Source organism: Hirundo rustica, chromosome 2 (genome assembly GCF_015227805.2).
Source record: "Hirundo rustica isolate bHirRus1 chromosome 2, bHirRus1.pri.v3, whole genome shotgun sequence".
NCBI lineage: Eukaryota > Metazoa > Chordata > Aves > Passeriformes > Hirundinidae > Hirundo > Hirundo rustica.
The window spans coordinates 77,374,524-77,616,059 of NC_053451.1; the positions used below are offsets into that span (position 1 = coordinate 77,374,524).

Consider the following 241,536-nt stretch of genomic DNA (forward strand, 5'->3'; position numbering starts at 1 on the left):
GTGCCTACGCATAGGTGCCTACTTACATTTTAGACATGATAAGATATTCCATGCATCCACAGGTTACCACTCCAGGAGTTTTCAGCTTTCCTTTGATAGTATTTTACCTGCCTATCCCATGGTGATGTCTCTGATGCCTTACAGAGGTCTGTGGTTGCAGATACACTTACTTGCCATTCACAAAAACTGTGTTAAAATAATTTATCCGTAGCAAATAGTTTCTATTGATTATGTGCTAAATAAGATTCAAACCTGCTAGTTTCTATTAAATTGAACACTTGATTCAGTAGAAAAGTATCATAAAAGGTTGTACTAAAGTTAAACTTGCCTCACCTACCGCCTGTTCTGGGCAACCTATTCAGTTTCCCCTAACACTTTCATCTCTTGTACTTCATGCACTTAGAGACTGATATTTTTGTAGGATGATTCGGATGAGGTTGCAGCAGGCCTTCAGTAGCGGCTCCCTGTGCTATTAGTGAAAACACAGACTTATGTATTTACAATATTGCTGTCCTGACCTATTGCTGTCCATAGCCCTCTCTTCTCCATTCCTAAGCAGCTAAGAGCTCATTTCATTCTCGCCAGGTAACAGACTTGAATCTTCCTGCTTCTATTCATCACTTTTTCAAGTCTTCTACTTTTTGAACCACATTTATAATAATATTCATCTACTCTTTCTGAAGAGCAAGGTCTTTCATTCCATTCTCTGTCAACTGATAGGTTACAGCAAATCTTGCTCTTTATTTGTCTCCTTCCTATCCTGATCTCTTGGTTTTCTAGCTTAATAGTAATGCACACAGCCAGGGATAATCTCCAAGCAACAGTGAATTACAGTAACTAAAAAATTAAGTTCAAGTAGTTTAGGGCAAAGGTGAGTCAGCAAACAAAAACAAACCTACTGGAATTATTGTGCAGAATGTGACTGATGGGCTAGGGAAATGAAGACCTCCCATCCCTGACTTTTAAAAATGAGATTGCTTCTGCAAGGAGCAGGGAGTTGGACTCAATTATCTTGTGGGTTCCTTCCAACTTGAGGTATTCTACGATTCAATGATTCTATAATCTCTGCCATGAAGTTTGCTCAGCACAGGCAATCTAGTCTGAGAGTGGATTGGCTGACCTTCTGACTTCTGCTCTTTCTGTGACTGGGCAAGATTGTCTGTGTGTTACCATGACATCCAGAAAATGGAGGGAAAAACTCCTTTTCAAAACCTCATCTCAGCCTGGAGGTGAATGGTTCATTTCAGTTCACATAGGTAAACAGTATCCAGCAATACTCTGCTCTTGCTCTATGGATGAGGATTTTATGCCTAAGAGTTTTGTCTTGATTTTCTGAAGCAAAATTTGGGACACAGAACTCTGTAAAACATAGAATTCAAATGGCTTTGATAAGAAAGCTCTATTTTCAAAAGTGACTGTGAAGACATATAACAAACTACCAGCAAATAACATTCTTCAACTTGAGTGAGTAAAATCTATGCTTCTTTCAAAGCTTTTCTTTATTTTACAGCATTCTTTTGCATTTTCCACATTTATTTATATAAATGCATTTTCCATTGCATGTTCTCTTTCATTTGTTGTTAACCTAAATGGGCAAAAGGGAGAGGAGAGACATCAGAAGTGGAAGTACAGACATCCTCCTTTATCTTAGGAAGGAAAAGGCAAACAGTGAGCACTCACAAATTTATAAGCCACAGACCAAATCAGTCACCAGCTCCACCATTATAGCCCTGATATTTCTGTTTTTTCTTGAAGCCACTCTGCTTACTTGCTAAAATCAGGAAAAAAGACATTGTACAGATGGTCAAACAAAAGTGTCTTTCTTTCCAGAGGAATTCTTTTCCCTCCTAGCCATGACACGAGTAAGCAAAAAGCTCTAGAGGAAAAGTCACTTTTCAGAATGAAACATCACTGTCAAGATCATCTGGATCCTGATTGTGTTTCATTTGTCATTGTCAGACTGAAGTTTAATAAAATTATTTTTGGCAATAGCAAGGGGACAGAAGACAACACAGAAAAAACCATAAATTACTGCATAGACCTCTTTTCTTTCTGTAACACAGAGTTACGGGAAACCTTATTTAAATTGAGTGGCAAAGTGTGGCTTTTTCCCTATTGGGGGTTACCAGCTATGATGGGATTTTGGACATGATTAAAGTAACTTCTCTTGTTATAACACAAGATTTCTGACCTCATTTCTAACTTCAATAGGAACCTCACAAGGCAAAGTCAAATACAAGTCTGTATGTATGTGTGTACACCAGAAGGCATAGAAAGTGACCAGGCATTCTAACAAGATGCTAAGGACAGGAAAGTTAAAAAAAAAAAAAAAAAAATTATAATTTCAGAAATTTGCATGTTTTCTTTACTTCTCTGCTGAGAAAGAAGAGGATGGTTTACTCGGTTTTCAATACTTTCTTGGAAAGCTAGTGACACGTGGAAAGGGGAAAAAGCAATTCTGTTCCAAAAGAAATAAGCTAAGACCAGCAGAGACATCTTCAATGTATATCAAGTCACATCTAACATCTGACCTGGATGTGAGGCGCTTGCCAGCAAATATAGACCATCAAATCACAAACCATGTAAAATGGCTGCAAACATAGCTACTCTAAGCTGTGACCAACACAGCCTGTCAACACTGCTATCACTTGGCCTTCCTTAGCTCTTGACTGTTCCACCAGGGTCCAGCACATGTCGGTCCATGCCTGACTCTTTGCCTGGGTCACACAGAGTTCCCACTTTTCCTGGGCACCCACGGTTTGAGAAGTAACAAAAGTTTCTCCGACACTTCTGGACACAGCTGCCAGCAGAACACCAATCCCCTGCCAATGCAGAGCTCTCAAAAGGCAATTTTTTTTTTTTTTGTCAATGTATCCTTGGCCTCCTCGCTCCTGTTCAGCCACCACTGGGAGAGGCCCTTACTCCTTAATCCTTTCTTGGCAGCCTGACCCTTCTCTGGGTATTGCAAGCACAGGGGGACTGCATACCAGGAATGAATTCTGTGAGTCAGAGTTTTTCAAGATTTCTAATATTCTAATATTTCTAATTAGTGCTAAAATCTTCCTTTATCTGGTTTATTTTAAAATGGTAAATCTAAGCCCAAACACTATGAAGTGTTTTGTCTGGAGAAAAGAAGGCTTAGGGGAGACCTTATAGCTCTCCACAACTACCTGACAGAAGGCTGCAGTGAGGTGCAGGTCAGTCTCTCCTCCCAAGTGATAGGACAAAAGGAAATGACCTCAGGTTGCACCAGGAGAGGTTTATTTTGAATATTAGGAAAAATTTCTTTACAGAAAGAGTTGTGAAGTACTGGAACAGGCTGCCCAGGGAAGTGGTTGAGTCATCATGCCTGGTGGTATTTAAAACACGTGTAGATGTGGCACTTGGGGGCATGGTTTAGTGATGGCCTTGACATGTTAGGTAATAGCTCCACTTGGTGATCTTAAAGGTCTTTGCCCAACCTAAATGATTCAATGTTTCTGTGACTCAAATGCTTATAAACACTGACTCACAGGCATCAAGTATATGTTTTCCTGCGTGTACGTTCTTACAACACCTTAATTGCTCTTGCATCTAGGTATCTTCTAGCAACATGTTAAATGCCATGTTTATTCTTGCTCTTAATCTGTTTTGGTTTGGTGTGCAGTTTCAAGCTAATACGCTCGCAGCTGTGTTTATGTTAGAGAAAAATGGTTGGTGTCGTGTATATTGCTGTTAGAGGAAAAGGCAGTGAAGTCTTCCTTAGTGCTCCCGTTCCATGGCTGTTTGTTTCTCTGTCTCAGGCAAATAAAAGTGGAAAAAATTGTCTCCCACAGAGGGAGGCTTACTCTTTCAGAGGGACATTCTACTTCCTCTCTCGTGGCAAGATGTTTACCTTGGTTGCTATGGTATTTATTTAGCTTTCTGAGAAGAAGCAGCAGTGCGCTTGGAGGGCAAGAGCTGAGACCTTGCATTCCATAGTTTATGGAAGACATAGAAGAGACTAAAAACCAGACATGTTTTTAGTACTCCATGTTACCTCAGGGATGTGCACTTTGTATTCTGCACTTCATGGTACTTCCTGTGGGCTGAAGGCTTCATGTCCGAGTGCAAAGAGTGTCTATAGTCCTGAGGGAACAGGCAGGTGTGTAAATGTAAAAAAGAAAGGAGCATGTCATGGCTTTAAATACATACCTCCGAACTAAGACACAGTCGCCTGTTCTGCGGGAGAAAAAGGAAAGGGCTACTTATGTTTGCACAAATGACACAAAACTTTCAGCCCTGGTGAAAAATTCAGGAGCACTCCCATGCCATGTCTTGAACTGGCCAGATGTAAACCTACACACACCCGCTTCTTCCTCTTGCTTTGGAGCTGCAGAGCGTTCCCGGGAGTCCTGCGGCCGTGTTTGCATTTGTTACATTTTAATCGTTTTCTTTGTTAGCGTCTCCCTGCTTCCCGATCGAATCCTCGGGCCCGCAATTCGCTCTAATGGCCCTTCAACCTTTATTCCCTGTGTCAGAGAGGTACGAAAAGGCTGCGGATGTTTTCAGAAGAGGAGCGGTGCTCCCGGACACAGCGCAAGCAGGAGAAACAACCGTGAAGTTAGAAAAGTCAGTGTAAGAGCAGCTGCTGCAGCAGTGAGGAACCACAGAGATTAAGAAGAGAAGGGCTGGAGGAAGGTATCATCCAGGGCTTGGGGAGAAGGTGGATCTAAGCTGGGCCAAAGCAAGAAGGAAAGAAAATGAGGTAGAAGGATGGAAAACTGAGCATAATTGTGATATATGTGCTAAAGTTAATTCGTGTTATCAAATTATAAAGGGTAAATGTTAACTGTATAAATATGAGTGTTAAAGATGTGTTCAAACTAACATGGGTAAAGGTAAAATGGAGAAACCAAAATGAAAGAATTTCCTCAACTCGGGAAGCACGGGAGGGACACAAGGAAAGTATGATTGGAATTACCAGAGAGGGGGCCTTGAAACTATTGCTGCCGGGAATCCCTGAAAGGATACAAAGGACAACGGAAAACGGAGATACAAGTCCGGAGACCAAGATAATCACTTCAGATGGATATCTCTACTCGTCTCCGTCGAAATTAACATATCCAGGACACACCCGGGCTCGGCCATCAGCTGCATTGTTCCACCCTACCGGTCCATTCAGACTCCCGATACTGGGACTTGCATGATTAATGAAGACGCCTCGGAGGGAAGAACGTCAGAATCCCGGACTTCACTCCACGATCCAGTGTATAAAAAGGGGCGGCTGGAGACCGAAGTTGTGAACTTGGGGGATAACAGACTGGCAGAGTCTGATATCCGTGTTCACCCAGTGGCGATCCCGGGCTCGACGCTGTCCTTTTAATTGTGGCTTTCTGAGACTGATATTTTGTCTCACAATAAAATTCTAAATTTTTGATACATCGAATCTGGTCGATTTTATTTATAACAATAATTTAAAAAAAAAAAAGAGAGAGAGAGAGAGGGGTGAGGTTAACCACGGAAGGCGGACAGGGAAGGAGGATGATTGTGTCAGGTGCTTAGATCACCAGCAGATGGTGAAGTGTGGAATGGCTGCTTTGTCCAACAAGCCAAATGTGGGCATCACACGTGACAACAAACCAAAGCGAGAGGAAACTTCTTTTCAGATCTCCTTGGTTGTGAGTTGTGACCAGGGACAGGCAGGAACAGTGGAATAGATATGTGTGTATATAAAGTAATATCTGTATGCATGGAATGGCTTTAGGATGTATCAGAAGTCATAGCTGTAGTTCTGTTTCTGTAAATAAACGCTTTTCATACCCGTCAGAATACACTTCACAGCAGCAAAATTACATCATCATCCCTCCTGCCAGAGAAAGTTTGTTCCACTTTGTGTGCTCCTTTCTTCTCCAGAACATCTTCAAATGAGATGACCTGACACCAGAGGGTTGCACAAGAGTATCATCCCTTTCTCTCTAGATATCCAAAATCTTTTCAACTCCCAAGTGCAAACAGCACCATGATTATCCTTTCACAACAAAAATCAGTTTTCCACAATCCTGCCATGCTGCTAAGAATGTCACCAGTGCTGATGGTGACATTTTTCTGCCTGCTCTTCTCAACAGAGGAAGATGGAGAGCAAAAAACCCTCAGTGAACTCTGTCATTTTCCTCATTTTCCTACCAGGTAACCTTTTCAGTACAGAGTTTCCAAGAGGATTGGATAAACCACTGTTTTCACATATTAAAACTGATCTCCCTTTGGGGATTGACAATCCTTTTCATTCTCTAATTGTCCAGCACCAACGTATAGCTTCTGCTTCAGGACCACGATTCCCAGGACTTTCATTATCACCAAAAAAGGATAAGAGTAATTTTGCCAGCTTTTGTTCTACACTTTAAATAATCACCCTTTTGAATGGGTAATTTAGCCTGCCAAATTTTTTAAAAAATGTTTTCCTTAAGTAGTTTTGTAAGAATTATATTTCCTTATAGGAAGGTCATTATTTGAAGGAAGAAGGTCCACCCAGAGTAAGACAACCATGGCATTATAAGTTCTGCTTTGGAACATTTGTGAGCAGATGAACTGGGTGAGTGCTCTCCACTTCCTTCTGCAGAGTTTCTATTCAGCAGGAGTGACTCAGTAAATAAACCCTGCCATTTCCTTGGACATATCTGCACATAAATTAGATTGACAGCATTGAAATAGGTAAATAGAAATCAAAATAAATCTAGCATCCTCCTGAACTCCAAGTGGGCTCCAACACCTGTTCCCATTCATTGTATAATCCCTCAGGTAAGTGCAAATATGAGATACATCCCTAAACATCCCTGCAGCCCTTAATTATTCAGGGAGATATAAGCTGCTGGGACTCCAGAGATATAAAGTGATGTCCCTTCTGTGTGAAATATGTGATATTCTGTGTGAATTAGGCACCACTTGAGACAACATACTTCTCTCTAAAGGTGTAGCAACCTTACAAAAGAAATGTGGAGCTGTAATTCTCATTGTCTTTGCCACAAGGGAAAAAAAATCACACAGTAATGCAGAGGTGATATAATACAGTCTAATGCCACAAATGCCAAGGTGATACTAATCTGCATTTTGGTCTCTGCTTTCTTACGGTAACCAGTAGAGAAGCTTAGTGTTTTACTTCTAGCTGAGACCTTTGACAGCCATAAAGGAAAATGCTTAGGCTAAGCACATCCTTAGCTTCCTAATGGGAAATTATGCTAAAAGCATAATTTGCAACATACATTTAGGGTGGATATAATTTGTATGAATGACAACAAGGGATCAATACAGAGGGACAAAACGTTTGTGTTCTGTAGCAGACTTTAGCAACATAAAAAATCCCACACCTAAATTTGTTGGCAGGTGAACAAATAAGGAAGGCAGAGAGAGAGATCAATGATACATTTCTACAGCCGAAGAAGCGGGGGTTCCTAACTTTGTTGCTTGATCAGTGAACTGTCACAGCTCCTAACATTTATACAGGGAAATTCTAGCTGCCATGGCAACCATTTTTTTTTTCTGGTTGACTGCACTGGGTAAATATTCGATTAAAACCTTTTTATTTATGTCTCTAATCTAAAAGGTTTCTTTAGTGAAACTGTTAATTTAAAGATTTTGCTGCCTAATCATGCAGCAACTAGCACAGTTCAGCCCTGGCTTGGATGAATGGCAGCACAATTAAATAATAATAAATATCAGACGATAGAGAGTGAAAGCAGTAAGGGAAGTGGGAAAAAGGATGCTCTTTTGGCAGTTAGATGGATGGATGAATCTATGTGAATGATTTTTTATTATTATTTGATGGTAATTTCATAGAAGATGTAATTTCAGGTTGAAGAAAGCTTTTTATTAAGCCTGTAAATCTGAACACTTTACATTTGTAATCTTAAAAGAAATTCTAGACTGAACAAGTGATTTCAAATCAAAGAAACTTTGTTTTAACAGAAAAATTTAATATTTCTCATCTTTTGATGTTATTCTCAATCTGGATTTTTTTTTAATAAGAATTCTGTGAATATAAAATTAATAATCTTGCCAGAATTACTTTCTTTCCATAAAAGACTACTGAACATTTTGCCTCAGATGTCAAGAAAACAACAATCTGAGGAATTTTCTCTTTCCTTCTTTCCTTCTTTCCTTCTTTCCTTCTTTCCTTCTTTCCTTCTTTCCTTCCTGCTTTCCTTCTTTCCTTCTTTCTTTCTTTCCTTCTTGGTTTCCTTCTTTCTTTGCTTCTTTCTTTCTTTCCTTCTTTCCTTCTTTCCTCCCTTCTTTCCTTCTTTCCTTCTTTCCTTCTTTCCTCCCTTCTTTCCTTCTTTCCTTCTTTCCTTCTTTCCTTCTTTCCTCCCTTCTTTCCTTCTTTCCTCCCTTCTTTCCTTCTTTCCTTCTTTCCTCCCTTCTTTCCTTCTTTCCTTCTTTCCTTCTTTCCTCCCTTCTTTCCTTCTTTCCTTCTTTCCTCCCTTCTTTCCTTCTTTCCTTCTTTCCTTCTTTCCTCCCTTCTTTCCTTCTTTCCTTCTTTCCTCCCTTCTTTCCTCACCTCTGGGAGCCACTGGCTCTTGCCAAGTTCACTACTCACACAAAAACTTCTGCAAGCTGCTGCCCCAAGCAGGACCACAAGTAAACCAGAACAACCATGGAGGAATCAGAAGGTAAAATATCAAACATGATGACAGCTTTTCAAACCCAGGATGTCATATTTATGACTTGTATCTAAAGTATCTGGAGTATCTGAAGACTTAACTGAAGCAATATATAGTGTGTCAACCCTCCTGATGTGCCCTATTTTTTTGCTGAGGTATGAAGATTTGATATTTTGCAAAGGATACTCAGAATAGATTTTTTCTAATGAATGTGGAAATGACAAGATTGCTTTCATAGTTTTTAATACTTGCTTTTTTTACCCTGCACTCTCAAACTTCTTCTTTTTCTTTCCCTGAAGCACTTCTCTTTTTAAAAGTTGGAGCAGTATTAGGCTTTTTCTTTTCTTTTGTCCCTTTGAAAGTCAGAGGTCTGCTTTGTTCATGTTCTTTCACATGAAAGCCATTATCAATAACATCTGCACATGCAGTAGAATAATTAACCTTTTCATTTTTATTATAAGCAGATTTTTCTGATTACATAGATGCATTTCTATGTTAGCCAGAGAATCATAAGCATGCACTGGACATATTCTTACACAGACACTTTCCTAAACAGCCACACACAACTGTCTCCATGCAGTTGGTGTCTTTTCCTGCCCAGAAATAGATTTGATGTATGAAATATTGCAGGAAGAAACAAAACAAAAACAAAAACAAAACCTAAAATATTTCAATGTGAATGTATTTTTTTTGAAAATTGCAAAGAAATAAGAAACAACTTATTCCTGCCCTCTTTATTACCTCTTTTTATGCAGAACTGTATTACCAACTGCCCAGTTTTAATGGGTTACCACCACGTCCATGGGAACCTGCTTTAAAAGTACGGTTTCTCCTTAGCTGTAGTATCTTGAACAATAAATACGCACTTCATGCACAAGTGCTTTAACCACATCGGTGAGCAGCACCAATAACATCTCCAACAACCATTTCTAAAAAGGAAACACTAGTCAGCTAAGCAGTTTTCCCTGGGAGAGCACTGTGTATGCTGCAGAGCTCTCACAGAGGCAGACCCCCAAACAGGAGCATCGTACCTGTACCATGCTGCTGATCTCTCCCTCATGGTGCCTGTACCTCATATTCCCCTTATGCTCCATGTGCACCCGCTGACCATGTCACTCTCCTGCCTTGTGCCTTTATCCACTAGGGGCTAATGGCAAAATGGGAGGTAAAAATCAACAACCAGCCCTCCAGGCTAACAGCTTTCCATACTGTTCCCTAGGGGTTTTAGTGGGATATACCTGGCAGCCCTGCTTGGGTCACTGACCTGAACCCATTCCTGCAGGCACAGCCTGCCCAAATACTGGCATGGGGTAGGACCTTTCTGCCACTCCACCTTATGCCACAGTGAGCCATGGGCTTCCCTCAGTCTCTGGCTTTTGTCAGAATGCCTGGTTGCCTCCTCCTTTTGGTTGCTCCAGGTTCAGAACAGCTGCAGGAGAGCACAGGGTGCATCTCTTTGGCTGACATAGGTGAGGTCAGGAGAAGGGAACACTTTGGCAGTACAACCAACCTGAAACAAAACATATTTGCTACCCAACAAAAGCCAGTTACCATTGTTCATATCCAGGACAAATAATTTTCATTTTCTCACAAAGATCTTGGACAAATTTAGACCCTTACAACCAGCACCCAAAGGATGGCAATCCTGCACTCCCTGTAGTCCTCAAAGCAGCATAACACAGGGTCTGTTGCTCTCAGACCACCATAGAAAACTCAGAAATTTGGGGTTAGATGATTGGCCTTGACTGCCAGGGGTCTGAAAATCTTCACAACAACAGATGAAACTTTCTCAGAAAACTCCTGAAATAAATGTGTATTTTTCCTTTTAGCGATTCAGTCCAGGCAGCTCAGCCAGTTAATGTTAGAACAAGATTCAACTATCTAATGAGAAAGCCCTAAGGACAGAACAAGTTCTCTAGGCTCCCTGCAGCACCTCATGGCCTGTTTCTGTTTTTCACCCTTGTTGCAGAAGGAGCTCACAGCCTGTTTGCAGGCACATCCTCCTGCCAAAACCATCCTCTGGTATTCTTCCAAAAGAAACCCATGAAGACTTTTTTTCTCAGACATGGGAGAGCAAAGTTTGTTTTCTGTCAGAGATGGTGCCGTTCCACATCGCCAGCTCTGGCGGGCTGCATGCATTTCTAAATGTCCTGGTAAGTATTTTTCCCTCCTCCAGAGCAAGCAGGCTAGACTGTGGGGGTGGCTGCATCTCTGTGGAGGAGAAGCAGGATGTCCAGCCAACACTGAAAGCCTTGTTTGCTAATGCTGTTCTCCTGGGGATGTCTTTAATAGGGTAATGCCACTTCTGTACCAGCAAACTGAGCAGTGACAGGGACACAAGTTGAGGACAGCTAGGTGACACAGAATACACTGAATGATGCTTTCTTCTTGTGTCCAGTCTAGCCAGAAACTAGATAGGAGGAAGACAGCTAGCAAATGAGCAAATGTGTCATCTTATGCCATCTTGTCCCTATGAAGCCTGTTATCACTGCAGTTTTTGGAGCAGATGGGTGCAGAGCCAAGCTTTGAGACCTCTGAGATGCAGGCTGAGTGACGGGGTGGATGGGAAGAGACAGAAAAGACTTGTGAAGAATGGGTAGTATTTGACTTTTCTCTCTCATGTATTTCTGTGTAACAGCCTTAGACAGTTCTGGTGCCTACTGTGCTGCTATGCTGAGCTTCTTGCTGCTGTATATGCTGTATAAGAATAGAGGAAGAGGGACAATCTCTAGACCAACACATACCCAAGAATGTGGTTTTAGTTGTTGCATTAGAAGTGACATCAGCCTAACAACAGCAGCTAACACATACCAACAGGCTGGTGAGCAGCATGAGGTCATTGCTCAGCTCTGCTTCATGAACTCCATAATTTTGGTTTTTACTTTGTCTGATAATGCTTGTGACATTAATAGGTTTATAATAAGGTTAACTCTTCCTGTAGCATTTGTTTCTATGGAACCTCGGCCTTGAAGGCATAGCCAGAAGTGGTGTAATAAAACAGTGACCCCAGGATTTGAGACGGGCAGGGATATGTAGGTGCCTAGGCCCTACATTAATTTAGGTGATATAATATAAATGTCTGCAGACTAAGTCCGTGGGCTTTGCAAACATGAGCAATGACTGATGAGTGATGATACTTGCACATTAAGCCAAGCCATTTGATATCACAGCAAAAACAATTGCCAAAAAGATTCAGTTTTGATTTCAGGATTGGCATCTTAATACGTGTCCTCATGAGTGACAACAGGACATTTTGTGAGATGCAATAAGCATCTTAAGTACTATTATGTTGTCCTCCATGGGCTCAATCTATGGCATGCCTAAATTGAGTCCATTAGAGATTTTCAACAAAATCATCATAACAGAGTTTTAAAGAATAACCAGGCCTTTAAAAGGCATTGTTTTGTTTGCATTTTCAATAGAAAGTGGCACTACTGCCCATCAATTTAGAGTACTCCATCAATTTGAAGCTACGTGGAAAGCAAGAGATAGCGATTTTAAAGTAAATATAATTTTCTTGAATCCCAAGCCTGAATTTATAAATACATGACAAGTCAGATGTCTTAGAAAATATGTTGGGTTTTCTCCATCTGAGCTCTGAGATTGTCAAAAGATTTAAGACTCAGGAAGGTAAATGCTCTGCTCCCATTCAAACTATTCAAAAAACAGGTGACTGGTAGACCTGCTGTTCCTTTTTTTGCCTCAAAGAATGGGACTTCTGTTACTTTGAAACATTTGTAAATTAGATTAAAAGATTTTGCAGATGAACGAGTCATTAGAGATGCAAGAATTTTTAATTTGTAAAACTGGCCCAGTGACAATGAGTCTCTCAAGACCTTGGTAGAAAGAAGAAGTTCAAGCATCATGGTCACGCTGCAGGCACATCTTGGAAGCTGGAGGTTACAGAGGAACTGAAGCATTGCCAGAAGAGAACGAGCCCAAATCTGTATCCAGAAATTGTGCCCTGCACAGATTGCTTCTGAAGTGTATAGCAGGAGGTATTAATTTCCTCACTCATGTGGAAATTATAAAGATGTTGTGTCATCTTTAATATAGCCCTGAAGATTTTAAAAAAAAAAAATTGCGAACTGCAGAAGGATTGTCCTAGCAAGTGCTTATATCAGTAATGAGGGGAGAAGAAACCAGATGGAAACTTATCTGCTTTACTGATTTAGAGGGATAAAGAAAATACAAGCACACACTCTTTATATTCGCCTGTATGATGGTTCCTAACACCAAAATGATTTCCGCTTTTTATCCTGTTACACTGGATATATAAAATACACAAGAACTGAAAGATGAGATGATGTTAAGTCCACCTGTGTCCTTTACTTGCTGGGCCCTGGGGTCTGCTCTGATGTCTTTCCTGAAATCATGAATTTTACATCAACATCTCCGTGGCTGTCTAAGGCAGAGGCTGAGTTATTTCTTCATTCCGCTTGCTCCAAAATCCACTGATCACATAGTCTGCAGGATTTACCTAGCAGCTGGAGGTTTGGATTTACATAAGTTGAAGAATGTGTCTTCCACTTCTTTGTCAACTGTTTTAGTTAACATGTAATTTTCCAGAACAGATTGTTGCCTTTTTCCATGTATTCCTCCTAAGGAAGCCATGGGCCTGTCATTTGCATCCCAATATGTGATGTATGTACAAAGCACAGAATGGACCCAGGTGTCACTGGGGCACTTCCTGTAGCCCTTAACAGAGTGCTTAGATCCAGGAAACAAGCAGCATTTGAGATCACCCTTTGGAACTCTCTGTTAAGCCTCAGAGATGCCTTAATCATTCCAGTGCAAGAAATCTCAATTGGAGTGCTTGTATCTCCTCAGTCAATGCATGACAAACAGCTGCAAGGGCATTCCTGACTAGGTGCTGACTCTTGCACGACCCATGTCCCTTATTGGATCCAACACTTCATTCTTGATTCATACCAGCATAGCATTTTGTATGTACCTCCTTCCTTTCATACAAATGAATCTGTACTTTCTTCCTCTGTCCTCTCTGACTTTGTACATCTCGATGCCTTTTGTCATTTACTTTGAAGTCCTCTGTGAGCTTTGAGTCATTTTGATTTCAGGCATTCCTAATGTTGTCCTACTGTGGTCTGAACTACAGAGAAGTAGTCCAGCAGGCTAAAATGGTCTGTTAGTCACACTTTCTTATTCATGCAGTAGGTTTGAAGCTGTTTCTTCCATTTTGTATATCTGCAGGTTACAGACTTCCTCTGCATTCAAGTTCTTGAACTTTATGCAGTTATGGATGAGTCCTGTGAATTTTTCAGCACTTCTTTCAAAATCAGGGACCTTAGTTTCAAAACTACCTGAATTTGTCCCTCTCTCTTAAATTGAATCATCTTGTATCCACTTATTTTGAAGTTTTACTCCAGAACCAGAGTACCACAAAGCACACATTTCAAAACTAAGTTTAAAATTACATTAGTTCCTGATGCTTAAATTACTGTTTGGATAATAGCCTGTCATCTGTCACAGTCAGCAATTATATGCTCTATTGCAACTAAGGAAACAGAAGAAGTAAGTTTTCAATATATGTCTAGAAAGTTTATGAGCAAAAGGAGAAGTAGAACAGCTCAGGTAGCTAACATTTTGCAATTACAGCCACGTATGTCTGCCAAGGTTTTATATTACAGAATGGAGATGTAGTAAAGGGCTGGTCAGGAACAGGATGAGCTGTCATAACATGATTAACAAAGAAGAGACATGGGGGAAAAGAAGCTCATCAAGACCAGGCAGAAACCACAAAGGAATTTGTTGCCAAAGCATCATGTCCTTTTTGGATTCCATCACAGTGATTCCTTTTTGTCTCTCCTCTGCAAAATCAAGTTAGGTGGCCTTTACCCATATTACCCAAGCAGGTCATCTTTTAAGGCACTTAGACCTAGATAGTTTCTTGTCTTGGCACATTTTCCTTCTTTATTTCTTGCAATCTTATCATATTAGTGATATGAGAATCACATTAATGATACATGAATCACAGTAATGATATGTTTATCACATTAGTGACAGGAACTACCTTCATATTTTCTTTCTCTAGAGCAGTAAATATGCCCTTAAATAAATACTTCACTTTTACCTTCTGTTTCATTGTTTGTATGTATAGTCACATCCTTACCTTAGTTTTATCACAAAGTACTACTCAATGGCAAAGATGCAAATTCCATGTTTTCATTTAAAAGAGATAAAAGATATATTATTTTAAGCATGACTTTCATTCCACCTGTATTTGGGAAGCAGTGATAATATTCAATCACCTGAAGTGGGTAGAAAATATGAAAGGGAAAAAAAGCAGGTGAGTAACTTCAGCTTTGTGTAAGCTATTAATGCCAAGGGCAGTTCCACACACCTCAGAGCAGCTCTGGCCAAATGAGGCTTTGCTCTTGGAGCTGGACTTTGGGGTGGAGATTTGTGAAGTATGTGCAGCTGTGAGTGGTGGGTAGACAAAGAATTTGGCACTTCAAGATGTGTTTTGTCTCTCTTCTCTGAATGAGATTTTGTAAGTTTCCACAAGTGAGGAGGTGGCACTTCCTCCTCACTTGTGGTAGTTATTCTCCTCTCATGATTATTATTCTCGCCCTACTCAATAAACATAACACCCTTGCTTCAATCAAATCCCAAATAAACCACTGATTTCAGGAGATTGTAAATCATCAGCCAGGAGTCAGACAATGGGTATATACACCTGACAAGAAATGTATTTTCTTGTAAGAATCAGCATGATGGATCCTTTCAGTCTGGAACAAGAAAGAATATCAGGACAGAATGGTAACTCAAACTTTTTTTTTTCTTTCTGTCTATTTTCCTTTTGTGCAAAGGGCATGTTATTCACCACTACTGAACTGTACATGCTATTCAGAGGAAACAAGAGATTTTACTAATATCTAGTTGTCTAAACAAATTGCCTATTTTCTGACCCCAATGCAAATCTATTGAGAAGCACGGGATTAAACATTGGAACATCTGCAACGTATGTGTAACGTGGTAGAGGCTTTGATACGACATCATTCAGAGAGCTGTAAAACACTGTTGCAGAAGGTCCCTCAGTCCCTTCCAAATTCCAAAAAGTAAATGATAGCTAGCAAGTTTGGCAGGACCAAAAAGCTGTAGAGCTTTTAGAAAGATTGTAGTTGCCAACCCAAATGAAAAACCTATTTTTTTTCTGTGCTCACTGAAGTCATGTCGACAGTCTTATTTTGCCTCACATCTGTATGTAATTGCTTTTAGACACTGTTTAATAGTCATTCCTGAAAAATGAGAAAGCTTCCAGTTTGAATTATCACTTGGCTGTGAACTAGGAACTCAATATTAAACAGAGACAAAAGACAATTTATGCCTGCAGGATGAATCAAAGATGATTCAGACGAGGAAGTGATGTTGACTCAGACAATGTGAATGTTTACAAAGCTCTTCCCCATGATGCTGCTCCGTCAGACTCACAACTGTAGCACTGGTCAGCTCAGTTACCCAGAGTAAGGATCAAGTTTTGTTTCGGGATGTCCAGGAACAACAAACACAGGTAATAGGCTTTTAGAATATAAGAGAGAAACTGTTATTCCTACTGTGTGTTTAGCATGGATTTCAGCCCTAAACTTTGTCCCACTGAGCACATCCATATTGAGAAATGGATCAATGCTATTCAGTGACCACGACTGATTGCAGTTAACCTTTCCCTTACCTTCCCTTCTCCTTCCCTTGCTTCCTTTCTTTTTCCCTTTGCTTTTTTGTCCTGCCATCAGCTTGTGTTTCAGGAGGAAAGAATTGGGGAGAGGGAGAGTAAAAGAAGAATTCTTTCAGCCTAGGGCCAAATGGGAGAAGGCAAAACCTTCTCACCTACATTCTGCTTTTGGACCCCTGAGAAGCAGTTTCACACAGGAGTGCAATGTTCATTCCTGCCAGAATTCCACCTCTGAGCAACATAATTATCAGTACTCAACTACACCAGCAAAACCTTCCCAGTGATGTTTTTTCCCATTCCTACTCCCATCCTTCTGTTCCCAAGCCAAATGAAACAACAACAATAAATTACAAACTTTAGCACAATGTGTAATCACATGTAAATACCATCACCCTGCTAATGAAATTCTTCTACTCTCTGAACCTGCAGACCCCACACTGCTATAAGCAACAGCAATGTTTTTCCTCAGACATCACCACTTCTGTAATGAAATTGCAGGGGTAATTGCCTTAGTTCTTGTCCTCAAGTATTCTGGAGTTTGGCTTTTCAGCCTGAGAACTTCTCAGGCAAATATGCAAACATTGCTGGGGCATGATTAAGTGCAGATAGAGAAGCATGAAAGGCACTGTTTACAAGAAAGCACTTATTTTGCTCTGGTTGCCAAAGTAGATAGCACCACAAAATTAAGTGGGTCAATTGTGTATTCTCCATCATAATCTCTTAGAACAAACCAATGGTTTGCTTTCCAAGCACGGTGCAAGTCATTTGGCTGCTTGTGTGGAATTAAGCAGGGCACAGAATGGGAAAGTTGGTCAGTAAATTTAAAAAGGTACCTCTGGCATAATGCCAGGATTTAAAATCTTTAGGAGGAATATGTTTTAATGTTGGAAGGTCATTGAATTACTTGTTTTCCAGATGGACTGATTTTACTCTGCCAAAACAGTTGTTCATGTGCAAGAGCTATTTGTCTAAGATTACTTACTTTTTTAATTTCCAAAAATTATTACTTTTATCAAGACTTCTTTACTATTTTTAAATATTTTATGACTATTTTTCATTGAGGACAGTAAATTAGTAAGCCTTACTTTGACACAGGTGGCATCAAATGTTACTTTCTTTTGACATAGTAAAGAGTAAAAAAATAACATACGGAAATTACTCAATTACCAGTCCTATAAAACAATGCTTTAAGAGAATTCTCAAGAGTCATAACTGAATATGAGTTTCCAATGCACTGTGGAACACATTGCTTTCCAATATACTGTGGAAAATAAACTTAATGGATTATTTTGAATAAAAAATAGAACTTGCACTGGAACAGGCAATACCAGACTATAACCTTTCTTTTTAGTGCCCATAAGTTGACAAGAATGTTGAAACATGCTGGGAAAAAAGCCCCAGAAAGTATCTGAAAGTTCAAGAAAATATTTAATGCAAGAGACTGAAAGAACTTAATGCATTTAGATTATGAAAACCATAGCTGAGGGCATATACTGACTCCAGCATAAAATTATTTCATAGAACACCTCAGGATGGAAGGGATCTCAAAATATCTAACCTGGTTCATTTCCAGAGTAGCTATTACTAAAAGATTGTTTAATAAAATAAAAGAAGAGACACTGAATGATGAAGACACATTTAAGATGTTGGGTGAATTTTGCCCTTGGTGCAAAATCAGAAACACATTCCTGGCTACATCTTCATCCATGAAATCAGAAACCAATGCCTGCTCCAAAGATAGACTTCAGTCATACTAAAAAGGTGAAATTATTGAAATCTAACCCATGCTGTGACATACAGAAAGATGGAAATATATTAAGGGTTCCTTCTTCCCTTAAAGTGCTGCAGTATCAAGAGCCAGTAATCTACATGAGAGGCAGTAGTGAGTGATGAGCAAGATACAGCATTATGATCAATCCCCCTCCTCCTCAGTGCTTGCCCTGCTAGGAACAGAGAGCTGAGAAGGGCTTAGATCCCACTGAACAGCTTCCTGCCTACCCTGAGGTTGCATTCATCTGCTGGGTTTGACAAGACAGATGAAACTGGACTTAGCCTGTGGCAAGATTTATCAGCTCCTGATAATTTTGGAAGGCATTAATGTGGTTAGAAGTTCTCAGGGAGCTGTGTGGCATGGCTGATGGACTGCCGGGGCGTGCTTTTAATTAGCAGTAAGGGCTGGATTTAAAAAAAAGGCTGTAGCTGCTGGGCTTAAGTCTAGCTGGGTGGTACGCTAGGAAAACTCTAGCAAACAAAGACCTGTGCCCCACTTTTAGCACCTCACATGTGCTTTCCACCTGGTCCATTTGGAAGTGTAAGACAGGTCTCTGTAATCATCTCACTGCCCTTGGAAAACAGGATGGTGTTGTCCTAATTGGCTAAAACATAAACACTATCAGAATAATACTGTCCTGCTCCAGTTTTACAAACCTGAGCTCTCTCTCAGTTTGACACAACACCAAGAGCAGTGTCAACTGCACTCAATCGCGCCTTAGCCTTACATGCGTTCCTACCTGAAAACTGAAGAGGTAAAGGGTTTCTGAATATTTCAGAAAGTTTCCCATTGAAGGGGAGGCTGAAGAACAGCCAGACCTGAAAGCTAATCCCTGTGTGCTGTAGGAAACACCAGGTTTGAGCTTTCTGACAAGGTCAGCAGCATTGTTAGGAGTCAAGAAGGAAAAGAAGAAGACAGAGTCCTTTGCTGGTCTAGAGGAAATGGTCTGAAGCAAACACAGCTAGAGCAAGAATGGAACACTTTGCACTGCTCCCAGAAGCAATACATTGCAGGAAGAACCTCTATCAATCCTAGTATTAGGCCTTGGAGGAGGTATGTCTGACACGTCATGGATTTGGGATGCCAGTGGTGACAAGCAAACGTGTTGGTGACCTCATTGAAGATGATTTCTCTGTGACATAAAACAGCTGAACTCTACTTAATTCTGTTTTCAAAATATGAGCAGGTCACAGGAATTGCTGCCTGGATGTGTAGGCATAGTTCTGTATTTTGTGCATCAGCTTTAAGGGATATCACCTAGTCTTTGTTGATGTTGAAGTGCTTATGTGAGCAGGAGAGGTTGGCATTGCTCACAGAAATTTGCATAGCATGTTCAGTACCTGAGTTGTTTAAGACAGAAGGAAGTGTACATATGTGTGCTTATGAGCAGATGCATTTCTACTGCCTTTATGGAGAGAATGACTAGCAGCATAGCAAAAGCCATGAGAACTGCAGGCTGGCAGATACCCAAAAATGTAGTGACTAAGGGAAGGAGTCTCTTCCCCACCACACCAATATGGGACATGGGTGGAAACGCCTTCTTGCTGGAGGAGGGGAGATGAATCTGCTGCAGGAGGGCAACAACACTTTTTCCTTCTTGCCTAAATTTCATGTGAAGTGGTAGCCTCCCAGAGGGCTGGTACCATGGCAGGCTGGTGGAGGCAGAGAAAGCTGTGTCTTCCACAATCCTTATGGCATAGGCTAAAGCTATGTGTAGACTTTTGCAATGTGATTATGTGTCGCAATTTCAAAGAGCTGTGTTATCAGATGAAATACTGGGAAGGCACCAAACCTTTTCTGGTGTGCAAAACATAGCATTAGGAAAGTAATTCAGTAGCTCCTTTTAAATATTAATTTTCATAATATCATTACTTTATGTCACAATATTCTAGGCAGTTTGGATTACTTTGTCACAGTTGGACCTTATCTTCAAAATTTATAACATCCTTTCAGGTCTATACTTCATGCCAAGCTGATTTCTCTCTGTCTGTACTCAAAACATGGCACAGTTCTCAGAAAGGGTTATTTGCACATACTTTTAAATACACTCATTCAAAACTGCTAATACAACCAGATAACATGATCTATGCACAGACAGGGTTTGTGACTCCTCAGGTCTGCCGTGGTTTCTGCCCTTAATGCCCTGACATTTGGATAAAGTCCCCCCGGGCATGGCTCCCTTGTGTCAGGGCAGGACCTGGCTTTCAGGGCCCATCCCACTCCCCCATCCAGGGGCAGGGTAATCAGGGTCACCAGGACAGCTCCAGCCCTGGGCACTGGTTACCTGCCTAGGGATGGGGACAGGCTGTGGCTGGATTCAGGCATTGGCCCATGGGTGCAGATCTGGGTGAGGGTCAGCAGAGTCCACCGGCAGGTGCAGGCTGGGCTGCACCACAGTGTGGTCTGTGGCTCTTCTAAAGATTTTTCTTCAGAGCAGCTCCCATGGGATGGGATGAGCCCTGGCCATGGACCCCTCAATAAGGGATGCTGTAGATTCGTAGAATTAGTAAGGCTGGAAAAGACCTTCAAGATCATCAAGTCAAGACTTGACTGACTACCACATTTGTCAAATAGATCATGACACTAAATGCCACATCCAGGTATTTCTTCAACAGCTGCAGGGACAGTGCCTCCATCAGCTTCCTGGACAGCCCATTCCAATGCTTAACTACCCCTTCAGGTAAGAAGTTCTTTCTGACGTCCAACCTGAACCTCCCCTGGCCCATTTCCTCTTATGCTGCCCCTAGCTAACTGGGAGATGAAGCTGATCCCCGCCTGGCTACAACCTCCTTTCAGGGAGCTATAGAGAGTGATAAGGCCACCTCTTTTCTCCAGGCTAAACACCCCCTGGTTCCTCAGCTGCTCTTCTTATTACTTTCTAGAGCCTTCACCAGCTCCATCGCCCTTCTCTGGACCTGCTCCCGCACCTCAATGTCCTTCCTGAATTGAGGAGCCCAGTATCTGAGGTGGGGAGTCACCAGTGCCAAGTACAGAGGGACAGTCACTTCCCTAGTCCTGCTGGCCACATTATTTTTGAGGCAGGCCAGGATTACATTTGCCTCCTTGGCCACGTGGGCTCACTGCTGGCTCAAAAATGTTTCACACTTTGCACAGACCTGAAATACTACACACTGGGTGTGAGGTGCCTTGGCCATGAGGGCAGGGTAGGGGATCCTGGGCAATGCCTGATGGGTCTCAGGCCAAGCTGGAGGTCCCCATGGAGCCATTTCCAGGGTCCATACACCTCCCTGGCTTGGAGTGGGGTGGGTGATACATATCCATTCCCAGGGGCCAGCGAGCCTGAGTTGATATTGCTGGTTTCTCAATGTGCGGTCCAGGTCAGGCAGAGGGGCAGGGGCGTCAGATCATCCCTGAAGAGCCCCAGGGGCATGGGAGGAACTGGAGCTGCCCCAGGTTAGTTTCTGGGCTGGGTGGAGGTGTTCAGATGCCACTGAGGAAGTCAAGACCTGGGGCCGAGCTGGGACTCAGGGTGGTGTGGAGAGCACTGTGGAGAGCCTCGGGGCAGGCGTGCTGCCCTCGGACAGGAAGGGTCGGCCTGGCCCAGGCCCCACAGCACTGGAGCTCATGGTGGCCTGAGCTGGCCAGAGGGCAGCAGGTGCTCCCCATGGGGGTGGCAGCGCAGGCCCTCATCCAGGGAACGGGACAGCCCCAGAAGCGGCAGCACCCGGTGTCAGACACAGCCCAGTGATCGCTGGGGTCCAAGGTCAAGCTGGGAAGTCAAGACTGCAGGTCAGGGACAGGGTCCAGCTCTGGATCAGTGGCCCAGGACAACCTGGGCTGCCAGGCACCAGGGGCCGTAGCTCCATCAAGGACCAAGCTTAAAAACAGATGCCACAGGGCAGAGAGGGACACCTGCCATGATTTTTCTGCAACGCTGTGCTGGCTGGGAGTCTCCTCCCGCATCTCCAGCAGGAAGGGAGATGTGCACCATCAGCTGCACTGTTAGCTAGCTTGCCTTAAGCCCCAGCTTAAGGCCAAACCTCTGGGAAGGGTGGATGTGGATGCACTCAGGGCACTTACACAGGTTTTCTCAAGGCTGAGTTCACTAGTATAACAAACTAATGATTTTTTCAGCATTTTGCTGGTTTTCATCAGTGTTTACATGTGCCTGTAGCACTTATATCACAATATTTCTGTTGCTTCCCTCTTTCCCAGCCTCCTCGCTTCTTTATCTGTGTTGCAATCTTTTCACTTGGCATCTATCATCATTCAAAGCAATGAACTCTTCTATCCACAGCACCCTGGAGCTTGTTCATGTCTAACACTACAGCTTCCAGTAATGCTTTTAGTATACTGTAGCATAGGCATATTCTAATAGAGGCTGGGTTTGATCAGTTCATTCTATAAAAACATGATCTCTTCATTGAGCCTATCACTTCATCTATAACTGTTTGGAAGTTCTCAGCAAAGCACAATGACTTTGAATTTCACCCCAGATTTCGGCACTGATTAAACACGTGATTTGTCCTATCATTCTAACTTCACTGCGGTTTAGCTCTTTACATTTCATATTTTTGTGTAGACAAAGCCATTTTGGCGTTTTGCCACTTACTGTGAGTCTATGTTGAGTGCCAACAGCATCAATACACTTAGTGATGGCAAATGTCTTTAATCCAAATAAGTTTGCTAGTGCCTGCTGTCAACAGCATAAAATAAGGAACATAATGCTCTATCATCCTAAAGTAGCATTTTCAAATTCATCTCTTATCTTTAATGCCCAGTTAAGGAACATGATGAGAAAAACAAAGTTAATCCCGTGAGTTTTTATCCTCATACCAAACACTGATTTGAATCAGTTGTTCAAAATCTCACACATTCTTAGACAAATATTCAAGAAGTGCTCATATAAATAATGCACGAGTGAGCAGTTTTCCCTTTAAACAACTAACAGAAAATGCTTTAAAATATAATAAAACACAGCTTTTACCTGCATAGGTACTAAATACATATATATATACATAAATATATATAAATAATACATAACTATATATATAGCTATGTATTTTTCTTAACACATGTATACCTAGATTGTATAAATTTAGTGTAAACCGTGAACTGGATTACCTGCTGTATTGATATATTTGTAAAACAATTCTCCTAGTGATAAGAATGTGAAGTTTTTCTTTCTCGTCAACAACAGTATCATAGAATCATGTAATAGTTTGAGTTTGAAGGGTCCTTTTCAAGATTATCTAGTTCAACCTCTCTGCAATACGCTGGGACATATTCAATTAGAACAGATTACTAAGAACCCTGTTGACTGACATGGAATATTTATAGGAACGAGAATACAAAAACTGTACTATTAATAATGGGATTATACTATAGTACATAGCACTAAAATAATCATATTGTGACTGCAACAAAAAAGCACTAAATTTGGGATGAACGTAAGACTGTGTTTTCCTTCTCTGCTTATGTCACCCAGCACTTCATGATCAACAAGTTGAACAGCAAACATCTCGAACTGCATCTGCTCCATACCACTATAATGTTGAAACATGATGTTATCCTTTGGTTATAGTAAACTATGAAATTGTCTTTTTCTTCAACTTTCCCACTTCCTGTAATTTCATTGCTCCTTGAAATTCCTCTCTAGGTGGTGCCCCTTCAGCCCATGCCTGCTACCCTGCTTGCTTGATTTGTAGGTTGCAAGCATCTGGCAGAGACCAGGTGGTGCTCATCTGGAATGCACCCTTCCTTATTTCAACACCATCTCATACTTCACTGCCAGTTCTCAGGAACTCTTTGTGTTTGCGTAATAGGATCAGTCATATTACAGTACAACTGATCCCTTTTACTGAATTTAGTAGACATTTGGTTTCTTTACACATTTTCACCTCTTTGACTTCTCCAGAAGACTTGAGTCACTAAATCTGTCTTTGTAACTTCTGGTTTTGTTGCTTGTCCGACTTGTCCTGGTTGTTTAGGCCTCCCATAATTTCCTGGCAGTGCTCAGGATCAATTTGCATGGTCCACCCACTCCGCATGGAATTTCTTTGGCACAACTTAATATTTATCTCTTACATTGTCGTCTCCATGTTACCTTAAGCACCTCCTTTGCAGGGCTCTCTTTTCTCTTATACAGATAACATCAGGATTGATTTGCAGTTGGCTGGTTTTTTTTTTTTTAATTTTATTTTACCATAATTTTCTCCACAACTAATTCAGTTTAGCTAAGCGTTTGCTCTAGCTGTGTTTGTCTTCACCAGTGAAATATGTTGTGAGTAGTCAGATCTGTATCAGCTTTGGGAACTCATCCAATTAAAAGTTTGCAACAATTGACATAGGCTGAAGTAGAATTCACAAACTAAAAGCTACAGCTTACCTGTGTAAACATTCTTGCCCTGCTGCAGAGGCATCAACTATATTTAAGAACTGGCAATGGACATCTTAAAAGATAATATCAGTGGTAAAAGAAATATTGCTTGTTACTGGCACAGTGTTCAGTTTAACAGAGACAGCAATATGTCACATAATCAGTTACTGCATTTGTGGAGTTTGGGGAAAATGGTTCAACAAAGGCCTGTGGCAAAGTGTTTTCCCTTTTCCAACTTTATATTTAAACAGTTCTTAAACTCCTGGCTGTTTTCCAACTTTTGTCTGTTCAGTAACAGAGAAAAAAATTTTGATATAATGGGAAACAGCATTAACAGGTTAACTTTCAACTTCGCCTTGAACTTCTAAATGACTGATTAACTTACTTCCTGACAGTTTATAGCAGAAATGAGGGTTGTAAACAGGACTGCTTACTTCTTTCTTATCACTTAAGTATCTGTTTAATTTATTCATCACTCACACACTAACCCTCTAGAAACAGTGCAGGGTGAAGTGCTTGTGACCATGAATTCCACAGTCATGCACTAGAAAACAATCAAGATAAAGGCCAAGAAACCACTAAGCGCTCCTTAAACCATGAAAGTGGAGTCTACAGTTCAAGCTGGTGTCTGCAGGCACTTTCCACTGAAAGCAGCCTTCAGTGTCCCATCAGCATAACAGTCATGAGTTTGTACTGGATGGGACCTTGCTAGAAAATGCCCTAAGAGTGAGAAGGGGAAGAGACTTAGGGGTTTGTATTGCAGTTTATCTAGAAATAGAAATGTGAAAACCCTTCCCATGACAATAGCATGATAATAGGTTTAAAAGAGCAAGGTCTTACTGAGAAGGCACCTCTGCTTTAGATCCAGGTCTCTAAGAAACAGAGCCTGGAAAGTAGCCGTGTCCTGCTGAGCCTGGGTAGCTCTTCACAGGTTATGTTGATAAGGCACACTGCTGGGAATAGTGAAAAAGAGGAGTAGGGAGGGATGAGAGAGTGTTTGCATACAGTAGTTCTTGCTTTTCCAGTCCAAATGAGCAGATTCTGAGTCTGGAAGTTTTTTCAGTGGTTCTGTTTGGTTGGTTTGGCTTTTTGGTTTGGGGTTTGTTTTTGGGTTTTTTTCGTCTGTGACAACACTCATGGAAAGGCCAGAACTAGGCCTGAATTTAGCATCAGATGTAAAACATGTCTTCAAGCTACTCTGAGCGCTCAGCTAACCTTACTCAGAGGGTTTAAAAAAGAAAAAAGACACCTAATGAAATGTCTTCTCAGTATTCTATGTGAATTAGCACAATCTTTGACGAACAAAAAAGCAAACCCAAAACCATCTTTTTGTACAGTAGATATAGAACAAAAAATAATCTCAGCTCTCAGGAATCTGCTTCAAAACTGGGTCCATTCCTCTATTCTCCTCTATTCCCTTTCAAATTTAGTGAAAATATATATGAAAGATTACATGAAGTTCGACACCTAATAAAAATGTTTCTATATTATTTAACAGCAGTCCAAAATTCTTTCCTTCCTGTGTAACATTGTCCTAAACATTAAAACAATCTGCTATATTATAATGATGCTCTATAGCAAACCCACTTTCCATGGCTTTCAAGTTGTCTATGTTGACAAAAAAAATTCTATTCACTCTAAGTGTGTGGGATGTGAGCCTACTAATTAGTCTGAAAATAAATTCCTACTTGTAGTGTAATTTTCTGGTTTGTACAATCATCCTTTTAGGTCCTGCTCAGTGCCGAGCCAAAGGCTGGTTAAAGTGGAAATGCCAGACATGGTTCAACAGGACAACCTCAGTGAAATTCCTCTTGCTCTTTGCATGGAATGTTAATGATGTCTTAGCACCCTTGTTTAACCCTTCCATGAGCTGTGAAATATCTACAGAAAACTCCCATGCCAATGTTCAGTGTGGCATTTTATCACAGCTGTAACAGGGAGAATCGACACTAGAAGTACCCAAAGGGAAAAATACAGACCACTGTTATTGTCAAAAGTGAAGGTGTACACTCAATATTCAGGGTAATTTCATGTCAACAATGTCATACACTAGCACCAAAGAGAAAAGGGGTTTGCTCCTTCTTTAGAAAGAAGGCCAAAAGTACCAGGAAAGGTATAAATACAGTTGGAAATTGGAATTTAAGAGTGAAGGCTGCACATGTCTGCAAAATTGTGTGTATGTCCTACACCAGTAATGACTGTATACTCAGGAATTCAATAGGAATAGCTGTTTCGGTGTGGTGCTGCCAGTGCCTGCTACCTTAAAGATGACATTTTATTAAGTCAGTTACATACTATGAGGTTTCTTCATGGCGCGAGGTCGCAGGAGCTCAGGCAGTGGTGAGACAGATGTCTCTGGGCTATGTATTTCATGCGGAGTGTAAGAAGCAGTACGTTTTTTCTACAATGATCTAGTGAAAATTCTCTGTGGGGGCTGCATGAGGCTCATCCTGCTGAGTGCTGCAGCTGCATCACTGCAGGAACTGTTTGCTGTTTCTGATGTTGCTCTAGGTTTGCTATTCTATAAATATACCCATAGACACTACCTCCTCCAGTTTTAGAGCTGCTTGCATGGTGGTTGGTTATGCCTGAATTAATTTCACAGCCTTTCAAATGAGTTATTTTTCAAGTGTTGTGTGATCCTCCTAAAATGTTGTGGTAATCCGTTAAATAGCGCTGTACAGTTTGGACTCTGAACCTATTTTGCTAGACGGAATGATTGTAAGTTTCCAATTAACTAAAAATTAAGCATTAACTGGGATAGTTTGGAAAAAAAAAAATGAAAACAATTAATTTTTACAATTAGAAATTAGTAAGTAAGTACTAGTAATTAGGTCCTATAAAGCTGTACCTTGACTTTCTTTCTAAACATTCGTATGCCTAGGGCCTTTCTTAGATCACTCAAGCATGACGATTTCTTTCAGCCACATTAACTTTCTGTAGCAAGTGGTACTGAACTTGTTCAAGTATAATTTGCTTATGTTATGCCTTTTTGCTTACACACGTGACTGAAGTGCTTTTCTCTCCTCACAGTGGCATTAGTAAGTCCCTGGTTTACAGAGAAACATGCTGGGAATACAGATTATAGCTTTCATATTTTGTTTCTGTGGGCTGGGAGCTGCTATTGCGGCTACTGCATCAAATGAGTGGAAAGTCACAAGTCGAGCATCATCTGTTATCACTGCTACCTGGGTCTTCCAGGGTCTTTGGATGAACTGTGCTGGCAACGCACTGGGGGCTTTTCACTGCAGACCTCACCTTACTATCTTCAAAGTAGAAGGTAAGGAAGCATAATTTAACTGGAACTTACGGAAAGCCATGGGTATTGCAAGATGTGAGCCTGAGGAGTAAAAGATTCTTTTGGCTTGTGCGAGATTATGTTTAAAGCATTGTGATGAATGTAAGTAAAGGATTTTGTAGGCAGAATATCAGAAACAACTTTGTAGGAATGATATGTATTCCAAGAAAGACAGTAAGCTCTACTGCGTGGTTGGCAATATGTGATAAGTATACTGGACGCAGTGCCGGTAATACACTGGTAGTATCAAACCACTGTTAGCAGAGAAATAGGCTAAACTGTCTTACAGCTCTAATTTCCATGTCAAAATGAGCATTGTGCTTGCTGGATGGTGAGAGTGGGAAAGATAGCAAGGTCTGTGACAGCTATTGGTGCTCTTTTTAGTACCTGAAAAAATCAGAGAGCAAATAACCGCATCCACGAATATGTGCATCCTGTGCAAATACCCATATACTAGGAATTAAGTGCTCGTGTATATACTTGCTTGTATAACAGGATAATATTTTAACTTTAAAGATAAAAGGTGTGCTGTTTCAGAATGTCCATTTTAATGGAAAGTGTTGGATTTGTATGCCATCTATCAGAGTGTAAAAATGAATGGAGGTTTCTCGCTTTATGTGAGAAACAGCTTTTCTCAGAGACAGAGGCTAACTGTAAGCGTACCGTGTGATGTGTTTTGTGTTTCTCTCCGTGTGCAAAGCAGTAAATGAAGAGGTTTGGTTTATTTGCTGTTAAGCCTTGTGATAGTAGGCAAAATAGTGTTTTCAGTGAAACTGTGTGTAAGCACTCCTGAGGGCCTTGGCTCAAGGACTGCTCTCCCTGTGGTGAACAGCACACAAGCAAGATGGAGTCAGACTAGAGTAGGAAAAATATGTGTCAAGATACCAGTATTTTAGAGAGCCAAAAACTAAACCCAGGCTAGACAGAACCAGTCTCCCAAAGCTTTTATGAGACCAGAAAGAAGCACATACTAACATTAATATCTTAAATTCTGTTAAGATATAAACAGCCAGTGGCTGAATGAAATATAAAATGTAACATTGCATGGTTGTTACCATACAGTATCATAGACAGGTTCATAGACTCACATATATGTGGAAACATGGAAACTTGGGGAGGTTCCAGATCCTTACCTTTTTTTGCCTTTCATGCCCCTGACACATCAGACTATGTGCTGTGATGTACAGATCAACTCTTACACATACAGATGATTTCGAGATAAAACTTGGCGTAATTTCTCTACGTATTTTGTGATGCCCTCTTTCAAATCATCACCAATCACCCATGAGAGATGTGAATGGATAAAAAGAGTTTTATTTCCATTCATCAAAAACTACTTAAAAGGCACAGAAACTCACACATATTTTTGAAAAGGGAATATTATATTTTGCAAATAACCATTTATGCATTATTTCTGCCAAGATTTAAAGAAAGAAAACCAGCTCTTCTTCTCAGGCTTTAAAGCAATATAAAGTAACTAAAAAGTACCATAATTGCTGTTGTTAGTAGCACAAAATCTGCTCTCAGAATAATCAGATGTAATCTATTTACCACTTTGTATTGCTACTATTATTTTCATCATTGGCTGATTGAAATTTGAATAAACAGAAAATGCATGTTATGCATGCATCATTTAAATATATACTTAAGCATCTAAGATTTTGAATGTTTGTTTTTTAAAGGAACATAAACAAGAAATTCACAAATTAAAGTAGTGCACTCTTGTTCAAGTAAGAGAGTAACAAGCTGCTGTAATGACATTTAGGAAGTCTAATTTTAACTTGACAGTGCATGCACCAGCAAAGGGTAATGTTACATGTAGCACAAACACTACTGGGAAAGGGTGAGGTATTCAGTTTGGAAAACCTGCTAAACATAAACTCCTGGTAATCCAAGGAAAACAAGAGTTCAACAGGGAAAGGGCTTTGCACTCTCACTGTCATGGATTGTAAAACAATAAAATGCTCACATTAAAGAAGTAATGAACTCACTGTCATGAGAGCTTCAATATAGCGTTATAACTTATGTGCTGAGGCCAGGGAGGACTGGCAATATACGTTTTCTTCTGCACGTTCATCTTTTTATGGAATCTATTTGCAGTTTTTCCTACAGCCAAAGATAACTTATGCAAGTTCCTCATTCCATTCCTATCTTCCCATTTTCAGGTCACCCTACATAAAGTATTTGCAGTGACAGCAACAGTAGCAGCAACACTACTATGCAAGTGTTGTAAGTCACTTCTACTCCAAAGCAGATTTGTTTGATCATTAAATGATTAGTTGCAATTTTTGTGAGGATTTTGCAGGGGAGGCTTCTATACAGGGCCTATGAAATTTTAAGGTGGGTTGTGGGGTTTTTTTGTTTTGGTGTGGTTTTTTTTTTTTTTTTTTTTTTTTTTTTTTGGTTTGGTTTGGTTTGGTTTGGTTTGGTTTGGTTTGGTTTGGTTTGGTTTTTTTCTGTTTTTCACAGCAAACAACCAAACAGAAAAACCCCAACAGACTCCAGAGGTCTTTCTCCAAGCAGCATTACCCTGCAGTCACAGGCAGTATGTAGATATTTCCAGAACTGACTTTAAGTTCAAGGACTAGTTGTTCTGACAGGAGCATAGGCAAGGCAATGAGAGCTCAGCTTCTGCAACCCAGCCCAGGTACAGATGTTGAGGGGTTCATGTTTCTGGAAGTCTGGGTTAGCAGGGCCACACTGCTAACAGTACCCAAAGCTAACTGGGTGGTGCCAAATGTACATGTGCATTCACATGTCCAGCCAGGGTGTGCTCTGCTGCAGTGACTGAAACATTCAGGTGAAAGATCTTAGAAGGAGATCCTGAATAGTAACAGCATTGTAGCTACAGTCATTTAAGGCAATGTTTGTGGGAAGAAGTAATATCTTTTATTAAATCAGCTGCTTTGGGAGAAGTATGTAACAAAGTTAGTCATCAGATCTGACACATATAACAAGCTTCTAGCTAAATATTATCTGGGAATATTGTCTCTTCAGTTAACTTGGTTATGATTATCACAGCATCAGATACACCCATGGAAATTGTATGACTAAAACCAAGAGACCATTACTCACAAGCATAAACTCACTCAGTCAATAAATGCCAGAAATTAAAACTAGCAGTGAGACAACATTTTTTCAAAAAGAGTAACCTTTGATTAACCACTCAGTCCTTATCAGCAAGAAAGATACATAAAGACCCATCAAGGCATGAGCCTGAGAACTGAAGCTCTGGACTTGTGAACTCCAGAAAGATACTGACTTTTTATGACAGAATTTCCACTCAGCTTGCCTCCTGCTAACTCCCCAGTGTTCCACAGGCAGTAGTTAACCTCTTTTGTCATTCTTCTCACATATATAATTCTGAATTCTTACAATGACAGAATTACCCAGATCTGACAAGAACTATCTCTGGGCTATCAAGCATGGCTTAGACACTGTATTTAGGTATTTTGACTTTGATGATACTACCGAGAGCTGTTTCACTCACATAAAATACAGAATTGTGACTAGCCAACTGAGCTGTGTATGTTTTCTATGACACTTCCTCAGTTTGTCAGGTCAGCTACTAGGCTTCTTCAAACAATTGGTTTGACATTTTGCATGCCTTACCTACGGCACTGCTTCATGACTCCTCCATGTTCTGGTTTTCCATACCATGAGTTCAGGGAAGTGTACAAGAAACTGGGAAAAATCTGCTTCCTTTTTTGAGCCTCAGATCTCCTGCTGGCATCTTGTCAGTGCCTGTTTTGGCAGAGCCTGATGGGGCAAATAGTGCTGTCCCGATGGTAGCCAATATGGAACAGGCAATGCCCAGCTGTCCTGGGTCACATCAGCAAACCTATTCAGAGCTGTCTTTTCATGATACCGCCAGTGCAATGCTGATAAGACAACTGCTATTGCAGCACCTGTAGCCAGAACAGCCTTGCATAGTCAAATACCATGTGGGTTCATCAAGGTCTGGAGAGCAATTCTAGCTGGGCTTCAGGGTGGCACTAGCTACTTTCCCAGAGAATTCAACCTCTACAGCAGGAAGGGACTAACATGACAGTGTCCCTTACTTGACAGAAACTTACTGCCAGGGAAAGCACACTGTGCATTTGTTTGGTGCGAGCCAGACAGATACACACACGGCAGCCAAGGCCAGGCTTCTCCTCAGCCTTAGAGGAAGGCATTTGGTGCTAAATCCCCCAGAAGCCAACACCACGGCTTTACACCCATCCTGAGTGGGTTTGCAGGGGGTCAGGCTGCGTGAGTGTCGGGGGTAGAGACTGCGCTCCTGCTCGCTGCTGCTTGGCACACCCCCATGCCCTGCCTGCGGTCCCTGCCCGCTGTCCCGGCCCGCTGCCGTCCCTCGGGGCCGGGGCCGGCGGGCGCGCTCCTCTCTCCATGGTGCTGCAGGAGCGGCCCCGGGAAGCGCCGGCCGTGCCCGGGCTGGAGCCGCCCCGCCCGGCTGGGGACGAGCAGCTGCCCAGCTCCCTGGAAAGGCGGCCTGCCTCGCCCCGGCTTCCCCCGGGGGAGCAGCCACAGGAGGGGAGAGGTTTAGCTGTGCCCAGAGCCCGGGCAAGCAGCAGCTGTGCCCGCTTTTGGGGGCTCCCAAGGGAAGGGGCCGGGCTTCAGCCATCATCCGGAAGGGAGAAATCCCCCGGGACGGCTTTCTTCTGGCTGATGCTCAGCCACAGGGGACTCTGCCTGAGGATCCTCCGGGTAGTCAAAGAGACAGAGTCACGGGGGTCGTGATTTCACCCCAGCTGGTAAGCACTGGTCCGAACACCACTCACTCACTCACTCCCCAAACACCTCAGTGGGATGGGGAGGAGAATCAGGAAAAAATAATACCCGCAGGCTGAGGTAAGAAGAATTTAATAATTGAAATAAAACAAAATATAATAATAATAACAACAACAACAGTAACAATAATAACAGGAAAAAGAGGGAGAGAGGAATAAAACCCAAGACAAAGAAGTGATGCACAGTATAAATGCTCACCACCCACTGCTCAATGCCCAGCTCATCTCTGAGCAGCAATCAGTCCCTCACAGACAATGCCCCCCCAGTTTATATGCTGAACTTGATAGCCCGTGGTATGGAATGTCCCTCTGGCTATTTTGGAACAGCTCTGTTTTCTCCCAGCTTCTTGTGCACTTCTCATTGGCAAAGCATGGGAAACTGAAGAGTCCTTGACTTAGGATAAACACTACTTAGCCACAAGCATCAGGGAGTTATCAACGTTATTTTCATTCTGAATACAGAACACGGCACTGTACTAGCTATTAGGAAAAAAAAGTAACTGTACCCCAGCCAAAACCAGAACACAGGATCCAATATTAAGGCCAGAGGATAACTGTGCTAAAGAACTTTCCTGTAGCAAGCAAATCCTTCTAGGAATAGTGCAAATTAAAGGGAGGTATGATTGATCCATGTTCATTAGGCTGAGCCACCCCTTTGTTAAGTTCTTCTGTTCAATGTGCACAGTATCCATTTGGTGACTTAGAAAATCCAAGTCAAAAGAGCATTGGAAAAGTTATGTCAAAATGAAAGGAAATATACACTAGGATCAATAGCTCAAATTTGGGAAAGGTGACCGTGAAACACAGACAGAATTCCTCTCAGACTTTTATTAATAGCTTAATTCCCATGGGTTAATTTCTTAAAGTACTCTCCATTTTTCAGCAGGCAGAAAGATCACCATTTGGACTGACTGAAATGCTGATTTCAGCATGGAGTCTTTTGTATATGCATAGGAATGGGATGTCAAACCTTGGTAATAAAAGGTTCTCCACTCACAGTTTGCCTCTCCCTTGTAGCAAGGTTATTTCCAAGCTCATGGCCTCTTATCTGACATTAGAGGACTAAGTCTGCTTTCCCCTCAAACAGTATAGCCTGAAACACATTTGTTTCCTAGAGAAGTCTGGTAATGCACTAGAGCTCATGAAACATTATGACTACATACAGCAAATACTTTTGGAATCTTTTATATTGCATATCATTGCCCCCATGCCAAAAATTAATGAATAAAGTAAATTTAACAGTTCAGCCCAAGTAGCAGTTAGTCAGAGACATACCGTGCCTTATTATTAGGCTGGTTTTGAGCTAGAAAAGGAATTGATTTGTATGCAGCAGAGCCATTCATGAAGTAGCCTCTGGCAGAACAGATATGAACTGAAGGAGGTGGCTAACTCCCATGCAGCCAAGAGGTTTTTCCCACAGCAGCAACTTTGCAGTAGATACAGAGAAAAATCCAGGGTTTTCAATGCAATGGTAAATTCCAGAGGAAGCCCCCCAGAGGCAGAACAACCCTGTGAAACCCGGATTTGTGGATCTCAGAGCTGATGCATAGGTTAAAGATTCTGAAGTGGTTTTCAAGGATTCCTGCTGCCGAATATCATCTTCTGTTTGAGCTCTTTGATTGTAAGATTTTAATCTATATGCTCTGAAAATCCATTAATCTAAACCACAATGAATCACTGTTTACTGCTGTTTACTATGCAGGCTGTCTGGCTCTGGCCAATTACTTGAACCGGAGTAGTCCAGACCTGTGGGCAGACTAGGAAGAGATGTGCCCACTGGGGAATCTGCAGCCACAAAGATATAGGAAAGGAGTCCAAGTACTGCAGGACTAAACTGCACAGGGCCAGATGGAAAACACTGAGGCTGGAGCTTTCAGAGGCTGCTGCCAGGTTTGGAGTAGGTGGTGGCAGGTTACAAAGGACAGATTCTGACACTGTTTTAGAATCTTCAGAGTTACAGGAATACACAAGGCTTCGCAGACCAGTCCTCCTTTTTAGCTCATTTACATCTAGCAATTTGACAGCATCTCTGCAATCCTCTTTTTGTGCTCTGAGCTTTCTGTCTTCTCACTGGACAAGGACAGAGGTTACAGTGCTGAGATTTTTTTTTACTTTTGTCTAGATATGGTATCTAGATAAGAGTAATGTTGCTTTTGCTTCTCTTCACTAATTTTTACAGATTTTTGCCACCCAGAGTGGCCTTCATTTGAAGAAAATTACTGAGGAAACCTGAAAGGCAGAAAGTGCTGCTATTTGTTAGTGTGGTGCAGCTGGTGCAAGGACAGGAATGCAAAGCTTGTTTTTGGGGCATTAATAACAAAGCTCTTTCATCTTCTAATACTCACATCAGGATAGATGGTTATCTCTGCTTTGCTTTTAGTTTTCTTTGATTACTGCAACATAGCAGCAGAGAGTGTACTGCAAAATGAATAGGACTCAGCAGTAATTGGTATGCAGCCAATGTCTTAAAATATCTCTGTTCAAACAGGTTTTGTACCCTAGTCTGCCTTGTGAGCACTGAGGTGGGTGAGGGGGGCTTCCCTCTGGCATATGTTGAGGAGCTAAAGGCCAATGTACCTCTTCTTATCTTTTTAGCAGTCATGCTACAACCAGAGCTTCATTCAAAGTTCAGAGATACAATCCATTTCATTTTCACAAGTCCCTGCAGCAGGAGGGGAAAGGAAGCCTGGCAAAACCAGCTATGATAGGCAGAGGGTAAAAGAAGGAGACTGAAGTTCTGGATTTGTAAATCATTAAAGCTGATGATCTTGAAATTCACACTTCTGATAGTTTAGCTTTTAAATATGTATTTTTCCATCATGGAGCAGTGCAAGGCAGAGGAGAGAAGCAAATACTTTGAGAATGAGTATGGGGAAATGTAGGGGGAAAGTATATGTACACAAAAATCTCTCCTATGGTTATTATATGGAGTTAACTAGGCAAGTAAGAGTCACATGCACATTGGTAGAGAAAACAAATCACTCCACAGTCAGTAGGGATGTTAAACCCCTAATGCACGTGTTACCCTGTCTCTCATAGTACTTACACGTAGTTTTGCTATGTAAAGCAGAATGCCAGATGAGCACAGCCATTTTATTAGAGATATGCACATGGGATTTCTCCCCATATCCCACATGCATCTAGTCCTACAGTGTCTGGTTATACTTATGAGCCTTCCCTGGAGTGGGTGCCATGGGACTCTCTGCTGGTTTAGAGGCTGGTCAATGTATTCCCTTCAGTTTTTCATTGACTCAAATTAAATCAAACCCTTGGAGCAGAGGTGTTGCCAGGGGCAACTCAGGGCTTCAGAATCAGACTTTTTCAGAGTGCTTGACTCAGTCCTGTTTCTAGTACTGTGAGGAACCTCTGGCTGTGCCCAGTAGATTCCCCTAGTCCACCCAATCTTCTCTCTTCAGGTGACTTTGAAACCTGGGACTCCTCTATGTCTTTCTTCTTCAGGGATGCATTTCCTAAAACAAAAGAGCACATCACCTCAGATTTCTGTGCCTTAATGTAGGACATTCTTAAGTGCCAGAGCACTTCTCAGTTGCTGAATGGAAAACATTTATATTTTCAATTTGACAAAGCACATGCTGAAATTCAGGTACATCCAAAGTCCCCTGAGAACATTTCATTTATTTCATATCTCCCTTTAAGTAGCTTGTGTTCTGCCAGACATTTGCCACATTTCTAAAAAATTACCCAAAACAGTTAAAAAAGCAGAGGTACCGAACACTTCTGAAGACCATGCCCAAGTCTACTGACACATTCATTTGACAGTTATATGGGTTTTTTACTGTTAACTTTTCTACAGAAAATATGTGTTAATCTGGAGGTAATTAACCAAGCTCTATTAAAGCACTTCCCAAGGATTAACCTGCATAAAGGCAGAATTTGTGCACATCCTGAGCTAAGGTATGTTGTACTATTGAACAATTCTCCATAACCAAGCTTTCCATGTGGTAGATTTTAGAACTGTACACCATCAACTGGATATGTCATTAATATTATTTTATAAGATTATTTTAGGTTAGACTCCATATTTTTACTTCTAATGTGTGCCCCTCAAAAAGTTAATCATACAGACTCTACTGGTGTTTGAAAGAGTACAACTGCATAACCTGGCAGTCAAAATGAGAAGCAAACTAAATACGTGAAGGTTCTCATTCATGTGCTTTCAGAATAATATATGCTGGTTTTCTACCAGGTCCACTCTAACAATTTTTATAGTTGCTATTACTTTTGTATCCAGCTAGGATGTGAGGCTACTCTTCTGCAGATACCAGTCAAAAACAAAGATGTGTCTAGGGCTCATATTCAGGACAACGCACACTAAATCATTTTTCCAAAGGAAATGAGAGCTCTGAAGTTCTAAATTTCCTCTGTAGATGGAATTCTGCCAAAATCTTATGCTGTTTGGAGACTGCCTTTTCCTTCTTCACAAATGAATTTCTAAACAATAACACAGAATGTCACATAAAAGCATTTCTATTGATATTTCATCCTGTAAGCAGCAAAAACAGAAACCAAACCCCAGCCAGTAAGAAACAGTGAAAGTGGCTCCCTGTCCATATCTCTGTGCGACATTTATTGGGCCACCAGGAGAACAGGACTCTTGGGATTTATAAACAACTCCTCCACTGCCAGCTCACCACGTGCCCAAGCTGCTGCCCCAGGCTGGCATCCCATCCCAGCAAACATCACTCCGCTTGCTGGGCCCTGAGTCAGCCGCCTTTTGGTAGTAACCGAAATAGCTGTCTCACAGAGTGGGGAAAAGAGGTCATCTAATTGACTGACTGACTAACTAACTAACTAATCATTAATGGCATGTGGCTTTGCCATATCATATTTTAATGGAAATGTTCTACCTAACAAAGCAGGGGATAAACTATATTCCGGCAAAATTAATGCAATAGACGACTTTAATTTACACCACCTTTCAACACCCTCATGCCACACATAATTTTGTTTTATTCAGTGGCTGTTACAAAACCTCCAATATTGTGCTTACTTAATAATATCCCTAGAAACTCAGTCCTTCACAGAAATGCAGCATTTTCAAGTGCCGGTGCCTCTTGTGCCTCAAGGCTCCGATTCCCTCCGCAGCCAGGACATCCTGCACTGCCACAGCCGTACTCCGGCCTGGGCTTCACTGAGGGCGCAGACACCGGCAGCCCGTGGCTCAGCCAGCCCCTCAGAGCAGTAAAGCTCCCCTGCCTGCCTGCTGGTGCTGGTGGCCCCTCCTGGGGGGCTGTGCCAGCCAGACCAGGGAGGGAGGCACGGGGAAGACGGCAGCTGAAGCCGGCGGCTGCAGTGTGTGTCTGCAGGCAAGCTGCTGCCCAGACTTGTGTCTGAGGGCTGCGGAGGGGCTGCACGGCGCCCTGAGTCCTTCCCCGCTCTCCCCTCGGCACACACGGAGCAGAACGCTCCGTGTGTTAACAGAAACAAGCTAACATTTGCAGCCAAGGTACTTCGCTCAAGTCCGTTTGCCAAGTGGCTTCACTGCCTTCTTTGGTTAAGGGTGAGAGAAATGCTGTTGTTCAAAGGAGAAAACAAGTGGAGGTGTTTTCCCCCCTCACCCTTCCTGTCTACAAGTTCAGGCATCTCTGGCCTGCGGTTCCTTATAAACAAATGAAGGAACTTTTGTGGAGCCTGGTGATAAGAGGTACTCTGCACCACTCCACATCCCACCAACATTTATTATTATTTTTAAGTATGCAATAGTATGCAAATGTTTGAGTGCTTCCTAAGGTGGCTCACTCCTGGTGCTGCAGTGTGGTGATTGCTCTGGTTACTGCAGAGGCCTGAGGGCAAGCTCAAGGCAGCCCAGGACACTAGGACACTAGGACACTAGGACACCAGGACACTAGCTCAAGGCAGCCAGCTTGTCAGGGCCAGCTGATAAGGTTTTCACCTATCAGCAAGGTCTAGGTGTGCAAGGCTCCGCTGCAACCTGGTGAAAGGAGAGTGGTGGAGATAGGAATGGCTTTCTCCTGAGAGCCGTTTGCAAGGAGATAAAACACCTGCAGACAAGGAAGGCGAGTCTGGCGTGCAACAGCTGGGTCGTGGGGCAGAAAGAGAACTCCTGAAAAAATACAGGGACTGCAGCCATCCAAAACACATCAGATCATTAGGAAAGCAGAAAATGAGCTTGCAAGGTGATGGGCTCTGCCTTGACCTAATGGTGACAATTTGGCCACCACTTTTATTACAAAAGGGACTGGACCCAAGTCCTCAGTTTCAGCAAAATCTACCCACTCAGCTGCGAGAAATTAGATGATTTCCAAAAATTTCTGACATTTTAAGCAACAGAATGAATGAGAGCTCTTATCTATAAAACTCTGAGTGCTTTTAACCACCTGTTCTTTACAGTTTTGAAATTTGGATAATATAAAAAAATCTGTATCCAGCAACAGAAATCCATGTTATGCCCCCTTGCTCTAACATACTCACAGCACATGGTTATAGTTCTTAATACTGAGTGGAAAGCACGGCTGAACAAGGAACAGGAACTAGGAAGCAAAGACATGTATTTAAGACCTGCAAGACTCCTGAGAAGATATTTGAAAGAAGGAATGATGAAGAAAAGTCTGCTCCCAACCAAGATTTATTTCTATTATGCATGAGTCGTTCAAATTGGATTTAAAGCCAGAGATTTTTTTTTTTTTCCACTGACTTGCTCACTTTTCTCAGTAAGTGAAAAGAAGTAACATTACTTCAGGGTCTGAAGTTCACTGGGTTACATCTCATTTCACTCAATTCTACCAACAGCAATATTTTTGAAATGGATTTATTTCTTTTTGTTTTCCTTTTCTCTCAACGTGCCTGCAGCCTTACTGTCTCCTTCACGCTGCTAGCAGAGACAGGATCATAAATTAGGTCAGTGCTATGTCTGACCTGGTAGTTGCTTAGGTAATCTTAAATTTTTATAACCTATCCTCTCCTTTTCCTCAAAACATCTACCTTCTCCTTTCAAAATAACTTACTGGAAACTCTGCAGAACAAGAATTCCCTCAAGTTTTGGTCAGCTCTGCAGGCTGTGTAGATGGACTAGTAGGGATCAATCTAATATCCAGGATCCTCTCCGTTGAAATCAGTTAATGCATATAGATTGCTCTGTTTTGCAAAGGAAAAAACAAACAAGGAGCCTTTTTAAAATTCATTTGCCTGTAAGATGTGAGACGGCTTCTGTTTGGCCCAAGCAAGGCCTCTGCTGCTGTTGTGTGTCCGTTTTGGGTACTACACTTGCAGCATGATGCAGAAGACTTGGAAAGGGCACACAGACAAAAGCAAGTAGAATTCTTCAAGTTTATGAAACATGCTCTATGAGGAAAGACTGGGAGAGTTGAGACTGTTTAGTCTAAAGAAGACTAGACTAGCTGTAGGCACAGAGATAGTCTTCAAGTACGTAATACGTGGTTGAAAACAGGAAGAGCATAATTCCTGTGGTATTGCCATGTCCAGGGATACCACCACAGGAAATGGTGGGACTGGATTACTATAAAGGATTAAAAATAACAGTTTTATCGTTCTGCCTAAAAGCAACTGCCCTTTTTTATGGACAGCCTGTCTCTAGCCCTTAGCTGACTTTTGTTACTCTGCAGTTGTTTTACCCTGTGATTACCTCCGATATCTGTGATATCTACAATATCTATGATACCTGAATCAGCTCAGCCATGTACAGCTCTAGCTGCCAGAAGTGAAACATCAAGTGCCTCTTGATGTCCTCACCTCTTCTCTCACTGCGACTGCCCCTTGCAGCTGGTTAAGGTGGAAAACCATAATTCAGAAAATACAATTTATATAGCAGCTAGTGTCCACTCATCAGTAGCCTTTGGTCTACACAAATCTTTTTAGTGAACTTCTGATCTGCAAAGGCCAGTTGCTATTAAATCCTCTTGCACCTTTTTTATAAGTATTTCCTACTTTTTTTCTGATTTTGCCTTGTGATGGCAGAGCACTGAGCTCTGTGCAACACATTTGATGCCCATGATTTGACCTAGATGTTGCTGAGAGATCTACAGCCCTAAACAAAGGCAGTAAACTCACATTCATCCTATTTCACTTCTCCATGTTATTTTTACTGCCAAACAATATTCTCCTAGAATATCTGAAAGAGTCCAAAACAGAAAGGGGGTCCAGGGGTCAGGGAAAGACAATATAGGCCAAACTCCTTGCAGTACTCAAGCTATAAATTATCCCCCTTCTATCACATATGAGAATCTTGGATGGTGCGGGTCCTACAGTTCTCCTTTCTTTTTGCTTGGGAGATGTTATCCTGGTTCATTAGGCACCTGAATCTGGATATAGATGAGGAGCTAAAATTGTATCACTGGATCTTAAGCAGAGGTTTAGGATTTCTCCCAGACCACTTTAGACATCAGTGGCGTAAAATGTTGTGTGTTAACAAATCACACCATGATCACTTCATAGGCAACAGGTACAGGGAATCCTCTCCCCTTCTGGGACAGGTTCTGTCTTATCTCTGGGACATGCCTCCAGCAGGTCAGAGGAGCAGTCTAGACAAGCCAATTGACAGTAAAGCAGATGGATGATTAGTGAAGGTATGGTCATACCAGGCAGGATTCAACTGAATCCTATCCTGACTCAGAAGATACCTACAGGTCGATCCCCATACCTCAGATCAGATGGATGTAATTCATTCCTAGGACTTTCAATCGAAACATGAGAGCATATGGAAAGCAATTTCCTTCTCTCCTACAGCTAATTTTCCCATATTTCACATCTGTCCTCTCTCCTAGTCTGTGCCTGAAGGGAGCAACACTTTCACCAAAAGCTGCTGCAGAGGCAAAGCACTGCAGCATTTAAATTGTCACCTCAGATCAAGGAGCCCCTCTTCATCCCACATCATTCAGTCTTTACTGAATAGACCTTTATCTCACCAGGACTCAGGCTGTCCCTGATTTGAAAAGCTTTGTCACCCCCTCTTTCCACACAGCCCAGGTGCCCCGCTGAAATCCACATTCTTGATTAGCTGTAGTGTGGTCATGGGTATGACTATGGAAAACAAGTCTCTGATAGGCATATGCTGAGAGCTGGCATCTCACTCATTCAAGAGGCAGTGCCAGCTATTTCAAAAACAGCCTGCCGTGTATTCCTTTGATCCAGTTTTACATAAAACATACTCCGCGTGCTCATGTGCACACAAAAAATTCATGTTGTCCCTTGTTTGCCTCATTAAAGATGCTTCACTTCTTGAAAGGTCCTCCATGAATCCCAGATTAGTAGTTACAGTGGGCAAAAAGGCCAGTTGAGAGGAAGGGCTGGTTAAGCTCAGTTTTGAAGCTATATCATTACCAGGCAGCTCTTAGGAACCAATGGACACTTTTATAAAGTGTTTAATAGTTAGAGTGAACTGAAACTCTATAAACCATTTCCCAAGGAGCCCTTTGTTGAGATGTTGGCAGTATATGTCTGGCTGGAGTCAAATAAATTAGTCATCAGATAAATCAGTCATGCCAGCTATGAGAGTGGCACCAAAATAAACAGAATATTTTAGTCAAATCCGTGAAACAAAAGGAACAGCAAATCTCATTTAAAATTCCCCTATGTAACTGATGCATAATTAAACTTCTATACATGAATGCAAGTGCACTGATCCAGGGTGTGTGACGATGAAGATTGTATCTTTGAAAGTAAATGGGGATCTCCGGATGCAATTAAAAGTAATTTTTGAGTTTCTAGTTCCAAGTTCCTACTGGCAAAATCTAAGAAATGCAAAGCTTGAGTAATTCCTAAATTACTGCAGTTTCAATGCCAGGGAAACTCCACGTATTTTGATGGGATTACATCAGACTCAGACTTCATGAGGCCAACAGAAGTTCCTCCTTTTAGAAACAAATTGACAAATACTTTAAAAAAAGTCAGAAATAGTTTGTGGAAATCACATTCTACTGGTACTAGAACAAAATCCGGGGGATGTGCAACATATGACAGCATCAGTTGGGATGAGGTAACGCAAGTACTTTATCCCAAACATTCTGCCTTAAGTAATCCACGTTACTAGTCTAAAATACACAAACAGTCTGAACTCTTTTAAACTTTTCTTGTCCTAGAATACAGACAAAATAATAAGAGTGATGTTCTTATTAGTCCACTTATCCTTATGATTAGTGCATATATTAATTATTATTGTAATAGAAAATATTTTTTAAAAGCTACTTCTTCTACCGGTGTCCTTACACCACTCCTCTGAATGCCTGTTAGTCTGGCAAAGGACACAAGTCCTGGAAGGGAAGAAGCCGGGCGTGTGAAAAACAAGCAGGGCAACTGGGCAGCAACTTGTAGGAGAGAAGGAGCACTGCTTTTAATTGGGTTGAGGAAGTTAAAAATGTTGTGAAAAAGCTTTTCTTATCAATTCAGTATTTGTTTCCCAATAGCTGCTATTTCAGCCCAAAATACTACACTTTGGGTGCTTAATGTCAGATAAATAAGCAGATTAACTGGCCTTGTGCATAGAGAATTCAATTCTCATGGGCTTCAGATGTCTGCACTGAGATCTGGCAATGTGACCAATAGTTGTTCTTCAGTTTGGCTTCTTTTTTACAGCAGTTCATATACTATTGAATTCCATATCTAAATTTTAATTCCAGCAATAAAGTTACATTCTTTCTCTTGAAGGATAAAACTGTGTGTGCATTGGAAGGTCAGTGCCACTTTCATTTTTACTATAAACCACAGAGATTTTAGAACTGACAAGGACTGGAAGGAAAAACATAGCTCTGTGGGGTGCATAGGACATTTGTGAATCTGATTCTGCTTCCTGAGATATTTTCACTGCTCAGCTGTCATCTATATTCACATATTTGGGGCAACACCTCTCTCTGATGCAGTGCTCTGCAAAGGAACCAACCAGAGGCATTGTGCTCTATTTGCACTTATCAGGAACCACTAAAATCTGAACAAAAGCTGATTGCCTATTGTTGGCTTCTAGGAGTACGTCCTGCAATTGGCACTGTGCAAACACAAAGCACAAAGCAGCTCTGTCCCAGAGTATTTATAATCTAGGGAGCAAACTTCAAAAGAAGTGGGTAGGTTTATGGCAAAATGGAGGAGGAAGGAGGTAGAAGATGATCAAGCTTGTTTGATCACACTGCTTCACAAAAACAAAAGAAAAAAATTTGTTTTGGATTGGTCGGGTTTGCAGGCTCTTGGCAAGTCTGTTCCTCCAGGGCACTGGGAGTTACTCCACCAATCACTGCTGCATTTCTTGGCTTGGAATAACTTCTGTCAAAATCAAGAAGGTACAGCACCCCAGATAGCCACTTGAAATGCTTTCTAGCTTAGAGCTCTTTGTCATCTTGAAGAAAAGGATGAAAACATCCAGTCAGACTGCACTCAGAGATGAGGCAGAAGCCAGAACCCTTTGTCACAACCAGACCACAGAACAGGAAACCACATGTGACAGCAGCAGCGGGGAGCTTGGTGAACCCACGGGACTTGTTGTCCTCCTGGAATGAGTCCAGAGGAGGGCTACTATGTGGATCAAAAGGCTGAAGCACCTCTCCTATGAAGACTGGGTAAAACAGTTGAGGTTGTTTAGCCTGGAGAAGGAAAGGCTCCAGGGAGGCCTCAGAGGAGCTTTCCAGTACATAAAGGAGGCCTAGGGGAAAGCTGGAGGGGGACTTTTCACAAAAGCATGCAGTGATAGCAAGAAGAGGAATGACTTTAAGCTGATGGAGGACAGGTTTAGATAGATCTAAAGAAGAAATTCTTTACTGTGATTTTCTTGAGGAGAGGACATTAGACGACAGAGATTTTCTGGGAGAAATATGTCTTTAAACTTTATTGTATTCAAACAACAAATCCGCGGTTGAGAAGAATATATGTAGGGGGCACTTTTGTCACTGGGTAAAACCTAATGTCTTGATCATACACATTCTCAGTAACCATCACAAAGGCAAAAAAAGTCTCAGTGGAGAAGATTCCTCATGCTGTCCATTACAAAATAATTCAGGATGTTGTCAGTTGATACAACTGAGGAAGTAATAAAGATAATCATCCCCATAAATAATGTGCTCTTAATTGCATATTTCAAGACCTCTATACCATAAACCAATTTGGATTTTCCCCTTTGGTACAGTTCATGCATCTCACACTGTTCTTTTCTTTTGGAAAGTATGTTTTGATGTAGACATGAGCCTGGTCCTAATTATTTGATTAGGAATGAAATGAGTTGACCATTTATCCAAACTTCTGTGTTATACTAGGAAGAAACTCATTATTTCTTTGAGTTTGTATGTTGCCTTTCTACTAATAATTAATTTAGAGGACCACAGAATTATTGAGGTTGGAGAAGTACTCCCCGATCATAAAGTCCAATCTTCAATTTTTTTCATCATCCATTACATGTATTACATGATAATGTAATACATTAATCCAATGAAGATTTGACTTGATAACTCTTATACAGCCAGTTACAACAGAAACTAGAGTCCCAGAAACAACTATTAGGGGAAGAACTTCATGTAAATACATCAAGAATTGGCCTGCTGGCAGGATTAATAAGTTTGATGTGGTCCTCTAAGATAAACATTCCTGAAAATTTGATTTGGGGGATCCACAAATTACTGTCCACACAGAAAATAAAATTTTCTCACCTACAGAGAAAAATGAGAGGGAAGTGTCACTTTACTCAGGCACAGGTCTTTCTCCTGTTCCCCTTGCTTTTTATGCTGGCATGATCAACTGGACTTTATTTGGAAAGGTGAGAGGTTTTACAGTGGATAATCCCTTTTGTCCTTGAAATGCCTAAGAACCTTGTTGTTTATCAGTGTTTTTTTGTTTTTTTTTTTTTTATGGATTTATTCCTATTTCTATAGATTCAAAAGTTCACTGGTTAAAACATAAAATCATATTATTAGGATTTTCTGTCCAATAATGACTAGGACATGTAAGAGTATACAAACCTGGTAAGGTTTCCACAACATGTAAAACTCCATGAAAGTTTCTTTACATGTTTCATTTGAAATGCTGTCTTGCACAACCCTTGGATGCTAATGTATGTGATTAAAGTTTAAACTTACACCCAGCACTCATTAATCGGCTTATAGCTTCCCTCAGCAATACCAGTGAAAAGGTAAAAAACAAACCTGATATAATTAACCCTGTTTATGTAAGTTTGGAGTATAACATCTCATTTAAAAGGGGGATGCACCTCCTTTTATATGCCTGGGAACTCCAGAGGAGCCTTCCTTGGAGCACTGTGATCCATCATGTCTGGGGCAGCACCTGATCTCAGAAGGGGCATTCAGGGGCTGCCATGGAGCTAGATTCAAGTCTAAAAATCATCTTACAAATAATGTGACAGAATTGGGAACAGTTTGATTTACATGCACATTGCTTCAATAGCATGTGTTGTAGCTCTGCCAGCAATAACAGGGTTCCTATTTACTTACTATGCTAAGGAAAGATGCAAAGCAGCAGGTTCAGCACAGATCCCTGCAGATCCCTTTGAGGGCACCATGGCCAGGAAGGTACTGATGATTCAGTGAGTATTTGGCATCCTGCCTTAGGATGTTTTCAGCAAAACTCATATTGTTTTTACTGAGTGTGCAAACTCAAGTTATACAACATTAAAGTACACCTTTCTACCCAACTGTCCTTCTAACCTTTTAGGAAAGGAATTAGATTGATTTGATATAGCTAATCTGTACTGTTACATGTCTTTTCATTGTTTTAAAGGTACTTACAAGTAGTTAATTTCACTACCTGTTAAAAGAAAATCCAATAATTGACACTTGCCATTTTGGGGGTATTTTTAAAAGTTCGGCCCTGTTTGTCTTTGTCTGTGCTTCTGCCATTTAAAACCCTTCACAAATCTATGAAGGCTCCGTCTGTGGCACAAAATAGAGCAGGGCAGACTGGTGATCAGGATTGCTCAGGGCACACTCCAGAGCAGATCCGTGTTGGGGAGAGACAGTTGGTCTCAAACTGAGCCATAAAACTTTACAACTGGCAACCAAGATCCAATGCCTGAGCTCATTGCTCGGACCTTCTTTGTAGAGAAATATGCATTACTGAAAATTGCATTAACTTCTTTAAGGCTGCTTCAGACTCATTATCTCATTGCAGGCTATATATAGGACATCTGCCTTGTCCTCATAAAACAACAGCCAGAAGTGCAGCACACAGGCGAGCTGCCTTGGCAAGTTGCCCACTGAGTAATTCCTGCCCCATCAGCATTGCACCAAGATACAAAGAGAGGGTATCAGGGGCAGAGAACTTTACCCATTGAGAATTTGCTGACATTTCTGATCTCCAAAGATCTTTAAAACAATTTTCTGCCTTTAAAACATTTTTAGTGTAAAAAGAATGCTTCAAATAGGTGGAATTACAAGGTCACACATACCACAGCCCTTCAAATATGTAGGATTTAGAAATCACCCTCTGAGATTTTGGCTCTGTGCCCATATGTAGGTATTTCTCAGACAAGATTTTTGCCTGATCCCTCACAAGAAAGCAGACAGAAGTCAGGAAGCGTCAGGTCATGTATTTACTTCAACTCATAGCTTACAGGATCAGACAGGAAGGTGCCTCTTTCCAAACTTGCTGACTACCACTTGCAGAGTGTCCCAGATGCTCCCATTGTTTTCTTTCACACCCAACTTCTACTTTCAAGGTAGCTTTTGAAGGCTAAAAGACTCCCCCAGGGAACAATGCAGCAAGGTCTCCTGACATGAGCAGATTAAGACAAAATAACCCTGATGTCCTTCACACTATGAGAGATTTCAGACTGGAATCATGTGAGGAGTGTTCAAATCTCACCCAGTGCTACACAGAGACATAGAGAATGAGCCAAGTGTCTCAGGTTCAGGTTTTGCTTAACAAGATCTGGCAGCCTGTTGTCACAAAAAGCTTGCTCTTGATCTTTCCATGGATTCTTTGGATCTGCTTCCCTCTAAAGGCCGTTCAGTGAATTATTGTATTGTCCTGAATGTCAATCAAGTCTTAACGTGAAATTGATTCCCAGATGTATTCCTTATCTGGAGTGGTGTTTGAGCTCTATGAAGGAGAGAAATAAATACTTTCAGGGTTATTTCTTGTTGTAAGACATCTTAAAAGAAATAATGTATCAGTGAAGGCAGAGATTCATATCAGCAAGCAGAGGTTTTCATGATAAAATCTATCTGAAAACGACTGTCAAGCATACATGCTTTTGTAGTTCCTTATTGCACACGAAAGTGAGCCACAAAAGTGACCTGGTTTGTCCCAGGCAGAAACTGGGATCTGGCCATCCTTGCTCCCAATCCCATGTTCAGAGGAGTAAGTGATTCTTTCCAGCTGGGCTGAGGTATTTGTCCTCTCAGGCATAGCTGCAGTACTGCTGCAGTTTCATTTGATCCCAGGTAAGGAATTTTGTGGTGCAGTAGAGCTTGGGCAGACTGTGTCTTATATCAAAATGTGACTTGCTCCTTCAGCTGAGATGCTCAGATGTGCCATGAAACTGAGACCTTTGATTGAGGTGTTGGACTTACAGTGAACTCAGTGGATAATCACAAACTGGAGTGGCATGCTAAGAAATTGGTCATTTTGCCTGCCTGGTTAAGAAAGGAAAAAAAAAAAAAAAAGGGCATTTAAGTATATCTGTTTGTTATTTGGGCAGGGTGTGGGGAATAGGATAATCCCTAAGTATACTAGTAATCTGAGTAATAATCATTGTCAACCAGCATTTTTGCCCAGCTTCAGCGCTGTATAGACATCTCTGGAAGGGAGGGGATCAAATTTTCGGTAAATGGAGTACATCTCTCCAGACCTCTCTGCAGAGGGAACACAGGAAGTTACACTCCTGAATTAAACTGAATGAATCAGGGCCTAAAAGAAAGGTTCATACAACTTAGACAGAATGGAAGAATTGAGGTATTTAAAAATTTAAAGGACATCTTAAAAGTCCTCAAAATACCTAAAACTTTCTGCAGGCTTGGAAAACGTGGTAGAGAAGACACACATCTCCGAGTCAGGGCACTGGACAGTCAGTGCTTTAGGACAATTAAAATGGCACTAGCCTTATATGCTTATGTACTTGAATTGCTCCTTAACTGTTTTTTTTTAGTCTACTGTAATTGCCCTAACAAGAGAAGAAATTGTCCTTTGGGACTGCCTCTTCCCTCTCTGCAATCTATAAGAATCTGTACAACGAATTTGAGGCAAATCTTTTAGCTAAAGCTGGCTAGGTTGCCTGCCCTGATACAAAAATATATCTCTATCATCCTGCCCTTATATCAAGATATAAAGAAGTAGCAGTAGGGATCATTAAATGCTTTAGCCCCCTCCAGGTGTAATATGAATCCAGATGGTTCCAAGCTATCTGGGGTCAGTTTTTAGAGACTGAAGTCTCCAGGTGCATTTGACCACACTGACTGGGTCTTCACAGGCTCTTCACCATCCTCATCATCATTACCCACTCTATGAAAATTATTTCACTTACAGCATCTATTTTGGTGGTAATTAATTCATTTGACCAAAACATAGACTGGCATGTGTTTCTGACAACAGCAGGCTCCAAACGTCAGATTTGCCAATAGACAGCACCTTTTTTTGATCTTCAAGCTGATCCTAAATACGGTCTTAGTGTTTCTTAAGATTGCTCACCTCTCCTTTATGTAACCATGCCACCTGCTTTGCAATATTCTGCTCAATGCCTGCTGTAAACAAGAGTACTGCCACACATCTTGCTCTTCCAAGGTCAGCCCAAACTATAAAGCCTGTAAAACTGCCATTGCAAGCCTCAGGTGTGAAAAACAAAATGAAATGGTATGAGGAAAACAAATACTCAAAAGCACCACCAACCAGGTCGCTTACTGTGATTCACATTTAGTTCTCTTGAAAGGCTGAATATTTAATAGCATCTGGAGAACTGATGCTTGGAAAGTCAAGTAGAATCATTCCACAATTCCAAAAAATACCAGTAGAGTTTGCAATGTACCATCCAGGGGATTGGGCAAATCGACAGGGGAAAAAAGAGCACGTGTAACAAGTCAATACCACGTGGGTTCAATTTTTTCATAAAGGCAGGGGAAAAGTGGCAGGACATGTCCCACATATACCTGCAAGAGTGAAGATGTAGCTCCTGTGCAGGAAACAACGCACTACTGACTGTCACTGGGAATGGACCTTGCCTTAGGAAGGACAGCTTTATGGGACACTGTGAGAGGGAGGAAGACGGCGATTTTATGCTGTTGCCAGCACATTTGCTCCTGTGTCACCCCCTCTCATCAAAGTGGGCATGAAGCCCACATCCTAAAATCTCCTGCAGTAATTTATAGCGGGGCAGTTGAAATATGTGAATCCTCAAAGAAGGAAACACAGTTCCTTGAAATATAAGGACTATTACAGGGGCCATTTAATTTGCCCTGTAGCATCTGAAACTCTTCAACACAACACAGAGATAGCTGAGGCATCCAAAAAAAAAAAAAAAAAAAAAAAAAAAAAAAAAAAAAAAAAAAAAAAAAAAGTAAGCAGGAAGGGCAAAGTTGAAGGAGTTAGTAAAGGGGAAAGAAATTATCAATTTTTTACTTCAGCCAGTGAAAAAGAAAAAAAATATATCGTGCAAGAAAACAAAAACAATGGCATAAGACTAAAGTGTGGCAAAGGATTTCAGGTAGGAAATTAAGCAGGTGAAAAACCTCCCCCTCCCCGACAGGGATGTCATGAAGAAGAAACGAATACATGTAAAAGCCCATCAGATAACTCAGCTGAAGAGCATCATCATGGTTTGACCAACATATACTGAGGTCTACTCACATGGCAAATTGGCAGTAGACCTTGCCTGGGAAAAGCATTGTTTTTAGGACAAAACCATTCACACAGGAACTTCCCTACTACCCCACCAAATGCCAAAGAACAGAGCAAGATCTCTTTGGACAAAATACATTTGCCTCAAAAAATTCCCACCAACTCCTCCCATTCCACACACTAAAATGTAGCAGTCTTGTAACAAGAACAGATCCAGAGCTTCTCCCGGCGGGCACCTTAGGAGTACATGTTAATCAGCTGCCAGTCCTGCAAGCGGTGAGCAGTGAAGTTCTTGCTCACCCGTCTCCCACGCCACCTGCTGAGTATCAGAACAGCCCAGTACCACAGACCAGACAGCAGCATCCCGCCAGCTCTCCCTCCCAGGGGTAGTAAATGATTCAGTGAACAAGATCTGCCTGAATAGATACCTGAAGAGATGCCTGTAATTCAGTTGAGGGCAGTAAGAGGGCATGCCAAGGCAAACACATTCCAGGTGACTTGCAACACCGTGTGAAATTTCACCCTATCATAAATAACACAGTAAATGTGAATGTTGCATTTCCCAAGGTACTGGTCAGACACAACCTTTTCCCTAAAGAGCAGACATGGAGGAAACGTATCACTGCTGCTCCTCAGCCCTGAAAGGCAGATCAGATGGATTCCTGCAGCAAAGATGACAACATTATCCACTCATCCCACCTGCTGTCTCTGGGATAAAGAAGGATGTTTCAAAAGCCTTGCACTCTGGCTGTCAGGGCACACATAGGGCATAAATACCTGGGAAGACAATGAACAAAGGTGTATGCCTTCCTCTTTCCTGATGTGACCTTTTCCCTGTGTTCTAGCTGTCCACACTGCGATAACTCTATTTCACCACAATTTAAGGCCATACCCTGCCACAGGCATGAAAGCCAACCCACTCAGTATGATGAAAGCAGATTTTTGTGTGTGTGTGTGTGTGTCTACCTTATTTGTCAACAATCAGATTCAACAACCCATGGATAAAACAGGCATCATCTAAGAGGAGAGAAATCCTTCCCAAGTGTGGCCACTGGGGCTGTTCACAGACAGAAGATGACGCAGACAGTTGCCAAATTGTGGGTTCTATGTGCAGTTCATCACTGGTCTAGAAAGTTGCTTTTCCAGAGGTGCACAGCCAGTCACTCATTACAACAGCACTACCTCTTGAATTAAGCAATGTTCAGAAGGTGAGGCTCACATCACTAATTTTAGCAGTCTAAAGAGAATGTCTGAGGTAATCATCTCAAAGTTCTTCCTCAATAAGTGAAAAGAGACAGGGATCCCCAGACAAACATCTGTGAGGTCAATGGACTGGATCACCCCCTGGAAGCGTCCATCTACAGGGTAAATCCTAAATTTGAGACAGCTATGTTAAGACAGAGAGATCCCATTCAAAATTAGCAAATGGCTCAGGCTTGTATTTCATAGGTGAGACCCATGTTTGTATTACAAATTCCTCATGGATTCCTCCCTATCCATTGCCATGTTATTGAAGAATAAGGGGTTTTTTAATAGGGTAACCATATATCTTATTTTGCTGTGCCTTCCTAACTTCATGCCAAAACACTCCTAAGAGCTGAGAGGTTCTTCCTCAGGGCTTGCTATTGCTTCTCATGTCTGTGTTTTACCTGCCCACAGGCAGCATATTCTGAAGTGCCAGACATTTCCACATCTCCCTTTCCAAGGACAGCTAGCAAAGGTAATACCTGACAGCTCAGTAAAGTGAGGCTAGCTGACAGTACCATGTCTGACTTGATCCTGTCTTATCCAAGCTGAGGAGAAGAACTGGCCTGAAGAACAGCCCTATTTCACAAAACATATCTCATTTCTTATTCATGGCAAAGCACCTTTTCTTTCTGAGGCTCAGAATGCCTGGAGGGAACTGATTATTCTGGTGATCCTTTTCACACCGTTGGCTAAGACTCTGCCAAAGATGTTATGACCAGGGTCTGTCAGCAGTGCAAAGAGTTGTTTGTGATCTTTGCAATTTTAACACAGTCAGTTCATCTGGTGATGTAAATGTTTTATTTGCTATTCACTTACTGATACCTGGCCAACATCCAGTGAGATTCTGAGTGATCACATATTTTCAGCATGTGACCATGTCATGTCAGTGGAAAGCAGATTCCCTGCAAACACTTCTGCTGAGTGTACAGACTCATTATATCAGACTCTGGTAACTACCTGCTCCATTTTACTGTATCCTGCTCAAATTAGAAGATTAGAAGGAGTGTCACTCAGCTGAATTGGATGAGACAACTCAGAGACAGGAATGTGCACATCCCATCTGGAAAGCTGACCACACTCCTTTCATGCCCCTTTTCACACATTTCAAGTTTAAGACAATGAACATCTCATTTAGAGGGGAAACTATCAGCTCTCTCTATTTTGACAGCTGAAATTACCATTCTTCCAAGGTCAGACTCTCTAGGTCCAACCATTTCTTCTGCTTGCATTATCCGCCTGCCACATTTGCTTGTTCAGGGGGATAAGGCGTGTGATGTAACCCTGAAAAGAGCTTTTTCTTCTCACAAGTGAAATAATAATTGCTGCTTGCTTTCCTGTGACTGGGTAGAGAATCTGATTGCGAACTCAGAGATGCATAGATCTGAACACTAATCGAGCAATGTCATTACAGAACTGCCACAATTGAGCTTATATTTAGGCTTTCCATGTTGTTTTCTGCTCTGGATTTTCCAGTTGAATAGATACCAATGGAAATTCTAAAAACAATAAAAATCTTTATTTTTCTTGAGCTTCAGTGTATTCACTTGGAAGTCATATTACACAAGAGGTCACAGTCTGGTTATTAACTTCAGCAACAGGTGAATTCACAAATCAGGGGCCATGTGTGCCAGTGCTTGTAAGTGATCAGAAGTTAAGGATTAATTAGTGTACAACTACTCTGCTCTAGGACAATGAGGGGAGGACTTCTCTGTATCTACATCCCTCTTCCATGTTTTATATGCACGGCACATATTTTCCAGTAGAGGGTGCAAAATTCATCTCCAGCAGTACAAAAGCACTACGTTCCTGCAAGCCTGTATTTGTGAATGACAAAACCTTTTCACACTGTTTCTTTCTCTATTTGTAAGTATGGGATTTGACATTAAATATTTGACAGTAAAAAATCTCATCCCATGACATTTGTAATATAGATGACTTCATAAGAATCTGCCCATTTTGCATCCTTTTACAGTCAATAAAATGAATCAGGCACTCAGGGACATAGTTCTCTCTTTTCACCCTATATTAATCAGCTGAGTAGCTCTGCAGACTCCTTTGACTATGGAGCTCTGATGACTAGCCCAGATGTGGACATCTGTGCTTTGGCCATCCAAGTTAAGCAGAATGCCACATCTTGCATTTGCCAGGAAATGCTCTACAGTGACAGTGTGGAACAGGGTAACCTATAATGTGCTTATTGCCAAACACCACTTGTCCTAGTAACTTCAAATGTAAATGAACTTGTGGGAAGTCCTGATTACTTTGTTTGTGGGACTACCATCAATGTTGCAATACAGAACAGAATGAAGGGTCATTTGCAGAGGCATTGAAGAAGTCTTGGCTGGCAAGGGAAGGGAGAGGAAGAGAGGTGTCACTGTGGTTAGACCACATTGTTACCTCTGGCAGCTGTCACACAGATCAATAACTTACTTTATTCAAGTGTCATCAATCTCTGTTACCACTTCACATGGCCTTAGTCAGTGATCTTTAAACTTCACAGAGCAGTGGATCTTGAGGAAGAGTTTGAAAGCTTGAAGTAAACCCTTCCTGCTAAGCCTTCCTCATAATTCTTCACATGGAAATGAACAAGTATGGATCATTATTCAAAATAATGACTCATTTCAAAGATGCAAATGCTGTGGAGATTGTATCACCTCCACTGGATATGATAAAATCTTGATACACAGTTCTGTGATTTATGCACTCACAAAGGGCTGCTTTCAGCTCAAATACATAACCCGGTCTCTTAAGCATATATGAAACAGTCATCACACAAAAATACTTCAGTTAAGGTGTCTCTGCATATTCAAGTGCAAAGCCAGTGTCATGTTTCTAGCCATGCTTCAGCCAAATGGGGAGGTTACACAGTGTGCCCTCTGTGGTTTCAGCCTATAAAGGTGGGCAAAGTTTTGCATTTCTCTGGTCTGAAGATTGCTTCCAAGGCACAAAGACATCTCAGCCTCAGCCTAGCTCCCAGGAGGCAGGGATAGGAAATGTAGTGGTGTTGTCTTAATTTAAGAAGCAACAAGAGTCTAAAAAAAATACATGAGCATACTAATACATAAGGCAAGGTCGATGCTTACCATGACCATTCAGAGATCCTTTCTGACATGGGCATCAGAAAGTGGTTTAGGAGCTGGAGAAACAAAGTTCACAGCTGCTTCACGCCTTCAATGAAATACTCCAATATTGAGCAAGTAAATCCCTCATTGACTTGCCTCTTCTGGAGCTGATCCTTCACTGCTTCCATCATCATCATCATCATAGCCACCAGGATTGAGCTCATAATCATAGAATCGTAGACTCATAGAATCATAGAACCACAGAATATTCTGACTTGGAAGGTGTTGGAGTCCAGGGCATTCCTTTGGCTGCCCTGGAGGGTCAGAGATCTGGATTGGGGGGTCTGGGACCCTGGCCCAGAGCCCAGAGGGACATTGGCTTTGATCCCAGTCCATGGGAAAGGCTTCCTGCACTGCGGGAAGGATTGCAAGCCACAAGAGTGTGAAAGATAGTAGTTCAGCTTATCACAGGGTGAGAAAATAGTAGATTTGGGTTTTTAGTATGGAAGTGAATGGGAGCAAGATGGAGGATTTGGGGCATTGTCTCCTGCTTCTTCTTTCTTCTTCCCTCACTCCATTTCAGCAGTGACAGTGGCACAAAGTGGTTTAAGGAGATTGGGTCAAAGTAGGGATGATCTTTTTAGTATAAGTGATAGGTATTGGCAAATAATGGTAAATAAAGAATACGTAACAATTAGTATAAAAGATAGAGACAGCCCAGTGTGGGAGGAGTCGCCAGATGCCCGAGCAGCTGCACAGACCTTTGTTGGGCACTTGTAAGATAAGAAAAAATCAACAAAGAACGCAACCTTGAAAAATCAGAACCCGAAGACTCCGTCTCTTTCTTGAGTCTGGCTCAGAGCTTTGCAGAAGGCAAAAAGACTCTAAAACCACCTGAATCTTGGAACAAAAACTGAGAGGAAGAGACCTATCAGGATCATCAAGTCCAGCACCTGGCCAAGGACCATCCCCAAAAGTCACACTGTGTGCCTGAGAGCATTGTCCAAACACTTCTTGAGCTCTGTCAGGCTTGGTGATGTGACCACTGCCCTGGGGAGCATACTCCAGTGCCCAACAACCTTCTGGGTGAACATTTCCTGTTTTCCAACCTTAACCTCCCCTGACTCAGCTTCATGCCCTTCCCTCAGTCCTGTCACTGGTCACAAGAGAAGATAGCGGTTCCCGCCCCTCCAGCTCCCCTTGTGAAGAAAGTACTACTGGCAGTTATTTTTTAATGTGAACTATTTAGGGAGCTGGTCATGAGCAGACATAATTTAAATAAGATTGCAAGTCTCTGGACGCACAGTGTAGAAATAATTGTATGAACCAGTGCCTGGCTGTTCTGAAGGGAGACACAAGGCAGAACAGGACTAGAGCTCATTGACATGACCTGGCAATTTCATCCTTCTATTAGAAAATCTGGCAAGCTCTACTGATGAGTACAAATTATTCCAAAATTAAATGCATGAGAGGGTGATTATACAGGGCCACCATCGTAACTCTGGGTATTCTCAAGCTTGCAAATATATTGGGACAATAGAGCCAAGTCACTGAAGGTAATGGAACACTAAAGTGAAAAGTATTGTGTTGCAACAGTACAGAGCATGCCCACATGCTAAACGCTATCCTCAGCGCTCATCTGAGGATCAGGAAGGCCTTGAGATGGCTTATCTTGCCAGGCATGACTGCTGCCATACAAGAAAAAAAGTGAAATCAGCATCAAATATTGGAAGTCATCAGGAAAAAAACCCTCAGAAACACCTCTTCTTCAAGGCTGTTGCAGCCCTATCAAAACCAAATTGACATGACTCAAGTATTTTATTTCCCTATTGCAAAAAGCTCAGGTGTGGCACAACCTAACACAGATGTCATAGTTCATTGCAAACTGCTGTTTAGTGGAGATGACGACCAACAGCGACCTGAGATTCACAACCAGCTCATTTGGGAACTCTTCTGTCATAGATTACACACTAAGGCATGTTCAAAACCCAGACAGTGTGGAAGGGAAAAAAAGAAGTATGAAAAGGAAAATCCTAATGGAATTATTGTCTGGTGGGCATTTTTAGGCCTGCAAAGCAAAGCTACAAGGGAATTACAAAGGAAGTACCTCTGTGTTTTGCAGGTAAATCTAGATAATTCCTGATAAGGCTAATGAATAGCTGTAATTGTTTCATGCCCATCCCACTGCTAGTAATGAATTATCCTAGGGATATACTGGTAGTGTGCAGTAGTATGTAAGAATATCTATTGCAGAAGAAATTCTATGGATAAAGAGAGGCCCTGTCAGAGTCATCATTTGTAGTGTCCTATTATAGATTTCTGTCAGGAAAGGGAAAATAACATTTTCATCTGCTAAGGGGAGGGATGGTATATGTGCTGTGTTATCTTAGTCTCCTCTACTTATTCTAAACCATTTTTTTTCTCTGGCTATTTTATGAATTGGTTTCATCAGTCTGTAATGGTAATTCTTACTTACAGAGTTGTGTATGTATTTAATGTCATTAAGAAAACGTGAAACTATGGTTGGTGGGATTGCTACCAAATAATTTTTCTCCAATATCTAGGAAATAAGAGTTTTGATAAGAGCCTGATCTCTTCTGAGACATAGTATAAGGCAGGGATATATAAAATTACTTGTCACGCTTTCAATATACGTAGGAGTGTTCTTGTTTGCTGTGTTCTAACACATAAGAAATTTTCTTTGTGAAAGATCAGCGGTTAGTATTTCAGCCTGTTCAAAAACCTGCAGAGCAAATTCTGCTCTCAGGGGTGTGCATCCTAGCCTAATGGCTTTATTTTATTTACTTGTGCATATTAATATATTCAGTGATTCTTGTGCCACAAAAAGGACTTGCGATAATTTTTTGGCATGATGAGTTTGTGGCATAAATCTTTCCCCTAAGCACAGAGACAAGCTTTGATGTATTCAAGGGAAGGCTTCCTTCACCGAGTTCAAAGTTCAGAAGTGCAAAGGCACTTCTGATTAGAAATTAACCACAACACTTTACAAATGAGAAGGGAACGATGTATTCCACGCCTGAAGAACTTAGCAGGGACTGTTCCCACGAGCCAACAGACCACCAGCGTGCCGAGAAATGTCTCACAGGAGAGAGGTTGAGTTCAGGGGCAGCACAAACAGGAGAGTGACCTCTTACAGTCCTGCCTTGGAGAGCAAGCCTGCAACACATGCTGTTACATGCCTTACTTACAGCTCTCTGCATGGCTCCAGCCACATGGTAGATATTGAGCTGGATATCCAGAAGGATGCCCATCCTTGGGACATCATACCAGTCCCAGGGAGTTCAAGCAAATCGAACCTTCCACTCTTTTCTCATGGCACACAAACCCCTGAGCTGACAGACAGAGGCAGCAAGTTAATCACTGAAATGCATCTGGGCAAGGAGCCTGTCAGCTGACAGGCATGGATCCAAGGATGCCACTGCTCCCTGCCAAAAGCCAAGAACTACATCAGCACTTGTGAGACTCTCGGGGCAACTGGGCAGTTTCTGCTTGCACAAGACACTCACTGTGGGAGCTACTGCTGAAGATTTGAGAGGGCAGAGGGATGAGGGCTTCAAACCCGAGATGCCAGTCTGCTGAGCCACTCATGCCGTGATTCACTGGGATGAGAACAGGCAGCCGATGTGTACAAGTTAGGTGGAAGGCCTTGAAGAACCCAGGACAATAATTGGGCTGCTGGAGTGGGTGAGAAGGGGCTACTCAGTCAGCTCCCCAGGCATGAGATTTGCTGGAAAAACACAAGAATTATCTTCTACTGAACACAGGGGGATAGCACTTTCCCTTTGATTTAACAGTGGTTTTTCATTTCCGTCCTTTAAACTCAGTCCTCAAAACCCATCATGTTTTCCATTTCTCTGATCACCCTCTACAGAGCTGGGGAGTGACCTGTGCCTGAGGCTGGCAACCTTCAGCCTTCATTCCCACAGAAGTGGTGGATTGACATAGAGAGAGCCTGCAGGCAGGAGAGAGGCACTTGTGCTTTTGGTGATGCTTAAGCCAGCCTCAGTCTGCAGAAAGGTCCAGCACTGGGGCTTGTGCTGCCAGAGTTGGAGAACAGTTGTGGCAGAGGTGGATAAAAACCTCCTGCAAAGAATAGGCAGGCAAAGGGCTTGGAGCAACCTCCAGGGCATACACCTGCTCAATGAGGATCCCAGCTTGAGCTTAGATCCTGTTTGGGATGGGAAGGAAATTGAAACTTGTTCAGGCATGTGATCCCAAAATCAATATTTTCACAGCTCAGGGCATGTGACGTGCCACTGGAAGGTGCCTGGTGAGGACAATGGCTGGCACAAAACTGCAGCTCCACACAGCTCCAGTCACTGACCAGCCTGCACACCGGCTCTATGAGCTGGTGCCTACAGCCCATGCCTCTAGATTTCCTTTACAGGCAGGAAAATTCCTCCCATAAAAATGCACACTTTCCAGAGATGTCCTATATTTAACTGGATGGGAGGGGGTAGGTTTGGATTTTTGGCTGGCAATAGAATTTCATGCATTCTTATGTCTTGCATTTCATAGTAAAGCACAGAACTTCACACTAACAGTATATTCAGTGATTGCACACACTTCTTCCAGCTAAAATTTAACATTTGTGTCCAGTTCTCTAATGGATGCAGCAAGCCTGTAGCTTTTGCATGCCATGTCCTAACTCTCTCTTACAAAATCAGGTTTTTCTTGTATGTATTTAGAAAAGTTAACAGTTCCCAGAATACCACATGAACAAAATGCTCTGGGCCGTCTTCCCAAATAAATCCTTAATCCTCAGACATCACTGAAAGTAATTTTTGTCAATAGCACACCATCCAGTAGAAAAACAAAGAGCAGTCATTTACAAAAACTAAACACACTGGTGTCTCCAGTCTCAATGTTTGGCATCTGTTGGCGTTTTTATTTTGCTGGCATTTGTCAAGCAATTTACTATCAAAATCCACCGCTTCATCACCTGGAGACCTGTGAAACACGAATTTGCTGTTGAAAGATTTTCTGATTCCCATCTACATAAAATAACTACACCAAACACTGGGAAAGAAAAGGAAACTGAACTTTCCCAGAGCTAGCACCAAGTAAAGAGATTGCTGCATTATCTCATTGTCTCCCACTATGCAACTCTTTTGAAAACAAAAAGTGCAGTGTGATATTTAAATCCATATAATACCACCAAAGTCAGAAACATGCTCAGTTTCCCACCATCGGCATGAGGCACCATCCAGTGCTGCAAACTCTCCTTATAAACCGCAACTTCAGTCAAAACTATTTAAGAATTTCTCCTTTTCTAAAAGACAAAAGGCATTTCTGATATAAAAAAAGAGACTTTACATAGTTTTAATGCTCAGTTCTCAAAAGTGATTCTGCCCTTCTTCACCTAGATTGCAGCTGAAGTGAATTAAAAAGCTGCAATGAACACATAAATGAGCCACTGAAATAAGCAATCAGCTGAGAAAAGACACTTGAACAAAGAGGAAAACAAAGAAGAAAACAGAAGAAAACCCCCCAGTGCATACCTGGATCTCTATTATCAGTGGGAAAGGCTTTATTTCTTTGCAAGGGCAAGGCAAGGTAGAACTACTGCAATGTAATGAAAGAAAAATACTTTCCGTATGGGACCATGAAAGCATTAACATAACAGGCAAAGCACATTATGTCCTGCCCTTGGCAAATGTCTTGCTGGCTACTCTGGACTGTGACCCAGCAAAAATAAGCAGTCCAAATGAATTTTCTCCTAGGTAATATACTGCTTCATTTGCTACACTCAGTAGTGGACTGTTTCTTCAAGAGTCAGTGTGGAGGCTGGATGAACATTGCGCTGAAGAAATAGGAAAACACGGTGCTGCAAACAGATTGCATGCAAAAACAAGCTGAAGTGTTGCTTGGTACACTAAAAAACTTCCAAGTACCTTTGATCCATTCGACTTTTGAATAGACAGTGCTCTCTGCAGATGGAAGACAAGGAGGAACTTGATTGTGTCCCCCAGCACAAACACACTGATACTGATGCCTTTCTTTTAAGATGCCTCTTTCTCCTCACGTGTCATTACTGCCACTTTCATTTGTGATTTCTTAAGCTCAGAAATTTAAACTGGATTTTAAATTTGTCCTCTTTATCCAAGAGCCTCTACACCTGGAGGCAAACCCCCCCTTCCACTGGAGGGTTTTACCCACTTCTCTTTCAAATACACACACCACGTCAGAAACCAAATCAAACCAGAAGGATCAAAAGGAGCAGTATTGATGATGGATCAAATGCACACTAACCACAACCGGCTTATTGATTTTTAAATCTGCCACATATTATTTCCTCATTCTCTTTGTTTCTGAATTGCTTGAGCATGTTGATCTAAGACAGCTTTTATCTCTACCTTGTCACCATGACCTTTTCTGATCCCAGTCCATTCGCTCTCAAATTAATTATGCTGCAGAAGCTGCTTTGCTCCAGGTTGTGGTTTTCATGGTCTTGGTTAAATTAAATCTTTCTATGCTACCAGCTGGGACAACAGGTGCTTGACAAACAATGGGACCAGGGGCAATAAACCACAACACCACTTCACAACCATTCCCTGAGTAAATAAGGAGCCCCTGTGGGAACTGGGAAGATGAAGGCATGTGGAAGAGCTTCCTTGCAGACAGAGATGCTGGTGGGAATGTATAAGGCAGAAACTCACCTTCACCTATCTCCCCTTCCTTCAGACTGGAAACAGGGACAAATGCGTGTTGAGGGCCAGGCTGCACCTAAGCAGGGCTACGTAAAGAGCGTGGTGTAAATTATCACCCCTCACTCATGCTGTGCTGCAGCCTATTTCTGCCTCCTCCAGGGCCCTGCCAGTCACCTCACATCTCCACAATCACTCTCTCCAGTTGCTGCCACCCCTTGTTAGCTGAAACACACACTGAACAGCTTTGCTCCTGCATTCACTTGGGAAATTCCTCTTTTCCAGGAGCTTGTCTCTTCTTCTCATCTCTGCTCTGTTGTCTCAGGAAGGGTGTTACACTGGTAGAGCTAAAGAACTCTGAGTCATGTTCCCCTCTGGGGTTTTCTTTAGCATGTCCAGGAACATCCTAAAAAACAAATTATAGGAAAAAAAAGAATGACCATGGAAAAATTTCCGTATGTGTAAACAGCTGAAAAAGTAGTTAAATGTACTGCTGTTATGAACTGAAATACACCAGTCTGTGAAAAGAAGATTTCAGCATGTGTGCTGAAATAACAGGGTAGCAGGGACCACATGGAATCATGTTCTGGGCATAACATATAATCTGTGATCATTAGTGCACCTGGGTGCCACTTAGAGCGATAATAAGCCAAATGCAGCCCAGTGCTACACTCTACCTGCTCCAGCAAGGTAACAAAGTCACAGGGTAATAAAGTCAGGTTAGGAGGGACCTCCAGGGGTCATCCAGTCCAAAGCACATCTAATTAGATGGGCTTGTTCAGGGCCATGACCGGTAACGTCTTGAGCACCTCCAGGGAAGGAGATTCCTGTCTGGGCAGCCCTCTCCCAGTGCTTCACCAGCCTCCTGGAAAACAAGTTATTCTTAATACCTAAAGGGAATTTCCCGCCTTCAACTCATGCCCCTTCTCCTGTCACTGTGCTCCCTGCAGAGGGTCATCTCCTGCTTCTGCATGTCCTCTGGCTGGGAGCTCTCCTGGTGCCTGTAAAAAATGACAGACTCCTCATGCCCAGATCTACCAGGTGCTCAGGAAGCAGCAGAAACCAGCTGTGGAACACAAGGGCAGAGGATATGCTCGGTGGGAAAGCATTCCCACTGCAGGGACACTGGTCTCCAAACACTGTCCCACTGCTCAGACACTGGTCAGGACTCAACTTCTTTGTCTTTATGGCTCACTGGCAAGGATCACTTCTGAACACTGACTGCTCTGGAAAACTATTTGCCTCTCTACCTGCCACCTCAGTTAAATCCTTTTAAATCCCATTAGATACAACATTCTTTTAATTTGAAAACTTTCTAAAATTCTGCAAACTTTTTAAATTGAATGGCATAGGGCCACATGTTCTTAAAATCTGTCCGGAGGTTTCTTGCCTTTCCACAACACCCTGCCTGTGCTTAGCAAAACTTAATTTGATGTGGCGGCCACTTCTGACAGACAAAAGCTGCACCTGTGCTGTTGGCCAGGAGGAATGCACCTCCAGGAAAGTAGGAGATGCACCTCTTCACATTTCCTGCTGAGTTTGTTAAACAGGTTATATCTATTTTTCAAAGATTGTATTACAAACTTTCAGGGAACAACACAGGCTTTTCTTAAGAAAATTAAGGCAAGCTAAAAAAAAAAAAAAAAAAGAAAGAAACAATGCATTAATCACGGTGTCAAGAAACAAAGTTGGTAATGTCTGAATGCACTAAACAGAGAGAGGGAGAGGGGAAAGTTTATTGGCTTGTGGAATGCAATTTTTCACTCCTTTAAAATGCTCTGGATTGTCAGTTCCTATTAATTTTTTACCTTTTGTTATGTAATATATGAACTGCATAGCTAAAAATCATTCTTGTCCTGGCAGTTTACAAAAGACGTGCAGTAATTTAATTTAATTCCTTTTCCCACCACTTAAGAAAAACAACGACAGCAGCCCCAGCAAGGACTGGTGATTATTAACTGATGTTCCCAATCTGATGGATATATATATTTTTTTAAGTGAGACAGAAACATTCTTTTGTTTGCTCTCTTTTGAGGAAGAGGACCTGGTTGCTCATTTTTTAGGCAGCACTTTGTTCTGCACAACGCAGAGCACCGTGGAGCTCCTCACTTACCATTGTGTTAATCTCCTCTAACGTACGTGCCAGTTTGGGCTGCCCTCCCTAGACCGAGCACTGCCAGCAGACCTGACCTTGCCCAGCTGATGACATTCTTATGAGCCTGTCCATGTTCCCCACATGTCTGCCTTACTTTTTCAATATCCAGATTCTCAGGGAAGCCCTAGCAAACAAGGAAGCTGTCCTTCAGCCTAAGAAAAATAAAGCTGGGGCTTTTTCCTTTTGCACAAGTGCTCTCTGCGCCCTGGAAATCATAACATGGCAAAGCCAGGAAAGAGTCTCAAGTTGCTCTACCTATGCATGGTAAAATTACAAGAAAAATTACTCCAGGATGAAGGCATGACGACCCTAGCCTGCTTATCCTGGCTGCAGAACAAATGCTGTTGTCATCCAGTGTTTAACTTACGAGGCAATAATGATGACTTGTGATTTTGAGCCTGCAAGAGCTAAAATAATATCCTGTATTTCAGACTTGAGAGCAAAACTGTCTCTAAGGGGTTCTTCTGTACATGGCAATATAATAAAAGTTTGTACATTATAAAAATCCAACTATTTAGCAATATTCCAGCCCGATTTGTAAAATGTATGTAGTTCATAAACCTCAGTAGCCTGGGGTTAGTCTCTGCTGACTGGAAGCTAGCCAGTGTTATTCCAGTCCACAAGAAAGATGTGAGGGAAGACCCAGGGAGCTACAGACCTGTTAGTCTAACTTCAGTTCCTGGAAAAGTTGCAGAGGAGATCACACTGGGTACTGTCAAAAGACATTTAAAGAACAATGCAACCCCCAGCAACAGTCAACACGGGCTCACAAAGAGAAAATCCTGTTTAACTAATTTCATATCCTTCTATGTTAAGGTCACCTGCCTAATGGATGAAGGAAAGGTGGGGGATGGAGTTTTTCTGGATGTAAGTCAGGGTTTTCATGCTGTCCCTTACAGCATCCTTCCACACAAGTTGTCCAGCTGTGGGATGAATGGATTTGTGGTGTGCTGGCTGAAGGACAAAGTCCAAAGGGTGGTAGCAGGGTTGCACCTGGATGGTAAATGGTGAACTGTGGTGTTCCTCACACCTCATTCCTGGGGCCAGATCAGTTCCATATCAGCAATCTGGGTGCAGGATTTGAACACTTGCAGCTGATGACACCAACCCAGGAGGTGCTGTTGACACTCGTGGGGGACAAAAGGTTTTGCAGAGTGATCTAGATACATTGGAGCACTGGGCTATGATTAATGGGATGAAATTTAACAAGTCCATATGCTGGATTCTGTACAAGGACAGAGTAATGCTGGGAATGAATATAAATTGGCAGAGGAGTGGCTGGAGAGAAGCTCTGCAGAGAGGGATCTGGGGGTGCTGGTCAGCAGCAGGACCAGTGTGAGTCAGGCAGGTGTCCTGGCAGCCAGGAGGGCAAATCCCATCCTGGGGTGCATAAAACAGAGCCTCACCAGCCTGTCAAAAGAGGAGATTATCCCTCTTTTTTTAACACTGGTGCAGCCTCACCCAGAGCGCTGTGTGCAGTGCTGGGGCCACAATTTAAGAAGGATGTTGAGCTCTTTGAATGCATCGAGAGGAGGGCAACAGCTGGTGAGAGGGCTGGAAATTATGTCCTATGACAAGTGGCTGAGTACTCTGGGCTCGTCTGGTTCGGAGAAAAGGAGGCTGAGGGGTGATCTCTTTGCTCTTTGCAATGAGGGGAAGAGGGAGATGGATGTGATGATCTCTTCTCCCTGAAATCCAGCAATAGGATGTGTGAAAACCATTCAGAGCTGCACCAGGGAAGGTTCAGACTGGACATTAGGAAGCATTTCTTTACTGAGAGCATGGTCAAATCCTGAAAGAGTCTTCCTAGAGAGGTGGTGGATGCCCCAAGCCTGTCAGTGTTTAAGGATATACCCTTGGACATACCCTTAATAACATGCTTTAACTTTGGGTCAGTTCTGAAGGCAGCTGGACTAGATGATTAGTACAGGTCCCTTCCAACTGAAATAGCCTATCCTAAACACATACTAATATTCCTCCCCTAAATGCCACTTTTATGCCCAAGAATCAATGAAACTTGCAAAAAAAAAAAAAAAAAATGAACCACTTGTTTTTCTTAAAAAAATACATGACCACCTTTCTTAAGTCCAAGGGAATAAAGCCAGTCCCCAGTCCAAGGGAATAAACCCCATACTCAGTCAAATGACCTGGCACAAAACTGTGCCATTGTATTGACAAGACCAACTTATGAACAGAAGAAAATGGAAATCAGTCCCACAGCAGTCTGAGGAACTTTCAAAAACTTCCAAAATCATAACTTTTCCCGAAACACAGGAACAAAAAACCCAACAACAACAACAAACCACAACAAAAACCCACCCAAAAACCACCGAAAAAAACCCCACCAAAACAAAGGCCGAGTCTTTCTCTCTGCTACATAAACTATAAATAGCTAAGAAAGCCAAGTAAGCAAATCCAATGCCAGAGCCATGGTGGCAGGAAGACAGAGGTTGAAGGGACACACAGAAATATCTTCATATGGATGTCAAAGTTCCTACCACATCAATAGGGAGAAAAGAGACCACCGTATCCTGGAAAACTGGAAGATGCGTGAGTTAAGCTCAAGGTAAAGGGACTTGCAGTTGCACAAGAGAAAGAAGCTGAAAAAATTATACAGAGGAGAAACACAGCCTCCCAGATGAATATTTTCCAATGTCTTATCCTTGCAGATTCCAGTCAGCATGAAGAAAATGTCACAGGGGAAGAGTATCTCTTGCAAATTCCCTTACTCTTCAGCCTGGGGTGAACACTCAACCGCACACTGTCATTTTGTGTTTACATCACCAAAGATGAGATCAGATGTGCAACATCTTCCTCTGATTTTAGATGAGAAAGATGGTAACAACTGGACTAGTAACATAAAACATCCTCAGAAACAACAGTGTCAGGAGATGAAAGGAGGAGCTTTTCCCTGAAGCAAGTCTGATTCTCATGTACACTGAGACCACTTTACAATGTTCCGGATAAACACAGGGCTTACCAAGAAACAAACATATAAATTAGACCTGCTTGAAGGGTCCTTATGGGCAGGCAGAGAGTGGGTTTGAAGTTGAAATAATTTCATTTGTCCTAAGCCACCTGCATGGGCTTGCCCTGATGTCCCTGGCAGCAGATAGGTGTCCCTCAGAGATGCGGATCCACACTGCACATGGCAGCCAAGCCCAGCTCTGTTGAAAGCAGCATGGTCTGGGACAGCACAAATGGTTTGGACATTACAATCAGAGGCCACGGCGGCTTCAGCAGGATTATCCACCCTCAGCAGGGTCACTCACCAGCCTGCCATTTCTGCTGGCTCTCTGGGAAGCAGTGCCTATGCTCTTCAGGAAGACCCTCTTCCTCTCCTTCCCAGACTCAGGAGCCCAGATGCAGGCCTAGATGTGTCCTGGCTATGTTCCTGTCCTTCAACACCCACTCCAACCATCTGGTTAATTCACGACAGTGCACCAAAAAGTTCTGGTGGACCTTGGCCAAAATTTGCCCAAATGCCACTCCCTGGATTCAACAAGAAAAGTAGTCTTACAAAAGAATAGCTGAGCTTCCCATGTCAAGAAAACACAATGATCTGGGTTGGGACTTGAGTCTCCTACTTCAGACTTGATTAGATTGTAGCTGATAACTTGGGTTGATCTGCTTTACCACCACCAAGTGATTCCAGTCTGCAAGATCTCAAAGCACTATGATGGGGGAGAATATAAAATCTTTCTTTCCTTTTTCCTTTCTGCTGCCATCCCCTGCAATAACTAGATCATGACATACGGAGATGGGACTTGGATCTGTAGCCATCCTGTGTTCCAAAGCGAGCTCCGGCTACAGCTCGACACCACACTGGAGGGTGGCTCACCTCCTTCATGACCCTGTTCCTTTTCCCTGCTGGGGAGAGAAGGTGGCGTCTTGGCATGGAGGTTGAATGGAGCTGTAGCACGCCCCATGCCCAGTGCTGCTGTGCAAACAAGCCTCCTGCCCGCTTTCCCCTCTCCCTCTCCCCTGCCAGTGCTGCTGTGCGTCACCTGAAAGTCAGAGGGTACCAGGGAGGCAGAGAGCAGGCAGAGAGCCACTGCCTCAGTGAATGCGCCTGTGGACCCCCTTTTGTGCTGCTGGAGCATTAACAGATCAACAAACACCCTGTTCCCACTAAGCCCTGACACATATCCAAAGGTACACCCAACTCTGAGGTTTTTTTCTCTCTCTCTCTTTTTTTTTTTTTTTTTTTTTTTTTTAAGGTATCTGTAAGGTGATTACATCCGGGTTTGCGTCCACACGGCAAAACCAAAGAGCGTTCTTTAGAAGAATAATGATGCAAATGTGGCTTCTTATCCTCCAGTGATTGCCCATCTGGCAAAAAGGTCTAGAAAATGTAACAATAGTTTTGAAATAAATAGGAGGAAAGTAAAGACCGGCAGTGTACTTTCCACATCAATGGCAAATATACTACTGATGTGGAAAGTAAACAGCTTCAAACAAGAGGAGAAACCACTGTGGATAACTCTCCACCTGTGAGCTGCAGGCTCGAATGCCACTGCATGAAAAGCGAGGTAGAAAATCCCAAGTTCATCACCTCACATTGCAAAAACCGGCATCAAACGCTGTATCACCTGTGGCTGGATAATATCAGGGGCCGGCTGAAATTCAGAGGATTAAAAAATCCTGCTATACGTTTCAAAACCTTACGTCCCGGTAGGAATATGGAGCACTCCCGGCGGGCACACCTGTATTCTACAAGCATTCCTCAAAGCCACCCTCCTGGCAAGGCTCTATGTGGGGAGGATGGGGGCCGTACGGAACGAAACGCAAACCTGCAGCTGGCGAGGAGGTGCTAAAGGCGCACCTGTCCCGCTGCTGCCGCCCTCTCCCGACCCCCGCACGAGCACCAGCGGAGGAAGGGGAATCTAACCCCAAATTACACGCGTTGCCGCTCTTTGCTTTCGGGTCTGGTTCGTTCCGCCGCCCCGGGGAGCGCCCCGCGGGGCCGTGCCGGGGTCCGCTCTGGGTCCCGGGGCGATGCCGGAGCCGGGCGGGGCGGGGCCGGTCCCGGGGCGATGCCGGGAACTGCCGGTGCTGATTGGGCTGCGCGGCCGCTGCCGCCGCCCCCGCCCCGCCGCGCTCGGCTCGGCTCGGCTCGGCTCGGCTCGGCTCGGCTCGGCTCGGCTCGGCTCGGCTCGGCTCGGCTCGGCTCGGCTCGGCTCGGCGCGGCGCGGCTCGGCTCGGCTCGGCTCGGCTCGGCTCGGCTCGGCTCGGCTCGGCGCGGCTCGGCGCGGCTCCGCCCGGCTCCACCCGCTGCCACCGGGATCCGCCGCCCGCGGCTCCGCCGGGATCCGCCGCGGCTCCGCGCCGCCCGCCGCCTGCTGCCGGGCCCATGGCGAGCACGTCGGCGGAGATCATCGCGTTCCTGCTGACCATCTCAGGATGGGTGCTGGTCTCCTCCACGCTGCCCACCGACTACTGGAAGGTGTCCACCATCGATGGCACGGTCATCACCACCGCCACCTTTTGGGCCAACCTCTGGAAGACCTGCGTGACCGACTCCACCGGCGTCTCCAACTGCAAGGACTTCCCATCCATGCTGGCTCTGGACGGTCAGGCTCCCGCTGACCCCCACCCCGACAGCTCCCGGGTGTCCCTGCGCCGCTCTGCGGGAGCTCCGGGGCGCTCCCGGGCCGGGCTCGGCGGGGCGGGCGGGCGGCGGGGATCGGGGCGCGCCCAGCGGGGCCGGGGGGCGGCGGGGACCCGGACGAAGGCGGCTCCCCGCGGGCTCGTGGGCTGGTGCCCCCGTGTTCCCGGGCAGGTGGCAGCGTGCTGCTTATGCACACCTGTGGAAGTGGGGATTTTTCCTCCCCCCCAAAAAACCCCCAAACCCAGCTGAGGTTATATTTGGTGCCCAAGTGTCCCGTTTTGGCCTCTCGTGCTGTCACTGCCTGCCTTTTTCCACCCCATCAGAAGAGCGCGTGTGTGGATTTGACACAAGAAGAATGCAGGCAGATTTTTCTTGCCGATTTATTTTCCGACTGTCGTGACATTCCTCTTTTTTATGGTTTTGCCAGCCATGCAACGGTCGGTGGAGAAGAACAAGCGTTGGCGTCGTTTTGTTTTAATTAATGTTCCTTTGCTGGTTTTGCTAAGTGGTTATTAACTCAGATGTAATTGCTTCATTGATAAATGACAGTGTAAAAGCTCGGGGCAGTCAGGGATGCAAAGGTATGCAGGAGGGATGCATAGCTTCGCTCAGCTTTAGGGCAGTGTTATTTGGAAGCAAAGCTAAGAGTTTCGCTATAGGGCTTGAAACCAGAGATTGAGTTGGTGCTGCATTTCTTCCCTGGTTAAGGAGAAGCATTTTTGCCCTTTAAGGAAGCTGTACTGGGAAACTGGTTCACTGCAGGAAATCTTTACAACTAAAGTTTTAGTCGATAAATCCACACTGATTATGGCAGGTAGAAACAGAAGTGTGTGTGACATCAGTGTAGCTTCAGGAGTGGCTGTAAAGAAATGGAGGAAAGGGTTCTAAAATTAGGGCACCTTTTCTAAGTTTTTATAGTTACAAATGAATGCAATATTCAGTGTTCCAGTGGCTTTGATACTCACAAAAGCTCATGCCTACTGTTCACAGTCTGGCAAGACATTCCCTTTGCACTGGAGTCTGAGAAGGCATTTTGATGTAAAAGCTCTGTTTAAGAGGAAAGGAAGGTCTGTTAATCTAATCACTAACAGAGATTAATACTAAGTGTAACAGGGATTAATATGAACATGACGTTAATACCAATATCAGAAAACCTTTAACCTCTGTGTGTAGAAAGAGCTGAAAGAGAACAAGATACCAAAAAGAGGTAACACAGGCAACCTTTACGCACCACTGTTGCAGGATGCTTCCCTCTGGCGGGGGGAGAACTGCTGTTCCTGGACCTTCTGCTGACCCAGCCCCACGGAGGCAGAGGGATTTGCCAGTCCTCTGAAGGGACAGGAGAGCTGGCTGGTCTCCACTGACATCAGTCACTCCGTGACCAAGTGTAGCAGCTGAGAGTGTAGTTTCCAGGGCTGGGCAAGGAGCAGGGGTCTCTGTGATCATTGGTGCGAAACCTTTTGGATCCCTTGAATCTATTGTTTAGCTGTTCTTTTAGGTATGGGTGAACTTGTTAGGAAAAGCATAGTTACAAAGTATGCAGAATTGGGAACGTTTAAATTTTCAAAAAGAAGACAACACTTGACCTCAAGATCCTTACCCTCCTTTCTCCCAAATGCTTGTGCATTGAAACCTTGTGTGTTAGATAGCATGTTCCATTTGGCCAAAGAATGAGTTTCTGAGGTGCCTTGTGAACAGTGAAATAGACATCAGCTCATTTTGGACAGGTGTGAATCTGAAATGCATGTCTAGAAAGGCCCTGTCCCAATATTTCTGGCCGGGTTGTTTATCAGTAGTGGAAAGTTCTTGGCTTCAGTGTTTCTCAACAGCACCTTTAAATGCTGTGGGGCAGATTCTGGTACCCTGGCACAGCACGAATGAAAGGCAGGCTGGAGGGAGAGTGATGTTAGCCCCCAGCACAGACCAGGCAAGCTGGGTGGGGTCAGAGGGGCAGCTGCTGCAGTCAGGGCTGCTTTCAGTCGGTAGCTTAGCCCAGACTCCCTTCCTTGTGCTTACAGGCTCTACGGGGAACCTGTCAGCAGCTGTCTCTGGGTGTGTGTGTCCCCTCTTCACCCTAACCCTTTCCCTGCGGGGGAGTGCACTTCAGGGCTGCGGCGTGTCACTTGTGGCCTAAAGAATTTGTGTCTCAACAAGTAGACAAAACTGCTTCAGCCCTTGTCTGGCCTCTTCCTTCCCTTGTCTTTCTCTTTGCCCAGACTTACATGTCTAAGGTGGATCCCATTCCCTGTGGCTGGGAATGTGGGAACATCCTGAGTCCATCCTCAGGTGGGGGACTCAGAAGACCCAAGCAGGGCAGATCTGGTTTCCTCTTCTCAGGTCAGTGTTTGTGAGCAGAAACAATAACCCTGAAAAGATACATGTAGTGACAGTATGTTACTCTGCTCAAAATGGTAGAGCATGACCGGAAAATTCCTGAAAATATTTCTGCTGAGCCAGGGAAATATGGATCTGCTCCACTCCTTCATCACATAGATGGAGAGGATTTGCCTTTCACAGCAGTTCCTCTTCTACAGATTTTTTTTTTTTTTTTTTTTTTTTTTTTTTTTTTTTTTTTTTTTTTTTTTTTTGTCGAATCGGAAGCATCTGAGTAAGCTGGACTTCTTATCCCAAGAGACTGCTCAAGTCTTCCAGGGGATCAGAGACAAAATGAAGGGAAAAGAAATCAGGGTGTGACTTTGCTTTGAGGAACCTGGTCTGTGTGAGGTGTCCCTGCCTATGGCAGGGGGTAGGGACCAGATGACCTGTGAGGCCCCTCGCTACCCAAACCTCGATGACTCTCTGAATCTACAGCAGTTGCTGGAGTTCTCCTGTGGAGGAGAAACCCTTCCTTCTTCAGAAGCAGTGTCATAGTTCAGGTCAGGGATGCTTAGGAGATGGTTCCTCTTCACCCTTGTTTTGGTTTCTGTCATGCAGTGGGCTTGGACTGTCCTGCCCAGCTTCCTGTGGGGTGGCACAGCAGCAGGGCTGCCCTCATGGCTTTCAGGCTATCATTCCACATGAATGGCTTCCAGAGAAAATTGCTTGTGGTCCCCTTCCACCTGCATGCATTCCTGTAGAAGAAATCAATTTGGCCAGCCCTCACTAGATGCTGAGACCCACATTCTGTATTGGAAGCAAAAATGCTCTTGCTCTCTGTGGGGCTGAAAGTCATTTTGGCTTTACTTTTTGTGCCACTGGTCATAGGTGGAAATTTACTGATGAAACCACATCCCCAAAAGAGGAGGTATCAGTTTCCATGTTTCCAACGGTGGATCTGATGACCTTTTGCAAGAACAGAGCTGAACAAAAATTCAATTATGAGCTAAAAGAGGGTATTAGAGCTTAGAAAGACATACAAAAGCAATGGGTGTGTACTTCTGGAAGGAATCTGTGCTGTATCCGTAAGGCAACCTCTTACACTTCACGTGATGCAGACTACAAAATGCCACCAGAGGCATTTATTGTGAAAGTGGCAGTCCCCAGAACTTTGCATATATTTTTTTTTTTTCCATAGTGTCATATGATATGAATATGTGAATGCCTTCTAACTCTTTATAAGCATGAGGCAAGCGTGAGAGCAGTGAGGCAAGAAAGATGAAGCTCTAACAAGATTAATCTGAATGCAAGACAAAACACATTTGTTTGAAACAAAGAAAAAACAAAACAAAACCCCAAAAAACCCAAAAAACAAACCACCACCAACAACAAAAAACCACCTTGAAATAGGTTTCTCTTGGAATGCTGCTAAACATGACCTTATGAGTAATGCATGTTTGTCTGCTTGTCTGTTTAAAACACATGGCTTTTGCTGCTTGGGAGCTTCATTTGGGTGGTTGGTATGTACATGACAGGTTTCCTGCAAGAGCTGATGCAAATACAGACAATAAACATTTGGAAAAGGACAGGCTTTAGTCTTGAGTGGAGAGCTGTGAAAAAATAGGCAGCTCTTTTTTACACTCCTCTTCATTATCAGAGAATCACAGAATGTTTTGGGTTGGAAGGGACATTAAAGACCATCTAGTTCCAACCTGCCCACCATGGGCAGGAACACCTCCTACTAGTAAAGGTTACTCGAAGCTGCATCCAAACTTCAACACTTCCAGGGAGGGGACATCCACAGCTTTTCTGGGTAACCTGTTCCAGTGCCTCACCACCCTCACAGTAAAGAATTTCTTCCTAATATCTAATCTAAATCTGCCTTTTTTTCAGTTTAAAGGCATTTCCCCTTGTCCACTTGTAAAATGTCCTTCTCCAGCTTTCCTGTAGGTCCACTTTAAGTTCTGGAGGGCTGCTGTAAGGCATCCCCAGATCCTTTTCTTCTTCAAGCTGAACAAGCCTGGTAAGTCTTAGTAGCCAGTATAATCTTGCTTTCTTGAAAGCAAAAAAAAGAGGTTTAGCTCCTCTTACAGCCAAATGTTACACAGAGTTTGAATCTAGGATCTAAGTAACAGGTTAGATTTGGTGAAAAGGTTGATTTCAACCTTTCATGCTTCCTAATGCTCCAGTCAACCTAGTGGGACTACTAGAGCCTTCTGCTTTTCCACAGTACTGGTGTAAATTACGAATTTTTTTTCCCCCTCTATTTTGTTTTAAAAATGTGTGCCAGTTGGCTGATTGCTCTGGTGAACTGAAACAAGCTCTGCTATAGCTGGCCTGCCCAATTTGGTGAATTATTTAGTGAGAAGGGTTATTCATTCAGCAGATCTGAGCTGTCCTCCAGTTCATGCTGTTTATAATTGAAAATGATTTCTGAGTGAGTGAGTTAATTATTTCTTGCTGTCTCACTACCCTCTACCTATTTTAGAACTGTGTATTGACCTTCAGGAAAAACTGAATTTCAGCCCTGTGGTTACTAGCAAATGCTGGATATTTTAGTTGGGGTGAATATTTACTGGTTTTCCTAGGAGGTTCAGACATAAATAAAAATTCAGAGGACCTCCGGGTAAACATGTTCATGGTTCAGCACTTTAATGTGTCAATTAGCTAACTAACACTGTCAATAAATTGGACCTGTCAAAAATAATAGCTTCCTTTCCAGTCTTCATCTCGTGCTTTACCTGTCTGCTACAAGAAATACATTACACACCACCTAAAGCAGCATAAGCCAACTTTTCCATGCCTATAGCAAAAATTAACAAAGCAAGGCTGCTGTCTTCAAACCTGAGTCTTGCACAAATCACTCTCTCTCTTGCATCCCAACATGTGAGCCTTCTGACAGTCACACTTATTTCACTGACTGTGTGTTTCTTGAGCAGGTGGGCTACAGAAGCATGTTGCAAATGAAAGAAGTCCGTCTGTGTGCCAGCAGATGTAGATAAATGCCAGTAGGTTGTGTTCACAGAAGGGCAGCACAGCGCCCAGGTTCAGCAGGTCTGCTAAAAAGGGCTATTGTGTGCTACAACTTGCTTTGTTGCTCAAAGCTCTGAATCAGTGGGGGATTTCAAACATTGTTCAAGCACGGGGCAGTCATCCTAAAGCTGATACTCCTTCAGCAGTGGCTAAAGGAGGTGGCAGTAAGGATAGCAGAAGGTGGCCAAGTGTCTGTAGTAGCCGCCTGCATCTCAAAGCCCTGCCAGCCAGAGACAGATTTCTCTGTCAGGAACGTATCCAGGGTCTCTGTAAACCTTTAGTGCCCATACATCCTGTAATTCCACAGCTTCATTTTACAAACAAGCACACCTTTTTTTTTGGATCTGCTGCCTTCTGTTTTCATCAGATGTCCTCTAGTTCCTGCTTTAATATATTATTTTCTTACATATTAAAACTTTTATGCAGGGTTTGGTAGGGGGTTTTTTTTTGTTTATTTATTATTACATAAAATTTGGTGTAATAGGCAATAACAATGTGGTTTAGCTCTCAACATTTCCACCCGCTGGAGATCAAAGCAGAAAGAATGAATACCCTAATAGTGGGAGTTGATTTTCATTTTAAATGAGATGTAAGAACAGGTTATGAAGAAAAACATCTTGTGATGGTTATTCAGCTGTGTAAGATTGCAGCGTTCCACCCCGTAAGCAGCGATATGAGATTATCACAGTCGTTCAATTACAAGATATTCTCGGAAGGGAGAAGAGGCCAAGCAGCCCATTGTCCCATTGAAGGGTCCTGCCCTGGGAGGTCCCTCTGGGAGCAGTTTCGGGCAGCACAGCCAAGTTGTTTGTGGTTGAAGCCAGGTGCAAGCTGTTTCTCCAGTGATTGCTTTTTCCCAAGGGACTATTGCTGTCCATGGAGCTGAGTGCGTGGCTGACTTCCTCGCAGAATGAGCGCCTTCTTCTGGGCGGGTCCAAATCAGAGCAGTGGCACATCCAGGCAGGCTCAGGAAGGCCCAGGAGCCCAGCCAGGGTCACTGCTGCCAGCCTCACTGGCAGTCATATCGTACCTGTGACACACTCGCACAACAGGGCTGATATAAGACTTGCTTTGGGTGCACAGGGGGGCTCTGCAACCTGTGACAGCCCCTGATCAGACCCCTGGAGTTGCTCTTCTAATCTCATGAGTACAACCTCTTGCGGATGTTATACCCAGTGCCATGTAATGGGATAATGGTTTGGAGCTCTGAGTGTCGTGGTGTGATTCTTATGAGCTGGGCATGGGTGATGATGCCCTGTGAAGGGCACACATCACCTAGAAGAACACACTCAGTGGTGAAGTGCTACTGTTCCAGCCAAGGTCGGATTTAATTTGCAATAGTGAGTGCCTGATGCTGCACAGAGGGAGGGAAACTACAGCAAAACATGTCGTGGTCCCAGTTCTCATATTACCTTGCTCTTTCTCTCACAGGTTACATCCAAGCCTGCAGAGGATTGATGATCTCTGCTGTCTGCCTGGGCTTCTTCGGTGCCATTTTTGGACTGGTTGGGATGAAATGTACAAAAGTTGGAGGCTCCGATCAGACTAAAGCAAAAATAGCTTGTTTAGCTGGACTGATTTTCATACTCTCTGGTAAATATACTTTATTTCTATCAGTTTGAGTATTTGAAGTCATACCGGAGCCGCTTCTTTTCCGCAGAAACCCGTGCACAATCCTCCATGACTTCGTTGCCTCCAGGGTCAGGCCCAAAGCTCTGCTGCCAGCTCCACTGAATGGTTTGTCTTATGCTTTTCAGGGTTGTGCTCTATGACTAGTTGTTCCCTGTATGCAAACAGGATTACGTCTGAGTTCTTTGACCCTTCTTTTGTTGCACAAAAGTAAGTACTTTCCTATACTCATAAATCTTTCAAACAAGTAGACCTTACGTTTCCTACTGCACAGCAGAGCCTGTTTAGACAGAGAGCAGCTGCTTCTCCCCTTGGGCAGCGGAGGAGAGTGGGCTGCAGTTTTACTTAATCACAGTTTCTGACTGGAGCAACCAGGTGCTGAAATCCAATGAACAAGCGCTTTGCCACACAGTGAGTGCTCTGCAATTCGTGTGCCCAGCTCTGCTGCAGGCTGGGAGGGCAGCTGGGGTTAATTGGGAGTGAAACCTGCCTGGATGCCAGAGCTTCGACAAAAGGATTGCATAAGACAGAGGGGCTCATTAGGTGCATCATTTGATAGGGAAGGGAGAAAAGTACTTCCTTGAGCCTTTGGCAGAAGGTGGCTTCCATAAAGGTGTCGAGCACGGCGCAATCTTGATTCTTCTTGAGGAGAGGTTTCTGCAGGCTCGATGGAATTTTGCCGACAGATTTTCAAATCCAGGTGACTGAAATTTGGATCATAAACCTTATCATAACCCACGATCTTGTAAGCACTAACATAAATGCTTTGCCTATAATTGTAATTAAATTTAAGTGAGTGAGTGTTAATAGAATTTTAGGATCCATACCAGAGATAATGAGCAGCCCTAAAGACTCCCTTTAAAGCTGTGCAAATTCTCAGGACCTGCAAAAGCATCAATCCACAAACCAACACATGGATTTTGGATTGACTTCTTAACTACCAAGTCTGAAAATGTTGGCTGTAAATTATAGCATCATAGACTTCCCTGTTTTACCTTCGTACATGATGTAAACTCTTTTTTAAAGGCAACTCTTTTTAAAAGGCTGTTTTTAAGGTTTTCTTGGCAGTGATTCCAGGATATGTCAAACATTGGGTATACATTTCCCTGAGACCCAAGTAAGGGATCAGTAAGGAACTCTGAGCCGTTGTTTCACTTTGACAGAAAGAAATCAGTCGGAATAAATAACACTAAAAGGATCTACATTTGCTGTAGGATTGACACTGCTTTTCCTGTCTTGAAACAGTATTAGTTTTCGCCATACAATCTTGTATTAGTTTTCTCCATAATTCCCCTATAGTTTCTGTTTATTTGATGCAGTGAAGGCAGGGTCGAAAGGCCTCCAAAAGAAAGAAGAATGTGAAATTCTTTGAAGAAAATGGAGCCTGGCTATATAGACAGTAGTTAATTATTCATCAGGCTTACTGTTCTTAGTAAAAAGTACCGTGGTTGCCAGAAGTCCTTTTCCTACACTGTATTCCTGTGAAAGAGCAGGCAGACCTCACGGTGGAATTTTACTGCGAAGAAATGAGAAATCCAGTTTAAATATTGAAATAATGGTAGTAAAATATCCTCTCCAGAAACTCCCATTTTTTTGTGGACAACCAGCATAGCTCAGCTGTGGGCAGACATAATCATGAATGCAAAGATAAAGGCAGAGAGGAAATCCTGAAATTTTAATTTGAGTTATGCACAATGCTCGTAGCTCATGCAGTGACCCTGCATCAGACTGAGGTAATGGTGGCATTCAGCTCCTTCTTCTCTCAACTGATGTAAAATTTCCATTTTGTTACCATCTCCAAACCCTTACTTTGTTTTGCTTTACAGACTCATTTAATCTGTTTGCTGGTATATTGTGGAAATTTGGAATTGTCTCTTCACTTAGAGAGGGTTTCAACCTTCTGCCTTTCACTACACATTTCTCTCATGAAGTTATTCTAGAAGTGTCAAAGACAGACTTGAGATACTGTTAGTGGGAAAAAAATGACACAAGATGTTCAGCACCTTGTGTCAGACATCAGGATTTCCCTCCATCCTTCTTTACCCTTTTTAATTAAAGAACCCCTAACTCTTAGTCTTTATAATTTTCTCCCTTGACACAGTTTGAACTCACATAACCATGACCAATCTTATTGATAAATGGGGTTGTTTATCCAAATTATCTGACTAACTTCCCATACAGACATTGATAAGTGATTGAAAATCTTGAGTTCTCCTCCTAAGTACCAGTTTGAATCAGAAAAGTTGTTTTCTCTGTTTGAAGATGTGGAAGAAAGACCGATTAGAACAGCTCTGAAACTCATTTACCTGGTGGTGTGGCAGTCACCCAAGAAGGGCCATACACGCCATCTGTTTAATCATGGTATAGTAACAAATGTTGCTTCAAAAGGTCAAACAGGCCAAACTACAAAGGCTGAGCCCCGTGTGTTCTGTCCCAACTAGTAGGTAACACTCAGGTACCCCTTTTCTACCCAATTCTATCAAATGTAGTCATGATTCCTTTTCTGTACAGTTTAAGAGTTTCAGGAAGAGAAGACACAGCTTGGTCTCCTTAAATTCCTCAGCCTCTGGTCAACCATTTCGTGTTGTTAGATAAAAGAACGGAAACTTTTTTTTTCCACTTTCTAGGCAAATGGCCTTGGTAAATAAGTTGTTACTGCAACAGCCTTCCTGGATCTTGGTCCAGCTCTGTCCTCCAGCACTGTGGTGGTCTGCATCAACTCCTGTGGGGAGCCTAATCCTGGTCCTTGTACCTTAGGTGTGCTCTGGCAGTCCTGTAGGGATGGAGGGATCCCCAGGAGGGGGCTTTTCTCGCATCTGAGCCAGTCCCTCTGATCTGCCTTTACAGGTCAATGAAAGAGGTGCCTTGAAAGTGTTTCAGAAGTGCATTTTGTGTGTATTTCTTGCACATTGACTATAATGGGATCTTTGATGGGCTTTGATGTCGATCTCTGCTTCTAATCAGAGAACCCCCTGTCCTCGGAGACACAGAAATCTCCTTGAGTCACGTGAAAACCATAGCAAGGTGGTTGGAAACGTGAGCACAAGTAGAATTAAAATTTGACAGGTTTGGCAGATTTTGAGAGGGAACGGGATGGGGTGGAGTGGTTTACAGGGTGGGAGGCGCTATGGATCCCAGCAGTTTAAAATGGGGGTTGGGTCCATAAGCCCCATGCTGATGCTGAGGAAGGGTTCAGAGGCAGAGTCAGTTTATTTCCACAAGAGCCTGATGTCTCCAGAGAGAGAGCCTGAACAAAGAAATCCCTGGGTCTTTATCCCCTCACAGTCTGTGCACCTGATCCTCACGTGCTCTTCACGAATCTTGTATGTGCCTCTTGGTCCAGTGATGATTTATGGTCTGGGGTCTTCTGACACCTCACTGGATTCTTTTTGAGTGCTTCTGCAGTGCCATTTTGTAAAGATACGAGTTTTTCAGACCAACTGACAGGTATTTTCAGTTAGATATTTTGGTGGAATTTGGGCCTGCACACATGGAAATGTTCAGAACTAGCTGAGAAGTGCAACTACATAGTGTTGCAGTTGCACAGGTGGGCTGTCAAGCAGAGGCTTTTATTTGGCTTTCTCACCACAGTTTACAACAAATCAATTTAGTAGCATCTGCTTGAACAGCACAGACTCCTGGTTGATAATTGTGGCTGGATGGAGGACAGGGCCTGTGTTTCTGTGCAGGGTCCCAGAAGTCCGGAGGAGATAAAGGTTGCCTTAAGGGCAAATTGCAGCAGAGAAGGAGCAAGAGACACACAGGTGTGTTCTAAAGGTGAGGAACAGGAGACTTTGGAGACTGTTGGGCTGCAGCCTAAAGCAGGTCATCCTAAAAGTGCCTTAAGAGTGGTACTCAGGCAAAGAGATGGGGAATGGAGCTAGACAAGGAGCATCCATGGTTTGCTGCTTGTCTGGAAGCTTCATTTCTGAGGGGAAAGAAAATAATCTCTTCCCAAAGCCTTTCTTTCCCTTCATTTACTACTGTTGCTTCTGAAACGTGGACTTGGTGGGATAATGGTCCTAAAGCACCACTGTCTCCTCTAGAGACAAACGGAGCAGTTCCGGGCAGCAAAGAGGTTGCAGCCTAGGCAGCAGAGGGGACTACTGCTGATGACTGGGCGCTCTCCCACGGATGGGCTGGGCAGCAGTTTCTTCCAGATAAAATCCAGCCACGGAGACTAGAACATGCACCTGTGTGTGCAAATGCTTATACCAGACACACCTGTGCATGTATATGCATACATTGCACATATGTGCATGTATATTGCATATACATATTATGCATATGTACACACCCTCGTGCTTTGAGCAGGCTGGTGTGTGGATGATGAGGGATGGAGTCAGACAGATACTGAGAGCCAGACGGGAAACTCAAGGAGAGTTGTAGGCAAAATTTGTAGTCTCCGGTCCAGCAAAAGGCCCAGTCCAGTTTGGTTTGGGAGCCAACAGGAACAAAACAGAAATGGAGGAGCTTGTGCTGTCAACAGGCCAAAGAATGGCATAACCCCACAGCAAAAGAGTCCAGGAGGAGATGCACAAAGGCCAGGCCTTTCCCTAACCCTGGCTGAGCAGGGAGAGAAGCACTGCCCAAGTGTATTGCAGGGACAGAGTTGGCCTCCCGAGTCAGAGAGAAATAATGAAAAGAACGAGTGAATGGCAGAGCTGCTGATTTTGTGGTGAATAATTTATGTGTCAATGCAAGGTTATTCAAGAAAAATATAATATTTAGTTATTTTATTCTAGAAATAACTCTGTTGAATCCATACTCTCTTTTATTAAATACATTTATTGACTTCTTGTAGGTATGAATTAGGAGCAGCTTTGTTCATTGGATGGGCTGGAGCTTCACTCTGCATAATTGGTGGCATTATATTCTGCTTCTCAATAGCTGAAAACAGTAATTCTGCAAGGTAAAACAAAAGTTGTACTTACTGAAAGAAATCAGTACCTCTGCATTATATGTATGCAGTTTGATTACTGTTCCAAAACACTTTGTAATGAGATTCTGAAAAAGATTGTGTGGATAAAAGAAAATAACGGGATTTAAGGATAATGCTCTGTCCACCATAAATGTAATTAAGAAAAGTTATTGACTCAGAACAAATACTTGTGATACATATATATTTCATAAATTTACTACAACTGTCAACATTCACTGATGTAGGAAAAGTGGTCAGGCCTTTACACGTCTAAACAGACAAGTTTCTTTGATCTCAAATCATCAGATCCAAAGTGAGCGGTGGTGGCAGTGGGACCTCCAGCATCTGAAGAGGGGTGATAACATAGAGAGTAACTACACACCTGGGATCTGCTACAATTTAAATTATTACATGATTAGGCCCTAATTTACTCAGCTGTGAATGAGGGATATGTGTTACAGAAAAGTGTGTAGAGAGATGCAAAGACAGATAGCTGGAGTGGAAATGTTTAACTAGAATGGGACCACACAGAGTAGGAACATGCCCCCTCCACTGAAATTTGTGGGTACATTCCCACACATTTCATCTAGCTTTATTACTGTAACGCCTGGATGCAGAGATGTCACCTGTCTGTGGGATGAGCTGTAAATGGTTGGTTTTTTTTCTCTACAGAAGGGGGTATGCCTATAATGGAGCCACATCTGTGATGTCTTCTCGTACAAAGGTCCACAACAGTGTCCCTGACAAAAGCCCACCCAAGCACTTTGACAAGAACGCTTACGTTTAGTTGCACTCTTGGAAGACTCAAAGCGTTTTTAAACGTGATTTTGTACGTTTCATTCAGAGTGATTCCCCCAGCCCCACTGTACTTACCACTAAGACAATGACTTTTAAAAATATTAACTTGCAGCTTTTTACATACTGATGTAAATTTTATTATATAATATTGTAAGATTGATGTTCTTATTGTAAAGTTTATACCTGGCAATCATGAGCTGATGTTACATTCTTGAAAAAAATAAATGAGGTATTTACTAATTCAGTTTGTCATGTCAGCTGCTTATGGGAATGGCACCACACACACTGTATTGGCATACTGCAGTTCAAAAATTCAGCTAGTATTTTTTCTTTGTCTGTCCATGGAAATGTGATGACTTTTGAGGGAGTATTTATACAAGTCAATAAATGAGAACAGAGATTACAAATAACCACAAAATGCTTTCTAAACTGACTCCCTAAAATCAGACACAAATCCAGGTTTGTTGTGAAGTTTGAAGGGATGGATCCGTGGAGTTTCAATAAAAATTGGCAATTTTGGAGCAACAGTGTAAATATAAAAAATGAATGGCCCTATTTAATAATGGCACAGTATAGAAAAAATGTTGTATCTGATACTATCTAAATTACATTAGAACTACAAAGTCAAGGTTCTTTTTGTTTGATGTTATTTTTGTACATCATTTAAGTAGAAACGCTACTGCATTTTTTTTAAAAAAGGCAGCCAATATGGACAAACTAGAAATGTTGAGTACTTGTGCAATGGCACGTCAGTGCTTTCTCACTGTGGCTTGATATTGTAATTTTTTTCCAGTTGTAGTCCTTTTATACTAACAAAGACTCAACTCCAATAAAAAAAAAAAAAAAACAACCCCCACAACAACAACAACAAAAATCAACAAACCAACATCTCCATATAGGAGGCACTTAATGAAGATTAGTTTAGAGCTGAGGCTTTTTTCTTTTCATTTGGTGTTTATTGTAAACCATGGTAGAAACTTAACAGTTTAATACATGGACATATTTTCTTTAAAATGTTGACAATTTTATATAAAGTTCATGATAAAATACAAGAAAATATGCATTAAAAATTGTATAAAGTGATACTCTGCAGTATATTCTGTTCATTGGTTAACAGGCTTTCTTGCAAGACCAGTTTCAATCCTTAATGTAAACATTAGAGGGAAAATCCTCACTCCAGAGAAATGAAAGGGACTTTCACCACTGAACTCATGAGTGTGCTGGTTTTGGCTGGGATAGAGGTAATTTTCTTCACCGTGGCTGGTATGGCGCTGTGTCTTGGATTTGTGCTGGACATAGAGTTGATAATAGAGATGTTTTTGGTATTGCTGAGCAGGGCTTGCACAGAGCCTTTTCTGTTTCTCATACTCTCATACCACCACACTGGCGAGGAAATTGGGGGGTGCACGGGAGGTTTGGAAGGGACACAGGTGGGATGGGTGACTCAAACTGACCAAAGGGACATTCTAGACCATGTGACTTCATGCTCAGTATATACAGTGGGGGAAGAAGGAGGAAGAGGAAGACATTTGGAGCGATGGCATTTGTCTTCCCAAGCCACCATTACCTGTGATGGGCCCCTGCTCTCCTGGGATGGCTGAACACCTGTCTGCCCATGGGCAGCAGGGAATGAATTCCTTGTTTTGCTTTGCTTGTGTGTGTGGCTTTTGCTTTCCCTATTGAACTGCCTTGATCTCAACCCACGAGTTTTCTCGCTTTTACTCTTTCAAGTCTCTCCCTAGTTCCACAGGTGAGGAAGTGAGTGAGCGGCTGCGTGGGGCTTGGCTGGGGTTAAACTACCACAAAGAGAGAGAATTACTTTGTTTCCAAACAGACATGGCCAGTAATGCATATTTCAATACTATTTTTCAGAGTCAGACTGAAAGACACAAGAGCTCTGTAAACAGTGTTCCTTGTTATTACAGGACCAATGAGAGAAGTCACTGGGAAACACTTGTTTTCACCTGCATTTTGAACCTCAGCAGATCCCGAAAGCAGGAGCTCCCATCAGGAATGGAACAATTATATATCTGAAGAATCACTGCAGTCTGTTACAGAAACTAAACTGCTTTTTAACGTGCTTGTATTATCAGCTTCATGAAGGCCTGTAAAACAGACAAAACAACAGTTATTAATATTCTTTTGGGGATATTTTTACTTTGTATTTGTCTATAAGATAAAATAACATGCTATGTAAGCAAAGATCTGTGGACTTCAGGAAGTCCCAAACTGCAATCAGTAAAGAACCGACAAGTGTTGACAATACGTAGATTGTTTCTCTCACAGAACATTAAGCACAGTACAAGTCAATGTCAATGTTACATTCTCTTCAAAAATAACCAGAAGTATCTTTATATAATGCAGCTTTAACTTTTACATACATTGAAATGTTAGGGTTAGAAACCACTATATAAATTATATGTAAGCTTAAGGCTTTTGCTTTAGCACTAGTTCAAATATTTATCTCAGCCTGGTAAGTCAGTTAGATAACTTGAACAAACCTGAAATGTTGTTACTATTCTCAAGACAAGTGAGTTCCCTTCTCCCTTAAATTTGGGAAGAAAAAAAATATTTTTTATGATTAATTTTTAAGATGAGGTTGAAGTCTGATAATATTATGGTTTAAAATTATAAAATTTAATTTGGCATCTCTGTATATTTATATGTGTGTGTGGTTTATGTATCACTAAGTATCATAAAAACCATGATATTTGTACGGCAAGAAGCCAGACAGAGTTTTCCTTGTTCTTTTCTTACAAAACACCATCTATTGAATTGCAATCTGTAACACATTGTACTTAATTCTCCTCTAGGTGGGTCAGTCACTTATGAATACGTTACCTTCCTCCTTTGGCGCACTTTTCTTGGGGAGTCCCCATGCGTGTACCACAGATGCACCACCGGGCTCATTTTTCTGAACCGTCATCCCCTTCTGACCTCTGTCATCTTTCATCAATAAAACGTCTTCCTCTACTGATGAAATATCCCAATCATCGTCATCAGCTTCTGTGAGCTAACAGGGACAAGAAAAAAATCCTGTCTGTTCAAGCTGTGCTGAGATCTTTCCTAAACTCAACAATGTGAAACTGCTAAAGAAAAATGCACTGGCACATGGCCTTTATGAAATCTATCATCACGGTTTTAAAATCCATATTAATTACCTAAATGATATTAATTCCCTGTTATTGTTCTGAAACTAAAAGAAGGGGGGTTTTTTGTTGGTTTTTTTTTGTTTTTTAAGTCAGGAACTGCAAACATTTAAAGTTCTGACAGTGCTGTATCTGGCATAAACCTCTGTTTTCAGGTATTATATGCCAGCCTTAAAAAAGGATTACCTTTTCTGGGATGTTCCAGTGAGATGAAAGGCCTTTAGGCATTAGAATGTAGATTATTTACATGAAAATAAAGATATGACATGCAAGGTGGCAGTTCACAAGCATTCTGTAGTCAAACTAGGAAAAAATATTGCAGTAAAGGCCTTTTCAATTTAAAACTCATTTATTTAAAGAGAAAATTAAATAATGAAAATTTTAAAAACCACACAGTGCTCAAACTTTAAATATACATTCCCCTCAAGACTCAGTGTCAGCATGTACAAACATATTTTAATTAAGTGGTGGATTTGTGTACTAAGTTCACAAAATGAGAGCATTCAAACAGATGAACCTGAAGGCAATGAGTCCATGGTCCCTCTTACCTCTGCCTGAGAACTAAAAATCTTCATTCAGCTTCAGCAGGAAGAGCTACAGCATTTTTCTATTTTTCAGTCAGATGTGGTTTGGTGGACTTGAGCTTTTTTTAGAGAGTTAAACCATGGAAAGCGAACAGTGATTTCTCACAAAGCTAAAACCTTATTTCACTGGGGTCTCCAGTGCTCTCCTCCAGTAAGGATCTAGATGGCGCTTCCATTGCACAGAAGGAAGGTTCAGATGCTATTAGAAACAATGTAGGGTATGTATATGCTAGAGAAAAATCAACAAATATGAACGTGTCGTGTGTCTCGAAAGTGGGGAAGAGACTGCAGCAATGCTTTTTCTTGCAACATAACTCCATTTTAACACTGCAAACTATTTTTCAAAAACTGACAGATCTGCTCAGTGTGCTATATTATTAACATACCAGAATCCATTATTGTGCTGTTTCAAATTATCTGCATTTGGAGGGTGTGGTAATGGGAAAGTCAGTCACATATATTGAGAAATGCTGGAGGAAGAGTTTCCTTGAACATTCAAGAAGCCCCAAATGATTGTTAAAGTAAAACATAGAGATAAACTTGTCAACTTCAAACAGAATTCAGTTTTGATCGAGTGTAAATACATGGCAGCAATCAAAACTGCTAAACAGTTTTATTAACTCAAAGACCTATACAAAGATATCTACATTAAACATATAAATATGGGCATAAATATATACATATAATTACCAAACCACAGAAGATGGTGAGTTCTGTAAAGATCCCAGAAAAGAAGTAGCAGTGCCTGCCCTGGTTTCCTAAGCTTATTCTGAACTCATGGTGTCCATACAGGATACATCAGGGACACAAAGTATTCTAACTTAATTATAGCAACAATATTTTTCATAAAATGATGGAAATGGAAGAGACCTCAAAGATCATCCAGTTGAACTCCCCCACCATGGGCAGGAACACCTTCCACTAGACCAGGCTGCTCAAAGCCCTCTCCAACCTGACCTTCAACACTTCCAGGGATGAGGCATCCACAATTTCTTTGGGTAACTTGTTCCAGTGCCTCACCACCCTCACAGTAAAGAATTTATTCCTAATACCTAATCTAAACCTACTGTCTTTTCATTATAGTCTAATTTTTTGTCCAGAAGGATCTGTTCCACGATTTTCCTGGGCACAGAAGTGAGATTAACAGGCCAGTAGTTCCCAGGGTTCCCATTCTTAGTTTTTTTTAAAAATGGCTTATTCTCCTTTTTTCAGTCAGAGACTACACCCTGCTGTGATGACTTTTCAATTATCATGGCAGGATGGCTTGGCAAGTGTGTCAACCAATTTCCTTAGGACTCTGGGTAGCATCTCACTGGCTTCCATGGATTTATATAAGTTCAGGCTTCTCTGGGGGTGTCAAACTCAACCTTCTACCACAATAGGAGGGATTTCATTCCCCCAATACTTGCCTTAAGGTTCAGGGGCTTGAAAGATGTGGGAAGGGAAGTGATCAGTGAAAACCATGGCATTTTTAAAACATAGGTTTTAAGGTTTATTTTGCTACAGGTGTTTCCTCTTGAAGCCCAAATTCCTGAACACAATGACCCACCATCTAAAGATCTTTACAAAATCATCCTGTCAATTTAACTGTGAACACTTTATGGTCTTGTAAAATCTGGTATTACAAAGAATTTGGAAATAACGCTAGATAGAAAATTGCACTGCAATAGTCATGTCTGCGTTGATAATTTTGAGTCTGGTGTGATTTGCAGCTCCCACACAGCCAATGGACAAAGTCAGGCGTCATCAATGGCAATTACAAGGACACAGGCTAAATGCGATTATGCTACCCTCATGGCAAAGTTGATTAAAACAATCCCCCCTTTCTGGAAAATGAAACAGAAGTGTCACTGTTTCTGGGGGAGTGAGGAGTTTCAGATTTAACTCACAGTTAGGAAGCCCTAAGGTAACAGTTTTATTATGGACAACAGGATTCTCAGTAATTATTATTTGCTAATTTAGTGAAAAAATATTGTATTTAAACATGCAAGAGGAGAAGACTAGGACCTTAGGAGCCTGAGGGGTAAAGAAACCATTGTGTTAGTATTCTGCTGGTGAACACAGGCCATAGTCAATGAACAGCAACAGACTTGATGTGGTCTGAAAGCAGTATGTGATTCTGGATTGATGCAGAACAAAGACCAATGGAATGCGTCCTCTCATTAAAATGTATTTAAGAGACCCGTATTAGATAAAGCTCTAGAAATAATGTTTCTAAATATTAGATAAGCAAATTCCTTTTTTCTTCCATCAAAACAAGACACTAGGAAAACAAGTAAAGGAGGATTCTCTATGCTGCTAGAATAGAAGAATGATACCATAGCCAAACTTTGAGCTGTAGTGATCCAAACCAATCAAGGTATAAGCTAAATAAGCAGTGCAGATGAAGTCCCTTGCCACTGGTCCCTTGCTAGCACTTTTCTATACACCAGTGCAGGTGTACCCAAAATGACTACTTAGCTGTAATTCCAAAACTGTCTTGGAGAATTAAGTTCTTTGCTGCATCAATATGATTTCAGCAGGGAAAAAAAAAAAAAATAAAAAGAAAAAAAAAAAGTAACATACATATAATTCAATTACTTAATGTAATAATGCTGCATATTAAGGGTGATACCTTTGGTTCTTTCACCTCTTCTTTCTTCATAAATGCCTGTGCAACATTAATTCCTCCAGCTGGTTTGTTCTTACTTCCATGGTTAGAAAGACTCTCTCCAACTTGTTTGGCCAGTTTTTGAACAACTGTTCCTAAAATTCAGAAAAAAATTAAATTGACAGTTTTTCCATTTGCAAGGAGGGACTTTACTGTAAACCCTCTAGAAATCTTCCCCAAAGTAAAAATAAAAGAAGTCTCTCTGAGACAAAGATTGTGTCTTTTCCTGCATTTATATAGAAGAGCATGATGCACATCTCTATGTACTACATTAACAGAAACACATTGGCAAAAATATAGTGTCTACCTATAGATATATATAAACTCAAGACTAGGTAGTCTGCCTTCATTAGTCTGCCTTCAATATTTCAGAAATATTACCATGAAATGCAAAACCATGCACAGCTGTTACAACATCCATATACAAATGCAGTGAAAAACCTTTAGCAGTTTTGGCAGGTGTTCCAGTTTCTTCAATTCCATTTTCCTCCTGCCCATCCCCATCGCTTTTGCTAGGAGGCTTCTGAAAAGCACGGACTACACTGCTTGATGGTTTTGACTGCTTTTGCAATGTCTCTGGGGTTACATAAGACTGTTTCATATCCTCTTCATCAGCTTCTTCCTCTGAACTGAATGGTGGTGTTCTAAGGAAAACCACATACAACGTGAGTACTTACTGGGTTTCAGTGCGTGTATCACTGTATATACGCTTAAGCTTCCATGTATTTTCTTTTCCAATAATGGGGATTTTTCTTAGTGCAAAAAGACAGAATCTCCCCTAAATTTTAACTACTAAAAATAATTTAAAGAAATCACACTGCTAATTAAACTCAGAAAGTTATCCCCAGAGTAAGGATATAAGAGTTATACTCTCTTACACACAAATGACTTTCCATTTATGTAAAGCAAGAGACCAATATAAAACAAGTCTTGCCAGGCAAAAACAGATGGGCTTTCATGGATCAGCAGGTAGAGCAAATTTCAGGATAAAGAAATCTGTGCCACAGAAAATCTCTTGTGACATCAGTTAGATGTGGGAATTTTTAAGTGCAGGAAGTGGCAACATAATGCACCTGATGTGATTGGAACAGAATACTGTGGAATTAATGGAATATATACGTAGAATATTGTATATCATTTTGGTTGTAGTATGAAAATATCAATAAACTGAAAAAATTAGGTCACCAAAGTCTCTATATATGTTTTTAACACAGTCAGAAAAAGCATCTAAGAGAGAAACTAAAGGAAGTTATTATCTTATTGAATGTCTCTCTTTCTCAACCACAACCAAGAATACATATGCTGAAAGAGAACCATGCCATCTTTCAGGGATTATAACGACACACTCAAATAGAATAACACTTTAAACCAAAAAATGAAGTATGCAGCCCAGAGAGTGTTCATGATTTTAGCTTAATTATAGTTTTTTTGTGGCAAACATGTCACCAAAAATGTCTTATTCAAAAAGGCAAGGGAACAAAACATACGTGATGCTAGACGTCTTTCTGGAAACTCCACTTCCAAGAATCTTCCTGGGTCTAAAAATAACGAGACAAGTTATTTCAAGACTGACAGTGACCATAAAGTTTATATGGAAGTTATGTGAATTCTTTCCTTTCTTAAAATTGAGGAAATGTTCACATCAGCCACAAAACCCCAAACCCATAGGACTGTTATCTGAGGTACGAGTGTTTTTAGAAAGGCATCTCTTACTTTGGTGTAGAAGTATGCTCAGGGATGATTGTTCTTTGTCCAGGTGGGCGGACAGCTGATGGTTTTGGAGATGTGGCAAATGAGGAAATTCTCAATGGACTGAACTTGTGCTTTTCTACAAGAAAAGTTATTTATGTCATTCTTACAATCAATGTTCAGTATCTTTCACATTTAATTTCTACAATTAAAGATGTCTCTGCTGCAGGCTATAGTTTAACCAGAAAAAAAAAAAAAGAGAGAAAATGTAATTCTTTTCTTCCAAGCAGTTTAGAGTTACCATGTGTTGGGTTAAAAAGTGTAGCAATTTGGCAGAAAATAAACCCCCCTTGCTTTACAGCTGGTCCTCAGAGATCAGACATCTTTCAGAACTGAATCCTTGGCTATGCCAAGTGTTTCGACCCAGGAAATTAAGTTTGTGATTGCAATTGTATTGTTAGTGCTATAACAGCTACCCTGAAGTTAATGTTTATGTATATATAAATGTGTATATATATATGTATGTATAATATGTGTGTATATATATTTCTGGCAATCCAAAAGAACCACATATATTGTATTTAATAGACTGGCTCTTTAGAATGTGACCAGACCTATGGTTAACAGATTGTTCATGCACCCGGTGTGGGCCCTGTAGTTACACTTTTGCAACACAGTGATACAATACCAGGTGAAGAAGACCCCATGGAGGTTGTTTGCGCAACAGAAAAGGGAAGGAATGGGTTAATAGCCTTAAGTTTAGACACTCCTACATCCAAGTGTCAAGGGCCCAAGGGAGGTTAAGTTCCCCAGAGCCTGGTGGATTAAAGGAGCCGCTTCTGAACCTTGGAAAAACAGAGCATGGGTACAATCTGTCCAGACTAAAAGAATTACAACAGTTGATGGGAACTTTAGGATATTGGTGCAAACATCCCTGGTTTTTCTATTATTGCCCATCCCTTGTACAGTTTGCTCAAAAAGGGATAATCATGGGACTGGACTGAGCAACACATGAAGCAGTTCCAGAGCTTGATCCCACAACCTATCCAGTGGCCCTGTTACAGAAGAATAGGGTTCTGTTGAGGCACTTACTGCAGCCTGTTTCACACTGGCCCTGACGGACCAGAGACATTCTGCTCAACTGCATTTAAAGAGACAGAACAGAGATATTTGGAGCTGAAAAGGGGACTTTAATCATTAGTCCAAGCAGTTAAACAAGTTGAGCCACTAAGGGATAACCTGTCTGGACAAACCCCAATGAAAGCTGTATTGCTTTCCCTTTCCAGGAATGATAGTGGGAATGATGCCAGCACATCTTCATTGAAGATCAAGTTCACCATCTAAGGACTGCTTAACCTTGATGTAGGAGCAACTATTACCATAATGAACCAAATTTGGTTCACACATCAGCAAGCTTGACCTGCAGAGTGGAGACCCTCCCTTCTTCTACCGATGGAAGCTAATGAATATGGCAACTAGAGTACATTCTGCACCACATGCACTTCTCACTTGTGAAATTCTCCGTGGCAGAAAATATAAGGGAAGGACATGAGGGCACTTTGCCCACTGAAATTAGAAAGGTAACCACAATGCCACTGAATTTGAAAGGGAATCAGTCCTAGTGGCATCTAATCGATTTTACTTAGGACCTTGCTAAGAATACAGTAAGAATTAAGATGGACAGCATCAGTGGGCAGACCCCTCTCCTCAGATGGTCATCCACAGCTAGTGAAATTTTCAATAAACTACTTCATCCTGTTGTTGCTATGTTAATGCTGACTCTAATATGTTTTGCTTTGATCATAGACAAGTATGTAAAAATCTGGATAATGATCTGTCAGAAACACATAATGTCTGGGTGTGGTATAATGAAAAGTGGGAGGGAGAGGTATGAACAATTTCCTTACAGAAACCCCCCAAAAACCATTAAAATAGGGGCACCAAATTGAAGGTGTGACTGTAGTCATAGAGTGGATAACATAGGAATGAGGCCTACAGCAATGAGATATATGATGGACATCCATGAGATATGCCATGAGATGTGCAGCTAAGGGATTATGTGGCCAGGATGGCATGCTGAGGGAGTGGTAGGTTATCAGGCAGAGGTTGGATGACCCTTATCACTGCAGTCAGCCAGGGAAGAGGAGTTGATGCCAAGGTGTCACTGTTGGTGAATCTGGGATCACAAGACGAGACCAGACTCAGACTGTAAGCCACACTACTGGTGCACTTGGGAACCTGATCAGACTTACAATGCTGAATTGGTTAAAATTAGAAAATAAGCGCAGCCATACCCAGCCCTTCAGATCGGTGAGGATCAGCTGGAAAGCAAGGGAGTTTATTTTCTGCCAAAGTGCTACACCCTCAACACAAAACTATGTATCTTCCTGGAGCTAAGATATTTGCCATGTCAAGAACCCTTTAAAGAAAACAGATTAGTTATCCATAACTATATAGAATATTGATTTGGAAAAGCAAGAAAGCAGCTATACAGAAATGTTGTTAAATAAAACTTTAAATAGCAGTTATAAAATGTAAGACAATGAAATAAATCCCCAAATCCACTGTAACCTTCCCCAGGACGCTGAACACAGGAATCAGGTCTGCTAGAAGACGATGATTTCTCTTCAATCCGAAAGCCAACTTGACGTTCAAGATGCTCTCGAATTCCGTGAATGGTGGGCTCTTGCTTCTCTTTGCATTCTCTGGCACGTTCAATAGCTCGCAAAATCTTATTTAAGTGATCACTTGATATCCCACAAACACCCTAAGGAAACAAATTGTATTGTAAGCACTCTTTTAGACTTCAGATATCACAAAGCTTGTAGAAAAAAATCCCAGAAGTTGGCAACATTGCTCATGAGTGTAGCCATATCATCCACAGATGTAATTTGATGGCCATCCTCTCAGGTTAGGGGTTAAGGAATTACAGTTACTTAAACCACGGAAATTTAGCTTTGGATTTTATAGGTTGAGAACTGTAGTACAGGAGTGGAAGAGAACAGAAGAAAAGTGGTACAAATATTACCCTTCTTTCAAATAATTCAATATCTTACTGCTTTAACTCCCAAGGATTCCAGCTTCTCCTCCAGAGCTTGCTCCAAAACAACTCGCAGTTCTTTAGTTAAAGAAGGATCAGACCTCAGAGCTTTTATTAAATAGTGGTTACTTCTACCTGGTTTTAGATCACTTTTCTCAATTTCTGAAATAAGAAGAAAAAATGCTGTTAAGAGATACTTTAAAAATCCATATTACATGAGAGTTAAAAACTGCACTGAAGCATGCATTCTTTAGAAACAGCATAGCCATATATGTGCACTTTTTATCTACATGGAATTGTGTAATTTCCAAAGTATTGGGCTAGCTTACAAAAGCCAGCTCACTTGGAATCTGTACCTCAGCACCTTGTACTCACCATCACAAGTATCTTCTATTGCTCTTGTTACAGAATTGCTGTAAAGATATGGTGCTGAGCATTTAGCAACAAAAATCTTTGCTTTTAGCTTTGTACTTGAAAACTTCTGATAAAGAAAGACTCTTTCCTGATACTTAAGTTCTCTAAATGTAGTATTTCAAAGAAAAGCTGAATTCTATCAGGAATCAGAACAAGAATACTACAAACTTTTGCTCAAGAAAAGCTTCAAGCAACAAGATATTCTCTGATAAAATAATCTACTGAAATTAAACCTTTGCAAAGTTGTAACACTTTCAAAGTCTTGGTAAAGACAAAACCTTTGTCTGGGGCAGACTGTTTCACATAAAATACATGATGGATAATAGTCATCTTCAAAAATCTTTCAAGGACAAAGTTCAGTGTCACGTTTTCTTCTATGCAGATCTATGACATCATACATACTTAAAAGCAGACAAAGAAGTTCCTATCTCTTTCCCTTGCTTTAAGTGTCAATAATGACTCTTATGTCAATAAAGAACTCTTATGCAAGAAATAAAGTATCATCTAGACAGATTCTTCCATCTAAAATGAAGACTGACATTTAAGTTAGGCCAAAGGATTATAGAGTCATACAGGAGAGGAAAGAAGCAAAACACACACATCTGGAACCTGTCTATAAGGTGTCACTGGCAAGACAAAGTTTTACTGAATGCCACTTACAGTAAATGAAGTGATAACCTGTGCAACCATGATGGCTGCTTCTATCGGGCCATGGTCAGCAAAGCTGACAAAGGGTATAAAATATCGCAGGAAAGCGTGCTGTAAACCACACTCTCAACTCCCCTGAAGTAACAGGAAATCTTGGGCAGGAGTTTGTCTCTTCTCAGTATGCCTTACAGGGCAGCAGAGTCATCTGCCACGCAACAGACAAGGACAGGAATTAAGGCATAATTCCATATTGTGACTTTCAAATATTTTATTTTAAAACAAATGTGCCACTTTTTCTATTTGTACACAATGACAGCATATTAGAAAGCAGTTCCATTTACTTTTCATTTTTCTTTAAGGGAAAGACAAGCACCCTAAAGAGGAGACCAAAAAGCCTCAAGATGCACAAATAACATATTAGCCAGCGTTGAGGAACCGGCTTCCCATGGGCTCCTGGAAAGAACCATAGGTAATGAAAACTGAGAGTCCAGCTGCCATATTATTAGGTCTGTGTTGAAGAGGACATCATCAGGCTGAAGTCCCATCTGGTTTAGTGAACTGCATGGACAACTCGGTCCCTGACAGAGATGAGACCAAAACTGATTTGTCTGGAGAACTGAGTCCTAGAAGAGGCAAACAACTGGTCTTGAGGAAACACAGGGCTATGTGACTATCCCCAGTAAGGACAAGATGGCATTATTCAGTACAAAATCCTCCCAGACACCCATACACAAGACATTTTGAAGTGGAAGGCTCCCAGAAGCCTTCTGGAAATCCTGCCTCTTTCCAACGTTAATCCTTACAATAAAATTGATACATTTAAACTCATTTTTAAATGCCTAATTACTACATGCTAATAAGAGTAACAAGACTATCCAGCATTATCCTAATTAATGACAATATTAATTCCTGCTAATTAACTCTAACCAAATCCTCTTTGCCAGAGCAATTATTTAAGGAACTGTTTTCTTATTCAGCCCTAAATACTAGATTTAACTTTCGAGACAGGGGACCTTACATCTGGTCCACTGTCTCAGCTCCTACATAATCCTAGAAAATTATGTTCTGAGTCAAGAATTTCCACACTCTCCCTTGCAAATGACTGTCATCAAAACCAAAAAAATCTTGGTCTATTTTTTCAGACTGCATTCTTTCTTTTTCTCTTCTGCACTTCAGGTCATGCCTTTAGGCACAGCAGAAGAAACAAAGACAATCCATCAAGAGAGAAGATGGCAAGCAAGAGAAACAGCAGGAACGGCAAAAATGCAAGCAGTATTTATTTCAGATTGTTCAGAGTCATTGGATTTTCCCTGGGGAAACCTCTCAACACACATATTCAAACAAAAATTTTGTTTTCAAAACAGCATCATTTCTTTGAAATTTAAACTCACTGGCTGTAGGGATCAAGACTGATTTTGATTTTAACAGACAGAAGAGATTTTTATGTTATTCAGCTATTTGGTGTTTCACCTAAGGTACTATTAGCTGCCTTCAGGAGAATACTGTGCAGGATGAGCCAGAGCCTTCTGTTCTGTCATTGTAAATGTGGCCTTCTCCAAGTCCTCCTTGGAAGAGGCACAACAGCTGCCAATGCTGGGCTATGTTACTTTATTCTGAATTCCCTGGCTGGAGCTGGGGCTGCTTATGGGTAGGTGCAAGTCAGATTACTTGTTAAAGTATCAGTAATGAATTCATGAAAGCTGGCAGCTGCAACCTCCACCATCAACTTCCTTCCACCTGGACTCTTTACGCTCTTATGCAGAGTTTAAAAAGGGAGTGAGCACATATTGCAATAGTGTCAGCACCAAGAATTTCCTAGTGAGCGGCTTTTCCCCATCAAACATTTTTGCTGTGCTTTGTTCAAATCCCTTTAGACATACGGAATGTGCCTGCTTTAAAGAAGTCAGCCAGATTTAAAAAAAAAAACTATTGAACTTGGATAAGGAAATCATAATATTTACAAGCAATAGCAAACAGGAGATTGACACAATGTTCCCACCCAAATCACACAAATATAATGAAATACAATGAAAAATAATGTAAGTATCAAATAATATTTTTTGTTTTCAAGACACACATGCCAGCGTATTTTGAGCTGAATCAATCATTACCTTTTTCCTCTTCTGAAAGCTCCTCTATGGGCTCCAGCATATGCACCAAGGGTGCCTGCTCTAATAATGAGGAAGAACAGGAACACCAGACAAAAAGGACAGAAAAAGGTCAAGGTCCAGAGTGGGAAAGTCAGGAAAAAAACCACCACACTGATGTCAACTTTCTTGATTGCTGACAACCTGCTTAACCATCACAAACCCACTGCAACATGACTCTTCACTGCCTTGGGGGTACATTTTTGTAGAGAAGACCCTAATACAATAGTCAGTCCAGGAGTGATTCTGTTGTCCAAACACAGGTGCATCCAAACACAGGTGTTATCCCAGATCCACCAGAGTTTTAAGCCATCAGTGCAAGGTTGACTGATACATCACACAGCTTCTGGAATGGCACCAGGTAGGCCAGGTAGGGTATGTTTAGACATCTACAATGACAGGGCCACCCAGGATTACGTGAATCATCATCGTTGTTCATTTCTCATAAGAAGCAATTTTTTAAGATGTATTTAAAAATATTGTTTATGCGCAATTTTATACTAGAAGTTTAAAAAATACAAGTGAAATGGACAAGGTAAACCTCAAAAATATATGGAAAAATATATTAACTCACTATTCCAGAGAGTTATTAAGTACTGAGTCCATATGTGCAAGACAGAGATTTAACACACATATACATATATATGAGATAATTCCCAATAAAACCAATTAAAAAAATCTTCAATCACTCCAATTGAGTAAGACTCAGTATTATCATCTGTTTTAAAGAATTCCTGAAATGTCTGTGCTGCAAACAGCTTCCTAAACACACTGAATTTATCATTCTATAGTCTGTCAGGTACAATTGGCTTCACAAAAAGGAAGCCAGACTACAGTCTATTTGCAACTTCATAAACTTCAGATATAAGACATGCTTGAAAATGATTACATGTAGACTTATAAGTATTCAGGTTTTTAAAATGTTAACATTCACCTCTTACAAATTAATTGAGATCAATGAAAACTAGAGCTTAAGGGTCTTCTTGAGTTTACAATAAAAACAGGTATGTAAACTGTAGTTTCAGTCAACTACAGGCATTATAAGAGAAAGAAATTTGTTGATCAGTATTTTGGGTCTACTTGTATTTTCCCCACTCTTCACAAAAAACCTCTTGCACTATAAATGGTTGTTATGCTCTGTGGGTAGAAGGGGAAGAAGTGATGCTGCATGAAGATGGTTTTTGGCACTTCTTGTACACCAGGTACAAACATGGATGCACTGTGACAGGCAATCACAGTGAAAGCAGCATTTGGAGCTAAGTGACACTGCCACATCTCCAATACTCCCCAAGTAAAGGGGATTAAATCTGGTGGCATAAATGCTTGGGTATGGGAGCTGCTCTCTCCATGCTTTCCATGCCTCTGGTGATATTCAGCTCTCACCTGCTTTTCCAAGCCAATTACCACACTTAAGATTTGCTCCCACAGAACTTGCCCAAAATAGAAGTTTGAAAAGAAATGCTTCTTACCCCATCACAAGTTGTTAACGAGATATAAATACCAAGATATCTTAGGAAAACATTTAAAAGCAAAACTCTGAGAGAAAAATGGACTTCTAGTCTTTCACTCTCTAAGGCTGTAAAATTTATCAGTGGCCAGAGCATTCCTGGGCACAGGAAGATGATTCTCCACACTACTGCTCCTGGCACACAGCTGCCCTTCACCAACTAAGGTTCTCCAAAACAGTGTTCAGATACAGTTTGGAATCATTCCCAAAAGCCTGAAATGCGTCTGTTTAGAAGTACAGAGCCTGAATCACAGATTAAATGCTCCAGGAAGATTTAATTAAGCTGCATGGGCACTGAGGCCTCTGAGTTTCTTGGCTGGACTTACCAGTCAGTAAGGCAGTTGCTGTGTAGTTGGATTTAATCTATGCTTGCTTTACCTGTACTTTACTCAAATGCTCTCTGCTTAAAGGGGCTGACCCATCTCTGCACAAGCCCTTGACAAGTGACTTAATGTAACAGGAAAATCCCAGTCCCCAGACCTCGGACCTGAAAATAGTCTGCTGGTCGGGCATAAAGGTACAGTCTTCTCTTCCTCAGTGTACCAGAAACAGGGGAAATGAAAAATCAGTAATTACTAAGAACAGTTGCAAGAGCAGACCCAAAATGCATTACTGTTACATGCAATACTGTTGTTCATGGCATGGTAACAAAGGAGATCAAATGCTAAGGCATGAGGGAGTGTGACACCTGAAAACACCAACTTCCCTTAGGTAAACAAGCCTTTTCTTTCTCTTCACTGTACACATATTCTGAGATATCTATTAAACATCACATTGGAATCACACTTAAGAAAAATCATTACTCTGGTTTATAGACAAGTGGAGATGACCCCCCTTAAGGAGTCCTCTCCTTGTTTACCAGAGAAGTGCTTCTTCTGGCCATCTGATCAGCCATATTAATTCTAGCCATCATTAGGGCCAGCAGTGGTGTGTCTATCCTCCCACATCTTCCAGAGTATCTCTTCTGCCAGCTAGTATGTGTAGAGACACAGATGAGATGCATCAAAAGATCAGGTTACCTTAATTTCTTACTGGATAAGTATACTACCGAAAAATTATGTGCCCAGCATACTTTAAGAAATAATTAAATACCCGTTTTAAAGAGTATTTGAAGACAATTTCTACGCAGGTGGAATAGGAAAATATATCTAACAACAATGAAGGATTCAGGCCGTGTATGTTTCATGCATATCGTATATTATTTGTCTGTTCTTCTAGTTAAAAAAACCCAAAACAATATTCTGACAGTACTGTTGGAAAAACAGTCTTCTGACCAACATTTACAGAAGAAATCCCACCTATTTATGTTGAAATATGAAGTGCTAAAGAACTTTTAGCCTGAAGAGAAGCGATACAATTATCTATGGTGTAGTGTCATCTAGAGTAAGCACTTTGAACTTGCAATGTAACAACCTAGGAAAAAACATAGAATTTGGGTTTTTTTAAACTACTGCATTTCTTGAAGGTATAAGGAATGGAAGCTATGGCTACAGTCATTATACACTCCTTTAATTTATACTCAAATTACACATACAAAGAGCTGCCAGACCTAATCTGTGATACCTGTAATTTGGACTATTGTTTTTAAATGAATGCACTTCATGTATTTTTTTCTCCTAACTGATGAATAGAAAGCCATATACTGCACATAAGCAGCAGAAATATTAATTTTAAACCAATATTCCTAAGTGTGATTTTTTTTTGATGCTTACCTGAGGCCTCTAAGTTAGGAGCCTAGTCACCTCAGACTCCTACAGACGTCGAAGAGATACAGGCAACTTCAAAGAGCATTCAGATCTTAGTTCAGCTGAACCAAACTCTGAAAGCACCCCTTTTCTCTGTTTACTGTCTAGGAAGAGTAAGTACTTTTACTAAATTTTTCTCAGATGCCTCAGCTATGTCCCTAGTGAGAGCTGAGCCTTGGTGTCCACACCATGTTTGTAGACCGAGACATATGTTTTCATGAGCAATCTAGTCGGTAGCTTTGCATTTTTAACTACTGTCTTCAATGCCACTGAATATTATTTACCTAACAAAGACTAAATATTGAACAAGTATCAACATTTCAAGAGCAATATAGGAGCCAAAGCCTAATTTTAAAATATTATTTAAAAAAATAAATTGTAATTAATCTGTTGCTTTTTTGTGGGACTGAAATAACCTTTGAAAGTAAAACATAAGTAATATCTGCACAAAACCCTACAGGTAGCTCAGAAATGGATAGAAGAATGTTCTGCCAGGATGGCATTCAAGGAGCTCTACTAGCTTTCAAAAGAAGTTGGGAATATTAACACAAAAACACCAAACTAACATAGTTATTCTCCTACTTAACACCTAGGGTAACTCGCATTTGCAACTTGGGTATCTTTTCATAACACAGATTTAAGATGTGCAGAACGAATACTAGGATGCAAAAGCTTCTGAGCGGCTTTGAAAAGTGTACTTAAATTCACATTAGAGAGCCTTTTCTAGATTTAATTTAAAAAAAAAAAAAAAAAAAAAAGAAGAATGAAGATATCTTATACACAGGCAATTATAAGATGATCTGTGCTAAATAAATTTGTCTACAGAAGTTACCAGGAAGTGCTTTCATTTTCATAAAGACATGAGATGCAGCCATGATGTCTTAATTCAGTAAGTCAATCCCTTGAGGAGTCCTGAAAACTTCGGGAAAGACACCATAACTTCTGCTAACCTCCAGAAAATTAGGTAAGGCAAGTTTAAAAAACAATCCAGAAGGGAAGAAAGGGGACAGACAGAGAGACCTGCAGAGATAAATAAAACTGTAATCAGCAAAGGACTCTGAAGGGAACACCTTCTTTGAGGTTTCATAATAAACTGATGATGAATCTTTTGTGTATCAATGGCAGGAACAGCCTTTTCTATCTTGAGAAATTTCTCGAGATGTCACAAACTTCATATTTGAAGCAGCAAGAAATTATGAAAGATCTGAATGAGCTGATTTAAATTGTCAGAGTACAAAAAATACTAATGTTCACAGGACTGTTTCTGTCCTCAGTACAAATGAAAGCAAATGCACCAAGTAACTAATGCCTGACAAGCTTGATGGCTAAGTCCTTAGGAGCAATAACCTTCATAAAACTTAAATCTTAAGTTCAGGGAAATTGATAAACTACATGCTGTGAGACTTCTTAGCCAGAACCAGAACTACTGCTTTGGTGTAATGTGGCTGGCTTAAATGAAAAAGAATTCATTGTTTAAAATGCTAATCCTAATTCTCTATACTTAATATACTATTACTTTTGCCCACACAATATACATCCATACAGTTTAACTTAGAAAGCTACAAGCAATGAACTACTAAACTTTGCATAGCTTAGAAAGAAATCTCCATATTATTCAAATAATTACCAATAATAAAATGTTTTCCTTTTTTAAAAAATTCTTGTCATGAAAAATAATTTAAAATGAGCACTACATGAGTTTTTCATTCCTCATCAAGTTATCGAAAGCTTGATATATAGTGCCCTTTCTCCACAGAGACATTTTCAGAAATTTTTGTATTTGGCAAAAAAAATAAATTATCTACATTTTTCACGGACAAATTCCACTTAGTCTCACTGTCACAGGTTTAAAAACTAAGAGAAATAATTAGAAAAATCCATTATTTAACTATAATTCAAATTAATAAACTGGTTTTTAACATTTTGCTTGCTCATTTTTCATTACTTTACTACTTAAAAAGAAAATAAATAATTAGTCGATCGTAGAATACTGGTTGCAGAATATATAACAATACTCTCCATTAATCTGCATACTGATTAAAAAAACCTAAAACTATTTTCACAAAGTACAAAACAATGTAAATATAGCTCCTTTGCTCGCTTCCCTTCTAAGGGATACCACAATGCCACAAGTTAATATACCTAAATAATGATCTATATGTAACCACAAATATACTCTGGAAGAACTAGGACAGGATAACTGTCTATTTTGATTATTTCTTCTGTATTTTTACTCCTTGCCATTTGAAGTCACATGGAAAATACAGTATTTCAAGACTTCTAAACAAACATCTCCACGTGTTTCCCTATACAAATTCCAGTAGATGCATGTACCTATCCAGTATATGCACACATCAGATAAGCATATTTTCCATTAGAAAACACAAACATTTTCCTCAATAAATTTCATCTAAGTGCTTCAAAAATATACATAATCGAGGAAATATTCTCAAATTATTTTAATTTGGTTTTCATTTATTCTCCTCAGTAGTGCATCCTTATAATTATTTCATAGAAATTCTCAGCTCTGATGTACATATTATGTTCTTTCAATATAACTACTCTTAGACCTATGATTTGACAAGCAACATATCTGAGAAGAGTGAGCGTTAGATTCAGTTTGATAGATTCAGTTGGATCTCAATCTATCAAAAAAACTCACCGTGTGGGGTAATTGGTGGACTTGGTTTAGGTTCTTGGAGATTCTCCACAGGAGTGTTCACTAAAATAATATAATAATAAAAAAAACAATGGAATTGTATTATAGTAAACAGTAACAGACAAGTAGAGATTCTTAAATGCAGTAATATTTAATCATATCTATAAAATAGGGTTTTTTAATATTAATGGGGAAAAATAAACAAAACATTTACAAAGTAAAAACTGTTCCTTCCCAACATAGAAGTACATCTCTATATATGCTTAGCATTTTTAACACTTCTAGAATCAGGAAAAGAAACTACTAAGTAAATTATCACTGGACTACAATGTGATCATTTTTTCGGTCATGAGTTCATGCCGTCTTTGTGCCACAGGGAAGAAGTCTTGGCCCAAAGCTACTTAGTCAAGACCAGACTGACTGGGGCTTGTATTCCCAGAGAGGATCTGCAGCATCCACACCTGACATCAATGAGTACAAACCCTCATACATCTATAGATCTTGTATAGAGTAAAGTCTTGGAGTGAATTAGCACTTCAATCCTACATTCCTCTGATCAACCTGGGGCTAGGAGCAAATTTGCCTGTGTGCCATGGACTTTTACTTGCCTGTGCTTCAGTGTGAATGACCAGCTACAGCTGAAAAGCCACATGGCCATGCTCTTACTAGGCCTTCCTCAAACTAAACCTACTCCCTGCTGTTTGACTCAGTTCAGGCCAGTGCCTTGTTAATACAGCAAAATGGTTTCCAAACTGGGATCAGAATTAATTCATCTGCCATCACCTATTGCAATAAACCTACTTCAAGTCACTGCAACTGCAGCATTAACTATATAGATGTTTGTGGTGCAGGACAACATCCTGAAACACCATTATCAGGTTTAGCTATTTGTAATAGACATCAGACGTTAAAGTATTGCACAGACAAAAATATAAAAGTTCTTAACATTCTCTGAACATCTGTGTCTTAACTGACAAGTTAATCAGTTTTGTCTACTCTTTCAGTATTTTTCCTTTTGTGCGTTCTGCAACCTAAGGACAGTGAAGTATGAAAAAAAATATTAAAACTACACTTCATAAAGCAATTCTGGAAGTATTTATGTAATACAAAATAAGTTGTTCTATTTCACATCTCCTCACTACTCAAGCAATCAGCTTTGTACAATAGAAGTCCTTACAGCTAACAAAACTTGATCTTTCTAAATCATGGCATGGAAACAGGTAGAGACCCTGTGAAAAACAAACACATTTCCAGTACTGATTTTATTGCAGTATTTTGTTAGTCCAGTTGATATCTATATTTTTTTCAGACAGGCTGCAGAAATCAGAAACCAAGTCTGTTTTTTCTTACAGTTTGTACTCACCATCATACATTTTAACACCTGGAGCTGGTTTTGTGGACAGTTCTTTTATCTAAAGAAGAAAACACAGATACGTGAATAGATATAAATGTAAAGGATCAATATCTAGAATGAACATTTAGCATAAAATACCTAGTTTCAGTACTATTCCATAACAGAAATTATTGGTTATGATTTAGGGATAAAAATACTACTTCTGTGCCCAATATATATATTTTTTTCATGCTTAATGAACATTTTTTTATTGTCTTCATGTGAACTCATGTTTTGTACATCCTGTTATTGCAACTTTTAAAGTCAAATGAGAGCAGACTTATGGGCCACTTCAGCACTTAAGAGTTTCAATACTTTCTTCCTCAGCAATTCGTGTTCCATTTTGCAAGCCTAGCTTTCACTCCAGGGAAACACTGGAGCGTTTAATTACACATTGATTTTAAATGCATGAACAGTTCTCCTCTCTGCTTTACAGGTTTGTCTATTTGACACCCCAGGACAAGCACTGAACTAACAGAGGAAAAGAAACATGTTAGCTGTAATGTGATCTAAAGAAAACAGGAAACTTGTGAATCCTATATCATTAAAACAATGTTCTACACTCAAATTTCCAACAGAGAAGAAGAACACAATTCATTCAAACACATAGCCAGCGCCAGATGGAGCTGGCACAAGATATTGGACCATGATCCTTTTTTATTTATCTGTTTGGTTATAGAGAGCAGTGCCCCTATTCATTGTCCATTAAGTTTGGATCCTGCAAAAGTGTTAGCTATTTCTCAAGCCCTTCTATTTTCCAGGGATTGAGAATGTAGATCTGCACAAGTGTACTTCACAAACATCAGACTTGGACTCCTCTGAACATATTACACATCTGTGTTCATATTGTTATCTTTCCAAAAGTCACTCTATTGAAGGAAATTCATTTATCATTCAGTCCTCCATTTCTCCAGCTATAAAATTTGTGACGGTGGAGATGTAAAAGCTATTATTTGTCTTTCCATTCTTTAAGCATTCAAGTACAGGTTTAACATTAATCTCAAGCAAAATGTGTATTTTAAATCAGATGTTGATTTAAAAAGAATGCACCATCTAATAGAGGAATAGGCCACATAATCATGCCATAGTCTAAAACTCCAGACTACCCAGATCTTCCCTGCTCCATCACCTCTAAAAATCTACAGTTATGTTTCAACAAAACCTTATTTTATGCAAAAACAATTCATTTCCAAACACAGAATCATAGACTATCTCAGGCTGGATGGGACCTACAAGGATCAAGTCCAATTCACTCACTAAGCTACCTAAAACTTAAACCTAAGAGCATTGTCCAGACACTCCAAGAGCTCTGACAGGCTCAGATCACTCCCCTAGGGAGTCAGTTCCAGTGTACAACCACCCTCAGAGCGAAGAACTCTTTCCTAATGTCCAGTCTGAACCTCCTCTGCTTCATTCCATTTCCTTGTGTCCTATCACCCCTCCTCCTCCACAGACTCCCTTGAGGCTGTGATGAGATCACCTCTCAGCCTTCTCTTCTCCAAGCTGAACAAGGCAAGTAACAACAGCTACTCCTCGTAAAATGCCCTCAAGACCTTTGAGCATCTTGTTTGCCCTCCTCTGGATGCACTGAAATAGTCTGGTGCCCTTCTTATACTGAGCCACCCAAAACTGCACACAGGACTCGAGGTCAGGCAGCACCAGCACAGAGCAGAGTGGGACAATCACAACCCTCAGCCAGCTGGAGATGCAGCCCAGGACATGGATGGGACTTGCCCATGGCAAGCATGGCATGGCATGGCAAGCAAGCATGGCAGCCCACGTGGCTGCCAGCAGGGCACTGCTAACTCATATTCAACTTGACATCACCTCAAACCCCGAGATCTCTTTCTGCAGGACTACTCTCCAGCCTCTTGCTCCTCAATTTGTGGGTATAACCAGGGTCACCCCATCTCAGGTGGAGAATCTGGCAGTTGGTCTTGTTAAATTTCATGTGGCAATATTTTAAATAATTATTCTCACAGTAATGTACATAATACTTTATATTTAGTATGAGAAGTAATGTATTTTCAGATTTCAAACACTAGAACTTGTTTTAAATATTTTGTGGCAGATTAAATTCTTTTCACTATCAAAAAATTTTGGTTTATGAAGCCTTTCTTCATCAAATGTGTTTAAATTCCTGGTTTACATTCCTGTGTCTCTTTCCCAGATCTATTCCTATTGATTAACATATTAACTTATTATTTACCTTATTCTTATTTAAAATAATTTCCAAAGCATAACCAAGACACTCCAGCAATACTATTACAAACTGTGAATATTAAATATGTAATCAGAGAAATATCAAAAACAAATGCTAGTATAGTGTTTCTCTGTCCTGTCCTCTCTGAAACAGAGTGTTTCATGAAACAGACCCGCTTCTTTTGATTAGTAATCATCTCATTCTGCTGCTGAAGCCTCTGCTCCAATTTTTCTATCCTCGTCCTGTAAAAGGTGTTATTTCTGTTCAGGTCCTCCCTCGCTGATGTTTTGATTGATTCAATCTGTGACTGCAGCTAGAAAGCAATCAGAGGAAAAGTAACATCATATTAACACTATATAAAATACATTAATGCTATAAAGTCTAAACAAGTGTCATGCTTAGATACTTGTAACATTTTCTTTTCCTCAGCAAAAACTTGATGTTCTCTGTGACTTCACTAGGACTTGTATATATTATAAAACAGTTGTTTGGATCACTTTTGAATTACACAGGAAAGACTACCTAAATCCCAATATAAAGAAAAGGACACACAAACACATTGCTGACATTGCCTAAAAATAAGATTGCAGGAAAACTGTATAAATCTATAAAAATGTTTTCATTATAAACAGTGCCCAGTAATGATACTTTAAGGAGGTAATATGTGCATTTTTATAATAAACCTAGTATATTAACTCCTAATGTGGAACAAAGGGAACATTATTTAAGTGCACCATCCCAAAAGTAATACTTACAGTACTCCTCCCTTATTCTATTCTTGCACTGTATGTGGGTGTATCTTTAACTACATCCTTTTTGAGGACTGTTCCATGGTTCCTCCCCAATGTTTTCTTGCCAGAGGAGGAGAAGCATTGGTCAGACCACTATGATCTGCTCAGTTCTTACATGGTCACGCAGATGAAAGGAAAATGAAAGGAAAAGAAGCAAGAGAAACAAAGCAGGAAAGAGATTAAAAAGAAATGCAGACGTAAAAAAAAAAAAAAAAAAAAAAAAAAAAAAAAAAAAAAAAAAAAAAAAAAAAAAAAAAAAAAAAAAAATTTCCGAGGAATAAAGCTTTGTATAGTAAAATACATAAACTGATGCAAAATAAAATGCCATGGTGTTTTCTCCTGGAAAAGCTGAACAGATTGTGCATTAGAAAGCTACAACAGAAAAAGCAATAGAGAAGTGATAGGAAGGAGAAAAAACAGACTGAGACATATGCCACAGGTCAATGGAAGCAGCAGGTATAGGGTGGATGAAAGCTACATGTTGGTAAGTCATATCTCAACTATTCAGCCTACCCACATAACACAGAAAATACTGTATAATACCGTGCTCACAGAATCAGCTGTAAGCTCTTCAAAAGACAGATACAGTTTCAGTTTTCTGTCAGATTCTGAAATTATAAATTCAGTTTCAACCCTGGCCTTAACGGAAACACGAAGATCCTACCAGAACAGATACATAGAGTTGATAAACACAGCTAAGAGAACACACTCTTTTAAACTCTTGATACCTGGCAGATGTACTAGAGCATATCAAGAACTACTGAAAGGGTAAAGAAAATAAAAAAAAGTCTCCTTTAGGTGTAAGTGGCTTGCTATGCCACTTACCACAGACTTTTCTGTCTCATGGTCATGACGGATGGCTTGTATTAAAGATGTCCACTTTTTTTCCTGCATAGAAGAAATCCATGTTAATTCTTGTTAACAACATGTTTAGTTTGATATATGCAACTTTGTTTCTTGCTAATAACATATTATTGCAGCTTTGATAATAATAACAACAACTTAATAACACATTATATGCAGCTTTCTTTTCCTAAATAAAGCATAAATACAAAAACAATGACAGATTATATGAAATTTCGGTAACCCAGTATTTTATGCCTAGAACAGTTATTAGCATGATTTATACATTTGAGTGTGGTTTTTGCTCTTTGATTTCTATATGCAGTCACTGTGAGTGAGAAATACACAAGCATTTTGATACATCTCTGTGTATTAACAAAAAGAGTAGTAAGAGCAGGGAGGTTTCCCTCTACATAATGTAATTTTGAGCACTCATTAACAACCTATTCTGTGTAATAATGACAAAACCTCAAGATTAACATATGAGTTTTAGAGTGAAGCCAATATTCTTTGATGAAATAAAAAATCCCATAAAGCAAAACTAAGTTTTGCACATCTTTTGAGCAGAAGTGACCAAACTTCTGTATAGTACCAGCAGTAAACAAAGATATTCACATCCCAAAAACCAGGAAAGAAAACAAAAGGCAACGTTTGGAAAACCCTGTCAGAAATTTACCTAATTTCATTTTGGGAAATGGAATATACAAATTTTTCTGTAAGTGGCCTCACAGATGAGTAAACCTAAATGCTTTATTAGAGCCTTCTGGAATTGAACTGCCACCATACTTGGCAAATATAGATATATTTAATCATAAAGAATAAGAGAATAATAATAAATAGATAACACTTCATTTATAAAGGATAAAGAAAATAAATTCTTGTTTGCCATTATATAGATAGTATTAAATAGTATTAAATCTTTAAAACCAGCTATTTTTGGCATTGAGAAGAATGAAAATTTTACTTAGGGATTTCATATCCTCCTCAGAGATGAACAAAAATAAAAAGAAAGCAAGTAATCTGTCAAAAGCAACACATTAAGGTACAGAGTTACCTGTTTTTCCAGATGTCTAACCACTTCTGGATGATCCTGAGGACGTGGAGGTTTCTCCTCTGGAAATTCATGGCTGTCTTTCAGTGTTCCTAAATTGGATTTTTGTTGCATATTGGACTTTTGTATTTCTAACAGTTGCTAATAGGAGGGAGGAGGAATACAAAATTTTCTTTAAACACAGTTATGCAGAGATTGCATCAGATACTTCTCCCATTTCTCACGAGTTCAGCATTTATCAAATTTCATGTCATTAATAATATCTACATCTAACAAAAATATGACTTGTAAAAGTACACAGGACCTAGCAGCTACAAAATATAAGCTGCAATGGTAATGCCATGCAGGTTTGTTTTCTGACCCAGCCATACTTTTATGATTCTCTTGCTAGTGAGCATTTCCAAAGCATGTATTAAAAATGCACAAATTCTGTCCTCCATGCCACTTATGAGAATATTAACATAAGGATACCTAACATGCACTAACCACACCAATATCTATTAACTTATAAACAGGCATTCAAAGGTTGAGTCATAAAGAAAAACTGGTGTAATTGCTGAAGGGATCATTCATTTGTACAAAACAAACCTTCAAATAAAAAAAGCCCCGCAACTTGAAATTATGTTAATAAAATACCTGTACACAAAGATACAATTATAGCTACCATTCAATCATTATGTTTAGAGTTCTGTAGGATGAGCTTTACAACGACAATATCACATTTCAAATATGTGAGGTTCACTGCCACCTATTGTAAGGGATTAATGCTTTAAAATGTTAGAAAATTTGAATTGCTTACATTTTCTAAGGTTGAATTTCTTGAATACAACTCCTTAAGATCTTTCATAAACATATCTTTCACTTTTTCTATTTGATCAGTGAATTTCTCTCTTTCCTCATCTTTCCATTTATGAAATGCTTGTAGAATCTCTTCTTCTTTTGATTTTTGCTCACATTCCTGAATTTTTTTAAAAAAACATTACTTGTTACTTTTCCTCATATTCAATACAAATTCAAGCTCCCAAACTACATGTGGAATGCACTCATTTTCAATAATTGTGACATCAAAAAACATAAAACACACCAGTTTTTTTAAAGAATTCTGGGAAATCAAACTATACATTTTGCAAGCTAACAAATATGCTTCAAAGTAGTTTTGGTAGCTCATTATTTTCCACTGAAAAATGCACAAATGACCTTACTTGGTCATATCAAAGATTCACTTAGTTCAGCATCCTGTTTCTCACAAAGGCCTTAAGTGTCTAAGTAAGAAAGGCTAATATTTGGGCTAGCAAACGTGCATGTTGTCCTTCACAGTCTCAAAGTTGCCAGCTGTTTTCAGCTCAGAGGACTTCTGGAGCCTGATACAGTTCTGTGAACTTCATTAACTGCATAAATTTCAACACCTTTCTCCTCATACACTCTGCAGTCATCCCCTGTGGCCGCATCAGCTTTCAGCAGCTGCAACACCTTTTGACAAAGCTTCACAAGCTGCATGAAGAGCCAAGCACTTTACTTTTAGTTTGTATCTGGCTCCTGCTAGGCACATTTGTTGGATTCTGAGCCATGAACTGGAGCACAGAGGGAATGGTTCATCACTATTCTCTCTGTTTTATCTCATGACTTCACAGGTATCAGCATCTCACCCTCCATCTTCATCAAGTGTTTGTCTCTTTTTCAGACTGACAACTCTCAGCATGCTCAGTCATTCTAAATGCACCCTGATCATCTTTGTAGCCCATCTCCACATCTCTCATAGCTCTGTCCTATCCTTTTTGAGATGAAGGGACTAGATCCACACAACATATTTAGGCTGTGGCTTGCACAGATATTTTTCAGAATAATTGGTAACATTTGATTTTCTTTGCTAGCTGCTGCTAACATTTCCCCAGGACTGTGTATCACAAGTTTAAGATCTTGTCCTTCAGTAGCAGCACTCAGCTCAGAGCCCATTGTTTCATAGATGAAATTAGAACTACTTTATCTCCATATACATTTACCCAGCTTTATCAATTAGATTACTTCAACCATTCCACTACATAGTGATGCATTTTTATATAGTTCTCAAATTGTTTGAAGTCCTGCATCACTGCCCAGGACATAAACATCTTTTAGGAAACACCTTTTTTCCATCACAGCATTCACCCTGAATTTGTTCTCTAGTTATAACATGCAATCATTGTCCAACTAAGAAGAATGGGATCATCTGTATCCTTTCACCTCAAAGGAGCAGAAGGGACCAAGCACGGCAGTTTATACACAAACTCCCTCCAGTAGTCGTTCTCTTAAAAAAAAACCCTAACATGGGAAACATCTGCTCTTTCAATCAAAAGCCAGTAACATTATGACACCTGAGCTGATGGTGGATGTCAGTCATGGCAGACAAACTGTAACCAGACATTTCTATCTTCCCTGACATCCCAGAAAAACAGAGAAGTTTTGAAAGCTTCTTGTTGTGTAACACTGCAGGCTGTAGCTTCAGGACATTTCAGGTAGTCCCCCTTGCAGTTAGGAGTCAGCTAAGACAAGTGACTTCAAAAGAGGCCCCTAAGGCACCAAAAAATCTACTCTGCACTGTTATGAATACTCCAAGTTCCCCCTCATAAACAAAACAATGCTTTGGGGGCAGGAGGAATATGTTATAGATGTACTTCTCAAAAGGTAGGTAGAGAATGAATGAGTAGAATACTCTCCACATGTCCACATAGAGTGAAGAGCCATTGCTCTGGGTCTTCCGCACGCCTGAGTGAAACTCTGACAGCTTCTGATTTGGTCATTCCTTACTTTTGAAAATGGAAGCTGAACACTTCCAAGAAAAGGGGAACAAAAGGACTGAAGAAAGAGAAGTCTGAATCTGAGTTAGGGAAAAAAACCCACTCCATGTTTTGCAGAAGATCAGGATTCCCTCTGAAAACAAGGAAGAAAATCATCATCCATCACAGACTACCACGTTGGAAGGGATTATCCTCTGGGATAATCTGGTCTAGCCTTTCTTGACAACAGCACAAACTAGGCAAAGTGGCCCAGGACCTTTCCAGCTGAATCTCGAAAGTGTTCAACATCGGGAAATCCAGTACTTCTCTGGGTCGAGCGAACACAGTTCAAAGTGCTAATTCTTATAAGACGTTCACATTACTTAGTACGTATTACCTTAGACAACCTGGCCAAATTAGCCTGCTGTTCAAACTCTAACTGGGACTTGGTAAACTGCAACTGCTCCTTCAGTTTTTCAATCTCATCCTGCAATTTTTCTATATTTCCTTTCTTCTTCTGTTCTGTTTGAAAGAAATACAAATTTTAAAAAGGTTTGTTGCAATTTCTGGAACTGTAATACTTACTGCAAAGACATTTCTAGTGTTTCAGTAACATCTTCACAAAGTGTGACTTTCTTAGACCTCACCCACTACCATGATCCTCCATAGATGCTTTTAAATACGTATATTCTCTGGACTGCTAACTTAACCTCAACAAATACTTGTACCACTGACATGTGAAATAGTTTATGAAATATTTACATGGAAAAGTATACTATAATCTAATTTCAAAGGAATCTAAGCAACACAGGCTTATAAAAAGAATGTATGAAGGTAAACCTCAGTTATTCAATCTCTTAGGTTAAGTTTATTCTAAATAACTTTTCTAAGGAGTCCACTTGGAATACAACAAATTATTTATGTGGAAATAATTGGGGAAATATCAAACAAAAATGTTAAAATATGCAAAAATCACAACAATCTTCAGCTGAGAAACACTTCATCAACTTACCAAGGATTTACTTGCCCATCATCTGGGAATCTAATATTATTTCATAAATAACTGCATGGGAGATTTTCCCCATAAGGCCATTTCAGGCTAATCCTTTTATACAACAATTACTTCAACTGTTTCTGAAGCATCTTGCACTATAATTTTTATCAAGTGTAAGGTGCACAAGAGCTTCTTTCTTCTTCCAATATATTCACACTACTTATGCTGCTTATTCAGACCCCTCTCACTCTTGCTGCTGTTTCATTTGCCTGACAAGCTACAGTTCAGACCTCATTAGATTCTTCCCACTTTTCCTCCTCCCAAATGCTCCTTTTTTCCTAACTTGTTTCTAATCACTGTTACCTGTCAATACTTGTTAGTCCTTAACAATAAATCATAAACATGCAGCCTAGCAGGAAGGAGAGAAATTAGATATGAATGAAAGAAACTTTGAGAACATTGTTTTTCAAACTAAACGTCTTTTAGTGAAGAGAAAAATGTATGCAAGTTAGTGGTAAAGCAACCTTGAGTATCATAGATAGATGAAGTTAGACTGCTTGCAACAGTTTCTCTTTCTCACTACATTTTACAGTCAGTTTAGTTCAGGAGAGGCTGTTCCTATTCAAACTGGTTTCAGGTGGGGTGGACTATTTCTGTATTAATAATTATTATATATTTATGAAATTTATTTTCCTCAGTGCAGCTTCTTAATTTCACCCATGCCTTCATAACATACATGCCTGAAGAGAAACTCCTCTGAACTGTGCTACTGGCTAAAGTATTCAACAGAAATGCTAGTTTGAAAAAATTCTGCAAAGATGGCACACAGGTTTTTGTTAACTATTTTCCAGAGACTGCAACATATGTTGTGCAATACATTGTATCAGTCAGCGGCACTTGGATTCATAGAAACTGGGATCTGCCACCTAAAAAATGAAAAGTAAAAACTTTTCTTCCAAGTTACACAAAACCATGGACTGCACATCCTCACTGTATTTACACTTTTCTAAACTACCTCTCTCAATTTTTTTGATAACATCAAAAGTACATACCGATCTCAGACTCCCCTGAGTGACGTCTTTGAATGTGACTTTGTAAAAAGGAATAGGTCATAAAAGCCTTTTCACAAAACGGACACTACAAAATAACAAAACAAAACAACACAACAACAACAACAACAAAACAGTTAAAAACACATTAGTAACATCTTTTTGGTAAATACAGTGGTTAAGGCTTTTAACAGGTTATTACATTTTGTTCATGTGTAGAAAGAAGGTAACTTTAACAAATTCCATCTCACAAGATTAAGAAGAAAAATTTTCATGGTACCCAATTTCTGTAAAGTCAGTATACTAATGCTATCAAAAGTTTCACAGTGGTGGCCATGAGCAAGAATCTGATTGTGCTAGGCACTGTACAAACTGAACAGAATAGGCTCTGGCCAAGCAAGTTCAAATTCAGATATAAACCACAGACAAGGATTCATGTATGTAGGTAGAGAACAATAAGGAAAAGGCATGCTGACCATCTTTGGAAAAATACACGGACTCCAGCCAACTAGCAGTTCAGGTGTTCTTAAGATTCATCTAACACCACAAAGTAGAGCACCACACAGCTGGAGAAAACCAATAGAGATGGGTTTGAGTATATGAATTGTAAGATGGCAATACTCAGAGGATATGTAAAATACTCAGATATTTCAATCAAGGTAAAGTAACAGTACACAATCTTGTAAGAAAAGGTATGTAGCTACATTAGTATGCTGCCTAGAATCCTTCTGAAGCACAAAATTGTTTCAATTACTGTTTCTATAATTTATCCATGAGTTTTGAACATAGATTCGAAGTCAAATTGGATCCTTCCCTTTTCAAAATATTCCTTTTGTTTACCTTCAAACTACATTCTACTAATGTTCAGAAGATATTAAAAATAGATGGGTAGTACAAACAGAAGCTACATCTACAAACTCTGTAACATACTTTAAGACTATGCATGAGGCTCCCTAATCACTTTAGGGTCATTAATTACCTCTATCTCATTCTGTTTTTCAAATAAATACATTTTAACAAACGACAGACAATAAAAAAAAGTAATTTTTACTTATCAGTGTGATATGACAGTAAGAAACCAGCTTAACAGGTTCAAGATCTTGTCACCATAATCAATGCCACAAGGGGGATCTGGGGAGCTACAGGCCTGCCAGCCTGACCTCAGTGCCTGGCAATGTTCTGGAACAGATCATCTTCAGTGTGATCACATACAGGACAACCAAGTGATGAGACCCAGCCAGCATGGGCTTAGGAAAAGCAGGTCCTGCCTGGCTAACCTGATCCTTTTATTACCAGGTGACCTGCCTAGTGGGTGAGGAAAAGGCTGTGGATATCGCCAACCCGGACTTCAGCAAAGTCTTCAACACCATCTACCATAGCACTCTCCTGGAAAAGCTGGCAGCTCATGGCTTAGAGAGGTCACTCTTCTCTGGGTTAAGAACTGTCTGGATGGACAGGCCCAGAGATTGTGTTGGTGTCGCATCCAGTTGGCATCTGGTCACTAGTCATGTCCCCAGGGATCAGCGTTGGGGACAGCCCAGTCTAATATGTTTATGGATGATTTGGATGAGGGGATTGAGTGCACCTCAGTAAATTTGCAGACAACACCAATTGAACAGGAATGTTGATCTGATGGAGGGTAGGAAGGCTCTGCAGAAGGATCTGGACAGGATGGATTGACGAACAGAGGCTAACTTTATGAGGTACAGCAAGACTGAGCACCAGGTCCTTCGCTTCAGCCACAAAACCCCTGCAGCATTCCAGGCTTGGGGCAGTGTCTATAAAGCTGCTCAGTGGAAAAGGACCAGAGGGTGTTTGCCAACAGCTGCTGAACGTGAGTCAGTGTGCCCAGGTGGCCAAGAAGGCCAGAGTCATCCTGGCTTGTATCAGCAGTACTGTGGAGAGCAGGACCAGAGCACTGACTGTCCTTCTATACTCAGCCTTTGTGAGGCCATACCTCCAACCCTGTGTCCAGTTCTGGGTCCCTCACCATAAGAAGGGCATTGAGGTGCTGGAGCATGTCCAGAGAAGGGCAATGGAGCTGGTGAAAGGTGGGGAGGGTAAGACCTACAAGGAGCAGCTGAGAGGGCTGGGGGTGATTAGCCTGCAGAAAAGGAGGCTCAGGGGAGACCTTATCATGCTTTACAACTTCCTGAGAGTATAAATACAGAGGGGTCAGCCTCTTCTCCCAAGCAACAAATGACAGGATAAGAGGACCCAGCCTCAAGTTGTGACAGGGAAGATTCAGGTTGGACATCAGAAGGAATTTCTTCATTAAAAGGGCGGTTAAACAACGGCATGGACTGCCAAGGGAGGTGGTGGAATCACCATCCCTGGAGGTGTTCAAGAAATAAATGAACACTGCACTTACAGCCATGGCCTAGTTGACAAGATGTTGATCAGTCAAGGGTTGAACTTGATGATCTCAGAGGTCTTTTCCAAGTGAAATGATTCTGTGATTATGTGAAATTCCTACATTTCCTATTACATTTAAAATGCCACCACTGGTAGTTGGGTATCCTATAAAACACACTTCTCAGCAAACACTAAAGCCATGAATAATTAAGACAAATTTTGTTAAGCAAATGCAAGACCTAATATAAAACCAAAATAAAGTAATATAGTATGGCAGCAAAGCATTACTGCCAACCAAGAGGGAGCTTACAGTGTAACAGATTGCACATGATTTACAGAATTAAATTGGCTGTGAAATAATGTTATCCATTCAAGCACAAACTTCATGTCAGTTTGACTTGCTGGTAGTGAAAGAAAGCTCTTACTGCAGGAGACAGGATTAACACAGGGAATATTTAGGTTTTGAAATATTGCAACACTTTTCTTGCAACTACTTTTCACAGTGTTAACCACAACATGCACTGTATGCCTTCATTGTACATGAGAACATAAGATTTCTGAACAATATTAAAAATATTCTGAACAATATGAAAAATATTATTTAAAATTAAATTTGTATTACTCACATGAAGGTACTGACCAATAAGCCTTAAATTTATGACTTTTAGGTATCAGTACCATTTTATTGTAGCATTTCATGGTTAAACTTATATTAGTGTTGGATTAAAGGCATTACATCTGAATTCTAAAACGTTTACATTAGCTGCAAAGTGCACCTCTGCTAAAAAAGGCTTACTTGTAAACAAGTAACAGGCTTATTTGCAAAACATCCAAGACTTTGAGGGGATTGAATCTGAACTACCCTCTCAGGAACACCAGTAAAGCCCCTATTATCTGGCAACGCAGATCATGGCACAGATAAATATCACACAGCTGTTGTTTACTGATCACACTGCTACCCTGCATTTACAAACACTGGGCAGAGTTTAATTTATCTCTGGCATTCAAACTCAGAATGCTGAAAACACTGTAGGACCTCAGGTATTGTTCAACATCATTCCCTGAACTCATTTTTTCTCCTGTGAACTTAAATAACTTCTAGAGAAAAGAAATTACTAACAGAGAAGAAAGCGGGGAGATCAGAAGTTTACTTCATATGAAATCAAACAAACTGGAAATAGATTTCCATCTCTGTTTTACTGCAAATGCCCTTGAACAGATTAGCAATGAGACAAGTTCACTACCATGCTTTTCAGCTTCCACAGAGACAGTTGCACACTACAAATATTTCTGGAAAATTTGATAATATTTGGCAATCACAGCATGAGAATTGTTTAAGTTTACACATAAAATGACACATGCAATCAGTTCTCTTTTGCAACACAAGACAAACTCCTCTGTGAGTTGCATAAAGGTTTTTTTTAAAAAGTACCAAGCCAGCAGCTTGTCCTTGAGACTAACACTTGACTGCATCAACCTTGCCTCATGTATAGTTCTACTCTTGGGGTATAAGGTGCCTTTTCCCTTACAGAAACACTTGAGCCAATTTAGCTGATGTCTTCAACATTGAACTTTGCCTGTAACTTTAAACATATAGAGTTAGCCTGAAATCATGTAAAGTCTGTGTCCAGTGTACCCTTTAGATTTCAGATTACATTTGAAGCTGAAATTTGCACTCCTGAAACCTAAAAATGAAGATGCTGAAAAATACATAAACTGCCACACTGTTGTAGTGAGACAAAAATCCCCTCCCAATAAAAACAGAGTGCCATGACACTGTCAGTCAGAACAGCTAGGCACTAAGGTTCTTAAGGAAGACCCTTTAGGAACAGATTGTTGTGGAGTCAGAGCTGAGCTAACTCAGTGAAGCTCTTTACCATTTTGTGTGAGTCACCTGAGTCACACACACAAGCAGTAACTTTGTGCCTGGAGAACGTCAGTGCAGGACAGTGACTTCTCACAGACAGTGCATTACTGCTCAGCATCAGATCTGACGCGTTTGCCCTGTGTATTTTCTGACCACGCAGTTGACAGACAAGGAGAGACAGCAGAGCAACAAAGTGGTATGCATTTATCAGAGGTTTTGTATGTGTGTGTATCTGACATTTCAGATCCATCTAAAGTGAATCCAAGAGTAAAGAGCACTTGTTAGTAAAAAGATTTGTTAAAGATGATGTAGCACCCTTCCAAGAGTCTCTGAAACACAGAAGGAAAACAAGTGCCAGCAATGCACTTTCTTTTGCAAGGTCACTGGTCCTTGCAGCTCCAGCCTTTCACCCCGCAAGCAACTGCACCCCAGCAGAGTGGGGCTGCTCTGCCACTCCTCCCAGCAGGCTCAGAGCTGACGAGGTGTGGGTGACTGGGCCACCAGGCCCTCTCCTCTCACCTGGTGGTAGTTGGCTCGTGCCTCCAGCATCATCTGCTGGGTGCTGATCATCTTCTTCCTCCGCCGGCATTCCTCCTTGAGCCCCTGGATCTCCTGCAAGCGCTGGGCAACCTCCTTGCCCAGCTGGTCACGCTGGTTCTGCGTCTCTCTCAGGGCCTCCTCCAGGCTGCCGAGCTGGGCGCTGAGGTACTCCTGGGAGTGCATCAGGTACTCGGTGGAGAGCTGTGCCATGCGCAGCAGCTTCAGCAGCAGCGGGTCCGCGGGGCTCTGGCAGTGCGGGCAACGCTCCCGCTCGGCGCTGCAGAAGGTGACGTGCTCCAGGTGCGCCTGTAGGGCCGCCACGTCCCCCTCCCGCGACACCCGCTCCACGTCCACGGTGCTCAGCCGCCGCCAGTCCGGGTTCTCGTGCCGTCTGCGGAACTGGAACGCGGGAAACGCCGCCGGCCCCGCGCCGGGCCCGGCCGCCGGCGAGTGGTAGATGAGCTGGGAGAAGGGCTGCGGGAGAGAGACACGGCTCAGCCCGGGCCGGCACTCCCCGCCCCGCCGCCCGCCCGCCCGTCCCGGCGCTCACCATGTCCGGGCTCTGGCCCTGCTGCTCCGCTCGGCGCCGGCGTCCTCCGCGTCGCTATAGCAGCCCCGGCCTGCGCGGGGGGAGGCGGCAGTGACGCCGAGCTGTGCCGCCTCCCGCCCGCCCCGCCGCTCCCCGCCCCACGGCCCTTCGGCTCCGTGCTCGGAACAAATCCCGTCCTTCTCCCTCCCGGCATCCTCCTCCTGCGACGTCTCCGCAGCTCCTGGCAGCGCCGCGCTAAGGAGCTCTCTCCCGCGGGTCCCGGCGCACTCGCTGCCCCGCATCCTTTACCATCTTCACACGCTACTCGCATCAACAAATGCATCCTCGGCTCCGCTCTTACGTTTAAGCACCCTTAACACAGCTACACAGCGTACGCTTTCTTTCTCCACATTCCCTTCACTTCTTTGAAGTCTGTACATGCCACCCTGCTTGCACTGCATCAACGTGCCTCCCTATCCTGTGCCTCCTCCCTGCTGCTCCTCCAGGAGAAACCTTTCTCACTCCGCCGTGACTTACACTCCTATACCCCTGCGCTGTCCTGTGCCCTTCTCCAGCCTTGCCTATTCAACTTTCTCCCAGATGTAACAACACCTGTCACCTCCCCACCATCACCGTGTATACATATGTCGTTTCTCTGTACATCTTCACGCCGCTGCACTCTCATGTGCCTCAGCTGCCGGCTCTATGCAAGCTCTCTAGGGCAACTCCATACCCCTCCCAATGCTCACACACCAACCTCCTGCCGGGTGCTTTCAAACACCTTCCTCACCTAAACACAGTCACACACTTCGCAGGCCGCTTCCACACGCTCTCCTCACTCACCAAATCAACACACCTCTGCCTGGTATCAGCACACACCAGACCCACTCCTGCAACCATACAACCCAACAAGCTCACCACTCCTGTTGTTCCTGACTCATTCTACCGATCCCAAACACCTCAGCCCCATGAAGCACCTCATGGCTTATGTACATCACCTACTTTACCATCCATGCCCAAATACTTTTCTTCAACGCAACCAACAACTTCTGCCTGTACTCCTGACACACCTTAATTCCCAGCGCTCCCCAGTTCAGTGTTTCCCTTGCTCCTGCTCAGTAGCTTCAAACACTGTTTCTAAGCAGCAGCAGCATCTTTCTCCTCCATCATACAAAATTACCCTATTCCCTCACTCATCCTTACCACTCTTCTCCAAAAACCTGCTCTTCGTGTTGCCATTTCTTAATATTTCAGTCCCCTAGCTATGTCAGCCTTACTGCCGTGTTTCACATTACACCTCCCTAACTTTCAGTCCCTTCCACATATATTTCAGTTTCTCATCCTTTTGGTCATTCCTACATACCTACCTCTCCAAGAACAGTCACACAATATATAACTGATCATACAATCCATTCCATAGGTTCCTCTACATTGTGCATTATAGACTCACAGAGACGTTCTCAAGGGACCTCTGGTGATCATCGTCCAGTCCAAATTTCTGCTGCACACTAGTTCACATCACCTGTGGCATTTAAGATGAACAGACAATCCATGACCTCCCAGTACAACCTGTTGCATGTCTAAGTTCTCCTCCTGATTAAAACATTTTTCTTAATATCTCACTGAGTATCTGCTATAAGATTATAAGACTAAAAAATGGTTTGAATATTTTTGCCACAATTGTTCAGGTAACTGTAGGCCAATACTAGAGTGCCTCTTTGACTTCTCTTCATCACACTAAACAAGCCCAGCTCCCTCAACTTATTCTCATAGATCATGTAGATCCTAACCATGTTGTTAGGCCTCCTCTGTCCCCTTTCAGCTCATCCACATAGTTCATACTCCCCCTTAGTATTTCCCTCCATTTGCCTCCTAGGAACTTGTAATGAACCACCCCTCTCATCTGCATTTTTGACATTGTGGTCTCCAATATAAACAGTAACATGCCTACACAGTAATCACAATATAGAACTACTTCCACAAAAATACCAGCAACACAGGCACCCTCACAAATTACAAGCTCTTAGCGTTATGCAGATTTCTATGTTGGTTGTTGCTTTTTGGACTTTGAACCTTAAGCCTACTGGTTTCACTTATACCCAAGTTTCAGTTATATTTAGATTCTTCCATCACTTACCGTGCCACTTGATTTTAAGTTAGAAAGATACTGTGTAATCTTTGCAACATTACAGTCTTCTCCTGCAAGGATGACATTTTTGCCACATCCTTTTCTATGAACAGAGTCTCCAGCAAATCTTCAAAGAAATCTATTTAACTTTTTTTGATGTATATCAAATATTAATCTGCCTGGTTTACCACTGAACCTTGCACTGCTTTGAGTCCTGAAGATAAAAACCTGCTAATCTTCAGAGCTATTTCTAATATAACATAGATTCATTTCCATTTAGTGTATAACAAGACTTACACTTGTAAACAGCTAGACCTTTTAAAATGCTCAAATACTGGCTACTGTCCAAAATGTTCATGCCCCAGAATCTTTAAAACACCTTTAAAACCAGGTATTTGAATACTTTTTCTAATCAAAGGAAATGTTAAGTTACGCATAATGAAATCTAACTCCCAAAGATCTAAGCCTAATATGTGCTCCATCTATTTGACATAGGGGAAATTTCTTCACATAAAAACCATGTGAATTTTGAAAGCTAATACTTTGTGTGCCAATCAGAAGTCTGAAAAAGCACACATTAAATAAGGGCCTTTCACTGACAGATGCATGGATTTAATTAGAAAAAAAATAACCAAACGTTATTTAAAGCCAGCAAAGTAAACCACACCTGAGGGTAGCTTGCTCTCCTCAATCAATGTTTAGCCAGGAATACGCATACAGATTTGCATGCTCCTCCGACTAAACCTACTTCAACTGAACGTGACCTTGCAGAGGTACATCATCTCAGCATTATATAATGGTCTTCGTAGGAAGATACCGTAAAGACCATCTAGTTTCAACCCGCTGCCATGGGCAGGGACACCTAGTAGACCAGGTCACTCAGAGCCTCATCCAACCTGGCCTTGAACACTGCTAGGGATGGGAGGGGCACCACGAAGTTGAGAAGATGCACAAGCCGCTCAGGCATCTCTATGGAGATAGAAAAAGTACGGAGGGACGGAGGCGGCCCTTTTCGATGTTTTTTCCCATTCCTTCTGCCGGATTTACTCCATTCTGGGAGCTGTGCCCATGAGGAATTTAGGGTCGTCACCCACCCGCGACGCCCCCTCGGTCAGGGTGGCACCGCCTCCTCCCTCCCCTCCGGGACGGGCAGAACGCGGGGAAAGCGGCTCTTCCCCGCGGCGGTGTCCGCGGCCCAGGCCCGAACCCGGCGCTTCGGGAGGCGTCCGAGCACGGCCGGGCCTGCGGGAGGCCCTGAGCCGGGCTCCATCGGCCTGCCAAAACCTCCGGCTCCGCTTCGCCTCGCCGTTCCCTCCCGCCTAACTCAGGGGAGAGGCCGCGCCGGGCTCTGCCTCCGACAACTCTCCTGCTCCCGGGGGAGAAAGGGCCGGCCTGCGCTCACCTCGGGCTGCAGCTCCGCGCGTCTCGGCGGGCGCCGCAGGGCGCGGAGGGGCGGCGGGGCTGCGGCCGCTCCCGCCCCGGCCGTTACCGGCGGTGCGCGGCGGCTGCGCCCCCCGGCCTCGGCCGGGCCCGGCTCGCGCCGGCCCCCGCTGCCCCCGAGGCCGCGGGTGGCGGCTGTGGAGGGGTCGGCGGCCGAGGCAGGCGAGGGCTCCCCCGCCGCTCCCCGACTCTCGCTCCTTGAAAACCTGCCCGGCAGATGGTGATGCCTAGGGATGTCCTTTGTCTTGATCCGGTCCCGAGCCTCTCCGACCGAGAGGCAGCCTTTTCTCACTCTTTTTGTAAAATGCAAGGGAAGTTACACCAAGCTTTAGAAAAGCTGCCTTTGGAAATTCAAGGCACGTTTTGCCACGCGGTCACCGATCACGACACGTTTAAACCTGTGGAGCGGCGAACTCCTTAGCGGGATGGGGAGTCCCCGCCGGCGCGGGGCGGGCGGCGCGGCGGGGCAGCGGCGGGGCGGGGGCAGGACTCCTCCTGCCCACCGAAATGAATGGGCGTTTGGGGGCTGCAGGAGCCCTCCTGCCTACTGAACTGGATGGGCGGCTCTTGAGGAGCTGCAGGATGTGCCCGCCGAGCTGGAGCGGGGTCTCGGGATCTGCAGCAGCCTGCCTGCCCAGCCAGCTGGAAAGGAGTTTGTGGGACTGCAGAGGCCCGCCTACCTGCCGAGCTGGAGGGAAGCCCGAGGAATCGAAAGCGTAGTGATAATCTTCAACGGGAGAAGTTGTGGATCTTTCCTGAGAGTTTCCTGACGCGTGCAGAAAACACCATGTTCCAGTACAAGGATAACGCCGGGAGTATGCTTTCCTGCAGGTATCTTAAACGAAGTAATGTCAGGTGTTGTTATTTACAATGAAAATATGTATTGTATCATGCAGATAGAATCATTCCAACAGCTACAAATTATATCAGATCCTTCTGACTTTATTCCTCTCCTCTGTAAGGGTTTTGAAATGTGTTTTCCGTTATAAATGTGCAGCCATTGCGGCCACAAGGAAGATTTCAAACAGTTTGTATTTAATAGAAATTATGCTGGCAATTTCAGTGATGGAGGTAATCATTAGACATTTACAACACTTAATCTTCATTTAGGAAATCCATTTGGCCAGGGATACACCACTGTGTTTTCCAAAGTACACAGACTTACTGAGACACCAACTTAACTTATTGAACCATGAAATTCTGTTGTGGCGGTGTAGATGTGGGCACATATACTGTGAACACCAGTTTTAAGAAAAAAGGTAATTATTCAGGTGCTTCAGTTTTTGATCCTCCAAGGGTACCTCAGCATGCTCCAGTCACTAATGGGTGTACAATCCAGAGGATCAGGCTAGTATGAAGGAAAACCTGAACATATATTAAATGTGGACATCCGGTCCTCAGTACTAGTGACTTTCGCATCTGCAGATCTGCATGTGTTGGGCTACCAAAGCAGGCATTACTAGAGGAAGATGCTTTGTGAAGGCTTTAGTATAGTAAACCTTAATTAAGAGAGGACTTTGAAAGCCTGCAGTGGGACAGTCACAGCCTCTAGGGGTCAGGCCTAGAGGCAAATACGCAATACATGTTGATGAGCACTTTATGTGAATGGTTGGAGCACTCAGGGAGGAAGATGCACAATTGCAGTCCCTTGGGTACCCAAGAAACTTTATACCCTATGCCCTTAGAATGCCCTAATGGCAAAACCACAGTCTGTTCAGCATGCCTTCTAAGGATCTCTCTTGCTATGAATGTGGTTTTGATATCAAAGTAAATGCTAAGTGTGTGAGAAAATGCTGGAAATGGTCTTTAGTTGATGAGGGGAGTGGTATATGAAGTGTTCAGAAATGTGGATTTTGGTTGCTTATTCTAGTATCTGTTTAATATGATGAGAGCTATAACCAAGATTTTTATGCTGAAGGGGTGGCTCTCACCCTGTCATTCTTTCACTCTTAATTTGTTCCAGAGCTTGATTAATTTTTAATTACTAGCTGTAAGTGGTACAGCCTCACTTGGCAAGGGTGAGTATTCTTTAACCTACGTTACTGCCGAGTTCTACCCTTACATACCTTGGTGACAAAAGTATTCTCCTAAAACAGGTGTGGATTCACTAGGAGAGGACCAAGAGCATTTGCAAGGTATTTGTGAGGGTCATAGAGGGTATCTGTAACAGAAAAACACAAAAATGAGAGTATTCTGATCATGGGGTAAAATACAATGACACCCCAGCAGTGGCTATTTGGGAAATGTCCTGGGTAGCAGGGGTACTGGGCACTGAGGTAGGCTGGGCAGGGGCAGCCAGGCCTGGCACTGTCCTCAGAACACTGATGCAATGCATTAAGTTAAAAAGTTATTTGTGTATTTTGTGGTATGGACAAGGACTACACATATGGTACAAGATGTTTTAATTTGAGAGGGCAGCGGAAAAAGTGTCTTGGGAACTAAGAAATAGACTCTTCAGTAACCTCTCTCCTACAGTGCTCCCAGAGTGACGCATACAAGTAATCATTAACTCTGGTGGAAAGTTGACTTCATCAGAATGGTGCAGGTAATATAATGACTCTAGCCCGATTCTTAGTTTATTTAGTTTGTTCCTTCCTGCCAGTTCCTACCACAGCACATTTTTCAATTTTCAAGCCAGTGGCTGTGTGGTGCTTAGTTGCTGGCTGGGGTTAAACCATGACAAATACTTATAATACTTCCATTTGTTCAAACTTTCCATCACTCAGTTTACCTGAGGAAATAATTTATGTATTTTTATCAGAGGAGAACAAAATACTTAAAAGTAAGGCGTAATGAACCACTCTCCTGACCCTTTTGTGTCACCTCCTTCATTTCAACAAATGCCACCAGCCACAATTAAGTAGTTTGAATAGGCACTGCTCTATGTAGTTTAATAAATTTTATTTTCAAGTTTGGGTGCTTCAGATTCTTTTCAAATTAAATCTTTTTTATTTTCACATAAAACAGTTTCTCTTAAAAGTTTCTCTTCATGTAACAAGTCTAGCTGGATTTTACTGAGGTGATTAGTTCATTTATCTTCCAAACCCGGAGGGAATTCAACCTAACTATAGAGAAATGTCTGCAAAGACACTGGAACCACTGATGCAATTGCAGCAATAGAAACGTCACACAAGGAAGTACTTGGATTTTAACACTTAGCTACCTCTAGGTGAATTTTTAATGGCATATGTTAGATATTTGTTCTTTTTCTAACAACTACATTGCACTTTTTCTCTGATGTGGCTATAATATCCTCCAGATGGGTGGGTAAAAGAGGATGCTAGATGGCATCACAGACCAACGGCTTACATGAACGTATAAAACTCTGCATGAGGGGTGGCTTGAATGAATAATGTCTTGAGAGACAGAAACATCCACTTAGCAAGGAAGAGTATGGAGGTGTCTGCTATAGCAGGCAGAGGTAAAGCTGCACACTCACTCTAAATTCTGGTTAAAGTGCTTGTAAGTGTGAGATTTGCTTTTTCAGTGTTTTGGCAGACACAAAATAAGAACAAACTTTCAGTGATGGCACAGCACTTTTTCAACGGTATTTTTCACACTTTGTTAAATCAGAGATATTCAAGAGAAACAAAATAGCTTGCTGGTATCACAGAGGTTTGAAACTTGGAGTTGAGCTGAGAAAAGTAAATGTAATATAATGATAGGTAAACCGAAAACAGTTTCAGGGAAATCAAAACTAGTTATGCAAATAGACTGAATTTCAGAAATTGCTTCAATCAAGAAATGGGAAGAGTTCATTAATGTTAACATTTTTCATATATTTTCAAAATAAAATTCTTTATTTCAGAAAAATAACAGTATCTCAATGTTTCTCAATGTTTGAAGCTTTTTTTTTCCTTTTAGAGCAGCATTTCAATTGTAACATATTCTATGCCCTAAAAATAAAATACATGTTTTAATAAGGGCATGTTTCCATAAATTAGATATTTTGCTCCCTCACCCTAGACAAGACTGGACACCCACACTCCCTTTCAAGTCCAATGACAAAGATCAGCTTTTCCAAGTGCAAGTTTAGAGCATGTAAATTAAGTTCTTGTGCTGAACTGTGGGTTGTGGGAGCCTTTCTGTTTCCCTCTACTCCAGTAAAGGAACCCAGATAAAGGAATTTCCCCACAACCATCTCCTGTGGACAACAATCCAAATGTGAAATTCCCAAAAGATAAGCCTACATAAACAATAAACCCTTGTTAAGCAGATGTACACTACCATTTCATTTAGCTCCATCACTGCTAACTTTCTGACAGGGGTGTACACAGGTGAGAATAAAAATGAGGTACAAGGACTGAGAGACCTCTTACCAAGAAGCTTTCCTTGTATTCCTGAGAATACTACCTCTGTGTTATAATTCTCTCTCATATCTTCCTTTGTTTTTATAGTAGATTGTGCATGCAACACAACAGCCTGCTATATTGCTTCTGTATTGTAACAGTGATTGCCTGCTCAGTTCAGTCTGGTATATTGCTTCTGTATTCTTCCTGGATCAGGAAACTTTTGTTAGGGTGGTTTTGGAATTGAGATTATTAATGAAATTGTATCTACCAATAGCATCACCAAGCATACCAGATATTCACAGATATAACTATCTCCACGAAATGTCACCTTATCCAGTTCCCTGTCTCTGAAGCAATAGTAGCTTCAAGAGCAATTCCTTGCTAATTGTCGCCCTCTGATGTTACTTTATATTACCAGCAGCAACTCAGGAAAAAGTCCTTAGCTTTCTGTCTTTCCAGCACTTTGAACATTAGTGTATTCATTGTCATCCACACTTTCATGCCAGGCTCAAGACTTCTGAAGGAATTTGTTCCTGAAACAAGCCTAATTTTTAGGAATCCATTTGAAAACATTTTTATATCTCAGCTATATTGCTTTGCAGACCATCACTGGGCAGGCAGGGGAGGTGATTGTGCCACTCACTGTAGTGGTGTGGCCTCACCTCGAATATTGTGTGCAGTTTTGAGTGCGGCAATATAAGAGAGACATTAGAGGGTGTCCAAAGGAGAGCCATGAGGATGAAGGGCCTGGAGAGGAAGCCACACGAGGAGCGGCTGAGGTCACTCGGTCTTTTCAGCCGGGAGGAGACTGAGGGGAGACCCCATTGCAGTGACAACTTCCTCATGAGGGGAAGAGGAGGGGCAGACACTGATTTCTTCTCTATGGTGACAGTGACAGGACCCGAGGGAATGGCCTGAAGTTGTGTCAGGGGAGGTTTAGGTTGGATATTAGAAAAAGGTTCTTCACCCAGAGGGTGGCTGGGCACTGGAACAGGCTCCTCAGGGTATTGGTCACAGCACCAGCCTGAGAGAGTCCAAGAAGCGTTTTGGACAATGCTCTCAGGGACATGGTGTGACTCTTGGCGATGTGCAGGGCCAGGAGTTGGACTCAATGATCCTGATGGATCCCTTCTAACTTAGGAAATTCTGTGCTTCTGTGATAAGGCAAGACTGTATTTCCCAATCCTATTTTCATTCTTTGTAATTCTCTGGGCAAATTGTTAACTCCTACCTCTAGGCATGTCAAGATGAGCAGGGCGGGGGCGGGCAAAGAGACGAAATCCAGACGCAACATGCACACGCCCCGTGCGCCTTTCAGCGGGCGGCCCGGGGCGGGGCGCCGCCATCTCTGCCGCGGGCCCGCGCGGGCCGCGCCGCCATGTTCAGTGAGGGCAGCGCGCCGGGGCGGGGCCGACGCGCTGGGGACGGGCGCGCTCGAGCCACGCCCTCACGTCCGGCGGCGGGCGCCAGGCAGGGGCGGGCGCGCGCGGCGCGGCCAATCAGCGTCGCCCACGATCCTCCCCGCAGGAGCCGGAGCCGCCGCTCGCTTGGGCCCGGCCCGGAGCCGCCGCTGTCGGGACGGGGGGCGGCGAGGGAGGAGGAGGAGATGGTGTCGCCCGCGGCTTCCGCCGGGCGCCTGGGCTCCGCGCTGCCCTTCCTGCTCGTGCTCCTCGACCTGCAGTATCAGGGTGAGCCGGGCCGGGGTCCCTGTGGGGGTGCGTTGCGAGGGGGGCCGTGCCGCGGCCGTCCGCGGCCCGCCGGGGTTGGGCCCTTGGCCGCGGTGGCTGGTGGCCCTCCCTCCGTCCCTCCTGTCGGGGCTGCGCGGTGTCCGCCATGGCGGCGGGACACACACCCCGCACCACCCCGCCTCCCCCGGCCCGTGTCGTCTTGAGGGGAATATTTCTGGAAAGGGTGTGAGGAGAGGAGAGAGGTACAGCGCTGCCACCTCATCGCTCGGGGCTGTGGCGTAACGAGGGCACGGCCGCTGCCGGTGACCTGTTGGGGTTAGTCGGAGTCCCTGGCGGTGCGGTTGGAGGCGGCTCGGTACGTGTGCGCTTCGCGCTCCCCGGCCTGCTCACGGACGGGCTGAGGCTGCCGTGATGTCCTCGAGTGCAGCCGTGTGACAGCATTGGCCGTTCTGTGCTGGCCGTGAATTTCACACTCCGGTGTGGATTTTGTGTAGTTCCGGAGTTCCGAGGCTTCTCCAGTTGCCCTTCTCAGCCGCAGCCAATATTAGTACCACACTTAGAGATTTGCTGTTTCGCGGAGGCTTTTGATGGTTGCGTTGAGTTTGTTCTGGTTTGGTTTTGTTGTTATGGTTTCTGTTGGTTTTTTGCCTTTTTATTTTTTCATTTCTCACCATTAGTATTTGAAGTTCAGCTTATCTGTGCTTTGAGCGGCTTGTTTACTTTAATAGCACGCTGCCAGCAACACCTGTGTACCCAGACTTTTATTCACAGGCTTCTGTTAAGTTTCTGACTGTTACAGAACAGTGGTTACAGTCAGGGTTTCACCTGAGGGACGTTCTTTACCTGCCAGTGGCAGATGGAAGTGGAACTGAAGCTGTCAGTAGTCAGAAAAAGTCTGTGGGCTTAAGGAAGATACAGGCCAACATTAAAAATTCAGTTGATTCACTACATTACAAAATTGTTCATCTGGCTGGGTGGCAACAGGAACATGCTGTGGCAAAGACATCCTGCATTAGACCACATACTGTGGTGTCAAATTGCGGGGTTTTTTTGGCTTTTTTTTTTTTTTTACATGCATTCTAGCTAGTAGTGTTGGAAGACAATTTTTGTCTGAGTGTACTGTTGTTTTTGTTTGTTTGTTTGTTTCTCCTGAGATTGTGGCAGTGGTGCTCTTGCTGAGGATTCTTCATTTAGAGTTGCCAACCTGTTTCAAGCATGTGGTTTAATGGCTGTTTGGCCTTACCACATTTCCTAATTTGCAGGACATTTTCATAACTTCAGTTAATAAAGATGTAGAGTACAGCAATAATGGTAGCATCAGATCTTACTTACTGAATTCACTAATCTCTTAGTTCATGAGTTAATTTTTCAGAATGTGTAGTTAGAAAATTTTGGGGGGTGGGTGTTGTTAAGTATCTAGGTTCTCCCTCACTAATATTACTGGTCTTCGAGCTCAAAAGTGGTCATAGTCACATTTAAATTTGAATCTTGATGTCTTGATAATAGAAGTCTGCCTTGTGTCATCTGATTCATGAATCTGTGGAAGAGTCATTCTGTATTAACTCTGTATCTTAGAGTGATGTCTATTTATATCTGGCTGGTAAATACACTCAGTAAAAACGTTTTTGATTCCTTCTCTTCATCCAAATTTGGGTTGAGTTTGGAACAGATCCTCTCTTGGGAAGACTCATTCTTCATTGCTGTTTGTCCGCACTAATCACAACAAAAAGAGGTGACTGAGGAGGGATAAAGGAGTGTTGTTCATTTCCCCTCTCTCCTTCCTCGTAGAAGAGGAAAGGAAATGTAATATGGGGAAGAATAAATGGGCTCTGAGTATACAGAGCTCAGTTAGTTACTGTCAGATCACAAGCATTAAGTATTTCTTTTCTTCCCCCCACCTTTTGTTGTCACAAAGGCTACTTGAGGGCGGGGCTTTTTTTGTCTGCCAGTCTTTACTGTATTTATCAAGTTCCTTTGCAGAGGAGGGGGTAAAAACTTGATGGTTGAAAGTTACGCGTGGCTCAGCTGGACACTCTGAGGCTCCTTGTAAACCACAGAAGTGTTACTTTTGAAGCTGTTGGTGCTTGACCACATCTTACTTAGTTCAGTGCAGTTCTTGAAAATCATGTTCGCAAATATACCTAAAGCAGAGACCAAACCGTTTAAAAATAACAGCAAACTTAAGATTCAGGGTCATTCTGATAAAAAAAAGATGTGGCAAAAGCAGGATCTCTCGCTCTCCTGACAAGATAAGGCAATCATTAAGCTCCTCTGTAGGGGGAAAAAAAGGTTTAGATGAACGTAATTAAGATTAGTGACATGCATGCTACTGCTTTGTTGCTTAAACAACTGGTTTTGGTACACAATAGGAACTCATTCTGTTTATTTTCATAGTCTTGTTACTCAGCTTGGGAATAAGATTTAGAAAAAAGTGGATGGAAATTCCACAGGGGAGGAAATAGGAGCATGTAGACAAATGTAACATCTTGAAACTGTTCTCAAGTTGCTTCTTGAGTTCTTTGTAATGTGGATGGGACCCATTATATGAGGATATAGTTGAAGTCTGTAGGTTTAGGTGCCTATGTATTAGCACCAATTATTCTAATAAAACAAAATTCCTACTAGGAAGTTACAGTTTATTCGAAGTGAGTGTATTTAACTGGAAAAACAGGTTAGCTGCACCTGCTCACCTTCCCTATACTTTCTGATTGTTATCCTTTGAGTTGTCAGGGCTAGTACCAATTATCTGGGAATAGTTTGGGAGTTCGTATTTTTGGGGGTTTTTTTTGTGTTGGTTTGGATTTCTTTTTTGACTCTTAGACTTGCCCCAGTCTAAGTACTACTGGCTCTGAATTTATCCAGAATATTTGACTTGATTTGACAGCTGGAGTTCATTTGGGTGATTGTTTGAAGCCCAAGGTTAACACTTAGACAGTCTTTAGAAATTATATTCAAATTAAAATACGTGGAAGTTTTTGTAAATAAATGGTAAGCTTGCATATCTCTTGTGTAAATTTAGTTTCTTGGTGGAGCATGGAGAGATTCTTCAACTGAGCCTGTGGTATCCAGCTTACCAATGTGTGTCTGTTGGAAAGAGCTCTGTGGGGTGGGGTTTGGTGGGTTTTTTTGCTCCAGCTGAACTTTAGTTCTTAGATTCATTCCCAGACCAAAGAGTACATAGGTACCCAAATAGGTTGCAGAGAATTCAAGTCCTTGGACTCCCGTGTTTATGTTATCAGTTTTCTACTGTGGGCTGCTTTATTTAGAGCAATTGTTTGCCTACAGCCAGAAAATGAATAAGCAATAGATTTCTGTGAATAAACATCCCAACTATCAGGTCAGTGCAGAGTGTTCCTGGGTAGTTATGGTAAATGTCACTTTTCATCATGGTTAGGCCGATGATGCAGGCTGCTCCTGGAGATTCATGCATCAATTTATGATGTTCAGCAATTTGCAGAGTTGAGGTTTAGTGTACGGTTTAATGTACGTCAAGTATAATTAGTCTTATTCTACTTGGAATCTACAGGACTTCACAATTTGCTTTTTTATCCATGTTGCTCCTGCTTTTATTACTTGTTTGCTATCATTGGTTTTGCTCTCTCATTTGTTAATTGATTGTCTTCATTATTTTCAAGGAAAAACATGGCTCTTCCACCTGAAGTACTGTGTAACTGTAAAACTGTACTGAATGCAATGTGTTTGAAAGATACAAAATTGTGTAGGTACATCTTACTGTGGAAAAATGTATTCTTGGAGCTATCCTGATGTGACTGAATGTAAAACAAGGATGCTTGAGACCGTGGGTATTGAATGCCATATTTGGGTATGTGGAAAGTTCTTCAACGAGTAATTTATATCCTAATTCTAGGATACCACTCCTGACTGACAAGTTTTGAAAGATTTCAGGTATTTGTGTGTGGGGTGAAACTTACGAGTTTTGAGTTGGTATTAGGTCATGATAAATACTGTTTATATGTAGTTTGATACCTACTTTACTGCTAGCATACTTCCAAAGCCAGGGAAATTTGTAGTGAGGTGTTTTTTTTCCAGTTCTGAGTTTTTTCGTTGTGTTTCTAATGTTTGTTTTGTCATTTTAAAGGACACTGGACTCCTTGATGAGCTAGCGAAGCAAAATGGGCAAGGAAGAATGTCCTTTTTTGCTGCAAATTGGATATTTACATAAATCGGGCATACATTTTTTACATACCTAGAATTGACTTTAAAATGAATCATTTAGTAAGATCCTCAAAATAATAATTATTTATCATGTAGGCAATTTTAACTCCATCTACTTAAACAAAAAATATTCACTGGAAATTTGGGACTTGATGAAGTAATTTCTATTAATTAAAAAAAATAGTTTTCTGTCATTGTTCTAAAACAAGTAATTGAGTCGAAGCCCTTGAATCCAGCTTGCTGAATTATTGTCAATCTTCTAGCAGCTAGAACTTTCTCTAGTGGATGCAGAGGGGATTTTTCGTTTTAGTATAGACAGTTTAAGGATTTTCTTATAATGTGGAATTAAAAGAATTATGAGCTGTATAATGGAGCAGAAAGAAAAATTGAATTAAGATCTCAGGTGTTGAGAGCGCCTATGTCTAAAGTCATGATGATTTGGTGATAAGAAATTACTGTTCGTTCATTATAAATACGTTGTTTAACCACCTTTCAGTGTGAGGAGTTTGGATATACTTTCCTTCAATCAGTTGTACTGTAACATTTTTATTTGGATTCTAAGAAACAACTTCGAAGTACTGTACATTTTTTTTAATTTAAAATGCCTATCTGAATCAGCTCAGTGCAAAACCTTTATAAGTTATAAATCATTGGATTTTAATGTAATGTGCTTATTCAGGATTTCAATGTGTCACCTTGCTTAAATCTAGGCATAGGGTATCCTCTTAATAAATGAAAATTTTTTTAGTGTGAAAGTTTATTAATAGTCATAAGCTGGTGGGTAATTCGTAGTGCAATTCTGCCCTGATCTGAAGACTGCAGGAAGCAGGACAAATGAAAAAGCTGTTGCTGAGTTGATGTATGTACAGCACGTACTTGCACTTGACTGCTCATTTCTGCTCAACAGTAGTCTTTCCCTGCAGGTTGAGCAGCAGCAATTTAGTAGCTTTAAGCTCAAACTGGAACTTCAAAGACTTACCATGTTAGTATGGTTTTTGTGCTACTGGTTAAAGGGAGAAGGAGTGAGAATTTTAATTGTCCAAACTTGCAGTCCTGTAGAAGTTTGCCCTGGAAATTAGTAGATGAGACAAAATTGCAGTAGATGAGAAGCCAGTCTCTAAGTAGCCAAACAGTTCTCAGTTAAGTATTAAGTTACCATCAGGGTAATGAAATTTAACTTGGAGCCTTTGTGTATTTGCTGCATGTGTGTGTTATGAGCACTTTCCAGATTCTTCTGAAATTGAAAGTCAGAGTATGTTACTGAATGCATAGATGCGTATTCGTGTCTTGTGTATTTTGACACATCCTAACTGGGACATACCATGAGTTTGTTAGGCTGCAGGGATTTACAGAATCTCAGAATCCCTTAGGCTGGAAAAGACCTCTGTGATACCTAAAGTGCAGGAAGATGTGACTTCTGCTTCTATCAGTAATGGTTTGTTACATGTATTATCACTGTATGTGTTTGCTACAATCAAACTGGTCATTCAAAACCTTGATCTCTTTGTTTTTCTTCAAGGAGCTGAGTGTGGAATAAATGCAGAAGTAGAAAAACAACTTGAAATGGGGAAGAAATTATTGGCTGCTGGACAGCTGGCAGATGCTTTGTCTCACTTTCATGCGGCTATAGGTGCGTATCTCAGGGAGGTGACTCTTGTACTGAAATACCTTTGGGTGGGTTTTTCCCCTGTTTGCTTCATTAAATATCCTGCTTTCTTGCAAATTACATTCCATGAGTCACGGAAGTTAGGGTATCTATACAGCAGTTTGGACAGAAGCCAGCAGAGATGCAGTTGAATATTTACGCTTTGGTTTTGATAAAAGAAAACTGTAAAATTAAATATGTGATACATAAACACGTAAGTTGTTGTTCTGGAAGCTAGACATGTGAAAGGAATTATAATTGACTCTAATATTATTTGATGAAGTATTGCCTATCTGTCTAATCCCATCAAGATCAGGTTTTGTCTTTATGATGTTTTTCAAAGTATGAGTATGTCTTTCAAAGACTGGCTTTATCCATGCTTTCTCCTATCCATTGCTGTAAAAAATTCAGTGTTTAAAATAATTGCTCTCTCTCTCTTCTTATTTTTTTCTTAATTAAATCTTGAGGTGGGTGATAGCTCAGTGAAACTTGATGCTGCAAGTTTGAGATACGATATTGGTGGTGGAAAGCGAAATTGTTCCTCTCTTGTAGCCAGCTAGTGAGTTTGTTCTTGTTTGGTGTTCTGCATTTTCAACAAACTGAGAAGTTAAATGTTTACTTTTAAGATTTTTAAAGCAATTTAGCTGAATAAAATCCTTTAGTTCAGGCATATAGACAGCACCAGTAAAGAGCAGTGTCCGTTAACATGGCAATTTCTTAATTGCATGGTGGGGTTTTTTAAATTGTTGGACTTTGTTATGATGTGTACAAGTGCATTTTTTTTCCTCCAGGATAAGAATCTTACTGAGATGTTATACATTGATGAGTTGTACTATTGATACTTTTTTATTTATGCCGTGGTTTAATAGTGAGATGTAAATGAAACATTGGTTGTTTCTGAGTTGTTTGTGTTCTCCAAGTTCGACTTCCCTTATATAAAGGGAATGGAGGAGGCAACTTCCTTTTTTTTCTGTTATAGAAGCTCCTTGTTCTGCCTAGATGCAGTCTGTTACTCCTTTTGCTTGTGTTGCTGCCAAAGCATTTCTGTGGGATCTGTGCATGGTCAGTGCTACAGTGTGATGTTCTCCTTTACTGTTGGTTGGCAAACTTGAACTTGGATTTGTTGAGGAGACGGGTTCAGTGTGTGGCTGTCAGTTCCTGGTGGTGGTGCAAAGGCAGCAGTGGTGTGAGGTGCCTGCATGGGTAAAATCCACTGCTTTGCCACCTGGGCTCGAACAGCTTTTAGAAATATGCTGTGACCACCTCAGTTGTGACCTTTATGGGATTCTTAGTTGGATGCTGATTTTAGCCTGATTTTCATCAGACGACGACTTCTCTGGATTTTGCCTTTTTGATAAGATTTTAAGCATGATTTTCTAACTGTGCTTGTAAGGAGGTAAGAATTCTTTCCCGGCTGTACTGAAGTGTTGTAGACTGTGAGGTAAATAGATATTTCTGTCCTGCCTCAGCCAGTCTTGTTGTTGTTGTTGTTTGGGTTTTTTTTCCAACATCTAAAATAGAAGAAAACTACTGTCCATGTTACCTCTTTCTTCAATCCCAGCTTATTATGCCTTATGTCTGGGTATCAATTGCTGCTCATTACTGTTGCTGGGGTACTGTGGCAAAACTATCTGTCAGGTAATCTGGTGCTGGAATGTGCTTTCTGTGTTAGCTCTTTCCTACCTTTCATCCTTTGTGTATTAATAAAGTTCATTAATTTCAGCTATTGGTTTTTACCTGGCCTACACATTTAGGACTCAGTGCTGCTTTTTTTTTAAGGATAGTAACAGTTGAATTTATTTGATGTTTATAATGCTGACATACAAAGAGGCATACAGCATGGGAGTTCTATTAAATTTCAGCTCTGGAGATTAGTATTTTAACAACCAAGATATTGTAGAGGAAGAGTGCAGATAGCTTTCTCAGTGAGAGATGAAGTAGTGTTTTGGTAGTGGAGGTGGCCAGCTATGAAACTTGGTTGCTGATCATAAGATTTTTGGTGGTGCTATTTCTTCCATTTATTTTGAAGTTCAACTTTAACCTTAAATTATATGAGGAAGAAAAATACTAATTCTTTTCCTCAGATATGGATATTCTTGTCTGCAAATTCTGGATTGATTATTGTGTTTTTAATAGCATGGTAAAAGGTTTCCTGTCTTCCAACATTGGGTTGTTTTGATGGTTGAAGTTACTTTTCCTTGAGTGCTGCAGTAACTCTCACCTGTTTCTGTAAAATACCTCATAGAGAAGAATGTTAAGAATACTATTCTTGTTTTCAGAGACTGATGTTTGCCTCTTGTACAAGTGTATGTGCTAGCTTAGAGAGTGATAAAATCACTGGGACTTGGAATTTTGACTGGGAGACAACATGGAACGTGTGGGCCCTGAAGTTAGCCTTCATGCTTTGATAGTGCGTGTGCATTTGTCTGCCAGTGAGAAGGAATGTTGGTGCCCGCTTTATTACTAAAGAAAGAAGTTGCAGATATTTCAATGAATGACATAAAGCGTTTGGGTCTGTGTTGACATTGCACTAACATATTAGTAATTTTGGGAATATTTGTATTTATCCAGTACGGTGATCAGCACCTAGGCTGGAAGATGATGAAGTAAAATGCTTTCAAATGTAGGTCTGCAGTTGGAGATAAAGCAATAGTACGCAGAGGCTGTTCCTCCCATGTAAAGCTGAAGAACACGTACATGTTTGACCTTCACTCTCAATTATTTGGCATTTACAGTATTTCTGTAATCTTTGTTGTTAAACAATTAAACTTCGTAGAAAATACTGCTTGCATAATGTTGCAAATTTTATGTCTTATTAATGTATATCATTGTTTCCAGTGGCTTAAAAGTCAGATGATATATTTTTAGTCATTACAGTTCCACTGCACCAGAAATTTCAGTAGCTTTGAGATAGTATTCTGATTGCTGTTTGTTCAATTGCAGAAGGAGACTCTGAGAACTACATTGCTTATTACAGAAGAGCCACAGTGTACTTAGCCATGGGCAAGTCTAAAGCAGCAATTCGTGATTTAAGTAAAGTGGTTGAATTAAAGCAGGACTTCACATCAGTAAGTATTACTGGAATTGAAGATTGTTCAAGTGTAAAGAAAAAAAAATGCTTCAAAGAAGGTTTGGGGTTTTTTTTCAGACTTTGCTCAACAGGAATAGAGAATACATTATTCCTCAGAGGGCTTTAAAGTGGATAAAATAGCAGTGGTATATGTGCCTTAATTTGCAACTAGAGCACAGTCTAGACAGTTACTTGAACAACCACCAGTTTTACTAAGTTCATGGATTTATACTGAACACTTCTCTCACTTGTGGTTATTCTGTTGTTCACCAAGGCTTTGCCATTTGGGACAGGGAGAAGGGAGCACACAGATGCCTCTGGGTTTTTTTTTTTTTTTCCTCTTTATCAGCATTTGATTTGATGTATCTTCTCCGCAGGAACTGTCCTAATGTCACTGCATTCCTGTGTGACTGTTGCAAGTTCTGGTTTGCTTACCCCTCTCTCTATTCTGTGTACTGCGTGTGGAGACTGCCTCACTAGTCAGAAACTGATGCTGGAACCCTTTCGAACTGATTCTCTCACCTCCCTTTCTTGTGGGCAGTGATGGTTTACAGTAGAGGAGCAAATGTTAAATTCACTGTTGTATGAAAATATTCTTACTATAAATCAAAGTCTTCTAAATCATTGACTTGTCTTTTTATATAGCTTCTATTACTCTGGGAGTTTAATGAAGTAATTAAATGTGGGAATTGTTTATTGTTTATTTTTCTGTTATTTACTTAATCTGTAAGCAGTTATAATCAGGAAAGTGGTGTAAAGTCACATTCACTTTGATTTGTGAAACTTTTCAAATGAGTTCTTTCCATAAAAATTGTCTGCTTTTTGTTCCTCAGTTCTGGTGCAGAGCAATCCTTTGCCATTAAAGAGGTCTTATAAGAACATCCTTAAATCAAAAACACGAAGAATGGGTGTCACGATCTCTGTTTCAGCTTGTTAGCTATACTAAAATGAAATTTGTGTTCATACTTTGCTCAAGTCCCATTTGTAAATAAAAAGTTATGTTTCATTTCAGGCAAGATTACAGAGAGGACACTTACTGCTTAAGCAAGGAAAATTCGATGAAGCAGAGGATGACTTTAAAAATGTGGTAAGTTGGAGACCAGTGTTGAACTACATCACTACTTTTAAGGTTGGACTCTGAGGCAAGGTCACCTCTGAACTCTGATTCTCTATAGGCCTGAGTTTGTCTTTGCTTTTCTTTGCAGGCATAGTAGCTAATCAACCTTGTATGAGTAAATGACCAATGAAGTTGCAGTATAGTGATGCAGATGTAGTGGGATTTTGCCTGAAACAGTGGAGCACTTTGGAAAGTCTTTTTTGTGTGTGCCTGACGCTCGGTGATCTCTGCTTACTGATAGCTGTACTAGGGAGCAGCCTTCATTCAGAAATAAGTGATGTGGGACTCAAAGTATGTAGTTGAGCTCTGGTTTACATCACTATATTGATGTCTGCCTGGGAAATCACTGGGGCATCGTGGATCAACCTTTGCAAGTTCCTATATCTTTCTACTGGTTGCAAAAGAATTGTTGGCTCTTAATTTAGTCAGTGAGCAGATAAATCAATACATTTTAGTGGCATCCCTCTGTCTGTCTCCTAATCTGCAGAGTTCTCCATCTTCAGGAATGTCTTGACAGTACTTTCTCTCCATGATCAGGAATCATGCCATTTCCGTATACAGTTGGTGTAGTTGGATATTGCCCACCTAAAACTCACTTGGGCTCTTTTTAGTTTTGATGGGTATTTTGTGCATTTCAGCCCTATGCTGCAAAGGTAAGCTGATCTAACCCGAGATAAAAAAAGCCCTCAGAGAATGTGACTCTTGGTATCCTCTCTATTGCACAAAATTCATGTAAATATGAGTATAAATAAGATATATTCTTCATTCTTGCTTTCTCTTCAAGAGTTGCTGTTTTGAACAGCGGGTTAAAAATAAGCCAAAATAAGAATTTGCAATGTAACAGATGCTGTCTTGTTGGCTCTTTCTTTGAAGAGAGTGATGAAAAAAGAAGTTTTGTGGTCTAGATTGCAGCTGTTTAGTGGTAATCTTACTAGAGTGGATGACAAAACTGGAGTGGTTATCCTGTATGTTCTGCAGGACAGCTATGAGGAATGGCTCTTGCAGGTAGAAATGCACCAGGCAGTTCTTGTGTCTGTAGCAGGGCTCCAGCAGTTTATTCTGAAGTTCATGTAGCAGTGGCACCTCTGGCTGCTTCTTCAGTAAGTTCTTAGTGTGTGGTCTGATAGCAGTGGAGCCCTGCTGTCTGCAAATGTGGGACAGAGTCATTCAGCTGGGATTAACTGAGGACGCAGTTGCTGCAGTACCAATTATGCAGCGTCACTGTTGATTGTGAGTCTGTGTGTGCATTCTTTGCAGTTACTGTTTCTTGAAGTATTGCTTAATGCTGCATATGGAATTGTTTCTCCAGTCAACTGTCAAGTATCTTTCTCTCTTGTCAAACCTGCTGCAAAAATTTATTTGCTGCCTTTGGTCAGTCAAATAGTCTCAGTACTCAATCAGGCTTTAAATCTGAAGTAGAACAGGGTTTCTTCCCAGAAGCTGGTTTAGGAAAATAGTGTATTAGTCCTCAATCTGACTTCCATTTTCCTTTTTTCTATGAACTCTATTGCCTGTTTACTTAGAGAATTGTTAAGTGGTCTGTTTAAGGAGCATAATTTTCAGTTAAGTATAGTATATTCAAGCAAAATGAGTGAACAGTATTAAAGTAGTAACTTGTAATAGGTTAATTTATTCTATGCGGAATGGGTTAAATTGTGCTACATACCTTGAAATCTCTAAATAGAATGCCTATTTCTTTGAGAGGTTTCCCTTGTTTTCTAAATCTTTCTGATTTCCCATCCCTTCTCTCTTAGTCATGTTCCTTAAAAGGTATCTCAGCAGTTTAGGACATGCAGTAATTTTTGAGGGAGAGAAAGCAAGAAAAATTCAGCCCATCTTAATGGAGGCAAGGATGACAGGTAAACTTTTGCAGCTTGGAAGACTAGTGGCTTTGTGTAGAATTAAAAAAAATAATAATTGTAATTATTCTTCATATAAAACAGTAAACCTGTCTTTTAATGTGTATTCATAAAAATTCATGTCCTCAAATTCTTTCTGTATAATTTCATAGTATCAGGAAAAAGCTTCATGGTGAGCACCCTAAATATTTTTAAATGATTGATTGCTAAGCAGTTTGTCTATTCCTGCCCTCTATGGCATATCCGTGCTGGCTGTCTTGTGAGGCAGTGCTAGTGTGAGAGCAGGCAGTAGGAATGCCTAGCTGCAAAGGATGCAGTATTCCTTTTTGGGAGCAGAGCCTCTTGAGATTCAGCTTTTATGTGTTATTTTTAGCTAGTCTCTTTTTATTTTTTTTTCTGTACTCTCTACTTTCTATTGGCTGAAATTAATTACAAGGTTTGGATAGAGGGTGTGATTCAGACTTATGCCTTCACATATTAAGCAACACTGCATTTCTAGAAACCTCTTTTGACCCACAGATGGATCAAGCTGATTAAATTCTTTACATGGGCCAGGTTTTCCACATGAAAGAAAGAGTAAGCTGAATTCCTTCAGTGATTTTCAAAGTTGTTGCTCATGCTATATGAATAGTAATTATTTTTCACTGCTACAACTTCAGTTTAGTGTTCATATGCTTTAATATCAAGTTCCTTCTGTTTGGTTTAGTGGTTTCTGATTAGGAGTCAGCAGAACAGATCTGTGCGTGCATCAACACTCATGTCCAGGGCCTCAAGCCATGAAAGCCCTGGAATGTTTATTTTACCTGTAAGCATGTGATTTTTACTGAAAATAAAAGGGATGTTGGCATACTTTGGTTGATGGAAGGCCTTCTGGAAACGTGACAAAAGCAATGCAAATCCTGGCAGCTCTGTGTATGAGCCTTACAGTGTTGTCAGTGACTCTGCTTATGTTCTAGAGAAAAAGACAAGCATTTGAGTTGGTGGATTCTGTAGAAGGTACAGAATTAGAGCAGAACTTCTGCTTTGTCTATTGGAAAGTGAGGAAAGGACCAGATTGTTACATTTCTTTTAAATTCTTATCCTAAGACTGACTGTAACACTCACAGTTGCAATTTATTGCTATAAATACCGTAAATGGAGGTGTCTTAAGTACACAGTTCTGTCTGCCTTGGAAGAACACTTCAAAGCTCAACATTGAAGGCACAGCTTCAAGCTCCACTAGATGTCAGCCAAGACCAAGTAACTGAGCTCTGTACATCTGCAAATTGCTTTCTCCGCTAGGGAAGCCCTTGTCTGTTGCAAAATACATTGAACAACAGCTTTCCATGGTTGGTTGGTGTGTGTAATAATACTGTTTTGGATGTAGGTGGGAGTTATCTTATGGCACTGTAAGTTAATCAGATTAGGTTAAATTCCTAGGCACCTTGGGTTGGGTATTTGAAGCTCTCTTAACCACATCAGGGTAACATTAGGCGCTTCCAAATATATTCCTCTGTGGTACCGTGATCATCTGTAGCTTCCCAGCTAAAGAATGAAAGGTATTAAAATATTTTCTTCAGGTTTTTTCCATCTGTGTCATTATAGCTGTTACCTAATATGTTACCAGTACAGGGCTTTCCTCTGTGTACTGTTCTTGAGTGCACAGATGTCTTCATCTTAGGTACTACAAGCCATGGAGGTTCCCTCAGTTCCCTTCAGGATGTTTTTCATAGGCTGAATGAACAGGCTTCTTATTGCTTTAGTTAATGTTACTGATTTAAACATCATAGCAATATGCTAATTACTTAATAAGAGCTTATGAGTGTATATTTTCATCATACTGTAGCACACAAACACTCAATGACTTCAGTTTGATTGATATCTTGAAAAATTTCCCTTTCCTTAGCTGGACATGTTGTACTACCTAAAATTACCTAGGATGTTTCACTCAGATGGTTTTTATTAGTATTGGATTTGCCTCTGTGACTGTAACGTTGCTTTTCACATTCCCCTGACATTTTCTCCATATACATTAAAAGAAACACACTGTGAATCTAAGGAGTTCAGTGTTATAAGTTTTTAGGGAAGTGTAAGGCTCATCCATAGCAAAGACTCTTTAATTTTTTAAGAAGAAAATGCTGAGAAATTAGGGAAGAAATCAAACAAGTCATCTGGAACTGAAGAGTTCAGAACTTTCAGAGAGTTTTGTAGACTCAGTACTTTTCAAAATTACAGGTACAGAAATTTGCCTCTGCTGCAAGCTCCAGATTTTAGGGAGAGAGTGGATGCATCAAAGGACTATAGGCAGAGTTCTAACCAGAAGAAAAGCTTTATGAGACTGATATTGGGAATCAGCCTACAAAGAAAGAAAACTCTTTGGTCATGCTCCTCTCCTCTTGCTGAAAGACAGTGTAGGGAATAAAGGAGAATTTTCAGTTGCAACTTGATTTTTGCCGGTTAAAATGAAAAACTGCATGGCATTCAAAAAGATTTAAAAAGGGGAGTTGAAAACAAAATACATATACCTGCACATGATTTTGATGTAGCATTTAGGCTCTTTCCTTTCATATACTCAAATGGTAGAACCAGGGGAAATTCTGATAAAGCGCTTCTGAGGGCTGAAGTTGAATTACATTAGATACATAAGCACAAAATAAATGTGTTTAAAGAACTTGCTGATGAGAAAAAGGGAAGAGGCCACTTCAAGGTAAATGAGGGAAGAAAAAATTATTGGATGTCTTTGAGTGACTTTAGTTCACATTCTGTGTATAGAATGCAATAAAATACACATTTTTATTTTAAAACAAAAAGAAAATAGTCATATCCCTTCTAAACTTTGAAAGTCATTCTGATCAGCAACAAGTGTGAAGCCAGTGCTTCTTTCGAACTGCAGTAATGCTACAAATTTCCTGGCTTTGCAAGGGAGTGGATGAGATTCTTTCTAGCCATGTGTATCTTCCTGGGTGACAGTAAAGTTACCTGAAAGATCTTTTTTTACATTTCCTTTGAAAAGATAAATCTGCCTAAGTGAAAAAGGCAAGTACAATGTAATGACTTCTGCCCTCTCAGAGAGAGGGGTTAGAGAAATGAGAGTCCTTGTAGACAAAACATTAGACTTGTTTAAAACTCTCTAAGAAACAGAATGCATGGCTGCCCAGCTGAGCCTTCTCCCTGGCTGTAGCTGCTTAACTTGCTGCTGTAGCCACTCTTTGTGTGGAAAGCATAAGAAATACATCTTCACAGTAACAACTGTCTGAGATGCGTTTCGTTTATTTCTGTCATGAAGTTATAAATATGTATTGTGCTTAAAGTGAGAGATGCAATTACACCACGTGGTTACACTGTCTACTGCTGCTGAGGAATCCAATGTTTAATGACTGACAGCAGAGGTGAATTAATTAGGCTACAAAGAGCTCCACCATGTCCAGCAGGTGATGGGGGACAGTGACTGTTGTGTATGATGTGTCCAGTGATGATTGATCAAGCATGAAGAATTGGATTTCTCTGACTTCTGACATCTTGTGTTGAATCTCAGAATGTCTTTCTTCTGAAGTTCAGCAGTATAAATGCTTCCAGCAGAGTTTTGTGTCACTGAGGCACACAAAGCAGTCACACGCAGATGAGATTTCGCAAGGCAGAGGTCCTTCCGATCCCAGCTCACAGCTGAAAGCCGAGAGAAGAAGAGACCCCTTTGTTTATTTTTTTACTTTTTGTACATTTGTGGGTCTAGCAGAAGATTGGCTTTTTGGGGTTTCCACCCCTCAGCCTCAGTGGCCAGAGGAATTGTCAGTTATAATTGTTTTCAGATTAGAAATATGCAAACAAAGGACAGAGAATGAAAAACAAAGGATTTGTTTATATTACTTCTGTGGGAAAGGTAGAAAACTGCTCTAATATTCTACAGTAACTAAAAGATCTGACTCCATTTATGAAAATCAAAAGGCTAATAAAGAAACTCAGAAAAACCAGGGTAACAGTTTTGAAACTTATATTGCTTTATTTGCAGCTTTAGTCAGTTCTCCGTGATATGATTATTAATGGGACTGAAAGAGATCCTTGAACAAGCATTTGAATCTCTTTCCTTGTTCATGTTTGCAGCTCAAATCCAGTCCTAGCAATAATGAGGAAAAAGAAGCCCAGACTCAGCTGACAAAATCTGATGAGCTGCAGCGCCTACATACACAAGCATTATCTGCCTACCAGCAAGAGGATTATGAAGCTGCTATTTCTCTTCTTGATGAAATCTTGGCAGTAAGTGTTAAGTCAAATGGTACTGTGAAAGGAAAGTAAGAGCTTCTGTCTGACATCTGTATGTTTTTGTTTAATAGTTTGTTCACTGACGTGAAAATAACTTAGGTGTAACCGGTTTAGTTTTGCTGAGCACATTGAGTCTGTAACGATGTTGAAGAGAGGAGAGGTCTGAGCACTAGCTGCAGAAGAAATCAAAATAATAGTTTGTCTTAAAGATACTTCGGTGAAACTTCCATTATAGATAACTTTATTGATTATACTTTCCTTTTTTTATCTACAGTTTGGTATTCTTGTGGAAGCTGGGGAAAAGTTTTTCTGAAATCAGTGAAGTTTTGCCAAGTATAGGAGTTACAGGGTTTTTTCATCTGGATTTTTCATTGCATATATGCAGATAGTTTTTGTCTTGATAAAATGAAGTAGCAAAAGATAAAAAACCTGCCACAACATTAAAAATGCCGGTAGCTAGCTAAATTTTCATCTTGTTCTTTAGCTATCTGTATTTGTTGAATCTTAATTGGTGTAGATAAACCTGATAGTGCAAGTGTAACTAACTCAGTCACATGGGCATTTTGTGTGTCATACAGAAATGTACTAAAAGACAGTTAACTGCTGTGACTCTGCACATACAAATGAGTGCTATTGTCTTGGAGTTTACAGCCTTGGAGCTTTTGGTGACAAAACTGTCACAGTGTGGGAATTGGTTTATGGGGAGACAGTGTGGAAAAGCAGGAAAGCCTCCTCTAAGATAATAGTTTCCAAACAACTGATAAAGACACAGATTTAATTCTCTAAACCAAATTTTGATAGGCAGTTCCTCATGAGTAATTAGTTTTGCCTTACTGTGACAATTTTACCTCTCTTTATTCTTAAAATCCAGATATTAAGGTCAAACTTGATGGAGCTGCATCTTACCCACAGGCTTCTTCGTAGAGGACAACTGACAGCTTGGTCCTTGCTGTTCATTACCTCTGTTCTTTTGGGAAGATACAATAATTTATGATTCTGATATCCTTTCCTGGAGGCTCAACAGACTGTCCTACTTTAAGCAATGCCAGTAGATTTAATTCATCTCTCTGCATGAGTTCATTGAATCATTTACAAAATTTTCAGGCCTTTGTTTTTCTATTTGGGCAGGTGCATCACAGCATCCACCAGGAAGCAGAGATGCTAATTTTATGAGCTCTGCATGCAGCTTGAACCTTATGCTATTGCAGTTGGCAAAGTGAAATTAAATGGGACTTTTCTTTGGGGGAGGAAAAGAAGCAAAGCGTTATGGACCAAAAACAAGCTTTAATTTTGATTTCTCAAGGTTTGTGTTTGGGATGCAGAGCTACGGGAACTTCGAGCAGAGTGTTATATAAAGGAAGGGGAACCAAGCAAAGCCATTAGTGACTTGAAAGCTGCTGCCAAATTAAAGAATGATAATACTGAAGCCTTCTATAAAATCAGCAGAATATATTATCAGCTGGGGGACCATGAATTATCTCTCAGGTAATTTTACTATTTGCTGTAATCATTATCATTGAGACAGAAAATATAATTATGTAGGTAATGATAAACCATGAAGTATCTCTTTTGTGGGGTTTGAATGGAGATCTGTGATCTAGATCTGATAAAGGGAGTTCTTTTTCAGAAACTAAGGGTTGGCAATGAAGACACCCATGTTTATTCTTGGCAAGAACAGCCATCAATGGTTCCAGGTATCTTGTTTCCTTAAACAGAATCCAGAGTCCCTGTCCATGGGAGTAGCTTACTAGTGCTGTCTTCACTGTACTTCTAGAAGGAAGAAATTCCGTCTCTAAATTTTCTTTAGTGGAGCTTTTTTTTAACCTTAAACCTCTATTGAAGTTAAGTGTAAGATGCAAACAGAAGATATATACATTAAGGTTACAAGCTTAAGAATAAATAAAAAGTACAAGAGCAGCCAAATATGAAGAGCTTGGGGTGCAGAGCTGTTTGTCTCTTATTCCTGCAGGCAGTCCTGGATGACTTTTTGATAATGCCCTATCTTTTTATTCATACTGAGTTAAGTTTAAGATCTTATTCCCATATGTCCCTAGTCAATCTGGCAGATAACTGCCCTTGCTCAGTCTGGACTGTTCAGTTTGTACTCTGTGACTAGCTGCACAAATGGTGGAATCCTTCCTGCTGCACAGAAGTGGTTTCTGTGCCAGTCATAATTTCAGATATGCTGCCTTCATCTCCAGAACCTTTCCAACATGATTTCTGTCACAGAATCCCTTCAATAAGGTGAAGAGAACTGAAAAAACCCTGTATTTCTTTCCTTGGTAGATGGAAACTGCATGTGATTATAATTGCAAAAATTCATTTTATAGCTGGCCAAAAGTAAACATTGAAAGTTAATTGAGGTTCACATTAGGATTCCCTTTCCAGAGCAAATCTTGTGAGCTCATAGGTCACTTCTGTGCTGACTTTTGGGAGGTGGCCATCACTTTGCCCAGTGATTTCAAGTATAGGTGGTTGTTTAAAAAGCACAATTGAGGGCACTGTTGAAGAACAGAATGGAATCAGAATGAAAGGGATAAGCCTCTTTCCTTTATTCTTATCTGATACCATGATTTTTTTGCATTGTGAGATATGCTGAGAAAGAGTTCTATAGCTCTTGGACTTGCTGGGTGCTTACTCCTGGCCTTCCCTTAGTTTCTTCCTCTTAAAGGCCTACTTATTTTCAAATAATAAGGTATTTTTGTCTGTGCTTAGGAACAAAAAAAGATTTTGTCAATTTCAGGAAGAGATTACATTGTGGTTGTGCTACAATGACTCTATGGGATGCAAAACATTTATTCCTTCATATGATTGCATTTTGGAGTTTTTTTGGTTTTTTTTTTCTTAAACTTTGAACTATTTAGAGAGATATTTTCCCTAATCAGAGTCTGATTAAACATTCTTCACAGTGAAACATCAGGCTCAAGCTTGGCTGAGATTCCATCAAGGAGGTTTGTGTCTTAGCTGAGCTTTCTGTTTCAAGCAGCACAAAATACACTTCAATGCAGGAATTTTATAACATATCTGAGTTCCAATTGATGGTAGTTTTCCTATATATTCATCTGATAACTGCTGAATATAATTTCTTTCACAGAGTGCCTTTTTCTTCAAAGGTTCTCTTCAACTCTTTAGTCAGTTATTAATGTAACATTAAACCTTCTGTGTGTTTGCCAATACAAAAAAATTAAAAGCAAAACTAGATAAATATCCCTGTATGTTTTAGAAGACTCTTACTGGTCTCACTTTATATTAATATTTAGATGAAGAGAGAGATTTGTGTAAAGTACTCAAGTATTGTTCTGGACAGTTTATATATGGTGCGTTGTGTCTCTAGGTAAAATTTCATAGTATGTGGTGACCTAGGTGTTTGTGTTTTTGTTTTGTTTGGCTGGTTGGTTTTTTTTTCCCCTTCTGCTAACCTGCCTGTGAAAAGTGAGGTCCGGGAATGTCTGAAGCTGGACCAAGACCATAAGCAATGCTTCTCTCTCTATAAGCAAGTAAAGAAACTCAATAAGCAGATTGAGTCAGCAGAGGAGTTCATCAGAGAAGGCAGGTAAGTATTCACTGCTATATTAAAGGAAAAAAAAATAGAAAAAAAGCCCACAATTGAGGCACCAACTTACTGATTGAGGAGCTGATTAAAGTGATGCTTTTTGCATGTGTCAGTTGAAGTGGGTACTGAGCAGAGCTCTCAAATTACAATTAGAATAAATATTGACTTGCATAGCAACTATTCTGTTCTGATTCCTTCTGATGCCGCTGTGTCCCTTCTGCATACTTAACTTCTTTCTGCAGCAGGTAGTAAGGCAAACATAGGGATGGGAGTTTTCAGCTCTCATATATGATTATTACTCACCACTGATGAGACCACGCCTGAGCCCTGGGCTCCCCAGTGCAGGAGAGATGAAGCTACTGAGAAAGTCCTACGGAGTTCCACTAAGATTGGAGGTGGGGAGTGTCTGTCTCCTGCAAGGAAAGGCTGGGGTGGCTGACAGTGTTTGCCCTGAGACTTCTCTGCCACAGGGTGATTTCATCAATGTACCTGCAGGGAGGGTGCAGAGGGCTGAGCCAGGCTCTGCTTGGTGGTGTTCTGTGATGGGATCAGGCCAGTGGGTGCAAACTGAAACAGGAAATGCCATTGGAACATCAGGAAATGTTTTTTACACTGGTGCAGGTTGTCCAAGGGGGGATATGGAGTCTCCCCACTTTTGAGTTATACAAAAGCATTTGGGACACAGTCACAGGGAGATTTCTAGAGTCGGCCCTGTGTAGGCAGTGGGGTTAGACCGGGTGATTTGCAAGACTTCCTTCCAACTTCAGTTATTCTGTGATGAGAGGACCATATCTTAAGACTAAAACCACTTAGTAACTCTGCAGTGCCTTGATGGCAGAAGTGGTTCTGACTGATAAGCTCTTGCTGTCTTTTATGCACCCTGTTAAATGACAGACAGTGCCTCTGTATTCTTATAGTTCTTTAACTTCAGTTTTGTGTTCCCAAGCACATGACATCCAGCTGTAAAGACCCCAAAGCAATCATTAGACATTGTCAAGGTGGCTTTTTTAAATTAGGTACGTCAGGAATGTGAATAAACACAACTGATGCCAATTTTATTAAGCCAGAGGTCTGTTTGGACACTTTTCACTTATTTAATCCAGCATCAGTGCAGTTTCAGGGAGTCTGAGAGCTTGCACTTCTCTAGCTTGTAGCAACGTGGATTCAATCTTACTCTTTCATTTTTAGGTAAATGTTCTAATGTGTTTCTCACTCAAACCATGCAACTTTAGTATTGTGAGGCCTTCACAGGCCACTGTTGTAACACTTCGCTCTGTGACATGTGAAGAAGGAAAAGAGAAAACATCTGCCTGATTAAAACTGGCATAAGGAGCTTCTTTGTACCTCTCTGAATAGGTACCTTTTGTAGTGTGCAGATAGTCTGGACTCTTACTGTGAGCACAGAACTGGGTCCATTTCAGGTATCAGCAGGGGAAATGTTTATTTTGAAGTGCAGTGTCATGAGACAGGAGGCAACTCTGGGGACCCTTGGCTGTGCATGACAAGGGATGGCAGTTGTTATTTTCTGCATAAGCCTGACAGGCCTAGTGCCTGCTCTTCTGTCTCACAACACAGAAAAGGGAATGGGGATGTAATTCTTGAAGTGCCTGCAAGTTTTCTTCATACTGTTGTTTTGCACCTCGCCTTTAAGGCTATGAAGGTGGAAGTCCTTTGGTAGAAGAATGGGGAATCTGTGAATTTTAAGAATTTTTAAATAAAACACAATACCCTGAGATAGTGATTCCATTTCATGATACTATGCTTTATGATTTAAACAGGTATGAAGATGCTATCAGTAAATACGAAACTGTAATGAAAACTGAGCCAGAAGTCCCAGTTTATTCTACTCGTGCCAAAGAAAGGATCTGTCACTGCTTATCAAAGGTAATTCTGCTTATCTCCCTCTGTTAATGCCTTCAAGACAAATATGAAGCAGAACTCCCACAACTACATGAGTTTGGTTTTCCTTTTGCCTTTCTAGAATCAGCAGGCTACAGAAGCCATCAAAGTTTGTACAGAAGTTCTGCAGCTGGAACCAACCAACGTGAATGCCCTGAAAGACAGAGCAGAAGCTTATTTGCTAGAAGACATGTATGAAGAAGGTACACTTGTGTGCCATTGGCACATACTTCATGTGGATGTTTAAAATGTAGTCAGCATTTCAAAGGCTTTTTTTTAACATGCACTTTGATTCTACACTAGGTTATCCTTAATTAGCCCTGGTAGTTGCAGGTTTAGAAAGACACTTGGTGGTAATTTTGTCTTGATTAGTGTAAGTGGAATGTACTTGTTTTATCCACAGCAGAGTAGTCTTTATAAAAGCGGACTGATGTTTTATGAGACTGTGCAGCTTACTCAACTCAGAGATGTTTTATATAATCAGCAATGTCAGAGAATTGCGTTTAGAAGTAAAAGGTAATTAGAGCTAGGGAAATGTAAATCCATTTTAGGAGCTCCATTTTCATGTCTTGAGATGGCAGCATGAAATAATACTGTTCTATTCCCTGGCATGTGCTGAGGGCGGAGGAAGGTAACAGCCATTGCTTCTCCTCCATGGGTCTCTGTAGTGTTGCTCAGAGAGTAAACTGATTCTGTTCCTGAGGCTGCATTTTCCATATGGAGTTTCTGTACAATGCATCCTATTACATGGAGTGATAGAAATGACCTCTAAGATTATCAAGTCCAACCATTAACCCAGCACTGCCAAGTCCACCACTAAACCGTGTCCATGAGTGCCAAATTTGCATCAGTTCTAAATACCTCCAGGGAGGGTGACTCAAACTGTGGTGAAATGGAGGAAAGCAAAGTTTTGTAACAAGGTTCTGCACAACCTGGTCTTGTGCTGGGGCAAATGCCTCCCTCTTACAGGATATAAGGAAACAGAGAGGATGTACCTGGGACCTGTGAGAGCTTACTGTGCTGGTGCCTGCTGGGCTTGGCCTAGCCTGGTTCCAAGTGAGGAATCATGCTAGAGCAGAACTGTGCTTCCCTAGGTTCTGTAGCATCTTCTGTGCCTTCCTCCTGCCCTTGACAGCAGCGAGGTGGGTGTAGTTACACTCTGCCTTCCAGCAGAGCCTCTGTCAGCAGCATTACAGCCCATTAGTGCTCATCTGCCTGGAGGTGTCTTCATTTATCTTTCGATGGCTGGTTTCTCTTTGCCATGGAGAACACCAGAGCAATTAAAATTGTACTTTCATATTTAAAGGGGCAAAATGATTTTCATTCTTCCCTCCAAAAAATTTTCAAGCTGGAGGCACCTATTTTCCTGCTAAAGGCAGGAAATTTCAAAGTACTTGTAATTCAGAACTTTGAAGGTGATTATTGTTAAGTGTTCAAGATGCAGTTCACAATGTAAAGCTGCGTTCATGAAATGGTTTTAATTACTTCATAATCACATGGGATCCAGGGCTTGTCTGCAGAGACAGATGTTTAATGACTCCATTTCTGGCATACCTCATAAGTACAGGAGTCTCTGTCTAGAGCACAAGTTTTGTCAAAAAAAGGAAAAAACCTGCCTTGCTGTTTCAAAATTGGTCAGAACATTTTCTGTTTTCTTTCCCCACCCTGCTCTACTACTGTAGAGGTTTCAGTAATAGCATTAAATGGTTCTGTTATTTCTCTGAGAGTCTTGACATGGATGTCAGTTGTCTGCAGTTAGGTTTGAGGGGAAATTTGCCATCATTCTGCATACAGAATTAATCTGTCTCCATTTTAAAAATTCACAGGATACCAAAGCCGGTGAGGTTGCTTAGGATACAGTATGATTACCTTTTGAGAGATCATGAAGATCCTTGTATTGAAGTAATGAGAATTAGATTTGACTGAAGTATTCAAATTGAAAGTGACACTGGGAAGTAGTTGTTCCTTTCATGTCATGGAGCAGGATGAAAGGAAGCTTTCTGAAATAGCAGGCCAGTAAGAAGCAGCAGTGACTCTTCTGTTTGTTTGTGAGGTACTACTGCTTTTAGAAATAGTGGCTTGAAAGAATTGATTAATTGACATACTAGGAATTAGTAATAAGTCTCCTGGCTTCATAGCAAATTTCTTGTGGTCATGAAACTGCCATCCTGCTGCACCTGCTTCCAACCCTCACCCCTCAGACAGAGAGAGCAATGAGCTCTCTGAAAGAGGAAAATCCCTACACTGGAGTGTACCATCAAAAGCAGAGGGAAAGTACAATGTGTACTTGCTGAGTGTGCTGGATGCATTCCCTCTGCAGTGTGCAGCACTGAAACACCTTCCCATGTGCTTAATGCTTGCAGTCCTTAAATAAGGACATTGATATAAAAAAAAAAAAGAAGAGAAATTGGATACCGTCATGGCAAATAGTTGACCCCTGAGCAGGTTTCCCGTGATGGTGATGTGGTGCTCAGTGAGGCTGAGCAACCTGACCTGCATTTGGCAGCTCCTCCTAGTATTACCTGAAGGAGATTAAGTTCAGTGGGGCCTGAAATTATTGGAGCAATAAAGCAGCATAATGAAACCCCTGCATTTTTCACTCCTTTTATCAGTTTCAATAGCATATATACAGCATATGTATTAATGCACACTGTGTTTTGTTTTTTTTTTTTAAATGACTGGACAAGTTTTTAAAAACTCCAGTAGAAGCCAAAATGCTTTAAGGAGCAAAGATAGTGTGCTGTGCTGTGAAAATGTATAGAAATTTGGTGTGTAGTAGCCTAGGAAATTGGGCTCTGGCAGTACTTTTTGGACTTTTTTTTTTTTTTTTCCCCTGTAACTGAAATAAGATTGCAGTGGTATCAGATGTCTGGGTAATACAAATTCATTAGCACTTCCTGCTGTCTTGCTCAGAAACAGTGAAAAACAAATGTAACACCTGCTGAGAAATAGCATCTGCTTGGAAATAATCTGATGCAAGTACTTTGTCTAACTTGAGAAACCTGAGAGGCTTGGATCTGCGAATGAGGCCTTGAGGATTATAACAGTGAAAGAAGAGCAGTCTCATTAAAGACTTCAACTTGCTTCCCTTGATAAATTTTGATATTAAAGAATATATAAACTTGGTGTCTTAAGCACTTGCAATAATAAGAGAATTTACTTAAAGAAATGTAGAACTCCGATTTCTTTCAGATTTCTTTTCTTGCTTTCATTCTTGAAAAATGCAACTCTTGAAATAAAAGTGAGAGCATGCCTTTCGAAAAACACCCACAAAAATATAACTGCATATTATGCACGCAGAGGTGTAAAAAAGCCGCTATTTGCCTTTTGCTAACAATGTGAACTTACTGGTAGTCTAAAATCTGTCTTTATATTCACTAAAGAGGAAGAGACTTTCTGTTATGTTGATTGAGTGCAGACTGGGGGAGAAGAATGAATATTCATTTAAAAACTCTGGTTAATTCCTCCTTCAGTCGAACAGCAATGTGGGACTAATGTGCAGTGGGCTTTTCAAGTACCCACTGCTGAATCCTTCTTCTTGGTTTCTGTCCCCTCATCCCAGTCCTAGATACTCATTATGTTCATCCTTGTGGCTGTAGTAATGTCAGGAGAATGCTGCAACGTACATTGGTACCCTCCCTTCTCTTTCGTGTCCCACATGCATGATGAACCTAAAGAAAGAAAATTACTTAATTCATATGTGAAAGTGAAATTCCTCTATTCCAAGGTTTTCCAATTTAGGAAAAAAACCCCAAAACATGTCAAGTTGAAACTAAAGTTTTGCTGTTTATATGTAGTAATAACAAATCTTCAATTTTGTTGAGTGACTGAGTTCTTTAACTGGAAGTTTGTAGAGTTGTGTAACCATTTTTCATTTACTTTTTTTAATAAAAGCTATTAAGGACTATGAGACTGCTCAAGCCAATAGTGAAAATGACCAGCAGATTCGGGAAGGGCTGGAACGTGCCCAGAGAATGCTGAAGCAATCTCAGAAGAGGGATTATTATAAAATCCTGGGAGTAAAAAGGTGAGACACTAATTTCAGAGATGATGATGTGAAAGGTGGTTATTTAAACCAGTACTTGTAGGGCTGATCACTTGAATTTGTTCTGCTGTGTGTGTTAATTTTTGTTCTGTATCTTGCTATCTTCACTCTTCTGCTGTACTAATTTTTAGTGTTCAGCTTGTAAAGTGGCATTTGTTTGCAATTCCTTTAGAAAGAATGGAAAAACAACAGCAGGTAGAGAGAAAATAAATTCTTTAGGAAGAAGTTCTTAGTACAGATGATCCAGAGTCCTGTGAACAAGTTGGAGAAAAAATGAAGACTGGCAAGAATTATTAAAAGTAATAAAAGTTGTGGCAGATAGTGTGAGAAATTGGAAGAGTCTGGAAGGACTGGTTGGACAACTTCCCTTGCTAATGAGGAGCTAGCAAAGTTCTGAACCTAGTGTTGGCTGTCATTCCAATTGTGAACTAATTTCATCTTTGTTTTTTGTTACTCATCTGATGGTGAATTCGTCAGACTGAGAACTATGTTCTGCAGAGTCATTCTTTCCAAGAGAAGTATATGGGTGGTGAAGGAGAGTGAGGAATCTTTGCTTAAGGTTGCAACTTGCTTCCTTTCTTTTGTGTAAAGAGTCTTCAGTGTCACTTGCAGAAGGTTAACAACACCTCATAGACTTTCCTGATGCCCTTAATTAGTGTCTCTGTGTTTAAAATAAACTTCATTAGTGTGGCATATGAACAATCTGAAAATGAAGTTACCTGTAATTTTATCCATCCAGAAATGCTCGAAAGCAAGAAATCATAAAAGCTTACAGAAAGCTGGCATCCCAGTGGCACCCTGATAACTTCCAGAGTGAGGAAGAAAAGAAGAAAGCAGAGAAGAAATTCATTGATATTGCAGCTGCTAAAGAAGTCCTCACTGACCCAGGTAATGATGCAGTGCCTTAATATTTTTAGTTACTTTTTTTACATCAAGGTCAGAACAAAAGTGTAAGTTATAACAAGCATTTCAGCTTCCCTTTTGCCCTTTCTGCCCTTACCCATCTTGAAAAAGCAGTGCATTAGTACTTGTATCCAGTCTGTTGCATGAAGTCAGATGTAACCTGTTATTATTGTGTTTCAGTGACTTTTGTTAAAAGTCAAATAAAAATTATATTTTGAAGGTCTCTTCTAGGGATAACTTCTTGTAGAGATTTTCTAGGATTGACTAAGTCTGAATATACATGTGTCAAGGATCTTGCAAGCTGAAGTACTCCAGGGAAACCTTGTTATTACCGAGCCCTGATTCCACCTTGGTTTTGTTTCTTCCAGAAATGAGGCGGAAGTTTGATGCGGGAGAGGACCCACTGGATGCGGAGAGTCAGCAGGGCGGCAACAACCCTTTCCACAGGAGCTGGAACACGTGGCAGGGATTCAACCCCTTTGGTTCTGGAGGAGGACCATTTACATTCAAATTCCACTTCAGTTAGAGCCAAGACTGTTTCTGGTGGCTGCTGCTGTTTTTTACTTAAATCATTGAAAAAATAAAAAGTCTTTCAGTTCAAGACCCAAAATCCTAATTTTTATAATGTTGTCCTTAACCCAGAGTCTTACTGCACTGGAAGAAAGTTCCTTTTTTCTTTCATTGGTTTTGGTTTGTGATGAGCTTGACAAGCTCACACTGATAGGGGTTGTGCTGCCTGTGTATTTGCTGTGGATATGCAGGACGTGTTTATTCCTATGGATGGAAAAAACAGTAAGATGCTGCTTAGGACAACACTTAAATTCAGAACTCAAGTATATGCTTAAAGATAAAAATGCATGTAAATATTTTTCTGGATTGGGGCCTAATAAACATGGCAAGGGTAGTTACAGTAGTCTGTGCGTTAACAAACCGTTGGTTGTGCTCAGCAGAATGATCCATCTCCCAGTATTTTTAAGAGGAAATCCAAGTGACCACCTGTTGGATTGGTGTTGGCAGTGCCAGAGGTGGGGAAGAGGCTGCACACTGAATCAGTCCCAGCAATCACTCTGGACAAAGAGTGCTTGGGAGTACCTGTATCTGAAATACCTACTCGCTTTGTTGTTCACTAACCTGAAATTAATTCGGGTGATTTCATTGGTGGAGTTGTCCGCAGTGAGGTGGGAGTGGGGGGAAAGACTTGTTTTTCAAAAGACTTCTTTTCTGAATGTGATTTTGGGTGTTTGTTTAGGTATGATTTTTGAGTAGTTTGCACTTTAACAAAATATCTGCTGAGATTTGGGCAGAAAATTTGATGTGACATTTCCCTGACTCTGCAGCAGTTTGTTGGTTCTGTACCTAAAGTCAGAACTGAGACAGGTTGTGTTGGGAGTGTACTGCAAGAATGTGATATTAACTCCAGCCTTACCCTGTAATACAACTTCAGTTCTGCTGGGTGATGCGACAGGGAGTTAATACTACATGAAGTTGTAGTAATTTCATGTTTCATCTAGCAGCATCGGTACTGCAGAGACAGCTGTGTGCAGAAAGAGGGAGTCACTTCCCACTAGCCTTCCCAAAAGTCTGGTTTTAAGTTGTTTTCTATATGCACATACTTAAAATGGGTTTGGTGTAGTTGATGGAGACATGTGAATGCCCTGTGTGGTGTTAACAGGGCTGCAGCTGGTAGGAGTGAGGAGTCTTCTCCTTCTGTAACTGCATCTGTCATAATTAGTGACATAATTACTGAGTTTCATCAGCAGCCATTTTCTTGGAATGCAAGAATTACAGTTCATCAGTGTTTTCGTGATTGGATTTTAACTGTAAAACAATAATCAGTTGATGGGAGTCTTCTCTTGATTCAGCTCCTGGCACTTGAAAACCTAAGCAGCCTCAGTAAAACAAATGAAATTAGCAAATAAGGCCTTCAGTCTGAAAGGGGGGATTTTCTTACTATAGATGAAGTTGCTGTTGAAGCAGAATCTTTGGCTCCTGCCTCAAGTACTTCACCAACATAAGTGTGAGGCCATGTGGCTTTGTAAAAAGGTTTCTCAACAACAATTTAAAGATCAGTATTCACAAATTTATCTTCAAGCGGAGGAGCTTGTGTGGTGATTTCTCACCGTTTATGGTACAAAACCACCACAGCAGCCTGTTAAACTGCAGTGTTGGATGATGAGAAATTGAATGACTTCTACAACTTGTGCTTGGGACCTGTAGGAAGCATTTTTGTTTGAACTGTTGGAGATGCTCAGGGCCGTTCAGAGCGCTCCAGGCTGGCAGGGCTCTCGGGCTGGGGCTCAGACCCAGGAGCTGAGTGCGCAGTGAGGACCCTGCTGCCCCGTGGGCTTGGCCTCGGTGCGCCTGCTGCTTGCTGGCAGTACCTGAAGTTGGGCAGGCCTGTGTCCTGCGGCTCTTGTCAGCCCTGTGCCCTGAGGGGTGAGCTTGACCCAGCCCTTTGGGACACTGTTGTTACTGCCTTGTTCACTACAGCAGGAGCTGCTTTTAAACGAGTGCTGAATGAACGACGTGAGCAATGTGCCCAATTTTGTGCGTGCAGGAGTGGCTGGGCTGTGGGAAGTCACAGCAAAGACTACAGCCAGCTGCACTTGTATGCCAGGGGACTGCTGGGAATAAGTCCTCTTTGAAACGACTGCCTGTGTGCAGTTTTAAAAGCTCGACCTGAGAGAATTGTTTCCTAGGGTTTAAATTTTTTTTGTCTAGAGAAGGAATAAGATGTTCCCTCATGAGTGAATTCTTTGTACAAGGCACTGATGTTGGAGCAGTGTGGGTTTGTTTCTCGGAGGCAGTGGGACAGTGCTGCTGTAGGCCAGGAGCATTCAGGAACAAAAAAGGACCGTTTGCATTTTGAAAATGAATGAATGGGAATGGGAAAATGATGTTTTAAGAACAACAAAAAGGCTTGAATGTATTCAGTAGAAGATGATTAATGCATGATTGCTGTTCATAGATTCCTTCTGTTTGGAAGACAGGTTCTTGGAAACAATAGCAAAAGGCACCAGTGGAGAACAAGGCTTTCCTAGTATTGAGCAGCTGCTGTTTACAAGAAGTGTTACCACCCTGATGCTGTTTTGAAGGGTGTTGAGGTATTCTGGAAACAGAGAAAGACAAAGTTGTGTTAAAAAGAAACCATTTACCTTGCAAGGCTCTCTCCAGCTCCGGCGCTGCATTTCCTGACGTGACTGTGGAAAATGAAGCGCTGGTACCACGCTGGGGGTTAATGATGCAGGCGACACGCAAGGAAGATGAACTCGCCTTTTTATTTATTCGTGGGTGGCTGTAGTGCAATAATGTTCAATAACTGAACATTGAAGTCAATGTCTCGGTAGTTTGTCAACCCTGAGATGTGCATGAAGCATCATTCCCATCATTGGCCTGTATGTAGATGCAAACTTTCTCTGTGGAGTTCTTTCAGTTTTAACAAACTCATTTCCAGCTTGTTTTAAAATGAAGGGGGGGAGCATATTTTACTTGCTAAAATACTGATATAATAATTGATCAGTATTAAAAGAGATTCAAGGTGAATTACAAACTGAAGAGCTCAAACTTGTGACATATGCAGAAAATCTGTTAGCTTAAACTTTTTTTAAAAAACAAAACCTTAATGCTTGTTATCATTTCAGTTTTCAGACCAGTGTTTGGAACAAGAATTATTCTTCTGTTTAGGGCTGTGATTTATAGGAGCTTTGCTGGAAACTAGCCAGGATAGCATAGCAGGTTAGTTGTATTTAAAAGTGCCTTATTGTAAGGTATTGTTTGCTCTGTAATACACACTTTTATCCATAAAGCTGTAACAAAATAAATGGGAGAATAATTTTTTTTTTTTGCCCTCAGCAAATCACTAAGTAGCAGTTTTGTGTTTTAAGAAGGATAAGTAAAGCTAGCCAGAGATTTATCAAATGTTTCAAATTATAAAATGTCTTTATATGGAATCATAAATCTACAAAGCAGGAACTGTTTTTTCTAGAACTGTGGGAATTATTTTATGGTATTTTTCACAATAAAGATATTTATGATGACAAGAAAGCACTGCTGTGTATTTGTCTTCCCTTCTTTCCTGGTCCTGCTCTTCAGGTTTGAAGCTAGAGCTGTGCAGAAATGCACAGGGCACGGGAGGAGGAAGCAGCCAAGTTCTGTGTGGACGAGAACCTTGGATGTACAGAAGTCAACTGCAGCAGCTGTGGACACAGATCTGCCTGACTGGGTGCTGGCTCATCGTGTCGTGACCGTGCTTTTGCCAAAGAAGGCTGGACCAGGTGATCTTTGAGGTCCTTTCCAACCTGGTATCCTGTGATTTCATGGAATCTCAGAGTGAAGGCAAGTACCTGATTCAGGGAATGGGTTAAAAGGAACCTTACTGAGATATTTTTAATACTAAAGCTCTGGCTCCTCAACAATACTGCATTAATGCCTGGTTTGTTCATTTTCTGTTGAACTTACCACCTGATCTCAAGAAGATCAAGACATAGAAAAGACATTGTCATAGGAATATAAATTGTAAAACCCCTTCATTTGAATAGTTCAGACATTCCTTTGCTTTTTTACAGAGTTGCACCAGGTTTTGGTAACACTCTAAACCACGATGTGTTTTTTACCCTTTCACAGGGCAGAGCACACAGACTGAAAATTAAAAATCAGCTGCCTCTATATCTCTACACCTCACCTTACCTTACAGCAGATGCCTTGTTTTGAACATTGCTGTTGCTTCCCTGCAAAAACACTTTCTATAGATGAAAGACAGTTGAGGACTTGCTGCCATGTTTTTTCCTTTGGATCTGTTAACCAAGTAGGGAGTGGTTATTGTCTAATACAAAAGGGGAGAACAGAAAATAATCCTTTTTTTTTTTTTTTTTTTCTCCAGGGGCACCTTTTAATATTTTATACAACATACACAATCCATTGATTTAGTATTAAAAATATAACGACATGCTAATGACTCGAAGTGCTGCATAAAGATACCTTTAAAAAGTAGTGAATATATTTTTGGGACCTTTCTTATTGTATAAACCCTTGTATATTTCAAAAAAAGAGCTTCCTTTGAAAGTAGTATGATGCAGATAAAAAAGAAACACTAGAACATTTTGTACAAATATATAAAACACCGTAGAAAATTGCATGAAAACCTTTTACATCTTCAAAATATCTTCAGCAAATTACATTTATAAAATTATATTCTAATCATTGAAGCAATCTCAAGGAAATAGTATTTAAAGAACTATATCTGTTTTTAAAGCCAGTAGAGGTAATCCAATTTTAAAAAGAACAGGATGCTACAGAGAAAATGAACATGAAATCAGTGCATGAATTATCCACTTTTCATACTGCATTACATTCTCACACAGATAGATAATCATAATTAAAGAGAAATAAGGTTTACTAAGAACCTTTAACTTCTGTCCTAAAGCCAGTTTTCCAATATGTGCTTCAAGCTTGGAATACCAAGGCAGATCCATGTGAAATGCTGCTGCAGGGGCAGGCAGCAGGATGGAAGTATAAGCTCAGAAAAATATTTTGAAAATAAAATAGTGCAGCAAACAGTTGAATAATGGCTGGGGGGGGGGGGGGGGGGGGGGGTGTTTTCTGCTATGGCAAATCAGTTACTTGTTATGCATTGAATTTATAGAAATGGTGCTAGGTCAATAACAAGTCCATCTCCATGGTATAAAAACATCAACTTTAAGTTTATTTTCAAATAGATTTGACTTGCTGGATGATATCCTGAAGTAATTAAGAGAACAAGCATAATGAAACAGCTCCTGCACTGAAATGGGAGAGAACTGACATGAGGCTTCACTGACTTTTGCTATGGGGTTACACAGGAAATACTCCATTGGGTACTTCATACAAAGGAAATCCTTCAACAGACATCTAAAAATTTGTATGTGACATGTTAAAACTATTCAAAATACATAAAGATAAAACCACAGAAACTATAAAGAGCTGTAAAAAATCTGCATGTCTCACATTCCTTAGTAATATGGCTTGAAAAATACCAGCAAGGTGTGATTTTTAAATACTTGCTCTTACAGGAAGAAATTGTAAATAGCCAACAGCTGAGGACAATGACAGTGGATACAAAATCTGCTTAATTTCTCTTACTGATTATTCAGTTATTTGCTGCTATGGAATTAATGTGAAATCCTTGCTGATTCACCCACTTCGTCCAAATTGCCTGGTCTTTTATAATTTCAGGCATTTAAACTGGAAGACTTCTTATAAGACTGTGTGGTCTCATCCAATCCCATTTTGAAACCTGCACAACCTGAACAACAGGGTGTATATTTAAGGCACTAGATTTCACTTTAAGATACAAATTCCTCATTTTCAAATAATGTGTATGCAAGGACTTTTCCCTGCAATTTTTGTGGGATCAAAATGTCAGTATCCCATTAAAGCAAAGGTTTTGTGAGTACAGGTTTAGAAAATTACAGGAGACACCAATGATAGTCAAAAAATACTCAGGTATTTTATTATTTTATTTTCAGTTATAAACAGGATGATGATAATCAAAAGTGAGTAGTAGAAGCAGCTTTCAGGTACTGACCTTCTGATGCAATGTATGCTGGTTGGAAAATCACCTCAACCAAAACCATAATGGAATTTTATCACACACTATTTAGGTGTCCAAAAGGAGCCTAAGAATCAAAAATTAGTTTCAAAAATCTGTAAGAGTGCAGCAATCCTGCAAAATAAAGGAAGAGTGTAATTCTGTGTTTTAGCTTCCACATGGAGTTATCTTCGTGTGTATCTTTTGTTTGTCATCTTATTTTTTATGAAATTCTTTCTTGTGACCACAGCATTTCTTGAGGCACAAAACTATGGGCATATAACCAAAGTTTTTGATGATTAATTTAAATACAGTAGCCAAATGCATGGAATATGCAGAAAACAGTTTTCAAGAACACATTTAATGTGCGTGTCCTCCCCCAGACTGACAATGTTGAAGACATCTTTCTTCATATTCCAAAGTCCTCTGGGCAAACTGTACTTTAAAGAAGGAAAAGGTAAGCAAAGCCATCAGGAAAGCTGCTCCATACTGGTTAAAAAAACCCAAATCCCCAGGTACCTGTGGATTTCTCATTTTTGTACTGCATTTAAAATGTTTTAAATAACACTTTAAGTTATAAAATACTTGACTTCACATTAAAGAATGTTGCAAATAGTGCCAGTGTAACAGCTGTAAATCCCGTTGAGTCCTTCCCTGAAGACTCCGGAGCTGTCACCATTGCTGATCGCGGGCTGTGCTAAAGTTCATCGTGCTTGAGACCTGTAAGCAAAGGGGAAAAAAATACGCAAAAAAGTTACAAAAAGACAGTGCCTGGGTTTGTAAGATGTGGAGAAAGCCCTTTACTTCCCATTTCCTGTTAATCAGTCAGTTCAGCAACATGAACTTCATTTTTGGAGCCTTGCTACAAGTGGACCAGAAACTTTCACAAAGAATAAAACCCACTAAGAATTCTTTATAAGGAAAAGTGAATTTGTTCCTCTGCTCAAGACTTTTAAATATTTACCTGCTAAGTTTTTTCATCAACCCTGAGAGCTGAGTTCATTTTTCCATCTTGTCTTACATTAGTCCAAGAAGCCAAGTGTTACTGAGAGTCCTGTATTCGTGTTTGATTTTTTTGGCTTTGAGTTTTGTTTGTCTGGGATTTTCATGCTATTTAACTAATCCAGTTTAAAACTATTCTAGTTAAAAAAACCCCAAGAAACCAAAACAAACCCCCAAACAAACAAAAAACCCAAACCCCACCCCCAAACTAACTAAAATACAATTTAGTCCAGTGCAAGGAGGCCTCAGTAGATAAGCCTGGAGTCAAAGATGCAGAGGCAAATTAATACTCAGTTCCCTACTTAAAATACATACTTAGTATCCCCTGCTTAATATACATGAGCTTTAGCATATCCAAGTGAACTCTAAACTAATGTGTTGTGTTTGAGGTCCAGGAACAGGAGCTTTCTCTTAGATTCTGGCATGAAACAAGAGGTTTTCTCCTGCAGTGTAACCCCTGTGTAAAGAAGCATCACATAAGTATCAAACCCCACACCATCTCTCTAAGAACAAGGGAAATTACACAAACACAAGATTTGTGCCTACTGACCCCAATCTCAATTTCAACTAGACTAATATTTAATTTTTAAAAGCTAACAGCTGAATATGCATGTAGATTACCTTTTTGAAATAATGATGTCAGATTTTTCTTCTCTCTTTCAATTTGCTGTATTAAGTTTCGGATCTCAGAGTCATAATCAACCCACTCAGGAACTATCCGGGCAGCAGCCTTTAGTTTTGGTTCTTTGGTCTGGGGGTTGTTGCACTGAAAGTTTAAAGCATATTAGATGTAAACAAAGCAAATGTGAAAATAACCGCTTTTCAGAGAATTAGCTCAAATGAATTGTAAATACTTTTCTTTTTGCTGACTCTAAGTATAGCACAGACATGGCTGGCACAAGACTATCTAAGATTTAGACAAAGCTGCCCAAGGAGTTGCAAGATTGACATTGGCACATTGAAACTGAACCTGATGTGGGTTTTGAACAGAGAGCACCTGTCTTTAGAACACAAACAAACTCATTCCAACATCTGCAAAGACACAAAGAAAAAAACCTATTTACATATTGAAAAATCACACCAAGATCCAACTGTCTGGTTTTCTCTCAAATTATATCTAAAGCATCACAAATTATGTGTGTGTGTTGTCAAAAAATCTAAATGGGGGAAAAATGGGATGAGGATAATAATGATAGGAAAAAAGATTTTTTTTCTCTGTTTCTCTTCCCAAAGAAATAAACTTTCTTCTTCCTAAACATGGATAGTATCCTGAGCACTTTAAAAACTGCTTTAAATCCTGTTTATAGCAATGCAACAGACCAAGAAAACCATGATAATGTTAAGGTTCTGGAGGAACCTTCTGTGTGGGGAGAATGACAGCAGCCCATAGTGCCCAGACAGGTAACAACACTTCCTCACAGTTCCAGCAACTTGGCTGACTATGGAAAAATTATAAGGAAAATACATGCAAGGGCATGAAAAGCCTCAATCCCATCCAGTTAAGAGACAACAACACTTAATCTTCTGGTTCAGTTTTCAGCTTTAATGTAAGCAGATTTGGTACAGAGCAAGTGGGAGAGGTCTCAGAGGAGAAAATGTTTCAGGGGAAGGGATGGAATGTTGCAGTGCCTTCCAGCAAGGCTGCCTTCATAACACGATACACACTTAACTGAAAAGCCCTCAAAATCACAGCAAAGTTGTTAATCTTCACAACTCATTTAAGTCAGGATCAACTCACCAGGTCTATTGTTTTAGCCTTTTTCTTGGATTTATCATCACACCAGGTTTCACACCAAAGCCACTCCTGAGGGAGAGACTTAATGGCTACTTGATGAATCATATTATTGGGAAGATCCTGTATAAATTTTGTAAAATCATATATTAGCATTGAATGTAATGTAACTAATTATCAAGCTACCATTTAAAAGTATTTTTGCTATTATCATTTCTACAAATTGTTCTTACATTTCCATCTAGTTCTTTTCCAAGTAGATTCAATACTTAGTCATGCTCACTTTGATGGCCAATTCCACCTCTCATTTGTCAAGCAATTTTTTTTAGTCCTTACCTCTGTCCTCCCTTAGCCTGACGTAAGCAATACTTCTGTCTAATACCCCTGGTTCAGATACTGCCTGTCATATCACAAACACCTCCAAAAAACAAAACTCAAAACAGCTTTCTGTTCCTTAAATTTGAAAAAAAAAACCCCAACGAAAAAACAAAACCCTGACTCAAAAAACATAATACAAGATTATGCCACTGCTCTAAACTGAGACGACACCTAAGAAAATGGATTCCAGAAACATGAGCTTGAGAAGGAAAAGCTTTAAACTGCTATTCTGGCTATGGTCCTTACTTCACTTCTGGGGGTTTTTCTGACCTTTATTACATAGTCAGGTAGTCTCGTCATGAAAACCCTGACCCTGCTGAATGCAGGGAACAGCATTTATTAAAGAGAAACACCTCAGGCACTGGCTGGCTGCACCTGCTCTGGCCAGAGTTATAAACAGCAGGGGTAATAACTGGTACACCCATTCATAAGCTCCCTCAGGTGTGCAACCCTTACATTATATTTTAGAATAAATGGCAGTACTCAAGTATTAGTCACATCTTATTTTGCCAATTCACATTGCTAAATGTGACAATAAAATAGCACATATTGCTGCGTTATGAAAGATGTATAATTTAATTCAAATATAGACATTAGTATCAAAAAATTACATCAAATATATAAAGAATATGGAGAGCCAAGACATGCAACATTAGTTGAAATGCTTTATTTTTTTTAACTTATAATTTTTGGAAGATAGCTTATCACCATTTGGAATGGTTTATCACCATTTCAATTCCAAAAGAAGAGAGACTAATTTTATGTTGTGCCTCTCTGACTTTCTAAATGAAATCACAATTCCTGAGTTACTACAGTACTTTTAGAAGCTGTGAATTTAAAAATTGTTACATGCAGTAAAAAAGTAGAAAGTCAGCTGCTAGTTTCAGGATTTGAAGGAAACACACACACACACAAAAAAAACCCAAAACCAAAAAACCCTCTGAAGAAAATTACCGTACTGGAACTCTGCTTTTTATGATGTGTAATTTTTCTCCCTAGGAATTCTCCTTGGCATTTAAAATCACCATTTCCCCCTCTATCTACTTCTCTTTCGTGGTTTAAGAACCTTAACTACCACCCATGGAGGTGGCACTGCTGGCAGATTAGCAGAGAGCTGAGATTGCTGCTTCTTAGAGAAGGGCAGTGAGCACTCCAGACAGGTTTTTAAAATGAAAATAGTAATAAAAGAGTTATAAGTCATCAGTAGATGAAAGCTCTCCAGGTCTCAAATACACTGCACTGTGTTTATATTTTCAGGAGTATTGCTGTATTTTGTGTAAGAAGTAGCAAAGAAGACAGCAAGTAGTTCCTATCAATACAGTCAAACCAGATTATTATGAAAATATATATTACTTTGAAATATTCACTTTTCAAAGTAATTAGAGTTCCATTCTGCCAAGACTTAGCTACCTTAACATCTGGTCCTTAAGTGGCTTTTGATTTGATCCAACAGACTTACAGGAGATATATGCTATCGTATTAAAGCTGTAATTGGAAATATAAGAATCTTAAAATGAGAAGTTTTAATATTTTGAGAACATTAGATAAAACCAATTTTCTGAAAAAGTGGAAACCCTGTAAGAGCTGAATCTTAAAAGGTCTTTCTGAAAGACTCCTTGTATGCATGGGTAAGGCTGGAGAACACACAGCTCTGTCACATCAGGACTCTGCATGAGTGGTCAGGGCCAGGAATTCATTCTGCTGTCCAGAAAGTTGTGAACTCTGACTGTTGCTGTTGTATCAACCTTTTGCTCTTAATATACAGCTAAAAGCTGCTCCAGCTCCAAGATGTCCAGTCTAGTCTGAGTTTTTATGGTGGCTGTATTTCCACTTTTCTTTGTCTGGTATCATAAGAACTGCTACTTTTAATTTTACTTTTATTTCTGGAAAAAAAATGCAAGTGGCAATAATGTCCTTATGTAAGAGAGAAACTTTCTTGCAGAGCAGGGATGTGGAAAAGCACTGAGCAATGTGGGCTTTACCACTGTGGGATCCTACTGCTCTAGAGGCAGGTAATAATCTTCTGTGCTTCAGTAATTCCACAAGGAAAACACCAAAAGCAGGGACAATCCCAGTTAAGAAGCCTTCTGAGGTTCACCCAAAGTGAGACAAACTCCAGCCACCCCAGGGTGACCATGTACAGCAACCACCAGAGTGCATTTGCAGTTAACTTACCAAAGAAAATTTAATTTACGTTAATGGAAAAAAAGATGAAAAAGGAAACAAACTCTTGCTAAATAAGAATATCATTATCAGAATATAGGGTTATCATCAGAAAAACATAAATGCAAACAGAACAACTACAAATAAAGGTGAAAAGTCCTGTAAGTTGGGTTTTTTCCCTCATTTTTAAAATTAAAAATAATCATCAGTGTTCAGTTATCTGAACTGTGCTCATATACACTCCTGAAAATGGGCTGAAACAGCAATAAATGGCAAATGGTTTTGGAATTATGTAACATTTATGTTGAGATACAAGGTATTCCACACATATTGAGAAAGATAAAGAAAATAAACCCAAAAATGCTCAAAGCCATATATACCTGATCTAGATTTGACAGACTGTTTGGATCCTGACTAAGAGCCTGGTACTGGCCCCGAAGCCTGTCTCCAGCTGCAATCTTCCTGAACTTCTTCAGGTCCACAACATACAAGGCACTAAAAGGAATAAAAAAAGAAAGAACGAAGATTTCTGGGGTTTCACCTTCTTTTTGGTAACAGTAATAAAAGTAACAAAAAAGTAAAACATGTTCCCATCCTGAAGGGATATTTTTCTTTATTAAGTGGCTGAAACTACCATAAAATGGTGAAATCAATGTCATCAGAATCCCTGCCTTGTTCACCTCTTACTGAGAACAGCTCTTGAATCCTCAGTGATGAACACCAGCACCCAGATTTTGATCAGACTCACAAAGTGCACAAGAAGTATGTAAGGGGTTGTCCTACCTAATGTGGTATTTCCTTTTCCCAAGGTGTGAAGCCCAGTATCCCGATTTCCAGAAGCGGTACCCGTCCATCTCTCTGCGGCTGTCACAGAAAGGAGTGTATCCATAGGGAGCTCCATTTAGGTCTAGGTCCCTGAGTTCTTTCAGGTCACTTCTCACAATCTAAACAAGAATATGTTTATTTTTTTTAAATTTAGTACTGTTTCTATGAGGGTAGGTACTGCAGTGGGCTTCACAGTGTTTAATTTTAATTTAAAAAACCCCTCAGATGCTACATCAGCAGGGCATAGATGAACTATTCCACTGGGAGATATCTACCAAAGTATTGTTCAAGGAAAAAAAAAAAGTATTATTGGTTATTATATTATTAAGAGTGGCCATCTGTGAAATACATTTATTGAGTAAATTATATAAAACTGACAATATTTTTTAAATTCACAGACCAGTATTTCTGGTTGCCCTATACAAAATTCCTTAATTAAGAAACATAACTTTTGAAATCTACCAGTCATGTCCTTTATAAAGAATCCTCCTCATTTGTTATCCAACTTGGGCACTCCAAAATCATTGCATCATTTGAAAAATCCTTGTATCTAATGGTAATGTACTTTCAAAAAGATGTTTTAATGATATTTTACAAATGTTCTTTATTTGCTAATCAATTCTTCTTCCATCAAACCCCACTTATCTAATTAATCAGTGGTTAAAAAAAAATAAAATAGCTATTTGGGAGCACAGAGAAGTCCTTACAGTAGTTAGGACAACCAGTGTTCCCACATGGTATATCCAGATGAAATTGCAGAGAGTTGCAGTCTGCATTGCTACACCTAAATTTAATCTATCCTCAAGTTTTGGAAAAGGACCAAAATACCTCAGAATTCATCTCAAGGTTTTTAATAACCTTGTGATAAACACTTCAATGCCTCATCTGAGACAGCACTTTGCCTTTCAGTACATTATACAATGTTCATTCCTGAATGAAGGGCTGCATGCAAATTTGAAACAGAGATAGGATTCCTCTTGAAGAATTTCAGCCATCTCTAGAAGTTGTTCAAATGGCCCAAATCACTTCAGACACTGGCCATAGTGGAAAATTCCTCTCACAGTCAGCCCAGAGATGGAATCACTCCAACATACTTTCAGTGAAATGCACCTTTAAGATCACACAAACCTCTCCAGGGGCTATTCTCTCCACACAGACAATTTAGGACAACTCAGTGCAGGGAAACTCTTAATGTCCACACAACTGAAGACAAAGGAAATTCTTGCATTTACATTCTGCAACACCAGTTGTTCTGTTTGTATGACTGCAACAGTGTTTCAAGACCAACATCAGAATAAAATGGCCACAGAGAATGAAAGTGGATCAATTTAAGCCCAAATTAATTCCTCATTCAGTAATTTACCATCATTTTTGCTTACCTGATCAGCATCGACAAATATGATTTTATCCACAGCCAACGGGAATAGAACATCCAAGAAAAGAATTTTGTAGCCCCAGATAATTCTTTGTTTTTCTGTCTGTTGATAAAGCCAGCGGGGCCACTTATACTGGACCAACTCATACCTGAACCCATACTTTTGAGCCATGTGAGGAATGACATCCTAGAAGAACAAAAAGAAGATCAAAACCCCATCAGGTGTGCATGTACGAGACACACAAGGACTCAAAAGGAAAAGGAGTGAATGCTCCAACACAGCTGCAGCCATGTGGGCCTTACTGACAACATAATTTATTATTTCACAATGTTCCTTTGGTCTGAGCAGTATCCTCAGTCACACCAATAGAAATAGCATTTCATGCAAGCTCTTGGAGATTATCAGAAGAGACTAAATTATTATAATTTATCACTGGGCTTCATGTTCCAGAAGAGAAGAACCTTATACCTAACACTGGTATTTAATAGATTGAGGGATTATTTTCCACTGCAAAAATTTAATTTGAATGATATAATTAGTCAATTGCAATTTTTTAAAAAATGCTTGAAATTTTAAAGAAAAAAACAAGAGGAAGACCTTTCTCCTACCTTAAATGTTGGGGAGAGATAGTTTTTCAGAAACCAAAATTTAACTGGGGTTTTTGTATGACGTAGGACAGAAAGCATCATAATTCTGTGGAAATATAAGTCTACAATAAACAAACAAATACACACAGGTCATTAAATTCCAACTGCACTTAGAAAGTACTAAAACTCTCTAAGTATAATTTCTTTAACCCAATTTAAATTTTTATCTACTTCTAATTAAAACCTTTAAAGAGCATGTGTTCAAGGGCACTTTGAGATGGCCATGTTTGATCCAGATTGGCTAAACAATAGTGGAAGCAACAATTTCAAAAGTGGATCTATTAACATGTTTTATTCTAAGAGAGGTGCCTGAAAAAATTAGAATAATGGTTAGTACTTCATATTAACTTGGCTACTGAAATAATTTATTTTAGAATATATTGGTTGAGTTTAATAGGTTCCTGAAAAGAGCAAAGTTCAAATCAGATCCTCTTCTGAAAACCCTTCGTAACTGTAAGAACTACTATTTTGTGTTAAAATATTTTTCACTACCGTGGCCTTTGGTGCAACCAGAGATAAGCAGTGCCTTACAACCTTACAAGAGGTCAAGTCTGCCTTAAAAATCAGGACATAATGAACTCAAAAATAAGACAAAGCAGCAGGTAGGATGTTTGAAGATTGCTTTTTCTCCTTTCAAGTAAATGTGTCTTTCCCTTTATGAAGGTGGTTGCAGGTTGAAGGAAAGAGACATAGTGCTCAAACTTCAGATGACTCAGCAATCAAATCACTAAACCAGTGCTCAAATCAGAAAAGTCACAGAGATGGTTGTGAACAGATCAGGCAGCACTGTAAGAATTCCTTAAAAACAATCATTGCTCATTGAAAAGACCCTGAGATAAGTAAGGCCAAATGTCCATGCAGTAAATCAAATAGACACAACTCCAAAGAAGTCAATTCTGTTGTGTCTTTATTCAGAGAGGCTGAACTTCATCTTTTATGTTTGTACTCCACACATGAAAGACATTTTCTGTCTTCAAAGAATAATGGTATTTTTGAACATTTATATGTTGAATCACTTTGTTTTTAAAGATTAATTTAGTCTTCACTGCATACAACTTTTCTCTGTTTTTAAAATTTATTATTTAGATGTTGTTTAAAAAGTCAGTTTCTCTAGGTTGCTTAGTTTAACTAAGAAAATTTAGAGTACTGCTATGAATTCTTGTTTTCCCTTTTACCTTTCCTTACCTTAAAAAACGTTCATATAAATGGCCTGAAGCAACAGAAAAAATGTTAAGAATATCACTTTCCTTTTTCTTCTCATCTGCTGGAATTTCTTCTGAAAATCTAAGAATTATTATAAATAATTATGTAAAGTAAGCATTCAGCAGAAAAAAAAATCTTACTAAATTATCATTAAGCTCATAGAGAATCAAAAATAAGAAAATACACAAAAGAAATACACATCCTGCAGCAAACAAATACACTTCCACATAAAAACAAATTCTACTTCCACTGCACATGTCTATGATACCACGATCTTTTGGAAGCAAAATGTCATACCCAGTCACTCAGGACTAACAACAGCACTACAAAACAATTGGCAGTCTCCAATATTTTCATTCAAACAGAACCCAAATTTGACAAGAATTCCATGTTCTATCAAAGTAAAAAAATAATCAGAAATACACACAGCCAGGGTATCTTGAGAATTGGTAATTTTTTAAATCAGAAACGGTTATTTTCCAAGCTTCATCCACATGCATTCTACAGCAGAACAACCAATGCATATTCTGGAAGTGAAGGAAGTCTGCACAGCCCCATAGGTGGTTAAACTGAATATATCCTCTAAAATACAGACGGGGCATAAGAAAAAGATGGCCACACAAGGCCAAATCACGTATTTAGCCCAGTGCTATCCCAGCAGCAAATGACAAGGCAGAGGAGTTAGAGTCTTCCCCAGAATACTCTCTTAACTTTCAGAGGTCTGCGGTGATGAGATCTTCCAGTGTTTTTCTGTAATAACACTTGTTGCATTCTTCGTCTGATTCCTCTCCCTATAAGCCAACCTACATATTCGAGGTATGTTGTCCAGAGGTTTCTGTTTCTGCTGCACGGCATTCTTTGTTTGTTTTGAATACCAAAGCCTACCAGGCTGGTTTTTAATCACATACTTTCCAGCATACAGAGGAAGGGAATGGTGGCTGCAGTCTCCCTCGGGCACTGCTTCACAGATCTCAGAACTGCAGAGCCAGATTGGTTACAGTTATCAAATGGTTATCAAGCCATTTGATACTGTTGGAAATTTACCTCAATAGTCTTTTTTGTGAGGTGAGTCATTCCTCACACACTTAGATTGCATGAGTCACTCCTATTACTTTTTCTTCTGGTTATAGCTCTTTTAAAAGTATCCTTTAGAAAGTGTAAAAATAGCTATCCTCAATCTTTAAGAGCAAATGAGAGAAGTCTCAGATCTCCAATGTATTCAAAAGAATTCAGATCACTCCACTGATACAAAGCTGAAACGTCAGAAATAGCTGAGAGGTGCAATGTGTTTAAGTGGTGTGAATAATCTTCTGAGAAACCCATGTTCTTTCCACTCACGAATGGTGAAAGACATGAGTGGAGTGGCATTGTATGCATGGTGTGGCATCTTCAAAGAAGACAGACAAGCTCTCAATCAGCACTGAACTCTCACAGGCTAAACAGACTGCAGTTCACAGCTCCAAGCAGCCTGTCTCCTTTCTTCCTGACTTTTTGTCCCAAGCCTTACATTTAGTGATAGCAGGACCGAAAGAATGTCAAGCTCTTTATAAAGCAGCCATCACATATGAAAAAAGAAAATTGGGGTTTGATGCAAGGATCTTGAAAATATTGATTCTGCAAAGTTTTACAGAAAGCAGAAATCTCCCAGAGCTGCTGGGCTGACCTGTAAGGTCATGTGGGAAAAGCAGTCAGTTGGAGAAGGGCAGCTCAGGTACAAAAGGGCTTGGGCAAAGTGGTGTGAACATCTTCCATGTTCGAGCACATGTGGGTTCCTGCAGTGAACAGCGTGCTGGTGGACATTCTCGTCATTCTGGGATAACAAAAGGGAAGGGTATTTGACAAGATCCTAGATGGCAAGGGGCTGACAGACAGCTTCAAATCATGCTCTTGAGCCACAACCTTGAATCACTGGGAAGAGCACATAAACTTCACTGGGTGAGGGGCTTCCTTGGCCCAGCCAAGCTCAGAGCACAATGAAGGCTACTGTGATAAAAGGCAAGACCTGGAAAACTGAGAGATCTCTGGCCTTGTAACCTTCATAGAGGGAGTTAAGATTTTGATCTCTGCACATACATCTTTGACGCTGCCAATTAGAAGTGGGAAGCTTGAAGTCAATGAAGAATTCCTTCAACTAACATCATTCTTCAAAGGAGGCACCTTTGTGCAGCACTGTGGGTCCAGAGTTGAAGAAATTTTTGAGAGCTGTAGCATAGTAGTCTGTGAGGTTTTCTGAATCTAGTCCATATGGGTACAAATTGAAAAAAGGGGAAATTTAGGTTAGATAGTAGGAAGGAATTCTTTAGTATGAGGGTGGTTAGACATTGGAACAGGTTGCCCTGGGGGGCTGTGGCTGCCCCATCCCTGGCAGCATTCAAGGCCAAGCTGGTGGTGCTCTGAACAAGTTGGTCTAGTGGGAGGTATTCCTATGCATGACAGGGGGTTTGAGACTAGATGATCTTTAAGGGTGCTCCCAACCCTTAATATTCTATGATTCTATTATATTGGAACAGTAAAATCACCTGTGGGATAAATGGTGATACACATAAAATCAGCAACAGGGACCCAATGTAGTCTTAGGTCTGTAGGTATTTGTGGCACAGGAGGCCTTATGAGACATGTGATATATGTCCTAAAGTTAATTCATGTTAAAAGATATAAAGTGTAGTGCAATCTCTGTAAGTATAAGTTTTGTTTTAATCCCGTATGCTAAGAGTTAACTCAGAGGAAAGTAGCTCGGAAAAGGTACAGGAATTTCTCTTGCCTGAAAAGACATGGGAGGGACACGAGATAAAAATGATTGGAATTACCAGAAAGGGAGACCCAAAAATGCCTCTGCCGGGAAACGTTAGAAAAGGAACAATGACAACGGAAAAAGGAGATGAGAGCCCGGAGAACCAGATGATGACATCAGATCGATATCTAGACCGTCTCCTCCTGAAATTAACATCTCCACACCACACCTGGCCGCAGCCATTAACAGCATTGTTCTCTCCCGCTGCCCTATTCAAACTCTTAGAACTGGAACATGAATGCTTAATGAAGATGCCTCGGAGGAAGGACCATTGAAATCCCGAGTTTCTCCCAGCGATCCAGTGTATAAAAAGAGGCTGCTGCAAGCCAGAAATGTGAACTTGGGGGATAACAGACTGGCAGAGTGTGTTATCATTGTTCACCCAGCGCCGACCCCGGGCTCGACGCTGTCCTTTTAATTGTGGCTGTCTGAGACTGTCATTCTGTCTCTCAATAAAGTTCTAAATTTTGATTTCTACAATTTGGTCTATCGTATTTATAACAGACATTTTAAAGCTGGAACAGAAGCCAGTCCTGGATCTACCAAGAGTTGTGTGTGTACAGGACTGACTGGAGCCAAGTAATTAGTAGATAAAGTAGAACTGCTATGCCTTTTCTTTATTTTCTTTAGCAGTCTGTGACTGACAACTGTTGTCCAAGCTACTGAAAACAGAAGAAAACCTTTTTTGAGTCTTGTTCAAAACAGCAAATTAGAAATACTACTAAGTAATTAGCCCCAAATGTAATGCTTGAGATGCTTATTACAATTACTTAACAGAACTCAAATTTTAAAGTAACATTTCTTGAGATTTCATAAATTATGTCTAGGAGCAGAGTATTGGCCTGCTTTTTGATGTTCAGTTTGACACATCTGAGTACCACACAACCAGCTGAGATTTTCACATTGAGACTGATTCCCTGTCACATCAAAATGAAAAAAACAGCCAAAGGAGAAATTTAAGAGAAACTGCAAATGCAAAGGAGGGATTAAGAAGGGAATAAAAAAGGAGATTTACAAGACATTATAGCTTGTCTTTCCCCCTTTTTATTTACATTATAAATCCCTTGGAGAGCCTTTTTACACATTGGTATCACTATCAAGTAAGAAAATTTCCTTGCTATGAGTAATAATAAACACGTCCTGGAACAGTTGAATTAGAAGCAAAATATGCATTACCTTGCAACTGATTCCACACTTCCTTTTTTTCCTGTTGTTCCATCTGTAAGAAGCTCTTCATTCACTTTGTCAGGCTTTTTCTGTACCTAGTCAGTAAAATAAATGCCTTTGTGCAACTTGGGAAGGTAGCTGATATTAATTACTACTTGCGTTGTGATATCTAACTACTGTGTACTAACTGGCTAGAGCCACTAAGTATGGAGATTAATAAATCAGCCAGCACATTTCAAGTCCTCTGTACATCTTTATGCACTTTATCCACTAAAAGTGTGGTGGATTTTATCTCATTTTCCTCCCTCACATGGTTGTGATCCAGCCATTAGCTGGCAGAAGCGTAGCACCTCACAACAGAACTTACCTAAGAGGAAACTCTCATTTTCATAAGCCCTTCACAAGGAGAAAGTGACAAATTTGTCACTGAAACATAAGCTCTCCCATCCAACTTGAGCAATTTCTGCTGTCTTATCCAGATGCTTATAAAGGCGCAAGATTAATTTTATTTACCACCTCAATTTCCTTGATTAAAAGAAATCTAATTGCCTTTGAAAGCTAAATAGCTTCTTACACCCTGAATGTGTGAACATACTTGATTCTAACCATATTCATTTAATATGTTTATATTGCCAAGCTAACAGAGATTTCTGTTGACACTAATTCATGAGTCTTTTTAGCCAATGCTCCTGAAGCCCCATCCTACACATCAGTGAAGGGATTCTAGAGTTCAACTGAATGGCAGAGCTTACATATTCTAGTTATAAGCTTAATAAATACCACTTTCACATAGAATAATATTCCTGTTTTGGCTCAAAATAGGAAAAATAGGCACCCTTTACCCACTCTCTGTGATTTAAAGACAGGCTCATCATGCTCCAGTTTCAGACATTTTCTCTAGGTTCTGGAAACTTCCAGTTACAGGATTGAGGAAGAAACTTATCTCTGGTGTTTTAAAATATTTACAAACTAGTGGAAAATATATAGTATTATAAGAATCTTTCTCCTCCATATAAGTGGTGCTTCATTAGCTGTTTTTGATACATCTAATGAAACTAATGTAATTTCACTGACACAAATTTGGTGGCCTAGGGTAAAATTCAACACACCTAATTTTGACTTCTACTCTGGAATCTGGACTTTGTGTAAAATCTCTCCTCAGTCACTGGATGACTCAAGAGGTCATTCTCTTGGTTTAAATCCATATATGAGGTGGGAGGAGCAGTCCTTTGGACTCTCTCCTGCTAAGCAGAAAGGGAATTTAAGTCACCAAGACTACACGCTTGGGCACCTGGAGCTAGATGAGATAAATGTTATCTATGTTTAACAGCTATTTAACAAATCTCCCACACAATTAGTATAACTCGATTGGATCGAATTCACTACGTTAATTTGTACATCCTTCTCTTTAATTATACAAAATCTAAATTATATATTTCAGTATACATGCTTCAATTAAATATAGCCTGAGACATGTAAACATAAGTCATATTTCATACAAGGAAACACTGCATACATACTTGAACTTTGATAATTTTGCTTCTGAAATTGTTTAATACCACAATAACGTCCGTCAGGTCAGCTACAGAATCTGTTCCTTCGTGGCTGTAAGGAGAAAAAAAAACCCAGGCAAATGTACTGTCTCATTAAAATATGCATTGTTACTTGGGTTTAATCAGAGAATAAAGCTTAGAATTGCTGATATTTACAGAAAAATATAACTTGCATCTAATTGTATTTTAACTTGAAAAACTTTGAGTTTTATTTACCACTAGACATTGTCCACAGTCATTGCCTTCACTTTTTAATCTGAATTTTCACAGGAAATTTACTAATCAATGAAAAACTGCAGTAACCTAGAGCTAAACACATTATTATGTGTTATCTATATATAATATCCAAATGTTAAACAAAAATTTATTTTTCAAATATGGAAAACATCTTAGAAATTGTGTGATGGCATTAAAGGTACTTTTAAAATAGACCTATACTTTAAAAAGTATAGGGAAGGCTTCATCACAGTGCTGAGGTAGTGTATATTGGCTTTCAGCTGGCTGGCTTTGGAAACCGTGCCCCTGAAGACTCAGCTGTGCAAGCACCACATGAACCTCTGCCCTACTGAACATCAGTTTGAAGCCAATCAGGTGTCATCAAACTGTACTGCAGCCCACAGAGTAGCTAATATGAAAAATGTTACTGTGATACAGTATAATAACAACATCATTTTCAAATTTTCTAGCTTTTATACCTCAATAGCCCATATATTTCCCTTTCAATCCCTTCTGTCTTTTATCAGCATTATGTGGGTTCCTCTTGCTAAAGCTACCCATACAAAAAGAAGAAAGTAATCTGCTACCCCTTAGGCTTCATTTTTTCCCCTAAAAAACAGAATTATTTAAGTCTTGTTTCAATGTGTATCACATCACTTATTTAAAAACTGCAGAATTTTACACACTTATCTGATTTTTTTTTTTTTTGTAAAACGTGCCTATAATCACTAAGTCTCATGGAGATAGCCTACCTTTGCACAATATAAATTTCAGAATTATCTGAACTTTTCTACTCTCTGTTGTAGCTTTATTTTCACAATTTTACAGTATCATACATATGCACACCCAGCCAACAATGGTCTTTTCATCACAGGGATGTATACTGCTTAGATTTTAATTCCATTTTAAATAAAGTGTCACTAAAACGTTCTAAGATAGTTAAACCTGATCCAAACACAAACTGGTGATAGCACCAGCCGGCCTCATGTTCCCATTTTTACCCCCAGTGTTCACACAACCAAATGTTTCTCTGTTATTTGCTCAGTTACCTCAAAATCCCTATGCTATGAATTTTGTAGGTAGATACAGAGGATTCTGCTGATAAAGGGGATTTTCCAAAGTCTCAAATATTCTCAGAGTGTCTGGTTTGGATGTAAATTCAACAACATTGCTTTGTCTCCCTAAATCTCTTTCATGGATGGCTCCCTGTGGGCTCCATCTTTACTGAGTGCCAACTGTTTTACTCTGCACAGAACTCAAATTGATGAATTGCTGTCCTACTATGAACAACCTCTAAATTCAAGCAAAAATCTTGCATACTGACAGCACTATGACATATGTAATAATAGCTGCCTTGTTGTTACGTAATTGTGAAAAGCTAAACATGTCTAGCAGATTATTTATGTCACAACTTTAATATGGTTCAAAACACTTAGATACTTTTCATACAAATACAAGTAACTACCAATATAATACAAATTATAATTTTCCATATGGGGGACAAAAGAATTTGGGTTCAACAAATGGAGATCCTTTAAACCTTAAGCCCAAGAAACAAACATACAACTCCTTGCCCAAAATAAAAGACATACCCTTCAGCTAAGCAGTCTGCATGACATCAAAATATAATAAATTATATCTACCTGCCTTTTAAAAAAGTAAAATATTAATCAGGATTTTATATGTATCTTTAGCTATAAATAATTTTCTGCAATCTTATCTTGCAATACCTACCTGTTTTCCTACCAACATCAAAGTCCCAATAATAAGCAGTGCTCAGATTATTGCTGAGTATAACAATTTTTATTTTTCTAAAATTCATAATAATTAATAAAAATTGATTTACAAGTGTAACTGCATCAAAATAATGATCCTCGTTAGAAGCAGTCTTTAAGAAGAAAGAGGCAGCTTATTTCAAATGTTGTGTATTTACAGTTAGTAAAAATAAATTACTTCCAACTAAGACAGAAGCAAGTAAGATAAATACTGAGATGCTGCAACATTCTAAAACTCCCTTTATAATGTACAGGCCTGTGCCTCCAAGAAAACAGGTTCCTCTCACAGTTCAACAGGAGAGGGTACAACTAATGTATATGGATGGAGAATATACTGCAATAGCCCTTGGCAAAATTCCATCCTATCAAACAGTTGCCAGAGTTCTGATAGCCACTTCATACTATTAAATACTATAAAAGAAATATCAAAGATCCTGGTGCAGCCCTGCAAACATACTTTTCCTGTTGTACTTTAAGTGTAGAGTTGGAATAATGAGATTAAATAAATGGCATTGTTTAGATTCCTCATGAGGTATTAGTTTTTAGTAACTTAGCTGAGTTCAATTAAGCCCATTTGTGTTACAGAGGAAAAATGGGCAAAACCCCAGAGATCATTTAAATTTCCTTTGATCCAGGCTAGAATATGGAGTAGTTTTGTTTAATTTAGTTCCATTATTTAACTCAACTACACCTCATTACATTTTTTAACCATGCTATCTTATATAAATCACTTTATATTTCTCAAGAATTAAATGCTAAATTAGACAAATGGTACAGATACAGTTGGTGGAGATTAGGTGAACCTCTAAGGGTAAGGACTATGTTTTTCTGCTTTTTCAACAGATTGTAAGTAATTTCTGGAAAAAATAAATTGAAAAATGCAAACAAATAGAATGAATCTAACATCCCATTAATATTTCTCCCTGTAACACTGATATTAACTAAATGCTCAAAATCACAAAGAGGTTAATCAAGTTTTTTATTTTTTAAGAGTAGCTGATAATTAACAACATATGGAACTATGTATTCATGGGCTTCAAACAATAATAAATATTTTTTAAGAAATAGACCTATTTCAAGCCACACAATTACTTTGAGGGGAAAGAGAGATAACAGAAAAAAGGAAAAAAAAGAAGAACTGGAGCTGAAATTAAATAAACAATACTGCTCCTCTAGAAGGGATTAGATCTAAAGCTCCAAGAGAAAGCTCTCATATGCTACAGGTCTATGCTTTTACATAAAACATGGGGAAAAGGTGATTATTCCAAGGAATTTTGTTGGAATGATGGTGAGCACATATATTCAAAAATCAACCATGGAAATTACAGACCTAGAAGCCACAGTGATGTCACCTAAATGCCAGTTACAGGAATTCAGCTTTCTTTCTATGGACAGAGGTTTCTCCCAAGTGAGGGAAATGTGGTGCAGTCAACATGCAGCCAGGGTCTCAAACTGAAGGGTGCTTTGATTTCCTAAGGTGGAGGTGTAACCACAGTGATCCTCAGATGACTTAGACAACTAAGAAACACTCAGAATTAATTGAATAAAAAAGTCTAGAACTGAAATAACTACCACACTCCTGTTAAAAAAAGATGACACCTATAAATATATTGCATTCAGAGGCATCTTCAGGGCTGAAAAAATTGATGACAGGGAAGTTCATGGTACTTCCTCCAACTGATCAAGATAGTTCTGGACAGCAATGCTCCACTGGACATACTCTTGAAGTTACATATTAAGTATGCTGGGAATGCCAAAATATTAACCAACAAAACTACGAGTGACATTTCTGCAGAATTTGGTGCAAGCTCTTGTGTGATAATGCTAACCATGCATGGAACCGACAGGGCAAATGTCTGGCAGATGCGTAACTGTATAGTAAGAGACACTGCTAGCATCTAGTCTAGCTGAGCAGCTTTGGTTTATTATGCATTAACACACTGAAATGCCTTCAAAAAAGCATGAAGCCATCAAACAACAACTAACAATACGAGCAAATAACGTATCCCTTACAAACTTTAAATCATCATTTGCATCTTATACTTTTTAAATTTTCCTTCAGTGTTGTCAGATCTTTTCAAAACATGCTGCACTTTCAGATTCATTTTTGTTTCCAAGTGATGGATTCATACTTACGAAAAGACCTGGTAAATCTCCTCAGATCTTCCTTTACGCAATCTCAGCGTCCAAGCACCTGGATTGGCTTTCAGCTGAAAATACCCCTAAGTAAAAAAAGACAGGCATTTGTCCTGGCTGCATTTCAGACTCAACCATCTTCATATACAAAAATCAACTATTCAACATTTATACTAGCCCTGAAAGAAGTGTGTCAGTGATGCAACCAACTATCATCTTTCCTGTACGTCCGCTTTAATGTCTTTCAGTGCTTCGTTTGTTTCAAGCTGAATCTGAGTTGCATACATAAACTCCACCAAGGACAGCAAGAGAAAGAGCTGCAAAGAAATAAATTACTGAACAGGCCCTAAATTGAAAAACTTCTTTGAAACTCAAAATTTTTGTCTGGAACAACTTTTCAAGTCAACACAATTCCTTCCCATTTTAGGAACACTGTAAACAGTTATTGCTATGTTAAAGTCACACAGAGCAAGCTTTGAAATGTGAAGAATTGTTACAAGTTTCATCATCTACTGTTGAGACCGTATTCAATACTTGTGCAAAAATCAAACATTCACAATTTATTAAGCATTTCATTTCTTATGATACAGTATTTACAGAGGCAAAAGAACAGTAGATAGGTAAAAGGTCTTATTCATAAAAATCCTTCCCTATCAAATTCCCTTAAGCCAACAGAAAATAAATCTTTCACTTCAGAAGTCACATGGTCTTCTGCTCTACAGACTGCCAACATGAAAAACAATTACAGTGCATGATGAGAGGAATTCTCAGATGTGGGTATGTCCCACCAAGGCTCTAAGCACTTCCCTGGAGCATCTAAAATGGGAGCCTTTTGCCTGGATCATTGTATAACAAAAAGGGTTATTTTAATCAGAATGTGAATCATACCCTACATTTGTCAGGGAATCTCAGCCTGAACCACAACTGCCTCCTACCACCCACTAGAGGCAAGTAGGCTGCCAGTTTAGGTACTTCAATCAAGAGTCTAAAATTAGGCTATATTCAAACCTATACTGCATCACAGGAGAGGAGCAGGGGGGAAAGCCAAGGAAATTGGAGATGAGCTCAGCTCCAGGGTGTGCCTGTTACTTTTAGCATTACAAAGCTTGCAACACAGAGAAATTAATTTAAAGAACAAGTTGTCCATGAAGAATTCTCACAAGAAGCGTGCAATTGTAATGACTATTCCTGTACTAAGTACTTACAAGGTTGGCCATCACAATAGTATCAACCATGACAGGATTCTTCTTTGTGCCCAGAGTGAACTGTAACCCTCGAGGAGGTTGTCCCGTTGTCACATCAAAGCAATGTCCTTCAAGTAATATATATTCCAGTTCATATTCTGCTGTAACAGCCCCTTTTATCTATAGAAGGAATTCTTCATCAATAAATTATGTCACTTAACTATGTGGGGAAAAGTGAAATATTACAGTCACAAACATGTTACCTCAAGGTAACTCCCACAGTCAAAAAAAACCCCAAGAAAAGTCTATACAGAAGGAACTTCACTCAGTTATAAAACAGGTATCCAAGACAAAGAGGAAAGATTCACTGACTGCTGAGGAAGCTGAGGCATCTCTGCCTTGGTAAGGTGAATTTTACTTTCACAATACACTTTCCAAATAAGCAGCTTTGGCCAACCAAACACCCTCAATATTTTGCATAAGCTTATTAATTCAAACAAATCTAATTACTTTGAAGATGGGGGATTAAAATAGAATTAAACAATATTTGAAATAATTGTGAACTAAAAGAGGGTGAAATACATTTTGAACTATTTTAATAAACAGTCATATATTCCAGTTTATATGAAGATTTACCTAGGTTACAAGAACTATGAAACACAAAGAATCCTTTAATTGCTTTACTTTTATCTTAAATGCAGTATTTCTCTAAACACAAAGCTCAACATAGCAGGTAAATTTCTTTAACTTGTACTTTGCATTCTGATTTTTTTCTATTCCATTGCTTTCCTTTAAGACTTGTCCTTTTTTTAGGAGAGAAAAATGAAGAAAAGATGATGACAATAGAAATAGTAAAATATTGACTAAATAATCAATTACCAAAGAAAATATTTCTGGAGAACAGATACACGACAAATCTTGCAAGATTTCCACTTCCCTCTTGAAGTAGAAGGGCCAACACAAGTTTTACAGCGTTTGCAAACTACTACTTACTTCCTGCAAATGTATGTTATCAAGGTCACAGGAACTGTTCACTGCTTCAACCAACCAGCTTTCAGGAGTGATCATGTTTAGGGTCAAAAGAGGGGATTCTGGCAATTCTAGGAATTTTGCTATAGGTTCAGAAGGAAGGTGCTTGTTGATTCCATAAGTTAATTCTGGTTCCAGAACAAAACGATAGAAGCTGTTGAAAAAGAAGTGTGACCAACTTTTACCGAAATACAAAGTTCAAACATGGAGCTCTTCTAAAATATTTTCAAACATAGTGAATATTTACCAAGTATGATGACATTTGGAGGCAAAGCAGCTCCCTAGTCTTTTGGAATACCATCAGACAATACTTACAGCATCTCAGATGGGCTGGTGGATGAACATAGACCTATTCACTTTTGGTAATTTTGCTGTGGACATGCCTATTTTCCATTAAAACTCTAAAGGCTATGGAAGTAAATACCCAAGAGGTGCACCTAGTCAGATGGATTGTTAGCAGCCTTGAACTCTCAGAATCTATATCACTGAAGTAAGCAGAAGGAATAATCTCTATTGGACAAAAAGTCTTTGAGAACAGCTACTGCCGCTAGCAGCAGCAAAGAGAGAGCAGAGGAAAGGCAGAGTTTCTCTGCTCCTCTCCAGCTCTGACCCCAATTATTCCACATGTAAAAGTTCTCCCAAGGGCAAGGAAAGAACCAGGCACCAAGACATGCAAAGTGCCCAGCTTCAAAAGCAATCTTAACGATGTTCACATAAGAAGACACTCAGAAGAATGATAGAGACCCTCTTGTGGAATAAGAAATGTGAGTAATTCATCTCAAAGTGCATAAAAACTAAGGACTTCTGTTTTGTGGGCAAAGGATCAATTCTCCAACCCACTAGCTAAAGGACAGGCACTACCACCAGCCTCTCTCACAAGTAATTAGTAATACAGGTGTTAGGATTATAGGTAAAATACCTGCCATGGAGATGGCTGTGCTTAAACAGTTCTCTTAGAGGGAAAGAAATCCTCTTGGAGGGAGTCCATTTCACTGTAAATGTCTATCACTGAACTAGTGAACCCTGATTTTTACACACAGATAAAAGAAACTTCAATTTATAGTAGATACTTCCAGGCTATCATATTCTCAACAAAATATAACATCTCAATATAACAAATGCAAACAGTACATTCATTCAGATGAATTTAATTCCTAGGAGTACTGAATCTGTAAAATTCACTACATAAACAGTGGGCTATAAAGAAGAGAACAACCTAGACAGACAATCCCCCTCTGCAAATTTTCACAGGCATAAAAGACTCTTCATTGATTTATTTAAGGCCTGTTAATGAGAGGCACATTTGATGGACTAATCACTTCCCTGTCATACCATGCTTGACACCTTAGAACAAGAACTTTTCTCTAAACAAGTGCAAACTACTTAGGTAGCATTCAACGTAAAATCAGTCAACAAGAAGAATTCAGAAACACAAAGCAATGTTTACTTCTTAAGAAAATATAAACCATCAAGGCTGTTTTTCCAAAATGAGCATGAAAAGCTATGAACTACTAACCTTTTCAGAGGCACTTCAGACAGCTTAGATCTGCAGTTCAAAAATAACCTGAGTTTCATATTGATAATGTCCTTGAGTACCTACAGAAAAAAAAAAAAAAAGAAAAAAAAAAAAAAGCTCTGTAAAAAATGGTTCCTGGTAATCACCAGACTTTGAAAATAAGCCTTGTGACAACCTGCCATTTCTCAAGTTTCAGCAGAAATCTAAAACTTTTTAAAGATGTAAATGTATCTGTATATTAAAGTTTACTGTCAGATATTCTAGATTCTAAATATGACCTTTCCTAAAACTGCATGATTTAGCACGATATTCTTGACAATCAAAACATTAATGTCTTCTCCTACTCAAGCAATTTTTTCAAGAGCAGCTACCTCCATTTTCCAATGCTTGAGTAAATGATATTATCACCCTTGTTACATTGTGATTTTAAAACACTTGAAGGTTTTTAAGTACAGCACATGCCTTTTATTCAACAACCAGTCTTAAAACAACTACTTTCAGTCTTATTAAAATAGTTGTATGTGGAAAATTGTTAAATATAGTAAAGTTCAGAGAACCATTTTAATACTCAATTACTTAATAACTTTAAATGTCAACAATAGATTAATGATGTATTAAACCATGCAATTAACTTCAAAGCATTTTGGCAAGTTAACATATTTCTATTTTTTTCCCTCTCAGTTTCTTCACCTGTTCATTTCTAAAACAGTAATGGATGCTATTATATAGAAACCATAATATTAAGACAGTATTTTTTTTCTTATTTTTGTGAGCAACCTGTTTTGCTTAAAGCTAACAAAGTTACTAATTTCTTTAAAGCACTCATAAAAACCTTTATCAAGTTACCTTCATTCCTGTGGTTTCTGACACAAAGTGCTTATCTGAAAGCGTAAGGCAGCTGTGCCTACATTTATGGATATTAGAAAAGCCAATAAGATATAAAAGCTAAGTTACAACACCAATACTAGTAAGGCTAATATCTAAAATTACTACAATAGAAAATAAATTAGGAACAAAGCAAGACAATAGTCATCATTATCTCTTTTATTATGACTGTAATTTTTCTTCCTTCATTTCAACCCATGGCTTACACATGTTCTTTACTACAATGCTGTAACTTCACTTAGCCCTAGGGACCTGTTCCATTCCTAGTTTCTCCTTCTCATCTTTTGTGTCACCTGAATACCATCACTGAAAAACTACTGAATAAAAAATAAAGACTAGGGAATAGCATATTCGTGCGAGCAAGTGAAGAAGCAGGAAAAAAGAACCCAAGAGCACTGGAAGGGTAAGAAGGGAAAGCGTTACATGACATAAGTTTAAGACCACCTAAATCAAAATAAAGGTCAAAGTGACTACCATTCAGAATAAAAAAAAAGATAAAAGTCTGTATGGACTTTACCTTCAAACAAAACCAAACCCTTATCCCATTAGGAAGAATGATTCTTTAGTAATCTGCACTGATAAGCTTTTGTGTGTAGAATTAAATTTTCTTGCAGAAGGCTGATGCATCATCCCAATTCATCAGCTGACTATGAAATTTAGTACAGTAGCCAAAAAAAATAAAAGCCATTCTTACTTAACATTTCAAAGGACTTTAAACAGGAAATGACAAATAAGACAATAATTAATTATTGCTGTTTTTCAACAGTACAACTTCTGAAATACTGAACTTGGTGCTATTATTTAGGGCTTCTGAGGACAACAGAAACATGTTTTTATGTTGTTGAGTCAACACATGAAAACGGTGACAAAATTAGGAAGACTCTTTTATAGGATACTTGAAGAGTTCAGTCTGTTTACTTTAAATAAGAAAATTCAAAGAGCCTAGATATTTAGTTCAGGGACGACTGTAAAACATGGCCAAAATACTTCAGGAAGTCTGAAAATTTTCAAGAGGTAGTTTTATTGTGCATATGCACAATAAAAAGTCATTTGCAAGACATTTGAGTTGCTACAACTCATCTGAAGAACATTAACTCAGTAAACCATGATTATTCAACCAGTCACTTGGAACTGTTTGTGAACTTCAGGAAAATACAAAGCATCTGCACTGAAAACAAACTCACAACAGAATCTTTGACAGAACTGACAAAACAATGAGAACATCCATGCTTACAGCACGGATCTAAACAAAAATCTGTAATGCCAAGTCTGAGTTTCACAGTAAGGTTAATTAGCCACTAGAAAAGCTCAGTAGGAGCTCTAATCTGTACTCAGCTGCTTGGTAATATTTAAATTAGGAATTGATTAAAAAATTATTTCTACTTCAAATAATAATTGTGAAAAAGGAGTCCTGTGACCAGCGTTATATATGAAATCAGACTAGGTTATCAAAGGGGCTCCTTCAGGGATTCCTTTTACTTTAGGGATGAAATAGTAAGTCCTCTGTGAAGACAGAATGAACAAAGGAAAAAAGACAAAAGATAAGTGACAGGAAAAAAAATTAAAAGTTTGATTTTTTTTTTTTCTCCGTGTTTTTGAATTACTGGATACTTAATGGAATAAGAAAAAAAAAGGTGGATGATCCTAAGAGTATGCAGAATAATTTTTCCTCCTGCTTTTGGTGAACCATGAGGAAAAAAACCCACAACGATTTAATTTTGTCTTCCATTTTAGCAGAAGGAATTTCTACTTTTCTCACATTGCCTCAGAGATGTTTTTCATAACTTCAGGACTAGTTAGCTCTTCCATGTATTCTGCTGAGAACTTATGTGGCTCAACCGTGGTAAAATTATGGGTGATATTTAAATATTTACAGTAAACCGTGACTCTGCCGTGATGCTGAAGTCTGTAACAAAACTTTTTGAAAACAAGGAAAACACAGAAACACAGACCATATGGAACGTTGTTGCCTGCCTCACTCTGGAGAGGATTAGAGCAGCACTTATGATATAATTCAGTATATATTTTAAAAACAGAGCAGCTTTGACTGAGCTCTCATTCATACCTTCCTCTCTCCATCAACTGCCAGTCTCTCAGACTAAGCAGTAAAGTTTAGATTACAGCCTACCTATAGCTATTTACACCTCTCTCAGTTTCAATCCCACTTAATGTAACTTTTTGTTTGTATTTTTAATAAAAAATACCAAAAAATTATTTGAAGTGACTATTAAATGACACAAAGTAATATAATAGTTTCATCAGGGTGAAAAAAACCCCAATCATGATAGGAACATACTCAATGCAGAATGGGGCAAGAATTACGTGTTCTGCCATGGTAGTTACTCAACAAATTTTGCACCATGAATAGTTACCAACCCAATATACCTGGCTCTAATCCAATTATATAACTGAAAAAAAGAGCCTTCAACTATAAATATATTGCAGTCATTCAAGTTTTTAATATTCACATCACCTATATATATTAAGCTGATCAGAAAGGCATTCATTTGAGAACTTTAGCTTTGGGGCTTGCTGTACTTGTATATCTTTTGTTTCTACAGTAGAAGACGGTGGCTTTCCAGGTAATAATAATAATAATAATAATAATAAATATATTTCAGGCTATTTTAAATTTTTTAAAAATATTTAATTTTTTTTGAAAGATCTTATTAGAAAGTTTAATCTACATTAAAATATTTCTGGTTTGTTTACTTTCAACAGCATTTCATTATTCTGTCCTAAGGGTTGGCTTCTTGAATAAAACTAGAGCTCCTATGAATCAAGCAGGATCTGCAATAGCTGAACAGCTTGGGACACCATGGGAGTCATTTGCCCAGGCATGCCTGAGAGAGCCTGTTGAGCTCAGAGGAACGGAGGTTTCTGTTCTGAGCTATAAGATCCTTGATGTGATTTATACTCATAATACGAACTTCTGGCTAAATGGAGTTTCCAGTCCATTTCAACGGGAAAATATTTTCATTTGGGAATATCAAGCTTTCAATTTAACTGAAAAGGGTGAAATGAAAGATCTGGTTCTAGAAAAAAAGCTAGCATTCTAGAACCTTGAAATAGCAAAATTTTTCATGACTTTCAAAAAATGTTTTGCTGTGCTCCACTATGTGAAGAGTGGATGCTTCAACCTTTCATATAAAAGGGTATGAAAATGGGAGGGCAAAAAGCAATTTAAGAATTTATGAAACTTGCATAATTACTGCAGGAAAAAAAAAAAAAATAGGATGCTGCAAAAATCAAGTTGGAGGCTTCAGAATTGTAACAGACCATAAAGTGAAGACAAAAATTTACAAAAATTTACATTTTTATGGGAAACTACAAAGGAACCTGAGACACAGTGATATTCTGCAGCAGGTGAAAGAAGAAAATAATTTCAGCAGCTGTGTTTTTAGGACAGTTTCTTTTCAGAAGATCAATAGCTACACACAATGGAAGCCTATCTAGACATACTTGGTAGCATTAATCAACTGAGAAATATCCCTCCAAGAGCTGAAAGGTTTATAGTCCAATCTTCTTATGATGATATTACAGGTCAGATTTAGACCACCTCATTTAGGTGCCTTGGAAAATAAAGGTGATCTGGTTTAATGGAAAGAAGCACATACCTCCTGAGATTTTGAGAAGCAAAAAGTTATGTACACAATCTCCTCCTTTCTTTCTACTGACTGCAGAGAGCACTTACAGACTCACTTTAAGAGGACTGGAGCATAGAGCACGTGAATTTTACTTTCAAATGGGATATTCATAATGATGAACTAGGTCATCCTCAACTTCTTTTATGAATTACAATAACTAAACACATATTTTAAAGGAAAAGAGAAAACAACCAAGCTTTGTTTACCTTTTACTACACTGTATGTGGAAATTAGAACAAGTTTAGTAACAACTGAACTACAAATATGCAAATTAATAGAAATGACCACCATCTTACAATCAATAAATGGGTCATCTTCTGTGCTTCTCTTGTCAGTGGATCCACAATAGCAATAATATCATAGAATGGGTCATTCTCTTGAGGCTTGACTTTTACTACGCTGTTAAAAAAATATTAAAAACAAGTGACATGAAAACTCTAAACTGGATTTGTTGAAATGACAAGCTTTAGACATGAATTTGTAATATCAGAGGCACTTAAGATTTTACTGCTCAAGAAAATATTTCCTTCATTTCAAGAAATAATCATGATTGCTCCCTGTGATACAATTAGAAAAGCTAAATGTGAACAGGAATAAAATATATAGCATTGATCTACATACTTCTATACTGGTTATTGATTAGATACATTCTCCGCAACAAAATTAATGAAATAAAACACAGTAAGACTTAAAAAAGGGTCTTTTTGTCACTTGTCTATACTTCCCCTCTTAGAGATGTGGAATCATTGGATCTGACAAATAATGGTGGTGACACCATTTTTAAAAAAAGAAAAAGGAGAAAAACGGCATCTGAGAAGTGTAAAATTTGATAGGCTGGAGTAGATTTATGCATTCCAGAAAACAATTCAGTTTGATAGACTTGATTAGGCTAAGTCAAGCAGACCCTAGTTAAAGTACTCTGGATTTACAGGAAGGAAGTGTCAGCAAACTTCATTTTAAAAAAGAAAGAAAAAATATGCTGTAAATACAGAAAAGGGACTCCTGGATTTTGTTTTCCACAAAACATACGGTAGCAGCACAATACTGACTGCTACTACTGTAACTTTGAAAAAGGTGTCAGCCTCTTAGAAAAGGCTACCACTGATTTCACTCCTGCCTTCACCAACAGGGACAGCCCACCAGCACCAGAGAACTTTATCAACAAAAACAAGTAGAGATTGGGAAACAGCACGGCAAAAATTTTTATAAAAATTTGTAATTTGATCACAGTTTTTGTATTATCATATATCTCTTTAAAAGATGTACTGATCTGCTCTTTTTTCAGCAAAGGGTAAGACTGGGAAAGCAATAGGTGCTATTACTATAAGAAAAAGGTAAAGATGCATTATGCTATGGAAGATGAGCAGGCTGTTCATACAACAGTTTTTAAATTAGAATGCTTTCTCAAATTTCCAAAGACTCTATGTAATCAGTACATTCAAATGTTAATAAAAAATTACTCTAAGTGCATTATCATGACAAAACTGACCTGTGCTGCTCTTTGAGTAATTCAACATCTTGTCTTGTCTCTGTTTTAGGCAAAGATGACAGCAGGGCATCTATTTTCATAATCAAATCACTGCCACTGTATGAAATAAGGCACATATAGTTTGGTTTTCATTAGAAAAGGAGTAAAACATTAACATTTTAATGTCAGTCTCTTTGCATAAAGGATATTTAGGAAGCCCACATCCCAGACCTGGACTCTAAGGTGATTAACACCTCAGGACTTGTAGCCTGGAGTTAAACCTTTAGCATGACAACGCCAAAGAACCACTACAGCCTTAGAGAAGCCTTGTGAAATGTACACTTCTTAATTTTAAGAGATGCAGAATTCACAGAGCTATCATTCAGTCTCACAGCAATTATTTTGCTCCATTGTTGGGTTTTCAAATCTGTGTAATCTGATGAAAATGTGGGGCTTTGTCCACAAGACAAATTAAACCTGAACTAACAACAAGTTTTTATTAGTCACAAATTTGCCAAAGAGACCTGATTCATAATCAAGAGGAGTGAGTATATGATATTAAAATATGCTGACATTTCTAGCTTTTTATTAGTTTTTATTTTTCCTAAATTTTTCCCATTTATGACAACATCAAGAAGAGATATAAACGACCAGGTTTCAAGTTTGGCCACATCTTCCAATTTTTCCTATTGGAATTTCCTACTGAAGTTTCCTTAGAAATATTAGTTCCATTTCAATGTTGTTAAGTCACAATTATTTGTCTAAATATGTTTTGTCTCTCACTACTGATCTCCTTGAGTTCTACTTCTTGTTGATTCTGTTTTTCTGGTAATGATTCTTTCAGTTCTGCCAGTCCTGCTAGATAACAGAAATGATACTCAGAAAGTTGACAGACACTGTAAGAATATAACTTTGTTTTCTTCTTTGTACACACAAGCTATATCCTTAGTCTAGAAGATGGCCTGAACTCATCTCATCATTACACTTCAGTGGACAGATGTGTCAGTGTTGTCTACTGTGGTGTCAGGGCACAAAATCTGCCCATGCCTCTTAGAGGCTCCCTTACTAACAATTCGCAAAGACAATGATTTTAAACATTAATACTCAGATGTGGCTTAAGATGCACCGTATTTTATCAAGCTTATTATTATTCTTCTTTACAATTACTGTTATGTAAACAAAACCTAGTAGGAATTGTTTACTGTTAGCTGTACTCGGGGTTGTAAGGACAGCAAAAGTAGGGCAAGTATTTGGAATAACTCAGCAGAGCTGCACACATTATGAGGTAAGAGAATTTTACCTTTTACTACTGTTTCCCATCTCCTTGACAATAGCTTTAATCTTCTCCGCTGAAGTGCTGTATGTTATCTTTTCCAACAAATTAAAGTCTTCTGCAGAGAATTCATTCTCATCTAAAGGACCCAGTACCTTAGACAGAGAAAAAAAATGTTAAGTATAGAATGTCCCAATAATGCTCTGTTTGTAAGTAAAAATAAACTAACATTTTAAATGAGTGCACAATATTGACTATGAAACCCCAATCCCCATATACATCAATACTATTAATTATAAAACTAATTAAACTTTACAGTAACTCCACAGGATTAGGCTTTTAGAGTTATATGATTACAGTTAATTATCAATCACAAAGAATAACTGCAAAGGAAACATTAATGCTGTTTTTCATTACACATCTTTCTGTTAAGGAAGACACTATTTAGAAGTAACTCTTAAGTTTAAGAAAAAGCTCTCTTAAGTAAAATATTTTAAATTACTACTTGTCTACCATACTCTTTAGTTGGTTAATTCTGTGAACGCAATCCCCTTCTAAGACTTGTCAAATGAAGCAGAACAGCTAGAAAGAATAGGAAAAGATACAAAACGCATAATATGAGAGGATACAGGATTACTACATTTTTTGATATCTGAAGGAAAAGAAAGTGCCTTGGAGTCTCAGAAAATAGCTTTGAGGATGTTGTTTGGATTTCCTGCTCAGTCTGTCAGGCCAAACTGACCCAAGACAACTTCAATAGCCTACAGGGCTCCCAGGATGTAGAATGTCATGATATAAGTTTGGTGTTGAATGCCTCTTTCCCAAAATTCAACTGCTTTCTATGTATTAGAGGTTACATAACAAATTCCACTTCTAATTTTTTTATTAATGATGCATGAGATAGATGAAACCATAGTGTAATTATGAAATACTACGGTAATTTATGAGAAGTCATAATTAGAAAAAAATAATTTGCCCATGGAAGCAAAACTTCTGTGATGAAATAGCAAGGACAGAAAAGAAAGATATGCCATGTCTTTTTAAAAGTAATTCTTTAGAGTGAAAACATACTTTCAGAGATATGAACATACATTATTAAATTTATTAAATTTATCCAAATATTTTTATGAAACTTGTTTCCCAAAACCTTAAATTATTACATTATTTGAGGATTTTTAGGCATGGAGAACAGTAATAATAATTTATAAAATAAATTCACTAATTTCGTTATGAGGGAGCTGACACAAAAAAACCAACAATTCTTTAAGGCTTCATCAACAAAAATGCTTTCTGTGTGTTTCTTAGCAGTATTTCAGTTGCATGTCAGAAGCATTTAGGATGTATAAGAGTAACTAAACTCACAATTTAAAGAGTTTCCAGTAATAAGATGCCAACATAGTTTTCTTTCTATTTCTTTAGAATGGTGGAGGAGTAAATTGAAAATAGAAGAATTAAAAAGTAGTTTGTAAATTGTGTTGTAATGTAAGGCATTGTCATTTAACAAGTACTAAATGTTGAATGCAACATTATATTTTTTGATCACATTTTGTCAATCTATTGACAAACTGTAATTAAGGCTACTGGTTTCAGCATGTACGTACAAGAAATTGAAAGAACAAAATTACTATACTTTTATCTGCATATTAAGAATTAAGATAATAAAACAACTTCATATTTATAAAAAGGTGGTATTTTGAAATACTACCCTAGTCATTTATATACATTTATTCACACGGTAAAATAAAGGTAACTTCAGAACTGAAAGTTATTCTTAAACATCACAAATAATCAGATACTAACCTATTTTGAGAATTTTGTCAGATTAACTGCAAAATAGCTGCAGGAATGACATACACAGTAGCTTCAATGGAATGGAGCTAATGAACAAATTAGGGATAAAACACAATAAAAGAGCAAGGCAAACATTCATACTATTTTCTAACAACTGTCTGAATAAATGGGAAATCAATAAAATGCATTTTCTTTAGTTTGAAGCTGAAGTTCCAGAAGTAAAAAAATCCTAAAAAGGATTGAGAGACTAAATTTCTTTCTTACCCTGCCATTGCTAATAACAGCCATTTGCCCAGGAAGCAGCTTCAGAACCTCCTGGCAGAACATCTGGTGGGTTTTAATTATATCCAGTCCCAAAGTGTTGTACTTCTTCTCAAAAGTATCGCCATCCATTCCCTAAAGCAAAGGTAAAGCATGAGATGCTGGAATGATTCAGCAAAACCAAATGTTTTAACAGCAGAGGAAATCAAAGATTTTCTTCAATGTAGTAACCAGAAATCAAAGTAAAATAGCCCCCTCAGCTTCAGTGTAAGCACAAAACTGCTGGTGGTGAGCCATGGTCTCACCACCACCTAGACTGCAGTTTGTACCCTGGGGCAACTGTGAATAACCATGAGATCAAAGTTGAGCCTGAGGTTAAGCAATTTTTCCATGATCCAGCACAACAGCTGCATGAAAAGTAATTTTAACTGCAATTTTAACTAAATGAGAGAGCCATTAAAAGAATCAACAATTGAAAATTAAACTATTTTGGTCCAAATTATCTGGTACCCATATTCTAAATTTTTCAGTACTCTCATATTTTCTCCCTTTAAAGAAATTCTCTATTCTTCAACCACATGAAAGTCATGAAAAATCCAAATCTGCTTGAGAAGAAACTGCATGGGGGTTATAAATTTCATGGCATTTGACCAAACACACTCATTCTCACCACCTCCTTCCAATAAGATATATGTAAAATAAAAAAGGAAGTAATCTAATTTAGTTTGCACTCACTGGGATGAGGATTTTAACAATTTTAGTTCCAGCAGCAAGGGATTTTGCTGTCTCTTCTTTACTGAGTTTACTTAGGAAACTTTTTAAGTTGCTGTTGTTTTGGGTTAAAAAAGCAGCCAAAATTCCTCTTGCAATGGCTGTGTTATCTTCCTGTATTTTTGATGAAGGATTGTTCAAAATCCCAACTCGTGTATGACTGCTTGTTTTCTGCAAAGAAAAACTCAGAACAATAAGTAATTTTACACTTCCATCTGCTGTTACCTAATGTATTCATATCAGTTATAACTATCTAAAATGCCATTAAGTATTTAATTTTTTGCAGCTATTTGTCTTCAGAAAAGATACATCAATGACTAATTCAGAACTCCAGCTGTGAGTGAAAATGTGATTAGTAAGGGTTTACCTCATCTGTGATAAATACTTTAAATAGAAGTGTTAAGATTTTTAACGGAACAATTGCTTTTGAGCATTTTGCAGAAGCATGTTTTTAACAAAGGACATATACAAGTGTCCATTTACAGACTTCAAAACTAGTTTTATGGATGTCTTTCTACTTATCAAAAACTATTGAATTAAGCATAAAATAAATGCAAGAGAATTTATCCACTTACCACTTTAATCTTCAGCAACAGCAAAATCTTTCACTTACTAAAATCAGTGATGCCGCTCAAATTTTACCAGAGAGTGTGATAATTCTAAGGTAGGATCAAATAATGTCACTAACTAATGAAAAGGTAAATGGACTCCAATGCAGGAAGGAATTCTAAAAAACAAAATGCAATTACTGGTATTCAGCACTGGAGAGGCTTCCACAAAGTACTTCCAAGATGGTCAGAAAACTATGAGGAAGCACTGAAAAACCTGGGTTTGCTCCATCTGGAAAAGAGGAGGCTACAGAGAACTTGAATAGCAACCAATGGCTACTGAAGGGGGTGTGAAAAACGTGACAGGGCTAAACCCTCCCTGGTATCAGCAAAGACACCAGGTAATGGGGTAATGCTCACAAATTTTGGCCTGGCAGAAAAGAACTACAATAGGAAGGCAGTGCAACACCAGAGTAATTTGAAAAGGGAAGGGACAGAGTCACCTCCTTGGAGATTTTCAGAAATCCTTCAAACACACCTACAGCTGGCCCGATGTAATGAAGGCAATAATTCCACTTTGAGTGGGAGGCTGAACTGGACGACCTCGAGAGGTCTCTTCCAGATAAGACAGCTCAAGCTTTTTAAAAAAGCATGTAAAACTCTATCAGAGTTTTCAAAATAGCATGTATTAGCTGAAATAGCTGGAAGTGAATTTCCTTCAGCCATTTTCACCCCCTAGATTTTTGCATGCTTTTCTTCACATGCTGATGGCAAGTCATGAGCAAGTGGTGACTGTGCCAATTCTGCTACTATCAGGGAAGACCCTGACTTGAGAAATAAAAGGGACTAGAAAGGAGTGAACAATCTCAATACAAATCAATGGACTTCAAAAAAATACTGTTTTGTTTTATTTTTCATGAAATTTGAACATCAGTAGACCAAGCAATACATAAGACTTATCTAATGTTTTGGGGTTTTTTCCTAGATTCTCCTCACCAACACAATGGGACTTTTCCCACGTGGTTCTCACCTCTTAGATGGGAGCTGTGGCACATTTTCTCTGCTGAAGAGGCGTAAAAAACTAAGCTACAGAGGGAGTACAACTTCAAGTCTGAGACATAAATCAAGCAGTCCAAGAAATTAAATATTTTTCTGTAACAAGGACTTGTACCGCATATTCTTTGCCTTTTTTAAAGCCTCTTTCTAAGACATAGTCGTTATCACATTCTCCTGGCAACATCCCAATTTTGTAATGCCCTTAGGGTGGTTCCTATTTCATTCCTCATTAGAAAATCTACATGCTTTCCCAATTTCATTTTAAGTACTCTTTTAACCTGCCCCAAACAGAGGGTCCTTTTGTCATTTATATTGATGTGACATTTACACTTTCCAAAGTATATTTATATTTCAGACATTCAGACTTTAAATCCTATTATTAACACAGAAGAACTTAAAAATAAGCAAACTTATAAATGTGGATGATCCTCCTAGCATATTAAAACACACAAAAAAATTGATCTTAGAAGCACACAAACAGGACATGGAAAAATGGTCGCTTCACAGCCACAACTGTGCCACATACTACAGGACAACACTGCTCAATGGTTCACATCAACAGGCAGTATCTTAAAGTCCTTGGTAACATTCTGGACTACATGATGGGAGAAAGTCTAACTGGGAAGGAATTCATCCTTTTAATACACAGTGTCACAGAAGAGTCCACGAATGTTGGAGTCCAGGGCATTCCTTTGGTTGCCCTGGAGGGTCAGGGACCTGGGCAGGGGGGTCTGGGACCCCAGCCCAGAGCTCAGAGAGACATGGCTTTGATCTCAGTCCATGGGAAAAACTTCCTACACTGAGAGAAGGTTTATAGGCCACAAGAGTGTGAAAAATAGTAGTTTAGCTTATCACAGGGTGAAAAAATAGTAATTTTAGATTCCTAGCATTGAAGTGAATGGGGACAAGATGGAGAATTTGGGCATTGTCTCCTTCTTCTTCCTTCTCCTTCCCTCACTTCATTTCTGCAGTGACGTGGCACAAAGTAGTTAGTGAGGATTGGGTCAAAGTAAAGATGACCTTTTTAGTAATAGTGATAGACATTGGTAAGAAATAGCAAACAAGAAATACGTAGCAATTAGTATAAAAGATAAGGACAGCCCAGCTCGGGGGGAGATGTGAGGAGTCCATGCAGCTGCGAACATCTTGTCGGACTCTGAGAAAATTGTACGATAAGAAACAATAAACGAAATATGCAACCTTGAAAAATCTAAACCTGAAGACTCCGTCTCTTCCTTCGGTTTGGCTCAGAGCTGTGCAGGGGGGCAAAGGACCCTGAAACCACCTGAAAAACGGGGAAAGCCCCCGACACATGAACAAAATAATCATTTCCCTTCAGGAACTGAATAAAACAAAAGCACAATCTCTTAAGTCTCCACCTGACCAACAACAACAACAGAAGTTTCTATGCTTTTATTTAAGAGTATGATTTTTGAATGTGCAGAGAGAGTTGTTAAGAACATATTTCATAATAACTATTTTAATAAAACCTGCTAGAAACTCACCAGGCTTTTCAAGGCATTAGAAAGCAGTCGTCTGCCAGCCGGCTTATCAAAATCAGCGATAATCCACACAGTAACAGCATACAATGCATCTTCATCTGAAAATGAAAGATAATCCTGTTTTACGTTCTGGAGAATCTCCTCATGACTAATGAGAAGCAAATTAATTCTGTTTGTCATTTCAAAGTTCATGTGTATGCTTGACTGCTGACTTCAACTGTAAGAATAATCTTTACCACATCAGAATCTTTTGCCCTCTGAACTGAAATAAGATTCTTAGAAGGCAATTTATCACGTTAATAGGAGAAATTCACTAAAAGAGCTGTCCATTGTTGCAGCATTGAGACAAGAGGGCCCTAAATAATTAGTTTCAATTAACAAAAGCTGCTTTACTAGAGGTTATGTGTTAACATTTGATCAAGAGTGATCATATAGCCAGAAATGAAAAGAATTAAGTAGTTGCAGGACCAGATAAACCAGGCCAGTCAATTTCCCTGGCAGCAAAGGGAAAGTCCTTCAACTACGGGCAGGAAAAAACTTAGCATTTCTGGACACAAATGGGAATATACTAAATACAGTCCAAGGAAAGTAAACTACTGTGTAAGTGTACACACAGATAATTTCTGTTTTTCTTGCTCTGTGGTCTCCTGTTCTTTACTTGTCATAGAAGAGCAATGGTAGGTGAAAAATTTTGCAAAATTATCTGTAGAAGAATATCAGTCTACTCCGGTCTTCCATATATCCCCTAAAACGTAATGCATAGAGACAGAAGTTTTCCATGGTTGTGGTGAGATGCTAGGAAAAGGTTATTATTAACTGTTGCTGTTGTCTAGAGAAACACACTGGGGAGAGAGATTTGAAATGTAGATTCCAGCTTAAAGGTTATAGGTTTTACACAAGAGATCTCACTCTTAGAAACAAGCCTACAGATTGAAAGCCACTCATTTGACAGCTCACTGGGATGTATGTCCCTGTGATTGTAGATACAGAATCAAGTAAGAGTCAAATAACTTTATTTTAAAGAAATTTAAGTGTTCGTCATTTCTTTCTGATTATGAATTAAGCAAAACTCTGTAAATACCACATAAAAATCACTGAAAGAAAGCACTTTATTAACAGGGTTATTGTGTCCCTTGATGGACTGATACATATGAGCAGCTGTTCACTATCTACTTCAAGAATTTCATAAGGCACATACTACTGTGAAATTTCAGGCAGAATTATGAGCCCATTATTGTAATTTCTTTTCACTCAAGGAAAAGTACTTGCATATGCAATGGGAATATTTTATATCAAAAAGCATTTGAAATGTATAAAACTTTTGAGTTTTAACAAAGACAAAATTAATAAATGAGTTATAATTAATCACAATATAAATTCTATTTATTTTCTATAGAAAGACAAAGGCTTATTCAGCAAAATTAAATCAAGTAACTAGAAGAAAAATAAGGAGATAGTTAATGCTAATAAATTAGAAATATAATAAATTATTCCTTAAATTTAGAAAAACCTAATTTTGGTATAAAGATACAAACTCTATATATTCTGCACTTGACAATGCTGCAAGTAAGAATCACTTGAAAACTGAACAGACTTCAATATCCTCAAGTAAAACCATATGTATGGAAGCTGAGTCTATCTTCAAAGTTGCAAAAGTCTTCTAAACCTTTTAAACTTCATGTCTGTAAAACAAAAACAAGTAGCCACAACATCCATCCCTTTTCAAAGCTACAAAAACTAGCTACTCTGTTAATTATAATTTATGTTTATAATATTCAGATATGCTCTGCTTACTGAAAGAAGATACTGGGATATTGAGAAATGTTTAGTTTACACGGAATCCTTGGAATATTGACTTACTTGGGACATTTTACTGGTAAATTCCAACAATTTGTAATAGCCATCTATAGACAGATAGATAACCTATGGAGAAAATTAATTACCTTTCTTCGTTAAATACTTCATGTTATCTGAAATTACAGCACTTTTATCTTGTGAGTCCAAAAAGGAGAAAGTAGAGAAGTCTTCCACATGAAACGGAACTGCACAATGTAAAACACAAAGTATTAGACTTAAAAAGACGAATACAAAACCAAAAAACAAATTATAACAACATCCAAGAAAAGGAGTTACCAGAAGTGGATCTGAAATGTATGTAGCTTCTTTCTGCTCCAAGAATACGGGGGTTTATACGGGAAACTACATTGTTCTGATCCATAAGAAAATCCACTGCATTTACATGATCATCTAACAAACCCTGGAGTAAGAGAAAAATGTAAAATCTGCACTTTTATGACAGATTTTCAGGAGAAACAAAGACCAAGTATTTGTACAGTCTTTCAACTGGGCTTAAAGTTTCTATATACACCAAGTTATGGACAATGTCAGGTCAAAACCATATAAATGTCACACAGATAGTATTTCAAAATATCAGATACAGATCTTCCAATGAACAACTGCAGTACATTCTCAGTTTCTAGTTGAAAAATTCCACATAATGACTATATGCATAGCTGATCCTTCAGCCTTGAATAATTTCAATATACTGTTTCAAAACCATGACCATAAATGATTGCAACAACATAACTGCAGGTGTGATATTACTAATTTCAAGCCATCTCATTAAAAAAAACCCATAATATATAAACATGACTGAAACAGCTCACTATCAAATATTTCTGCTCTTGTTCAGAAATGTTAAACATACCATGAACACTGCCCGCTGGAAGAAGCCGGTGGCATCAAAAATCCTCTGAAGAATAAGTGTCTCCAACTCTGCAGCATCCATCTCCTCTCTGGGAAAGGGCACGCCATTAAACAGTGCTTGAGGCAGCGGGCCCAGGCCACTCTTCTTATAAAAGGTTGCTCCTGCCTGATCAAATCAGAAATATCACAGCATTAAAAGTCAGACTGTGGCTCACTGTAGTAAAAAAATGAAACTAATATCAAGAGAGGATGAACTAATCTCCAAGCACTCTTCACTGTCATACCTTGTCACGAGTAGCAGGAATAAAACAGAAAGCATTTGGAAATCAAACGGGACAGAAGGGACTCGTTTGTCAAACAGAATGACAAAAGAAATTATAGATCCATATACGTTCTTGTGAACTTTTGCTTTATCATCTTGCTGAGAAATTGTCTTTTATTTAGCGTAACGTTCTTCGCAAATAAAAATAAAAATGAAGCAAATAACATCGGAGAAGAACCCTGAGACAGTCAAAACTGCTTTTACCAAAGAAAGAACCCTGAAAAGATTGCAGAAGTTTTTTATGTTTGTAAATCAGGCTTTATTTGATAAGAAAGCAGAATTCAAGAGAGACTCCTTGACGTGCCTACTAGAAAAATGCTTGTGGTTTCTGAAAGCAGCAGGCAAGAGTAAATATTCATAGTCATAGTAGTAATCCAGAAACCTTTACTACATTTCCATTAATGACTGAATGGTAGCTGAGGAAAAATTTGACTCCAAGGTGCTGTATTGCTTTAACATTTAGCAACCCTTCAGCTTAGTAAACGCATTGAGCTGTGTACAGTGCAGTATTTCTTACTCAGCATAGCTCCCAACATACCTTCCTCCCTTCATCATATTCAGAATGAACATCCAGGATACTCTGAACATCAGCATGGGGGTACTCACTTCTAAGAACATGTTTCACATCATCTACTGTCAGAACATTTCCACCTTTCACTTCATGGTACATCTGTAAGAATTACAACCAAAAGAAATTTAAAAATATAGTAAGCTGTCAAACAACTTGATAAAATTAATAGAAGTAAATAATAAATGAGTATAATCTTCTGATAGTGCTCTAGCAAATTTAATACTGTTATAATTTTATATTGCTTTATTGCTATACTGCAGTTTTTATATTGCTTTAGTAATTATCACCGTTGCACATATGCACAATATGGTATCAGAGCATTGTTCTGATTGATCTGCTATTATACCTTTAGTCTAAATCTGAAGTGGCAAAAGAAATACACCTGTGTGAGCTGAATGTAAAAGGTTACTTCTATCTACTAATTGGAGAGGTAATTTAAATTCTCTCTATGAACTAACATGGGTAGTTACCTGAATCCATATTAATCCATGCCTAAACTAGTCAGTGATATGCTTTTCTACAGTGATAATTTTTCCTTACCAATGTTTTTTTATTTGGAGTAATATTTTATTATTTTCAACATACACACAATAAAAATTTCAAGTGAAAACTATTCAATCCATTTCTCTTCAAGCAAGGAACAACATTTTCCTCTATAGCTCTGCATATCTCAAACTTTATTTTATTGCTTCTGGTTTTGTTATCTTTCCATTATATTTATCATCCCTCCCTCTTTATATTATGAAACAAAGTAAAGGCAGGAATACATCATCTTAAAAAGCACACTGTCAATTCTATTTTTTGATCTAGTCATGGATAATTGTTACTCGTGCATGTCACCTCCCTAACATTTGTGGATTTCTCTTCCAAGGTGTTCCTAGTTACCTCAATTCCTTTAATCTTAAGTTCACTAAGTTTGCCCATGACACCACGACATTTTCTAGGCATTAAACATAAATGGAAGAAAAATTGTTATGTACAAATACCACATACTCTTTTACCCACAGAGCCATTACATAGATGGCTCACCTTATTTCTCCTCCATTCATCTCTTATCTCTGAAATTCCTGTCTTACGAGAATCTGCATTCTCTCACAAAGTCAACCTGTCTCATTAAGCTGCAAGCCTGGAATACTTCTATGTTTTCTGCACCCATGGACAGCTCAAGCATGACCAAAGAAATTATCTTACTGCTTCACTTCCTACACTGGATAATAAGAAAGAGTTTTTCAAATCTTATAGGACTGCCAAAGTGACATTAGAATCCTCATACTCCAAAAGACACAGAACACAAAGACAGGCCCATTAAGTTAGCACAAATAACACAGAAATACTTTTTCATAATACTAAAAGCTGCAAGGCATGCATCTACTTTTTTATATTATTGAAGAAAGCCTGTCAATAGGCAAAATTACAAGAGCTGATTGGTTTCTGCAAGAGGAAAGTATTTCTGCAAATAACTCTATATAATGCTATGTTTTTAATACTTCATTTCTGCATAAAGTAAATGCATATGTCTCATGTTATCACAGGGTAGCAAGATCTTAACTATATTAAAAATTAATAAATTATAAAACAGAAGTAAATAGCTTATTTCTGGTGAAAGAACTAACATTAATTATTGACATAAAGGCCTGAGAGGTGTCAGATTCCTCTGCAATGTAATTAAAAGTTCTCCAAAGAGCTACTCCAGCATCTTCATTTCCATCAATTTCTTCTTTTGTACTTAAAATGAAAACAATTCCAATTCTAAAAAAAAAACAAAAAACAAGAGATCATAAATTTTCACACAATATCTGCTTCACACACACTCTAATATGAACATAGAAGAACAAAATGCTTGCATTCAAGTGATCTGCCCAGCACATAGAGATAAAAACCCTGTACTAAGTAGTGTTTCCATGACTGTGTGGTGACACAGGATACCAGCCATGCATCCCTCATCAGCTCTACAGTATGCTTAGGTTACCAACTATGCACTGACTTTACATATACCTTTTAAAGCTGACAATAGTTTCGATTTCTGTGAGTCAATATGGTTTAATCACAGTACTTTTTCTCCTTATCTGTATGAAGGTTTTGATTCTTTACATTCCTGCCATCATCCCTTAATGGCTCAAGTCTCTGTTTTAGTCTGGCCATTGTCTGTATAATTTTTCCTGAAAGGGGTATCTTGAGTAGATGCACGAAGACCTGCTGGGATACTGATGTCCCACCATCAGTGTGTCCCACTCCCACCAACCCTCCTCTGGCCTTCCACCACCCTGACACTGCTGTTCATTTTGCACTCACATCAGTTTTAAATACATCTACTACTAATCGCTACATTTCCATTAATTGAAAGAAAACCAAAGGAATATGAGGCTTGAGAGGTAAAAAGGCCTGTTGGAGGTGGTGCATTGATACTGTTTTCATGGAAAAAGCCTGGACTGAGACTAGGCCATACTATCTTTATGGTCCCTTCCAGCCCAAACCTTTCTGTGAAAACACACAGAACCGTGCAATCTTTCATCATGCTTTTGTAATTTAATTTAAAAAAATTAAGAAAAACAATACCAACTAAAAAGATCAGAACTAGTAAAATTTTAAATTAAAATGAAACACCTGTAATTTACTGAGGACACAAAAAGCCATTTCACAGGATGATTTTAAATACTTAAAATGCAATTCATCTTACTGAGCTTTGGATATCCTTCTTTTATAAACTGTGGAAATAAATGGCCATTTTTGAGACCAATTCACTTTTTTTTACAACTAGGTATCTCAGATCAACCAGACTGTTTCTCAGAAGTGTCTCTCTCAAATAATGAATTGTTCACTTTCAGAAATCCAAAACTCAATGAGGATAATCTCACTTTGGTGTATATTATATACAAATGTGTATATCAAAACAACATTAGATAAAGCAACTGCAATTGAAAGAACTGAATTTTGAAAATTCCCAGAAAGCATGTTTTACATACAGAATATTTTTGTTAGAATGCAACTTTGCAAGGGTGCCCAGTGGGACTACTTGCCAAGAGAAACTTTTATCAGAGTTTTGCAGTTAATTTTACTCATACTCAGGTATGTTATACCTTGCAATCTATTTGCTTAGGAATACTTAATAGCTGAGTAAGCTTGACACAAATGAGTAACCAATGTGCCTTATCAGAATGTTGTTGCATTGGACTTAACTGGAATTCACATCCTTGTCCAGTAGAATAGAAGATAAAGACGAAAAAATGCAAGCATCCTTATTTAAAGATTTTTCCTCAAGACTTTCAGTTTTCCTTACCTAAGTGGTACATCATGATGATAGAATAATTCTGCTAGCTTCATATAATCACCAGTATCTTCTTGGACAGGATCAACAAAAAGTACCTAGGAAAACACATCAGGCATCCAATATTTATCCTTGATATCTGTTTGTATTTTTTCTTCAGACATAAAATCTAAGACAAGAACATTAATTTCTAAAGGATCTGTACGCCCGAGCTGTTTTCAATTTTTTAGAGCATCCATTGTAAGAAAACATTATGACTATAAATGCAAATAACATCAGAATTAAGGAATTTGGACCAAATGGTGAAAATAGAATTTAACCATTTACTGAACTTCAAACCAAGCGATCCCACTTTTCTCCTTTGAAAGACTCCGTGCCATTACTTTGTTTTTATTAATAAACTCCATATTTACTTTAGAAAGATATAATGCTGATTTTTCTGTTACGTCTCTTAACAAACTCTCTTCTGTTGTGAAAACCAAACAAAAATAAATCAGCAGAATATTTTGGCTAAAACCTTTAAGTAAAAATGGAGCTTTCAGAAAGAATTCTTCCTTCCTGTCTCACCTATCTTTGTAGTCAATTTTTTCACTTAGTGTAGCTTGGAGTATAAACTCAGATCTTTCAGGCCTGCATAGAACCTAAAACTGGGATGTGTCTGCATAGGCAAATTATCCTTATGTAGATTTAATTGGACATTTGTACCTCATTTATTCAACTTTGCACTGCAACCTCCCCTTACAATTTATCAAATTTGCTAGAGTAGCTGAAATGAAGCAGAATAACTTTAAAAATTTTGAACACTCCCCTTCAGATTATAGTGAAATGGTGTGCTATGGATTTCTATAATATAGCTCTTAGATTTAACCCTGAATACTTAATGCAATCTACTTCACATTACACACATCTTACAAGTCAGTATAAACATACATTTTTTATTACCTATTGCTGGTATTTTCACTGTCTTTTTATACACAAACTTCACATCACTTCAAGCAGCTGCTTCAAAGACAAAGGGATCAAGTGCACCCTCAACAGCTTTGCAGAGGACACCAAGCTAAGTGGTGCAGCTGACACACCTGAAGCATGGGAAGCCATTCAGAGAGACCTGGAGAGGTTCAAGAAGTGTCCATGGGAACCTGAGGAGTTTCAACAAGGCCCAGTACAGGGCACTGCATCGAGGCTGGGGCAACTCCCAGTCTGTCAACACAGGCTGAGGGATGAACAGATCAAGAGCAGCCCTGCAAGAAGGACTTGGGGGCTTGTCCTAGGGTAACTTAATGATGCTTGTATCCCCAGTTGTCTGTTCTGTTTGTGCTGTATATTGAGTCCTGTGCCTTTAAGACTGGTTCTAAGAGCAAGGAGAAGCGCGGAGTTTGTTTTGAGAAAACTGCCTGACTCCTACACATTCTTCTGCAGACGGGGTGTTTGGCGGAGGCTTGGAGAGACTGCAGGACAGAGATTTCTCTCTGCTTTTAGTTAGTTTCAGCTAGCTAGGGCAGAGAAGTTCCCTGGACTAGTTTTTTTCCTTTTTCTTGGAACTGTTTAAACCTGCTCTGGACTGAAAACCCAGGGGAGCACTGGGGGCTGCACCTGTGACCCACCGGGGCCTGGACCTCGGCATTTTCCAGCAGCGCCGGAGGGACTGGGACTGAGGAGAGACTGAGAGAGAGCCGAGCTACACCCACGGCAAGGACTTTCTCAATTTGCCATCTCACTTCAGGAGAGGTTTTATTGTTTCATATTATTCATTCTTTATACTTGTATGCACTTTGTTTGTTAACTAAAATAGTTTTTTCCACTTTTCTCCAAAGAGGTTTTTTAGCGGACCGGTTGGAGGGAGGGGCCACTTGGGTTTGCTTCCCAGAGGGATCCTATTCAGGGGTTTTCTCCCAAATTTGTCCCTAAACCAGGACAGGGTTTTTGGTGGAGGAGAGGCTGGAATTGAGCTGGCAGAGTGCACTCATAGCCCAGAAAGCCAAACGTGTCCTGGGCTGCATCCAAAGCAGCATTGGCAGCCAGGCAAGGGAGGGGATTCTGTCCCTGTGCTATGGTGAGATCCCACCTGGAGTGCTGCATCCAGCTCCAGGCTTCCCAGCACAGGAAAGACATGGACCTCAAGTGGGTCCAAAGAAGGGCTTCAAAACCAGTCAGAAGCTGGAGCACCTCTCCTATGAGTACAGGGACATTTACAAGAAGGAGAGGGTTTTTTACCAGCGGTAGAGACTAGTGATAGAACAAGAGGTAGCAGTTTTAAACTAAAAGAGGGCAGATTTAGACTGAATATGAAGAAATGAGGATGGTGAAACACCAAAGGTATCACAGGGGAACTGGCTGCTCAGAGAAGCTGTGGATAGACCACCATTTAAATTGTTAAAGGACAGGCTGCAATGACCAGGAACAAAAACTTGGCTGGACTAGATAATCTTTATTGGTCCATTACAACCTAAACCATTTCATGATTCTATGGTTCATAATATTACCTTCTGTAATTTTAATTTAAATCAGCAATAGCTGCTTCCTTAGCTTACTAAGTGATACAGAATCCTATTTACAGAGGAAAAATTAAGCTACAAGACATTAATAAACAGTATGCTTTATAATTTAACTACTTTTGTACCTCAGTTTACCATCTTTAAACCATAGACAGCTATCACTACCTTCCCTCATGCTTTGATAGTAGTGAATTTTCTATGCGTAGCATGGAAAGGAACATAAAAACTCTTCACAAAACTGTGCCCAGAACCATCTGCAAATCAAACTAATAACCATATATCACTAGATAAAGCAATATTCACTACTCTTAGCAGATCCACACAGAAAACTTCACAGTAAATCCAGCACGTGTATTTTTTAATAAATTCTCTGCCAATGTATTAACAGACACACTATGCAAAAAAACTAAAGTTCTCCAAACTTACCAAATTATATAAATTGCGTCTAATCTCCTGTAAAAATCCAGGAAATGTGGGTTTTAGCAATTCCTGATAGCTTGCAGGCCATGTGCTATAGCTGTGATCTTGTTCTATATTATTTATCCACTAAAAAAAAAAAGGCTGTGATTTAGAAAACATGCATTGAACACTGAGAAAAAATATGTGGGCATAATAATGTTATAAAATGTCTCCCTTTTGTTAAATAATAACAGAAAATAGCTTCTACATTTTATCCTTACTTTTTTTTTAATCAAACTGGTTTTATCTGCAGTATGCAATAAAACAAATACTGAATGGAAAAGGAAAAAGGATCATTAGTACTGTGTATAAGGATGTATGTGAATAAAACCATTTTTTTCAACTGTGAAAATTACTTTTACAATGTAAACATCATAACAATGTATCTCACAGATGTGTGTAACACAGCATAACCATCTTGTAATACAAGTACAGTATTTATCTTCAAAATGCAGCAACAGAACTTAAGATAGATCGAAATAACAAATTAACAGGTGGCTGATTTGTTCGTCTAGTCCCTTCTGTGCAGGCTGGGGCAAACAGAAGAGTGAAATGTGGCTCTTTCAGGTGCAAGAAAATATTTTAGTGCCTTTTCCCTTGGTGTGTAGCCTTTGTAATGAAACCTGTGTAAATTCTGAAGAAGGGTACAAATCACAGTCATTGGACAGCTAGAAATAATATATTTAGGTGGCCCAGAATTCACTTGTCAAACTTGCAAAATACACTTAGGAGTCTTGCATAAATTATTATGTAGCATTATGTAGCTACATTAATTGCTATAAAAGAATAATTCTATAGTTTGGAGTATGCAACTACTCTAGATATATTTTTCTTTTCCTTTAAACACCTTATATCTTAAACACTTAATAAGGTATAAATGAAAGAAAATTATTCATAAAAAATATTGAAGGGATATTGCCTTGAAAACAGTTTAAACTGCTAATTGATATGTCTAGTATTTCAATTGCAGTACAAGAAAAGAAAAACTGTTTCATACAGAGAATTATCAAAGATGTAATTGCTAAATAATTACTTTAGTTACTTACTATTATTGAAGAGTGACGAATATCTAGTGCATAATTGTTATCTGTAGGATGTACATGCAACCTCATAAATTTACTCAGGGTATCCCCTTTGATTCCGAGTTCATGAAGGCCATGCATCACTTTTCCTTCCACTTTAAGAGTCTCTAAAATACTTTTTCAGGAAGATAAAGTACATAATGTCTACAAAGAATACTTATCATGACATAAAAATTATTTTTAAAACTAAAACCACTCTTCATTTAATAGTCTTAGAAATGCTTTCTCTTTATATTCTCCCACAGCCTAATGTTTAAAACAACATCAGTTAATAACACTGTATGTCTCTAACTTATTTCAAAACATAATTACAACAGATATGCAATTCTATTATTCATTCAGACCTATGTTATATGAAGCAATTTTATCCATCTTTAGTAAGAAGTGGAAGGACAGCAGAGTCAAAGTTTTCTTGCTGCACTGTCCTGCCTGAGGCAGAAATCCAAGCTGGGGTACCATAAGAAGCAGCTTTCCAAGTGAGTAGAGAAGCAAGCAGCAAGTGATGGAGACACAAACTCTAAACCTGCATCATGGCAGAACTCAGAAAACAGCACAGAGGAAACCCACAGACACACACTAAAACCTCCCAGAAGACCCAATGGGACTCTGGAACTTCTGCTGCAATCTGAAAGTTCAAATTTAAGAATAAAAAAACCCTCAAGTACTCCACAGCAGAACATAGCCGGCAAGACTTTGCAACTGCCTTCATGTCTATATTTTCCTGATTTTTTAAGTAACAGGAATACGAAAGCATTACTTACTTTTTTATAAAGTGCTTTTTCACACCTTTTTACAAGCACATGCTAGATTCCTTCCATTTCCAAATTAATTTTATGTGGTGAGTTGCAAAATTGTAAGCAAATAAGAAAACATATTCCAAGAGAAAAGGTTATTCTCAACCACTTATACAATGTCCATACTCAAAGCAAAACCACTGTAAATCAGTATTCTTCTTACTGGAACACTTCCTTGTCCCCAGATCGCAACAGCTGAGATGAAGACCATGAGCACAACGTCCCAGTATTATTAGCAATTCTGTGACCTTCAAACAAAGTGTACATCTTACCTAAAGGGATCATGAAAATCCAGGTCAATATGAAGGCCATTTACAAATAAACGTGCCTCTCCAGGTTGGATTCCAAGTGTTTCATGGAAATGCTAAAAAGTAAAAAGTACTTCTTACTTATTTAGGTATATATCTTCACTAACAGAAATAAACCCCCTTACGTAATTCTGCAAAACAGACACAGCAAATCTATTCCACACAATCTCTTCTTTTATCTGAGTGTTGGAAAAATATTGACCACATATTTTATGAGTGCTATTTAATACACTTCAGATGTACAGACAGAAATGAAAACAATCTACCTGTACAAGGCAGAGAAAAGGACACATTCTCAGTGTTTGCCAACAGAAAGTGAAAATACACACATACAGAAATACAACTTGTAAGTTTTTAAATTATTTCTATATATCCCTTCAGCAAAAAGAGACCTTACATATATATGCATACTAAGACCTTTACATGAAACCAGCTTTCTCAATGATTTAACGTCTTTTAATTCTCAAAAACGTGTAGTTGAATTGTTTCAGAGAATTAGGAAAAACAAACTAGAAACTTAAAATCTCATCTAACAAAGGGACCATGGAAAAATACAGATGAGAAAGGGATAGCTTAGCATATCTTGGCTTGGCAAAGAAGAAAAAAGATCCTCAATAAACAAATACAAGAGGAAGGCTGTATTTAGAGAGTAAAGCATGTATGATCATTTTCCTACAGAGAGCTCTGAGGCACAACACCATTCAGTCTGTAGCAAGATAAGTGATAGGAGCAACAGCAGTAGTGTATTCCATCTCATGACAGAAGGAGCAGTCAGATTTCAGGATCTGCCTTAATCCCAACAGAGAAACAGAAAACAAAAAATACTAATTGAGAGTGATGTATTTTTTCCATTTTAGCTCCCACTTGCTAAACACAGTAAGTGTGAACAAAACATGTACTTTAAGAAAAGCATGCCTACAGCAAGCAGCTCAGACTCAGTATATTACTCCTGATATAAACCTGTAACTGAACAAATGAGAGCAAAAATGACAGAACATTGAAAATGGTATTATTTCTGTAAAGCAGTGTGGTTACTTTCACACAGTTAAATGAAAGTAGGAAATGCAAATAGGAAAAGGACTGAGCTGAATTGCAGAATGGTTAAGGTTGAAAGGGATCACAGTGTGTCATCTGGTCCCATCTCCTTCTCCAGACAAGGTCATCCTAAAGCACATTGCACAGGATTGTGTCCAGATAAGTATTCTTGAATATCTCCAGTGAGGAACACTCCACAACCTCTCTGGACAATCTGCTCCAGTGCTCAGCCACTTGAAAAGTAAAGAAGTTCTGCCCCATGTTCAGGTGGAACTTCCCCATTAATCAATTTTTGCCCATTGCCTCTTGTCCTATTGCTCAGCACCATGGAGCCTGGCTCCATCTTCTTGACACCCTCCCTTCAGATACTTATGGATATTGATAAATCAGAGGTGAGATTGCTAATACAATTTTGATGTTAGATATTTGATTATCTAGAAGTGCATCTACTTTGTCATAAAAATGTTGATAGAAGGAGTATTTAGGCATCCAACACTAGAATTTAAGGCTGATAATATTAATGTAGTATTTTCTTGCTAAACTTCAGTGAATTATTGCATTGCAAGTTGTGAGTTCAGTTTAATGAGCTTTCTTTTTTTTTTTTTTTTTTTTCTTTTATCTATAGCAGCTCTTTGTCTATTTCTTGCTTAGGTATCAACTCATTACACCTAAATCATCACACGTCTTTCACTTTTAATAACTTTATTTCCTCCCATTGCATTTCCTATTCAACTTTCATTATCTTGAGAGGGAATCATCCAGTTACACACAGCATGGGATCATATCTCTCCCGCTGCTAGATGGATGTACTGCAGTTCAAGAATGCACATGACAATTCATTGTGCTCAAGCAGCAGTGTTCGGGAAGTTTCCTTACTTTTATTCAACAAATTTTAGCTTTTAGCTGTCTAAAGGCCTTTAGACTACAGGAAGGATGTGGCCTCACATCCTCACATAAGTAAAACTTAGTGTGATAGGTGCATAAAATCTGCCTAATGTTAATGTAATTCATATATTAATGGAATCATAAGAGTGATTCAGCTGATCAGCTACACAGATATCCATTGTAATTTGTTTCAGATCCAAATTTTAAGTTACTTCTCGCAATGCTTATATTTAGCAATGGTCAGTTTAATTCTTGACAGACCTTTACCCTTTTTTTTTTTTTTTTTTTTTTTTTTTTTTAATTTTGTTGTAGAGGAGTAGTTTTTGATTAAGCAGTTAGTTTTGATTTTTGTATTAACAGACTTGCAATTAAGGAAAGTCATTGTAAAACTTCATCAAGAAACAGGAAGAGTCCTGATATCAACACTTATGCTCTTGAGGAACTATGATCATCTGGGATCTCTTTTGCTTTATGCTGACTATAATCCTAACAACAAAGAGCTATAGGAAAAAGTGTATCTTGGCTGTGTATAGAAAGAAATGAAGCACAGACACTGATTTCCTCCCTCCAGCAAAAGCTACAGAACTTTTCGCTACTGCAAGAAACAAGGGGCCTGCAGTTGAACCCACTCTAAGATCTCTGTGAAAACCCAAGGATCAAAGATGTACCCTGCACACAAGAAAGTTGAACAGCTCAAGGAGGTGAACTGCTGAAATACATGAAATGTCTTCTCAATAAACCAGCCCCATGTTTAATCACCTGTGGACAAATAAAGGCCTAAACAATTGTTCGCATAACCATTTACAAGGATATAACACTCAAGCCTGTCATGCTACTCAAGACTGGAAAGCCTTACATAAGTTTTGCAAGGCATAGAATTTAAAAACATTTATGTGATATTTTTGCTACAATAGAGATGACAAGCTCTTTATGAGAAGGCTTCACCAGTGCAAGAAGGACATTTTTCACTTTCACTGTTTTGGAAAGTGAGAGAATCTAGAAAAGATATTCCCCCTGAGATACTAGTCTTGGCAAGGCAAGAAGAAAAGGCTTAAATAGCTAAAAAGCGTCACAAAATGATACATGGAAATGTTGCAAACGTGTAAGAGTGACTTAAGTAAGGTCTAAATCCCTTTCACTAAAGTGGTTGGACAGTCTTAAGACCATATGAAAATACGCATTCTGAAGATCAAGACTGAGGCCAGTACTATGGATATCATTTCACATGACCAGTCCTACAAGAATGGTGCCTAACATTTAACTGCAACACTCGACTTGAAAGAAAAAATCCAAACTGAACAGAGACAGACATAATGAATTCAACAAATACTAAGTGGAGTCTCAGAATAAATCTCAGGTCAATCAAAATCACAGGAACAAGGACTCCTCATACAGTACAAAAGGTGCAGAGAATCAAGGATGAAAACAAAACCACCATCTGCCACAGATGATGTTCAGAACACCTTGCAGAATAGCTGCATGTGTGATTCTGAGAGTGTGGAAAGCTCAAAGTTCGCAAATGCGAAATAATATAAGCAAAAGGCCTAGATTCAACTCCAAAGCTATATAAAAAGTAACTGATACCTATTTTCCTTTCCCAGCACACAATCTGTGACTCAACACTCCATGAAAACTGTTTGGCCTTGCCTAATTCTGTAAAACCAAAAGAGAGAATGGAAAGTTTCACGAATAGCAGAAAGTGAAATACCTGAATTGCATATTTAAATGTTACCTGTCTCAGAATAGATTTTTTAGAACAATTAGCCCTTTTTCTCTAACAAAAACCGTGAAAAGCCGCAATACAACAGTAGTTCAAACGTCCATCTGAAGAAACAAAAACATACCTTCTGATTTTCTTCTATTTCATTTTGCATTTTCTTGTCTACAGGTACTCTTGTCAGTGATCTGTTAAAATAAAGTATTGTATCGCTCAACCACCGTATTTTTTAAAAGGCATTATTTTATATGAAATTGGTATTTTAATTAAAATATTCAATGCACTTAATTGAAGAATCCTGTAACTAAGTCTTATAAGTAAGAGAAATGCAGTATAATAAATACTGAATTTTTAAGACAATTATTGTTCTGTTTTACTCTAGTAAATCTAGGTTTCAGATCCAGGCTAGGTTTTGGGTTGTTGTTTTTTTTTTTTTTTGCAGTAATATCATCAATATATTTTACACCACTCTCAATCTTTCCTCATGGGTTGTTTTTTTCTGCATGTATGCTATAAAAAAGTAAGTTGTTTGGTCATCTAAATTATTACTTGAATACATGCCATATTTGCATGTTTTAAGTTAATATTACTGTCTTCAGGGTACTCAACTTTACTGCATGGAGAGCCATGGATTTATCTGGACAAAGGCAAGGAAAACATGCAAAGAATGACCACTTTAAAATTAGCTGAGACTTAGAAAAATAAGATTTGCATCTATTGAAAATGTTAAGCATTCACAGACAGACAAAGTTTTAGTTTCCTCTGTCATTCTACCTTTTGAAGGTGACACACTGATTTGTCTTTTTTACCTTTCATGAATGTTCTGGAAGATTATTTTATCTTCCTCTGCCACAGTGTATTGTACGTGAAGAATATAACTATCAGGCTTATCATAAAATACTTCCAGAGGCAAATTAATATCTCCATGTGTTAAAAAATCTAAACCATATTAACCTAAATCTGATTGTCCTGATAAATGCCAAAATAAATATTCTAGTTGCCTATATGAACATTTTTTTCAAAACAGGAGTGTACATATTTTAGTGAATTTGTATGGGGCTTCAAGAAAAACTGTCTTAAACCTGAAAGTTAACTAAGCAAACCGATAATGATCCTGCTAAGCCAGTTTCAAACTTGTGGATAATAAAACATTTAACAATACAAATCCTCACCTCCCCCCCCAACAAACTGATTTAAACAGATCTTGCTTGTATACTCCACATTTCTCACAATATGTCAGAAATAAGACATAAAATCAGTTCACTTTAAATAGCTATTCAAGCTTTCCAGGTGACCAGAGAGACATGCTGTAAGAGCAAATGGTATGATTTCCAAGCCTGGTATTAAGAGAGTTCTGAAGTAAAAAATAGTTCAAAAATACTTTAAAAATCTGAATTTTATCATGCTGAACTCAGCAAAAATAGTAGGGCTTGTTACTCTCAGAAGCACCCTAAGTTGACAAAAAAAAAATGCACAGATAAAAGGGACAACCTGTGTATTTCCAAATGGCTCCTAGTGTGAGCAGTTAGGCAGAAAAATCCAACATAAATGTGAAAATAATAAAAAAGACATAAAGGAAAATAAAGCTGGTCCAACATTAGCAAGGAAGTAAAATATCCATCAGCAAAAAGTAATCTTTACTGATAGCTGTTCTTGTAATAGGAAAGCAATTCAAGGAATCATTAAATAGCTCCTTCTTCATGCATGACCGTTGACAAGGCAGGTTTCTAGCGTAATTTTATGGAGAGAGTGTGATGGTTGATCCTTGAAAAGGACACCCTACCAACCTGAGGTAACAAGAATACCTGTGAAAGACATCTGTTCGTTTTGAGTTCTGTAATTTGTTCAATTTGTTCAGAGCTCCAGGAAATTTTTACGAATGTTTTTGCAATCGTCAAGTGCTACAGACTCTAACTAAAGAGAAACACTGGCTGAAAGTAAATGAATACTATTTGTCTTTCTACACGATGTAGGAATGGTCTTGAATGACCTTAAGGTTGAAATAGTCTCTATAATTTTATGCACCTTTATTCTTACCTGGAAGAACATGTAGCCATGTAGTACTGAATGGTAAGGGGAAAAAAGGAAATCTTTCACAGGGTCATAATGTTAACATTTGTGAATGATTAATGAATTGCAAGTAACAGAGCATTATAATACTAATTATCTGCTCTTTAACAATATAATAATACGACAAGTATACAACAAATCAAAGAAAAATACCCTATAAAATGAATTATTAAAATGTTGCCATGACATGTATCAGTTGGTACACTGTCTACATCTGATGACATTTTGTAAAACCTACCTCAGACTAACCTTTTCAGCTGGAGAGACACAAAAATACAGGTGGTAAAATAGAAAGTGAAAGAAAATTTCAGAGGAATGGTATATTAATTCTTTTACGGTCTAAGGAACCCCATTTTTAAGGAACATGCAGTACTTTATTTTCATAACTACACTTCTAAAATTTGTATACAGCCTTTTTAAACCAAATTTTGTGCAATAAAAAATGGTTGTTTTCATATAAAAACTGTCTGAAACTTAAACAGTTTAAAAATAGTTTTATTATAATGATCGGCTATTTGTCTAAAGTGACTAAGCAATATCTCTTCACTTCCTGTTTATATTAGGTTTTGGTTTTTTTCCAAACTCGTATTTTGACTCAACAGGTTAAGCATGATTAGACTAATAATGAAATATATTCTGTGCACTATTTTTACACCGTGCCCCTTTGATTTAGGCTGTCAATGTAGACCTACTAAATTAAAATTATTTAAATATTTGTAATCTCTCATGTTAAAAATAACATGCTAGATTAGCATGTTAGAATAAACCATGCAGGACAGAAACAGTGATTCCCCTTTTAATAATTTTAAAGTCTTCTTATACTTTTACCCAGAAAATATTTGAAGAGTAGGTAAATTGAGCCCTCTAATGCCACAAATACACGACGGGAGTTGGAGTGGCATGTAACAATTTAATGACTTGTAAAATCAATGATTTAAATGTCACCTGGCACACTTCAAAATGACTTTTTCCTGTCCTTTAAAGAACAGAACTGGACTTGAAGTATGACATTATGTATGCTTCCACTATCTCCTGCTGGAAAGCTGAATTTTCTGATTGTTAATTTGAGGGCAAACTTATACCATACTATTTCATAATAATTATGCTTCAGGCATTTTAAAAGGCATTTTGCTTCCTTGACACAAGATGTTACAACAGTAGTTCTTCCATTACGGTGTAGATTTTCTCTGACAGACAATCAGGGGTGACAATGAAATACTGTGATAATTAAACAAGAGTGGCAAAATGTGAAAGCACGCTGAGTTAAGAACCCTATTTAGCATCATATTTAATTCAGTAATTCAAGCAAATATTGCTGATAGGATTACATGAAGAACATATTAAGTACGAAGAAAAGCACTTCTCAATTACAATACTATTGGTTCACAGGAAGAACGTTTTTTCATGTTAGGACAGCTAAAATCAGGACATGTCCATTTATTTAATATTTATCTTGATCTTTTATTAAGTAATCTGTTATGGAAGACAGATCTTTCCCAGTAAGAACACTACCACATAATAGCTAGGGCCCAATCTCAACAGCAGTGTTGTGCTTTAGAACTAAAGTGTGTGGAACCCCACAAAATTGATTAATAGTATTTTGCCTCTTCCCATTGTGACTAGTTCTACTACTAATTCAACAAAAGTTTTCACCTGGGAAAATATCAGTCCAGTAAAATCCATGAGGACTAAGTGCCTGAAGGATTAGCATGCCCTCATGGCATCTGCTGCATCAGACAGGAAACATTTAAGAGACTGATCATGAGCTCTCCCTGGAGTTATCTTCTATTCAATTAAACTGCCTGGAATCCATCTAGCAAGATGTCAAACATGAATATCTGACTGCAGGATTTGGATATAAATCTGTATTACCGTCATTACAGTCAAATGCAAACATAAAAATAGCATTTGAAAAAAAAAAAGCTTAAATATCATACCTGGCTCTTATTGGGAAGTTCTGAGCAGTGTCTTTCATCACCTTTAAGGCATCATAAACAGGTGCAGACATAATTCGAGTAGCTGCTTGAAAACTAAGATCTAGGGTGGGGGAGAAAAATAAGTTAAAAAAAAAAAATCACTGGATATACCACTCAATCATTACTGCCTACAGTCAGAAAACCATTCCATGTACACATTCTCACTATTTATGTATTTTATGCTTCAGTCATTGATTCAACAGTTATGAAAGTTACATTATTAAGGTTGAAAAACTGGTCAAATGGAAGTTAGAAATACTAAATTCAGGCTTTTTTACAAAATTCTGCTGGACTTTCTTGAACATACACATTCTATATGTAATAGGTAAATTTACAAAAAAACACTCTGAAAAAGCCCATCACAAGGTATTATGCCATCATCAAAAGGGTAGTACCACACTCAAACCTAGATACACACCAATCCACAGACACCCATAACTGCAGGAAAGAGCAAGACCTTTCCAGATCCAGGACTTCACACATTTTTCAGATAACAGATATATTTAAAGTAGAAAGCTGCACTGAGCATGTGAATTGTACCATTTTCAAAAGGAGCAGCAATTTCACAGAGAAAATGGTGAGTCATGAACGGAAAGTCAAACCACTGTAAAATTTCTGTTCTCATAAACACCTAGCACATTTTTAAAGGGATATCATTTTCAAAACAAAGTGAATTTTCAGATAATGAGACAGTTTAAAATTAATCTGTCTACCCACTGTAAAGGCAATGATGGAATTCAGTTAGCTGTCTCTGAAGTTGAACTTGAACATGACAAATTTTGATATGTAAGACTAGGACAAATCCAATTTTGGTATCAAATGGGGTAAGGCACTACCATACTAGATGCTTCCATGTACCTTGTATACATCTGCAATACTAAATCACGCAGTGATGGTTTTTCCTCATAATTTAATAGTTAAGACATTTAAGCAAAAACTGAAAGCCTCAGGTTACTCAGTTTGAGGAAAGCTGATGCCACATACAGTAAAAAGTGCTGGGCAGAAAGTCATAGGGGATGTTGCCTAGTAAAACATTGTGAATTAAAAAAAAGGAAGGCTGAATCAAAGTGAATAAGACATTCCTAGTTTAGCCTCATCAGGTACTTCTTGGCTGAAGTATATAGGTGAGTGAGAGGTAGAATGTTAACTTGTATTTCTTAATATTTTTAACAAGAAGTATAAAAAAAAAAAGAAATCACTCTTAAAAGTAGGTTTCAGAACCCTTTCAACAGGCACTTAAGTTGTGATCAATTGAAGCAACAACACCCATTTGCTGCTGTTACTACAGATAGTGAGGAAGCGGTGAACTTGGGTCATACACTTAAAACCCTTCAGAAATTGTTAATAATTTCCATTTTATGCTGAACAGCTAGGATACAAATATTCAAATACCGAGGCCAACTGACATCTTTTTACTTCCTTGGTTATCTCTGGTCAGGGCTGTCACTTACAGACCTCCCCTTGCAGCATCTTAACACAGCTGAGAGCGCAGTGTAAGGCACCTTGAGGAAAAAGTACTTACTAATTACTTACCTAAAATATATAAGCTCTTGAAAGACAACTCTTGAATGGTGTTTAGGTTCATTTATAAATAGAAGTATGCCCTATAGCTGAAGTAGTTTTGCTTAAATTTAGTTAGATTTCTACTTTGAAGCTAATTAAAGGAAATCAGAGAGAAGCTGAGCCATTAATTCAGCCACTCTAATTAGTCATTAAGAATGAACTACAGAAAGCACCCTGCCATGTCAGCAGTAAGGGTATCAAAACAACTGCACCAAAAAATGTGGGGGCTCAAGACTGAAGATCCTGAACCACAAGCCCGAACTACAAGTCTTCCTGACATAAATCAACAGCATCCCAACATTCAACTACTTTCAACAGTAAGAAATGGGTTCCTGAGGAGCAGCACCGGCTTCCTCTTTTATATATATATATATCTCCATAACACAACAAAAAAGACTACCACTAAACAGAGAGCTTGTACTGTCTTTTGAAGGCAGACATTAAAGGGACCGAAGTTTCATGGCTGCTCCAACTTTAATCAGCCAAGTGCAATGCAATCACACACAAAAAGAAAAACAGTCAAACTCACTGTTTTCTTTATCTATTTTTTTTTCCAAAGTAGATTTCTCAAGAGAACTTTACAGCTATATTTTTCAATTGTTTTTAATTTTGGACAAAAATTAATTCTGCAGTTGAACTTCATTGATAAAAGACTGCAAGTGAACTACAATTATCTCACACAGGTAATATCAGACTGGACATTGCTAGTAAGCTCTGTAACATCAGAGTCCAAAAAGAAACTGAACCTCAAATGACTGCTCAGTCTCCTTCACTGCACTAATATACAGGCAAACTCATTTTAATCAGGTTGTCCTCTAAAGCTGAGGAATGTAAGGGGGAAAATTTACTTGTGTAAACTTAAATGTTGTGACATTTTATGAGATATTTATATTTTAGAGTAATTCACAATTTCATTCCAGCTACAGAATGTCCTGCAAGTCATCAGTACACAAGCTTAAGCAATCAACATATTTGTTTTCCTTTTCTACAGGAAAGCTTTAAAAGCATGTTCTTCCACTTGATAGTATATTAAAAAAAATACACCAATGTGAACTCCAGTACATTGATAAAATTTATAAATGAAAGGAAACAATCTGTCCTAACATGCATTTCATCCCAAACCAGCAGCCACGTCAAAATTATATCTTTTTTCTGACCTCTAAAAAAAAATATCTAAAACAAGTTTTAATACCTGAGATGACACATCAGGCAGAAAAACAGGCAATATATCTATCAATCTTATAAAATTACTTCAATGTTCCTTTAATTTCTAGCACACAATACACAGTACTCTTTAATTTCTAGCATACAATACAAGGTATCAGCACATGCCTTTTAAATACTTGAGGTATTACGGCCTTTTTATGAAATGATGTCTTCTTTTAAATACAGTTTTTATAATAATGCCAATATATTAAAATAACAAAAGAATATTAAATAGAATATTATGTTAATTAAAAAAAAATACAATACATACCCTGCATCTCCCAAACCTTCAGTGGTTCCATGTTGTTAGTAGTTTCAATTAGATGTTTTTTAAACTCCATCAGATTGTTTTTCAGATCAGGATGCATCTGTCTACAATAAAACATTTTATTACAAAAAAGAATCAATTACATCCATCAATGTCTGCTTTTATCCACAGTACTGCTCACAGCTAATATCATATTCTTAGAATAACAACCAAGAATGAAATTTAACTCATTCTTGAAACAAAAATATGGGGTTTGGGTGAGAAAAGGTGATTTCTGAGGGTTAAACCCAGTTAAAGGGAATCATAGAATCTATTTAGGTCAGAAAGAACCTTTAAGATCCTTAAGTCAAACCATTAGGCCAGCACTGTCAAGTCCACCACTAAACCGTGTCCCTAAGTGCCATATCTACCCAGGCACTGCAACTCAATCACTTTCCTGGCCAGCCTGTCCCAATGCTTGACAACTCTCTCCATAAGGAAATTCTTACTGAATACCAGGAGTTCCCTTATTTTGTAGTGATCTGTCTCAAAACCTGCCACATCAATTTAGATGGAATAAATGAAGTCAAAGACTGGACAGTATTAACACTACCCAGGTAACTTTCCATTTAGCTTACTATAGGATGATGTATACTTAACTGTACTATATATTGACTATAACTGAATGCACTCTTTGTGGCATTAACTACAAGAGGTACAGGCAAGACAATGTTGAGAACACGTTCCATAAATTGACAGCACTGACAAAATCAATCTACTGAGCACACAAATCATCTGTCAGACCTAAAGAACATGGTACACAAAAGCTTAGCTATTTGTTTTGAAAACATAATACCTAGGTAAAGAAGAGGGCAAATACTTCAGCCTGCTACAAGATATCCTGGGAAAAAATCTCCATTAAATTTCTAAACATTTTATGTAATCTGCTTACATTTTTAACTATTTCATAGCTCAGAAAAATAAAACTTTTGACATGGCTGCAACAGAGGGGCAATTTACAGACTACTGAAACATCTACATCACTTCCTGTATAGAAAGGAGAAGAGGAAAAACCAATGAATCTAGAAACAATGTCAAAAAGACAGAATTATCTGACAGGTTCACAAATCAGTCACAGTGGAGAATCAAGAGACTAAGTATGGCTAAACCTAGGAAAATACAGGAAGAAAAAACACTCAGAAAAAGACACAGCATAAGCATTTGGTATTACCTGCTGTGCAGAAGCACATAGGTGAAACAACAGGGGAGCCCCAAGATCTCTGTGCACTTCTACCTCAATGTGTTTGAGAACAAAAAGGCAGGAAGGGAGAGGATGGGCTCTCAAGAATTTAGACAGAATTAGCAGCTCTGAACTCTGAGATTTACAGTTTAGTGACAGTATCTACAAACAAGTTTACTTTTTGTTTTAAATAATAAGAGAATGACATGTAGAGAAGACCCACAATCTTGAGGGGTTTTGCTGAAGAAAAAAAAATACGATCCACTACATGGATTTGTTACAAGAAAAGGAAAGCACTTTGGATGACTGAAACCACAAATGAATCCACCAACTGAGGACTAGAAGTGGTGCTCAGTAGAGCAACATTTAATTTCATCTAACAGATTGCAGCTTGGAGATAAGAGTAACTGCTGGAAGAGAACACAAATTTACATACTCCAAAATGAGATGGTATCTATAATAAGCCCATCTTCCTAGAAATATCACTCCTTAACTATGAAATCCTTTACTATCCTTAAAAAGATCTTACGGAGATACAGCACAGTTTGGATTTCTTGTGCTACTCTTACATTTTGAAAATGAACATTTTGATTCTAATCATCTAACAAATGTGAAATCATAATGTTCTAAGTTTTTGTGTTACCCAGGCAGATATTTTTATTTAAAAAGTTTACTGTATACGTTCTAAGATAATTAGAAAACTAAAAGCAATATATTGAAATTAAAAGAATAAACAACCACTGCATCTTTATGTTCACAAGACATGAAAAAAATAAATCCATTTCTACCAAATAAAATAATTTCCAACATAAATCTCAAGTCTTCTATGAAAAAACCCAACTGGTTGAGCTTCCAGAAACTAAAGTAAAAATTTAATTATAACTTATATCAACTCACTTTAATCTGCCAAAGAGAAATCCTTGGACATCACTTTCCTCCTCTTCTTCCTCATCTTCCTCTTCTTTTGTCTCATTTGCTCCTGAACACATAACACATGTGGACAATATAAGCCAAGAAAGTTATTGTAGTATTATGTTTTCATGAATTATAAAATAGTTAATAGAAACATACAGTCACAAAATTGTCATTCCCAGATGTAGTTTTAATTAAATTTATACTTATGGCATCCAAATTAACTATTCTACAGAACTCTGCAACATTAAAATTAATTTTTAAATATAATTCATTCAGTGGTAACAATTTTTATATAAAATTATATAGGTGTGGCTTAACGGTTCACTTCCCAAAACAGACATTTCTCAGTTTGATTAAATGATAAGATATAACTCTTATCAGTCAACTACTACCAAATTTACAATTGAAAAGCCTGATGCCCTTAAAGCAGTTGAATCTGCAGCTGACATTTGATATGTCATAGATCAGTTTCTTTCCCCTTTAAAAAAAATGAAACCATTTTTTGACGTGACTCAAAAGTCATTAAACCTTAGTCTTACCAAAGAGAGTTAACTTTCCTTTTATTTTGTGAATGACCCTGCAAAGTAATTTCTCTGTGTCACCATGCTGTAGTTACCACTTTCTGTAGTAAATGTCTCATTTTAATACGTTGTAACATGCACCAGTCCAAATTCTATGGTACATCTTTTCTACAGAAAATTGTGAAAGTATTTCCAAATTCAGAAACACTCCCCCTTAGCCCTGAAACACTAATGTGTAGATACTGTAGCCATTAGTATATGAGAAATGACAATAATCAAAGTAACTGAAGTACAAATTTAAACAACCTTAAAATCACTGAGCAGAAGAAGACCAGATTGTGTTTTGAAGAGCCACAGAAAACAGCAGTTAGAGGTTAGAAAATTAACTGTATCCTAGAGCACAGATATTTACAAACGTTCTCATATATTTTGATCTCTAAGTTCATAGCACCTGAGATTTCCTTCTGTAGACAGAAATGAAGTATAACCTTCAACACATTAATGACTGAATATTGTACAAAATGAAGATTTTAATGCATTTCAATAGTATCTCCAACAAGATATCAAATCAATTAAAAAACCCACATACCTTTAACCTGCGTGTCATCTACTGCTTTATATTCTGTACTCTTTATTGCAAGTTCCACACCATATCCAGATAAGTACATTTTCCTGGAATTTGGTTTCTGCTTGAAGATATTATTTTAACAGAAGAAAAAAGCATAACTTAAAAAAAATGTATTTAAAGGAGATTAACAGTATCTAATTGTAACTTTAAAATGTTATGACATTTAAATTATTACTTAAATTCATCTTTGAATTCAAAGTGCAAGACATATTAACAGTCCACTGAGAAGGCATGTAAAAATGTGACAATGTCTTTTATCTCCTGCAAATCACAGAAAGGCTGGTCAAAATTTTAGTCTTCACACAATAAGAGAAGAGGGACTAGAACAGGCAGAGCTCATAGCACCTTACACAATTAATAGTGCCTCACAATTCACATTTTAAACTGATACTCATTTCTTTGTAATGCTGCCAGACTTTCAGGATGTTAAGAAGAAATCCTCTATTTTTGCATCAGATTTACTCCTTAAAAAAGTTTTGATAAAATATTTAATCACCTTCTGCAGGGAGTAATAATAAAATTTATTACACTGCTAAAGACAGGTTACCACTTACTAAAAACAAACAGCTACTTCTAACTTTGGAGTGAAAGTTTGACATTCAATAGTGTAATTACACAAAGCATACTTATTTCTGAATACATGTCCTAATTTGCCCCAAATGTATGAAAATCCCCTTTCCAGAATACAATTTGCACATGCACAGCAGCAATTTCTTGAAAGCCTTTGAGCTTTAGCTTGCATTTTCTAAGAACCATTCTGCACTGAGAATCCTCCAGACCATAAGTGAAAACCCAGCAAGGCTGGGAGGCTTCTCAGTCCATCCTCTAAGCTAAACTCAAGGCAGAGGGAGCAGAGAGCACTCTATAGGTAGTCTCAGTGACAGTTAAAAAAAGGAAAGAGACAGCAGAAAGACCGTACCTCTTCTGTTATCAATGCTCCCTCTTCTGGCATTTAATGTAAAAAAGGAGGGAGAATCCATCCCAGAGTGTATCAAAGAATAAAAATGGAGGTTGTGAGGAAAAAAGAAAAGGGAAGAGAGGTCTGAAGAGAGAAAAGGTGCAGGCAAGAACACAACATTTGGGGAGAACATGATGCATAAGCCAGGCAGAGCAATGAGACACTTAATATGCAAGTAGGCATTTAATTGAAATAAAAGCATAAAAGAATGAAGTTCAATAAAAACTATACCCCATATGACTTTGAATTCAAGACTGGTTTCCTCAAATTCTCTATTTCATTACTGTGAGCAAACAACTCAAAGTCATCTGCAAACTACCTTTCTCATCTCCCTGAAATGCCTGGTCTACATATATCACAGCAACCTCTCACTCCATCAGATTTTTCTCAGATTAGTCACACTATTTAAGAGCTGTACTTTGAATATAAATCACAAAAGCCTTCCAATAATCAAAACTGAGGACAATACAGTTCCACGTACTGGTATCTTTCTTGTTTTGTTTCAGGGAGAAGAATAAGTGAAGAAAAGAATTCAGAAACATTATGCCTCAAATCGTGACACTATGGAACACAAACATTTTAAAACTCGTCGGTGATGTTGGTTGTGACAGCCCATGCTGCTGCGTCTCAATGAACATGAGATTATATGGAGAATATGTAAAAATATAATTAGTAATTTTTCAGATTTATTCTCTATTCTACTTTCCATTTTTCTAATTCTAGTTACTAATATGTTTAGTTTGCTGCACCTAGATTCACCCAAGATCTTCGTACACTGTACAAAACCCAGACATATAAGCAAAAATGAGGTATTTCAAGATCAGTGATGCAATCAGTGCTTCCATATAGGATTGGTAACATCACCATGCTTTCCTGGCTTCATAGTTTGTACTTGGTGAATTACTTACCTAGAGTTTTAATATTAGAAAATTTATTGCATATAATTTATCCAAATGCAAAAATAAATGTAGAAAAGGTGTTTTGTCAAAAAGCAAGCAAAGCAAAGCCAGAATACCAACAGTTTACTGAAACAATGTTGAGTTGAACTGCATACCTGGACATAATGCCGGAGAACATAAACAATTTCCTCCTTTTGCGCCTTCTCAGATAAAATCTTGTGGAATTTGACAAAGTCTTTTGTACCCATTTCTGCATATAGAATAACTACTGGGCCATCCTCTTTGAGAGCTGGGAATTTATGGTCTCCCTTAAAAAGATACGGCCTGGGTCTGGTTTTAAAACAAATAATTGTGATATTATAAAGTCAGAAAATTAATTAAAACAGTGGCAGATTTTCTACTTCATAATTTAAAAAAAAATAGTAAATGTTCATATGCTGTAAGTATACAAGCCATGTTAAAATCACAAAATAATAATGATTGCTCACAAACAAAAACCAGAACAACAAATTCACAAATTAAAGTATAAAAAACTGAAAAATCAGCATCATCTATAAATAATTGAAATATATTTTATCAAATCACAACACAAAGCATATGAAAAGCATAGGACTCGGAGATTTTGTGCATCAGTAACAGCCAGCTCTTAACTTGAATGATACATTGCATCTATTAGAGATGCACAAAGCAGTCTGTGAGTAACAGAGTAGCAGAGGGAGATTGTGTGAAGTCTGAGAAAGCTGCCGACACACCTGGAAGCTAACTGGGGTTATACTATTTTGAAACCATCAGACTGTTAATTTAGCTAATTTTGAAATTTTGACTGCCTACCTACCCTCCTAATTGAAAACCAGGACTAGAAAAGTTACGCTGCAATGATTTCTTAGATGAATAAAAAGATCTTTTGAATAAAACCTGGGAAAGATAGAGAAGTAACAGAGGATATGATAGGAAACTCTAATTCGACACAGAGTATAGAACTGTGTGTGGTACATGCTCACTGAAGAGCCATACTGGAAAGGTGTGAGCAGAACACCAGAGTTTCTGTGATGAAGATTTTTGGAACATCTTCAATATATATTTAAAAAAAAAAAAAAAAAAAAAAAAAAAAAAAAAAACAAAAAAAAAACTACACTGCAAAGGTAACCTTTGGAGGTAATGTGCTGCAAACTCTCCCTTCAAGCAGGAGGAATTTGTATGAGGTTACTCAGGGTTTTAATATCAATGTCCTATGTAAGTTTGGTACATATGCAATCAAGGACCTCATTTGTGAGGCAGAAATAAAAGGAGGGGCCCAGTTAATTCTTAAACTCGGGTGCAGTTAGTTGGGTGTCACAGAAATACCAGGCAAGCTGGTCCACTGCTATCACAGGACAAGGCAGACCAAATAGGTGAGATCCAGGAGTCTGAAATGACTCTTGAATGAGTAAGCTCTGTGGAAGAACTGATCCAGATTTGCTCCAATGAAAGCATAAATGTGGGATGTGACTTGTGCAGCTTCCTTCTCATAATCAGAGAGACTGCCCACTGTAATGGAGAGAATGGAAAAGCTCAACCAGGGGAGCTTCTATTCTCCTAACTTCATCCACTCTACTTCAATCAACCAACTCTGGTGGTTACTGAGTGCTGCCATGACTTGAATAGTGACAATCTCATATCACAATGAACATGCCTCATGAAAATATCAAGAGCTGCAATGAAATAACACTTCATAGAGCTCCTCTAATGACCTTGAGTTGAGAATTAAAGTGTTCAGCCCTAAATCCAAGATAAGCCTCTGCTCTTTGTTGTTCTTCAACACTGAATAGTACTGACAAGGAATTGATTCTCCTGCTCTTAGAACTGAAAGGTAATTAATTTCCTGCCATAAGAGATGCCCATAAGAAGGCTGCCTGAAAGACAAGGAAGAACAGCTGGGCAGACAAAAAGAAAAAGATAAAAAAATTACACAGATTTGGAGTTCAACACTTGCTAGGGTAGGACAGGCAACTATATGCTTGTCTAGATAGTACCCAGGAAAGGATGCAGAAGCAGTGTGATAGAAGACAGCAACCATGTAGTGACAAATGTAAGGCACTGATTGTTTTGAGCAAAATGTCACTCCAATTAATGCTTCTGCTCTTCACAGCGATAGCCCCAGAAACCTTAGTGTTGTGTTTTGGAAAGTTAGCAAGATAAGCAATCCCAACCATTTAACCATGTGTTCTTTGACATGCCCAGAGCCCTTGAGCTCTGGAGCTATTGCACCTCCACACAAAGTATTTCCTATTAGAGCCACACAGTCCATTGCAACATGGCTGAAAGTGCAAAAGACATCATCACAGTTGCTGTTGCATAAAGGATTAAATGAAGCAAAACCTTAACCTTGATGTGCAGAATATTTGGTCTGAGACTTCCTGAATGTTAGGTTAAGATGATCAATCCACGCAGTATGCAATGCTGCAGCCTCTTCTTTCTCTTCCAGTGAGATTTGAAATTATCAGTCCCTAAAATCAGGACATTTCTAGCATTCTCATCCAAATATGGTGAACAACTGAAAGCATAACTTAAACTGGCCTGGCTGAACTGGAAGAGCCATGACAGAAGACACAGAATGGAGCACAAAGGAAAATACTTTGAAATAAAAAAAAAATCAGTAAGTCAAAAAGATCTCTTCTGTGAAAAGACATAAAAAGAATGACAGGTTTAGAGCAACCAGCTGTGACATGGCACACTGTACCTTATATCATTTGTTCACCTGGTAGGAAAAAAATAACAGGAGCACAGCCCTATCATCACCTAACCTAAATATCTCCAGCACAGGTGAAACATCTGCTACCCAGAGTACAAACAGAACTAACATTGGGAACGATTACCTGAACATGTGAATGTGAACATGTTTTTCTCAGACTCTAACTACAGGTACTCTAAATATTTGAGTGACACAACTACTTTTGGGGTGGCGAGAAGGAGGGAAAATTTATCAAGATTTTGTCCCTGCAACCCTGAATGGCGTGATGTGACTTGACTGTAAAGTTATTGAATACAGCAGACCAATCCAACAAAAGAAACTTCAGTTTTGTTGCAAGTTTTTAATGATTTCTAGAAGCCTAACCCTCTCAATTCTGAATAATTCAGGATTCTACTATTTAGTACTGTGATTTTCAAGAACTTTGTACATTTGGGAATAATATCTCCAGAGAAGAGAATGCACTGAATCCAGTTAGTTGCTTTAAAAGTTTACTATATTCAGACATTGCAATAAAATGTTATGGTCTCATGATGCTTTAGTACATGGCCACAAGAATTCAAAGACATTTTAAATTATCTGTAGGATATTATGGCTTTTATCTAGGAAAAAAGGGACATTTTTTAGAAGAATATAATTGGTAAAAATGGGAAATTGTAAACTAGACAGTGAGTTGTTTTTACAGAAACCTTGGCTATTGAATAAGCAAAAGACAATGATTTAGTAGGTTGTAATTGTATCAATGGACCTAGAATATACCACATATAAATAAATCACACATGTAAAACACAAAATTATTTTCAGAAGCATCCAACCCCAAAGAAACAAATTTATAGGTTTTCAGAGTTTCCCCCCACAATTTATATTTGACAGAAAACAAAATCCAAGAAATATATCCTACTAAATCATCTTTCAGCTCTGCATATTTTCATGAAGTGGCTGAGGGCATGGATACTAATGCATATTATGGAGACCATTGCAAGGGAAAAAAAAAACAACCAACAAAGAAAAGAATGCTACATGCAGGTCTTGAAAAAAATACAAATTAATACTTTTTTTTTTTAATAGATATTAAATATTATGTTTTCAATACTTTGTTGTTTTGATAGGTTCTACACATTTTATTTCAGAGCTCCAATTCTGGACTGATGCTAGCTGTCACAAGAAAACCTGAAGAAAGGGTGGGTAGGTGCAAAGTCTAGAACAAGGTGAGGAAAGGTTATGCCAGCTGAGGTAGACTCCTCTTCTACTCCTATGCCAAGCCCTTGCAACCCAAAAATCTCAAGTGCATCAACACTGACTACAGAGAAAGGTCTGTAAGCAGAGTACTGTGTCAGACATACAAAACTGTAAGTTTGTATAGAAAGTACACTGTAACTTAAACTTGACTATTCCATACAAAAACAAAACAAAACAAACAAAAAAAACCACACCAAAACAAACAAACAACAAAAAAAAAACCCAACAACAACAAAACACCACAAAATTGTCAATGTGATTAGAGGACCGTAGAATCTATTTTTCCTTTTAAACCAAATCTTTATATTTACCTCTTAGTAGCCTTCTTCAGCAGCTTTTTTATTGCATTAGTCTTACAGGTGTGCTTCTCATGGATAACCACAAATGCACTGCAGCCTTCTGGTGGAGGTTCATCAGCTGCAATCTAATATTTCAACAATTATACTCAACTAGAATGCTTTGATTGCACTTAAACTCACATCCCTTTGATTAAAATAACTCAACAGCTGTCATTAAGCTGTGTTTCTAATTAAGCCCATTCAAAACTGGGTGCATGTGGGGGAGAAAAGAAAGAAAAAAAAGAAAAAAAAAAAGAAAAATATTAAAAGATTAAGACCCTATAACCTTTGTGGGGCATAGTCTATTAAATGCAGTCATAATCCAGAAAATGAAAAGTGCGTTTATGTTCTGTAAAGACAGGATTGAGAAATCTTCTCCACAAGCAGAAATCACAGCGTGTTCTCTGAGATATTTTTAACTTTGGTTGCTATCAGCAATCATGTTAGATTAGACTTCTAAGCCAATAAATCCCAAACAAATAACGTCAATTTTTGATTCTCTCTCTTTCTCATCCCCTGCCTTTCTTTAAAAACTCTACTCAGCTATTCCAATACGAAATGGGAATCATGTGACTGCATGTCAGTGAGTCTGGATTCACCATCTAAAAGGTAAAAACAAAGAAACATGAATCTGAGATTATGATATTCCTCCAGAGAACACCTGCAAAACTCCCTAACTTTATTACAGCTTATTACCTTCAGAAACATGGATTTCTCACTTTATCCTGAAGGTGGCATTGCTAAAAGGAGGAGTAGCAATTTTAGGTTTAGAGGCACAGTGAATTTATGTTCTCTCACTTTTTAATTAATAAAGCAGGTTTTTCTAATTTTTCAACTTTTCAAATACTAAAACAATGAGAAAGATGAGAAATGCACTAAATAACAAATATAAATTCAAGAAATGCCCTGCTCTGAGAATGTCCGAACACCCACAGGATTATTTGAAGCAATGCAAAAAATCCCCACAATCTGAGTTTTAAAAAATGAACAATTGCGAAAAAAATCTACCCTGAAAGGAATGTTATCCATACAATTGAACATGAATATTTATTCCTGTCAATATAACCAGCTCATAAAGCATCACCTTTATCATGTCAGATTTCAAATGATACTGGCATATATTGTACTGAACTGTAACAACAAACATTGTTCAGCCGAAAAACCTCATTCAATCATGTACCAAATACATCAGGTAATACTGTCACCTGCTGAAACATCTGAACAGTTGGAGAATAAGCTCGTATGGAAAGTGCAAACTTCAACAGATTGATTTGCAAATTGGATAAAAATTGTCCTGCTTTCTTCAAGATTAAATTGTAATAGGAGTACTCTGAATCTGTTGAAGAGAGGAAAAAAAAACAAAAGAAAAAACAAACTTTTAGTATTTAGCCCTAAATGATGTGGCATATCTACCTACACTACATAATAAGCAAGCATTAATGACAGTGCTGCTTGGCATTCAAAAGTCTCCAGCGTTGTTCACTGATAACCGTTTCCCTTCCTATGAATCCAGAGCCCTAATATCCAAAAAACAACAAAAGAGAGCTCAATAGCACTAGTTAATATCAGAGTTATTTTCAGCAATATAAAAACCCACTCAGCAATAATGTCTCTTGAAAAACCTATATGGAGAGTCCTGAATAGACCATTATTTTACAAATAATTTCCTCACATTTAATTTTGAAATATTCCAACTATGCAACTTACATAAATAAAAATCTTCTAAAGGTGCCATTCTTTGGGCTACTTTCACATATCCTACTTCTTCCTTAAAAATATATGATAAACAAGAGTATGAGAATGGATACAACATGAGAAGTAGCTTCCTCCCCTCCCTGCATATCTTGTGTTTTCAAGGTCAAAATCAGGACTCTGAGTAAGAAGGTAAGTGGATGGTGTCTGGAAATGACAGAACTGATAATACAGAACATTGGTTGGAAATAATTAACCTTCAATTCTCATTCTAGAGGCATACTCAATTTTCATAACTAAGCAGCTTCCATCCTCTCATTTTCTTCTTTACAACACTGTCATGGCTGGAAAAAAAAAAAAAAAATCTTCTTTTGCTCTTAAAGCCTCTAGTATCTCCTTTCTGTCTTCTCTTCCTTAAAACTTTTAATTTAGAAAGGCTGAGTTTGCTGTAATTCAATAGAAAAAAACCCCCTAACATTAGAAAAGTATTTAATCCGCATTTCAAGAAAGCTTCTTCCCATGAATTCTATATGCAGGGGTAGAGTTAATTTTTGTCCTAGTAGTTGGTACAGTGCTGTGTTTTGGATTTGACATGAAAATAATGTGATAACACACTGAAGTTTTAGTTGTAGCTAAGTAGTGCTTATCCTGAGTCAAGGACTTTTCAGTTTCCCATGCTCTGGCAGCACGGAGGTGCACATGAAGCTGGGAGGGAGCATGGCCAGGAGGAGCTGACCTGAGCTGGCCAAAGGGTCACTCCACACCGTGGAATGTCATGTATGGTATATAAACTGGGAGAGTTGGCTGGGAGTTGTTGATCGCTGCTTGGGGACAGGCTGGTCATCAGTCCGTGGGTGACGAGCAGTTGTATTGTGCATCACTTGAGAAAAGTTTTATTTCTCTCTTTTTCCTTCCTGTTGCTATCACTATATTTCAATTTATTTCAACTATTAAACAGTTTTTATCTCAACCGACAAGTTTTACCTTTTCCTAACATTCTCCCTCATCCTACTGGGGATGACATAAGTAGACATGTGCTACTTAGTTGCTGTCTGGGTCTAATCCATAACATATAATTGTTACTGTCTTACATTAAATTCAGTGGATGAAAAACCTATTTATGTTCTCTACACGTACACATAGCCCTGGCAGAACCCAAATAGCAACAAAGTTGGTGAAGGCTCTGGAGCACAAGTCCTACAAGGAGCAGATGAGGCTGCTGGGGATGTTTAACCTGAAGAAGAGGAGGCTCAAAGGAGATCTTATCACTCTCTGCTACCACCTCAAAGGAGGCTGTAGCCAGGTTGGGGTCAGCCTCTTCTCCCGGCCAAGTATCGGCAGGACAAGGGGAAATGGCCTCAAGCTGTACCAGGGGAGGTTCAGGTTGGACATCAGGAAGAATTCTTTGTTTGAAAGGGGTGTTGAGCATTAGAACGGGCTGCCCAGGGAGGTAGTGCAGTCACCATCCCTGGAGGTGTTCAAGAAGTGACTGGATGTGGCACTTGGTGCTATGGTTTAATTGGCAGAGCAGCAATCAGTCAAAGGTTGGACTCAGCCTTGGAGGTCTTTCCCAACCTTCACAATTCTGTTATTCTAAATGAGGTAAATTTAGCTTCACACATTCCAAACAGTGAATATAAAAATTTGGAAGAAACAAATCCTTCCAGAATGAAACTTTTTTTCAATAACTGTATTTTCAAATTTTCTTCAAGTTATCTTCACAAAAATAAAATTAAATCTGAAATTTCTACCTCTTCACTCAGCCCCAAATAATACCCTATTGAAGACAATGAAGAGACTTTAAATACATAATTCTAAGGATACTGCCTCAATTAAATATTTTTACCACTAGTCTCTTTTTTTTTTTTTGTCTTATAAATTTCATCTATGCTTTCACTGCTGTGTTTAAAACAGCTTTTTTTTTTTTTTTTTTTTTTTTTTTTTTTTTTTTTTTTCCTGGAAGATGATTATAACGATGATTTTAATAAGTTTAAAAAAAAAAGAGATAATTTTTATCTACCTACAAAACCGACTGTACAACATTGGCAAGGATATATTTATCAAATCATGTATTCAATTCTACTGCTTCAACATCTATTAACCCTGTTGCTTTCACTTAGAATGCAACAGTACTTTAAACTTCACCGTGATACATTAATTCATATCAAATGCTATATGAGCCACCTAACACAAACCCAAATTTTTGAGTCTCTTACATACACAGAAACACACAGAATATTCTGACACGGACGGAATACTCAAGGACTGTCTTGGGTTATGTAACCAAAAAAAAGTGTATTCTATTTCATCTGTTGAAAGGTGTTTTCTGGGAGATGTTTTGTCCTTATCTCTTCTAATTCGGGGGGAGGTGGGGGGGCAGCGGATGCCTTCTGATAATGGCCCAGCCATTAAAACCAGGTGGGGCAGTGTTTCTTACCTCTTTTACCAGCCCTCCCTCCTCCAGGGGGACATGTTCTGATAATCGGTCATTAGGGCCCACCAATGACGACACATTCCATCATCCCATTGTGAGATGCTCCACCCAGTGGGGGAGGAGCCAGCTGTTACTAACTAGATAAAAACTGGGACTGAAGCACACAAGGGATCTGGTTTTTCCACTGGATTCCTGGAGGAAGAGTGGACCCATCTCATTGCCACTGGACTTTCTACAGGACCATCTCTACTCCACAGAACCACACCTGTTACGCCAGGAGGACTTATTTGGACTACTTCCAACACCCTGACCACCAGGGTGCCAGGTCGTATCCCTGACTCTGTCAGGGTTTTCCCAGGATTTTTGTTTGTTTCCTTGCCTTTCCCCCCCCCCCCCGGTATTCCTAGTAAAGTAAATACCTGTTACTCCTATTGCCATATCTTTGCCTGAAAGCTCCTAATTACAAAATTATAATAATTTGGAGAGAAGGGGGTTTAGATTCTCTGTTCCAAGGGAAGTTCTAGCTTTCCTTGGCAGACAACTGTCTTTCAAAACCGAGACAAGGACCCTCAAGTTCAACACTACAGTGAACTTAAGTGGACTCTTGGAGCCTGTACATGGATTGAACCTGTGACCTTGGTGTTATTGGCACTGTGCTCTAACCAACTGAGCTAATTTCAGTTAAACAGAACTATGGTTTGAGCTCTGTAAATTATTTGGAAATGGAGTACTACTTGCCCTCCAAGCTTATTTTAACATTGCCAAAAGAGTAGAAGTCATTGTAAGTTTCTTAGGATGTTACAGGGAATCAGGAAGAACCAGATTTTTCTGGGTATAAAATCTTCCATGACAGCATATTACCACTAAATCATTAACAAAGTCAATTTAAAAGTAAGTAAGAGACCACATTAACAGGATACAACTTCAGTCTGCAGGCATCTGAATCCGCAAGCTTCACATCTGTGAACTTTCATCCTAGCCATGAGAAATATAGCCTAGCAGCCAACAAAACCTGAAAAGCTCACCCTGAAGATGACTTAATTTGCCTGCTGAAACACTCTCTCAACTCCTGTAGCCAAATTGATTAGATAGACTCCAACAAGAACTGAACAGCCAGCTAAGCAGACTCACATTTAAATGTTGACATTTACTGTCCACAGTTTACAGCAGTTATCTTTCATCACAGGTAAGTTAAAAATAATTAAAAGAGACAACCAGGGCAGTCACAAAAGATAAGAAAGTATTACAGCACAGCTCCTCAGACCTCATGTACATAAAGCACAAAATTAATCTGAATATATTCCAGTAACCCACAAGAGAATTCAAAGTACTGAGGCACAGGAGGTAGGGAGAGTAAACATAAGGGACATAATCAGAACAGAGTGTGCTGGAATAATTACTTGGTGGGATGGATGTATGAGGATTGTTCCAACTGCATAGATATGAATGTCTGGATCCACAGATGAGCTAGCGAATTAGAGATCCCAGGTAACAGCAATTCAGGCAATCACTGGCCAGATAAACCTGTGCCATTCAAGCAGTATGCCAGTAAAGAGGGAATACATTATTTTATTGCATTACTAGTATAGAAACACCATGTTTGTGAAACTGATTCCTCTGGAATCTTTAAGGTTTATATACACATAAAAAGCCACTTGTCTAATTTAGCTGTGAATAATGTGTAGACTTCTAGATTGCAAAAAATAATTTGCATGATTGTTGTTTATATGAAATATACTGTTACATTTTTTCAGGGAAAATTGCTTCCATAGAGAAAATATGTTTGCATGTTGGTTTTGTTTTGGGGTTTTAATATATATTTATGAGGCTGCTGAAAATTCAATATATAAACTGAAGCACTTAGGAAGACAGTAAACACTCAAGTGATAATTAGTCGGCAGGGAACTGGCTACTTACTTTCCCTCCGTGATCATAAATTAACCTTTAGGGATATAGAAGCAGCAGCAAGTTAAAAATCCCATTTTCAGTGTTTTGTAAGTGCTGGTTTTAGTATAAATTTTTTGCAGCTTTCACTTCTTTATTACATACCTGCAGCTCAGACAGCATCATCTGCCTTTCCAAGTATTTCACAAGCCCAGCAGAAAATATGTTGCACATTAAGTAGATATCAACAATGTTGCCCGTGTCACCTGATGACCTCACGTTTATTTGATACTGTGTATCCCATCACCAACCTTCTCCTTTTAGGATATGGTATACTCAAGATGCTGCTCAAGATGATTTGAGTTCATATTACGAAAGAAAAAAGTTAAAACCACCAAATACATCACCAGACTAAATGTTTCACCAAATTCCATGTACATAATTCCTACCAAATCCATTAAAATATCACCTGCTACAAATATCACAGCTAAACAGACCATTAATAAACCTAATTTGGTAATGCTAAATATTTTAAATGAGCAAATTAACAAGAGATGTTGATTATTCTAAATTTAAAACAACAAATCCCAAGAACTGATTAAAAAAAATCAAAAACAAAAAACAGATTGAAAACCAAGCAAGGGAGGATTTATAAAAAACAAGCAAGCTACCCTATTTGATTTTTTTAAGTTGCCTTTCAGCTTTAACACTTTACAACTCTTCTGAAACATTCAACAATACGTTGGGATATAAATCTATCATCCAATTCCTTTATAAATCCAGGTTTTCAGCTTCAAATCTAAGAACTCTTTACCTTTTATGAAAATATTTCTATTTAAACAAACAATGCTTTTATTTCCTGCTTATTCATCCAGTCTACTCTTGGCATCACTCGGAGAGTAACTGAAAAGTCAACTGCCCCAACCAATCCTTTTTCAGCCAGATCCTTTAACTTACTGAAGTAGCTGTTGCTACATCAGTTTTAACACATCATGAACATCCATCTACGTCAATGTGTCCTGACATGCAGCAACTAAGACAGAACTCATTCCACATCGTACAGAGAGCCAGCTTCTCCTCAGAGGTAAACGATTACACGCTTTCCAGTCAACTGTGCCACTGCAGTCTTGCAGCACCAGATTCTCCACTCGAACTGACCAGTTTATTGTAAACATCTAATGCAGACTTCCTGTTCATGAAGAGCATCCATTTCCTTAGATTAAGGCTACCCCAAATATGACTTCACTTTAAGGAAAGCCACTTGGTGCCAGAACTTCAAATTTCCCTGCATTACTGTCATAGTTGTGCGTTGGCCATAAAGATAAATATACACATCAACTTCTCAATGTGTTTAATTAAAGCAGTATTAGTACAGTCTCAAGGTTGCCAACTGCCAGCCTCTAACAGTTCATTGGCATGATAGGTCATGGAGATCATTCTACTGTAATTTATTTATTCTTAGTCACAAAATTTATTCTCAATCACAGAGTTTATCCAGGTGAAGTAGGTATTTAACTAACAGCTAATTTCAACAGACATCTGTGTCACTAATAATAAATGTCATTAAAGCTTCAAACTCCTTGGAAAGTATGTCCAAGCAAGCAAAAAAAGAGATGGCTGATTAAAAAAAAGCCCTGACACATCATCTGATACAGCAGTCTTATCTCAAGGCAATACCAACTGCATCTAAACCACTCATAGGAAAAAGAGAAAGTTAAAAGTGAGTTCTGGAGGTCATCTTATCCAAACTGTTACTTAGAGATATAATTGCAAGGCTTGACTAGGCTGCTCAAGGCCTCATGCAGTAGAATTATAGTATCTAATTCCAACTTCCATGTTTCAACTTCTGCCCCTTGCTTTTTTTTCATACTGCTGTGTAAACCTTCAAGAGGGGCCTGTTTCCACCTTTGCACATCTCTCTACTAGGAAGATGAAGATACAAAGTCTCTCCTTACCGCTTCCTTTCTCAGCTTCACTCACAGTTCTCTCAGCCTTTCCTCAGAAGTCTGCTCCACCTTCCCAACCATTGCAGAGATCCTCTCCTAGATTTGCTCCAATGATGGACTCTCGTCTTTCTTTTCACAGGGACTTAGTGCTCCAGATTCAGTCTTAAAAGTGCCTCACACAGTGGAATAAAAACTTTCTTTGACCTGTTAGCTACCCTCTTTGCTGCTGCAACATGGCATGTAGTTGGCCTTCTCACTGTTTGCAAGGATCCCCATTCTGCCTCTAAAAAACCACTTTCTAGTCAGTCAGCACCAAGATTATGCTGTTGCTGAGATTATTCCAGCCCACATGCAGGGAGTCTGTAAAGCGCCTTTGCTGAACTTCCCAATGTTTCTGTTGGCCTGTCTCTCCAGCCTGCCAAGGTCCCTCTAATTACAGTCCTGCCTTCCAGCTTTTTGTCCCAATTTTGCATCATTCCCAACCTTGTTGAGGGTGTAACACATGCCACTGCCCTGTGTGCTGACAAACACCTTAAACAACATTAGACAACAGCACCAGCCTCAACAAACACTACTAGCAGCTGACCACAGGTCAAATTCTGCACCTATCTCCATTTTCCATGTTCTCATGCTGCACACAGAATGGCTTTTAGCATCATTCACCACCTGGGCATTCTGTTCTCAGTGACTCCCTCTGGTTTTGTACATACTTTGGGCCTTGACATCACCACCTCACAGTAATTTGGGGTGTTTATTTATCATTTTCCCAGCTGATATTCGACAATTAAAATCACAGTTCTTTGTACATTTTTTGCTTGTACTTTTTCCATTCTAAAGAAATGATAAGGAAAACGCAGGGAGATAGTAAACTCAAAAATCACACTTTACTTGACATAAAGCACATAATGGAATCAAAAGCAGCAAAATTACGTTTACCATGTCTGACCCTGTTCCTTTCTTACTAATCTTTTAAGTCTACTGGCTGCTTGGGGCACTGCTGAGCATGCAAGTATCACATGCACACCTCAATCTTTTTTAAGGTATATTCAGTCGGTCACAATTGTTGAAATATGTTCTCAAGTTCTCTCTCCCATATACACCATTTTTCATGTACCTGCACTTCTCACTGCCCTTTTCTGCATGATCTTTCTACAATTTTTAATTTTTTGACTATTAATTTAACATTCAATTTCCCTGAAATCTCTTCCCATGGTAGTGTTAGGTGCTCACACTCATGCTTAAAGAGTTGTACTGTTCTGTAAGTAAAGCGCAAAATGAAGCAGTCTTACGTTGTTTTGAAGCCTTTTTCACCTTGTTCATCTGTTGACCTACCAAGCAGGTCTAATACTGCCCAACCCGGTGCAAAGCCCCACAGGTCCCCCAATTTTTCATTATCATGGACATTTCCAGTAAACTGCTCTGCAAGGTTTCTTCTGGGGTGGCTTTATATGTTTCTTTTGCTGGATTTTATGCTTTGGTCTTCTCTCCAAATTTCTAACTTAATATTCTTCTGTCTAATCATGCAAGACTTTCTTTGTCCTATTTTGTCAGTGATATTCAGTTTATTCTAAAACATCAGTATAGATGCTAGAAAACGACCTCCACGCCATGTAAACCTTTTAAACCTTTTCTGCTAATTATTTACATATTTCCTTTAGCATTTCCTAGCATTCTCATTTTAGTTATTTGTGTGATTTTATGCCCTGCAAGCATCTCTTACAGAAAACATGAAGTCTCAATATCCTATAAACTCCTGGCAAGTCATGTAAGCAAGAAGGTATCTAATCTTTATGCTGCTGTTCCACATTGTAAGAGCAGTTCAGTCCATCTCAACTTTTTTTTTTTTTTTTTAACTCCTCTGCAAGTATTGCTCTTAGGGGAAAATATGCTACAACATTCTGAAAGAAGCCAGTCCAGCAAGGAATAATGGAAGAGTCAGGCTTGACCTGCCTAGAACTAATTAATGTGTCACGTCTCTAAGTTAAATACAGAACAAGATAACATATTAAAAATCAGCACAATGTTTAACTTACCTCCTTTCTTATAAACTGTTAATTCCCGCACAGTTTCCAAGAACTGCCAAAACTTCTCATTACCATCTTCTGCAATAAATTCACTGTTTAAAAATAGAAATTAATTGTCCATAGGTTGGTTTTGTCCAAAGATGTACCACAGTAAAATCCTTCAGTTGTTTAAAATAATAAATACCCATCAGCAACCAAACGTTAGATATTCAATGATTGACAACTGTCTCCATAGTATAAACACTGAACTGAGCTGCATTTTGGTCAAAAGATATTTTGAACAAAGTACTATCATCCAAACTCAACAAGCAGAGCTCTAAAGCATGCAGACTGTTCTCTTGTTAGAGAAAACGCCCAAAACATTCACTTTATTTTTCCACACATATTCCAATATACACTTAAAAATGAAATCAATTCAGTATACAAATTTTATTTAATAGTAGCTAACTATACCAATAAGAACACACTCTCTGTCAGGTTATAGTTTTTCATTAATTACAGGCTTTCATCAATAACATCTACTTTGCTGTGCATGAAGGGAGAACATCAATCTTTGAAACACTTTCAAATGTTACACTTACACTTACAAAGCATAAAAGGTAAGGTTTACTTTACTTTATATCAAATACCACTCTTTTTTTTTTTTTTTTTTTTTTTCCCTTTCCTAACTGGAAGAGGCAAAATTTAGGTTAGATATACAGATGAAATTCTTTACTGTAAGGGTAGTGAGGTACTGGAGCATGTTTCCCAGAGAAAATGAGGATGCCCCATCCCTGGCAGTGCTCAAGGCCAGGCTGGATGGGGCTCTGAGCAACCTGGTCTAGTGGAAAATGCCGCTGTCCATAGCAGGGGCGTTGGAACTAGATGGTATTTCAGGTCCCTTCCAACCCAAACCATTCTGTGATTCTATGATTTACAGGTAACATTTCTAAGGTTTGTGGTTTTCCTTAAAGGAACATCAGTTGCTTTCGCTCCCCCTGCTTATGTCTACCAAGAAGTTCAATTTGCTAGCACGACTAGATTGTTTTCTAATCTTTACTTTGGAAGTTTGCCTCTCCTTTGATTACAGAAGCTTGCAGTTCTCCCTTTCATGGGTGTTCTCCAAACAGCAGCAAGCAAGTTTAAAAACAAAACAAATTTAAGCCAAATGGGCAGGAGAGCCACAAGCATTTAAAACTGGAGAATGTTTTCCCTTTCTATTGTGCATGACAGAGTGGTTTGGGTTGGAAAGGACCTTAAAGATCATCTGGTTCCAATCCCCTGCTATGGGCAAGGACACCTCCCACTAGGGCAGTTTGCTCTGAGCCCTATCCAGCCTGGCCTTGAACACTGCCAGGGATGGAGCATCCACAGCTTCTCTGGACAAACTGTTCCAGTGCCTCATCACCCTCACACTGAAGAATTCCTTCTGTACATCTAAGTCTAAACCTACTCTCAGTTTGAAGCCGTTCCTCCTTGTCTTCCCACTGCATGTCCTTGTAAGAAAGGTTCCCTCCCCATCTTTCTTGTAGGTTCCCTTCAGGAGATTGAAATTAGGTCATCCCAAAGCCTTCTCTTCTCCAGGCTGAAGTTATGATTACAAGTTAGCAATACCTTTTAAAATACCACCGTGTTTCACTCTTACAGGTTCACATCTACACTAGTACCTTCAGAATCACTTAATTAACGTGCAAACTACTTGGGGGCAGACGAAGATGCTACTCAGTGGAATTGGCCCATTACATCTCCTCAACCCAGAGACCTGCAAAACGCCTGAGCAGGTCAAATACGAAGTCGCTTGTACAGCTCCCTCAGAGCGTGGGAGAGCCTTGCCAGCACTGTCCACAACACTTTCCACGGGGAGAAAGCCGTACAGCCTCACAACCACAAAGTACTTTAACACACCCTCCGACAGAGAGAAACGCTGCCAGCCCTCCTTCCCGCTCAGCGGAGGGAAAAGGGGGTCCCTCCGCCCTCCTGCTCCCCAGGAGACAGCCGGGACAGGGCGGCCGCTAGCAGGAGAGGGGAAAAGAGGAGGAGGAGGCTGCACGCACCTCGCCTCCAGCAGCAGCGGCGTCGCCGGCCACTTCGCCGCCAGGCGGGCGGTCACGGGCTGCGAGGAAGAGGCCGGAGCCGTGCCGCAGGGGCACGGCCGGGCGCACAGCAGCCAGAGCAGCAGCGCCGGCGGCAGCAGCGTCACCCAGCCCGCCATGAGGAGCAGCGGTACTCGGGGACGCCCACCTCCGCACAGCCCCCGCAGCCCCGGCGCGCGCCCCGCCCACACGGCTCTGCTACTGGCTGCGCCGCGCCCCCGGCGTTGCGCTATTGGTCAGCCCACAGGCCAATCACCCGCTGACGGCACATAAATAGCGGGGCGGCTGGAGCCGTGACACGCGGCGCCGGGAGTGCGCAAGCGCAGAAGCTGCGGTTCTGGGTTCTGACCCCCTCCGCTCGGAGGCGCGCACGGCCCCGCCCCCCGCGGGCGTCGGGGCTGTCCCGTTATTATTAATTTTTTTTTATTTTATTTTATTTTATTTTTTTTTTCCCCCCAGATTTCGGGTTGTTTCCTGCAGGTGTGTGATTTACGTAGAGTGCCCTAGGCT

General features: G+C 39.6%; 4 protein-coding genes across 11 annotated transcripts; 2 read left to right on the plus strand and 2 right to left on the minus strand.

Moving 5' to 3' along the window:
- Positions 1 to 27,479: 27,479 nt before the first annotated feature.
- On the plus strand, positions 27,480 to 81,941 carry CLDN10 (claudin 10). Of its 2 annotated transcripts, none has more exons than XM_040055991.2 (5): positions 27,480 to 27,693; positions 75,780 to 75,941; positions 76,106 to 76,187; positions 80,782 to 80,889; positions 81,571 to 81,919. In XM_040055991.2, the coding sequence occupies exons 1-5, from the start codon at positions 27,480 to 27,482 to the stop codon at positions 81,683 to 81,685; spliced, it is 681 nt and encodes a 226-aa protein (XP_039911925.1). In that variant the 3' UTR covers positions 81,686 to 81,919. The 2 variants fall into 2 exon arrangements, with proteins under 2 accessions (XP_039911925.1, XP_039911924.1); XM_040055990.2 differs by lacking the exon at positions 27,480 to 27,693 and adding an exon at positions 68,719 to 68,961 and having other exon boundaries at positions 81,571 to 81,941.
- On the minus strand, positions 80,781 to 121,892 carry DZIP1 (DAZ interacting zinc finger protein 1). 6 transcript variants are annotated; one of them, XR_005699476.2, is made up of 22 exons: positions 121,827 to 121,892; positions 119,747 to 119,818; positions 118,318 to 118,387; positions 117,747 to 118,241; positions 113,009 to 113,093; positions 111,360 to 111,484; positions 109,009 to 109,167; positions 108,213 to 108,350; positions 107,141 to 107,203; positions 105,697 to 105,837; positions 103,292 to 103,340; positions 101,932 to 101,991; positions 92,825 to 92,970; positions 92,340 to 92,535; positions 89,793 to 89,907; positions 89,567 to 89,617; positions 88,521 to 88,723; positions 88,044 to 88,174; positions 84,538 to 84,709; positions 84,198 to 84,242; positions 83,661 to 83,801; positions 80,781 to 80,882 (listed from the first exon to the last, which is right to left on the minus strand). XR_005699476.2 is itself a non-coding variant. In XM_040055983.2 (21 exons), exons 3-21 carry the CDS (start codon positions 118,318 to 118,320, stop codon positions 83,719 to 83,721), a joined length of 2,460 nt encoding a protein of 819 aa, XP_039911917.1. In that variant the 5' UTR covers positions 118,321 to 118,387; positions 119,747 to 119,818; positions 121,827 to 121,892; the 3' UTR covers positions 81,810 to 83,718. The 6 variants fall into 6 exon arrangements, 5 of the variants coding, with proteins under 5 accessions (XP_039911917.1, XP_039911922.1, XP_039911921.1 ...); XM_040055983.2 differs by lacking the exon at positions 80,781 to 80,882 and having other exon boundaries at positions 81,810 to 83,801; XM_040055988.2 differs by lacking the exons at positions 80,781 to 80,882; positions 105,697 to 105,837 and having other exon boundaries at positions 81,810 to 83,801.
- Positions 121,893 to 127,691: 5,799 nt separating this feature from the next.
- DNAJC3 (DnaJ heat shock protein family (Hsp40) member C3) lies at positions 127,692 to 154,957 on the plus strand. 2 transcript variants are annotated; one of them, XM_040055030.2, is made up of 12 exons: positions 127,692 to 127,844; positions 133,540 to 133,650; positions 136,609 to 136,733; positions 137,748 to 137,822; positions 143,789 to 143,941; positions 145,251 to 145,432; positions 147,381 to 147,500; positions 149,279 to 149,384; positions 149,482 to 149,602; positions 153,294 to 153,426; positions 154,184 to 154,332; positions 154,716 to 154,957. In XM_040055030.2, the coding sequence occupies exons 1-12, from the start codon at positions 127,763 to 127,765 to the stop codon at positions 154,871 to 154,873; spliced, it is 1,515 nt and encodes a 504-aa protein (XP_039910964.1). In that variant the 5' UTR covers positions 127,692 to 127,762; the 3' UTR covers positions 154,874 to 154,957. The 2 variants fall into 2 exon arrangements, with proteins under 2 accessions (XP_039910964.1, XP_058275267.1); XM_058419284.1 differs by lacking the exon at positions 133,540 to 133,650 and having other exon boundaries at positions 127,705 to 127,844.
- A 5,863-nt stretch (positions 154,958 to 160,820) lies between these two features.
- On the minus strand, positions 160,821 to 241,127 carry UGGT2 (UDP-glucose glycoprotein glucosyltransferase 2). Its single transcript, XM_040056376.1, has 39 exons — positions 240,988 to 241,127; positions 238,964 to 239,046; positions 230,180 to 230,310; positions 228,948 to 229,060; positions 224,825 to 224,999; positions 222,774 to 222,870; positions 221,646 to 221,727; positions 219,533 to 219,633; positions 216,454 to 216,553; positions 212,574 to 212,634; positions 208,774 to 208,865; positions 207,672 to 207,822; positions 206,593 to 206,712; positions 203,684 to 203,769; positions 202,020 to 202,155; positions 200,374 to 200,505; positions 199,515 to 199,679; positions 198,941 to 199,064; positions 198,751 to 198,849; positions 196,811 to 196,905; positions 193,666 to 193,872; positions 192,934 to 193,065; positions 190,906 to 191,033; positions 189,627 to 189,722; positions 188,434 to 188,536; positions 183,606 to 183,685; positions 182,054 to 182,243; positions 181,082 to 181,240; positions 179,877 to 179,962; positions 175,717 to 175,801; positions 174,206 to 174,291; positions 170,221 to 170,319; positions 168,997 to 169,081; positions 168,392 to 168,574; positions 166,971 to 167,131; positions 166,568 to 166,682; positions 163,653 to 163,769; positions 162,536 to 162,680; positions 160,821 to 161,632 (listed from the first exon to the last, which is right to left on the minus strand). The coding sequence occupies exons 3-39, from the start codon at positions 230,189 to 230,191 to the stop codon at positions 161,610 to 161,612; spliced, it is 4,221 nt and encodes a 1,406-aa protein (XP_039912310.1). The 5' UTR covers positions 230,192 to 230,310; positions 238,964 to 239,046; positions 240,988 to 241,127; the 3' UTR covers positions 160,821 to 161,609.
- Positions 241,128 to 241,536: the final 409 nt, after the last annotated feature.

Coding starts and splice junctions, on each gene's coding strand:
- DZIP1 (XM_040055983.2), bottom strand. Junction 89,908..92,339: donor TGTTCAGCGTCCTGGGGAAG/GTTACAGTGGAT, acceptor CTTTTCTTGTAG/AAAAGCACAAGTTCAGTCCA. Junction 84,710..88,043: donor AAGAGGTGAAAGAACCAAAG/GTATCACCCTTA, acceptor TGTCCCTGTTAG/CTCACAGAAGCTGATGACGA.
- UGGT2 (XM_040056376.1), bottom strand. Junction 203,770..206,592: donor GACGCAATTTATATAATTTG/GTAAGTTTGGAG, acceptor GTGTTTTCCTAG/GTACTTTTTGTTGATCCTGT. Junction 196,906..198,750: donor GAAGTATTTAACGAAGAAAG/GTAATTAATTTT, acceptor TTTCATTTTCAG/ATGAAGATGCATTGTATGCT.
- DNAJC3 (XM_040055030.2), top strand. CDS start 127,763: ATGGTGTCGCCCGCGGCTTCCGCCGGGCGCCTGGGCTCCGCGCTGCCC. Junction 147,501..149,278: donor GAGTTCATCAGAGAAGGCAG/GTAAGTATTCAC, acceptor TGATTTAAACAG/GTATGAAGATGCTATCAGTA. Junction 153,427..154,183: donor AAAATCCTGGGAGTAAAAAG/GTGAGACACTAA, acceptor TTATCCATCCAG/AAATGCTCGAAAGCAAGAAA.
- CLDN10 (XM_040055990.2), top strand. CDS start 68,742: ATGGCGAGCACGTCGGCGGAGATCATCGCGTTCCTGCTGACCATCTCA. Junction 76,188..80,781: donor CCTTCTTTTGTTGCACAAAA/GTAAGTACTTTC, acceptor GACTTCTTGTAG/GTATGAATTAGGAGCAGCTT. Junction 80,890..81,570: donor GAAAACAGTAATTCTGCAAG/GTAAAACAAAAG, acceptor TTTTCTCTACAG/AAGGGGGTATGCCTATAATG.